At 44.0% G+C, this 281172-nt stretch overlaps 11 protein-coding genes across 12 annotated transcripts; 5 read left to right on the top strand and 6 right to left on the bottom strand.

Annotated features, from left to right (window-relative positions):
- Positions 1-8914: 8914 nt before the first annotated feature.
- Positions 8915-17163, bottom strand: PSMB1 (proteasome 20S subunit beta 1). Its single transcript, XM_084261381.1, has 6 exons — positions 17033-17163; positions 15889-15996; positions 14176-14257; positions 13614-13743; positions 10497-10603; positions 8915-9190 (listed from the first exon to the last, which is right to left on the bottom strand). The coding sequence occupies exons 1-6, from the start codon at positions 17131-17133 to the stop codon at positions 9005-9007; spliced, it is 714 nt and encodes a 237-aa protein (XP_084117507.1). The 5' UTR covers positions 17134-17163; the 3' UTR covers positions 8915-9004.
- A 2893-nt stretch (positions 17164-20056) lies between these two features.
- Positions 20057-27991, top strand: TBP (TATA-box binding protein). The gene is made up of 7 exons (XM_084262200.1): positions 20057-20162; positions 20806-21137; positions 22427-22514; positions 24194-24285; positions 25423-25590; positions 25905-25999; positions 26888-27991. The coding sequence occupies exons 1-7, from the start codon at positions 20109-20111 to the stop codon at positions 26965-26967; spliced, it is 909 nt and encodes a 302-aa protein (XP_084118326.1). The 5' UTR covers positions 20057-20108; the 3' UTR covers positions 26968-27991.
- Positions 27992-29307: 1316 nt separating this feature from the next.
- Positions 29308-36082, bottom strand: PDCD2 (programmed cell death 2; the record flags this gene model as incomplete). The annotated part of the gene is made up of 6 exons (XM_084262193.1): positions 29308-29721; positions 30413-30529; positions 31762-31877; positions 32848-33033; positions 35456-35707; positions 35791-36082. The coding sequence occupies 6 exons, from the start codon at positions 36080-36082 to the stop codon at positions 29560-29562; spliced, it is 1125 nt and encodes a 374-aa protein (XP_084118319.1). The 3' UTR covers positions 29308-29559.
- A 157-nt stretch (positions 36083-36239) lies between these two features.
- On the bottom strand, positions 36240-57389 carry GNPAT (glyceronephosphate O-acyltransferase; the record flags this gene model as incomplete). The annotated part of the gene is made up of 16 exons (XM_084261322.1): positions 36240-36894; positions 37270-37331; positions 38409-38502; positions 38596-38695; positions 39626-39766; positions 41758-41837; positions 42497-42742; positions 44923-45146; positions 45817-45947; positions 46038-46189; positions 46780-46855; positions 47310-47437; positions 50002-50131; positions 50908-51084; positions 53471-53659; positions 57144-57389. The coding sequence occupies 16 exons, from the start codon at positions 57387-57389 to the stop codon at positions 36851-36853; spliced, it is 2220 nt and encodes a 739-aa protein (XP_084117448.1). The 3' UTR covers positions 36240-36850.
- FSAF1 (40S small subunit processome assembly factor 1) lies at positions 57376-63102 on the top strand (the record flags this gene model as incomplete). Its single annotated transcript, XM_084261323.1, is given in 8 exon segments — positions 57376-57434; positions 57436-57512; positions 57675-57943; positions 59173-59229; positions 60346-60441; positions 61139-61225; positions 62133-62185; positions 62781-63102. Coding segments are annotated over 8 exon segments (828 nt in total). The 3' UTR covers positions 62911-63102.
- Positions 63103-72311: 9209 nt separating this feature from the next.
- Positions 72312-105687, bottom strand: TRIM67 (tripartite motif containing 67; the record flags this gene model as incomplete). 2 transcript variants are annotated; one of them, XM_084262513.1, is made up of 10 exons in its annotated part: positions 72312-72377; positions 73847-74009; positions 80359-80662; positions 81702-81840; positions 83727-83884; positions 90561-90714; positions 92861-92971; positions 94266-94388; positions 98937-99032; positions 104773-105687. In XM_084262513.1, 10 exons carry the CDS (start codon positions 105685-105687, stop codon positions 72312-72314), a joined length of 2229 nt encoding a protein of 742 aa, XP_084118639.1. The 2 variants fall into 2 exon arrangements, with proteins under 2 accessions (XP_084118639.1, XP_084118640.1); XM_084262514.1 differs by having other exon boundaries at positions 83727-83872; positions 90555-90714.
- A 26708-nt stretch (positions 105688-132395) lies between these two features.
- FAM89A (family with sequence similarity 89 member A) lies at positions 132396-136859 on the top strand (the record flags this gene model as incomplete). The annotated part of the gene is made up of 2 exons (XM_084261386.1): positions 132396-132647; positions 136701-136859. The coding sequence occupies 2 exons, from the start codon at positions 132396-132398 to the stop codon at positions 136857-136859; spliced, it is 411 nt and encodes a 136-aa protein (XP_084117512.1).
- Positions 136860-151694: 14835 nt separating this feature from the next.
- ARV1 (ARV1 homolog, fatty acid homeostasis modulator) lies at positions 151695-164334 on the bottom strand (the record flags this gene model as incomplete). Its single annotated transcript, XM_084262037.1, has 5 exons — positions 151695-151858; positions 152327-152551; positions 153777-153930; positions 154863-154982; positions 164236-164334. 5 exons carry the CDS (start codon positions 164332-164334, stop codon positions 151752-151754), a joined length of 705 nt encoding a protein of 234 aa, XP_084118163.1. The 3' UTR covers positions 151695-151751.
- A 256-nt stretch (positions 164335-164590) lies between these two features.
- On the top strand, positions 164591-205329 carry TTC13 (tetratricopeptide repeat domain 13; the record flags this gene model as incomplete). The annotated part of the gene is made up of 23 exons (XM_084262389.1): positions 164591-164810; positions 168332-168426; positions 171209-171284; positions 174097-174167; positions 176112-176177; positions 177529-177621; positions 178860-178976; positions 179812-179922; positions 183337-183419; positions 186060-186201; positions 187471-187645; positions 188021-188177; positions 189231-189361; positions 189697-189829; positions 190304-190396; positions 194344-194427; positions 195375-195459; positions 197660-197769; positions 199155-199290; positions 199924-200003; positions 201145-201223; positions 203081-203160; positions 205185-205329. 23 exons carry the CDS (start codon positions 164591-164593, stop codon positions 205306-205308), a joined length of 2541 nt encoding a protein of 846 aa, XP_084118515.1. The 3' UTR covers positions 205309-205329.
- A 5480-nt stretch (positions 205330-210809) lies between these two features.
- Positions 210810-231296, top strand: LOC311189891 (uncharacterized protein C1orf198 homolog; the record flags this gene model as incomplete). Its single annotated transcript, XM_084261684.1, has 4 exons — positions 210810-211157; positions 218973-219023; positions 228975-229523; positions 231240-231296. The coding sequence occupies 4 exons, from the start codon at positions 210810-210812 to the stop codon at positions 231294-231296; spliced, it is 1005 nt and encodes a 334-aa protein (XP_084117810.1).
- Positions 231297-251580: 20284 nt separating this feature from the next.
- Positions 251581-279663, bottom strand: CAPN9 (calpain 9; the record flags this gene model as incomplete). The annotated part of the gene is made up of 20 exons (XM_084261924.1): positions 251581-251607; positions 252401-252459; positions 253503-253619; positions 254287-254365; positions 255760-255828; positions 258159-258223; positions 258794-258851; positions 259331-259411; positions 261138-261174; positions 261897-262105; positions 262760-262917; positions 263610-263770; positions 269419-269496; positions 270836-270921; positions 271125-271208; positions 272768-272936; positions 273547-273680; positions 274263-274381; positions 274839-274908; positions 279451-279663. The coding sequence occupies 20 exons, from the start codon at positions 279661-279663 to the stop codon at positions 251581-251583; spliced, it is 2073 nt and encodes a 690-aa protein (XP_084118050.1).
- Between the last annotated feature and the right edge of the window lie 1509 nt (positions 279664-281172).

The raw sequence follows: 281172 nt of genomic DNA on the forward strand, positions 1-281172 counted from the left end.
TGAGTTTGCAGTCTGTGCTGGCCTGTGTTGCAGCTCCAGCTGTGTTACAGTTAGCAGATCCCATACTGAAACAACAGTATGGTGCCTCCCAGTGTTCAGTGGGTGCTTCCCACTGGCAGCTTACTGGGATGGGGCTGGGTCAGAGCTGATGGCAATGGAGGTGCTTCTGTGCAGTGCTGCTTTGAATAAAGACGAGCTGTAAGCTGGGAAGAGAGACTTGGACAGCGTCTGTAGGGCAGAGCAGATGTTCATACAGCTGCGTGAGGCCCTGCTGCCTGCATCTCTCTGTGTACTACAGCAGCACCATAGGGGTGTCCTTCACTCTCATGGGTAAGATGAACAAAGGCTCCTCTCAGCATCAGCTCAGGTCTTGAGATGTCTTTCTCTGACAGGCCTGTCATGCAGTTTGAGCGAGGCATGTGTATAGGTCTTTAATTTAGGGAAAGTAACTGCCAAGCCACGGCGCTATCAGCAGCCAGCAACTTTCATTATCCTCTTTGTTAGTCTTGCATCCTCCTTGACACATACACAAAAATGAGGAAAGGGGGATCATTTGGAAAAGACAAGAGTTTTGTAAAATGCTCTCTCATTTGACAAGTTGGGCCTTGCCAAGCCTGCTGGACCTTCTTTCTATTTGGCCTCTCCTTTGGTCAACAGGAGAGGACACTAACTGCTGAGAATCACCCGTGCACAGTCTGCCAAGGGAGTTCGGTCCTGGGAGTGTCATCCAAAGACTCGGTTAGTGACATTTAAAGTATTGGACTCAGTCTGCTAAAATGAAATGATTTGGAGCTAAGCACTCACAGAGTTTGCCTGTAGCAAGGTGAAGGGATGGCTAGCCTCCTAATTCAAACCAGGAGGGACAGCAGGTTATCTATGAACCAGTTCTGACTGGAGGATGATGAAGAGGGGAGAAAATTCCAAACTCCAGACCTACTGATCCTCTGAAGTCAGGGTCTGGGCTGATAGAAACATCCTCTGGCTTTCAGGTAAGAAATTCCTGGTGGGTGTGGGAGGATCAACGGATACAGCCCTATGTGTCAGTCAGCACCTGTAAGACAACGTAAGGTACCACCGGGCACAAGTGATTTTGTACACACGTATTTGCTGCAGAGGCTATGTTATAATTCTCTGAGGGCACCCTTAGACCAATAGGGTGGGAGTTATATAAGGCAATTGTATTCCATAGGTGGTACCTGAAACCCCAGCTGTGCCCATGCTGAGTGTTAGAAAGGGAAAACCAGTATTTAGATTAATTCCTTTGACTTGTCTTGTTTCTGCCTTTACTCTCGCAGCCCTTGCTCCGCACAGCCTGTGGGTGATGTTGTTGTTTGCAGGGCTGTGTGGGAGCTATTCTGTGACTTTTCTTTTATAGCAGCTCTTTGAAATTCTGCTGCTTCTGTAATGGGGCTTGAGCGCGATTGCGTCACTGTTGTGATGGTCTGTCAAGCCATCTAAGTGGGTTGTCTCATTAAAGCTTGCAATCAGCGCTACGAGGCAGCAATCCTGTAATCCAACACTGTAGCTAGAGCCACGCTGGCTGGCCAAGCGCCTGCATGTGGGTTGGGATGTGGCTGCAGAGGTCAACGGGAACCTGCGTTTCCTATGAGCTCATTCCACAGCTTCTACAAGGAACCGTGAATGTATCAGGTAACCTCCAACACTACCTTCTCTGTAATGAGACTAACTGGAGCAATTTGGTTAAAATCAACATATAGGTGGCTTTTAGTATCCAGTTCAAAGTCAAGACAACTCCTGAGATCTCAAACTGGACACTCAAGGACCATCCACTCGTCTCTGTTGGATAGCTTGGCCTCAGTGTTCCTTTTGTTAGCAAGAGTGTGAGGAGGAAATGGTGCAAGGATAGGGATAGTCTTGAACAGAAGTGAAATCCTTGGAGTAGCTCAAAAATGCATTTCAGCTTTGAATGGAAACAATTTATGAAAAATAGCTCTACCTGTGTGCATCAAAATATTAGTCAAAGCACTGCAAGTGCATGCTCATCTCAGAAGTCTATTTTACATTTTCTTCTAACCTGAGCCAACCAGGCAAAAAGACCTCACTTATTTTGGGAGTCTGATTCGCTGTCCTTTATTTGAACTGAAATGATGACTTCAAGCACCATAGTTAAATTTCTCTGAGAGCATGATTTGGAGCTCAGAGCTCCAGGTTCATGCAGAGTGTGAAAAAGGAGGGTGGCCCTTCTGCCAGAACTGGGCTTAGACTAATCATGGGGTTTAAACTAAACTGCCAGAAACTTCTCTTAAACATTTGTGCTGGAGGTTTACAGGTTAAATGAGGCTTGTGAATGCCTGCACATAGATGTTGCTTTGGCCACTCTGACTCCCCAGCTGCTGAGAGAAGAGAGTCTTGGCTGTTCAGTGCTTCACTGAATTTGGTGGAGAGCATCCCTCTGACAGTGACTTAGCAGAGGTGAAGGGCACTGCAGCCACTGACTTTAAAGGCTGCAGAGCCAAACAAAATACATCTGATGGTTTAGACATAATAGGCAGTGTTGAAACAGGAGCCTGTCCTTTCAAGGCTGTAAGCTCAACAGCTCTGCACTGAGGGCCCAGAGAAACGACAGGGAGACCACGTCCTCATGTTCCTGTGGAAATGCTTTTGGCCATACCCAAGTGTGCGCTCAGGCTGAAACAGGACAGCTGCCCAGGAGACAGTGGCTGCCCAGGTGACATCTCTGGAAAGCAAACCAGCATTGATAAACTTGGTTCTGCAGCAGCCTAACAAATGCGTAGCCTGGGCTGAGCCGTGGATCACACTGGTCTTTACATGAGCTCGTGTGAATTCTGCTCAGCATCACTTACTGTGCAGCAGGGTGTGGACAGCAAAGTTTTCCTTCCCCTACATCGCACAGCCATCCCCAGGGTGGAGCCAGACAAGGAAAATCTAAGTGTCACCACCAAAATCTTCTTGTGTGGTTGTGTTTTTTACAGAGCAGCTCAATGTAAAAGCCCTGCTAAGCACCAGCTGAAAACACTTTGCATCACCCTTTAAAATGTTTTTACTTCAAATTTTGTGGGTTAGCTCAGGGTGAGCACTTCTCTTGGCTTTTACGAAAAGCCACAAAAGCCCAGATTTTGTGGCTTATTTTAAATCAGAGAACAAAAACACACGGCTCAGCCCTTCTAAAGACAAATTATCTTTAATTTTTAAAAATCCCATCTAATTGTCATTAATCAAGCCATCCCCTGCGCTAATAAGATGGAGGCGGGGAATGGAATGCCATTCCGGCTCAGGCAGCTGTTGCGCGTGTCAACCAGTTTCAGAACGCTTGGCAAAAGCTGTAACTGCAGTTCTAATGAGACCAACTTGTCTGGAACCAGCAAACAAATACCAGCAGCACCAAAATGTTTGTTTGCCATGGGACTTAGGGGAGATTGTGTGAGCTGGTCTGCAGTTGGGGGGACATGTCAAGAAAAGTTCAGATCAAGCAGAAGGCAGTGATGCTGGAATGCAGCTTTGTCCAAAACAGTTCCTTATATAAAACCTGAGAAAAAGCCTCCCCCTTTTCCCTTTCTTTTTTTAACCACACACCCCCCAGCCCTCTGTCACAGTGAGGTTGTAATCCTTTCAGTTAAGCCACCTGAGTGGGCTGGGCACTGCAGATGTCACGTACCTGGGTTGGCACTTCGGTAGATCAGCACACCAGTGACTTCTTGTAGAAGCACCAAGGAGAAAAACGAATTTGTGTGGCTGGGGAAAGCCAAGCAATGGGAAAATCTGAATTTCAGAGAAGTCGCATTTCAGGTAACCCAAAAGCACTTTACTTCAACCAGGAGCCCCCACCGTGAAGGTATCTGTAACGCTGCGGTACAGTTTGCACTCTTCCACATCTTGTTCCTCTTCCTCAGCAACAATGTGAATCCTGTTTTTTAACTTTCCTTTTATGGCTTGTTGATCTAAAGTGCAAAGAACTGGTTGAAGTTTTGGTACCATGACTACTCTGTTGCCAGTACCCCTTTAATGTGTGTCTTGTGCCAAAGAATATTAATTACTGTAGGCTACAGTGAAGTCCATCCCTACCCCCACTTGAGCCTCTGAAATGAACAGTGAAGGTGAACTTTGCCAGCAACTGTTAGGAAAAGGGCCAAGAACAGCCTAACAGGAAAGATACTGAGGATTTTTTTGTTTGTTTTTCTGCTAAACCATGTTTTTGTAATTACAAATACTTTGTTGAAATTGCATAGAAAAGGAAGCACATGCAAAGCGGTCCATACAATTAAACTAACAACGTATCAGAGTTGAAAGAATATAAGGCTGGTCTCACTCTGATGCACTCAGGCAGACAAAACCCCTTCTCAAAAGCAATTTGGCTTTGGTAAGCAGACCTGGAGACAAATCCTAGTTAACTTCAGGCCCATGTGCCATATTGTCTGGTTTATGACCGCCCGGATGGCCTAAAAGCAATGGATGTTCACACTAAACAAAAGCAATGGCTGAAAGAGAGAGAAGAATTCGAAAGCTGTCATTTCCAAACCCCTTCCACTCCAAAGCGGTGGTTCCTGGCTCAGGATCGGGAACCCTGAACAAGGTAGCAATTACTTTACACTCCTAAACCTATCTTCTACTAGTCCAGGGAGAAACAGGACTATGTCATTCTGAGATTCACATAAGTGCTGAGTGATTGAATCGTTCCCCACTTGTTCCTGCCACTTCTCCCCGACCCACTAAACTGAGATTTCTCACCCAGGCAGCTTTCTCTTGCTTTCTGGGATAGCTGGTTCTGGGGTTTTAGATAAAAAAAAAAAACAAACCAACAACTTTTCCAGTGTGGGAAATTATAAGTAACTAAATAATGTAAAGTAATAAGTTGAAGTAGGACCACTTCAAACTGCGTTGCTTCAAACAGTGTTTTATAATTTCCATTAAAATGGTTTTCACTAGGAAATGGCAATAAAAGAGAAGCAGCCCACCCCTGACTCCCATCACACCGGGGCACGTGTAGTGTTTGTTACAGGCCCACCTCAGTGTAAAAGGAGAAGTGACATCCTAGAGTGAGAAAGCACCGTATTTTGTTTATAAAATGTTTTATGATTTAGCCTTAAGCAAGTCTTGCTTTTAACTGAAGGAAGACTAAACTTACCCTTCACTAATACAGTGAAGTAACCTTTTAGAAGCACACAAGCAATATATATGTCCCGTCAAGCACTTTACGCACACCACTGTACACAAAATGGATCTGATTCATACACAACTTTGCTGAAAACACTTCAAAAGGTAAAGCAAGGTCTACTTTATCACAAACCTAGTTTTTAAGGCCAATTCTGACCCTGTTCAGTCCCTTATATAAGCAACGGCAGGCTGCCATTTGGCCGAGATCAAAGTAAAGCCTCCCATCTCCTCAACAAACAGCACCACAAAGCTCCTTACAGTGGGAACCTGGTGAAGTACGCGTGGGTATTTGTAGCCACCCCGCGTGTAGTTGCGTGGAAGCTGGTGACAGCAACTAACTATTGCCATCTTAGGGCGGCCCTTAGTATCGCTGCAGATGAAAGCCAGCCGGCAGCTCCTGTGCGCTGCCCTTGTCCCTCACCCCGTCACTTGGAAGTTCTCTGGACAAGGCAATTGGGAGCTCTCACGCCGGGGATCGGACAAATCCTGCGGCACAGCTCTCTTCCTGAACACTCGGGCCACTTGCTTGATATTAAGAAAAAGTATTGCAAGAGACACATTTTCCCCTCTCCCTCCTTTTGCCTTGCATAAAGTTGTATTGAAGATACTTAATCCCTGGCCAAGTCGCTCTGCCAAGCCCAGACCTCTGCGGCTCGCAGCCGCAAGCGGCATTGTTGCGTTCGTCTTGCCCAGCCGTACCGCTGCGGCACGCCTGCCAAGGCAGTTCTGTAACAAGAGAGCGCTCAACGTGCTTCATAAACTATTAATTTACATTGTAGACATGGTGCGAGGCGACTACTGACCTGATTTATGCGTAGGAAGTACAGGCACACAACTAAGGAGGGTTGCAGACAGTCAGGGCATCCCTGCCTTCCAGCCCTGGTGAGGATGACCTTCGCAAACACTGCTGTGTAACTTGGTGGATTTAACCACCCCCACCCCAGCCCCCAGTCCCTTTTTCTCTAAGACACATTTGACATCTGATTTTTTTTTTTTTTAAATTTACTGTGTTTTAAGACTAATGAGCAAACAAGCAAGTTCTAGCTGAGCTGCTGCTGAACACTTTTCTAGTTGCACGTCTTCTGTCACTCATGCAACTCCCAACTCTGAGCAGTGATAACATCAGGGCTGGGCATTACCAGGAAGTTAAAAATAAATTGGGAACAAACCTTCCCACATCACTGGATCCAAACCCATCCACACAGGGAGGAAATGTAGCACTACCTACTTCTGTCAAAGAAAAAGGATGTTTTCAGTCCAATTGGCTTGGGAAAAACTTCCATCCGGTGCTGGGTCTTCAGCCAGATGCACTCTGCAGGGAAATGGAAACCTGAAAAGGATACAAAATGGCCATCTCATCAGCAGGAGTGCTCCAACAGCATGGTGCTAGTGCAGCGCAGCAGGAAAACCTGCCTGCCCAGTACCTGCTATTGTATCTCTTCTGAGATGGCAAGTGAGACCTCAACACTCTGATTACCTTATATTTCTTCTGAAAGAACTTACAGAGACAGGTCCAGACAACTAAGCTCCTAAAATCATTTGGATGTGCATTTATTTGGAATGTAAACTTTACCCTTAAATATATAAGCATCCAAAATTAACATCAAAATAAAAAAAAATATTGAATCAATCCAACTGTCCTACATATTTGGCATCCTGTAGGAACATAAAATTTGTTTAGGTACAAATGAGAGCGTTCCCCTTCTCCATTTAGATCGTGCACGTTTGCAAGCAGACCTGTCCCAATGTCAGGCATGTCAGCCCCTTACCCTCAGCTGCTTGTCACTGCAACTTCATTACTATTCTGTTTCAATGGAGTTCACCAACTTTGCATAAAGCTGTAACAATCCATTGTGAAAGCCTTGAGCAATGCAACATAAATCTGATATCAAAGGCAGCCAAGCTTAGAGAGCCTTAATTGAATTGTATAGAAGTACAGAGGATGTATTTAGTTTGGCACTGCTGATTCATACCTTAAATAGACACGAATTTTGTCTTCTTGGAACTGTCACACTGCATTCAGCCTGCTCAGTACAGAACAGCGTATGGCTACACCACCATTCTTAGAGAAAACCTCGTGTATTTGAGAGGACTTCTCCAAATGACCTTGAACATCCCGTTAAGTTACCTAAACCGCCTCCAAGTTCCAACTTACGTGATCAAGTGACTTCACCCCCAGCGTTATTCAGACTGCGATGCTCAGCTCCCCTCCTTCCTTACCACCCAAGGCCGAGGTGTTCCCCCTTAGGCTGCCCAAGAGTGGCACCCAGCGGCCAACTCCTTCCATGAACACTTGGGGAAACGCTCTCCCAAGCGCCTGCTCACTGGATTTCCTGAACACGACTAGAGAGAGTTTAAACGCACTACCTGTTTAACTGCCGAGGTTCAAAAGGTCACCCCCTGTTTAAATTGTCTAGAAAGCCTGAGACTATCATCTCCAGTGAAGACTAGCCAGACCTGGGACTAAACGCGTGGCCCCCGAAATGCTGCCACACAGCAGGCAGGCACCACACACAGGAGACAAGGTCACTACAGGGTCAAACACATCAGCAGAACCCAAGTACGGCCCCTCAAGCAACGGGGTGTTTTATACCACTGGAGCCTGCATGAAGAAACGCTCTAGTCCCTTTGTGGCCCAAGTCTTACAAGGAGCAGCTGAGGGAACTGGGGTTGGTTAGCCTGGAGTAAAGGAGGCTGAGGAGAGACCTCATTGTTCCCTACAGGTACCTGAAGGGAGGATGGAGCCAGGTGGCATCAGTGTCTTCTTCCAAGTAACAAGCAAGAAAGGCAATGGCCTCAAGTTGCACCAGGGGAGGTTAGCATGGATATTAGGAAGTTTCTTCACTGGAAGGGTTGTCAGTCACTGGAACAGACTGTCTACGGAAGCGGCCAACTCAGCACCCCTGACGGTATTTAAAAGGCATGTAGATGTGGTGTTTAGGGACGTGGTTTAGTGGTGGATGTGGCAGTGTCAGGTTTAACAGTTGAACTCTATGATCTTAAAGGTCTTTTCCAACTTTGACAGTTCTGTATGTCTTTTTCAAAATAGCTACAGACTGCAAAGGGATTCTTGAGCCAGAGATTGTTTTGCCCTTGATGATGCAGCTCTGCAGGTCCTAGTACTCAAGCCAATTTCCAGGATTGCAATACACCCCACCAGACACAGAGTGTACACTTCTTGTGACTTCCCAAAGACCAAAAGTAGTAACAGGGCTAACAAACCCTCCAGGCATTAACTAAACATCCTGGAATCTCCATACTGAGTTACTTTCTGTCAGCAGCCAGGAAAAGGTGATGGTCTGGATTTTGGATGTAACTGAATAGGCACACGCAGGCCTGGATGCACATCCAGGGAGATGCCATTTAGCACTCTTCCTCTTACACAGACAGATTGGTTTCAGGTGACTCATATTTCTACACTCTCTGTAAGTGCAGAGAGGTCAAATGCCAAGACAGCACGTCAGGAAGACTAAGGAGAAGAAAGGAAAGGCAAGCTACGAAGTGCAGAAAAGGCAGGCAGAGCACAACACATGTTTTCCTCACTAAACCGAGCCCAAACAGAACTTATTATCAGAACCTAATTTGGTAAGCTCACATTCCTCCATCTTGTAACAAAGGATCGCAAGGCCGGGGCTAAACTGACACTGGAATTGGATTGATCAATAAAGACCAGACAGACAAAACTGACTCCTAACACTTAGCTTCATCCTTACCATGAACTGTTCTGGTAAAGATTTTTCTAAGAAACCCCATCACTTTCAAAGATAAAAAGTATTCAGCATTACTTCTTGAAAAAAAATTTTAATAAAGACAAATGTCTTAACACAAGTAAATAGTACATCATAGATTACATGTTTATAAGTGAACTGAATTAGTCTTTTCGTAACTGGATAGTCTCCTCTTTAATTCCATCCTTTGTGATGATGCAGATCTTCAGGGCATCCCCAGTGTACACATCTCTCTCGGCAGCAGAAATAAAGACATCCTTAACCAGCTGCAAAGTCTTTTCCAGGGTCAGAGGCACGTGTTCCACATTCTGCATGTTCTTGAAGCCAATCTAAGGAAAGACCAAAACGCAGTTTAAAGGAATTATGTTCCATCTACAATGAAAGCTGCTTCACCTTCTGCACTAGAAAGAGCTGATGTAGACAACTTAAGAAGAAATGGTTGGTCTGGCTTCGAAACCCAAAGCTGGAGAAAGTATTGCCCCACACACCTCACAGATGCACGGTCAGAACTTTGCCAATGCTGATCCTCTTATAACAGGAATAAGAAGCTGATCCAGTTAAAGCCTGTACAGGTCCTCCCACCCAGCCAGCATGAGTTAAATCCCAATTAACATTCATATCTGATCTAATTTTTCTGAAATTTCTCACTGGGTCAGCAGCATCAGAACTGCACACAGGCCTTCTCTGCAGTTAGGCACATTTCTTAGGAGAAAACACTCCCAAATGTAAATCCGCACTGGAGCACAACTAGTCCTATTCTATAGTGTATTTTAAAGTTAAGCATCCACTGAAGCATCACAACTGGAAAAGGAGGGGGAAGAGTCACTTACTATGCCTCAAACTTGTAAGTGATAAAAAGCGACTTACAACTTTGTTTCTGCAGAAGGTATTTTATTTTCTTTAGTTAACGAAATTCAGAACTAAGAACAACACTTGTTTAAAAAAAGATAAAAAGGAAGATTCTACTCCTTTCTCTACTGCTAAGAGGTGAGGCTCATTGCTTTTTTAAGGCACAAAAGTCCTGTTGTGACATCAGGTTCAACTGCCTAAGCAACACCAATGTGAGAGAATACAATGAACAAAACATACTTTGGTGTATTTCTCTCAACAATTGACAGCTGCAATTAAAGATGAAAATATTATTCAAGTATTTTTAGACAGACTTAAAATGTAATAACTTTCCAGCAGTTTTATGTAAGAGCATTTTTGGACAATGGTGCCCAATTTTAACTAGTCTGTGTTAAGTGGTAAAATGTATTACACCGATCAATTCTATCTTCTTAACTTAGCATCATTTCATGCCAAGTAACAGCCACAGTTATGTTACCAGCCAGGGTAAAAAAAAAGAGAACAAACAGAACTGCTCAAATGTGAAACATAATTCCCCAATTAAAACATTTACCTGTCTTTTAAACAGACAGTCTGCTGTGTGCAGCATATATTAGAAACCTGAACTGATTCTAAGGGAAAACTTTTGATTTCTCCTGAGAAGGTAAAGCCATAGGGTTTATAAATGTTTGGATTAACAGTCCTACCTGGAACGCATTCAAAGCGTCTCTCACAAGTAGTATTGCCCAAAATTAAACAACCCAACAAAACAAAGCCAACAACAACAGAAAGAGAGAACTATTTTACCTGGTTATCAAGCAGAGGTTGCAGCATGGCGCTTGCTGATCCACCTGCTTTGAAAGTATCTCTCTGGTATGAGCCTACTGGATCAAAGCTATAGACTGCTCCCTTCCCTGAAAATAAAAGTATGTGATTACAATCCAGAAATAAATTCTTATCAGGATTGACAATCCATTAAAAACTAGCTCCCCCCACCAGCAGTATCTGGGGTACCACAGACCCCAGCAAACCTTTACCAGATAATACTGCAGTATGTTCAGACAACCCTTTGTACAGCAGGCTCGCTGTGGTTGTGGCCTGGTGCTATACACAAGGTTATCTTAAATTTTTTAGATATAACCATGCTCTAACAGTTCCCCTACAGTACTTACCACAGAAAAAGCGCTGATGCAGAACAATCAAAGCAGGTGAACATGCCAGAGTGCAGCACTGCACAAAGAGCTCTGCTGGCTTCAAAGCTAGCATGAAGAGGGAGTTTAACCATCACTCTTGAACTACCTCCGGAGCACAAGCTTGGGTGCCTCTGCATCACCTTCCCAGAACCAGGGACAATGCTCTGGTCTCTCATGCACTCTCCTCCAGAGCCAGGCTAGGTTGTGCAGAGCTTATGAGCTTGCACTGGCATCAGAGATGCAGAGGCACCGTAGCTCTGAAGCCTCGGGGTTTGATGAGGAGATGCTAGCCAAGGCACAGCACCCGGCCAGGCTCAGCCTTTCCAGTCAGAGCGGCTGCACCTGATGCAATGAGCCGGCCGGTGCACTCAGCAGCACAGCACAGGCAGCCGAGCAGCCCAGACCCAGAGAGTAAATCAAAACAAACCAATCTTGCTAGACCCAAATTAATCCCACGCACACAAACACACACTCTTGATTCTTATCAATTGCTACAGCACCCTCATAATCCAAGATTCATCATTATGCAGGGCAGACTAATCCCTTTCCAGACTCCATGTATGTGTAGACATGTCTTAGCAAGACTGGGAAAGCAGCATGACTTAATGGTAACAACAGACTGTGGGGAATGGATGAAATTACCCAAACAAGACCACCTCTGAGCTCCAGCTCAAAGCCAGGGAACACTCTCACCATAACAACTTATTGCAGTTTTGTGAGGCTGTGCTGCTGAGATGGTTTCTTTAAGCAGCAGTTAGGAGTTTTCTGCCAGCCTAAACTATAAACAACAAGCAATTCAAGGCCAAAGTCCCGGCCCGAGAGGCAGTCGAGCGCCTCTGAGAACCACATGTAGGAGAAAACAACCCGGCAGCAGCTGCATTTTGCCACCAGAGAAGGGAGCGAGAAGATGTAACGAGCTGTGCAGACATCAAGGCCAGAGGAGGGCGGGGGAGGAGGTGGCCCAGGTGCCAGAGAGAAAGATGGCCCTGCAGCCTGTGGAGAAACCCATGGAAAAGGCTGAGACCGCACCTGCAGCCTGTGGAGGGGCTCCACGCTGGATGGAGCAGGTGGAGACATAAAGGAGATGCTCTTACCCTATGTTAGAACAAAACCCCTGCCAGCACTTGCAGCCATGAGGAGAAACAGAGACAGAGAGATGAGTGAGAGAGAGATTTGCACCGGAACAGGTTTGCTGGGGGAGGCTGGTGACCCCACAGAGGAATGGGACTGAGAGACATTGTGATTTATGACTGCCCGCCATAGCAGTGACCCACACCAGGGCAGTTGGTGAATAGATAAAGCCCTGGAGAAAGGATTCACACTGGAGAAGTTCATGGAGGACTGTCTCCTGTGGGTAAGACTCCATGGTGCAGCAGGGGGAGGGTGTGGAATAAATGCCTTCCCACGCCCCCCCCCCCCGGCTGAGAGGGAAACCAACTTGCAAGGGACTGACTGAAGCCCCCATCTCCCAGTCCCTGCCCCCCTGTGCTGCGAGCAGGGGGAAGAAGGGAGTGAAATCATGGCTAGAGTGAAGTCTACGAAGGGAGCGGGGAGGGAGGTTAGAGGTGTCTTAAGATCTGGAAAAGGAAAACAGCTCATGAAGAAGTAACCGAGAACCCTGTTTTTTCCCAGTCCCTGCCCCCCTGTACTGTGAGCAGAGGGAAGAAGGGAACAAGACCATGGCTAAAGGGAAGTCTGCTTAGAATGGAGGGGTGGGGGGAAGGTGCTACCGAAAACCCCATTTTCCCCAGTCCCTGCCCCCCTGTACTGCGAACAGGGGGAAAAAAGGGAGCAAAATCCTGACTAAAGTCTGCTAAGAAGGGAATGGTGGGGAGAAAGTGTTTTAAGATCTGGTTACGTTTGTTTTAAGATCTGGTTGTGCTCCCAACTCCGTTTTTTCTTCACTGTTCTTTGTAGCTGTAGTGTAGTGTAATAAAGAGTAGTTTCTCTCTTCTTCACTTTGTGTTGAGTCTGTTTTGCCCATGTCGTTGATGAGAGAATGATCTCTCCCTGTCCTTATTTTGACTCCTGAGCCTCATAATATATATATTTTCTCCCCTGTCCAACTAAGGGGAGTAATAGACTGACTTTGGTGGACGTCTATCCTCCAACGAGGGCGAAACCACGACACAACTCAACCAAAGCATTCGACAAGAGCCCAGCAAGTTCTAGAAGGGCTGTGAGCTAAACTACAGCTTCCATCTAGCAGTCATGATTTTCTCTAGAGGTTAGCTAACATTTAAAATCTCTTTGCAGAAACCAGCCTCTGGTTATTATCTTATTAATAACCACTACCTCGATCACAGCCTGAGTGAAACATATACAATACTACTGCCAACATTTACCTAAAAGACACAGTTAAGAAATCCAGAAAAACTGTTATAAAGTCTAGAGTAAAGCATGAGAAGTAAGCAACACTAGCAGATTTCACTTGTAATCTTGTTACCACAGATGTGTAATTAAATAACAGCAACATCATTTTCAGACTTTCAGAAATGGAAGATCAAGTTGGTAGCGGAAACCGAGAGACAAGGACACAAGTCAGATGCATGTGACCTGTGTCAGTACCATAACACTTAAAGGTAGGCATTAGGAACAGGAACACAAACTTTATTACTTCATCAGCACACCTGAGATGTAAAGGGGCAGCTATTTACCTGCAGAACTTTAAACCAAAAAAAGGGGGGGAAAAAAAGAAAAAAAAAAAGAAGAAGAGATGCTTAGGTCTTACCTTCTTCATCAAGTCCACCAATGATGTTGTAAACGTAGTAAGGAAAGAAGCGTCGAGAATACAGAATTGTAGACAGCATCGCTGCTATAGCCCCAGTGGTCATGGTCTTGTTGTTGGAATGCTTGTACATCTGCAACAGCACCGCACATCCAACAGGAAAGTCATGCTACCTGTTACACTCAGGTGGGGTGACGCTCTCTGTTAACTCACTACTGAAGAATCCGATGCTAAGCGAGGTTATTAGCTAGCATGATTACTAACAACACATTGGTCTAAAAGTAAAGCTTCTTACAAGACAAAAATTAACATTTCTCCAAAGTTTTGCAAAGAATAGATGTTGCCTCATTAACATTATCCTCTCCAGCTCTTCCATTCTTTGAATGTGTGATGTTACCCTTCGTAAGAGCACAGCATCAATTCCCCTTTCGCTAGCAATACCGTTATGATACAAACACTTGAAGAAAACCAGCAAAGCACCCTGTATTTAAAACGTATCGTATTATTTCTCTCAAATGTGGTGCTAAGGATCTAAGTTTCTAAACAGAGTAAGACAGTTAGCTACCTTTAATCTTGCTTCAATGATCTTAGTGAGGGTAAGGCAGTCACCGTGGAACCCAGTGCATCCAATGACCGTCTGTTCTGTTCTGTAAAACGTCAAGTTTCGTTGTGAGTTTGGATTTAGCATGAATTACACTCCCCGCTTTCACAGTTGATTGTTATGAAAATACCACAGGTATATTCTCTACCGCTATCTGAAATCGTTGTCTACAATATAATAATGCATTTTGCATACAAAAGGTAACCACAACCTACAACTTGGAGAAGGCTCATTAAGTTTGGGACCACACAGATGTCCGTCTCCAATCCTCTTGGCTTCCACAGCAAGACCAACAAAAAGAAACTCTCAAATCTCTTCACGCACCCCTAACTCCAGCTATTACCATTCAGTCTTGCTAGAGGATCTGTTCTGAGATGAGGAACATGTTCCATCACATCACTCAGTCCAGTGTTACTCCATCTGGGCAGAGGCCTGCATGAGGGCTGTACAATGGCTGTGTAACATTTACGCAGTGGGTGGCTTTCTGGGTCAGCACAAGAGAAGTTACCTGGCTGCAGATGCACTGCAGAAGGTTCACTCCTTGCTCAGTTCCAAAACGAACAGCCACTAAGGGACACAGGTTTGCAATTTCAATTCTAGCAAACTGGTGAGAGTCTACAAGCATTCAGACATACTTCCACAAGGCAGTCATTCAGAGAACATTTGAAATCTCAACCTCCTCTCAGTCTGTCCCAAAACAGACAGCAAGCCTTGATGTGCAGATTGTACTATGGCACTGCCCATGTGGGCAGGATCAGAGTCACAGATACAGCAAGGAGTTAGCAAGGAGAAACCCAAGTTCGTAAGATCTTGTGTCATCAACAAATAGAATCCACCACAAGCAGAAATACTGTTTACACAGCTGATGGCAATCCACCAGGTAAGCACCTGCTACAGTCAAAAGGGTGGAAACAACATGCATTTTTAAACCAAGGGGATGCTATCTGGGTGAGCCAAAATAAGCATAAAATGAGGATAAAAAGTCCAACAATTGAACTACTGACAGGTTTACCTCTCCTAAAACAAAAAAGCTCTTTGAAGTGCCAGATGGTTGACCCCAGAGGCACAGTATGACCAGTAACAGCAGGCACACTTGGGTACTGGCACTGGATGTCCTGACAAAGCAGAACAAGTTCAAAATTAGATGTTTCTTCTCAAAAGAGTGGTTAGGCATTGGAACAGGTTGCCCAGGGAGGTGATGGAGTCACTGTCCCTCAGGGTATTCAAGGAAAGGTTGCATGAGGTACTTAGGGATGTGATTTAGTAAGCAATACTGGTGGTAGGGGGATTGGTTGGACTAGGTGATCTTGGAGGTCTTTTCCAACTTTAATGATTCTGTGAGTTACCACAGGACTAAGTTTTACTACAGTTAAACCAAAAGTTTTTCTGATTACTCAGCCAAAAAAAACACCTAGCTTACATTAAGACTTAAGATCAGGCTAAAAATGTCCTGTTATCAGCTGCCTTCAAGAGCTTGCGACAAGAAATCAGGCTGTATTTATATTACACCTTGCATTACAACAAGAGTCACCATGACGTCAAAATCAATGTCATAACCATCTCTTTTTTTCTGACAGTTCTGCTTAAAGAAAGTGATGGATCATTCCAGGCAAGTGACATGCTCCCCAAGGCAAGAGACATTTAATCTGTGTCAGTTCTTACAAGCCCCAGACTTACAGTTTGTAGCATTTGGGGCTGTCCCGGCAGTGAATTGCGTAACCTTCACTCAGTCGCGTGTCGGAGGCAACGACAGAAAAGTCTTCTCCAGCAATGGCCAACACGGTCCTTGAAGAAAAGTGTTCATATAATCGTGACTTGAAGCACCAATGTTTCCTTAGGGAGCAGAGGAACTGACTAGGTAGCACTTCTATACCCAGACTCACATTTTGTCAAGCATTTTACATTCCCTGCTACATTTCCTACCATGCACATCCTTATGTGTGACTCAGGATCAGGGGAAAGATTACACACTGGAGAAAGTGTATGTATGCGATTCTCTACTCTGACTAAAGCTGCTATGGAAGCTGGGTAAAAAAAGAGTTTCTCTACAGTGCAAGAACCAGACTCAATGGACTAGCAATTTTAGTTGCCTGCTAATAAAAGATTCACCCTTCTAAACCAGTTTGGCTCTCCAAGCAGAAACACTCCCGCCAAGTACTAAGCATTAGTATCATTCTACTTAAATTATCACCACTTTTTTAATCTGATGCTATCCTTCTAAATAGCTAATTTTATGATTGTCAGGTTATGCACTACTGTTAAGTCACAGAGATGTCCTCTAAAAAGCAGTTAGGTATTATTAAAAAAAATAAAATCTAAATAACATTATCCTGGCCAGATCCTGCCCCCGACTCACACCGAACACCTGTAAAACATCACCTACCTTTAACAGTTGTGACAAAGTAGCTTTCAACCCAATTAAAAGTTTAAAAGCTGGTAATATGACCGTTACATGGCTTTCCTGAGTCACTATCAAGGTAAACAACTCTGTGGAGAATGGAAGGTCCTAATTTTGACCAGTCGAAGTTCAGGGAGCCCGTGTGTGCCAAAAGCCACACTGACGTGCAAGAACACCCCGAAGAGCTGCAAGAAGCCGCGGAACGACCAGCTCAAAGCAACGCCGAGCCCGGCTCTCCCCCGTGCTGCCCCCTTTTCTCTACCAAGAGGCGCTCGCACAGGGAGACAAATCCTCACAGGACGCCGGGGGGCAGGCAAGGGGAAGAGGAGGAAAACGCAGCCCTGCCGCCGCTAACCGCAGGGCCCCCTCCCCCGGGGAAGAGGGAGTCTCAGCCCGCCCCACCCCCGGCCAGCGACTCCTCACCCGCCATTAAAAGTGTAGGGCGAGAAGCGGTACTGCACGGGCGCGCCGAGCTCGTAGCCCATCTCGGGCCCGTAGTCCGCGTAACCAGCAGCCGACAACATCCCGGCAACCCAGATCGCTGCTGTCTCACGGCAAAATGGCGGCGCGGAAGCCGGAAGTGACGATCTGCCGCTTCAGGAGGCAGCGGCGGCCTCGTCTCGTCTGCTCTGGAGGACTCCGAGCCCCGCGCGAGCGGCCGGGGGGCGCTGGCGCGCCCGCAGCCGTTGAAGGCGGCGGTGGGCGGCCGCCTGTCAGCGGCCGCTCCAGCAGCTGGCGGGGCGAAGGCTCCTGCTGCGCCTATCGCCGCGGGGCCTTTCCCGGCCTCGGCCTGGCGGGCCGTCGCCGGGCACGGCGCGCAGCACCGGCTCTTGCCCGTTCCGAGCGTTGTCAGCCCCTGTCTTCTGAGCGCGCGGGTGGTAGCAGGCAGGTGAGGTGATCTCAGGCCGCCTGGCGTGCGAGCCGACGGGCAGTGAGGTGGCTCCTGCTGTGGAAAAGTGTATGTGTGTGTGGGGGGGCACTTCACGAGCAAGGGCCGGGAAGCACGCAGGGTCCTAGCGGCGGGCCGTGGTCCGCGGTGCCCGGCACCACTGCCCGGCAGCGGGAAGGGCTGGGGCAGCAGCGCAGAGAGGTGCCAGGGGTGAAGGACAGAGGAGCAGGGAGTGGCGGGGGTGCGGCTGGTGCTCCAGGGAGGCGCATCCCCCAGGGAAGCAGAGCTGCAGTTGCTGAGGTCGCCGGGGCAGCTGCGCGCTGGCAGCGCTAAGAGCGAGGCGGTGGCGCCGGGGGCTGCGCGACTCCGCAGCAGCCAGCGGGGGGCGGCTGCTTGTGCCGCTAGAACATGGGGAACCGCCTTCCGGCCCCCGAGCCAGCGGCCGGGCCCGCTACAGGAGCTGGGCGCGCTAGCGCTGCGCGCTGCCGGGGAATAACGGCCCCCACCCAGCTAGGTGAGGCGCCCGCCGGCCCCGGTCCTTAGGCCGCCGGACCCGCAGCCTCCCAGGCAGCCCACCCCCTACGCCCTCACCGAAGATGGTGGCGGGGAAGGTGGCGCGGACATTTGGCGGAAGTGACGCAGTCGGGACGCGCCGGCGGCGCGGGGCGCAGCTCGGCTCCCGCGGGCGCTGTGCGGTGGTGGGGGAGGCGCCGGGAGCGGCAGGTACTGGTCGCGCCGCGCCCGCCTTCCTTCTTCCCTCACGCTCCCCCACCCGCCTTTCTTCTCCCCGGGGCCGCCGCACGCCCCGCCGCCCGAGGAGGGAAACGACCAGGACTGGTGCTGGCGCCGGCGGGGCCGCGGTGGTGTGGGCCGGGCCGGGAGGGTGGGGACTGTGAGCGGGGCCAGCAGGCTCGTTCCGCACCTCCCCGCCAGCGCCGCCGCAGGGCTGGGGCCCTGGGGGGCGGCGGGAAGGGGATCCCGCGCGTTTCGGGAGCGAGCGGCGGCCGTTTGGTGCCGGGGGTGGGGCGGCCGCGGGCAGCGGCGTGACTGCGGCGGCCACCGCCATCCCCCGGCGAGGTGGGCGGGAAGGGGGGCGCGGCGGTGGCGCGGCCCTGCCGGCGGGGGCAGCTGCGCGCTGCTGCGGCCGGTCCTACGGCGGGTGGGCGGCCTGTACGGCGCGGAGGAGCAGGAGGGGTCTTCTCGGGTCCAAATGATACCCTCTGGAGCCCTGAAGGGGGGCTCGGGGGCGGGCCGGGGCCTTCTCCGGGGGGTCCTTTTGCCTCTGGACTCTTCGGACGCGAGAAAAACGTTTCCCAGCGTTTGTAGCGGAGATGGGAGCGAGTTTCAGGTAGATGGTTCCAAGATGGACCTCTGCGTAGGCGGTGTCCTGAGCGCGGGTTCTGGCATGCCTGCTATCTGGACTTGTTACTAAGCAGCGGGGCTGTTGAGGAGTTGACTTTGTTTCTTCTGCGGTAATGTTTAGGCAGCATTTACCCCCTTCTCCAGGCTGTAAAATCTGGATGCTCTGTTTGATTCCTTCAGTGAGGGTGAGGGTAACATTGTCTTAGGGCCACAAGGGAAAAAAAAACAACCAACATACCTTTCCAGCTGTAGTATAAAAATTACTGTACCTCTGAGTTCTCATACTTTAAAACAACAAAAAAAGACTGAATAGGCTTTCTTCAAATTTTGAAGTGGTCTGCTTCTTGCTTAAAAGTGACCTTGAGAGTTTCTTTGCAATAGGTATCTCATTAAGAAGGCTATAATTTAATGGCAGAATATTTGGTATCAACGTGTGAGGTTTAAATTCTGTAATAGAGCAACAGAGGTGAAGTTTAAGGCATAATAAAAAATCATATGTACATTTCACTTGTGTACCTGACATTTGCTTTCATGTATTTTTTTTTTCCTCATGAAGTACATGTTGTCATTTGAAATGTGCTAGTGCTTCAGTTTGATATGACCAGCTATACTTTTCCTGTAGAATAAAAAACACTTTTGGAAGCCTAAGCCTTAAAATGGCCAGGGAGAGACTTAGAAGTGATGTGTCAGTAAGCTCGATGGTTAGTAATCAGTGGAATTCAATTCTAAAAGTAAAATAAATTGGAAAATAAAATAAAAATCAGTGCTTTCCCAGCTCGAGTATAGCTCAGAGTCGAATGAGCATTAGCAGCTCGAGCTCTTTGTGCAGGAGGGCTCTGCCCATGTGAGTCAGGTTACCTGCCAGGGAGTTGAGCAGAAGCAGCTGCAAAGGTTCTGCAGAGCGTGCCTGAAAAAGGTTATTTTTATGGGTGGCGCGAGTGCGTGAATGTTCTTATGTGTCTGTGTGTGGGGGTGTCTCTGATCTAACTCAGCAGCTGATAGGCTTGCTTTTGGGTTGGTGTTTAGGTGTTATTCTCAACGTGCTACTCTTTCTCTTCACAGGCTTTGATTAGTATTTTAGACTCGTAATGCCCGTTTCTCTGGAGCTGATGTTTTCTTAACGCTTTCAGCTTGGCTTAAAAAGCTACTGTGCTGGAATGTTTTAGAGGGTTAAAAACCCTCTAGGATTTTAAGTTAACTTAAATTAAAGGAAATACTTCTGGCCTCACCAAAGAAATAACTGGAATCATGGATCAGAACAACAGCCTGCCACCCTACGCTCAAGGGTTAGCCTCCCCTCAGGTAAAAACAAATGGCTTAATCTGCAACTGTGATCTGAGTTTGCTTGTGAAAGTGTTTTCCCTTTCTTGCATGTAACTTCAAGGGTTTTGTTTCCAGATCTGAAAAATTCTGCTAAGTGTAGAGTAATTGTAATAAAGCAGAATTGAAAAATCATTGCTGTGTATATCCAGAGGTATAAAAAAATCCCTGCATCTGTATGGGATTCCTTTAAGTTGAGACATAACTGCTGAGTTGGAAGTAGTAATTTAATTTTGGTGGTTGCCCTTGAAGCTAACTTACAGATAATGGACTGTAGCTGTGCTGTGAATGCATTTGGTACGATGGGCACAGTCTTTGTTCAAACAACTGCAAGTTAAATTGTGGGTCAAAGTTGAGACGTGCTTGCAAGGCAGTGTGAGAAGTATCGCTGGCTGGAGATGAACAATGCTGGAATTGGCAGATTCCTAGAGGTAATATTTTACTCTCTAGAAGAACTGCCTTTCCAAGGATTTTCTGCATTTAGTGAGTTACTGCTGTGTGCCTCATATCTGACATGATCAACTTGACATTGATTTATTTTTAGACTTCTACTGAAAACTTTTTTATTAAAAGCAAAATGGAGTCAACAGGATCTGTGGTTTCTGTTTCATGCTTTCTTCTGCAGGGTGCAATGACTCCAGGAATTCCGATTTTTAGCCCGATGATGCCATATGGCACAGGACTGACACCCCAGCCTGTCCAGAGCACCAACAGCCTGTCCATCCTAGAGGAACAGCAGCGGCAGCAGCAGCAGCAGCAAGCAGCGCAGCAGTCCACATCACAGCAAGCGACCCAGGGAACATCTGGTCAAACTCCCCAGCTCTTCCACTCACAGACTCTTACCACAGCCCCTTTACCAGGAACCACACCTCTGTACCCCTCTCCAATGACTCCCATGACTCCGATAACTCCTGCGACACCGGCGTCTGAGAGCTCTGGGATAGTGCCACAGCTACAGTGAGTGTCCCTTGTGTTAGTGCAGCACGTCCTCTCTGAGCCCTTTTACAGACATAGGAACAAAGCCACATCAGGAACTGGGTACTGCATTTTGGTGGAAAGTGAGAAATTGGGTGGAAATTCCTGAGAATTTATGGGACCTCTCTAGCCATATGAGTTTGGTTTTTATTTCCTTTAATTTCTCTTTGCTCCTAAACCACTTATAAACAGTTTCATAGGGATTTGTCAACCATACACCTATCCAGCGTACCAGTGGAGGGTGTTACATGTGTTTTCATTTAGCACTGTTGCGACTTTTAAGCCTGTGCACTCCAGGAGTGCATCATGCCTCAGCTATAAAGTAGCCTGGGTTGATAATCTGGGATTTTGAAACGTGTGCAACCCGAAACATCCTCACTGGTAATTTATGGGATGCTTGTAGCCCGTTCACAGACAAGCAAAGTGCTTCGCTGTGCGTACAGCTTTCTCAGTGAGGTGTTAGAAAGGGAATTAAAAGGGTCGAGGGGAAGAAACTAGTTGCTAGTCTAGGAGCTAGAGCTGAGCTGTACTTAGTATCTGACATTCCATTTTCTAGTTCAAGGCTAAACTGGAGTTTGTAATAAGGGGAAAATCCCTAGAACTAGTTCTAAATTTAGGTATGAAAGTATTTTCACTGAACTTTAGTTCTCAAGAGACTTTTACAGAAATTTATAGAAGGCCTTAAGAGAAATGGTGCATGATGTGAATTTTGGACTGACTAGTTCCTCGTTGCTTCACTTTTTTCCCCACTAAGGACCATCAGATTTCAGGGGTTTCCAAGGAAACTTTGCACCTAGGAACCTCTCTTAAACTTTCTAGAGACCCACTATCATATCACCTGGCACTGGGTTGACCTACTGGGTCATTCCAGCTTTGTCCTGCACCTGTTCTCCCTCTTTGAAGGGCGTACCAAGGAAAATTTCAGGTGGTGCTATTGCTACCTCATTTTCTCCTGGTTCCAACAGCTTCCCTGGTTGTGGTGGGGGCTCTCAACATCAAGAGCTTTTCCTGTCAAACTGAAATAGAGATTCTTCCTATGAGATGCTTTTCATAATATCTGGCAGATAAGAAGGAATCAGCAATCATGCCTTAGGAGGTTTCTGAGCCAAAACACTGTTTGGTGCTCCTGTCAGTAGGAAAAATGTCATTCAAACTCAGGCAAATTTAAAAGAAAAACACAAACCCACAGATTAATCAAGAATGGTTAAAAATGAGGAAGAGGCGTGAGTTCTTGGTTGTCTTCTTAATGTGTTTCTCTGACCTGTCTTCAGGAATATTGTGTCCACGGTGAATCTTGGTTGCAAACTTGACCTAAAAACTATTGCGCTTCGTGCCCGAAATGCTGAATACAATCCCAAGGTAAGAGAACTGTAGTATCAGTTCATCCTATACCAAAGTCACAGGCATGGGGTGTGGGTCTATAGTTTGCTGAAATAGACTGAAAAACCTTCCTACTATAGATGCAGCTTAATACTGTTGTTAAAGGAGAAATCTTTAATAACCTTAAGAACATTCTGTCAAACTAGCAAAAAGCAATTTTTGTCCTGATCTCACTGTGTTTTGCACCAGGCTGTCATTTAGCAGCTTTAGAAAGAATGCAGCATGTTTAGGAGTAACGTAACCAACAGTGTACTGGCAAAGTTGTTACCTGTAGAGCTGGTTTGGTGGAGCAGCAAAAGGAAGTTAATTTACCTTTTCGTGTCATCTTCTAAGTTGCCCACTGCTTCTGGAATCATGGGATTTTCTTTGTAGCTCAGAAATCTTTGAACGATGGGAGAGGGCCCGGGGCATTGAATCAAGAAGAGTGGGTTGCTTCCTTTCTCACTTGGGAGTCTCCTCCGGGGAAGGTTATCTTTGCAAACACAGTAGTTGGATACTAGTTCTAATAAAAGTTCAGATGCTGTGTAGTGGAACTGGCTTGCCTTGGGAAGGCTTCCCTTTTCCAGGGGGGTGAGTTTTCTGTTGGTCTCAAATCTGGGATTTTGCTACAATTTGCCTGGACTCTGCTCTCAACTTAAAGCAGCCGTGCGGCCGCAGGCAATACGTCAGCGTGGCCGTGTGTTTCTGGCAGCAATGCTGTTACATAATTGCACGTGAGTAAGATGTCAGTGCAGTGCTGGTGCTGCAGGGACTGTGAGGGGTAGGTGGCTGTGTGCAACTTGTGGGCTGGAAAAATCAATATGAGATGCTGTTTCCCTCAGCAGAGAGAAAGAAGGGTTATGTAACGCACTCCTGACGTTTAGTCAGTACGTTCATCTATCAGAGCAAGATGTTGCTGGGCTGTTTTATTTAAGCCACAGTTTGACAAATGTGTTGTTAGGTAACCCACGCTGCTGCCTTGGCTATGTCAGCAGAACAGCGTATGGGACTGCATGGTGAGCTGGTCCAAGTTAAATATAACAGGCAAATGGGGTTTGTGTGTGTGCCCACATCAGTTTACAGTATGTCTTGCTTCAAAGAGATTAAGAATATTTGGAAATGCTGCCAGAGATGTTACAGTACTTGGAATAAAAAGCTAGAGCTAACCAGGCTGCTGTGTTCCGCTGTGGCAGCGGAGGTGACTTCTGCTTATGCCAGACTTTGATCTCTAGCTGTTCTGTTTGCTGGTGTTCTGACACCATCCAGGTTTTTAAGACACAGAAGCACAGCAGGCCATAGAATGCTTGCAGAGAGTCTGCCATCCTGCTTAGAACAGGTCAAAGTTCAAGATGTGGAGGAACATTTTTTTTGCTGATTTCTTTTTAAGATTGTCTCTGGCAAATGTTGGCGTTATTTACGAGTTGCATATGCAGTAGTGAGAGATCAGCTTAGTAAAATAGGAGAGCAGTGATGAATATCCTTGCTGCCTTGCTCTGCCTTTCAGCATGTGCTTGACACCACTTACAGTTTAAGCATGTCAAGTAAATTGTGAGTGAGTATGTTTGAGTGTAGTACTTCTTTGCGGCGCAGTGTAACTTGCTCCTCAGATTGCACAAGGGTGGCTTGGCTGTGATGGTGACAGTGACACGTCACTGATGGTCTCAACGCTCACTTTTCAGCGTTTTGCTGCTGTCATTATGAGAATAAGAGAACCACGTACCACTGCACTTATATTCAGCTCTGGGAAGATGGTGTGCACAGGAGCAAAAAGGTATGCTGAGGTGTCATATGCCAACTAATTCAGGCTCTCTGTTCTCATGTACCATGATGCTTTAGAAGTACTGTTACTTGTATACAATATCTGTATCTATACATCAAAGACATACAGTTAAGCTTGGTTCCCAGCTATTCCAAACAGACTAATAGCTGCTTCTACTGAACATGTCCTTTCGTTACTGAAAGGACCTCCCTACGAAGGGGGAAAGGGTAGTTCTGCTTCTGAGGCTCTTTCATACAGGCTGATGAACTAATTTACAGAGGTGGTTATATTCACTTTTTGGCTTTGCAGGTACCTATTTTTTTCCCTGTGAATTAAAAAATATCATTGACTATGTACTGGAACTGCTTAAACAGTAGGGGCTGTGGCAGAGGAAAGGTGATTTTGTATTTGAATAGTTTGATTCATCACAGGCCAGGAGCTCCAAGTCTCTGGTCCCTGTAGTCTGATTTGTTCTTAACACGATCATTGAAGCCTAAGAATTGAAAATGAAACATAGGGCTTAACTCCAGGGGCAGGAGAGGAATTCTCCTCTGAAGAAGTCTGTTCGGAATCCAGGAGGAATAAGCTAATGAGCAGAGATGAATAGAGCTGTACCAGAACCACTTTCTCTGCCTGGTGACGCCGAAGTTCAAGTTGGCTTACTCTGCCTAAGGAGCAACCAGATCCTCAGTCCTGTACAAAACTAAAGCAAACTGAATCTGCAGCTGTGGGTCAGGCTGTGTAACTGTGTTAAACCCAAGTCTGAATGTCTGCGCTGAATCAAGCAGAGGATTTTGGCAGTTAGCATTTTCTAGCAGTAGTAGTTCAACATTATTCTACACCAAAAATGTAAGAAATGTTTTTCCTGTCTCACTAGAGGGACTTTGGTCAGTATTTTAAGAGCATGAAATACGTGTAGTTATAATTTACTGGTTTTTGCCTCATGAACAGCAAGTACAATAATGGTGTTGAGGATGTTCATACCAAAATGAGCACGAAAACCAGTAGTAGATGTTAATTTTGGATGTAAAAATTTTACATGTCACCCCCCATTTTTTTCCCCCCCAGTTAAATATTTGTGGTTAATGCTATGTGCCTCAAGTAATACTTAACTGAAGAAATAATTCAGGTATCTTTTTCTTACTCCAGTGAGGAACAATCCAGACTGGCAGCAAGGAAGTATGCAAGAGTTGTTCAGAAACTGGGTTTTCCTGCGAAATTTTTGGATTTTAAAATTCAGAACATGGTGGGCAGCTGTGATGTGAAATTCCCCATCAGATTAGAAGGACTGGTACTCACACACCAGCAGTTCAGCAGGTAAAAAAAGATTTGCTTATGTTTCATGTTTGCTTATGTTCGTTCTTGCTACATGTTGCCCAGCTTAGAGCCCTCCCTTTGGGTTAGTCCCTCACAGCAGAAGGAAACCTGTGCCTTAGTTCCCATTGCTTTGCTGCCTTGGGCATAACCGAAGCTGCCCAATACGAGCTGACACAACGACTTCCCCTGCTGATCTCTCCACGTTTCAGTGAAGCCTGCATCTGCCCTGCAGCCCTTGCTGCAGTCCTGCAGATGAAAGACTGGGACACGTGTGTGAAAGCATGTTTAAACACTGTCACTCTCTTCTCTTACAGCTACGAGCCAGAATTGTTTCCTGGCTTAATTTACAGAATGATCAAGCCAAGAATTGTTCTGCTTATTTTTGTTTCAGGAAAAGTGGTTTTAACTGGTAAGTGAAGACAGCCTCTAATTCCCCCAGGTTAGATTGAGACTCTGTTATGGAGAACAGACACTGATACCAGAAGTACGTAAGCTGCTAGGTACTTTCCTTTAGAGATGACAGTACTGAGGGTGAGAACACATGAAGCAAACCACATGTTCGGCTAATTCCGTGTCAGCAGCAGTTGTGAACCCTATTCAAGCAGGCTGGTGCCCAGAAAGCTCCAGGAGCACAGGTGGTGGCTCTGGCAAAATCTGCAAGTCTGTTTCGGTGTGCTTGGGAGCGTGTGCTTGAGCTAACTGTTGCTGGGCAACTTGGCTGGAGGCTGCTGCCATTCTTCTTTGATATGGCAGCCAAATAAGGGGAGAGACCTGAGCTCTAGAATCTCCTCAACCCCAGGCACCACACCTAGACCTTTCCTTTTCCCCTTGTGCTCAGTCTCCCTAGGGAGAGAAAAACCCTGCAGGACTTGCAGGCAAAAGGAGCGTGTCCCTGCCGAATGACAAACGCCAGGCCTCTGCAGCGCCCTCCACTGACAGGCCTCGGTCCCCAGCTGTTCGTGCCCTCAGAAAAAGCTCCACCAGTCAGGTTCCTCCTGCAGAAACACCCCAGAGGGCCATGCCTTGTAGTCAAGTCTCCTGTGCAAACTTAGGTATAAAAAAATCCATCTGCGAGCACAGCACAAGCGTGAAGGTGGTAGCAAAAGCTTTACCAGTGAGAAGGCTGGTTATGTATGCTCTAAATGAAGTGTGTATTGAAATAAATAGATGGTAAAAATAGGTATTTATGGCTATGTATTTGTTTTATGCAGAGCCACGTTTAAATAAACATTCTTGTAGCTAAAATGAGGCATTTGGTGAAAGGTACAAACCAACTTAATTCCCTCTCTTTTTCTAGGTGCTAAAGTACGAGCAGAAATCTATGAAGCATTTGAAAACATCTATCCTATTTTAAAGGGATTCAGAAAGACAACGTAACGGTTTCTATGCCTTCCAGAGAAATCGGGGGGAGAGTGAAGTGGTATTTTGTACGGCACAGCAGTAACAAGCAATGGACTTCCAGTGAAGCTGCAACACCAGGACTCGGACTATTTCCCAGTTAGTGCCTACTTCCCTGATGCTCAAGGGGAACTGTATTATTGGTTATGTCTACTGAATTACTGTGAGTTGCTTTACTGGACTGTTCCTGGAGCAGTCCCTCCGAGTTTTATTTATATTCTAGCTTTTAAATAGTTTTAATGCCAGTTCTATTAATAGAAAATCCGTAAGTTGGTTTAAAAGACAAATGCAACTGTGTCACTCAAGTGTATAAACCACTGAAATTGCCATGTATATAAGTTGAACTTCCTTCCATAAGACCATGGTTTTTATAATTTTCAGAATTTAAGCTTTTAAATTTTTCAATTTTAAATTTCTTTGGTGCCAGACACATTCCCTCTTTCCAGTATTAAGCAAGACAGAATAAATTTATTAATGAAAATGGCTCACTGTACATATATATATAATATATACCTTCTTTCTCTTTCCTCCTTCAGCTCCACATGTACAATAAACCCTGTTTATACAATGATGGGAACTGTCTTAATGAATTTTAGAACTACCTTGCTGGTAGAGTGAAATACATTGAAAACTGTCTCTTAATTTAGTCTGGGTTTTTTAGTAGCCTGTGTGCTACTGTGACTTGTCTTTATGAGAGAATCTTAACCCTGGCTTGCTTACCAGCAGTCATATCCTTGGCAACGTCTGGCTTGGGGATTTCTAGTATGTTAAAGTAACAGTGCTGACTGGTTAAGTTAAAGCAGCTTGTGTTTCTCATGTTCAACAGAGGGGATTTATGCAAGTCTTAAGTAGCTACAACTGAATCGGAACAAAAGATCCCTGCTTAGCTTCTAGAACTTATTTAAATCACTACTTTTGTACTTTATTAACTCTGACGGTCTCACTATATTAGTGTTCCTTTAAAATGTCAAAGCCCTTCCAACTAGAGTCAGTATGTACATAATCTCCCCTCTGAACTGTGCTTGAAGCTTAATGGGCTGAGAACTAAAAATAAACTTTTTTTTCCCAGTAAATTTCCAGCAATAGTAACCTCCTTTCTACGACTTTCCTTCAGAAACAGTTTTTATCTAAAACTAACCCAAATGATCTCTTCATTAAGTTGGTGTTTCATTCTGGACAAAGTGCAGTGTTGGCTGGCTCTGCTGCAGCTCAGTTTGCAAATCCCGAATGACCTTAATCCGTAAGCCTTCTGCACACCCCCCAGAGTGGTGTACACCTGTGTTTCTCTAGGCACTTGAATAATTGCTTTCATTGATCTTATCAGCAAGTCGCTGCTGAGTATCACAGCAGTGCCAGGGCAAGTTCAAGATGCCCAAACACCTCCTCATGTTCAGTGCCACACCAGTGTGTGCTGTCAGCCAGTCAGCATTCCTGAGTGCGCTTGAACTGGTGTCTCTGCCTTGCCCATGCTTTTGCAGGGCCCTGCGCTATTACCAACTTACCTGCAAGCCTCTTAACTGCAGGAGGACCTGGAGCCTCAAGTAACAGTAGGTGGTTTTCAGTAACTCTTTAGTGACTCTTTGCTGTTCCATGACCTATACCAAGGCTTAAAACTGCCCTTTTAGAAATTAAGCTGCTTGGTCAGCGTAGAACTTAAAGCATCTCCTGCCTGCTTTGAGTATATTAATAGAAGAAAAGCCTAGGAGTGGGCCTAGGGCCTTCATAAAATCACCTTCAGAATCATAAAGGATTTACTGAAGTAAATTCTATACTGAGAGAGACAAAAGCCTTCTCTCTTCTGTATGTGTAGCCATATCCACAGGAGAAGCTCATCAACTACCCCCTGTAACTCAGCATTATGGTTTCATTTCCCTCTTGCCTTGGCTTTATGGCAATGAAGAATTCCTGCAGAGGACACTTATGTTTAACCAAAGAGAGCAGACTGAAGGTACAGCTCAGCTTGAAAATGTGCTGCCAGGGGTAGTAAGTAAAGTAGTAACACAAACCTGTTCTGGCTTTGCTGCACCAGTCTCCCACAGAAATAGTTCACCTCCATTAATAGCTTTATGTCATGTCAGATAAACCATTTTTGTGCATTTTATCTTGAATAACCACTTAATCACAACCAAGTTAGATTCTGAGCAAGAGAAGTGGCTTCAGGTTAAGTTCCACAGTGAAAGGTTATACAGCTTTGTCTCAGCTATGGCTTCTGCACGCCTCCTAAGCATAAACACTCAATCTGACAGTATTCTGCTCTCCTCTGTGAGTTAATGGTTATTTTCCAGTAGTTCAGTTGCCAACAAATGATACTTTCACCAATCCAAAAAATATTTTTCTTTATTTAAACATTCAGAACACTGGACAAATGCATCTGTCTCCATTACCAGGGTGAAGGAAAAGCTCCCATGGAACACAAGAGAGAGGCTGCCAAGGTCTACTTTTAGTAGTTCTCTCACTGTTACAAGACAGAGATAGATGTCAGTGACTTCAGTTCAATTACCTGCTTGACAAATGCAGGGGTACACTGAAACAAGGCAAGTATTCTGTTCAGACTAAGGGACTTGATGGAAGCTAGATGGAGCCTGCAGAGAAGTCCTGTTTCCATATGAACTCTTCCAGGTATTCATTTCCCTCACCGCAGTTGTTGGCACACGTGTACACCACCAGTGTTCCCCAGTCAATGCTCTCTCCAAGGCTGTCAACCTGAAGGTGGTTCAGGAGCTGTGGCATAATCTTCAAGGAAAAACAAGAGCTTAGAGGCAGGCTGCAACTCCCTGCCCTCTCCCTGCACCTCTTCTGCAAGAAGGGTCCTGCCTTTGTTTATATTCTTCTACCAAAATCCCAACCAAAATACTAAGTAACCCCACAGCTCAAATAAAACCCATCTGGAACTCCCCACACAGTGTAGGAGACACACATGAAATGAAAACGCACAACCCTACTTACTTGATCTACAACAAAGAGTTTTGTCTGACTACACATTGCCTGATTTGTAAGCCTCCTTCCATTTGAAGTTCTCTCCATGTTTGGTCTTTGCATGACTTCAGGTGTATTCACCATACATCTACTTCTAGCATTCAAAATTCTGCAGCTGAACACTTCCAGCTCTCCAGTTCCCACCGTGAGGCCTTTCCTTTCTTTAACATGTACAATACCAGGTTCCTGTTCCTTAAGAGGTGGTTCCACACTCACAAGTGTGCCATGTTATGGAAGGGACACATGAATCAGAACCTACCTTCCGTATGTGGCAACCTTACAGGAAAAAGCAGTGACATCAGTAAATAAGGGCTCCCTAGAGTTTAGCATAGTCAGTTTGTGGCAACTTAACTACCTTGCTCTAATTACAAGCTGGCACCTATACTATTAGAACCTGTTAAGTCTGAACTACATTACCTATATTATCTTTAAATATAAATGTACGTACCTGGAATTCAAAAACTCTTCTGGCACCGCACAAGCATTCTGGGATATCTTTCTCTTCAGGAATGTTTTCACCTGATACCCAGATCGGGCCTTCTCCTCCTCTGCAGTACCTAATAATCTGAAACAGAGCAGAAGTTTTAAGTTCTCAAGACTGCCTTTTCCTCTGGTATAAAACTGGCATTTACTGACATTGACAGAGTGGTAAATGGTGCAGAAAAAGTTCAGTTCCTTTAAGTAACACCCATGGCAAAGACAATCAGTTGCAAATACAGTATTCTTAAGCAAGACAGGTTCTTCCTCTAAGTTTTCCTAACTATCTGAATCAGGCAAGTATTCATACAGCATTTTTTCAGGGATCCAGGGATAAACTGCAGATTTGTATTTATAGTCTTGAGACGGAGGAAGATCAGGCCAATAATTGACATGAAGAAGTGTACAGAAAAATCAGGAATGGGACCCAGCTCCTTTCGCTTGCAGTGCTGCACCTAAATGCAAGGGGGTGGCCTAACATCCAAGGAGGAGGTATTTTCAGACACTCATATCCTCTGTTGTCCTGTTACTATGTGAATACTTACACAGCAAATCAGGCCTTATCAACAAGAGGACAATTCCGCAGATGAGTCAGTATGGGGGTGGCCAGAGAGGGGGAGGTGACACACCCACCCCAAGCAGAGGAAGGAACTCAGTCTCTTACTTTCTGGATGTGCAGCCTTTCCCCTCAGCTACCAGGTAAATCATGGAGAGAATTTATTCTTCCTTCACCATATTCATGGATCTGGAAGTGTTTCCTTTGAATGGAACCATGAACCTTGTTTGACAACGCGACTATTTTCAGCCTCTCTCAACAGCAAGAAATAGTGGGGACAGGAAGATTTTTTGGTTTGAATATTTGAAATTCTGAAGTCATCACTAATCCGTTAAACCTTACAAAAAGCCAACCACCACACCCCATGAAGCTGGTGACAGTGACATAGCTCCTCACTGCAGTTTTGGTTCTGAGGGAAAGCCAACAGGGTCAAAGGCTGGGGAAGAACACAATGGTTCACCACCTCCTTTGGTTAGGACCACTTCACAGGACGCCAAGTCCTCTGGCATCCATGCCCCTGTCCCTTCTCATCCTGACCAATTTCTGTTTCAGTTAGATCAGCAGGTGCTAAATTCTTACTTCAGCATGAATCAAGTTCTGCATGCAAGGAAGATTAGGGTCTGTTGGTTAAGGTGGGTGGAGGATGAGGAGGCACCCCCATTGTCATTTCCAACTGTAGGTATGAAATGCAGTGAAACATTTTGCAGATGCAGCAGGATGCTGTGTCAGCACCCCTAAGGTCTAAGGTTGCCCCATCTTCTGACCTGCTCCGGTTCAGCAGCTACTCGCTCTTTGAACATCTGGAAGATCTTGTCTTCTTCAGTCTCATGTTTTGCCATTGCTTCCAATGTCTCTACATCTAAGGGTTGGGATGTTTCACCTAAGTGAGAAAAAACGACACCCCCCTAAATGTTACAGGCTAATGCAAACCAGACAACAATAAACACCAACATTGCAACTGGAAGTGCACTGTGCTCTAGAGAATCATTCCCACTGTAAATCACTACAACTTTCTTTTTCTCTTTGTGACATACTAAGATTCAGTCACAAACAGATCCATTTACTAGTTTTAGCTGTATTTTAAACACAGATGTCAGTAGTTGCTAGAAAGGGAGTTAATCTTATGTTTACTGCTCCCAGCAGGGATTACTGAGCATTGATTGCTGGACCTTCAGAATGTGACACCTGGGAAAGGCTACCCGTGCCATACATGTGAAAGGCTTCAGTTCCTAGCACTGAAGAATGTTATCTGTTACACTCCCATGTTCACAGCAGCTCAAGGACAGCTGGGAACCCAGCAGCCTTCCCCTGCAGCACCACAAACTCTCCACCCTGGGTGTGTGCAAAGCCAATGCAGGGAGCTGCAAACACAGACTGAGCTGGGGAGGGGGAGGCCTGCACTTGAACTGCCTCATTCAAGGTCAATTAAAACAGCCTCAGAGCAGTTCTAGCACAGATGAGGAGATTTGTTAAGTATTTTCTGTAAGTTAAAGACAAACTGAGCCAAATCCAGTAACTCAATCTCCTGATTCCAATGGTGTCCAGCTGCAGGTGCTCAGAGCCCTGTTTTTCACTGGAGTTGCTCCTTTCCTACAGAGGGACACAGTGTAACTGCCAGCTACCTGCAGCTTCAGGGCAGCAACCCTTGCTTCAACAGCTCCTGGGGTTGGGGCTTAGTAAGTCTCTCCCCTAAAAGCAACCTGTATTACAGGATGCCAACAAAAAACTTGCACCACAAATGACTGCAGATTTCATCCTGCGTCATCAGTAGTTAACAATGAACATTTAAAAATCATGGGATTTTCTACTTTAAAGATACAATGCTGGCTTCATTAGGAAGAATTACAGACCTGCACTGCCTGTAGCTCTGAGTTCCTCTTGCTCTTTTGATTCCTCTGTTGTATCTGCAGCTCCCTGTTCACCATCAGGACCTACACTGCTGTCAGCGGGAAAATCTGGTTCCTCAGGTTCTATCAAAATTTCATATTCGGGGAAAAGGAATTCATTATGCTCGGGAACTGCATCCGCTGAGTCATCTACGAAACAGAGAGCAGATACCACATCATCCTTCTCCCCAAAATCTACACAGCAAACCACATAGCAAAAATTCAGCACAAACACATGCGATCGCAAGGGCGATTCACATCACTTCTACAGCTGGTTTAGACATAAGGAAGCTTTTGTTGCAGTTTTGTGAGACTGTGCTGCTGAGATGGTTTCTTTAAGCAGCAGTTAAGAGTTTTCTGCCAGCCTAAACTATAAACAACGAGCAATTCACGGCCAAAGTCACGGCATGAGAGATAACTGAGCGCCTCTGAGAACCACATGTAGGAGAAAACAACCTGGAAGCAGCTGCACTTTGCCACCGGAGAAGGGAGCGAGAAGATGTAACGAGCTGTGCAGACACCAAGGCCGGAGAAGGGCGGGGGAGGAGGCGGCCCAGGTGTCGGACAGGAAGATGCCCCTGCAGCCTGTGGAGAAACCCATGGAAAAGGCCGAGACCCCACCTGCGGCCCGTGGAGGGGGCTCCACGCTGGATGGAGCAGGTGGAGACATACAGAAGACACGGTGACCCTACGTTGGAACAAACCCCTGCCAGCACTTGCAGCCATGGAGAGAAACAGAGACACAGATGAGAGAGAAATATTTGCGTCATAACAGGTTTGCTGGGGTGAGGCTTGGAATCCTGTGGAGGACTAGGACTGAGAGACACTGTGACAAATAGATAAAGCCCTGTGGGAAAAGGATTCACATTGGAGAAGTTCGTGGAGGACTGTCTCCTGTGGGTGAGACCCCACGGTGCAGCAGGGGGAGGGTGTGGAATGAATGCCTCCCCCCTCCCCCGGCTGAGAGGGAAACCAACTTGCAAGGGACTGACCGAAGCCCCCATCTCCCAGTCCCTGCCCCCCTGTGCTGCAATCGGGGGGAAGAAGGGAGCAAGATCATGGCTAAAGGGAAGTCTGCTTAAAATGGAGGGGTGGGGAGAAGGTGCTACTGAGAACCCCATTTTCCCCAGTCCCTGCCCCCCTGTGCTGCGAATGGGGGGGAAGAAGGGAGCAAAATCCTGACTAAAGTCTGCTAAGAAGGGAATGGTGGGGGGAAAGTGTTTTAAGATCTGGTTGCACTCCCAACTTCGGTTTTCACTGCTCATTGTAGTGTAGTGTAATAAATTAGGTAGGTTCTCTCTTCTTCACTTTGTGTTGAGTTTGCTTTGCCCATGTCATTGCTGACAGAATGATCTCTCCCTGTCCTTATTTTGTCTCCTGAGCCTCTTAATATATATTTTCTCCCCAGTCCAACTAAGAAGGGGAGTAATAAACTGATTTTGGTGGGCATCTGGCCTCCAGCCAGGGCTAAACCACCACAATTTTATATTAAAAGCAGTAGAAAACTACAATAGGTGATGTGCTGCTTTCAGCTGTCATACATCTGTAAGACAGGGAAGACAAACCAAACACTGTTCATTAGCAGCTGCATTTTAATACCCCAACCTGCAGCTCTGTGAATATGTCACTCTGAGGCCACACCAGTTTCTTCTTGGTTGTGTATATTGCAAGTAGGCAAAGCTCCCACAAATGCCCCTGTACTGACAGTATTAACTATGTGCTAGTGCACTGCAGGGTTCTGCTGTCTCAGTTAAGTGTTTCCAGTGTCTGACCCGTAACTTGATTTGTACAAATCCACATTTAATGTTCTACTGATTTCCACTGCTACAATCAAAGCTTTTGGGACCAGCCTGCCACAGTGCACAGCGGGAGATGCATCACGCACCCCAAGTTTCATCACACTGTTGTTACTAATATGATACCTCTGAAGACTAAAAAAAGGCACTTTAAATACCCTGTACTCATCCTCCTAACAACCAGCAAACAAGTGTATGAGACAAGAGAGCAGGGGACAGGACGGCTTAAGAAAAGGGTCTCTAACACAGCACACTCCTGGGAGGTCCTCTCTTCATCTACAGACTGTCACAGTATCCCGTGAAGGCATCACCTTGGCATGTTGCTTTACAATTTATGATTAAGCTATCATCTTAAAAGCAGTCTGCAAAGGGGAAAAAAGTACCGGTCTGCATCCTTTCAGCTTTTTATGACATGGACAGGACAAGGCCTCTGAAACAAAGACCAAAAGCACCCCTTGATCTTGTTAGCCTTCTACGAACAACAAAGATCCCACGTTCTTATGTCACTATGGATAAAAATAAGCACCTGAAGGAGTCACTGGCAGTTTCCTTACTAACCAGAACAACGCCAAAGACACGAGCAGCTTTTTTCTCTGCTCCGCAGGCCCTTACCCCGCCAACAGGCAGGGCCGGCGCTCGGAGAGGACGGCTGCCTTCCCAAGGGCAACGGTTCCTGGCGAACACGGCGCGATCCCAGCGTGTGCCACCACGACTCGGACGCCACGGAGCCCTGGGACAACACGCAGCGCGCCCGCCCGCCCCCGCCCGAGACCCACCTCCAGCGGCGTGCTGCCCGCAGGCCCGCCGGTGGCCCCGCCGCCAGTCCAGCCCCTGGTGCTCGGGGCCGCAATAGGCGGCCCGGCGACAGCGCCCGCAGACGCGGGGCCCCAGGCAGCCGCAGACGCGGCAGAGAGCGGCGCCGCTGCGGAGCCGGCGGGGTGGCCCGGCCGAAGGGCCCGGCGGTGGCTCCTCGGGGGGCGGCTCCTCGGGGTAAGTGTCGTTCCGCCGCGGCAGCTGGTTCCGGAACACTGCGGGCGAGAGGCGGCGGTCAGCGGGGCGGCGGCAGGTGACACTCGCCCCCTCCTCACCCACAGCCTCCCCCCCGCCTCACCGCAGAGGGGCCCCCGCGGGCCCGGCAGCCGGTAGCAGGCGGCGCCGCGGCAGGCGAAGACGAAGAGGGTGCGGTGGAAGGCGTCGGGGCGGTCGGGCAGCGGCGCGTAGAGCTGGAGCAGGAAGGCGCAGGGCTGCTGGCAGCGGCCGCAGCGCAGAGCGGCGGGAGCCGGCAGCCCGACTTCGCCCAGCCACGCCGGCCGCCCCCCGACCTTGCTGGGGAAGTAGGCGCTGCGCAGCCGCCAAGCCCCATCCGGCTCCGCCGCGAAGCCCAGCTCCACGCCCGTCGCCATGCTGCCGCTGCCGGAAAGGCGAGGGGCCGGGCCGCGACTCGCGCCGGAACCGCCCGCCCCCAACGGCCGGCTGGCGCCGCCCCTCGGCCCGGCGCCTCGCCTGTGCTAACGGAAAGCGGTGGCGCCGCCGCGGGCGGGGAGAGGAAGGACAGACACGTTAACGATACTGCTTTAATTCAATTTTAAAATATATCATTCGCGGAGTAATTAAAATAATGCCAGGTGCTTGAAAAACAGTGAAATAAACCCACCCGCAGCGCAGTTAGCAGGCCCGGCTATCGCCCGAGCTCCTGAGGCACCAGGGCCTCCCTCCTCTCACACTGGGCCAGCTGGGACTGGGGGCTTTTTCTTTCTAAATATTAATTTTAATAGCAAGTCTTTAATTCCCTGTTACATTTTCACATCCATGAAATACTTGAAACCAATCACATTCCTTGTTACAAGTCTAGGAAAAAAAGAATGTATTTAAGTAGCTATTACTGTGCACGGCTCTTTAAATATTTATTTTTAAAAAAAGACAATGTTTAATCTGTTAAAAAAAAAAAAAAGAACAACCAAAACACAGCGAGGATACAAACAGAGCTCCAACCTTAAGTAGCAACAGCTTCTAAGTGGTAAGGGAGAGCTGCCCCGCTGAAGAGCACGTCTCCTCCCGCCGCCCCACCTCGCAGGGCGAGAGGGGACCCTCGCCTGCTCCCGTGACACCCCCGCGCTGCTGGTCGGTGTTCTCAGCAGGTGCTTACAGCCAGTCTCAGCATCAGGAACCACTTAGAGTCGTGCAGCCACAGGTTTCTGTACAGGTATCCGAGCGTCTAACAAAAAAACCCCAAAGAAAACAAACCACTTAACAAAATGATGTAAAAATACCACTCCAGTAAATTACTTAATAGCTTATTTTCCTTGGTCACTGCGTTGCATGGTATTTCAGTTAAAGAAGGGAGATTCAAAATTGCAGTCAATGACACCAGGAAAAAAAAAGTAAAAACATGAAATAATTGGGAATTTTATACAGATATTTATCTGTATAAATAAATATTTTATACAGATATTTATCTGTATAAAATATTTATCTGTATAAAATATCTAACGAACTATAAGAAAAAACATTATATCTAACATACATGCGTTGTCTAAAGTAACTTAGAGCTTGAGAAGCTCTCTCTCCAAATTAATTAGAAAACACTTACCAAACATGTCCAGGATTTTATTAGCAGCCTCTTGATTTACACTGTAAGTGAATCCACTGGACCTATAGTTCAAAGAAAAAAAACAACCCTGTGTCTTCAATGATGTCCTGAGTTCAGGGACATAGAAACAGACTGCTTCTTATTCCACTAATTTCTATACAAGTAGTGTGACAATCTGATTTTTTTTTCATAACTGCATCGAGTTTTTCATCCAATCACCATACATATTAATTTTAAGGACATGGCAGACTTATAAGCAGCTTGTACTCAAGGATAGTTAGAGTTTCTTTATACTTCCTCTTGTTCACAGTCCCTGCTTCTCTGTTCCTCTGATTTTTATTATTAGGGGCAACGTCAGGAAGAGAACATTTATTTTCAACTTTAGAATGGTCACAGAACCACATGCTAGTTTGGGTTGGAAGAAACCTCAAAGCCAATCTAGTTCCAATCCCCTGCTATGGGCAGGGGCACCCTCCACTAGACCAGGTTGCCCAAAGCCCCATCCAGCCTGGCCTTGAACACTTCCAATTTTCAAGATTATCTCTCAAACTGAATCAGTTTTCAGCTGATGTAAAATTCTGTTGCAGTCAAAGGATTTATTCCTTTTAACTGAAAGGGGCATTTACCTATAGACATCTATTTAGCACAATGACACAGGGAGCACAAAACAACCACATAACAGCAACCACTACTTGGTGCACTTTCCAAGAACACATCAGTCCTTAACCAAGTCATTTCCTGGAGAGAAGTAAGGAAAAACTCAGGACCATCAGCTGCCAGCTATGTTCTGTGAAACAGAACAATGTGGGGACTTGTTAAAAATAAGCAAGGCTGTTCTATTTGCTTATCAAAGCCTCATGAGAAACTTTGAACAACAGATAGTAAAGGCACTCAAGAAGCAGCTCACTAGTGGGTTAATTAGCTTTGTTGCTGGGTCCCCACAGGAGTGTTTTCACAATGAGGGCATGCCATTCTGCTTCTAAGACATCTACAGAAAGGAACTGCCTGGGTTTACCTTGGGTAAATCCAATCAACCAGCTGACTGATGCTTGGGCAGTTTGGGTTCTGCTCAGTCACTAGGAATTGCCTGTAAGACTGCACACTGACTTCTGTGCACCAAAAAAGCTAATGTTACTTACAGTTTCTTCTTCTTCACTGCACCTAGTTGCACAAGAGCTGCTAAGGCATTTTTCTGCATGTCAGAAGACAGCACTTCATAACACTGCGTCTTCCCTGCAGAGAAACCAGAAACACAATTAGGAGTTTTATCAGTGGCCATGAACAAGCTGCACTTGTAAATTCATCTTGCATAACGGCCGTACACACCCTTCTCCAGAAGTTGAAAAACAAAGTTGCGGACTCCAGGTATAAACTGCTTCTCAGTAAAGGATTCTTTTGTTTCCTTTGAGAGGTATCTGAAAATTAGCTAACATTAGAAAAAGAATAAATTAGCGCTATTTTCCTTTTGATTGTCAGCTTGTTAGGAATTAAACAGATGTGTTCTTGTAAATAATACTGTTACACTTTGAAAACTGCAGGAGAAGAACTCAAAAGGTATCATTACGTAAGAGCACCTGGAATTTTTATTGCTCTTTCACAGGCACAAGAATCCTAGTATTAAAATAAGATTCAGTATTACTATAATAGTTACTGTAGACACTCAGGTTCCTGATTTCACATTCAAAACCAGTATCATATCTTTTGAAGCAATACCTGTTTTACCAATGGGAAAAAACTGGGCAAATCAATATAGTACAGCCCAAGTCATACATCAGATCAATTCCACTAGGATGAAAAGTCTACATTCCCACCAATATTATCCTGACATACCTGAGATTTTGGCCTCCTGCTTCTATATACATTGCTTATTACAGAAGCGTAAGTGTTTAGTTTCCCTAGAACCCTGGATATCCAAAGAATTTAAAAAGAGATAGGGATGGAATTAATGACTCCCCAAAGACACTATCAGATATGAGATGCAAACTCATTTCCGCACCTGGCAGGACAGCCCACATAAAAGGAATTAAGCAAGAGCTCATAAGAAAGTGCAATTAACCTGATAGCAGCAGAGTCCCCATGAAGCTTATAAGCCCACTACAGGCTGTCACATTGTAAGGCAGTTACTGCTTTGGTCAACTGGAAAACTCCAAGCCAAAAGCTGGTATCAGGATCTGGGGGTGGGAGTGGGGTGGTGTTTAAGGTATTTGTTCCTGCTATTTATCTCGGACTCCCCGACCCTGAAAGGAATCACTATTTATACTACAGAAGTATCACAACTCTTCTAGTTTTCCCTGTAAAACACAGAAGGGGGGGAAAAAAAAAAAAAAAAAAAAAGGTAATTTTCTGAAGAACATACCTGATAACCTTCCACAAAAGGTCTGAACATAGCTGACAAGAAAGATAGTAAAACACTTCCGTTGTCAGTAGGGTAGATTTCCTGTTGAGTTGTTTGAATGGCATCACATTTTGTGAGTAGAAAACATCCTTCCTCAAAATCCTGGGAGAAAGCAGCATAATCGGAATTTTAACATTTACAGTAAGTACAGCCACCTTTCCCTACAAAGTCAACAACAAAAAAACACACAACAGGACGTTTCCATTCCTGAACTCACTTCTCAGGAGACTCGACCCAAAGTTTTCCTATATACTAAAACCACCATTATTAAAAGGTAGTGGGAATGTGTCCTTGAACACAGCAGGATCAATGCACAAGAGGCCCAGGGGCAAAGAAAGAGGCTGGGGATGCTACTGTTACAGCCAGCCTGGGCACCCTCAGGATTTGGTAAGAATTGGGTCAGGTTGTCTGGTTTCTTCTTTAAGCTTTCTGTGGCAGTAAGTCAGTCATAGCCAGTCACCCTCCTATTCCCAGCTTGCTTTTCGTACTTCAAAAAAGCTCCAAGAGACAACAGTTGCTAACAGCGAAACCTTAAAAAACAACCAGCCTTAAAATAACCCCACCCCAACAGGGGATTTTTTTGAAAATAAAAAAGTTAAAATAAAATCTACAGCTGGACTTAGAAGGTTATACTGGACTTGATGTCGAGCCATTTCTGGTTTTAATAATACAACTTGTGCTCACTTGCCTTTCCAGCTGGCTGGACCAGAGCCAGCTCCAGCCCAGCAGGACGTGTACAAACCAACACAGTGAGTCCTGCAGAGCGCAAAGTGCTGCTTGCAGCTTTCACAGCTGTGTTAGGGGAGCACGCAGACACACTCAGCCCTGTAATAAGGCAGTGGTATGAACAATACTGGCTTTGTCTGAGCAGTGCTTGGATGGCCTGGGGGTGAAAGGAGAGGAAGCTCTTTTCAAGCAAATAGGATGCAACTAAAGTTTCCATACGACTCTACAAGAGACACTGCTAGGCCATTAGGAAAATTATCACTTTTAAATGCTTCACAGTCTGCATGGCCTCAACTCCATATTAGATTTTGTCTGCAGAAGTTTAAACCAGGCTTTACTGTAAAGGACTTCCCTTGCATGGCTTGCAATGTACTACCAGAATCTACAGGAGACAAATGCCAGCAATAAAAAGCTAAAAGGACTCCACTGTGAACCATCAAAACAGTAAGTAGTTTACTAATGCATAGGAATATCAAAGCCTTCAAGAGTTCAAGGTGTAAGAGAAACACAAGCCTTTGTATAAACACTACAGAGCAGATCTGACCACTCGGTGGTGCCAGCGTGGAGAGCAGGGTACTGATGCAGCCCTGCTGTCACAGGCCACCCACGTGGAGCGACACAAAAACCACTGCTCACAGCTGCTCTAGGAGGAGTACAATCAGCCAGAGGACAATAGGTACCTAAATTTAGAATCCCATGCTCTATTTGTCCAAGATAACGAGGGCATACAATGGTTGATAATTAATTGTCATAATACCTATAGCTGAACTTCCTGGAAGAGCAGCAGTGCCCCTCTGCTACACAGTCTGCAAGAACTTTTAGGGAAAATTTTCCTGGTGTAGCCTCAATGAGAATTCCTACTTTGTTTCTGTACTGACAGGACATGCCCATTTTGTGACAGAATTCAATTAAATCTGCATTAATACTTTTTTCATTACAGCCTAAGGTCTCTTTCATAACTGCAGAGGAAGAGGACAGTATTTACGCTTTGTTTAAAAGACTGCCTTACATATATTTTTATACCTGTGCTGGAAGACTGGTAGTTTTATGAAAGAAGCAAAAAAAAAAAGCCAAACTTCTGCTACAGTTCATTTTAATAGTTCAGAATTGGGAAATTTCAGGATTTTCAGGTTTTTACTGGAGGGGGAGAAAAAAAAAAGATTGCCTATGCAACCTTGTGGATTCAGACAATGTTTTGCAACTAGTCAAATGACTACCTCCACTCTGACCCCCTTTTAAGTTCTCCCTCCCACTTACAGATCAAGGTGATATCACAAGCACTTGTTTGCCAGAGCCCTGAAATCAGATGCTATTTCACTTGGCTGCGTTACTGACTACTGGTATTTTTATATAAAGGGTATTTTTACCTTCAGTGAAACACCAGGAAAGAAGATGAACTCATCAGAAAAAACATCCCTCAAGAAGCTGAAGCAGCTATAGACTTCCTCTGAAAAAAAGATTATAATGTTGTTTAAAAAAGCAATTTAAGACATGCAAGTAAAAAGCCAATTGCTCCTTATTTCAGAGACAGTACCTACTTAACATAAAATTAGGACTTGACATTAAAAGCATATATCCATATACAGCAGAAACCACCACAACAGAACAGCAAGCACTCAAAGCATTTGATTCAACTGTTACCCAAAGGGAAGAGCAGGGGCTTCTCAGAACATGCATTAGCCACCACGTAATCAGATGCTGCTCAAAACTAAGGTATATATTCTGAAAAGCTTCTTTAAAAGCCAACTATCAGGAAACACTAGAATACTTCAGAAACAGCCACGGGAGGAGAAGACAGGCTGAGAACTGGCTGCACTGTATGCAAGTATGAGCTGTGTGTAATTTGTAACCTAAAAAGCTGGTCTGCTGAACGCCAACAAAGACAGACACTTAGAACTGGGAACAGCTCATCTTAACCAGGCCCCCTCAGCAGAATACTTTAAATAGTATCAAAAGGTAAACAAACAAAAGGCAGCAAGAAAATAACCATGGGGCCTTATCCAGAGTATCCCCTCCTCAGGTAGCTCCCACCAGCAGTCAGTCAGTCACAGGAAGCTCTTGCTGCTCTCACAGCACAAGCGTGGGCTCAGAGCCACCCAAACGTACCTTTCCTGAAGCTGCGTGTCATCTGCAAGGCGAGTGCCACCAGAGACGGACGCACAAACACGTTCAGCAGCTGATTTCTGTAGGTGGCACACATGAGGATGGCCAGAGCATGCTTGAAGACAATTTCCCCTATGGCTCCATCTTCCACTCCTTTGTCATTAAGGACCACGCGGCCATCGACAAGGCGAGCAATGTTGGAATGCAGGGTGAGGCCAGACATGACTGCTTTTTTGGCACACAGGTTATCTGGCAGGAAAAAGGGAAGACACTGAAACAGCCTGAGATGTACCAGCATTTCATTAGGTTTTATCACAGAAGACCAATTATTACACCAAACATTAATTTAGAGAGATGTTCTAAAGTAATCCACATCAGGAACTGGCAGCCTACACATAGTATGAGATGGAGAGAACATATTTCAGGCAATTCTGTAATTAACCACTATGAATTCTTCCACTCATTAAAAGCAACAAATACTTTCTTTGTCTATGGAACAAGTATTCCAAACCTCCACATAAGAGAGGATAGATATGCTTAATGGGTGACCATACTTTTGCTTAGGCATTTCTGGCACCACAAGTTTTGAATCAGAAATGTTCTTCCTCAACTCTCATATACAAGGAAGACCTCATCTCAAATTAAGTTTACAGAAATCCTTAGGTATTGTTACATAATGTGCCTGTTCTGAAAAACCAGACTGTTCTTAAACCCAAATCTCTCCTTGTTTCACAAGACAATCCTTTTAAAATGCCTAAAGCAAGGAAGTGTGTGGGTTCTTCTAAGGCAAGACATGAGCTTCACAAACCTGTGGGCTTTGGTCAAGCTTTTTTTTTTTTTTAATTTGTTTTCTGCCACCCCTGCAGTGTGACACACCACAAACTTATTCAGATAAAGACCAGCAAGTGAAGTCTGGAAAATACACTCACCTTTTTAGGATGCCTTACACTTTAAACACTACTGAAACATTCCCTGCATCAAACGTTTCCTTGCTCTTTGCAAGCAAGGAAAGAAGCAATAAAGACTTCTTATCGAACGCTAAAATACACTTTACATCTTCCCAGCACCACAAGCCTATCGAATCAGAACAGCCTCTGACAGAAAAACACACAAGCATATTAACACAGATGTCAAGTAGAACCTCCTTGCATCTTATTTGCTCCTTCAGCCTCCTTAGTTCCAGTTTTGCTAAAGCTCCTGTTTCTCAATGCAATAAGAAGTCTGAGCCAGCGATTTTGCAGTTCCTGTTTTTAAATATAAAATGTCTAACAGCCAAGAAAATGTTCTGCCTGTAGCAGCCAACCAGTACGACAACGGCAGATACAGCTAGCTGCCAGGAGACAGAAAAAAGGACAAGGTATGTGTAGTTGCTAACTTGGTGATGTCACCAAATTAGTCATTAAAACATATTTATTCTTTAAACTTACTGACAATCCGAAACAAAACAACAAACCCTGTTTCTATGCAACTGATGCCTAGAGCAGGGCCAGCACACTCCCAACAAAATCAGCTCAGTTGTTGTCACTCCCCTCTTTCATGACTGTACCCATTCTCTACTACCTGACTACATCACAACTCTACTAGAGCAAAAGCTTATTCATTGTGGCTAACAACGTAAGCAAACCCCAATGTTTGCTTTTCATGCTTTTCAGTTTATTGTGCACTACAATTCTAAGTGGTGTTTAAATACTGGCATGAAATTCTTCCTTTTACCAGCCTGGCAGGAGCAGACCTCATCTGCATTTGCTGCAGTGCAGAACCCCCAAAGGAGAAGTGGTTTTCTTGCAGAAATGTCAGAGTTCTGTCATTAACTGTAGCCTGCCCCTATTTACTGCAGTACTGACAGGGACCCTTGATTATACCTGTGACTACAAAAGCAAAGATCCAAGGTTTAAGTCTACCTACAGTGAAAATGTAAATGTACGTACATTACACATTATTTTTTCATTACTATTTATAATAATGTGAACATTATCACAATGCAAGTTATAATTTGGCTTTTCTCTTACCCTTTCATTTCCAGTAGTTCTGTGCCACAGTCATAACTCATACTATGGTCAGTATCGAGCAAGAAATACAGGATTACATCAAGGTTAACTGCTGCAATCAGGTAATTGCCTGTAACTTGCATAGGTATCAGAAAGACACTAGGCAAGTCTCAGTACTTGAATCTAAGTACCTTATTTCCCCTCATCCCACAGGACATAACATTAAAGTATCTGTTAGGCTAACTGTTTTTCAGATCATTATCTTCTACAGGCTTAGTTAAAACCTGGCAGGTTTTAGCATCATTTCAATATATCCTAAAATCCATTTACAAATCTGAGGGAAACATTCTGTAAAGTTGTTGCCATACGCTACTTTCACAGAAATATAAATTATCCTTCATCAGCACCAAAAGAGAAAGAAATAACACTTTCTCTGCATACCAGGCCATTCAATGAAGCCTCCAAAAGTCTGTGTTAAGCCTTTAAGCCACAGGGTCTTTTCTATTAGAAGTTCAAAATCCATGGCTGGCAAATTCTGGAGCAGGATGGCAGCAACAAGTACCCAAGGGCTCAAAACCATGTTTTCTATTTGCAGGAGCTCCATTTTATAAGCTACGTCACTGACGAATTCTTGAATATCCTCAGAAGGCTTCTGGGGAAGGTGCCTGGAAAGAACAACGCAGTTCAAGGTAAAGAGCTCCAAAAACTGGAATATACATCACACCCTTCCTTATTTCTTCTGAATTGCTCCCAGATCTGTAACTACTTTATAGCACCCAAAATCTGGAGGGCAATTCTATCTATGTGCTATACAGAAGTACAGAGTAAAAACCAGCAGCATCACAATAGCATTTGACACAGAACTCCATATTGATGCTGTCCACCTGCTATCTGAAGAAAATAAATTAGTTTTATATAACAAATTGCAAAAGCCATCCAATGCAGTCATAGCTACAGCTTCCTGCACACAATCCCCTAACAGTTTGCAGTAATAAAGCAAGAAGGGAGAGAAAGGTGGAATTTCTCAGTGACAAACCCACTGAATTCTCACAAAACAGAGCTTTGCCTGGCTCATGGATCATCCCAACCTTTTAAAATGGCATCTCCTCAACACCACACAAAGCCACGCGAGTAACAACCTGTTCCAGAAACACCCCATCACAACCATGATAAACCCCCTGTTCCAACAGACCTGGTTCAGCAGTCTAAAGGGTCAGATGGAGGGGAAGTGAGAGAAGTTGGAAACAAAGCACAAGGGAACTTCTTCATTTTTGTAGGTAGGTGAGGAGTAAATACGTGCTTTTTCAGTACTCGAACCATGGGAAGATGTGATACCTGGGAACCAAGTTGTATGGGCACCGATTGATTCTCCCAGATGCCAAGGTTCTAAGTGATACCGGCTGGCCAACGTAGATGTGTATGGTACCAAAATTGTCACTGAGGATCCTTCTGGCCTTTAACAACCCCTAAGAAAACGAGAAGAGCAAAAGTTGCTCTTTGGTGCTACAGGGTACGTATATATCCACCTATGTTTTGCTCTTAAGGATTTTACATACAGATGTAGACTCTTTGGGCTTTGGGACTCCTAGGAGTTCGTATGCATAGAGAGATTCTTCTAATATCCTCTCGTAGCTGATGCTGATGGGAACAAGGTATGTGTCAAAGACTTCTCGTTTAAAAAATGGTTCCATCACAATGCTGAGAAGACCTGCAAATTGGGAAAAAAAAAAAAGTTAATCACTTGTCTTTTTCAAGGAGGGAAAAGCACCTGCAATTCAACGTTGAAAAAAGGTATCTTTGGATTTCAGACACTGTTAATGGTGTGCACAGTGTTTGTTTCCTCTTCAAGCAAGCAAAAGCACAAGACATTGCCCAAGCTTTAAAACAGAAAATAACTGTAACTAATGCATTTGGACAGCTGTGCTCTTTTCAGCAGCATTGCTCTATGCTCACACAGCTTCTTCCTTCTGAGGATTCCCCACTACTTTTGCAGTTAGTTTAAAATATTTCTCTGCTGGTAAGAGGACATCGATTTTCTAGAAAGAAACGGATGAAGAGCTATGCAATTAAGTACACAACAGGGCAAAGCAAGAGAAAGCAGTAGAGTGCAAGGGGCACACGCTGCCATCCTCTGTATAGCCTCGGTGCCCCAACCACAGTGTTTTCCCCTACTCTGACAGACCTCACAGATTTCCCACCACTTTAACATTCCTACCTGTCTGAAGAAGTTACAAAGCACATAACCACTAGTGAAACCACTAATAATCATAAGAAGTTTCAAGTTTTCAACAAACCTACCAAACTTTGGAGTCAGAGTCTTGGCGGTGCGGCTTCTAGTCCCTTCAAGAAAAAATTCAATTGGGGCATAGCCACTCTTGAAAAAAAAAAAAAAAAAGCTGGTCAGAAAAATAACAACACTTCTTTTCCATCCACAAGTAATTCTGAGTATTTAAGATAAAAGTAATTTTTTTAATGGAAGCCATGCACATCTAACTTCAGTCATCTCTAAGCCTATATTCACCCCTCCTGTTTGCCACACCATACAGTTAAAGTAATGACAGTATTTTGTCTGCCATGAGATACAGGCAAATAAACAATCCCAAACCCATATGCTGCACAATGATCTGTTTACTGCTTACCACTGAACTACAGTAACAACAGACTGCATGGATGCTTTTCACCTACATCAATTCCGAGGTATAATGCATTTCCTCAGATCACAGAGAAGCCTTTGATCACACAGCTGTAACATCATGCATATTTCACACTAATTGTTGCAATAGAGTATTTCTGAAGCATACATTTTGAGAGCTCAGAAATTCATTTACCCTTAACATGGTTTTTACGTATTCAGCAAACACTGCCCAGTAGAGCCTGTTCCCACCGAAGGAACGTCGCATAAAAAAGGCACCTGCCCTTCGTAACAGCTCACCAACTATTTTCATTCCCAGGAAATCTGAAAAACAATCAAACAAAAAAACAAAGTCACACACACACCCTCCTTGTTAATATCAGCCAGCAGAATCAACTGCTTTCTCGATTCAAATACCAGAATAAAGGAGATGTAAGGAGAATCATTTCAAGGATTCTCTTGTTGCAAATAGCTTTATTTGCTTTCAAATCATCCAGTAAGACTTAATGTAGACATACATTAATGAATGACATTATAATATGCTTCTATTTTTTTTTTTGTTTTGTAACTAGCATTGACTTAGGGCAACTTTTTTTCTTTAAATGGCCAGATTTCAGCCATAATAAAGACTATGTTTTTCAAGTACATTGTCTCACTCATCTTCAAGAAAGATCAGTTACCACTGAATATATCCTAGAAGACACAGAATTTAACTTTCTGATTAGACTATATTACACTGTTTGAGATCCTACTCACCCCTTCAGAAGGAGTAGGCCCAACCAGGTAAAATGTTCTATAGTTTTCTAGTTTTAAGCAATCACGGTCAACACTTATCAAAACCAGTAAACAATGTAATATATTTCTTAGGGAGGCATTTAAAAATGAGTCTACACAGCAGCTGGCTGTGTGTCCCTTTGACCTCCTTGCCACCTCAATCTGTGCAACACTTGAGAATGGAGATTAACCTGATAAAACAAATTCACATTTCTAGCTGCAATGCAACTGCCTTAAAGCTGTCATATAATGTCACACACAAATATATGTATGTGAGAGATTATTTATATATATATACACACACATTAAAAATGGATAAAAGGAAACCAGCTACAGGACCCTGGCCAGCCATCAGAGCTTCACACATGCAAAGATTCATGTTTTTCCCTTACTCTTCTACTACTCTCCCCCTCTCAGCACAGACTCTATCCCCTCCCATACTTCTTCGTCTGCCACATACTCAACCCCCTAACCAGGATGCTGGCTGCATGCTCAACGCCACTCCCCACCACCCCCATAGACTGACACCCCATGAACTGGGACTCAAACACATCCTTTCATGTGCCTTTAAGCCCATGCCACCTCATCAGCTCTGTGCCTTTAAAGGACTCCCAAGACCTGAGCAGAAACATGATCCCAGCACGGGGCAGATTCCTACTAATGCCCAGAGCACGTACTAGGGTGTTTCTGGCAACTGTTGACCTCCTCTCAGCTAATTCCCAGAGATGTGTCCATATGCTGCTTGCAGCTAAACAGTAATCTACAAAACAGACACACTTATCACCTGTATCAGGAGAGCATCTCTCCACTCAGCACATCTTTGAGATTGAGTCTGTACACCACATCTTCTGAACCTCTAACACAGTAGGTAGTGAATACCACTGCAACCATACAGAATGGTATTTTCTACAGAGGAATTTAAAATAACACACACATGCAGTAGTATAATCAAGCTGCAAGCCCCTAATCCTGAAAAACTTTGACCCAAAAACAGTTAAAACACTTGGAAAAAATAAAAGTTAATCACTAAAAAAAATCCCTCTAAGCTAAACCAATAATTTTGAGGCCCAAACTCAAAAGACTCTAATACAGAAGTCAGCAAAGGATTACACCCATACCTATACCTACAACAGTATGTGAGCAGATTCCAAACAATACCCAACAGGTGAGCAGCTGCAACACCTTGATCAAGGTAGCTATGAGGCATCAAGTTCTGAATTCACCAGAAGCTAACTGGCATCACCCAGAGGCAAAGTAGCACTAACAAACCAGCAGAATTTCCTCCTCCCTACCAAGCACATTCTCCCAGCTTCTAATGACTATCTACTGGTCTTCCTAATCTCTCAACTGGAAAAGTAGACCGTAGTAGAGTAATAGGTTCCCCAGATCTTTGCTAGCTTTCCTGTGCACATACAGTGCTGCACCAGATCTCAGGTTGCTGTCTTTCTGCTTAGAAGATGTGGTTGATACCCAAGACTTCCAAGATTACACTTCTCAGTTAAATGCCACCAGAGTCAGGGTTTTCAAAAAGCACATTCACTCAGAAGATATTTACTGTTAAAGTCTTCAAGAATTCATTCCTACAAATAAAATTAGAATTAAGTTGAAAAATCTTGATTTGGCCTTTCCAGTGTGAAATTTTGTGTCCCAGCCAGCTCTGCCCTCAGCACTTCAAGTAATGGAGTTCTGACAATGCTTCAAGGAGATGAGTCGCATCAGCATCTACCATGAGGTGGCTGGCACTTCATATCTGGCTATTATGACTGCATTTAAATGTTCTGCATCCACAGTAGCACTTTGGGAAAGTTTTTGCCTGTTCCCAGGCAGAAAAGAAAGCAGCACTATGGAAGTCTTCTCCACAATAATGATCTTTGCCCAGCCTTGGGTCTACAGACAGAGTAACTTCTGAGCAAACTTGCTATGAAAACAATCATGTTCGACTGGACTCGGAGCAGGTGGGAAGCTTTCAGATGCTGTAACCATCTCACTCAAGGAGGTTTTAACAAGACAGTCTGGAACAGAAGTTAATCACAACTACTTATAGTAGCAGGTGCTGGACTCCTTGCTTACTGATTCTTGGGATCCTGAAAACATTGTTAAACAAGCATACTTGCCTATTCCTGCAGCAATGACAGGCAAAGCCAAATCATACGTATACAGCAAGTAAGACAGCATCAAAAAGTCTACGTAGCTTCGGTGACTGGGCAGCAGCACAACTGGATGCTCTTGAATGGCATGTTGCAACTGAAAAAAACCCAACAAATAAACAGCAAAAATAACATTGTTCCAATATTTACAGACTGACTGTTGCAATTTGCAAACACAAATCTTTACAGGGCTCAAGACAAACAGAGGCTGATTTGTTTGAGGGTGGTTTCTCTGTCCTTAAACTCTACACTTTTTTCAGCATGGGACCATAAGAAATTTTGAGCAATAGTTTCCAGACCAGCAACCTGCAGTTCAAAAACCTCACCGGACTCAAAAGCCTCACTGCATGGTAGTCTAATGCAAACCCATTTTGACTGGAATGGGAAACCCAATAGGTGCTGCCAGGGCTGACACTGCTGTCTCCTAGGGAATGCACTGCACCCTCCAGAACACTGGCATGCTGCAATGAAACGGGGACGACAGCTCTTTGGGGAACTGGGTCAAACTTGAAGCATCTCCCAGCTCAAAGGTGCACGATGTTCCACAACACTTAGCTGTACAAAGCTTTTCCAACACAGCCAACCCATTCAGCTACAAAACATTAGGTTTTCACCCCCAATTGAGCTAAATGCATTAGTAAAGTTATAACATTAGATTGAAAAAACCATCTCCATAGCTGATCTAACAGAATTACTGACATGGCTGCAAGTATTCCTTGTCAGAGGAAGCATCTGGAAAACATACAAAAAGTCCTGCTGACTCTGCTTCTAAAATACTTACAGATCATCTGTCTTCCCCCACACGCTTATTAAGAAATGCAGTAATAAGCACAAATGCAGACTTCCACACCCCCCTGCCTCCCCAGCACTTACTCTCTGCATTCCTTCTTCATTCACACAAACTCTCTGGAAAAGCTGCTTAAATATTTTGCTCAGAGTAAAGGCAAAAAATCTGACAGCTCCTAATTGCATACTGTGGCCCATCTCGTCCAGGATTTCTGTGGCTTCTTCTTGAATAATATCAGGTGATTCTCCCATTTCCTTTGCTAACTAGAGAGAAAACAAAACAAACCCCAGTCAGGTGTTGCTGCACACCATTTTATGTGCCACAGCAATTATGACAGAGCTATTGCAATAGTCAGGAAGATTTTATTTCACGTGACAGTCATGCATCTAATCATGCAGAATCTGTACTGTGTCAGCCACTGAAAGAAAGCGAAGTTAAAGCCATTCAAAATCAAAAATGAGTTTATAGACTTGGGGGGGTGGGGTTGGTTGTGTGTGCAACAATTGTTTACCCCAAAATACACCATCTGAGTGTTTTAGCCTGTGAGCATAATCAGAGGAGATTTAAGTTCAAACATTTCCTGTACTATTGGTCTAAAGAAGGCTGTAATTTCTTTCAGTAGTAAAATGAAACCAAACCTATGTTTGCAGAGATGTTCACAGTGTAAATGTTGGAATCATTAGATTTTAAGACTTAGCTAAGAACCTCAGCCCTGCCATGCCTGAATTTCTTTGTAACGTATTACTCTGGCAATGGGTAGCTGAAATGCATACAAAGCACTCTCTCCCAACTTTGCATATCAATGATCTTTCTTCTGTTGCTATGCATGTTCCCTTCTGAAGTTGCTTAAAACAGACCTAAATAATGGTCATCACTTTTTATTTGATACTTTGACTCTAGAGATATTTATTCAAAAAGTTATTCTTTTACTGTTATGGAATGAAGAACGTGCCTTTTATGGAACACTGAGGAGGAAAGAGGAGGAATGGCAGAAGAAAAAGCCACCAAAACAGCATAGCTCTGTTAAGAGGCCAGCACTGATTACCTACTGTTTCCATTTTGTGACATAGAAGAAATCCCATCTCCTCCAATCTGCCTGCATATACCACCTTAACTGTCATACATATCGATTCAACTGTGTTTCAATAAATGCATTAGCCTCGTCCTGCATATTTTCACACATATGGCTATAACATTAATTTAACTACCTAAAGGAGCCAAAGTAACTACTTCCACTTAAGCTTGAGAAAATTCTCTCTTATCTTATCCTGGCTCTTCACTAGGGCAAGAGATGTAGTTCTCACTCACCAGTAAAAGGCTTAACACACAACTGTGTATTAAGTGTACAGCCGCTACAGAGCTAAGCACTTACTCCCCAAAAATCAGGAGTCACAAAACCACCCAGACCCATCACATACAGCAAGCTAACCCAAGGAAATGCACTCCAATTCACATACTGAACATTAGTAACCCCGGCAATTTGTCACAGGAATCAATTCTAGTATGCCTGTGTAAGGTTGTGTAAACTCTGCCCAGACAGGAGGCACGCTGATCTGAGACTGCAGGGCATCCTGCCCAAGACAGTCTTAGACACTTTCAACAATCTCTGGTTCAAAGCTGAGAACTAGGTTGCAATGGCAGGTCTGCTAAACCCCTTCAACCGCTCGCTGCTGGCTGGGAAAACAGCCATCAAACACTTGTTCCATCGAAAATGCAGCACATCGCATCCGTCTCTCTGCCAAATTCTCTGCACTTTCTTGCAGTAAATGTTTTACTGTTTCTAAAGTTTAAAGATTTTTAATTTTTTTTTTTTTTTTTTTGTAATTTCATACTGCTCAGCAACTGATGATGGCAATGAGGTTACTTTGCAGGGCATAGTTTAGTTTGTCACATCGTGACAAGCTTTGATATATCATAGGTAACACTAACCATTAAAAAAAACCCACCAAAATTTTACGGTATCCAGTCACTCAGGATTAACCAAAACATCTCATATGCTCTTCTTGTCCCAGAATTATTCTTCATGAATAACTGAAGAGAGTTACACTGGTAATGCACACTCTTATTTCAGCAATTTCAACACAATGCAAAATATGAGCTAACTTGAATCTTTTACTTATCATTCATTACAAACTAGTAGATGCCCTCCATCTTAGAACATAAATATGGTTACATTTTAGTGCTTCTAATTTGAAGAATTCTCTGGAAGTTTACTCTCATTTTAGGGAGCGTAGCATTTATGACTGATGCCTAAATACATCACTAGCCTATACAACAGCTACAAGGCATCCTCAAAGTACAGAAGCGCGTACTAAGGAGAGCGCTTATGCCTTTCACAATGCTGCTCTGTGGCAAGGACAGTGGAGGAGGAAAAGGAGGGGAAAAAAAGTAGTCAAGCACCTTGGAGAAGCTAGATGATGAAGAGTAACATATGCAAAATCAAAACAATACTTTGTGAATAGCAATCTAACACCTTTAGTGGCAACTCCATGGTAATTCTAAAAGAACATGGCTCTCAAGGTACCGATTTATCAGATCATCTTCCAAACTACAGTGATCGTGTTTGACAAGGTTGGCAATAATCTTCCTCGCCACCCGCTGCTGCACAAAGCTTGGCTGTGTTAAGGCTGCCTCCTCTTCCAGCCTCACCTGCTTGATAACATACTGCACTTGCTCTGACTGGAGAACTGCACTTTTAATAGCATTTGGCTTGCAAGGTGAAAGTCCCTTGTAGATCACAGGAGTATAACATTTCATCGCGTATCTCAAGTCGCTGGACAGTCGTCTTTCCTCCAAGATATCTTCAAACTCATCTCTTTTCTTTGCTGTGAGCTCTTTCTGCTGGGAACATACAAATAAAGAATGAGACACTGTCTCAAGACATTCAGCGGTCTGCTTGGCTTCAGTACCAAATTAACAGTGCCCAAGACTTTTGCAAAATTTGGAGTTTAAAATTTTATTTTTAGTTTTCTGTATTCTGCAGTCCACATTCTGAGTGCTTGAACAAACGTTACTTGCTTGGGACAACACCTCAAATAGAAAGAAAGTAAAAAGGAAAAAAAAAACCAAACCAAAAAACAACCCACCAAACCCCAACAAGAAACCTCAACCCTTTCCAACTGCAAATATCCTCAAATCACCCTATATCACATTACTTAATTCTGCCCAACAGGAAGAAGCTGAGAGAACACCTGTGCTCTGCAAGCTCAAGTGCCTTGCCTCCGGCCTCTCCATGATTAATAGGTATTAACTAAAACACTTCTGACTCCAACTCTCACGGCTACACGAAGGCAGCACAACGGACGACAGTAACAGTATAAAAATATGATCATCAACACACAAAAAATAATCCCTGCTACTTAAAGCTCCACCTGGGACCTTGGTGATTTGTGCTGATTTTCATCAAGCTTGGACAGAATGCAGCCAGGCAGGAACAACCAAACCAGCCAAAAAATCCCCACCACGCTGCCAGCCGCGTGAAGATCAGAACACAATACGGTGCATACGTAGGTAAAAAGAGAACACAGCCTGTGAGTAACCACTACTAAACAGGAAAACAAAGAGTACATCAGGAACTACTTGTGGATCTATTCTGCTGCAGAAGTCTCAGTGACAAGACGTTTCCCCTTGAGCCAATCGGCATCCTCTGCACTGGAGAGAGATGTCTCCTATTATCTCCTGTAACACCAGTCTGTATGAATGATGGCTCAGTCTTTCTAAAACTGAAATTGTACCTTTCTCAAATTTAAAACAACAGCAATAGACACCACACAAGCATGGAGCAAGCCTCCATGAGACACAAATATAAAAGTACTGGCTACGATCAAATGTGTTTATTAGAAGAAGATGGTAAAATAAAAGTGTTTATGCCTTCCTCCACAGCTCCAGTTGAAGGCTAGCAGAGGCATCCCTTTCATTCATTCAGCTTCCCCTCCCTATACACATCCTGTGCAGAACCAGTCTGACAATGAAGGATAAACCACGTTGCTTCACAGGCTCTTACAGTGACCTTTTCTGGTGTTGAGAGGAAAGCCTGGCCAGCAAACTCACAGGAACAGATAAGCAAAATGCCCAGCAGTGGCAGCTGGGTTTTCAACCTTGGGACAAGGAGTCAGGTTTCACTGCCAGCTGACCACAGCCACACGAGCAAGACTATCAAATACAGCAGACACTTGAAGTAAGTAGAGAGCAAACATTCCGTTCCCATCGATTCATCAATACAAGAACTTAGCAAAACAAAAACCCCAAAATCACTCCTATTTTCACTTAAGAACCACAAAAAGGTCCTTCAAAGCCTCACCTGCACTGAAAGTCAACTTAATTTTTTCAGAGAACACAATGCTTGCTATAATGTTTGACCTTTGCATTCTTTTCCCCACATCAGTCAAACTGGGATACCAACCTGCTACTACAGAAGCATTTGGTACATCATCTCTCTCCACTATTGTTGTCCCACAGTAACTGCAGAACCAACTCTCCAGGGAACTTTAAAACAATCCAATACAAGGTATTAAACCTAGGCCCATATTAATGTAAAACTTTCAGGGGTTTTTTGCATGTATGGTTTAGCATTACAGTTTCCAAGCTTCCTTCTTGCACAGCTCTCAACTAGTTCATGTTTTGAGCAGATTTAGCTGAGGACTGTTAAGAAGACTGGAAATAGTTTGCATTAGCCATTTGCTGCCATTGATACCTTGTATCAACCCCCTCCATTAAAAATGAAACAGGAAAAAATCCCAACCTTTACCCTCTTACAGCAAATAAGGTAGCTCAGAACAGCATCAGAAAACACCAGTTGGCATCCAAGTCTACACCTACTTAGTTTAGTACATGACAACTCATTGTGCAGAAAATCTAAGCACTCATTTACCACAGTTTAAATCCTGCTACTACACAGAGCCCAGACAAACCAGCCCACTACGAGCCACACAGCAGTCACCGTGCTGCTACAGCCATTCCCCAGCTCTGTTGAGTGGAGTTTCGCAGACCACGGCCAACTGAAAAGCCACCTCTTTGCCACCGCTCCCCATTTCCAGCTTTGGTGTGCAACTGATTTCTCTCCATGGCAACAGGTATTTTTACACCTTGTCCTGAAGTAGTGCTGAGGGAGCCAAAACACACACACGTTTTACCAACCACTAAGGAAGAAAAATGCTGCTTTTACACATGACAGACAAGCTGTTGCTCCAGCTTCTGCTACCGACTGGTAAAGAACGTGTTCAGAAGTCGCGTTGCTGGAAACCCTGACATCAGGCGACGCAGCTACACACACGGTAACTGTGACACCCATGAAGTGCAAAAGCAAACCCGCCAGAGCTTGGAACTCATCTGCTTCCATGTAACCGGTGAAAGCACTAAAATGGGTGCGCTCGTGATGTGCTTGGGGTACCAACGCACAGCCAAGGAGGAGCAGAAGTTTGGGAATCTCTGCAGAAACCAGGCGCTGCTTCCTTCTCCCCCCAGTCCCCACCTCTAAATCCAAGCAGAGAGGGGGGTTTAGCACCCCACACCCAAACCACCGTGTCCAGGGCTAGCATAGGAGCTGCAGCAAAAAGACGTGGTCAGTTAAGTCATATCCACGATGCAACACGGGAAAACCTGCTTCAGCCACTCCATCCCCAAGGCAACTTTCTAGCACTGAATTCATCATCACTGGCGGGTTTCGGCTCCACACGGCAGCTGCGGGGCTGCCCTGCACAGGGTGCCGTGCTCGGACACCTGCCGCCCCGGCCGGCCTCCCCGCCAGGCCCGGCCGCGGGGCTGCCCAACAAACCCCTCCGGAGGGCAGCCCGAGCCCTCTCCGACCTTCCATAAGCCGGCTGGCGTTCCACAGCGCGCCTGCGGGGAGAAGCGGCGCTGGGGACCCTGTCAGGACTGACGCTAGAGGTACCAGGGAAGCAGGCTAGCAGGAGAAGCGGCTTCGGGGCCCGCAGCGGCTGGGGAAAGCGAACTCCTGAGAGGAAGCGGCCGGTTCCCGCTCGGCCTCTCCCGGCCGCTGCACAGCGCAGTCCCGGCGCCCGGGCCGCACCGCCGCCACCTGCCCGCGGAGGGGAGAGAGCCCGGCAGGTTGTGCGCGACACGCCCGCGCCCAGCCGAGGCCCTCGGAACCTCTGTCCGGAGCGCAGCCCCGCTCCTCCCGGGCCCCACACCGGGATGGGGTGGGTGGGTGGGTGACTGGGGATGGGTTGCACACAGCACTGTCACTCCGCTTCAGCGTGAGCGGCACAGACCCGGTGCGGCGGGGAAGCAGGGAGCTCCCTTTCCCCGCGGCACCGTGCCCCGTTGTCGTCGCCCCCCCGTCCCCGCTGTCCCCGCTGCCTACCGAATACATGGGCGCCCCTCGCCGCGCCCGCCCGGGCGCTGCCGCCGCCGCCGCTGCCGCCATGGTCCTACGAGCTCCGCTTCGCCGCCCCGCGCCCCGCTCGCCCGCCCTACCCCGTCGCGGCAGCTTCACGCCTGCAGCCGCCTCCCGCAGCGCCCATGGCCCTACACCGCCCCAGCTCAGCTGCCCAGCGCGCTGCGGCGGGCGCGGAGGAGGGCGGGGGGACCGTACGATGGGCGGCGCCATCTTGGGGGCGACGGGAGCCGCTCGGGATCAAACGTCCTTCCGCCCGCCGCCCCGCGGCAGCCATGGGGTCCCGGGAGCCGTGTCGCCGGCTGGAGGCGGTGCTCGGTGCGCTCTACGACCTGGGTGAGGGACTGAGCGGGGCTACCGACGGTGGGGCGTGCGGCCGGGGACGAAGGTACCGCGGCCTCCCTGGGGGACGCGCGGGGCTGGCCCTATTCGCTCCGCAGCGGGGCGATGGCGGCCGCGCACAATTGACCCGGGGTGTGTGTGTGTTCCGCGGCGCAGGTGAGGAGCCCGGCGCTCGGAGCATCGCGGAGGACAGCGAGGCGAGCCCAGGGGAGGCGGCGGAGACCCGAGAGCCGCAGCCGGCGGCGGGCGGGCGGCGCGGAGCCCGTGATTTCTTCGGGGAGCTGCGGGCCGAGCTGGGCGCTGCCGCCGCCGGCGCCCCCCCACCGGCTCCCGCCGCGCCGCCGGCCGTGGAGGTCGTGGTGTTCCGCGGGAGGAAGAGGAAGGGGCGCCCCAGTCCCTCGGCAGCACCCACCAGCCGTGACCAGGTAGGGCCGGGGAGCGGGGAGGGGGCTGCCGGGTGTGAGTCCTCTCTGCCCCGGGCCCGCCCTCCCCTGCAGGGAGGCGTTCAGGTTCAGTTTTAATACGTGTCGTACTCCCGCTTCCTTGGAGGGGATGGTGCCCTTGGGACCAAATAGGGAAGATGAGGGGATGCTACTTGTGATCTGACTGCGGTTTCCCTGCCAGTGCCACCTGCTTGCATCAGGATGCTTGGGAGCTGGTATCTGCTCAGAGAGGTGGTTCAGCACCTCCTCCCTGAAATCGGGGGCCAGACACGAACTAAAATAACCCTGGGAGACTTGGTACTGCTCTGAAGTGTGCCATGCGGGACGCTCCTGTAGCAAACAGACATCGGGAGGGGATTTTGCCCTGCTGGGTTTTTTTTTTTCCCTTCTCCCTAGAGGATGATCCATTTCTCCCCCTGGAGAGTTCCCTTCCAAACTGAGAACTGCCGGTGGAAGGTCTCTGTGTAAATCGCAGAGTAGAAAAGATGCAGTTTTCACTGATACCGCTTGGTGCAAGTCATTTCTTTAAACAGCATTAGGTAGGGTCTCCCGTTTGCTGACAGTGCTTCCTTTGGACATGTTTCTCTTGCATCTGCTAAGCTGGATATGTGCACTAGTCTGTGTCCATGCAGTTGCAAATGTAACTTGTTCGCCGTGTTGCAGCCAGCTCCTGGTACCTGTGGTATTGCCACTGCCCTCTGTGTCTCACAGAAAACGACCTTAAGTTCACATCCTATCCTGCATTAGCAGTTTGGTACAGATTTGGAAATGGAAATATATGTGATGTGTGGGGCATGTAGCAGTTTTTCCTCTTACAAACTGTAATTTTTTATACTTGAAAGTATAAAAATTAATTGCCACTATTAATATCTTTCTGAATTATCAAACTCTTTCTAAGGATTAGCAGATGATCCAGGCAAGAAAATGCAGGACAACGCTGTATGCGCTGTGCTATAATGGTACCCTGTAAGTTGTACAAGATTGTTCCAGTAAGACCCTGTAATATCTACAAATTAAAAATGCCATTGAGACTGTCTCTTTTAATAAATCTAGATAATGAAGATTGAAAAAGACATGGCTGGAAAGCTGTATACTCTTTCCTACAACTCATTTTACATTTCACTGCTTTGCAAAAAAACTATCACAATCAGCATTTGAAGTGGTGTTACTTGTTATATTAATTTGAAATTTTTAATATGTTTTTTTTATAGACCAAAATAGTGGATGAAGAGAAAAATGTGAACGAGCAGGAATTTAACTTTGAAAAGGTAAGCTGGTGGGACCTCCCCAATCTCACTATTTCATCGTGCAGCGTGTGTACTTACATCCCTGGCAAAGGTGCAGTGGGACCAGTTGGGAAACACTTCCAGAAAAGGTTATCTCTGCTAGGGGACGGTTTCCTAATAGGCATCTTTGGCTGGATGCCATGCCAAAGGAGGAGTGTGCTGGCTGTTGTGAGATGTTCTGTGAGAAGAAAGGTGTGTTAACAACTCTGTGGTCTGTCTTTCTGGTCAGAATTTGGGGAGGGTCGCTGTATGTTAGCAGTATAAAGCTACGTGTATGTATAGCACAGCTCTTTCAGGCCTGTGGTGGTAATCTTGGATTTCTGATCTCTTGGGGGAGGTGAGGGGGGAAAAGCACATTGGCATCTGGTTTTGAAACAGCAGAAGACTGTTTTCCTATTTGTCTCTTATTTCTCATTTGTTCTTACATGAGCATAAGTAGCATTGGCTGTCTTAGACACTGATTTGTTTAGAGATCTCTGCAAGTTGCTTTATGTGCCTGATCCCTGCTCAGGGATGTGCTGTGATTCAGTGAAATGTCTCACTGGAGATTTTGCTCAGAGCCCTGTTCTGCTGGCAACGGTGGGGATTTTTAAAAGATGGGGCCTTTTAGAAGATTATAAATTCACCACTGACTTTGCTGGGTTACTCTTGTGTAGTGTCGGCTAAATGTACATGGGTAGTGAAACCGCTGTCTGTCCACCCATGCTCCTCACTGGATAAGCACTCTGCAGCCAAGGAATGGGGATGCTCTTTAAACACTGGGTGCTGCAGGTACCACATTTTGTGGTGCTTCTGTGTGCAGTGTGACACGATTCATTTTTATATGGAGGAGATCCGTTCCGTGTGTTGTCGTGTGTGAAACAAGGGGAATTGAAAATTGCCTCCCTGACAGTCCTCACTGTCCAGAGGTGAGATGGGCAGTGGTTAACTGTGCTGCAGGACAGCTCCAGACTCAGTTAGTTTTATGTTCTAGCATGCTGGTCTTGGGTATTAGCCAGGGCTTCTTGGGGAGTGTGACTTTGTTGCGGTCTGTCAGGTGTTACTTTACAACTGATTGGACAAATCACAGAATGCTTGGGATTCTCTGTAATGTTTTAGGCTCGCCTGGAAGTGCACAAGTTTGGAATCACTGGCTACAAGAAGCAGGAACAACGCCTGTGGGAACAGGAGCGTGCTATCATGCTGGGAGCCAAGGTGACTGTCTCATGGTTTGTGCTGAGCTGTTGTCCAGCTGTTACAGCACGGGAATGTGGTAAAAAATACCCGGGGGGGGTTGTCACTACTTCTTTAAAATATAAAATCCCCTGCCTTGACCTTCTCCTACTTCATCCTTACTTTTCTGTTCTGTCTCGTCTGTTGTCTGTGGACATTTGGAAAATGAGCAGGGTCGGGTTATCCAATTAGATGAAACATGACTGATTGGGGTGGAAAATAACATTTACTAATTTTTAATCAGGCCATTCAAAACTAAATTGGGGGAGGGAGAGGGGCTTGCTTACTTTTTAATGCTTTGCTCTCTCAATGAGTTTAAGATGGAGAAACTGTTCAGTTTTATTTCTCATCAGTAGTGTAAAAGAAAAAAAAATACTCTAGGTCTCTCTTAGGGTGTGGGGAGGGGTATTGGGTTTTCTTTCTAGCTCAGTATATGTGTGGAAACCTTGTAGGGCCGATGCAGAGCGTCCCTCTCCGCTATCTCTACCAAGAAATGTATGGTTTCTGTGTGTCTCCCTTACATCCCTGAAATCCCCACCTCTCACCCAAAAGGAAATAAACAGTTTCTCCTGATTCCCCACCACCACCTGAAAAAATCTTTTCCATGCAAGTTGGCGGATATTTTTTTGAACCTATGTGAAAATTCTGTCACTGACAGCCCTCTCAATCTTTACTGCAGCCCCCCAAGAAGGAACACGTCAACTACAAGACTTACCAAGAGAAAATGAAAGAGAAAAAAAAAGTGAAGGATGATGAGAAGGAAAAGGTTTGTGTGGAATTTTCTTTATGTAAAGGCAGCGTGTAAGAGCCAGCCCAAGATCCTGACAGATAGTGCCTTGGGCACAGGAGCTGTGCCTGAGCTTGACACCTCCAGCTTGCACAGAGGCGAGTCCTGGCTCTGGCAGGACTAATCTCATCAGAAAAAGCTGGTTGTGTGCAGTACAAAGGGCACAGAGTTAAGCTTGTGTTGTGGTGGGTGTCACTGCCTCATCTTTGAGGCCAATATATTGATGACACAAACTCAGCAGGGCCTTCAATTAAAGTTTGTTGCATGTTGTCTCACCACAGAGAGACAGATCTTCAGCTGGTTTTGTATCAGCACAGAATCTTGCTCATTATTTAAAGCAAGGGTGGGGTTTCTGTTGCATCCATCCTCTAGCACAGCCTGTCTGGCTCCAAGCCTACTACCTGCTTCCCCATGGAGCCCTCTCGTGTAGGTGGGAGCAGGGTAATTGCTCTATCAGCCCATTTCCTGCCACCCTCTGTCCCAGGGGACCTACTTCTCTGTTACGTGGCTCAAAATACATCCGCTGCACCCTGTCATTTGACAGGTAGACTCGGGTGACTAGGCACACCTGGTCCATCTTTTGACCCAAGGAGGCAAGCCTCTCTCCTTGTGTGGCTGGATTTGTGCCTCCTTCTCACGTGGCAGGGCCAGCGTGCTGATCAGGAGAGGGATGTGCTTTCCATAGGGTGACAGGAAGGGCTCTGGGCACTCTTAACAGTGTCTTTGTGACATGTTGCATCACTTGGTCTGTCAGAAGGTCTACCAACCTGCTTTAAAACACCCGCTGCTCTGTGAAGCAAAGGCTACTGTGAGCTTTGTGTGCGGGTGGTTGTTTAGCCAAGATGCTCTGTTCCTTTTGCATTAAAGTATGCATCTTTAAAAACAGGAACATAGAGGTGATTCTCTGAAGAAGAAGCAGAAGAAAGAACAGAAGGAGAGGTGAGCTGGTATTAACATGGTTAAAATTAACTTGCTTTATTATAGCCTCCTCAGTGTAACTTCTTACAGCCTTCCCCTAGGTAATTATGTACAGTCTTACACCAAAATTCATGCAGCTCAGAGTGTGTGTGGGGGAAGAACGAGACCCTATAGTTGGAAAATGGTGACCTTCCTCTGTGTCTGGCAGTTTTGGAGGCCTCAGTTAGGCAGAGTAACCGAAAATGTGTCAGTTCTGCCTCGACACATCTGAGACTGTGGCTGGAGTGTGTGCACTCAGGATAATCTCTGCAAAACACAGGGTACAGGATACAGAGGCTTGAAGTGGCATTCTCAGTTATACTGCCACAGGTTCACTGAAATGTACTCTCAGTTCTTGCTCCATCTGAAACTCTTTGGGTTTAAATTTTTTAAAAAAGTAATTCTGTACTGTGCTGCGAATTTTGAATGGCTATGCAGGTAGGAAATACTCTGGGTCATTATTTACTATGATTTGATATTCCATAATACTAGATACTGGTTGCATAAATAGGTGATGTTTTTCACCTTTTGGGGCATTTTCTTCATTATTTTTTTTTTTTATCCCTTTGTATTTCAGGAAGGCCAAAAGGAAGAAATCAGTGCCTAGCATCTGGCCTGCAGGACAAGTTGGAAAATTCAGAAATGGGACCTTGATTCTACAAAGCTATGACATCAAGAAAATTAAATCATCTAAAGTTATCAAATGAGCTCATGATACAGAGTGTAATGGACAAGATAGAGTTCACATTGCCACTAACACAGACCTACAGACCCTCTTGCCCTCCCACCATGTCCTAATTTTTTTTAACCTTATTTGTTGTTGCAGGATTTCCCATCTTTCATTCTGCCTTGGGAAGAATATGAGAATTTACCATTTTATAAATAAAAATAAGATTATTTTTTTTTAATTAAGAAGGTTACATGGGCTATTTTTATTAGTCAGTGTGTCCTAAAGGAAGCATTTCACTTTCTAGAATCAGCTTGTTGTATAGAAGTAAAATGTTAATTTAATCCATTAGTTAATGGATAGCTCTTTGCTATCCATTTGGACATAGCTCTTTGCTCTCATCTGGAAGGAATACATAAAAGTATATACCTTACTTGCTGCGAACCTGAAGTGGGTATTCTCAAACACTAAGTGGGCATCTGTCTGTTTCTGTATCTGTATGAATAGTTAGTGGACAGTGAAACTGCACAGCAGAGTTTTCCTGTCCAGCAAAAGGTTTCAAAATTACCCATTTAGGACTGAAAATGGGATTTTTCTGAAGTTTTCTCCCAGGTAAGCTATAACTTGTGTATCTCTGCGGAGATCTCCAATAATCATAATTTCAATTGGTGGGTTGGTTGGTTGGTTTTAAAAAAACACCCCAAGAAACAACAAAAGCAACAGCCCCCAAAACGTTTAAGGCTTGAGACCTGAGCTAAGTGAGGTATAAGACAGCCAGTAGCTACTGGTTGGTTGTGGTTAAGTTGTGTTCATTTTGATCAGCCTTCCTGTGCCTCGTAAGGCTCTTCCATGAAATCCCTGTCAAAACCCAAGTTGTGCTATTTGGATTTCAGCAGTTTGGTGTTTCTGAAAGAACGTCTTTGTCCATAGTTTATTTTTTATTTTTTAAAGTTCCTGTTTCCATTAGAAACAGCAAATGTTAGCAACTTCCCAAAATTCCACCTCTGTTCTACCTCGAGCTAAAGGAACTTGAGTATTTTAGGGGGAGGCAAAAGAAAGGTTAACTGTTAAGCGGCAGAGGAAGAAGTTCATGCTGTGGTGTTTATACGTGGGGTTATGTGGAGCTTGTTTGAACAGCTCTGCTGGCAAAGCAGGCATGTAAGAGAAGGAAAATAGCCCTGACCAGAGAAACAACTTGTCGGTGCGTTGGTGAAATTCAGCGCAGCCCCCGCAGGCTGAGGAAGCTCGCTTCCTGTCTGCCACCTGGGAGCCTGAACAACGGCATCTCTCACCCTGCGCGGGCTTGCAGCAAGCACCAGGCCAGCAGCATCGGAGGCTGCCCCCTAGATAAGTACCTACTTGGGGATGGGGAGAGCTGAAGCGCAGAAAGGGATACTTTCTCACAGGCTTCCTCCCCAGTACCTTCCACTTTACTCTCTGATCCTGGAGATGTGCCCTGCCAATTTAGGGAGGATGAAGAGGGAAACAAGCCCAGTACCGAGCAGAAGGGAGTGTTTCTGGAGCCACGTGGGAAGAGGAGGGGTGTGCAAAAGAGTTGTGTTGCTAAACACTATTATCACATTTCATAATTGCATAATTGGATTTCTTCTTGTTCAGTATTGGTTGCAGATTCAAACCAGAATTAATGATCCTTTCTGGTTACCGAATATGTAGACTTACAGAACTGTCAAATCATGGTTGTGTGTGAAGATGTAATCGCTAAGCAGGATTGAGGACAGAGCACCAAGACTTGTTGAGGCAACAGACGGGCTTTGCATGTTGTGGGATAACCTGTATTTTTTAACTCCTGGTTAATCCTTGAGCTTGGTTTTTCAGCGCTCGCTTCTAGATAAAGTTTTGTTCAGCTAGCTTTGGGTATAATGTGTTGTGGGAGCTTGTCCTCATTCAGCTTTGGGAATTTAAAGGTTTTGCTTTCTACCTCCACAGCTCCCAAAACCTACTCAGGGGTAGAACTTGGTCAGAATGGACTGTCTAATCTTTGCAGTCCTGGTCTCAAGCTTGTAAGCTCTGTTAAAGAAGAGCTGAAAAAAATATAGTTGAAATAAAAAGCTGAAAGCTGAAACACCAAGCTGACAACAGGATGAAAGCTTGGGAGAAAAACACCAAAATAAAACCTTATTAAAAATTTTGCGCTCGTTTAACATTGATGTGTATGCATTATGAAGGGTTTCAGTTCTGGGGTGACAGGTTGGGGCTTTTATAAAAGACCCCCAGGATGATTTGACCGGGCCCTGCTCCATCCTCGTAGGATGCTGCCCTCGGTTAAGGGTGGTACCTTCAGTCCTATTTTGTTACTAGATGCATTAACAAAACTGGTAACAACTGAGATTTGGCAAACAAAGCTGTTGAGAACCTGTTAGGCACCTAGTGTTTCTCTTGACTGGTGTGTGTTATTAATTGCCAGAGTAATTAACAGAGTATGTTCAGCATAAGCTGTGTTGCTTTTGGAGCATGTGCTGATAAATGAAAGCCAGCGTTGACCGAGTAACATTGGCTATGGGCAAGGGAGAGCAGGGACCATCTCACTTTGCCCTCCACTGGCAGTCAAATGAGGAATGAAGAAGAAACACAAGGATTTCTCCTTATCTGTGCCCTTTCACAGGCCTTTTCTTGCGGCTTAGCTGTGCAGAAACAGAAATAAAGCTAAAGCAGCGTGATTATCCTCCCTTCCAGCAAAACCCTTTGCAGCGAAGGACTCAACACCAAGGCTCTTGCAGGGGAAAAAGAAGGAAAAAGGCCACGATGGGCAATGTCTTCACACTCTTGCGTGTCCTTACTCCTGATTGCTCTGGCTGTGTTTCTGTTCCTTACCCCAGCATTGCAGTTAGCGTGTCGCCATGCTTTATTCTGCTTTATTTACAGGCATTTAGGAAGGTGACATAGGTTTGATGTGTGCCTTCCTCCCAGGGCTGAGTGTGCTGCCTCTGTAGCGCAGCTCGGTCCCTCAGAAGGCATCTGCTTGACAGAGCTGGGCCGTGTCAAGATGCTACGTGGTTTTAAACCATGGCACAAACTTTTGTCTTTCCCACACGGACAAGCTTTCCACATGCCCGGCCTGACTTCTGCACTTAGCTGGAGGCCTCTCCAACGGGACCCTGCTGGTGCCACAGTCATTTCCAGGCTCTGCTTACTCCAGCGTCACAAATCTCTGGAGAATGACCCTGAGTGCCTCAGATGGGTTGGAGCTAATTGACACATCCCTGGGTACTCTATAGCCAACGTAAGCCAGCGCTAACAGGGCGATGCTGAGAAAGAGGGGTTTGTCATGCCACTGAATCCAGGGTTTGTCTCGAGGCGGGGATGAAGGTCTTCCCTCTGAGGGAAGACTTGACTTCCTCCAGCTACTGGATTATCCTTGACTGTTTTAACAAAGCACATATCCACATTATATCTATGTCTTACACATGATGATGTATTCTTTTAATAGTAATTTGTGATAATAAATAGAGTGCAGATGCTGGGTTTGTTGGCAATGTTTTAAGAATTTATTTAGAAACTGTAAACCAGCATAAACTCATATGTCAGGTTTTCCAAAAGGGTAATACTAATAATAATAATAATACACAAACTTTTAGTCAGACCAAAAGACAAAAAGCAGTTTGTTTCCAATTCAAAAAATACAAACGTTTGCTACAGGTACAAAATTATAAAAAGTTTCTGTTTTCTTCTTGGTCTGGTGACAGACACATACAGCAGAGATGTATGATTCACCAGCTCCAAATTCACATAAGCTATGGGAAATGGCGATAAGGAAAAAACAAAATGTCCTGGTTAAGAAGAAAACACAGAAACAACTTCTCGTCCTTCATTTAACCAGAAGTGAACACCGTTATCTTATTCCTTTGCACTTTTTTGGTTGCCAACATTTAAATTAGTGTTATTCATGCTTCGTATAACAATCAGAAATAACAGCAGGTTTACCTCATGCATTTATTTTTAATATTCATCACATAATGTCTTCTCACCATGCTACCTAGAAAGGTTAGTGTTTTTATTGACAACATTTAAGGGGGGTGGAGGATGAAGGAATGTCTCTTACCTACTGCTTCACAAGAAAATGTTAGAAACCCTCCAATTAGCATAAAAACCACACCCTTTGTCATTAATTCTGCTTGGATCTGTTTGTGATAAGAAGTGGAACAAAAGGTCACTTAACAGGAGGGGTAAATGCTGCCAAGTGCCTTTGTCAGTAAAACCCAGGTCTGCCTCCTGTATTGTGCAAAGGCACAGGAGCCCCACACAGCTAGTCCCTGTGGCTTGCATATGGGCTTCTGCGCCTCAGAAGGCTGAGTGCGTCTTACCTGTGATGGATTTGTGCTTCAGGCTGCCACTCCAGGCAGGGGTGGGTGGGTGTGTGTGTGGGGGGGGTGTGTGTGTGGGGGTGTGTGTGTGTGTGTGTGTGATTCAGCAGTGCTGGGCTGAGGGATCACCAAAAATGTTGTCAGTAAAAACTAGAAGCAGCTTGCTTTTATTTTTTGTTAAATAATATATTAATAAACAAAAAGAAAGACTCTCCATCTTTGTTCAGTAATTGCCGTGACAAGTGCCCTTTACATCTGCAATGTTGCTGATCTGTTACCATAACCTACTGAAGGACTTGAAGCTGTAAAATCTCCCTTCCAAAGTTGATCTAGCCAAGATGCTTGGGGTTTTCCTATCATCTGGCTCAAAGCTGAAGTCTTGGCTTGGATGCTGCAAAGCTGGTAAGGCCTGAGATTAGGTCTAAACAAGTCTCTTTCACCACCTTTCTGTTTGGGAGCAGAGGATGTCAGAGATGGCACCAGAAAGCTGCTGCCACCGGGCTGTTGGTACTTTGCATCACTTCTCACAAGGGCAGGTAATCTGAGTTGTGGTTGGCAATTGCAAACACAGGGGGTTTCATGGGGTGGTAGTGGCAGCTTAGCCTCGAGCTCATCTCTCCCTCTTACCTTGTTTAAGACATATTACTATGTAATATTTGTAAGAAAGAAAGAAAAATCTGCACCTTGCATTTCTTCTTGCTCTAGAACAACTTGGAAACTAGAGTCTTGGGTGCTCTCTGCCATCTTTAACAACTACACCTCAGAAAAACAAACAAACAAACAAAAAAAACCAAACCAAAAAAACCCCCTTACACAGCACTACAACAGAGCTCTACCACCAGCCAAGAACAAACTACAGCAATACACTATCATGGCGTTATTTACAACACGATGGAACATTATGCATATAATAAATTACATTTAATACTTTTCCTCTTAAACTCTGATAGATGTCAACTCACACTTTTATTATTTATTTCTTTCAGTCGAATGTGTTTTGCTCTGTGGATTGTAATTGTATGGGCAAGTGTGGGAGGTTACAATGCTGTTTGCCTGGGGTTTTTTCCATGTTTTTAGAAGCCAAATTGCTTTCCAAATTAATGATCTATCCCAGTATGCTACTGTCCTCTCTAATGCTTATTTTATAGTGTGTACCTTTCCACAGCAGAAGCAGTAAAGGGCTGTCAACTAGGCCTGTGCTCATACTGATATTAAGTCTCAGCAGAAGGTTTTCCTGTGAGCTCTTTTTGAGTTGATGAGGGAAAAGAAGGGAGTGGAAATTGGGTGGCTTTTTATGCCTTGGGAAGTCTCCCAATACTCCTGATGGCACACTGCTTCTGTTTGGTCCCACTAGGTTTAACAGGGAAATCTTCAGAGAAAAGAGCCAGAGAAAAGGTTCACAAAGGGTAAGGTTTGGGTTCGGGAGTCCCTCATTGCTCTGCAGGACAAAGTTTGCCTGCTGGATTTATTTAGCAGCTGTGCAGCAGATGTTTCAAATTGCTGTCTGCAGACATTGAGCTTTGTCATGTTTATTAGAGGAGAGCTTGAGGGTTTTTTAAATGCTAATTCAGTTTATAGCTGAATCTTGTGTGGACTCTGCACCATATTGGTTGAGAATGATCCCAGTGCAAAAGGCTCTGCTCTCCTGCTTGCAAGGAACAGCCCGGCCTCGAGGAGCAGAGGAGTCCCATGAAAGGCAGCTCTGTGCTGGTCCAGGTGCCGGATGAGCCGGGAGTCACAGAGAGCTGCACCAATACCCCAAGGAATCAAAGGGAAGCAATAGACAACCAAAGTGGCCCCCTTGGGTATCTACGCTGCACTTCAGCTCCCTGGGCTCTCCCTGGGCAGTAAGCATCAGTTCCTGGGAGGACCAAACTACTAAGGGCTGTCTCCCTCCTAAAGAAAAGAGTTGGAGGAAACGAAAACTGGCATAAGAGATGCTGTACATGAAGAACATGTAAATGGACTTCAGGGGGAGTTACCTGCAGAGAAACAAACTGCCTCCAGCCCAGGCAGAGAGACGGAAGCACCCCACTTCTCCCCACCTGCTGCTGTTCCACAAAGGGGAAATTGCATTTTGCCTATGTTCAGATGGCTACTGCCACCCGGATGCTCTGCATAAATAGTCACATATGGGGTAATTAGCTTCCTAGCATAATTCTAACTACTTAAGTGTTACTTTTGTTAATCGAACTACCATGCTCTATTGGGGTAATGTGGTTTATTGCTATGCTCAAAGTCCTTGAACGTATACACAACCAACATATACACCCACTTAGTTTAGGTTTTGACCTAGGCTAAATTAGTCATACTAATGCAGGAGACCTACTTCTAACTGTATTCCTTTTATTTGCATTTCTGCTAGGTTAAAAGGAGACTGTAATGGTCAAGTGCCAGTCTGTGCTCTACTTTTATGAATGTTAGAATATGTAGAGGATAACAATGAGCTTCTCTACACCTCTGAAGCATGTCACTACCTACTGTCCATATTTCCATTAGAAATTAGTAACTTGTATCATTCACTGCCTTCTCCCCAAGGTATAACACACCCACACTGAAGCAATTATGAAAACCAAAACCAAATACTGCAAACCCTTCTAAAACCCATTCAGAATTAATTTTAAACATCTGGCAATGGTTGAAGATTGGAAAGATGTAAATGAATTTGAGTTTCCTTCATATAAGTTGTGAGTATAGACCAAGGTTCAGTCCCAAAAAAAACAATGCCCTTTTGTTTTTAATAGGAAAAGTGAAAGTGGAGTGCCTTCTGTATTAAAATTATCATTGGATACTCCCCAATATAAAAAAACCTATGTGCAACTTATGTACAGTATTCCCATCCGCTGCTCTGACCGGCAATACTCAAAGCCAATGCTATGCTTACAACTGTTAGGTTTGTAGAAGACAACTTTACAATGAGCATACTGAAGAAGTTTGGGGTCTGATCACATTCTAGCTGAGGTAGGTTAAAACAGACCCACTAGTTAGAAAATCCTGCACGAGTTCATGTGGCGTTAAACAAAACCAAAAATGAGAACACAGCTGGTCTCTGCTCTTCTTTAAGAAACCGAAATGAGCGCAGCACAGTTATTCCATGTCTAAGAGTTTACTGACACAATCCATTCCAGACTCTGAAGAAAGTACCGTTGTTTCCCCACTTAAAAGCTTACGTCATGCTTTCCCGCCATTGATTTTGTTTCCTGTTTCTGTCTCAACGTCACTGGAGGTGCGCGGCTGTTCTGCAGGAGAGGAGAGGCGGCCTACAGGGTGCTTGGCTGGTTACTGGCAGCGTGATGGCAGGCTGCTTTCCGTTGTCGGTGTTACAGCCCGGGACTGTTTCCGTCCTCACGATGACAGTGAGGTGACATGACCCCAGGGAGGATCCTGGCTGGTCTGTCCCAGGGAAGCCTTGCCATCGCTCAGCACTACCTGAGTGATGTGCTCCAGCCAGAGAGTAGAAGTGGCCCTGCAGTGGGATGCTGGGGGGCCGGCAGGCTGCAGGCCGAAAGGCAGGCCTGGGCTCTCTGTCCCACAGCTGTGGCTTAATACAAGGCAGTAAGCTGGATTTTGGTTAGAATATTTCATTTTAGGTTCAATAATTACATGTTGGATAACAATATGCGTGTGTGTACATGTGTATAAGCAGCAGGACTCACAAAAAGGAAGCAGTACATAGATGGGGTGTGAGTGTTCACACTTTGATAGCGCTGTGTTGCACAGGATTGGAGTGACAGAGCCCGAGATGTCACGGGCTCACACAGTCTGCTGCAGCGTGTTCTTACGCATTGCCCCTATACGCGCACACCTGCATATGTCAGCTGGGCCCAGAGGGAAAGGAGCACACACACAAATAGATGTGCTTCCTGAGCACAGCACCACAGCTGCGGGAAGCCCCCATCAGTCACACCCAGGCTGTCCCAGCCAGCACCTGAAATGGCTGCTTCTTTTCACAGGAGGTGCAAGACACGGGTAGGTCTCCTGAAAGATTTATGTTCCACCCCAGAACAGCTCTTAGGGATGGATTCCACATGAATGCTACACACCTCTCTCATTCAAGTGGTTAATTAGGATGAAGATATTAGTTAGCACATGCTAATCTAATAGAAAATTAAGGCTTCTGATTTCAAAGTTACATTGGAACTACAGCTGCCCAGGACTTACCAGGGTCATGGCTGGAAAGCAGCATTTCTCTGCATGGGATACTTTGCATGTACCATATTTAAATCAATCTCTTCTCAATTCAATTCAGAGGGTTCTCCTCTGTACTGTTTTTCCAGAGTCGTGCTGATAACTGCCACCAGACCTGTATGCCATGGCCTCCACAGTCACACCTAAACTAGGAACACCAAAATGTGCCAAGGGTATTTGTCTCTGTTTGACATAGCTGAGTTTGGCATGTATCATGGTGCTAGCTAAAATGAACACAACTATTACATGGCAGCGTTTGAAAACCAATCTTGTTCTCACTGAAGATAGCAAGGTAAGATCTGCCACTGAGATCTAAGGGTATGTTATCCCACAGCTTACTGCAGTCGGGAGCCAGAAGGAATAATTAATGGTCATTTGAACCCCTGAATGTAATGGCCAACCAGGAATATTTTTAACTGAGCCCACAGCCTCCAGTTCAGCTGTCAAAACATATGCTGTCTGGATTTAAGGACTTCAGGTGGCCAAAGGGAAACCAGTTCACCTACTGGCAAATTGTCCCAACTGCTGCTGTTCCCCAGTCATAGTCTTACCCATTTTTTTTCTGCATCCCTAATACCCTTTAAGGACAAATCCAGCCATGGGAGAGCAAATACACTCATTTAACCTTCCGCTTTATAAATACACCTGTGTGTGTGTGCGCGCACCCGTGTGTGTACGTATGCAATGCAGTGTAGATATGCTCAGGCTCCCATCTGCAATTGGGTGCCAGTTCAGTGGGTATGCTTGCTATGGCTGTTAAATTAAAAATGGGGTGGGTGGGCTAGCGTAACCGGTGGGTTACTCGGTGAGCAACACGCTGTACAATGCTTTAGGTCAGGGATGTGAATGCTCTTGTACTGACTTACTGAGAAGTGCCAAATCACACCGAGAAAGCTTACAGAATCCAGCACAGGGGCGGGCAAGGGCTTCCTTAGTTGTTGGGCAACTTGGGCTGTTTTATACACTGTGGTACCTCCAGTCCTGTGTGCAAGGTCACCTGCACAAAGAAGAAACAACATGTAGAGTCAACACCAGGTCATCCTCGGTAGAAAGCATTCATGAAGGCCAAGAGTAAGTCAATGGCAGGGGAAGGGCCACGGGTCTTTAGGTCCAGGTTTAAACCATGAAGAATATTAACAGAGGTGATACTGAGCCCCTGAAATGAACAGGTCTCCTTCCCCCTTCCCTCCTGAGTATCTTGGGGTCTAGAAGCCAGGTGTCCACACCTTTTCCCAAACCCAGCCACCAGTAGTAGGCTCCAGCAGTGCTGCTTGCCAGATGCAGGCTGGATGGTGCCTTTGCATGAGGGACTCCCAAGCAGTCAGGAAAGGGATCACACAGTGGAGCCCATATACTAAACAAGGTCAGGGTCCTTACACAGATGTAGCAGAGTACCATTCACAGCAAAGCAAGATTGAACTCAGAGTTTCTCCCTGCCCCCTGTTGGCAATGCTCTGCCTTAAGAAACGTAAGACAGGTATTTACAGGATGCAGGTAGCTAAAACCGAAGGTAGCTTGTGAGTATAAATCTGTGTTGAATGTAGCAGTGCCCAGAGGAGTGCCTGTGTCTTCCACACTGGTGCATCAATGACAACAAAGCTATCCAATCCTCTTTAAAAACCTGGATGCCACCACCAACTAATGCTAAATGCTTATGTGCTAATAAGGCCATGTGAGGTTTCTGGTTTCAGTTTGGGTGTTTAAAATAAAAAATATTGCATCCTGGCTGCACTGGTCCTAACTGACTGAAACTGTTCTCCTTCAGTCCTCAGGCTCCTGCATGCTTCCTTAGCTTCTCCCTTACACTACGTCCTGTTTCCAGCCATATGCAGTGGTCTTGAAGTGACAATGCAACATATTTAAAGAGGGTTCCTCCAAGAGGACATCCTCTTGAGAACAGAGAGCAACCTCCAAGATTCAGCAAGAGCAGGAATGATGAACTGGCTAGGTCTTCTCCATTGCACTAATTCTCTGACTTAGGTTGTCTTTGCTTTACTTAGCGCTGTGCTGCCCACATTTCTGTCTCTTGCCAATGTTTTGACAATGTACAAACATACGATCTAAGAGGAACCATGATCCTTGTTTCAGTCACACTGGCAGAGGAAGCCTTAGCACTGCTGTCTGCCAGGCGGAGCACTGCAGCAAAGTACCTGTAGGAATTAAGTGTGTGCAGGTACTTTTACTTGTTTTTACAGCAACCCTCCTCCCATTTACAAGGGAAGGCAGAAGGTCAAGTGCAGTTTTCCAAAAAGTGTTGGTAACCTGAGAAGGAAAGGGCCTCTGTCTGGTACTGACTACCTACAGGCAACAGTTTTCCAAAAAGTGTTGGTAACCTGAGAAGGAAAGGGCCTCTGTCTGCTACTGACTACCTACAGGCAACAGTAGCAGCCCCAACAGCAGTGGTCAGTAGTACATGTTCTCCTTTAGACGAGCAGGGTAAGTGGGACTGAACAGCAGAAGACTTACCTGGACGTTTCGATTGAGGCTCAATGCAGGCATGAAGACACCCTCGATGTTTTCAAACGCTGGAGGCCCCTGCTGCTGCCCATTTATGTAAAAGGTCAAGTTGTGCTTGTTCAGATCCAGGAGAACACCAACGGTGGCACCTTTAGAAACTCCTCCTTCAGTCCTAAGATACAAAGGGACCACACTGTTTGTTGTGGAAGGCAGAGTGCTGCACTGTCACTGCTCCCTCCAGGACAAGGCAGTCTTACTAAGAAAAGGGAGAGGGTAGCAGCACAGCGAAATAATTATCCCTGCAGCATCTGGCAATGGCCGATCCACACCTTTACCTGAAACTTATGTACCACATTCATCTGAGCTTAACAGGAGGATTCTAAAGAGAAATCAGGTCCATCTCTCCTCTGATCGCAAGCAAAGAGCGGAAAGTGGGGTCCAGAGGTCCCATCAGCTGACCAGAGATGGGGAGGCGAGCAACTCAGGTCAGTACTGAGTGTGCGGGACTGGGGTCCTGGAAACGCAGCTCCTAGGAACATCTCTGCTACAGTGAAGTGATGCACATCAAGGAAAGAAAAGACAGAAAGCTGGTTCCCCAGGCGTTCATCTCTAATCATGATGCCCACTACTAGCCTGAGACTCAAACTTCCAGTTCAAGTACTCACCTTGGCACCCCTGCAGGGAACCAGCTTTCCAGAGACCAGGGAGCCAGCACAGGTAACCACAGTTACGGCTTTTGGGGAGAAGGTGGGGCTGGATAGAGCTAAGCATAACTCCCTGACTTACAAAGTGCTCAGCTACAGGACTGGGAGCTGTTCTAAGCACATAGGCACAGTTGTTAATACCAGTGATAATTGGTTGTGTCAGGAGCAGCTGCTGAGAGCTACCCTGGTGTCAGAGCTGGCTAGGATGGGCTCAGCCAGCCATTACACGCTTGAGCGATTTGACATTAATGCACTTTGATGTGGGGGTTAGTCAAACACAGTATTACTTTAAAGAGCACGGAGGGGAAAAAAAAGTAAATCTGCTAGATATGCAGCTTGGCCACAGGCACTGCTGCTCTGCTAACATCACGCAGCCTCGGCGCTGGATTTACAGCCCGACACGGCTGGTTCAGGGTAAATCAGACTTCATGTGATTTGCAGTAGGAAAGGAACTGTCTGTAGTTTCCCCCACGCACTCCTCTCAGACACTCACCAGACTAATGCAATTTTAAGGTAAAATTTATCACAATAGGTAGGCAGAACATCAAAAGGGGCGGGGAGGATCAAAATACCCGTGAGGAAAAACATAGTGCAGGGTAAGAAATCTTCATCCACTAGGTGTCAGAAACTGATTTCCTTTGGACTAGCTGTGGCACATGGCTTCTCCTCTGAAGGTGAAGGGAGATTTAAGAGCGGCACGATGGTGCAGAATGCTATTCTGACTTCTCCATTTAAAGCTCTTCCAACAATAACAGTAAAGCTGAGAATCATGATCTGGACTCTCAGATGTGTTTGATTTCACACTAAAATCTCCGAGCTTCCTTTCACTTGGGTTTGGGTCCTATAAGCACTGATAGGTTTTTTCTCTTTGAGCTCTTCTCCAAAACCACGCAGTAAATTATTTTCCAACAGAAGTTAAGCTACAGACTTATCCTCGTTGTCTCAGTATTTAGGCTGTTTCTATTAATATCACTTGGTCATAAAATTCAGATTGTGGGAAACAATTGTACTCCGATCTAGAGCTAGTTACAGACAAGTTACGTTATTTTTTTGCCTCTGTGTAGGACCTGCTTTGATTGCAGGGCACCACATTTTATATCCTGCAGTGTTTTCAATAGATTTTATGACATCCTTTTAAATGGCATTGATTCTCTGAGGGAAACAGAAACAGTGACTTTGCCTTTTTGAGATTGTTCTGCTCTTTCCTCTATGATAAGCTAATTTGCTTCTTGTGGGCTAATTAGCTGTGTGCTTCACAGTGACATTGAGTGACTCCTCTGCAGCCCCTGGGGACAGCCCCGCTGAAGAGATGGATGCTGCCCGCAGAGCCCAGATGAGGTCCCTCCAGGAGCCACAGGGGCAAAGCAGAGGGATGGGGGACCCTCTCCCTTCCTTGCTGCCGCCAAGTCCTGCAGGACTTCAGCAGGCAGATTGCTTCTCATTCCTCGGCTGCCACCTCCTCACAGTGAGCAACCAGCTTCTGCAGGACGAAGCCACGGCAAAGGCAAACAGGGGACATCTGCTGTGCTCCCACCAGGAAGGCTGGACTTTTTCTGAGGCTGCTCCACTCCAGCACCCCATGATTCCCTTTGGAACAATGCTTTGAGGACTCCAGTGCTTCCTGGACTACTGTCACGGTGACTTCCTTTAGGAGGAGAGAGAGCGAGTCACAGTTTCACAAACAAACTAATGCAAGGCACTTCCTCACTCTTCTGTACATCACTTAGACCATACTAAAGCATCATTTTTTCTAATAAATATCTCAGTTGCAATAAAAGAAGCCATCTGGCTCAAGAGACTCCAATTGCTTTTGCTCTCCCCTGGTATGCTTCTGTGGCAACACATGGAAAAGGGGCTGCTTTATTGTAAGGCACTTAATGGCGGTTCCACCACAGGCCCCCAGTGATCTGCAGGCCGCGCAAAAGGGAAACTCCAGCTGTCTGTTACAGTGCTGCTTCTTCCATAAATACTCAGATTGAATGAACAATAATCCAGTTCTGAAGATATGCTCCTTACTGGGAGTAAATCTCACTTCCCAAAGTCCAGCACGTTTTTAGATCTGTGTGCAACATGAAGTCCTGAGTGTGGAAGTGCCTGCGTGGATGCCTGGAAGGTCTGAGTACAGACAGGGAGACAAATACCACTGCCTGTGGCAGTGGAGGCTGTTATTCTAAGATCCTTTCAACAGCAGCTAGGGTGATGTGCAGAATAAGCCTGCATGAGTTGGCTTGAGGAACTAAGAATAGAAATAAGTTTAACTATTATTTAAAAATAAATCTTAACAATTTATGAACTGAAGAATTAGTGTAACTTTTCATTAACAGCATTTTAACCACAGGCTTCACAGTAACTTAACAACTTTACCATGTCTGTTGTTAAAGACAGTATTTTTCAGCCAATTAAAACATTTTTTGTGTGATGAGAACCTGGTCTTGGAATTCCTGAAGTCAGTGAGGAGATTCTCCTCATCGCAGGGGACTTTAAGACTACACTCCAAATTCTCTAGATTTTGACTTCCCACTGTCTTTGAGTATAAAACATGCCAGCACAATTCCCATCTCGTTCTTGAATTAACCATGTAGCATCTGGAGTATTGCCTACTGCACCAGGTACTCCTGCTCTTGGGAATTTTGTGGAGGAACACATCTGTTGCACTGAATGCCAGCGCCTCTTAGCAGTGCGCATACAACGTATCTGGTGTGAACCCATTATTTCCAGGAACAACAAAGCTGAAAGGTATTTCAGAAAGCTGTATCCCTGCCCTAAAGTGTTTTCTTAATTAGTTTGCTCTATCTAATCTCAATGGTCCTGTCTGGTCTTGATAGCATTGGAGTCTTCTGCTCACGCCTTTTCTTCTGGCATTACAGAAACCACAACAGTTTTTAAGGATGTAGACAGGTCCAGTTTTTCATGCTGTGAGTGAAAGGGACTCACAAACTTGGCAGGTCCTATGAATAGGTCTTTCAAGCTCCACCTCAGTTTATCCTTGAAGCTAGTCACTTATTTATTGCCCTAATTTATTCTCCTAAAGATTAGGAAGCATGAAATGATTACTAAGATGTAACCTCCATCACAATAAAGCTGACAATAAATTTCCTTTGGATGGCAATACTGTGCTGTCATGCCCTTGTCTCCAGTGGGGAAAAACAACCAGGCAGCAATAACTGTTTCCACAAGACTGTTACAGCTAATGAGTTAAAAATTTGACCTACTTGACTTTCACGGTTAAAAATATAATGCCTAGACCTAATTTCATTGAAGCGCGTGTGATTTCATAAGACTATATGCCCTTTGTGAGCGTGCTTCGCTTGAACAGATATTCCATGGGTCTGCCCATGTCCATGCTGCAGATGTGTCCACAAAGGCTCTGTGTTTTACCTAGTAAATACTGGGTAACCTTCATCACCATAAAGCACTTTGTTCTCCCGTTTAGGCAGGACGATTGGAAATCCTAAGTGATTCCATTATTTGTGGTTCCCAGAAAAAAAAGCTTTCGCTTGGCTTGTGCACTGCATGCCAGGAGGAGCGTGCTGTGGACCAAATCCATAAAATAGGTTTCTGGGACAGTAGCACACAGAATGGTTGCCAGCTTTTTTCCAGAAAACATAAGCTGTTTCACAGAGCATTAAAACGAATACAGCTTAACATTATTTCTGCCCTAAATCGAATCAAGATGTTAAAGGGACAGAGAACCTTTTGATAGATTCATTATACTGCTGTTATTTTACTCCAAGGTCTTTGGAGCCATGGAAAATATTCCAATTGCCTTCAGAGAGCTTTTGATTCAGCTACAAGGTTCTTCCACCTGTCTGCAGTGAACTGCAAAATCAAACTAAGCTTCAAACAAAATTTCCCACCAATTGCAGTATACTTACTTAAAATAAAGTATGCCTTAGAGTATAAATGGCTGTTCATCAGGAGATGTTACAACCAGCTTTAGGATACAATGAACATTGGCATGAACTCGCCTCTTTAAAGAGAGAACACCTGCATTTGAGCATTTTAAAAATCACTGCCAGCCTTTCTTTTAATCACTTGATATAATAAGAACAACACCTGAGCTAGTGAGTGTGGAAGACCTGCTGGGACAGTCAGGAGAAAAGTAAATCGAAATTGATTCCTGCTCTGCCATAGACCTGCTATGTAACCTTGGACAGTCACCCTATTTGTACATCAATCTCCCATCACGGTAAGAGTAAGTATACAAATACACCATTTTCCAAAATAAGCAAGGGACCTAGGATCCTGAATCACACTCTTCATCTGCTCAAAGGTCTCAGTTCCCATAGTGACCAGCTGCCTTTCAGCTAGGGCTGAACCTCTCATGGGACACAGCGAGTACTGTAGCTCTGCTCTGGTGGTACCTCAGGGAGCTTCAAGTAAAGATGACTTCCCTACACAGCCCAGCATCATGTCAAAGAAACACAGCCAGCACCAGGCAGAAGTAAGCATCATGAGCTCTGAAAGCCACGCAAATGTGTCAATGCAACACCGGACCTGGGCTGATACATGTTGTCTCGGTGTGATCCAACCCTTGGAGGCAGCGTCAGTTGGATGATGTGTCCTCACCGCTCTGTTGTGTACAGCACACAGAGCCTCTACGTGGTGAGAGAAAGGGGGGTTTGGTTACCATGGCTCAAGGGCATTCTGAAATCGTCCTTTGTGCAAGTTGGATGGGCTGGCTGAGACACTTGTCAAAGCACTCCAGTACAATGGACCAGTTGGATGGAAGCTGTCCCTTACCAGTCCCTTGTATCCAGATCATCCTAGGCATGACCTACAGCATTACCTTTAATCGGCTTTCAGGACTGGCAATAAGTACCTGCATTTTGGACAGGCAGTCACCAGTGCTTTGCCTAATTAATGGGCAACCCGAAGCCAAGATTCCTCCAAAGGAAGATAAGCAACCACCTTTCTCCCTGCACCCCTCCAGCAATGAGAGAGAAATCCTGCATCCCAGTGCCTCACGCTCCTGCCTGCTGATGCCGTGGGTGGGATGTGCAATAATGGGCTTAAATTGCAGCAGGGGGGATTTAAGCTAGATCTCAGGAAAAAAAAAAAACCAACTGCTAGCAGTGAGGATAACAAACACCAGCAGATTGCTAAGGTGCAATCGCTGTCACTTGTGATTTTTAAGAAGGAATAAAATAACCACATTTAGCAGGGAGATGGATTAGATGGCTTGCTGAGACTCCTTCCGCTGATGCAGAGCAGGAAGAAACAAGCAGAAACCCCTTTAGGAGAGGTCACTGCAGCCAGTCCCACAGTCACTGCTGCCAACTCCTCCCATAACCCACTGACTGCACCAACTCTCAAGTGCCTCATCCTGCTGCAGTGCCCATGGCCACCGGCTGGACAGGACACCCTTGCTGTGGGCTGTCCTCCCAACCCTGCCCTCAGCCCCAGAATGGGATCCCCAGCACTGGGGTGCACCTGCCAGAGTGGCCACCATCAGCATCAAAGTATGATACAATTTAAGTCTATTGATCCACAAAGACATATGATTTTTGTGGATACTGGAAATGAACAGTTTGTTTAGGTGCTGGGACCATAAAAAGCTTTGGAAACACACAGTTCACATGTTGTTCTGCAGGAATGTTATCTACTAGGCTATTAGGTTATCTATAGGCTGCCCAGGGAGGTGGTTGCATCACTATCCCTGGATGTGTTTAAGAGACAGGTACATGAGGTGCTTAGAGATATGGTTTAGCATAGGACAGGAATGGTTGGACTTGATGATCTTCAAGGTCTTTTCTAACACAACGATTCTGTGATTCTGTGAACCGGCAATGAGAAAAGCATGCAGGTGGCGCTCACCGGTTGGTGTGAGAGTTGCAGTGCATGAACCAGCTGCGGTTGTTGTCGACATACATGGCCCATGCCTTGTCGTCCTTGCCTAGCATCATGTCTTTGACGACGTTAATCCTGGCTATGCCAAAGGCTGGATCTGGATGGTTGTCGTACCGGTCCACGTGCAGCTCCCAGTAATGCACGCCCTTGGAGAAGGCCGCGGTGCCGAGAACAACCCGGTCGTCATAACTGTTGCAGGTGGCAGTCTGGTTGTCATTCGACAGCACTATGTCTCTGTGAGCGGAGGAGGGATCGAAGGTGAACCATGCCACTGTGGAGGGGGGAAAGGAAAGGCAGGATTATGGCAGAATGGGCCGCATTCAAATGTCACCTGCTTCACTTCAGTTAGGAGAATTCGATTCTGTCTGCCTAAAGACCCCACTGCCCTGTCAGGTAATAAAGACAATCTTTCCTTGTTACTCAAGACTGCTTTGAACTGGTACCCTGCTGTTTTTCAGCTCAGATGTGTCTTATATTATCTGTGCACATTCCTCTTAACACGAGCTGCAAGGGCAGTGACTTTCTGTTCTCACACAGTAACAAGTCACTGAGGAGACAAGGGCTTCCATGGTATGGAAACAGCCCACGTAGGTGAATGGGTTCAGGATTGTCTTTAACTCTGTGCTGGTTAGGACTGACTTCACTAGTTTATCAAAGAGGGGCAGCGGGGGCGGGGGGGTGGGAAGGAAAAAACCCCAACCAACCAATCCCAAAATGGAAAAAGTTCTTAAAGTTTAAATATTTTATACTGGCCTTTTATGGCAACACAGCATAAAAGTGGAAGTGATACTAGCATGCAGTTCTCAGTTCATTACAGTATCATTAACAAAGATGAACTTCTTCTAATACCTGTATGGATGTCAAATATCATTAAAGAGGAACAAGCATGAATTCCCATCTCTGTATTAGCAAATCTTGCTGTGAAATTAAAGCAGTAGTGAAGAAAAAGGCAAATTCCAAAGTTTTACAGAGAAGTGGAGACAGAGCAGCACAAAATATCCACTGTGTGGCATAATTGTTTTTTGTATGCTCAAGCAAATAAGAATCTTAGTTAGACCCCAGACTTCTACAGCCAAATACAACTGTATGATTTAAAACCTGAAGTGATACTGATAATGAAAATTCCCTCCCAAGTGCTCAGAGGACAGTTCAGTCCTTACACATGCTCAGTTCCTGGGGTCTCCACCCAGATGATCCCAAACCTCCATGCTGGTAAGTACCAAAGATATCAGTGGGTGTAAAGGTATACATGTTTCCCACCACTGAGAACTGCAATTTTTCACTTAGAAACTGGCAAAAACCCAACTCACCATCCGACGTCTGTAAAATAACTGTCTTGCTGTAAGGACCAACTCCTGATGAGTTGAAAGCTTTGACTCTTGCATTATAGGTGCTGTTGAAATGAAGGCCATCGATGGTGCAGAGAGTCTCCTTGCCAACATACACTTCCTAAACATTAAAAAAAAAAGGCATGGAGGAAAGAAAGAGTGACATAGTTTAATTACTTCTCTGTGCCTTGTGATAATTTTAAGACTTCTAAATACAAGACACAAGCAAACAGCTTCTCACTGCTTCCCACAATGTAGAAGTTGTGCTTTCATGACATAGACAGCCACAGCAGTAGAGATATCAAGGATGGTTAACAGTGGGGACACAGCGGTGAAGATAAAGCTGAAGGGTAGAGCAATACAGGGCAACACAGAAAGAGCTTAACTTCTATCCTCTTTTCCTAAACATCTACTCCAAAGCACTGTTTTGGAGAGTAGGCTAAGTGTCTGACCATGGCCATTCTTACATTTATGTAGGACTAAAGAAGGAAGGTGTGGAAGAACTAAAAAAAAAGAAACTAAGCAGAATTTTATTCTGTTGGAAAGGTTGAAACATACTAACACAGAGCCAGAAGAAACTGACTCCTAAAGGTTAAGATCAAGTGATGAAACAGCAACTAGACATCATAGAAGTCTGCAAAGACTATTTAAACAGCAAGCACATATTTCAGGAGGAGAAACGTCTAGGCAGACTAATGAAGATGATCAGTCATATTCTACAGTCCATGATGAACTGAAATAAGTCTAAAAACCTCACATTTGTGGGAAAACTGAACAAAGCAATAGAAAATGACAGAAAAGGAAAAAATCCTGTCTTGGCAGTGGGTTGAAAGCCACGATTCCTTTCACCCCCAGTTTCTCTGATTCTCCGATTTATGGTAGCAAAGGCCCTAAAGAGCATGAGGCTGTGACTAAGCAGAACACTCAGGCCCCAGTTCAGCCAGTTAAGACACCTAAGTGCATACCTAAGAGTAGTCCCGTCAATTAAGGGTCTTTAACGTAAACCTTAAGTGAACTAAGTATGTGATGAACAAGAGAGGGATTACTTCAGGTTACAGCAGGAGATGTGTTTGTCCACTTTGTGGCCATGGTGGCTGCTACAAATAACAGAGTATCTTGGGTCCTGAGTCAGCTGATGATCTTTCAGGCACAGAAAGAAGAGTTTTAATAGAAGAGTTTAATGTATCTCCATGTTATAACATACGCTGTCTGTTCATCAAGTTGCATTCACAGGACAACTTTCACACAATCTAATCCAGTTCATATTTTTACCACTGTTCACTGTGTTTATTCAGATTCATGCTTTCTGCTATGATGGGAGACAAAAACTGTTCTTCATATCCACCCATTGAACACTGATACGGTGCAATCAGTGTCACTGCTTTCAGGTATATAATCCTTCATAAAAAGGGCCAGCAAGCTCTTAGTGAAATGGCATTGATGAGAAACCCATGGTTTATCTTTCAGTGGGTAAAACGGAGGCTGCAAATAGCACTTGAAAAGTTTTATCCAGCCTGGTCGCATCCTCTCCCAGAGAAATGATTTCGATATCCCGTATTTTTATGCAGGATCCCATTTTTACTCAGGAAAAGTACAGGAAAAACTGAGTTGCATTTCTGGACCAAGAATCTCAGCTATTGAAAGTGGGTGCTATGGACAGACGAGGCTAGAGGCTTCAAAGAATTCTTTTTTTTTTGTGGAATGCACCACTTTCAGCTCCTCTAGGCTGGTATGGGATTCTTTGCTCTGGTACACTCCAGGGAGACCTCAAGGACCTCTTTGTCAGAGTCCTGAGAACAACCTCAACCAAACTTCCTACCCAAGCTGGGGGTCCTTCTAATAAGCAACCTCTGTGCTGCTTTCTATATCCATGTGACAGAAGCAGTGATGTTTTCACAACCCAGACCTTCCCCACTCCATCTTCCCACCCTTGGACAGACACAAACCCATATCCTGAGGGAGCTCACATGCAAAGGAACACAAATAAACGCTGAATTAAATTCTCACTCGGAATTGGCCACCATCTCCATCATCAAGTTCCAAGATATAACCCTCCACCGGGTTGTGGCTCAAAGGTGGCATCCTCCAGGCCAGCGTCACACTGTTGTTTCTGGTGCAACACTTCTCTAGCTGCAGTAATGGGACGGGTGGCACTGTAACAGAAACTGGGTACAGATTAGTGTAACTCTGCCCTGCCCGGTTAGTCTGTGCCGCAAGCAGCCTTGGTGATATCTCACCTCCCTCCCTTTGCAAAGGAGCTGATACTCATTAGGAAGCAGGGTGGGGGGAGGTGTGTTCCCTTTGTTGAAAGAAAAGGCAGTGAAAATGATGCAACAATATGTCATTACTTGGTAAGACAAATCATTTGCATGAAATACTAAAGGGAAAAACATCTGGACATGTTTCTGGTGCCTAATACCAACTACCCCTGGGACACCAGCATGGGTGCAAGAGAGAGCCTGGACTCCACCAACAGCAGGAAAGCAATTCTTCATGATAGCTTTTGTCTGGGTTTTTTTTTTAATCTAATCTAACACCCCAAACCCTCCGTTTTTCATCAAAACCACCATGGATACATGGATCTGTTGTCTTAATGACAGCCATACTTAAAATAAACTGTTGAAGAAAATTGTTCCTTTTGAAAATTTTATCTAAATCCCTTGGTTCAGATAGCAAAAGGAACTGCTGCACCCCAGGAGACTGCTTGTGGATCTCTCCTCTCACAAATCACAGGTGTCAAGTTATCTACCAGCATGCCTTTTCAGTGACTTGGTCAGGAGAAACACCAAGAGACTGTTGACCAGACCAACATTTTAAAAATCAAAATAAACAGAGCAAAACATTCAGCCAAACATCTGTGGGAAAGAGACCTCCACTATGCCTTCTCTGCCAAACACAACTAAACCCTTACCTTTCACTCTTTGCTGGAAATTATACAGTGAAAATTTGGTCTTCTGGAGAGATCTAACACATATTTTACGCCCTGTTGAAATCACACAGGTTAAGTGGGATGTAAGTGATGCGTAGACCCTGCCTGGTGTTCTGCCCAAGGCTGAATTTCATCATTCAGGATCATTCCTGCTGAACTCGGATGTGCCTCACAAGGAGCTGAGTGCTCTGAGCATTCATTGACTCAGCTCTTAATAATGTCAGTTTGCTCTTCTTTTATCTGCTCTGCTTTGAGCTTCTAGTTTATTTTCTTTGCTCTGTCTGTGTGGGAGAGCTAAGCCCTGGAGCTGCTCCTTTCGTCCTATTTTACCTCTCCGGATTAACCTTTTGTGTATCTAGTGCTCTGTGGGACAGCAGATGCTATTCTGTGATGGGGCTAAGGTTTCACCCCCACTGTGGAAGTGACATGAAAGTCAACCTCACACTTGTGATAAACAGTGCAGAAGCCACCGTGGCTTTCTGCTGGCATTATCCATCACCACAGTGAACACAGATGGTTGGTAGCCCAGAAGAATGACTGTGGTCTGAAACAAAAGAGCCTTATAAATTAGCTCTTGGAGATTTTCCTGTAAAAAGAGAAAAACATATCCAAAACTTGTTCCTAATCCTTGATATTTAAGGATGATTCAAAGGGTGTCATAAGTAAAAACCTGCCTGGCTTTTCACATGGAAAAATGAGACTTTTCTCTAGGAGACATTGTCTCTGGAGAAGGAACAGAAGTGTGACATTACAAGAGTCAAAAACTTGAAAACAAGGCGTTCAGAGGTTAACAGGATTTTTTTAAGTGAACCGTTTGGGGTTTTGTCTGTGTTTGTTAGTCTGTGTATTTCCAGGACTGATGAGCTTGGGAGAAGATAGGGCTGATTCAGCCACCCACACTCCTGCACTCCTGTTAACCCTCCCAGGAGGCATTCGCTGGGCCCTCCCCACTTCTGTGACTCCCTGTGGCAAAGCTGGATGAAAACCCAATTCCTGAAGCTCACAAAAGTGCAAAATAGACAAGACCTCTGAAAAATCCACTGGCCTCTCCAACCCCCTGCAAAGATCTCCGAGGAACAAGGATAGGAGGATTTCAGGGGTTGTTCATATAATACACAATGCTGACAGGAAAGAGAAGAATTTTTGGGGGAGGCTGTGTGTTTTACAAGTCCCTTATAATTATGGAAACAGGAATGCCATCTAGGATTAGGCTATGTTTTCACACAGTTAAGTTCTGTTCCCACTTCCCAGGGGCACTGTGAATTTTGGCCCTACATGTGAGAAGGATGGGCAAGTGCCTGGGGTTCTTTACTGTGTCACTGGACATGTGAGTTTTTGTAAGTACCCCATGTCAGCCTCCTACTCGCTTTGGGGCAGTCTGTGGTCTGAACTGCACAACCCACAGCAGGTGAAGGGAAGGTAAGAAGGTCCCACCAAGCTGTGCTGCTTTGCTGGGTGACACTCGCTGTGCCTGCCCTCCTGATCCCTCCCCTGGTCCTGGGTGGGCAGAGATTTGCCTTGACCTCAGATTCCCTTTGGGAGGAGAAAAGGTGAACACTTGTTGCAAAATCACAGGAAAGTGCAATGCAAGTTGAATAATCGGGACACTGGGACATGCTTCATAGTGAAGAGCAATGGGCCATGACTAAGAAAAGAAAAATATAGGCTGGCTGTCAAAAAAGAAGATGAATCAAATCTTAAATTACAGTGCTGTCCCACTTCTTGTTCAACTTAAAGTCCTCTAGAGAGTTTTTGAGGGACAAGATTAAAAATATAAAGGGAGAAATGATACTGCATTGGCATGGCAAGACCTATTAATGAATCTGAATGATGTCCTGCTATTTTAAAAGTGCTTCATGGGGGTCACACTTAGCTAAAAAATGTCATACTGATGTCTCATGTCAACACAGCAGTTTCAAAACCACATTACTCAATGCATCTCACAACTGATCTCCTCTCAGGGTAGAGTAGGGCTGCTCTAAGATGTTGTCTATTAATTGTCCTCTTGACAAGTAAGTTGTGTAATGATGCCTTCTACCTAACTGGATTAAGTGCAGTGACAGAAGGGGACCCTCAGAAACATGAGAACTTTGACCTCCTCAAAAACATTAGTATGGCCCTGTAATAGCCTGAGTCACTGCTGTAGTAAGTGCCCTACAAAAGCAGTTACGGAGAGAGAAGGAAAGACCACAGGCGAAGTCCTGGTTCTATGACACAGAACAGAGAGAATCAGGGATAAAGCCTATGATGAAACAGTTACTCTTTCATTATCAGGGCTATGAAGCTCACGGCTGGAGAAGTGGAGATCTGCAGCAGATGTGTCTGTGGAATCTTCATGGACTGGTTTGCAGAAGAGGGAAGGAGTCACTCCCGATAAGAAGGGGCATATGAGTGAGTATTCAAGGTGGTACAGAAAGGTAGAGAGTAGCTATTTTTTATTCCCTAATTTGTACCAAGTCTCCATTTTGCAACAAACCAAGACAGCATGATAGAGCCAGCTGTTGGAACAAAAAAAACCCTAGAAAACATATTTGCCTCTGCCCATAGCTTGAACTGAAGACACGTGTAGACATTGAGCCAGTCATCATAGAGGGCAGGGGTTTTGAGCCAAGGTACTAAGAAAAAGCCATACAGAGAAGAAAACATGGACAGAGAAAAGGGATCAGGGAAAGCTCAAAAAGCCAGCAATTACTAGAGCTATGCATGTGTGTCAGCAGGCCAGCCAGCCTGGGGAGCAGGGACTCTTGCCAAAGGGCTATCAGAGGCCCTTTGGTCAACATGACTGCTTAAGCATTACTTCTGCACATTTAATTTGTTACCAAATTGCTTTTCCTTTCTGTACAAATGTAAAAAAAACCAACCCCAAACCAAACCAACCACCATCCCCTGATCTTTATTTACTGAGATTAGCTTTAGATATGGGCTCCTACAGAGTCCACCAGTAAGGTACATGAACAAGTCATCAAAGCAAATGTAATGTGATTTGTTCTCATTTTCATTCTTCTTTGTCTAACGCAGTGAATCAATGTTTACTTACAAGCAAGCTTTCACTCTAAATGACCCATGCAAGCTCACTGAGGTTGAATGAGGCCAGAGTTTGAAAAAAAATTTAGAAATTCAGTCATGCACTAAACATCGATAACAATAGCACAGACCTTACGTAGCAAAGCTTTTGGAGTGAAACAACTTGCTGGAAAAGCCACACTGGCTCTATGCTTCTATGTTTCCTCAGAACTCCCTTTACAGATCATCTCTGATATCTTTAATTCATCTACTCTTGTCAGTATAGTGAGTTAGTAACATTCCCCTCAACACCAACATTTGGCAAAGGCTGCTGGTGCACTAGGACTGGAGGAAAGGAGAAGGTGTGAAGAGACATTTTTCTTTGTGAAATTGGAGGCGTGGAAATATACAAGTCCTGATAGTAGCAAACCATCACCCTGCAGGACCAGCTTCTCCTCACAGCAATGTTCCCAGTCAGTCTGGGTGCTCGCTGCTGAAATACCGAGTTGATTACTCAACACTACCTATCCTGGCAAAATGACAGAAGAAAGGCAAGGAGGACTGTGAAGACACTCAAGTGACTTGCATCTGAGGTGTAGAAAAACACATATATCGTACTAATCACTGCTTAGTCTTGTGTGCTTGACAAGTCGAGCATCTGTGTTTAGACAACGTTAGACCTGTGATAGACTCAGAGGCACCCTATCAACCCTGCTCGAGATTCCTGCCCTGCTGTGGGAAAGATCATTCTGCTTTGGGGATCCCCTGGTTTGCGAGGTATCAAAATGAGATTTACTCTTTGCATTTCATCTGTGTTTCCGTGACTGTTCCTGTGTCCTGCCTCTCTTTCTAGATGCATGAGAAGATAATGTAGAGCTGGCTGAGGGTGTGAAGGTGAATTTCAGAACAAAAATGCCCAAGTGTCAGACTGAGCAGTTCAAATGCAAACAGATTTTCAGTTGTAAACTAAAAAATATAAATACACCTTTATATGCTAAACAGTCTGCAACGTCAGTGTTAGCTTGGGACCAGTCAGTGGCTTGCACTGCCAGGACACACAGAGACGTGAGGAGGAATAACACGGTCCCTTATAAAGGAATGGTGGACAGGCTATTCCCACCATTCTTTTCACGGTGGGTACACAGTCATGCCAGTTGTGCTGACCAACCTGATGGGACATCCAGCAGGTACTCCCTGGTCAAGGCCAAGACAGCTCAAAGAAAAGCCCCTCCTGCAGGCTAGCTGTTGCAATGCCTCTGGGGAGAAAAGCCCAAGGGTGTTGGGTAGGGTGTTTGTAAGATCTGCACAGGTTTGGGCAGAAGTAGCCCTGTCCTCTTCTCTGCACCTCAGGCCATGCTTAGCTCAGCACCAGAGTTTCATTGCAATTGTATGATAAATGGGAGCATCAGTGGACAACACTATCTTTCATAAAGCTCCAGTGAATCTGGCTCAATTAAAGTCTCTAAGTCTTCAAGCTTTAAGCCAGATGAATGCCCAAAAGCCAAATACCTAAGCTGCTCTCACCTCAAGTGACCTGTGATTAATTAGCAATCTAAGTGGATAGTTTAACTAAATTCTTTATATCTTTGGATAAAAGAAGGGTGACAGAAGATCAGTATTAAATATATTTAACAATAGGTATGGCCAGCGTTAAATCTAAATTGACTTAAACAGACAAGTGCAGACAGTATTCAAAGAAGTTTTATCAGTGATACCCTTCCTCTCCTGACTCTGCTTTCCTGGCTGTATTTCAAAGGAGCAGTTCAGAGGTTTTTTATGAGTAACTTTAATGCAGCCCATTTTTGCCAAGATACTCACTCTTGGTGAGCAAACTTGGCCCTTTAACTGTTTATCCACCAAACAATTTTGCTAATTATTCACCCTAACTAATCTTGGGTCTCTTAGGTTCAGAGTTAGGCCCAGAGAGAACAGATAAACTGAACAGAAGGCTTTATGCTTGCTTGGAGTCAAAAAAGTGCACATTTCACATCATTACATGATTATCCTTAACTCATTCATTGACTTCTGGCAGCCTCTACCCTGTCACCCACATGTATAATTAAGGCTTGAATCGCCACTGAGGGAAGCTAATGGCACCATTCCCAGGGACCACAATGGCCTTCAAATCTAGCCAGTCTATGGATCTAATTCTGATGCAGTTCTCATCCTGCTCCATATAAACCAAGCTCATTACAAGCACATGACATTAGTATTTGGGGTTTTTTGTTTGGGTTTTTTTTTTTTTTGCCAGTGGCATCTCCTGTTCATCAGCTTCTACTTGTAAATATTTCTTTGAACTTTCTTTCCCTCTAATGTGTCCCATGGGATTGTTCAGATACCTGAAACCAAGGTGTTCTTCTCATCATGCATCTCTACTTCACAATTTATTTTTTTTAAGCTGGGCACCATTCACAGCACAGTTCAGATACAATTCAAAGGGGTTTTGTTTTGTTTGGGTTTTTTTTTTCTCTATTCAAGCCTATTGTGTGTGGGGCAACATTTATTTACTACTTGAGCTGTTCCTGACAAGATAGGGGTAACTGGTGTTTTGAATTAACCCATGATAAATCTAGGAATGCTGTAAAATTACATATGTTTTCATGCAGCTAATGTCTTTTTAATCTTTGAAGCTGATCTAGATAGCCCTACTCTGAAGAATTCACCTATTCAAATCTTTAGCTGCACCTGGTATCTTTCTCTAAGCTCATTCAGGTCCATGCATGTGAGGTGAGCACGCCTTTCTAGGAAGCACCCAGTAACCTGAATTTGCTTGAAAACCTTTTGAAACTGTCCAGCAACTTCCATTCACTCCTCTTTCCTCCCTCCATGTTCCCCTTCTTCCCAGCACAGTTTCAACACACGCACAAAAAGTCAGAAAAAAGAGGAAAATCACAAAAGCTCACCCCTACATTTCATCTGAATAAAATCCAGCTGGTGAATGGACTGCAGTAAAGGTTCGCTATCCAGAGTCAAGTCAAACTCAGCAGACACTTTTGGCTCCAAGGCTCCTTTGACCCACTGTTCCTGAGATACCTGAACACGCTTGATTAAAGCATCCGAAATCTGAAAGAGAGCATTAGGGCTTATAATGAAAGGGCAGATGCACACATTAGGAGTGACAGAATGCCTGTGAGATGCAGCACAATGCAAGCAGGAACACGACAGTAGGACAGCTGAGACAGGATCTGGTCGTGCTAGGGTGAGTTCCATTTACGCTGCATCCTTTCAAAACAAATCTCATCTTAGGGCAGGAAAGGAAAAATTGCATTTATAAAGCCTGTTAAGATTATGTTAGGTATCGTGTCTCTGAATGCCACACATACTTCTGCTCTCTGTGCTCCAACCTGCACAGCTGAGTTTTACTCTCCTGTTTAGAAAGCAGCTATAGAGAGAGATTTAAATGTTAGAGGGTCTCTCCATTCAGCAGAGGTAATTCAGTGGTTGAAAGCTGAAAGGAATAAAAAAGAATCAAATGGAAAATATTTCTCCCAGTGATGGCAAGAAGTTGCCAGGCAGATTTTCGAAGAAATATGACGGATTTTCCATCATTACATCAAAAGTTAATTTCATTTTGAAAGCTTTGCTCTAGCTCAGCCCACAGACAATTAGGCCAGAAGTCAGACTGAGATGATCGCAGCGGACTCCTCTGGAAGTGAAATCCTGGCTCTGCAAAATCAATTAAGTCAGCTGTCCTTGAGCTCAGTAAAGCTGCCATTTGGGCATCCGGAGCCTCTCCCTCTGAGCTTCCTCTAAGTCACACAGAGCAGAATTTTCTTCTGGATATGTCAGAGAGAGTTTTTCGTTACTGAAGAGGTTCAGGCACATTTCTGTGTTACTGGGAAGACTCTTCTGTGTGAGCCCCTGTATGAACAGCTCCTAAATCAGTCTGTGCAACACATGGAGGAGCTTCTTATAGCCTTTCAAAAAACCTTGCAGTCGCTTATTGGGATGCTGGACCCCTTGGCTGTGTTTCGATATCCTGGCTGCAGGAGTAGTTGCTTGGAGTAATGCAGTGCCTCAGTGTTTGCTGGCTGCCTTGAAAACATCATTAAATAAACCAGGAAAAGGTAAAAACAAATGTGTTTTTTTTATAAAAGGTGATTGCAAAGGAGGAAGTCACAAAGGTTGCAGGAAAAATAAGCTGAAAGGAAAACGAAGCACGTAGATAACACCTAAAGGTTTAATTTGTCCAGCAATATCCAGCCTGCTAAAATCTGTGTGGTCTTGAGATTAATATACACCACACATTCCCCACTCTTGCTTGAGACCAGACGTGACAGTAACAATCAATCTGGAGTGCTAATAGGTTTAAGCTGGCTAATTCTCATGCAGTTTTTTTAGGGATGCTATGACAGCCCCCCAACACTCATGCATTCCATGTGTGCAGCGTGCCCTCTTCAGCTGACAGCCACATGTAGATCATTTTGTCTGATGTGCCCTTCTTCTTAGGCGATTAATAAGTAAAAAAAAAAACCAAATAGGAAAAAGTAAAATAATTAACAAAAATAATTTAATAAAATAGGGAAAATAATTAGCTGGATAATGAACTGTTTATATTTTATGTCATCAATAGACATTTCACTGCTTGCATCTAAGAAACAGTATCCTGTGAATTAAGGGAATTTTTGGCCAAGCTGTATTTTGCAAAGAGAGGGCACCCAGGTTCTTCTGCTACAAGCCATGTCTTGTAGCCCAGTGAGGTGCTACGACCCCAGTGAAGCAAAGCTACATGCAAGCCTCTACGGCTGGATTTCCTCACAAGGGAGCTGTTGAAAGAACTCTTTCACATGGCAAAGAGGAAAGCAAAGGGGAGAAATACTACTCTGCTGTGTCACAGACCTTTCCAAAGAGGCCAGAGAGCTCTGTGAGGCCCCTTGTTGGGTTACTGGGGTGAGAATAAAATGGAGGGTTATCATGAGCCGCACAGCATCTCTCTTTTGGCCCAGAAGGAAGGGCTGGCAAGAGGAAAAACGTCAGCAATCAGGGAAATGGTGTGACCACTAACTCCACAGAGTGCAGCTAGCTGGTCGAAGGTGTCCCTTTGCTGGGACACTCGCGCAATCACCAAGCTATCAGAGCTTTTTGACAGTACTAACAGGAGTTAAGGTGAACCTGCCTTGTGGATGGAAGAGGCTAATTAGCACAGCAGTCCATTTTTTTAGATTTAGCTTTAAATTCTATTCATTTTTCCACCATAAACAGAAAATACCTGTAAAAACCCCGAGGGATCGTTTTCTTTGATAACTTCTAGGCAGTACTCCATAAGCCCCGTTGACTGGCGTAGCTTCAGTGTACAGTGATTTATCTGGTCCCAAACAACCTGGAAGACAAGTGTCAGTACAGTTCTGATGACTGCCTCAGCTTACAGTGAATGGCATAAGAATATTTCAGAGGAGAGAACGAATGGAAGAGTGTGTTAAAGCTATGCTTAATTTAGATGCCATATGGCCATTGCCATATCTCCATCAGCTACACTCCCTTGCTCTGTATTGTAAATACCGATAATTAGCTTGGCAAAATGTTGTGCACAGGGAATCTCAATTTTTTTCCAAGCAGATTAATTGCTCAAAGATCAGGCTTGCTCAGGGCACAAAAAGCACAGAACATGTTTCTGCCTTTGCAGTATTCACATTTACAATCACACTTCCATTAAAATCCGAGCTTTTAAAAAAATGCTTGACTTAAAATGCAAATATTAATAGAGGAAAACCACAGGAGTGGTTTCTTGCAGATTATATACCGTGCCACTCTCTTCACTATTCACCATTGATCCTGGCTTGCTTAAGAATGCATTGCTAGGATTAGGAAACAAAAAAACTGCATCTCATTTCTCCACCTTTTGGACACATTCTGATGCCACATGGCTGTAGATCAGGCCTAATAGCACGGTGTTCAATTGCACAACTCCTGAGGTCCAACAGCCTGACAGGAATAAACTGCGGGATTAGCTGTGCTGTTAGTAGTGTGCTCTAACTGTTGGTCCTTGCTAAGCATGAGGGGGTTTAAATGCTGATTTCAGGTAGATTTTATTCATTGTTTGTCATGTTAGATTTTTCACTTCAATTCCTTTCAATTTCCTCCTGCCTTCGGTACTATTAATGATGCTATAATACCTCAAAATCACATATCTGGGTCAACATTTCAAGAAACAGGCTTTTTAAACATTTCTTGACTGTCACTTTGTTCAACCATTTATAGCTTTCTTCTTCCACCCCTCTTTACTGCATTTCTTAAATAACTTTTGAGTAAGCACATGGCTAGCACAGGTGGCTTGCCTGAATTTCTTCAAGAGATAGCATAATCCAGAATTTTACTTGGGCAGAAGGGATTTCTTGCATTTGAGAGGTCCCAGAATCAAAACCACACAAGGGTATCACTAGCAAGCACGTCTCAAAAGCACCTCAGCTGAAAACCATCAGGTAAATAAAGACTGCTGAAGTATAAGCCTCATTTTAAGCCTATAAGCACAGTTCCACCAAACCTCTGAACCTGCTGAAGGACCTTAGGATTTGGTCATTAAGAATTTTCATGGTGTGAAGGGTTGGGGACTTGACAAAATGCACAGTAACACCAGGTATCATCAGCCATGCTCAGCTGATGAGAGTTGTGCTCACCTTCAGCTTGTGCTCACGTTCTTTGGTCACCTTTGTGAGCAGTTTTGCCTTCTGTCGCGTTAGCGCATCAACCAAGGCATCACACTGAGCGACAAGACAGGCTTCATAATCCAACCCATTCTCCTAGAAGAAGGTGAGAGTCATACTCATCAGAGAAAGCCTATTTTACATCTTAAGCTATTGTTCACTCTTACCTGGTTCTCCATTCAGAAAAGATTTCCTTTCAAGATTTCCTTTGGCATCTCCGTTGCCTTTCTGATTTCATTATAGCTGTAGGGGCAATAGCTGCACACTATAAAATGAAACAGTAAGATGCTACGCCACAAAATGGGCTTATATAAAACCCTGACTTACTGGCACATTTCAGACAACACATGTAGTACAACATAATGTAAAACCTACACCTAACAAACACAGTGCACAGATGTACCTAAGACAATTCTGCCCCTTCCACCCCTTTTAATATCCTGCTGGAACAACTTTGGAATGACTGGCTCTACACCATGACAATTAGGAGAGAATTATTGACCAGAAACTGGTCTATAGGCTTATTACAAGAAAATTAATCAAAGCCCTGAGGTTTTGTGTATTACTTCAAGTACTCCTTTAAAAACAGGCAGTAGAGACATGCATTTGATAAGATTTTTATTCACATTGTGATAAAAGTCTCTGCTAGGCAGAGACCAACATCTGAGGTATAAAACACTTGCCTCCACTAAGCCTTGTTCAGGGCATGGGTATCGTCAACTCCTGTCTGATCAATGGGGAACAACCCATGCTACCACTGCAGCCATAGAACTCTGAGGAGATGGTACTACAAGGTCCTGAGCTGCCCCTCCTCCTCCTGGGGATGGCTTTCTCTGGCTGTGGAACTGATGCTGTAGCACCCATTCAAAGGGAGGCTCTCCCTCGCTTCCTCTGCTCATGAGACTAAAAGAAGAAGAAAGTGTTCAAGCTCCTCTTCCCAGGGGATGTTCAGTTGTAATAGCAGCTTTCCTCCCAAATACCCATACAAATAATAAAAGAGAAGCAGTGTTAAATGTGAGAAGATTTTAGGCACGTGCTGAAGGAGAAGCATCTCTACAGAAAGCCATCACACTCCCCTAAGTAATGACTTAGGGGATTACTTAATCATCTCTCAGCTCCTTTGGTTCTGCTTTGCTCTTCTTTTCTGCTCATTGCTCTGGCTTCATTCTTTTGAGAGCAAAATTTTCCACACCGAATTTTCCCTTCTCCCACTGTGATACACACATCCCATTCTCCAGCTGAGGGATGCAGGGTCACTCCTCCCTGAAAGGTCCCCGCTACATCCCTACACCTGCCAGCAAGATGGGTGGGGGGAGAGACACCAGATGGCTCAGTTACCATTCACGGGCTTGTCTCAGACTCTTCCTGTTTGCATCTCTCCCTCCTCGGCTTATATCACACCCGACTCCCTCGTAAGCCCGTTTCCATCCAGCTACTCTTGAAGTGCTGGTTTGTGTACAGAGCCTGGATCAGTCGGTGGCTGTAAGGCATCATTTCTTTCCTCGCTCTCTGTTCACACATCAGACGGGGTGTTTGGCGATACGCCTCTTTCAAGTGGGAAAGGATGAAATCGTTACAGCAGATGGGATAATGACAGCAACCGAGGAGGAGCAAGGAAGCAACAGGGGCAGTGAGGAACAGGCAGTTTCTGAAGAGAAGAGACCAAGAGATTTGAAAGTCAGCTCAGAAAGGAGAAAGGAAAGAAAAACCAGGGTGAAACAAGAGATCTGCAAAGCAGGGAAAAGTAGATTGTGAATTTGCAAACTGCCCCAGGCAAGATAAAAGTACAGCTCCTGGTAGCTCTGGCAGACTCAGAGAGGAGAGATACAAAGAGTGCAGATGGCTGTCTGGTCTGCTGTGCAATGAAACAGGATAAAAAAATATATATATTGCTTGCTCCTTTGTGTAAACAACATATATTTTAAAGATTTTTTTTTCTGGGAGATAAATGTCTGTATGTGTGTGTGGCAGCCATCGTAAGACTTCTGCTAGAAACAACCTGCTCTGAGATACATGGGTCTGGGTATAAATCCACGCACAAAGGTGATATCTATTCACTCCCAAATAACAGTCCAAGAACTGGGCTTTTCTGGTTCAGATGCAAAAAGGCACAGATGAGCTCAAGACACAACTAAACCCTTTCCCCTCAAACAGCATGGCCGTACCAAACCTGCCTACCAGGAGTATTTCCTGGTATGTGCTATCATCAAACGCTGCTTGAGCATCGCCTGGGAAGAGTCCAATTTGTCACGGGAGACATGTCAGGGAGCTCATTAAGCAACAGTGTGGCCAGCAGGAGTAGGGAAGTGATCCTATCCCTGTACTCAGCGCTGGCGAGGCCACACCTGGAGTACTGTGTTCAGTTTTCGGTCCCTCACTGCAAGAAGGACATCGAGATGCTTCAGTATGTCCAGAGAAGGCTGGTGAAGAGCTTGGAAGGCGAATCTCCTGAGGAGTGGCTGAGGGAGCTAGTATTGTTTAGTCTGGAGAAAAGGAGACTGAGGGGAGACTTCATCACTCTCTACAGCTACCTAAAAGGTGGCTGCGGTAAGGTGGAGGTTGGTCTCTTCTCCCTGGTAGCTAGTGACAGGACAAGGGGAAACGGCCTTAAATTGTATCAGGGGAAGTTTAGGTTGGGTATTAGGAAAAATTGCTTTACTGAAAGGGTTGTCAGATGTTGGAATGGGCTGCCCAGTGAGGTGGCTGAGTCTCCATCCCTGGAGGTGTTTAAAAGAAGAGCAGATGTTGTACTTAGTGACATGGTCTAGTGTTGGACCTAGTAGGGCTGGATAGATGGTTGGACTCAATGATTTGAAAGTCTTTTCCAACTGCAACCATTCTATGATTCTAAGGGTTAAAGTGTGTGGCTGATCCCCCCGAAGGTGCGTTCCAGCCTTGTTTCACTTAGGAATACTTACTGGTATACAGCTGCTTAGCGCTGCTGGTTTGGTTTCCTGAAATATGATCTCCTTACTCAGAGGCATGATGGAGACTGGCTTAACACGTGAGGATCAGACTCAGCTTTGTGCCCAGAAATGCCTAAATGTTAAAGGGCGATGACTTCCTCTTCTGAGTTCTCCTCTAGCATTTTGAGCAACGAGCAGCATCAAAGAAATGGCTTGGTCTTTTGATCTAATTGTAGCTGCTCCCTTATGCAGAGTGATTTGGCAGTGATTTTATTGAAATCCATTAAAGGGTTTTACAGCTTAGTCATAAATAGTTGTAATAGGCCACCTTTAGGTTTCACGAGGGAAAAATACATTTTTAATAGAGGTAGGTGACTCAGGAAAAGATTGGTGACAGACTACTGGTTTGGATGAGTTATTCCACCCTAAAATAACCATTCATACCTGCAGGGAGAACTGCTCTCTAGATGTGCCCATCCTTTTCCTTGAACAATGAAAGAGCCTAAATGACTAGGTTAGGTGAACTACATAACTTTTAGATAGGTAAAGTCAGCTGAAAGAAACTTCATACTATGTCTATAACATGGTATGTGAAAGGTGCCAGTTGGTGGCTTAGCACCGGTTTCTTTCAGTTAGATGTGCTTTTTTCTTCCCCTCAATTTCCCAGTATCGGTTTGTTCCCTTTCCCATGTGTCTGCAGAAAACCATGAGGGTAGGCAGCTACACTTCCCTGTGGCAGCCTGAGAGCCTGGGCAGCATTTGGGGTATGAATTCATCATCTGGAACGTGAAGAGGAATTTTAACAGTTAAATTCTAAACCAAACACAGATTTCTGAGCTTCTGCTGTGGCTTTCTGTTAGTAACAGGAACAGGACTTGCTTGTTGATGAAAGATGAGCAAGCAGCAGGGCCGGCACATCGCAGAGCAGCAGATGCATATCCCACAGAAACCCCACTGACAGAGAGCACTGCTGCTGTGGGTAACAAGTGTCCCCTCCTGGGCGCTGCGAAGCTCAGCCTATGGAGGCACACTTCCAGCCACACTCCTCAGGGTGAGAAGGACCTTGAGGATCATCTGACCCCCAGCACTGGTGAGTCTAAATTTGGCTCAAAGCTGGACTTGTTACGTTTGGGGTTTGTGCCCTCAATTACCGTGCTCACCATGAGCCCTTTTCTGGCCATTAAAGCTGGGCAATTATAGGCATGAAAGTATCTTCTGCTTCACTAAACCAGCACACTGATTTAGCAGCATTTGTTTCTCCCTTTTTTTTTAAACATCCTACAAATACTCTAGTGAACAGGTTGACTGGATTTTGTCCAGAAATGAGTGCATTTTTAGAAAATGTAACATGAAAAACAAGTAGTAAATTGTGTTGTTAAATTTATGTTATTAAATTTATGGTAAAACGAGGACTTATCCTAAATGCCTGATTTAAGCAGTTGCAGACAGGAAGGAGCCCAGAAGCATGACCGATGGATTCAATCAAATACTAATCAACGCAGCTCAGATGTCCAGCACCGAGTGTCAGCTTCTTGCAATAAACAGCAAACAATCTAGAAGCTAAGAGGGGCTTGCAGGCATTATTTGATGAATAATTTTGCCTAGCAAATCCATTCAAGAAAGGTCAGATGATTCCAGGAAAGATGAGAATAGCACAGGAGACAAAGTCATCAGATAAATTATTCACTCGGTTCTATTGATTACTGCATTATCAAAACAGCTAATATTCTAGTGTTACCTGGATCTGCTGCAATAAATTTTTCAGCTGAACCAGAAATTCTTTAGCTTCCTTTGCTTTATCCGAAACACCATTCAAAGCCTGAGACAGCTGTGCCTGCAAGACGAAAAAAAAAAGGGGGGGAAATTAGAGATAAAATGCAAATATGTTTCTTGCTAATCCTTGGTTTTGACGATTATTAATGTGCTAAAAGGCTTACTTGCTGTTGCATGTACTCTTACATGCACAGAGTGTTTGTACTAGAAGAGAATAGTTAAGATTTTAATTGTAATAAGATTTAATAAAGGTGAAATATGCATGTGGGGGCAGTCAAGTATTGTGTCTGCACATTCCACTTTATTGCAGTGACTTGGTAAGTCAAAATACCTTTTTATAAGACAGCTACCCACATATGTAAGGAAATAATAGTCTTACACTTAAACAGTAGCATCTGTCATGCTGAAAAATCCCCAACTGCTTTCCAAAATGGCACCTTTTTTTTCATCAAAGCCTGAGTTCTTTTTAAATGGGGTAGATCCTACCAAATCTGAGGTACATTAGGGCTTCAAAGATAAACCTGCCTTTTTAGACTTCATAGTAACATCCCTTTGGGCCTCTTACCTCCCCAACAAAAGCGTGAATATTTCTGGGAAAGTTGGAAAAAACACACCTTTCTGTAACTTTTGGCAGGTGACACATATGGAATTTGTCTTTTGTAAGGCCACACTGAAGACCTAACCTCCCCTTTCCTCAGCATCCGAGATCTCTAGACCAAAACACATGCTTCTCAATGGACTTCCAGCATGGGAAGGAAAGAGTGGTTCTGCCCCCTGGGAGACCCAGAACCGCCATGGTCTGACTGGAGCAGCCCCGGTGCTGTTTTCCTGGAAGCCCACCTGGGATTACCAGTGTTGGTCTGTTTGTCAGTCCATGGCAAGCCCATACCCAGCATTACTTCTCTATGGGACCAGATAGGTCGCAGCAGGAATGTTCTGCAGGGTCTATCCCTCGAGTGGACTTGGCAGCTAACAGATTGCTGATACCCAGCCCATTATCCTTGCCAAACAGATACGGCAACTGGCATCAGGAAGTGGAAGATGAAGTACCTTTGCTAACGTCATTAGGTTGCCATCTCATTTCCTTGGGACTAGTGTTCCTCGAAATAGTCTCTTCTGTGTAGGAAGGCACAAAGATTACAAGCCTCTAAGAGGAGTCCTGACTGCAAGTCACCACTCATTCTCCCATTCCCTCTCACTCCTGGAGGGAAGCAAATTACAGCTCACTTCTGCAGGCTGCTGCCAAAGGTTGGGCTGCCTGAGCATCTGCTACTCATCCTCCCCTTGAGCTCCCTCGTTAGTGAAGGAGAGGAAAGAGCAGACCCTGGCAGCACCTGCCTAACCCCATGCAGGGGGGTCTCCTGCAGCAAGCGGGTACAAACCCTGACTTGAAAATCAAATATGTGCTAAACTTGAAAATCAAATATGCTTTGCTACAACTGATTGGTAAGAAATTTAATGGGAAGACACATTACTGTGTATGTTTCGCAGTACTGGAATATTTATTATTCTCTTACACAAACTCCTGTCACTACACAAAAATTTTAAGCAATGATGTTTGAAATGGGCAGTACTTGAGGTCACAGAACCAAACTCTAAGTGCTTGAAAGGGTCCCTATTGTCTAGCAGACCAGACAATCAGGATTTCACAGGCTGATCAAAGTTCCCAGAGTTTAAAGCCCACCCTTTTTGATTGCACTTTGCGCTCCATCCACAAGGCACACCAGAGCCTTTGGTTTGTCAAGCTGACACAGAACAAGGTAGGAGTGGGGTGTGACCAAGGTGAACTGAGAAAAAATAGGTGACAACAGCATGGTATGCTCTGCTGTTGACTGGCCCAACCAAATTGTCCCAGGTAAGCAAGGGGCTCCTTTCTTTCTTCCACTTCCCCAACACCTGCCCTTGCTCTCGAATCATCCCAAAGTGCATTTCATCAGATAAGAAGTGCCAAAAGCTGTATGTGGGCATCACAGCAGCCATTGAAATCCGAATCACTGCAGACAAATTGTAACCAGCATATGTACAATTGCAATTAGCACAATTGTGCCCAGCTCCCGGCACGCTCCCATTGCAAAGAGCTGCAATAGAAACTCAGCGATGTCATTGTTCAAAGGGCTCAGAAGCAAATTGCCATGTTCATTAAAACCTGTGGCTGCATTAACGCAACTGCAGCGTGAAGCCGGGGAGCAGACCAGATCTCCATTTGTGAAACCCACTTACAGATAATAGCCTTGTTTTTCCAAGCATTTGTAAAAGATACCTTACAAAGCAGTGGAATTTAGTCATGCACTTCCCATTCAAATCAAAGAGAGCTACATGACTAAGCCCTCGCTAAACCAACCAAGCCATAAAAAAATGCCCTGTACGCTCAGAGCAATTTTTCGTGCTGCAGAAATATGTACTGGAAGCCAAACCTAAATGTTACAAGCTCCACTGGCTGCAGCCATTAATAACTCCTGACAAACAGTGTTCTACCCAGTGGTACCTTCATGTGCTGGTTTTGGCGGGGACAGAGTTAATTTTCTTCATCCTGGCTGGTGCAGGGCTGTGTTTGGGATGTGTGCTCACAACAGTGTTGGTAATTTAGGGGGTTTTGCGTAACTGCTGATCATACAGAGCCAAGGCCTTTTCTGCTTCTCACCCCACCAGCGAGTGGGCTGGGGCACACAAGGAGTTGGGAGGGGACACAGCCAGGACAGTTGACCCCAACTGACCCAAGGAATATCCCGTCCCACCCCATAGGACGTCATGCTCAGCAATATAAAACCAAGGAAGGAAGAAGGAGGGAGGTACATTTGAAGTCACATTTGTCTCCCCAGGTAACTGTTCTGCATGACCGAGCCCTGCTTCCTGGGGATGGCTGAACACCTGCCTGCCCGTGGGAAGTGGGGAATGAATTCCTGGTTCTGCTTTGTTTTGTATGTGCAGCTTTTGCTTTGCTGCCTTTATCTCAGCCCAGGAGCTTCATTGCTTTTACCCTTCCTATTCTCTTCCCCACCCCGTCACGGGGGAGCAACACCATGGGCTTCATTGCCGGCTGGGGTCAAACCACGACACTTCACTTGAACAACTAATCTTGCAACCCAAAACATGGATGCTGGAGATGGATACCAAGTTTCTACTTCTATTGAATAAATGAACAGAGAGATAATGAGGGTGAGTAATTAAACCCAGATGGGCATGGAAGAGTGATGCTTCCTTTGATTTCAGAAAATGAACCAGATAATGCCAACATCCTTGTTCAACCGAACAGTTCATGCTCATTTAATTTGTTTTCCCTCCATCTCTCTTTAGCAGCAGATTAACTATTGATTAGATAAGCTTACCCTGGCTCTGAATTCTGAAACAGCCCTGATGTTTTTAGGAACACAACTCTTTAGGCTGGCAAATAAAAGCAGGCATTCAGGCTCTGAATTTTAGGTGAAGAATACCAGTCCCTGCCCTAAGGAGGAGATAAGCAGGTGCTTATCAACTGATGATGAACAACTGTCAGTCTGAAAAATTCGCTGGGCTATGAAAGCTTACAGACATGCACTTGCACCTGCCTCTTCCAGCTATGCCTGGAGCATCTGGAGATGAACACGTAAAACTTGAATTACATTTGGCATACCACTCAATGTAAGCAATTTACCGTTTGGCCAAAGTAGCTACAGGTAATAAACTTGTAGAAATTGCTGTATCTGAGAACTATTTCTAAGCAGAAGTATCTAATTCCAAAACAATTTTTCTGAATGAATGTGAGCTGATGATTTAGGCTGTCTGGCTATATGGTTCCATTATATTTATTTTCTGCCAAGCACATAGTTCTGGGAAAAATAATATTCACAAGAGTGCAATTTTAGAGTCCACACATTACTTAATTTTGAGCTTTTTTTTTTTTCCCTTCGCTGGAAGTTTCACATTGATTGAGTCTGTAAATCAAGAGAAAACCACATTCTGTGATACCTTACTCCCAGAAAAAATGAGGTAAAAATCCAAGCCCCCAGGGCACTGTTCTTTCTTTGGACAATATTTGACTGTAGGAGAGAAAATTTCCTGAGTCTGCACTTTGATTACACCAGAGTTTATCACATTGTTCAAAAGGCAGCAAACTGTTTTAACTCTGGGTAGACAGTAATACAGCATGAGCTGGTCTCTCACCCTCCAAAAACCTCGGCCACACATGCACAGTGAACTCAGCTGCTGCTCACTGAGATAATTCTGCTCAGAAGTGGACCATGCCACTAGCACACACAGTGATGGCTGTCAATTCATCCTCTGCTCCTCCTGAGCCAAGAGAACATCTCCTCTACACAAACAGCCGTCACGTTGGGCTGAGCCCTTGGCAGGCAGTATTCCAACTGAAACACACACTGGAGAACTTTAGTCTTTCTCAGATGGAGAAACTATGCCCAACTGGCATCTTCTTGGAATCTTCCAATGGAAAGTCAGGGTTTTTTTCCTTGCCAAACGTCTACGCCTAGCTTGGTCTCAGCCACTCCATGGCTGAAGGATGATGAGACAAGTCTTGATTTTGTTCCTCTCCTGCAGTGTCTAAAAGGATCTCTCTGTGCTTCCTTTACTACTAACTGCAGCAGAGAATGAGCAGAAGGGAACCCGTCAGCCAGCAGCACCAGCCAAGGGCTCTTTGCTCAGCTGGGGGACAAGTCCTTTTCCCCTTTATAAAGAGCCTATCACCGTATTGATGAACATTCTTTGGAACCACTCTGACAGCAGAGGTAAGAACAGGAGTCAGCCTGTCAGTACCAGTGGGAGGCTCCTCAGGAGTGCTCTCAGCACTCAGGTATTAAAGCCCATATGGACATTCATGTGTTTTAACTAGCATTTTTTTTTCCAGAGTCCACTGTTCTTAACAAGAACGAGCTAACTTCATACAATTTTGCAACTTCCCAGGTCGTGTCTCGCTCTTTGTTCAAATGGTTGTAAGGTCTTACTTTAAACAAGGAGAGCGTGGCCAGGTGACCCAGCAGTTCTACTAGAACTCGGTGAACTGCCTGGGCTGCAAAGCAGCTGGCTCTGAAGTTTTACCATGGGGACTAAGGAGCATCACTTGCAGGGCAGTATGAATCAATCAGTGACATCATGTGAATAAGAAAAAGCTTTACTTGTCCCCAGACTCCATCCATCCTACACTTCCTTACTTGTTTTTGTGTCACAAGGTCCCTCCAGCCATTCCTTCCAGCCTCTTTGGGAACTGAGAGGGAGTGGATGCTTCTTTGAGGCCCAGGAGACAACAGCATGTCCTGTGATCATCCCTATCACACTTTCCCATCTAAGACATTCCGGTCCCTCCGGGTCACTTTCCTGCCCTGACACCATGGCAGCACATGTGGCAGGAAAGATGTTTGCCACCGCTGAGCCCCTGGTGAAAGGGAAGCAGTGAAAGGAAGGAATGACCACTCTGCCTGCCCCTGCTCCTCACAGATGGCTGCTGCCACCTGTGAGAGGATGGGATGGCCAACAACCCTGTGAAAGGCAAACAAGTTAGTGAGATGGACTTGCTAACCCCAGGTGGTTTAGCCTAAGCTTTTCAGGCTGAGAGAAGTCAAGGCCAGTACGGAAGGGAGTTGGTGGGTTTTCCAATCCTCAGCAGAGACTCTGGAGTCCCTGGGGCAGGCAGTCAGGAAGGACCAGAGACCTAAGAGCACCGTGCCAAGGGGTAAAAAATCTGGGAGGATGATGGGTACGACGCATCCTTATGTCCCACAAGCTTCAACCCGACATCAGGACAGTGGGATGAACAAAGCGCAGAGCCAAGCGATGACACTGCTCCTCCCGGCCGGCCGGTGGGACTCACTCACCTTGTGCTGCTTCCACATGGCGCCCAGGGCCTTCACGTCGTGTTTGCCGTGCTTGCCCTCCTCCAGGCACTGGTAGCAGACGGGGCTGCGGCAGGTCACGCAGTACATGCTGTAGTTCTCCAGGTCATGCTCGGCGCACGTCGGCAGCTTGCGGCCGCCGCCCGCCCCCTTCCCGCCGCCGCCGTCGCCGCCGCCGGGGGCGCCCGGGGGTCCGGGCGGCGGCACCAGGCGGTGCTTGGCGAAGGGCCCGCGGGCCGGGTGGCAGCGGAGCTGGCAGGCGGCGCAGTACAGCACCTCGCACTGCTCGCACAGCACGGCGGCCGGCTCGGGCGGGCTGCGGTCGCAGAGCTGGCACTTGGCGGCGGCGGCAGCGGCGGCGCGGCCCTGCTGGTAGCGCTGCACGATGGCCTCCAGCAGCCGGTTGCGCTGGAAGCCGCGGAGGCCGCGCTGGTCCAGGGAGGCGCTCCGGTGGCACTGCGGGCAGGTGAGGGAGGAGCTGGCGGGGCCGGCGCCCCGCGGAGCCGCCGCCGCTCCCGGGGGCGCCGGCACCAGCGGCAGCACCCGCACGCCGTTGGGGGACTTCAGGCTGGGGGTGTAGGAGCCGTAGCCGCTGTCGGTCTCGCTGTGCAGGCTCAGCTTGTCCGCGTGGTCCCCGCCGCCGCCGCCGCCGCCCGCCGCGCACTCCGAGTCCAGGCAGGCGGCGGAGCCCGCGGCCGCTCCTGGTCCCGGCCCCGGCGCGGCGGCGGGCGGCGCGGGGCCCCGCGGGTGGAGCAGCGGCGGCAGGTGCTGCTCGCTCTCCGGGGTCTGCACGGCGATGGTGCGGGCGCAGGGCAGGCAGACATTGTGCGAGCAGGGCAGGATGATGGGCTCCCGGAAGAGCGAGCCGCACACCGGGCACTTCAGCTCCTCTTCCATGGCCGCGGCGCGGCTTTGTGTGCGGGGCGCGGGCGGGCTCAGGCGGGCGGCGCGGGGTCGCCGCCGCCGGCTCCCCCCATCCCCCGCGGCGCCCTTCGCCGCCTACCTCTCGCCTCCGGGCGCCGGGGCGAGGCCGGGGGGTCTCTGGCTCCCGCCCCGGGCGCTTCAGCACTCGCCGGGGTTAGACAGCTCCGCGCGGCGGGGCCGCTCCGGGGCCGGGGCCGGGGCCGGGGCAGAGGCCGGAGGAGGCGGCTGGCGGCTGCTTGGGGCGAGGGAAAGGCTCTCTCACGGCCGCGGCTCGGGCAGCGAGCGCGGTGGGGCTGTTTTAACGTTGGTGGCATAGAGTAATAATATATGGGGAAGGGAGGCGGGGGAAGGAGGGAGGGCAGGAGTAGGAAGGGGCGGGAGGAGCCCTTTCCAGCAAATAAGTGATCGCTCTCTCTACGGCTGGGAACGGCGAAAACATTTTTTTAAAGGATCTCCGTACAGCGATGTCTTTATATGTTTAAATAAAGCCATTGTTTGGGGAGTGGACTGGACGCAGGCGGGGTTTCCTTATCCTTAGTAGCCCTTTCTCCCCTCCCCGAGGGAAGGAGGAAGGAGGAACGCTTCCCAGCCAACTACAAGCGCGTTTCTCCTCCGTCCGGATCCCACCGTGCTGGAGCACAAGCCAGGTGCCCAAAATGTCAGGCACTGTCAGAGGGAGGGGTGAAAAAGGGGTTAAGAGCGAAGCGCGAAGCCCGGTTGCGAATGATGCAGCTGGAAGAGGGTAGGAGCGGGGAGACGTGCCGCATCGCCCGGGCTCGTACCCGTGTAACCTCGACAGAAATTTGCTGTGAGGATAAATCGGGGATGACAGCTGAGAGTTTATGAACTGAAAATAACCGTCCTTCCTTAGAAGAAAGAAACCAGCAGTGGGAAACCCCCCCATCTGTTTTGTTTACTCTACATATGCCTCGCGTGGATGTAGCAGTGGTTTATTTTGATAGTGAAGAGATTATACATGAGCGATTTAACATTTCGCTGCTTTTATTTATTTATTTATTTATTTATTCATCTATCTCGTCTAAAAACCACTGCTGTATTAACTCAGTTTCTTAAACAGATCCTAATTTTTTGTTTGTTTTGAAAGGCAAGCGGTTTGTTCCAGAGCAGCTGTTAAAAAAAGCAGAACTAACCAGTGTCAAATGAAGAAAAGAAAAGAGAGAACATATGAAATGCATTGCCTCTCATCGTAATGCTTCTTAATACGTGTGGAACATTTGGTGACGCTGGGTAGGAAAGGATTTTCTAGTTTCAGGGTTTGCTTTTGCCAGATTATTAAAACTGTTGATGCATAGAAAAGGAGGAACAGGGACAGAGAGTAGAAATATATTAAATCTCCCAGGTTTTTTCTGCGGTTTTCCTTCCTGTGTCTTGCCTAGCGGCTCTCATGACAAGCCGAGGGGAAAAAAGAGTCCCGAGGGGTTTAAGCTTTGTAGTTCACCAGCTCAAGGTGGAAAGGTGCAGGTTTGTCCTCTGGCACATGAAAGAAACAGCCCTGACCCACATAAACCTGCCTGTCTTCTGGCTAGGTGTCTTCTCCTTTTATGTGACCTCTGTGCAGAGATTCAGAGTTTATAGACTCTGTGTTTGGGCTACCTCAAGCAAGAAACCTCAGCAGTGCAAGAAATGTTCTGAAACACTGTTGCTTTCACAATTACCTTATGCTTCCACTTTGCAAGAAAGAGCTGTGGGTGAAATGTTGTTGCCTCCATAGTCCCAGCTCCCTGCTCTGCTATCTGTCATCAGCAGGAGCGGATGTATGCCTAGATGCCTTGCAAACCTATAGGTGAATCCAAATCACAGATTTCAATTACTACGTTGAAAGCCACAATCCTAAAGGCACGGTGGCTTTTTGCTGGGCTTCTGCTTGCTTTCTTTACCTGTCCTGTGTGTAAGGTCCCAGTGATCATAACATGTGTTAAGTGTGTTATTTCTCAGGTCCAAGACACCTGAGCAAAACTGGACATGCCAGACAGGAAGGGGAGGAAATGTAGAAGTGTGAAGACCAAACCAAACCAGCTCTGCCTCTGTAGTTGCTGCTTTTAGCTGGCGCTCACAACTTCCAGAGTTCTAATAGCCTGAATTTTACATTTCATTTTTAATGCTACTCTAGAGTTTATGTAAAATCCTAGAATTACTTGTGCTTGACTAGAGAGGAGAAGGCAAGAAAGAAACCATCCCTGAAGTACAACCACTCTTTTTCAAACTGAACTGTGCTTCTCCTCTCCACAAACCTGATTTGGTTAGAGAGCATATTGCCATAATAAAATAACATTTGAAATGGAAATGAAAAAGCACTTTGGTCTTCTCTGTACTGTGGTGTGACATCTCTTCATCCAGGGTCTTTTTTCACCTACTTTCAAAGTTGTTCTGAAATGTTTACGCCCAGGAGAGCTATGGCATTGAGAGCAGGGAGAGCTGCGTGGTGTGGTGTGCCTCTTTACCTGTCCTGCTGATCCCAGAGCAGCTCTTGTTTCCAAGGAGTTGTAGAGGTTGAATGTGGAAACCTTCATCCCCGGGGCACCAGAGACTGCTGGTAGAATGAGCAGCTACTGTAACTCAGTGCTCTGTTGGATTTAGGATGCAGAGCACAGATTTTCCTCCTTATGATAAACATCTCTATATAAGTATATAGGTACAGTGCTGCCAATGATGGAGGTGAACAGTCAAAACACTGCTGTCACCCTGCCTGCTCCAGAGCCCAGAGCAGAAGTTGATCTAAATGTTGAAAAAAGCCACTGAGCTTGAGCAGACTGACTTTGGACACTTGCTGAGGAACAGCAGATGACACCTGGAGCTCTTCATGAAGCACTGGTCAGTCTGATCCTGATAGAATCAGCCCTGTACTATTATTTTGCAATTGAGACAGTTTTTTAATGGAGATAATCCTTATGATTTTTCCTCCTGTATGTTCAAATGAGTCTTTAATCTGTTAGAGCTCCAATGGTGTATGGAGAACTTAGAAACCGTTATTCTGGCAGTCCTGGCTTTGATCTTTATTTTAGTACTTCAGCATCACTAATATTATCCCCTTAAACTATTTGCCCTCTGTGAGAACTTATTAGCAGTTTTTATATCCCCCCAACAGGAAAAAAAAAAGCTGATTAAGTTTATTTATAAATTTGTATTTAAAAAAAAAGATAAGGCAGGTTCCAGTAAAACCCCTCGTTAAGGAGAGAGATTTGATTCATCTTTCTGCCGCTCTTGTTTCACCACTTATTCCTCCTCCTTCTGCTTCTTGTTGGTTTTGGGGTTTTTAAAATTCTTTTTCCATTCCCTTTCTTGTACATTTTTATATTTTGTATTGCCCTCACACATTAACCCCTTGCCAGTAACTTTTCCCTCTCTCTTTTCTCATTTCAATAGCTGTCCACCAAGGTCACTTCCCATCCTTCAGTTTTCTTCTTTTACCACCGCTGTTTCTCCATGGGGAACTTTCTGATTCCAGTATTCCAGCATTGCTCCCAGTAACGGGCATCACTCCAAGCATGCATTCTCTTGTTTGAAGGCTAACAGGAATTAAAAATAAAGGGATCTTCTCTCCACAGGTGCTCACTCTATTGTTAGAGATGCATGGTGCTATCAGGAGAGGATGCTTTCAGCAACCGATGCTGAAATGTATAGCTGTAGTTGGCAATGTATAGCTGTAGTTGGCAATGTATAGCTGTAGTTGGCAATGTATAGCTGTAGTTGCTGGTCGTCCTTAAATTTTTGGGCTGGATCACTAACCACTGGCCATTCCCCACCTTGGCATTGGTCTTATGCATAACGAACACCACACCAAACTGCCGTCTGTCCTCTCAGCTTGTTCTTCATAATGTTCTTTACTCAGACTCTTCTTTCCAACATTAACAGCTCCATCTGATGCCGGTGTTGCGTGTTCTGTTTGAGGGGTGATGTGGCAAAGAGGTGCAGGAGGGTAGGCTTCCACCGTGGCTTAGAGGAAAAGCTGCTGTATACGGTCTGTGGGGCAGGGCAGCTTTGGAAACGGTGGCTGTGTGCTGCTCCCCCTTTCCCATCTTTCCTCATTTTTCTGGCTTGGCATTATGTACATTATGTAGGTGTAACGGTGTTTAAATCGGGTTGGCTCTGGGGTGGGTTTCTTTGAGCACGCATTCAAATAGCTATTACGCTATTTAGGGTTTTCAAATGTTTGCACATTGATCTGCTCACGAAAGGAATGAAGGCAGAGCTTGGCAGGAGCCCAGATGAGTGCCACAGAAGCATGGCTGCTGATAAAAAGCTTATCTGTTGGCTAGCAGAAGACTGTATCTGTAATAGAAATGCAGCTGCATATTGAATTTTCTCTGTCAGAGGAGTAAATCTGCCATAAAAATACAATTCACAACAGAGGACAATTCTATACAATGGAATTTTATACAGGCTGTCTGCTGAGTGTATGCTTCTTATGATGGTTAAATGGCAAAAAATGATGCTTGATCCTAAACATTGCTTGACAAATAGTCACACTTCTAAATCTATTTCAACAATCTCTACACAGAGAAAAATACAGCTTTAAACATATATGCCAAGAAAAAGTGGTAGGTTGGCATGGACAAATTTCGGTAAAAGGTCAGTTTCAACACTTCTTAAAAAATTGGTGTTGAGAAGAAAGCACAAAAGGCACTAACCTACAATCAGGGCTCTTGAAAAATAAGATCGTGAGTTTCTGTGATGTTTTAAAAATACCTCAGCCTGCAAGCCTCTGGAATTACTCCAGGGACATCTTGGTTTTACTGCTGTGTGAGGAGCCCTCTCTGTTGCTGTTCCTGCAGTGGAGTGAGATTTTTCCTTCGCAAGCATGCTCAGAAGGGTGAGGGGAGGATGTGAGTGGCAAGAGGATGAGAGCGCTGGACCCTGAGCACATGTATGTAAGGGAGAGCCAGACATTGCACCCTGCTTTGGACCCATTTCAAAACACCGCTGTTGATGGGATCGTGGTTGGCGTCTTCACAATACGATTATTATAGAGAACTCTTGTCATGTTTGCTGCTCCTTTTTTAAAGGAAGTGTGTAAACTTCCCACACAGCAGATTTGGTTTCAGGGGTGTTACAACACAGGTTGGGTTACGGCTCCCCGTTCTGTTCCTGGTGCATACTTGAGGGGTGTAGGAAGCTGTCCTGAGCGTGGACTTGCAGTCTGTCTCAACCCTCTGCACCTATCCTGCTGTGGCTCCCTGCTCTCCCCAGCTGTCCCCGTGGTCATCCCACTCAGTCCTATAAGGGAAAGAAGCTTATTTTGCTTTTTAAGAAACTAGCCAATGATTATATAAAATCCCAACCTGTCCCAATAGTCTCTTTTGGCAGGAAGGCTGGAAGGAGGGAGGAAAAAGTAATAGCATCCAGAGCATTGTTGGGAGGAAGGGAAGAGAGAAAAACACCCCCAACAAAGACAGAGGAAGAGCTGAAGTGCCAGGATGGGCTGAAAAACAATTGGAAAAGCAGCTAGGCTGGGCTAGGTGTTTGTATGTACAATCGTAAAGCGGACATAAATTGCCACCATGTGGCAATCTCTCCACGTATAAAGAAAATATGTATGTAAAGGGGGTAGTGACTTTGGCCCTGAAAGGCTCAGGCAGTATTCTGTGAGGTGGGCTAGGGAGCTCATCCGTTTTGACTCACTGAGAAAGGTCTTCCATCTAGAAGGGTGGCCTGAGTAGCTTCTCTGCAGCTTTGCTGTACATAAGAAAAGGTAAAAATTCTTCTGTGACTTAGCAAAAGACAACTAGTGAGGAAATTTCCCAGAGCCATAAAGGATCTATAAATAGCCTTAGAGATGGGCTTTGCTTTTCTATTCTGCAAGTAGCTCAAGATCAGAGCCTTCCATGAGCCTCCAAAAACTGGGCCCTGAATGCGTATGTGAAAGACCAGGAGAGGACCTGTGAAACCTTCCTTGACTATAGTTACTGGGACACAACTTACATGGAGTTCTAGTGGGTTTGAGCAAAACCTCCTCTATTTATTGCAGTGTCATCCAGGAGCGTTGAAAATCAAGAGTCAGCTTGGAAGCTGCCTGGAGGAGCACGGGGTGGGAGCTGAGGAAGCAGAAGCACTGGAGAGACACGTAGGAGACAATACTTGCGAGGGAGGCAGAGACTGACAGGCTGCAGAAACGGGGGCTGCCTTGGGCTTCCCCTTCTCTTCTTAGCTTGGCTTCTGTTAAGTAAACAAAAACTCCCACATTACTACACACCAGAGAATCCAGACAGGAGAGGCCACTTAATGAGCATGGGGACTCGTGTCCTGCCAGTTGGCCAACAGAGGAGTACTGTAATGTGCCATACGTCTCTGTCAGTGCAGCGAAGGGAGGTCCTTTCTGCCATCGTCCCTAGCTGTCCATTCTCATCCTCTCTCCTGTGCTCACGGGAGCTTTCACACAGCCACAGGGATTCATCCAGCCTGGAACAAAGCATTCTTCAGCATTAGCATTTGGATGCAGAGATGCTCATAGCTGGACAAGGACAGAAATAGGGAGGAGTGGCCCCTTGCAACACCATTCAGAATTCATACCGGATCCAAAGAGCGCTGTCTTTGGCCCGAGACTTCAGCAACAATCAAGTGAGGAGGCAAGTCCACAAAATGCCAAGCTTTATATACCTTTTTTCATCAACATGCCACCTCGCTTACCTGAGTTTTATGTGCCACTGTTTTTCAGCAGCTGCCCAGTAGGAGAGAGGAAATGGAAGTCAGCCAAATCAATTGCACTCTCACCAGCAAAGGGTTTTATTCCTTCATTTAGCATTACATTTTCTGATTTGAAAAACAACCCGTTTCTGCCTTGGCTCTTTCTTTTCTTTTAATCTATTATAGTATGTTTGAATACACTTAAATAAGTAGAGAGATTCTGTTTCCCTCTTCCTTATGCTGCTTTCCCTCACTACTCACTGCTTCATTCTTCCCATGCTGCAGAGAAACACCCTTGCTCCTTCATCCTCCCCTCCTGAAACCCATCTCAGCCTTTCCGCCCTTCTCCCACCACTTGTCTCACAGACACCTCCACCTCCCAGTACTCCCCTTGTTCCCCACATCATGCTGAGCCCAACCCCAGGTCCGCCTTTGTTTCTCCTCCACAGACCTCCATCAGTCCTCTGGCTGGCTAACAGCAAGAAACCCTCCTTCAAGAGAAGGAAGGTTTGCCTACCTGCCCCACAGGCATCAATCAAAGGGTTGTCCTTCTTCTGCCTTCACCACTGGGGAGGGAGCAGCCAGCCATGGGATACGATCTTGACCGTGAGGTTTTCTTTTCACATTGCTGTGATACAAGAGGCAGAGACACCTCCCTGCAAAGAACCCCTCACATAAGAGATTTTATACATCCGTGTACCTTGCCTAATGCCAGCCTGCAGACAGAATGATGGCAGGAAGGTTTGTATGAAGAAAGCAGCATCACCCAAATCCTGCACACCTCCAGCAGCCCAGGGCATCGAGAGAAGTAGGAAGCTGTCACCATTTAGCCTACTGGGATGCACTAACCTAGAAGAAATGCAAGGTCCTCTCCAGTCCAGAGTCAGAAGGCACAAAGACAACTACGAATGCTACAGACACATCAGACTGATCCATCGGATTCAAATTCTTATTTGCATTGATTTGGCACCACTGTAACCACTTGTTTCAATAGCTTGGGCCACTTTTTCACCATAGCACATTCATAACATGAAGCACACACAGAATTGAGTATATGTGCTGGCTGGTTCCCCTTTATGCTCCTGCCATCGTCCTGTAGAAATGGCTAATCCACTTTCAGGCCTCCTGCTCATTCCTTGAGCTTCATCATTTCCCAGTACACACAGCATGGGAAACCAGAATTCCATAAATTCAACTGCTCAAAAAAAAAAAAGCCCCAACCGTTTACCAATTACCAACCTGATTTCAGCTTTCTTTTTGATCCTTGCTTTGATACCTGGAAAGATGAACAACACGGGGGTGTTTGTGAAGTACCCAAGCTGCTGCACGTGTGTTTCAAACTGAATCTGCCAGCACGCTACCCCAGCTGCAGAGGGATTAGTTGGAATCTCCCTCCTCAACTTTTCCCTTCTAAGTCTCTTGCTGGGCTCTTGCCTATGAGTTGATTCCACTTTTAATTTAATGTTTCCATCAATAGCAGAGAAGTAAAACGGCTGAAGGGGACAGATAAGGGACTTAACCCACTACAACCACCGTCCAACTCCAAATTGGATTGACTGGCTGAGTGCCCTCGAATCCTCTGTGGATATGCAATTTAATAGAAAGCAAAAATTCCCCACACAAAGAAGAATATGCAGAAAGTAATAAGGCCACTTTATGAGACATAATGGTTTAAGCAATGTGTATATGATTATAGCCTTAATTCAAACAAACCATCACATGCATGCTCCTCTCTTACCCGAGGAAAAAAGGATCCTAGATGATTATTTAATTTGTCCTTTTGCTAAATGATTATTTTTAGCAAGCTGTTATCCAAGGAAGAACATAAAAAAAGGCCGTATCACATCAGCCTAACAATGAACGTGGTCCACCTTCCTTTGACAGCATCCAGTAATGGATACTGAGGGAAGACCACAAAATGGGAGTGCAACATAACAGATGGGAAAAAGTGCTAAGGAGAAGGAAGAGGAAAAATAATTTAAGGCAGGTAGAGGAACTAAAATCATTCCCTTAGTTTTGTAGATGGCTGTATATGTGCCGTATCAGAGCACGCAAGGCTTTATTCCCGTGGATGAGTGCACATGGATTTCTGGAGAAGCAGCTCCAGGCAGGGAGCAGCACTCCTGGCTGTGCATGGGTGCTCACTTACCTGACTGGAGCAACAGACATCCACTCTCCTGCCTGCAGAGGCAGAGCAGCAGGGATCTGGCCAAACATTCCTTTCTAAATTGTTTTTATTTTAACTCAAGATGTTGCCCCTAAGATTCAACCAGTTTTAACTGCAAGAAGAAATTAGGGATCTTCAAAGTATGTGTTGGCATCTTCTGCAATTGTTCTGTTCATGGGAAGATTAAGATTGTAACAGCCCTACTAAACTCCTTTGTTCCTGTCACCATCCACAACCAGATAGACTAACTTGGCAAAGGTTAAACCCCCTTGTGTTCCAGCTGACCTCAGATGGGTCTGGGTGGCTGGGCACGGCTGGGCTTAACTCCTGAGTGACGTTCAATTGGGTGTTTTATCATGACCAGGTCTTCGCAGTTCTTGGGAACAGAATTGAGACTCAAAACAGAGCCAAGTGTCAAGTCACTTTATTTGGCCCACAACCAGAGTGCAAGAGAAGGGGGGAAGAAAGAAAACAGTGAGAGAGAGAGAGAGGGTGTAATAGCTACCACCATGGATCTGCAGCATCATGTCAATCTGATGTCTTCAGGTCCAGTGGGGAAACATTTCCTCCCCATCTTCGTTGGTCTTGCCTTTTTACAGCGTTATCTCATTGCACAGTCAGTAAGTCTTTGGCATAGCCACACCTTCCACTTGAGGTGAGACACATACCTACCCTTTCCACACTGCCAAACTTCCCTTTGCTCCTCATTTCCCTCCTGCTGTGCTACCAGTGTCATAAGGCCCTGTCTACCTCACAAGCTTTCCATCTTCTTTCACTGCCAGGGAAACTCAGTCTGGCCTATTCACTGCTGAGCCACCACAGTAGTTTCCAAGTACCAGAAAAAATCAGCTGAACATCCCAGTGTTTTCAGCAGCTCATTTGGCAACAGCACAGATGTTTTGCATGAGAAGAGTGCAGTGATTTCTATTTGCTCCTAATAATTGAAGTATTTCCATTTTGAATGCTGCTGGGTTGTTTGGGGTGGTTTTTTTCTGATTTGGTAAAACCAAGTCTCCTTCATGATCTGAACTCAGTCCATGTCTGCAAGCAAGAGGTGGAGAGTGGGATTCATTTCATCCTGAGAGTGTGGCTCATTCCACTGCAGAATGGGAGCCTCTTGTATCGCTCCAGGTAGTTGGGGAGGTCAGAGCTGACACCCACCCTTCAGGTGGTTCAAGCTGGATGACAGAAATGCTGTCTTGGGGACTTTGTCTGCTAAAGTGACAGCAGCACCCCCAGCTAGGGGCTGGAGAAGTACTGCAGACACAACCACTGGAGGAGATGAGGGCATTGCTTTTTTGGCAGTGTACCAGTTATTACAGCAGACTCCCACTCTACTCACTGTTCTGCTTCTAGGAGTCAGGTTATTTCTGGCCTTGCTGACAGCCATTTCTGTTCATACGATGACTGTGGGTAGCATCGCTAGTTCTGACATTCAGGCTTAATTGACCCTCATCCCTCAAGGACATGGAGCAGAATGAAGGAAGGCTACGCTATAAATACACTGAAATAGGCCACGCATCCTTGTCTGGAAAGCCCTTCATCGCTCCTGTCATCATCTTTGCCTGGGGGTTCAGTGAGACTCTAGGTTCTCTGTGGTGCCTGTCCCAGGCACATGGCCATGAGCAGCAGCAGGGCTGTACAGCCTTCTTCCTGCCCAAGGACCTGGTCCAGCCCTGGCCCCATTGAGAGCCCTGGTCCCCTCTGTTTCCTCTTGCCTGCTGTGGGACATTCCCCTGTTCTTCCTTCTCAGAACTCATTACTAATCCCAGGTGGGTCACTCTGTGGCTTGTTGGGTAGGTCAATGTGTTCAACTGTTTCTTCAGCAGAAACACTAATTGCCAGTATTTCAATCTAAGGTGCACAGGATACTCTAAGCTAAAACTTGGGTGATAAACAGGTTGGCCCACATGTAGTGACATCATTAATTAAGTCATTATTTGAGACAACAGAAGTCTCAGAATAGTAGTAGAATTTTTTGTTCCATGCATGTAAACCCATTCTCTGTGAGTAAGACACAAGACATACCTGTGGATCAGCTCTGAGTAATTTCAGCCTGCTTTTCTGTAGCTCCATCACAACCCAGTGAAGGTAGATGGGATTTGGGGGTGAACAAGGTCTGGAGAAATTCTGGAAGAGGCTGCTGAGATGACTCCAGTGAGACCAGAAAGGCACTCATCTTCCCCTTGCTTCTTCCTCCTCAATATTTAAAATTTCAAATATTTGTACTGAGTCATTTGTCATGTTCTAAGACACCCAGTTCAATGGTATTATATAATAAGAAATTAAAACTATTTCCCCTGTGCATTAGTTTTTATTTTACATCTCTATTTTAAAAAACAAAGATAGTATGTCTTGAGTCGGGAATACAGCAAGCAGCTGCCTTCCCATTCCAGCAGTACAAATACAGCATGACAAACTCCATCCATATGTACACACACCCCCACACCCCCCTCGGCCTCCACAGCTGTTAATAAATATGTATTTTACATTTAGCTAGTAACTGCCATTCAAGGTTTCTTTCCAGATGCTCAGGGACGAGTCAAACATTCCTTTGATTTTATTTTTAATGTGCTTCCCCATATCAGCAGCTAGCAAAAGGAGCTCCTTTGATAGCAGAAGAGACAGCCAGTGGTGATTAAAACAAGCGAGCGTCCTGGGGAAGCGTTTGAAGTGAACTGCTGACCCTGATCAAAGCACAGGTAATGTAAGCGATGTGAGGTGAGGAAGAAGAAATCCTGTCCTTATCATAGAATCATAGAATGGTCTGGGTTGGAAGGGACCCCAAGGGTCACAGAGCTCCAACCCCCCTGCCACAGGCAGGGACACCAACCTCCAGGCCTGGATCTACACAAGGCTGCCCAGGGCCCCATCCAACCTGGCCTTGAACACCTCCAGGGACGGGGAATCCACTACCTCTCTGGGCAGCCTGTTCCAGCACCTCACCACTCTTTCTGTAAAAAACTTCCCCCTAATACCTAATCTAAACCTTCCCTCCTTTAGTTTTAGTCCATTCCCCCTTGTCCTGCCATTATCTGCTCTTTTAAAAAGTCGAATCCCCTCCTGCCTATAAGCTCCCTTCAGGAGCTGGTCCTTCATTAACCAGTACATGCTCTTGGAGAAAATGGGCAACATCTGGTACGAAGGCCTTTTCTCCAGGCCCATCATTTGGTCTGGTAAGAAGCGCCGTGTCTCCCTGCCTGTGTGGCCTGTCTTGCATTCACAGGCCACTGCTGCTACGGCAGAGGGAAGCCTTGCTGACAGGACTGATTGGTGCCTCACCGTTTAACAGCTTAGGGGAATAATCTTGGATCTTAATCACTCCTTTCCAGCTCATGTTTGCAAAGGGTTCGCTGCTTCTCAGCTCTTCCTCATCTCTCAGCAGCAGCTTCCTCCACCTTGAGGACTTGTGACCTCCACGGGGAAGGAGGCCGGGCTGATGCCAAGAGTACGTGTGGTACTGCAGAGGGAAAATGGTGGGGCAGGGAGGGAGAAGGGAAAGGTGGTTAAATGGGATGAGAATTTCTGCAAAGGCGGCATTTGACATAGAGATGGGCGACAAGAGGAAGAGGAAAGAGCCTTGAGGTCGTGTTTGGGCTATATAAAGACTTAAACCAGACTTGGGGATTAGACTTGATTTACCCTGAACATCACTTGGGTGCCTCAGAGAATTGTGGGATGGGACTGAAGGGGTGGGAGGCAAGTACAAGTCCTGGGAGGGCAGCGTGGATCTTTTGTGAGAAGTTTGTTTCCAACAACCTTCCTTTCACTGGGGGGTGTGTGAGGTTCCTCTGGGGCAAGGAGCAAGGAAAAGGATGAGAGGGACAAAACATTAAATCAAGCCTTTTTTTTTTTTTTTTGGTGATAGTAAAGCGAATCCTTTAGTGAAGCATTTTGATTGAAGGTAACACTGGCACGTGCTCTGGATGCAGATCTGCCAGTTTGCTTCCAAACCGTCTGTGATCAGGGGAATATTTTCACCTGTTCAGCTGCCAAACAGGCCAGCAAGCAGGAGTGAGACAGGGTGGCTAACTAATTTCCAAATGTCAAGGTTTGCCTTTAGGAGGCAGGTTGCTCATGTGATGACAGCGCCTTGGGCAAGGGGACTGTTACTGCTCTCAGGATGCTGCACTCCGCTCCTGAAGTCTCATCACACAGTAATCCCAGAGGAAGGCAACTTCACCTGTTTCTTCAGGGGCTGTTTTTTCTCCATCTGTGTAATACTGTGTAAAAAGGTGCTGCAATGTCACCTGCACTTTCCTTGTCAATAGCTGAGCTATTGTTACAGATCATAGTTTTGTACCAGCATGTAGCCCTTCATTCTTCTCACAGACAGATACAGTACATCATGTACAAGACTCTCCAGAGAGCATGTAAAGTGGAACAACAACACGCTCCCAAATGTATTCTCTCAGAGAGAGAGAGAATTTCCTGAAATAAACACATCTATCTAATCCTTCCCTCTTCTTGCAGACAAACACCTGAGAAAAGAGGTGAGATTGTAACTTTTCCCTGAAAGCCACTCCAGAGTCCTTCCCTGACTAGGACATGGCACAGCAGAGGTCTTCTCTGGGGACACTGCACAGCCCTGGCACATTGGACCTAGGCACATGCCTTGTAAACCCAACAGCTCTGAATGAAAGACTTGACTCTGTGGCAGTCAAAAATCAAACCCTGAGGAATATGCAGAAGTAAACAAGAAACTGCCATAGCTGTTGAGAATTAGGGTGTCAGAAATGTCCATCAGTTACTGCCCTTCAGAAGGCTTGGACTGCAAGCCATCGGGTGGTGTTGGCAGCTGCATTCTGCCGTGGCTTCTGTGGAAACTCTTGGGGGTGCTGCAAAATGGGTTAACACCATCCTTAAGTCACATACATATGGGTAACAGAGGAAGAGCTACATGGAAAGATCCAGAGAGATGTGAATGGAAAAATAAGAGCTCTTCACTATATACATCAACAGAAAATTGAGAAGAAATGGGGGAATGAGAGCCTCCTGTCCCCTGTGTGCATTTTAGCATCGCTGTTCTTGCTTTCCTCTTTTCTCCTTTCTTTTGGCTTCTCCTTTATGTCTTGCTGGCCATTTTAATGACTGTTTTAAAGGTGCTATTTTCTCAGCACTGTTTCCAGCAAACTTTTCTTTCCCTTTGCCACATCTTTCTTTTCCTTTCTTTCTTGTCTCACTAGTTACACACCTCACCCTGCTGCTAGGGCGATAGCCCACAGATGCACACTTCAAATTTACGAATTCCCCCCCATTATCTTTGCTCCAGCCAAAGCCCCAGTGATCTTTGAACTCGGCTCCTTCTTCCCTGCAGAGGTCTTAGCCTCACAAGAGGCACCACGTCTCTCTTTACATCTTTCTTATTTCACTGCCTCCTTTTAAACGTCATTATCTCTCTTTTCCACCACCAACACAACCACCTCAAAGCTGCCCCTAGGTTTCTCATCTGCCAACCTCTCTCGAGACCTTCCTCATTGAACTGCCCATAGGGATCCCTGCAAAGATCACAAGAGCAGTAGAAGCCCCTGTCAGAGCGATGAAATATGCATTGGCTGTACCTGCACTGATAGCGATAGCCCTTTCCAGCCTCCCATGTCAATCAGGAACTCCGCTGTTCACACGGCATCCTGCGAAGACGCTAAACTAAGCATGGAGTCCTGCAGAGATAATAAGAGCTGGAAGGGCTCCCCTGGTGCTTCACATTACACCAAAGCTTCGAAACGGTAGTGATAAATCTGCTCAGCCCTTGCACGGCAAGGGAGAACGGCAGAATGTCGCGGAACAACTAGTTTAAAGGAGTTTTGGGAATGAGAAGGAGATGCACAGCCCTGGGCTCGGGCGCGAGGGTGGCGTGGAGCACAGGCACAAAGCCTGACAAGCGTCGTAGGAAGAAAAGGACAGAGGAAGGAATTAGAGCCTGGACATTCAAAGGTATGTTAATCAAACCATGTCATGCACAGGCAATCAGGACTAAATCAGCTTTGAAAGGGTTAAATCTGTCTTGGCACCTCACCGCCCCAGACAAGCAGTCAATGTCTGTCCCTAGACTAGAAAGTATTTGGCACCCTGAACCCTCTGTAGTTTTATTAGTTCCTTGGCCCATATTGCCATCATCCTAAACTAGGTCTGGCATAATTTAAGTTACAGGGGACACACATAAGGGAATATACTTGCACACAGGGCTGTAGTCTTTTTGAAAATCATAAAAGCTTAAAGTAGTTAGCAATTTCCCAACCACTGACATCAATAAATTATAGGAGGAGAACGGGCTGGAAGGGAATTGAATCTTCGGGTGAAGTACGAAAAGAAAAAGAGGGCAGGCAGTGCTTCTGTGTTTTCAGAGCAAGGACAGGAGAAGAGTCTGTGACCTCCACACAGGCCTTTGGACAGGTTCTGAGGCACAGCCATGGCTTGCTCTGGGGTGAGGGTGCCAGATTTGAGCTCTTCCTCCTTTTAGCATGGGGTAGCCTGAAAAAACAGCACCTCCAGCCAGGTGATGGACGTGCCCCACCTTCACTGACTTAGCTGATCTGGGACTTTAATGCCTGCGACACCACTGACATTCAAGTATGCAATTCATTTTTCATTAATAAAATCTGCAGATGAAGCTTTTGCTCAGAACCAATGGAGTCTGTTTCAACTGCCTTGAAACAGGATTTTTTTTTAAAAAAAAAACAACAAAGCTAAAAAGAAAACAAGAAGTTGTTTGCTCTGAATGTTCATGCAACAGTCAGCTTTAACTTGATTTTTCTTCTGTTTTTATAAAACCATTTGCTTCTACACCAGAAAACAGATGATGCCAGCTAAACACAGATTTATGCCAGTATGACTTTAATGACTTCAGTGGAGTTGAATTAAGTGATGTATTTAGCCTGGTTTCCTTCTTTCTGTTTTTGATAAATTAACCGGTTGTGATCATGGGTTTTTAATAAACTGGCAAGGTCTGATTTCTTCTTACAGTGGTGGGCTCCCTACCTGAGGAGAATAAAACAAGATTTACTAATACCATGACTTTTAGTCGTCTTTCGACCTACATTGTTCTTGCTTATATTTCACTCAAGGGTTTAATATTTTAGTTATCATTTTATTTATTGTCTAATTACCAGTAGGAATGAAGCACTGTGTGATGATGGAGAAGAATTACCATAGGAGCAATGTTTAAAAGGAAGCAGTTGTACAGTTCTGTCAACTGGGAGGAGAGGAAGAGCCAGAGGGGCAAAGTCCTTTGTTCAGGCTAGGCTGCTCCTCTTATCTGAGAGGACAAAATTAAGACAGTAGGGCATTGCCAGGCTGCACTTCCACTGCCATCTGAAAAGTGCCCAGGGGAGTTGCGCTCTGTTAGCTGAAGCTATTTTCCTTCCCATCTGCTCAAGCTGATTTAGAGAAGTGCGTTATGCAACCTCACTGCTCTGCTGTAGTCCTGCTATGCTGAGGTTCGACTGGATGTGGCAGCGCACATAGCACTTCTAGGAGGAGTTTTGAGGAAAAGGAGTGATCACATCAAGGCTTTTCAGTCTTGGTATATGGCAAAGTGGGTACAGGGAGGAGGAGAAGGAAGTAAAATTAAGAAAATTCCTGAGGAAAGCCAAAGATTATAACCAAGGAAGACTGAAGTACACTCAACTGTATGAGCAAGAAGGAATAAGAGCATGAAAAGCAACCAGGACAAGACTAAGGACACATTACCTGCACAGCCTGGGGGTTTGGCAGCCAAACAGTGATGTTATCACACACCAACACTGCCAGGCACAGTCACCTGCAGTCCTTCAGAGAGCCCGTGTCACTGCCACTGTGTCTGTATAAATCACACACACACATTAAGCGCTTGCCCTTGGCTATCCAAAAATAAAGCATTTTAGTGGATATCTGTGAAAAGTGATAAAACATTCCTATTAATGTTTAGTTTAACGAAACCCTTCAAATTCCCTACATTGTCTGTTATGAAACTATCTGACGGTGTCCTTTACACAGGCTGGTGTTACAAACGACAACATCCTTCCGGATCTTTGTTTATGTCACAATTATGCACCTCCCGGCTCCATTTGGTACATAAGTGCTGCTCTAAGGACCTAGTTCTGAAATTATAAAAAACCCCACAGTATTTATAAGCTATTAGTTGTTTATATTTTGATTTGTGACAGTTCACCAAAGTGATATAAAATTATCTTCTTACCTCTCTCTCTCTCTGCCTCAAAATAATATCAGAGCAAAGAATGACTCGGCAAGAATAAATTTGGTAAATATAAATGGCTCCATCAAAAGAGTGACTGCCAGAGGATGCAAGTACCTTGTTTTCAGAGCACTGACAGAATTATGTCGGTTCTATTCTAGAAACTAACACTAAACTATCTAATCTTGGAAACATAAGAGCCGTTTCTCTTTATATTTTGCTTACAGTTGAAAATTGACAAGAATTGTGATGTAACTTAAAAGTTATTTCAGGTTACTGATATTCCAAAAAGTGCTGAAAAAATCATAATTCATTCAAAAGCCATTGTACTCCAGAAAGTGACCATGTGAAGAAGAGAAGTGGAACTTCAAATGTGTACACCTTGCACTCCAAATTTTCCTTCTCACACTGTAAAACTATTCTGGTTTTACCCTGCCACAGTTTTTGAACACCAAAGGAATAGAAGATGGTTCCTTTTGCCTGCCTGACTTGTAAACTCAAAAGCTGCAAAAATCCTGTGCCACTTTCATCTCATTAGGACTCTTTAGGCATGCAAATGGAAATCAAGTTATTTATGGGCCTTCAAGATGACTTTCAGGATGTATTTTTCAATATTCTCTACATTCATACAACAGTACAAAGTTGCTGGTTCCTGATGCACTAGGCATACAGAAGGGAAGAAATGGGTGTCTGTAAAGCAATCAGCTTGTACAACATCATGCGATCGAAAGTTCGATACCCTGGTACGCGTGGGACTGGCGAGCAGTGGTGTTTCTGGTGGCTCCTGTTCAGGCAGGCTTCTGTCTTGGCCAATTCAGCAAAGAAAGACAAAGAATCATTTAGTTTGCATTTGTCCATGCAGAATGGCTCTTATTTTTCCAGGCTTGCCAAAAACATTTCAGAAATCCCTGTTCTTTCCTTCTAACCCATTTGTGTACCTGTTTGTTCCTGTCTATGACTGATTACGGCTGCAGCGATCGGCTTGATCTGATCTCACTTCCAGCACAGACGTTTGGTCATCGCAGCTTCCCTTCTTTGCGGATATTTGTTATCACATTTCCCCCTGGATGGGCTTTAGTCTTTTGTTTGGTTTTGCTTTAGGTTTTGGTTTCCTTTTGCATCCTTAATAGATTCTGCAGACTGTTTAAGGGTTTCGGCTCTCTCAGTGCGATGCTCCAGACGGCAAAGAAAAGGCTGGATTACTGTATGGTTTGATCCTGCCACTTGTGTGAGTGTCTCCAGGGACAGGACAGGTGTCTAAGGTGTGAGGAAGAATCCTTGCACTCCAGCACAATTCCCGCCTGGCAGTGATGGCTGTTGGCACTACAGCTCTTTCCCAACAGCTCCGCCGAGGAAGAACAAGTCTGGAAAGCTGGAGGGACCTCAGGGAGGGAAGCTGACCTGAGCCTTTGGATCCCCCAGTGCTTTGGGGGTGTTTCTCTTGGTGTAGGCATCTGTGCGGAACAACAAAGTTTAGTTGCAGTAAAGGGAAAAGGGTGATTGTGTTGAGAGGCGCACACAAGAGCTCAGCACGTGATGAAAGGGAGCATCCTCTCTCTGGGCAGGCACTTGGGTAGGAGTCAGCAAAGTAGCCACGCAGTTTGCAGGGGTGTTTCTAATAGAAAAGGAGGGAAAGAAGGGGGGCAAATTGTTTTTCTGCTATTTGAAATGTGATCTGCTTTGATAGTATTTCTCTGATGGGTTCATGTCAGGTAGAAATCTGATACTGTAAGTGCTTATGCCAATAAGTTATTTTCAAACGTTATATTTGCTGCATGGAATATGTCTGACTTTTAAATCCCAACAGTATTTTTAAATTATTCTTTTGCCCATGCAATGAAAAAGTTGATTGTCTATGCTAAACAAGGCTCAGTCTTGTTGCTGTTTGGGTGCCGTGTACTAAAATGCTGCAAGAAGCGACGATCATAGTTCAACTGGCAGCACATCTGCCTCTGAGTCAGTAATTACCGAGTGCCTGTGCATTGAATTTAGGGGTCACTGGGCTGCTGAATGTGCTGTTCTTGTATGAAATATGAAACAAAAATTCTAATCACTTGTTGGCCATTAAATAACTGGTGACAGCTTTCATCAGAGACTCACAATAGCTTTGCTCCTCTAACTGAGCCAGGTAATTACATTCTCTCTACCTAAATGAACTTTCAATTACAGAGAGTACTTTTCTCCTCTAAACTGTTTAGAATTAATGCTATGCACTGTTAAATTATTGCCCTTGTCCCACCACAGAGGCAGCTCAATTTCAGCGCAAGACAAAGAGATCCAGGTCCATACAAGGATGCCCCATGGTTGGTCCACACAAGCTTTGGCCCAGCTTTGATTCGGTTTCTGGGTGCTGTGCCATCTGGCATCACTGCAGCCTCGTTCCATCCTGTGCAAGCCTGGCTGCTGGAAGGAAGAGGCCCTACTGAAACCTGCTCATCTCTCTCCCCATGTGATAGCTCCCACAGGAGCATAGGCTGGCTGTACCGCCACCAGAGAATAAGTGTAGTATGGAGGGCAGTGTGGCATAAGGGCATTTGGCCTGGTCAAACTGGAGGGTAGGGAATCTTTATTTATTTTTAAGGGCCTTGGTTTTGCATTTGATTATCCAGCAGTTCAGTCCAGGCACAAACCTGCCTACTTGCACTGTGGGAGAGGAAGGTCATTTTTCCTGAGCACGGGTGCATCTGAATACATCTGAATGGAAATTTGTGCCCCCCCTCCCCAGCAAGCATTCTAACCGCTCACAGCTGAAGAGAAGTCTTTATCTCCTGAGCAGTGTAATCCACATCTCTCTTATGGAAATAGAAGGAAGAAGCAAGAAATATGATCTCTTTATTAATATTAGTTTGGCATAACAATGTATAAAACCTTCTACATGTGACCATTTTAAAGAGAAATAAGCAATGCTTTTTTTTAAAAAGGACTGCCTACTACTCCTTGCTCAAAACCTCCTTGGGGCAGGTATCAACCTGCTGGGGAATGGTGCGATATTCTGCACGCTGCAAGCCCACATCCTCCTTCCCTCTTCCCTGCGCCCGCAGGCGCCCCTGTTGAGCGGTGCTTCCTGGCTGCCCTGCAGTTCTGCCTGCAGATTTACAACTCCCGTCATTTTCACCTCAGACGACCTCGGCCCAGCTTAAGCAGCATCCTCCAGATTTGACCCCGACGCAGATCTCGCTAAAGGAAAGGGTCTGCTCAGTGTCACTGGGATAATAAGACAAATACCCTTAAAGCCTGTAGCTCTGATCCCCCGGCTATCTGCTTTCAGTAATCAGATTCTGGAAAGCTGTTACTGTAAGTCAAGTCGGTGCAGCTGAGAGTAAGGGGTGTGGTGTTGTGAGGCTAACAAACTGAACTAACGCAGAGCAGCAGTAACAAATGCCCCCTCGAGCCATCTTTTTGAAGAGGCAGAGCCTTATCAGAACTGTGTTAAACTCGGAGGGAAATAAATTCAAAAGGCACTTTGAAGTCCTTTTCTTTTGTATTTTTGACACGGTAAAAGGAGACGGAGGGAAGATGTTCAGAGCCATTAAGAGCCGTGGGCATGAGGCTAGTTTATTACGTAATCATCTCACAAAACTCTGCTGAGTTCTTTCATGCCTATGAATTTTCATATAATACTGAAATTATTAACCCCTACAACCTGCTATTGTTTTGCATTGAATTTTATTGGAGTTTCTCCCTGTATGAAACACTAAAATCATAGAATCATAGAATGGCATGGGTTGGAAGGGACCCCAAGGATCACAGAGCTCCAATCCCCCTGCCACAGGCAGGGCCACCAACCTCCAGGCCTGGATCTACACAGGGTTGCCCAGGGCCCCATCCAACTTGGCCTTGAACACTTCCAGGGATGGGGCATCCACCACCTCTCTGGGCAGCCTGTTCCAGCACCTCACCACTCTCTGTAAAAAACTTCCTCCTAAGATCTAATCTAAACTATCCTTCCTTTAGTTTTAATCCATTCCCCCTTGTCCTGCCATTGTCTGTCCTTTTAAAAAGTTGAATCCCCTCCTGCTTATAAGCTCCCTTCAGGTACTGGAATGCTGCAATGAGGTCCCCCCGCAGCCTTCTCTTCTCCAGGCTGAACAAGCCCAGCTCCCTCAGCCTCTCTTTGTAGGGGAGGTGCTCCAGCCCTCTAATCATCTTCGTGGCCTCCTCTGAACCCTCTCCAACAGTTCCACATCCTTCTTGTACTGGGGGCCCCAGACCTGGACACAGGACTCCAGATGGGGCCTCACGAGGGCAGAGTAGAGAGGGACAATCACCTCCCTGTCCCTGCTGGCCACCCCTCTTCTGATGGAGCCCAGGATACCATTGGCCTTGCGAGCTGCAAGAGCACACTGCTGGCTCATGTTAAGTTTCTCATCCACCAGAATCCCCAAGTCCTTCTCAGCAGGGCTACTCTCCAGGAGCTCTTCTCCCAGGCTGTATCTGTGTCTGGGATTCTCCCGGCCCAAGTGCAGCACCTGACACTTGGCAGTGTTAATGGTCTGCTTCAATGGCGCGTGTCGCTAATGACCACAGAAATCCTGAAGATAAGGACATTGTAGGAATGCACATGTGGTGTGGTCTAAACTCTTCTTTTTTCTGCTAGAGTTCACATAATGGGGAAGAATCTATGTGACTGGAGGGGGAGGGGGGGGAAAAAAGACAGTTACCGCTACATCTAATTTAATAAAATGAGAGGACAGAGTGTGGAGGCTTTAAAACCAATGTTGCAGAGCACTGAGTGATGTAGTGTGGAAAAGATTTATGGTTTGATCTAAGGTTAAACAGAGGAGCGAGCAAGCCAGATTTTGGCATCATCAGGAAAATAAATGGTTGGTTACCTTAACTGTAAGTCCCATCGACTTTACTATCAGATCAAGTCCTTATTTTCTCCTGAGCATGACCCCTCCTGAGCCAGAATTTCTCATATGAAAGTATGGGCTTCAATTCTTTTCACGACACCAATGAGCAGCACTTGGTAACTGATTGCACTGTCAAAAAACAGGGAAAGAGAAGAATTAGACCCCCCATCCTTGCAGAAATATAAGTGCCTATTTGCCACGTGCATGTGCTCTCTGGATTTCCATGCTGCTTCTCACTGCTTTACACTGGGCATGGATTAGTTTAGAACTCCATTATCATCCTCATTGTGAAAAGGAGAGAGGAAAGAGAGCTCTGCTTTGAGTAGCTGCCACTTGCAAGAAAAAGAGGGGGGACAGGGGTGAGGGGAGTAGCCCTACATGCAGATTGCTGCTGGCTGGAAGATGCCTTCAGGGGTGAAACTGTTACTCACAGGCACTTACAGACCTCTACACACCAGTCCCTATGTGTGAACTCTGATTCCTGCTACCTTCTGCATCTGTTGCCCTCACCCTGCCCAGTCCAGAACACCTTCCTTGTGAGGAGAGGCTGAGGGAGCTGGGTGTCTTTAGCTTGGAGAAGAGGACAATGAGGGGTGGCCTCATCAATGTTTATAAATATGTAAAGGGCAAGAGTCAGAAGGATGGAGCCAGGCTCTTCTCAGAGATGTCCAGTGACAGGACAAGGGGCAAGCTGGAACGCATGAGGTTCCATGTGAGCATAAGGAAGAACTTTTTTACTGTGAGGGTGGCAGAGCACTGGGACAGGCTGCCCAGAGAGGTTGTGGAGTCTCCTCTGGAGACATGCATTCCTGTGTGACCTAATCTAGGTGATCCTGTTCTGGCAGGGGGACTGGATCTTTCGAAGCCCCTTCCAACCCCTGCCATTCTGTGATTCTGTGATTCATGGCAGCTGAAGTGAGAGGGACAAAAACCAAAAGGCAGGGAGGGACAGGAACTGAGGCATTGAGACCATAGCTAAGAGACACTGGAACAGGGTCTGTGCAAGGACAGGAACTGGTGCAAAGCAGCAACAGGGGCAAGAGGAACAGGCTGGGTGACCAAGTGGCACGTGCAAGGGTTCATAACCACAAGAATGCATTTCATCAGGAACTTCAGACTGAAGCCTGGATCCCCAAATCTTCCTAATTCTGTGTTTCTAGCAGTTAGTTCTGAACCCCACAGGCAACGACTGAGATCCTTCTTGGGTATCTGTGTGGTAGCAGACCCACACAAATATAACAGCCCACTATTGCCCCTGTTTGTTCAGGGAGCTTAAATAGGAGAGAGCTCAGCTGTGGTGTGTCAAAAGCAGGACGACCATTTTTTTGCTAAAACCACTTTTTGATGAAAAACAGTGCCTAAGAGTTGAACGATCTTTGGCTTGAAAATTCCGTTTGGATATGCCACCATGTGGAGTTGTATACAAGGTGCCAACTATGCCCAGCATTACTGAAATTCTCCTTGGCCAAAGGACTGAATCTCACGTCGTTCCCAGGGCACCACAGAACGGGGTGATCTCTGTTCCCTCACATACCAGTGATGAAAGCCATCGGCCTCATGAGAAATGGAGAACGTTGGGGCACTCTGATTACAGGTGAAAATGGAAGAGTAATGCATGTGTCACCAGTTGTTAATCTGGCTTGCATATGCTCAGCTTGTGATACCTGGAGCCTGCCCTGTCCTTGACAAGCGAGTTAAGCCAGTGAGAGACCTCCTGCAGACAAAATAGATTTTAAAAGGCCAATAGTACTGACAGATGAGCTTGGGTGCATCTTGTTTGGCAAGTTTGGCATATCCCTGCCACACAGCAGACAAAATGTGACATTAGCCACATCACTGCAAAATCTGAACTCTTACTTTAAATCTCTGATGAAGGCAGCTTTGAGCAAAGGTGCTGCTTTGCACAGGGTAGCTTGAAGTGGAGGCACACATCCTTCTGTCAGCTCTGCTGGGGGAAAAATTATCCCTAAGAATCACAAACTAATTCACTTGGAATCAGTCAAAGTTTTTACTGTGACTTTAGCTCCCTGTGTCCTGGTTCCCAGTGTGGATAACAATACCACCTTCTATCACAGGGATGTCATAAGGAAGAATTCATACAATCAATCACAGAAGCACAGGCTGGTTTGGGCTGGACAAAGCTCATCTAGTTCCAACTCCCCTGCTGTGGGCAGACACACCCTCCACTAGCCCAGGTTGCCCAGTTCATCAGCATCTGTAGGTAAGTTAGTTATTAAAGTGGAAAGCACCACAGGAAAGGCTGTGGAAAACAGTTTTAATTTATCAGTTAAAAAAATAATAATACTCACCCATGAATACAGAAATATGAATTAAAAATATACCATAGTGCATTTGTGTAAGAAAATGCTATGGGACACCTTTCTTCTGGCACTTCCTAATACTTTATGACATAAACTACATGCATTTTTAACGTGGGTCTTTTTAGGTAACCTCCTTAACAAAGGACAGTTAAGACAAGTAACACATAACTGCAGTTTAAGTGTAGGAACCGACAGGTTTACACAGCCAATGAAAGCTTACTCTGTAACCAAAAGATGTAACTGCAAAGGACTCTGGCTTCCATTATCACCATGTTATAACTAGGTCAGACTAAATAAAGCAGTAGATTTAGATGTTAAGGGATAGTTATGAATCTAATATGAATGAAGGCTAGATAAGGTTGCCAACTGAGGGAAGAGTTGCCGAGAACCCAAGAAAGCTGTGGGATTTTTATTTTTTTTTTCTTTTTCAGCTGACAAAGTTGAGCAGTAAGCCAGCATAAAGATTTCTGCAATAGCAACGATATGGTAACAAGGTGCCTAAAGGACCCGAGTGTGAAGAAAATGCACTTAGAATCTAATGAGATCAGGCAAGCTGAAAAAAATAATTAAGATAAGCTCGTCTAGATAAAATAAGAATATTCACAAGCTTTCCCAAAGAGCTGTCATCTGCAAAAAAAAGAAGGGGGGGGGAGGTTGTGGGGTGTAGTAGAAGGAGAACACATAAATGTAATTGCTAATAAGCAGGGAGATAATACTGTGCCTACACCCTTAGTGAACCAAATCGATATTTTTGCTGTCAGGCACTATTGGTCTGGAAGGATGAGGGGGGTTTTGATGCTTTTAATCTACAATAGGCATGGGGTTTAATGCCTTCAGTTTCATAAGAGCTATCAGCAGTATTTTATTTTTCACAATCAATCTGGGCAGAAGTGGCACTGTTACAAATAGGACAAAAATTATCCTTGACTCTTTAAGTACAAAGCATTGAAAAGTAGATCAGGTCATCTGAAAAATCAATCCCCAAAGTAGCGCACAAACACAACAACTGGAAGAAGCTTCCTCCGCTGTAAGTGGGCTTAAAGCAACTGGCACAGAGTTTGATGAAAAAGCCACCAAGTCTGGGAAAAAAACCTGAAAATAACACAGAGGCTCTAGCTCAAAATGCCTTGTCTGGTTAGTTATTGGAGAGATAAACCCCACAAACAAAAGCGGGGCTGTGACAGCAGGACTCCACCTTTAAACAGCCTGGCTTTGTAACGGCAGCATGTTCCAGCTCTGTACCCTGCTCCAGTTTGGATTTTTCAGTCTCTGGCTCCAAGCTGCTGCAGAAATATGGAAAAAGCCTCAGGAACTTTCTGCCAGACTCAGTGAGCCGCAGAAGCCATTAATATAGGGCACACACATACTACAAGAACATGACTGTTATATTTAAAGTCAAGCAGCTTTTTACTTTTTAACTTTTCTCAGTTTTCAAATACCCACTTGCCTTGACATCTGGTGTGCCTCAAAGATGCGGGGGGTCAGATTAATGGTCCCAAATTGGCATAATTTATTCAAGAGACTTCAGAGATACAAACACTTCAAGGAAAAAAAAATAAGGGGGGGTTGGGGGAAGGGTAAGAAAGGTGGAAATATAACACTTGGTGTTGGCACGCTGAAGCTGTATTCCCCCAGCACCAGAACTGTGGTGGCTGGCAGTTTCGGGAACTGTGGTGCTACACCTCCCCTGCCTAAAGCCACGCCGTCCTGCAGCATGGCACCCTTCCCACTAGACTCTCACAAAGCACATGGGTATTTCTGTAAGCTCAAGCAATAAACCAAATTAATAATGATAATGATAATAATAATGATAATCTGGAATAAAACCGGAGAGCAATTTCTCTGTCTAACTGAGAGGCCTGATTGGCAGAGCGGGCACACCAAAGTTTGTTTAATTGCAATGTTGGGAGATAAAGGACTTTTGATAAAAAGCTTGGCTGCAAGGACGTGAAGGGCAGTGCCTCGATGGGGAGGGCAGAGCATCTAGACGTTATCAGGCGACTCAAACGACACCATTGTGGCATTTAATCAGCTTTCATGCTTGCTTTCACTGCTATTTCACATCTCCCTCCCCGGCATCCCCGAGACCAGCCCGGAGGTTCAGCCCTGTCCCCGCAGCGGCCTCTCGCCTCTCCCAGCCCTTGGGCAGGCGGCTGCCGCGGGGGTGTTTCTGCGGGTCACACACCCTCCGGCCCCGGCCCGAGCCCCGGGGCTGAAGCGGGGCAGACAGCCGGGCCTTGCCCGAGGGGGTCGCGGGCCGCCGCACGTTGCCTCCGGCAAGGACGCCGTGGTGCAGCGCGGCGCCCAGGCCCGCCCCCAGCGCGTCCCGCACCCCCGGGCACCTGCGGGCCGCCGTCCTCGCTGCCGAGGGCCCCCTGCTTGCCTCCGCCAGCCCCCTCCGCCCCGCCCGCCGGGCCTCTCCCTCCCGCCTCGGCCCGTAGGCGGGGCGGGCTCCGGGCGGCGCCTCCCGCAGAGGGGCCGAGGCGGCTCTTTCCGTCGGTCGCTGCAGGCGCCGCTGCCGCAGCATGAGCGGGCCGGGGTTGCTGGGGCCCGGTGGAGGCGCGGGGCTGCCGCCGCTGCCGAAGAGCCTGAGCGGGCTGCTCAACTCTTCCTCCTCCGGCGGCGGCGGCCAGGGCGGGCGCTGGCGGGACCTGGAGCGGCTCTACGCGCAGAAGTCCCGCATCCAGGACGAGTTGAGCGGCGGCGGCCGAGGCTCGCCGCGGCCGCCCAAGCCTCCCAACCTGGACGCGGCGCTGGCGCTGCTCCGCAAGGAGATGGTGAGCGGGGCGGGCCGGGCCTCGGCGGGGCGGCAGACGTGGCGAGCGGCGGCGGGGGGCGCTGCCACCGCCCAGCGGCTTCCCCCGGGCCGGAAGGACGCTCCGGTACCGGCGGCGGTGGAGCGGGCGGCCGGTGCCGGCTGCGGCGCGTTCGAGCTCGCTGGGGGCGGGCGAGGGGTGCGGGTGCGGGCCCGGCCCCGGCCGGGCGCTGCGTAACCCGGCCCGGTTGCTGCGGGGAGCAGGTACGGTGAGACGCAGCGGTAACGGCACGGCGAGGAGAGTCGGGACCCCCGACTCCGCCAGCCGGGGTCTGCAGCGGCGGGGATCCCCCGTCTGCGCACCGAGAGCCTTTTCAGGAGCGCCTGGTTCAGGGGCGTCCATTTGGACCTGACACCCATTTTAAAGGGCTGTCGCTGAAAAGGGGAAAGAAGAAAGCACCGACTCATTCAGTTCGAGTGAAGCGCAGTTCATCGCAGGGGTTTTTTTTTCAGGACTTGGTTTTGATTGTGCAGCCCGGCGTTATTAGCGAGATTCCTCCGGGCGACCTGGCGCACCTTCTGATCAAACACTGATTTGGGTGTTGGTGCTTTGCGGGTACCAGCTGCAGCTGTAGTGACTAATAATAACCTAAGCATCGTGCCCTTTGTGTCCTGAAACACATCAGGTGGGATGTTGCTGAAAATCTGCCTGCTTTATGCCTGGTTTTCTCACGGTAAAAAGGTGCTTAAGCACAAGCAGCTCTGTGGAAAGCCCTTTCTGTGGATGGAGAAGGAAAGCGTAGTGTGCTGAAACCTTAGTCTGCTGCCAGTGTTTCAACAAGTAGCTCAAATAGAGTTAGAGGTGTCTGTAAAACCCTGTGCTAGCTGCAGTTGCCAGCCTGCATTGAAGCCTAGGAAGCGGGAGTGGCTGTCAACCCCAGGGACGTCTCCTGCAGTGTTCTAAGGGGAAACAAGGATAACCTCTTAGTTGTCTTAATCCTTTCCAAAGAAGCAAAGATAACTCATTATAAAAGTCTAATCTATTTTTCCTAATGGAAAATCAAATTAGATGCTTGTTAAAGTCATTTGACAACTAGGCTTCTTCCCCTTTGATACTCTTGTTAAACTTGGTGATAATTGGATAAAACTCTTCTGAAGAAAATACTTTACCTGTGAACACATCAAAGACCAACAAGCAACAGTCTCCTGGTTCCAGGTGTGCTTTTTTGTGGCCCTTACAGATTAGAGACTTGCGTGCTAATAGGCTGCCTTTCATCGAGTAGGTAATAGCACTTGATACCGAATGCTCTGTCTTGGAGCAGTCAAAGATAGCATTTCTATTCTATTAAAGCAAATAATGAGCTTGCTTTAAATTTTCAATAGTGAGTGGGGAAGAAATGCGTAACAGCATCTCTTCCTGCACGCTCAAGCAAGGCACTGTGTATTTAAGCTTTTAAAGATGAGAAAGTGAAGGATTTAGATGCTTCAGAGGGGGAGGGATGAAAAGAGAGGTCATTTCAGAACTGTGATCTTGGGGAAGAGTCAGTTTGCATGGGACTGCGCATTAGAGGTCGTCTTGCAGGTGCTCTGATGAAACTAGAGTTGCATGTAGATTGGCTGGGATTAAAAACTTTATGCTCGTGCTAGCAGGCTTGAACATTTCTTCAGGCTTTTGCTACCTCAGGGATCACACTGTCAAATTGTCAAGAGCTAGAGGCTGCGTTTTTCTCAATAGACTTACTGTTCTTGTTTGATTGTTTACTACAATGACACTAGTGACAGCTACAGAAAAAATACTGTTAAAGCCTCCTAAATGAATTCTGCTGAGCCATTTCTATCTTGGAGATAGTGCTTAGCATAGAACCAGTCTTCATAGAAAGCACTGCACAGCTTTACAGAGCTAAAACAGGAAAGCTGCTGGTGAAAATGCTCTCACTTTCTTCCGGAGACAAAGAACTGTCTGTCTGTCTGTCTCCAGGTTGAGCTTTCTGGCCCAACTCGCTCCTAATCGCTCTTTGAACAGTTCTTCACCACAGTCTTGTCCTTCAGACATTTAGCTCTGATGCAGGTCTGCCCAGTGGGTCTCATGTTTGCATGCCATAGTGTGAAGTCCAGCTTCACAGCATCCCTTCTTACATGAAGCGAGCAGTTTGTTTAGGTGGGGCAAGCCAAACTTCATCAACTGCCACCTCCAAAGGTTGATGTTCAGACTTTATTCTGGGGCTGGTAAACAGTCATTAGGTTAACAAGTCTGAAGAAATTACTTCAGAAGGGGTAGATGGAGGAGTCTGGATATGGTATGGATACCTCCCTTTTATTTTCCCTCCTGCAGTCTTGTTTGGTTGGTTGTTTTGCTGTTTTGAGAAACTTTGCAGAAGGAGATTTGCACAAGTGCTGTTTCCTCTTGCAGAGTAGAAAGCAAGGAAGAGTAGCAGATGCTTCCTGCAGAGTGCATGCTTAAACAAGGGGAGAGAAAGGTGTCGTGTTTGTTACAGAGGAAAAGAGAGATGGGTAAGAAAAGCAGTGCGTGGTCCTGAGGTGGTGCAAAAGCTTGTCAGTAAGCTCCTGGCAGCCTGTGCAGCGTTACGCCTCTTGTTCCATGTCCTGAAGTCCTCGTGTTCCGCTGTACAGGACATCATGTCTTGGCTTCATGACCTCATCAAGTAATTTGGGTTGGGCCTGAAAGATGCCGTATCCTATTTTACTGAGCTGGATGGGCATTGTGGTGCGTGATACATCTTATTTAATTTTGTTTTATCCCCCTTCCATCTTTAGAGAAAGGATCTGGTAGAATAGTTCATCAAAGCCAAAGGAAGATCTTCACACTAGCCTCTTGTGGTTTTACTGTGTGCCAGGTGTATCTGCCCTTATAATTTAGTTATGTAAGCAGAGATTTTTGGGGTAAGAGTCTTCATTTTGGGTAAAATGTAGCCTGGACTCCAAGGCTGCGGCAGAGGCTACTAACATGATGATTTTTATTCTTTTTTCCTCTGAACATGAGTTATATCAAGAACTTTTATTTGATGAAACTGAGGCTCATTAGATACAGGCTGCCAGCTTAACGCTTATTTGAAAACTTAGGCAGGAATGTCTGCCTCTTGAAAGCGTTAAATTGGGTGGTGGTTTTAATTTACTGCAAGGCAAAAGCTAGATTTAATTTGATCTGACTTGGATAGGTGACAATATGAAATGAGCACTCGGTTTTGTTGCCAGAGAGGGGAGCTGCTTCGAGTTAAATGACAAGCTTTGTTTTGCTCTGCGGTGCAAAGGTCAGGTACTGGTTTTGCACCTGACCTGAAGAAGTAGGTTACAAAACAAATGTTTTCTAATGTTGCTCCAAATCTTTAACTAGCTCTGGAACTAATATTTTAGAAGTTTGGGGACCAAAATATTAGGTGCTTAGTTATAAATCAGGCTTGTGCTCGAGTAGCATGTGAAAATATTCTTAAGATTTGCAGGCTATGATGTATGTCCTTACCTCACTTCTGCTTTAGTTCTGTTGCCCTTAGGTAGCATGCTGTACGGTGCTAGGCATACCTGGCCTTGTCAGATGCCTAGGTATGTCAGTACAGAAAACTAGAGTAGAAAATACTTGGCCAGGGAGAGGAAAACCAGCCAGAGCTCCTTTTGCAACTCCAGGCCATTATAAACAAACCCAGAAAGCCCATGATCCTACATGAGGGAGGTGCATGAAGGACTCTCAGCGTTACAGGAAAAGTATGTCTTGTGGGATGAGGAATACAGAGTTTATGAATGTGTCTGTGATGCTTCGGGTAGGACTGAACTGCTCATTGGAAGTTAAGCAGGGCGTTGCAGGATGACAAACTCTTGAAGAAGCCTTTGCTTGTGTTCCGCTGTATCCCCTCACGTTGTTCCTTGTCCTTTCTCCCGCCTTGTCCCACGGGGAGCCTGTCACTTCAGAACATGGATTCTACTTTTGCATTTTGTAACTGTTCAAGGTGGGAAGAAGCTTGATCCTCCTGTTTCGTGGCGAAAGGCACACAGCGTTACGCTGCCGGTGAAGTCACACCCGTAATACTGTTGGCTGATTTGTTCCACTTCTTCCCCCGCTCAGGTTGGCCTTCGGCAGCTCGATATGTCGCTGCTGTGTCAGCTGTACTCCCTGTACGAATCGATCCAGGAATACAAAGGTGCCTGCCAAGCCGACTCTAACGCAGACTGCCCATACGCGCTGGAAAATGGGTTTTTTGATGAGGAGGAGGAGTACTTCTAGCAGCAGGAAGATTCACCTCCAGGCTGACCGAGGTTCTTTCGTCCTTCTCTCCCTGTAATGCACCTCAGCAAGAACGACTGGGACCTGTACGGATCCCTCTTCCTGAGGAGGAACACCCAGCTACCCCCAGTTGTGTTAAATTCACTTATTTTAACAGGCTGTCAGTACAAGTTACTCATGCAAATACCACTTGAGGAAAGTGTTGTACTCTAACTTTTGAAGAGTCCTCAGACATGCTTGACAAGAGTTCTCAGTTTAATTTGCAAGGTGGGTGTTTTCAGCTTACAAACGTTGGTAGCTTATAACTGGAATTTTAGTCGTAGAAGACAGCAGCGACTTCCTGAGTTGTAGTAACTTCCTAAAGGGGGAGGGAAGCCTCCGCTGTGGTGTAAATAGCTATAGGTGATTTTTCCTTTTGTTGGTCAACGGTATTGATGAATGCATTTTGAACCGGCGTCTGGATGCACGCACATCCTCAGCTCTACTAAGCTAGTTCTGCTCTTATCAGCCGCATCCAGTCACGGACTGGATGGATTGTTTACACAGTTTATTATTTTTTTCTCTCTTTAAGCTAATTTTGACTTTTCCATATTCCTGGCTTACAAGCTGTACACGTGACAGCGAGTGTTATCAGCAGGGGTTTTTTTTTCTGTTGATCTAATTCACTTTCTTGGTACTGCCACTTGGCATTAACTTTTATACTGTTGTCTGGATTTCTCACATCAACATAGCTCTTTGACCTGCTAAACTCTGTTCTGAAATGGTTTGCTTAGCTTTTACTGCCCTGCACAGTAAAAGCAGAGATTCAAACATAGTCTGTCTTGCCACTGTGTGGCTTGGAATAACATGAACTCTTGTGCAAGTGTTCTTGATCATATGAAGAATAAGGAAACCTCTCATATGACACAATGGGACAAATTGCAATATTTTATACTGGGTGAACTTTGTTTCTCTAAGGTAGACTACAGCTCTTTTTAAAAATGCAAAACAAGTATTTTGAGCACATACTTTGCATAGGTTAAAACTTTTTATACTAACTTGTTCTTTGAAGTATAACTTATTTTTGATTTCAGAACTGACTAAAGCACTCGGTTAAGTTTTTATTATTTCATAGTGTGTACATATAATGCTTAATCAGCTTGGAAAATGAGAGTTGCCAACTGAGTCTTCACCCTTCTCTATTTTAAGAAAAATTGGCTCCCAACGCGATTTTCGTTTCTGAACTTTTGATTCTGAAGATTGCTTTAAATCACAGTGCCTGAATCTTGACACAAGCTAATAATTAAGGGCTTAAATCTCAAAGGGTTTTTGCATGGCTCATGTCTGGCATGCATACAGTGTGCAGAAAGAATTGGAGATCACATTCTGGGGTAGCTCCGCTCTTAGTTTTTAGCAAAAGCTAGGATGTTGCAGTGATAAAAGCCAAGAGACTTCCAGGGTGGGGTTTTTTGGCATTCCCTCTCAAAACAGCTTATTTTAGTGGAATTTAAAGGCCACAAGAGTAAAGACCGTGCAGTAATTGTGTATGTGTGCAAGTTCTTAATCTAGTCTGTGGCAATGGTTGGATTTCTTTTTTTTTTTTAATAAATGTTAATTCTGGTCTAATTGCTTCACTCACCCAAAACTAAAATAAACAATAAGGCAAACACAGATAATCTACGTGGCTACACTTACATTTAAAAAGCTGTGCACGTGTGTGTATATGAGCATATATACACACAGGTGTAAGTACAACTTCATACTTTGACTTAAGAATGTATCAGCTTTGACTATAATTTGCTGTGCTTTTGGTATTTAGATGAGGCTTTTTCTAGTCTGTTGAAGTACTGCTATTTTCTTGCTCTTTCCCAAAAAAATAAAAAGCATGATGTTTAGCATAACTTTTTAATGTTGTGTGTATTTTAATTTACCATTTCAGTGATTCCAAACCCTGCCCCCTTCCCAATCTCCTGCTGAAAAACCCAAGGCTAGTCAACACCCCTGGATTGAAGCAAGCCGTGTTTAAATATCAGCGGAATCTTGTTTTGCAAGTCCTTGTGCAGTGACATCCATTAATAGTCCTGCTGGGAAGAATGGACTTGAGCAAAAAAAGAAACTTAAAAAGCAAAATGTTTTATGTTTTTAATTTTAATGCAGCGTGCTTATGAGTTGGGGGACGTGGGCCGTTTGGCTGGTATTTGCTGTATGGAGAGAAACATGAAAGGCATCGCTTCACATCATCATCTGCACTGGAAAAATGGATGGATTATTAGGGCTTACTAGGATTTCAGCACCTTGTCCCTTTTAATAACGCCTTCTTGCCGGGCAGAGAAGTTACAGTCTATATTCCTAAGGCAAATGCAAACACTGTGAAGGCTGGCTAGCTAGACAGAGGTTTAAATAACAGTACATTTGTCCTTACATCAATAAGCAGTTGTTCCAGAGGCAGACTTGTGTGCCTGGTGTTTCAGTTGTGAGCTGCACCTCCTCACCACGAAGGAGGGAAATGGCTTTGAGAGGTGCTTGGTGAGAGAGTGTAGCTTAAATACTGAGTAATTGCTACATGCAGCTTCCAGTCATGCTTCGGTTGTGTGCATGACAGAACAAGCTGTGTTACCACTAAAGCTCGCTAACCTTCTTCCAAACCACATACCAACAACAATCCCTTTCCCATTTTTACTCTGTAACCCCATCTTGAATTACACATAAACCTTTAAGGATACCTTTTAAGGGTATAACAAAAGAAACTCCTGACAACTGCCCTACCCAGTGAATACTATACAAGGCTTTCAGTGTGACACGGTGCAGCCGGCTTAGCCAGGACTGAGCGGGCACGGGAAAAGGCAGGTTTACAAAGAAACAAGGAGAGTCAGGCTCCCACTGCTCAGAGGAGGAAAACTCTGAGCACAGCAGTTTCAGAAGGCAATCTGCCATGGGTGACTCTTCACTGGCCTGCCTGCAAATGTGGTAAAGTGGTTAGAAATTAGCAATTATCAGGCCTGCGCTGACTGTATTTGAAGCTCGGTGGTGTGGGGGTTTTGCTTGTTTTGTTGGGTTTTTTTTTAAACAACACAGCACCCTCCTTTTATTGCTCTGACAACTGCAGAGTCATAGTCATAATTACATTACAGTCTAGTCCCTTGGAAATGTTCTTAGCCTACAAAAAGGGAAGAGTCTGGAAGAAGTGCTCTGCTCTGGAGAAAGTGGGTGTCATAAAATAATGTGTGGCTGATGCCCTGGCAGCTGTAACAGCTGAGCATTTGGAGTCAGCTTCAGCTCCTGTGAATTCCCTGCCAAACCCATTGATTTTTAGTTGGGATGGACTTGGAAGCAGGGATTTTTCCTGAACTTGGGCCTGCTGCTTGGTCCTTTTTATTTCCAAGACTGTGGAAGAGCTCTATGGTATGTCTACAAAGATACAAGAGGTATTCTGTTTATGGGTAGCTTGGACTTGTATGCTTGCTGAAGTTGAGTTTTTAACACAAAATTTAGTGTGGTCGTGAAACTGGAAGACTAGGAGATGGATTATGCAAAAATTATTATTGTAATTAATTTACTTCCGAATAAGTAACCAAATAATTTTGCATGACCTTCTAAAATAGATGTTTTTTAAAAACATATTTATTTTTTCTTGCAAATAATAGTTTGCAAACTTTCAAATGCTCTGGAGACAGTAGCAAAGCCCTAAGTTGATCCACTTAGTACCCATTTACAAACCTAAGGTTTTGCCTGTCATTAGTCTAGTTCCTAAGGGAACAAACCTCATGCAATAACTCTGTCCATGTTTTTCTGTCAGTCTCTTTGCTATAAACCACATCTGTTAGAAATTGGAAAGCAGCTCTGTTTTTATAAACCTCTTAAAAATTAGCAGCTGGGGACAGAGAGAGACTTACTGCTGTTTCCACAGACAGGATCACAGGTAAAGCTCACCTTTGGATTTCTGTCTGGCCACCAAGCAGCCAGAAAGCAAAATCCGTGTGCTCACCTGGCAGGACTGCAGCAGCCGAGGCAGGTGCTGAATCTTTCTTGGTGCTGGCAGGCAGTGAGAGAAGGTGAGTCTCCAGCACGTGAGTGAGGATGAAACCTGGGGGAGAAAGGGGCCTGGTAAAGATCCCAGGGTCTGCCTTTGGGACTAAATGGGATGCTGAAAGGAGTGAGGGATGTCAGCGTTTTTGGAGGCTGGTGATTGATTGGTGCAGTTGGGAAGGAGACGCCGAGGTCCTGAGACACAAGTCGTTTAAAGATCCCATATTTCATTAATTCTTTGCTGGGGGATTTTTCATGTCCTTTTCCAACCTGTTTCAGAGTCTGGGTATACAGTACCTGTCATGCATTTTTAATGCTGCTGTAATGTGTTGCAGATACGCAGTTTTGCTTAACCAGAAAGAACGCATGTTACTTGCCTTGCTGCCTGACTAAAGCCATTCCTTTCACGTGAGCAATCAGGTTGCTCTGAGGACAAGGGGAACTAATTTGCCTTCTCTGTTGTATAGCTGAGGCATGTGGAACGGGAGCATTAGTCGGGTACGTGCCAAAGGGAACCTTATACACAGGTCTCTTCTCCAACACACAGCTTTGTGTCTGTCCTTCAGCCACTACCAAAGCACTTACTCCTGTCTTGGTGATGCCTGCCTGTGGAGGATACACTACCACAGCAGTTTGAATTCATGCTCCTTTTCACACACCACATGCATTTTCTTAGAACTCCTCAGACGCACATTTTCCCATCCATTGTTATCTTTGGTTTATCTGAAGCTACTAAATTTAACTCTAGACAATGCTGCGTGACCCAAGGAAACAACTCATTTGTTTTCTTAGCAAACTAGTTAAAGCTCTCCTGCTTGCAAAGTCATCTAACGTTTTCTGAGAGTTTCAAAGCTCCCTAAACTACATGCTAAAGGTTCCTAACAGGCTGTTCTGTGATCCTGGTGACAGCAGCTCCGCTGCTAGCTTTGCCGACATCCAGGGTGTGCTGCGAGACTAAGGCCTGCCATGGCTCAAAGAACCTGGGGGGATCTGCGTGGATGCTGTTTGGGTACAGTGACAAACTCTCCTGAGGTGAGGCTCCATAGGAGAGCACAGGTGGCCCCACCAAATCCAGGTGTGTTCCAGGGCAGATGTGATGGATTAAACCCCGGGTGACGCTGGATTTGTGCCGGAATGGTGCCTGCAGCTTGCAGGGTGATTACACCTTCCAAGGAAGCAGTAGGATTAGCACGACATTCTCCCTTCAGATGACCAGCAGTGAATGTGGCCATAGTAATTTTGGAAGGGACGAAGAGTGACTGCTGGAGTGTTTGCCCCTTACTTTTTTTGGTTCCCTTTAATTCTTTCTATTCAGGGAAATTAATTAGATGAATATGGAAAGAACCATCCCTGAGCTATGAAGCCCACATCTGATTTCAGGGGAATGTGCTTTTAGCAGTAGAATTTACATTTTTCAGATAAGGTTGGTATGCTATTTAAAGAGACAAATCCATTTGCTACTGAAATACACAGGCTTGTATACTTCACTGAATTTTTGCCATGGGTTTTAAATGCATTCATGCTAAGACTTTATTGAGATAATGTCTTTAAAAGAATGTAATCTTTGAGAATTCCTCAGTTTAAAATGGGAGTAGAAATCCCATGCAAATGGTGGATTATCAGAGCTTGAAAAAATGTGACCAAAGCAGACTGTTTAGATTTGTGAGTGTGCAGCCAGTCCAGCCCTGTGTCAAACCACCGTTACTAAATTCACGTTAGCAGAAGTAGTTCAGTCCTCCTCCCAGCGCTAACTGCTGTCTTTCAGAAATCCCAAGCATTCCTTCTGTGGGTCACAAACGTCCCTGTGATTATCTGGCTCGACACATGAGTAAGAGTTTGAGAGCTCGTTTGGGCTCAGGATACCAGGCACTGTCACAAACAATGAAGCTGCCTGTCTGAGCCCTACCGCCTCTTGCTTAAACTCTTCTGACTGGTCAAACAGCAGAACCTTTAAAATCACTTACAAAAAGGCAACGTAACAAGGTCGTTCAGCTACAAAAGCTGATATGGACAGTACATTTCATTATTTTTTCTCTCAACTCTTTACAGTGTCTTTGGTTTAACTGAACATGGAATTTAATAAAACCCTGTGACACTAATTATTTGTATTGAAACAGCCTACAATTTTGTTAGGGTGGCTTAAGATACTGGGAAGTTCAAGGAGGGCACACAGGGGTGAATCCATAAGGAGCAATGCAACATTTTGAACAGGTAAAGCGCAAGCTTAAACAGGACCACATTTTTTAACTTGTTCCATTACTGTTAAATAACATCACAGACTGTTCAGATTGTGGAATAAACCTATTTTTATAGGCTACATTACACAAAAGCTAAACTACTTTAATATTAAAATAGTTGTTTGGTATAGGGGAAAGATATAAGAACCAGCTGAAAGAAAAACGATAAATCAGAGTGACAACTAATTCCTCATGGAACTAAAATACTGAAGTCCTGCTACCATTTGGGTTTTACCCATACCAGCACCGCGTATCTATATTCTAAGAATTTCAATACTCCTTCTTTCTTTTGTTTAATATTGTACAAATCATACAGAATCTTGGCTTGTATCTTCAAATTACCCTTGCTTTCTGACTGATGCTTAGCTATGTTGTTCAAATTGGAGAAGCATTTCCTTAAATACGTTTAATCATACAATATAATGTGTGAGGAGAAATGCAGTATATGTTATCTGCTCACTATATATTTTATACCTCGCTTTGTATGCATTTTTGGAACAGAAGGGACACAATACAGAAGTGTATTTAGTAGGCCATCATTGCATTTGCATAAAGGATTAAGATTTAATTATAAATTAGTGGTAGAAATTTGAGGTAATCTCTGTGAGGAAGAAGGAATTCTGTTTTATGCCTTTCTTTTATCCTATCTTATGTCCTTTTCTGTAGGATTTGGTTGAGGTCTGAGTTTTCATATGTAAATAGATTTGTCTTGTCTCCAGTGCTTTATGTGGCTACACAATGGGACCTTTTTCCCCTGCACTGCTTATCACTAGCCAGTCATTCAAAAAGTCCTTTCTATTTCTGCTGCAAATGTAGGATTGTTCTACCCTTTCAGTGTCACTTCTTCTCACAGAGAAACTCTTTGTATGCCTTCAAACACAGGTGTGTACAGACATATGTCAATCAGCATTAGAGAAGCCAAACCTATCTCACCATTACTGCAGACATCAATTTGTAAGACCGTCTGCTCAAAGTTGTGCCGACTGTGTTTACACTGCAATTTCTCTTGCAAATTAGGAGGAAGTTTGTACAGATGTGTTTATTCTCCAGAACAGAGATCTCCATCCGCCATGCCCATTCTCTCACTGCATTCGGAATGAAATGCTTTGGTTTCTAGGTAGCGCTCGTATTTTTGTCTCAACTGTAGCGAAACCCAATGTGTAAATCCTTACAAGAAGCCTGTAGTAAATTCAAAGAGGTACGGGCTGCCTTGTTTAAAAGTCCCAAGCGCTCTGCAGTCCTACAGCTGAAGAATCTGACTGATGGATTCCACGTTGCTGCCTCAGGAGGGATAGCAGAGCACTGGAAGCGTGTCACCCGCAGAATAAAAGTGGAGGATCCAAACTTAGTGAAAGATCGAGCCATCGTCTTCGCTGTGGATTCTTCAAGTAAAATCTTGTCTTTTCAGAAAATGGTATTGCTTGAATAAATGGTCATAGTTGAAAACCAACTGGGCATCAAACTGCCGCTGTACACAGTGAGAGCTGACAAGTCTCCCAGTTTAGGGAGGGTGGCTTAGCTTTGGTCTCCCAGAGCCAGGATCTCTGCAGGCCAGTGAGAACATCTGTCAAGTGTGCTCATCCAGGCTAACAGCTGGAGGAAGGACCAGGTGACCTCTGGGTTCACTTCTAGCCCCATCTGATCCTGTGAAAACAGAACTGTTCCCGTCGGGGGCGGCAGAAGCAGCTGCCAGCTCAGAACAAAGAGCTGGGCCCCTGGAGCAGCTGCTGCGAGGAGTTTGGAAGAGCCAGCGCTTTTTTGTCGGGTAATGGCGTGAAATTACAACCGGCACCTTCCGCCCCGACGTCAGGGTGAGGAAGGACCCACACGCGGGGCCTTCCTGCCTGGCCCTCCTCTGTCAGGACATAGTGTAGAGGATCAGAAGCTCCTCTCTCAACTCTCCAGCTAATTAGATTAGAACCACCACGCTGGCATTTTTTCTAAAGGAAAGCAGATGCGTAAGAATGAGGAAAGGCAGACCCAGTCTGTGTGTGTTTCTGATGCTGTTTCAGCAGGGACATGACTTGCCTTTTTTTTTTAACTGATATAATCTGTCCTATGCACAACAATCAAACCATTGTGAGGATCAGGTGCCTTTCTCCCAGGCGGCCTTTTCTTTCGGTGCAGGACCTTTATATGGTTGGAAGCTGGTTAATTTCATACATAGATAAGGTAGAAAATTGGCAGGCTGTAAGAACAGGATTGACCTTCCCTCTCTCCTTTTCTAGACGCATATAATGTAAATAAACTGCTCAATTCAGTTGAGCATGAAAGCTTTTTTGGGAAATAACCACTACAAATGAAAGAACAGTAAAAGAAATTTTGCAAAGATACTGATTTTAATACAAAGTCTCGTCACGTGGTTATGTGAAGAAATGTGTACCTACCATTGTGTTCATCCACAGCAAAGGTAATTTGCTTTTCCAAGGGAAAGGTTTTGAATAATCTATCTTCAGATTATTCTTCACTGACCAGCACTGTCTTATTTTAGGCTTGTCTCCCAGGATGGAATGAGTAAGAGATGGATTGCATTTTCCTTGCTGTGCAACCCACCTGTCATTTCCATGCTACTAAGCAGGGAAAACATCCTCATAGGGAAACAAGAGACTCCCTGAGTTGAAGAAAAATTGACAAGTATGCTCCAAGTGATATAGTCACTTCTCCCTATCCTGCAAAGCTCAAGCCATTTCTCCTGGTGCTGGGATGTAGAACCTTATTATGCAGTGCATGCTCTCAATGGAGAATGTTTTCTTCCTAGTTATTATGACACTTCTGGCTTTTGATTTCTGGTGATCAAAAGAACGCTGTAGTCCTACTGAGAGAAAGAGATGCTATCTCTGCTGTAGCCAAGACATGATACATCAGCAGCTTTGAAGGTTAGAACCAAAGCTTTATGCTGGTGGTGAAGTGAGAGACCAAAGAAGGGATCAAAGTTTAGGAGTGATGCATGTATGACATCAGTAGGGCTACAGCATCTGCAGCTGGGAATCACTGTAAAGGTAACACCCACAGATGCTTACAGAGTGAACAAGGAGTTCTGAGGAAAAAAGGCAAGGTGAGTAGAAGCAGTACTGTGTTCTTGAGATTTTGTTTTCTTTCAATTGGTGCAACCTTACCACATTTGTTTACTGAAAAGATGCCAATGGTTTGTAATGCTAAAAAAATACTATTTTTTGTGCAAGACCTACACCTGTGCTTTGTACCTCAAAGCCTCTGACTTTCAAATAAGATACCTTCATTTTCCTTTCACATATCCAAAAGATCGATCAGGTAATGTGCCAGCTTCCTCCCCTCCACATTTTTTTTAACTAATTTCAGATTTATTTTGGCACACAGCAGCTACAGTAACTTAAGATTCACAACAAGGGATTCATGATTTGTTGTATATACCCCAGAAGTCTTCAGAGATGTAAGTATGCCAGCAAGGGTCAGAATTAAAGCTTCCCTTAACATAACAAAGGCAACTCCTTTAAACACCTCACCTTCAATATTCACATTCTCTGGCTCCTGGCATGTCTGTTTCAACATCTGACATTCATGGTGTTGACTGACTCCCAACAACCTGCAACTGAGAGGACTTAAGCTTTTCATCTTTTTAAGCAGACATGAACAAACTAATCCTCCCTCAAATCCTGTGATGGTGGAGGTACAATCATTTTATGGAGCCACGTATATGGCTTGCTCAAGGTCACAGCACTGGGCGGTGTTATGGCCAGGATTAGCATTCAGGTCCCCACTCCCCTGCTCACACAGGCAAATCTGTACTGCTTATGGACAGCAGTTCTTTTGCCTAAAAATGTACTCAGAATTACAGTTAGAGTTGATAAAAAATTATGGGGGTCATCTGGATTTATTTCTGCAGCAGCCAGTACACGTCTAAACTGTATGAGTTCACACTCTTATGCTACTACGTAAAGGAACTGAACCCCCTTTTTTACCCAAGACAAACAAAACCCCAAACCCACACAGTATCTCTTACCCAAACTGAATAGTGATTGAAACATCACAGCATTGGCAGCATTTCCTAGCTGCTTCACGGACCTGCCATTTATTTATACAGGACTCAAAAGAGCTTTACAAATTTAGGACAGCAGATCATGCTTAGAAAAAAGATTTTATAAAGCTCCTCATGTTCAGATCTTCTTTCTAGCCACCTCAGTAATATAGTAAGCACTACTGGAAAGACTAAGGTCAAGAACAGCATTGTAAGAGGCAGGAGAGGAAACAAGAGTCTCATTATATACTCTTTCCTGCAAATTCTATCTGCGGCAACCTGGGTTTCAAATTAATTCAGCAACAAAATCCCTATTGATTTTTAGCAGTGGAGGAATGTATTCACTATGTCTTTTGCCACATGGATTTTCTCTGAGCTCAGTGAAGCTACTCAGAATAATCCCAGCTTGCAGGACTGTTTATGTCTTAAACAAAGGGATGCTGTGCTAACATAATTTGCATTTTATAGCTTTCATGGTGCATATATTGAATTGACCTCAATACCAAGTTAGCAAACCAAGTATTTTCTGATCTGGTTTTCATCACTAACCTCACTCCAACACTTCTCCAAATGTTAATTTTAAAAGCTTGAATTTGTTATTTAAAAAAAGTATTAATCAAAGACTACATATTTATAGAGCTTTTATGCTCTTTCCAGTTTCGGAAAGAATAGTGCTTTGCTTCTCAACTCCAGATGGCACTGTGGCACTTAACACTACCCAACTGGGGGGAGAGCTGATGGATCGCAAAAGCATGCAAGCTCCTGAAAAACAATGGTTTCTTGTTTTATGAGAAATCAGCTGCTCATAGTTTTCCAGTGCAGATGTCCTATTCCACTTTCAGTTCAGTGAAGGCTGAGCCAACAAATGGCAGTTTATGTGCCTGAGATAGGACCTGTCGTGGAAGAAAGGACTCGCTTGTCTGTACTAGCACGAGGTCACAAGGGCAGCAGCCCTTGCCTCCACCAGCAAAACCTAACGCAACACACACTATTGCAGATGAAGGGAGAAGCTCTTCCTGTTCACAGTGATAAAGTCTATCTCTGTACAGCTGGCAATTCTGCTCATAAAAGTGTATTCTCAAGGATGGAGTGCAAACCACTGAAGTCATGAGGTTATCAGTAGCTTTTCTAGGGAAACCCATGGACTTGACTACCTGGAAGCCATCCTTTGCCATTTCACGTTATCGCTAAGATTATTACAAGAATGCCTACAATAAATATTATTCTTTCTTCATGTTCATCCTTGGAAAATTTAGGAGCAGGATGTTCATATATTTTCTTAATCATATACTCACATTCACCTATGCAGCATCTTTCCTTACATGTTCTTTTTTTCTTGAGATTCTGTCCCCATAGTTTTTGTAGTCTTCTCAGCTCTTGACTTTGCAGATGTCTGCCTGACATGTACGCCCTTTTAACCCTTCTGAGCTTATACTCCAATTCTCCAGTTTTGTACAGGGTAATTTCTAGACATTTGTTAGCTGACCCATGGACCCTGCAATCACTAAACCACTGCTCAGCCCAAGTCAGAATAACACCACTGTTTCTTCTGTGCTTTTCATCCGACAGAATCCTGGAATCTGCTCCACAAGCCCATGAATTTCCCATAGGCCATGATATCCCTTTTGATTAAATCCAAAGAGTTGACGTGGGTTCATTTGCAGGCTGTTATATTTTTAACCCATCTAAGGCCTTTCCCATATGTTAACGAAGCAGTTGAAGATACATTGAAAGGGCAGGCTACTTATCTTCCAGCACAGAGGAGTGTTCCACTACAAAGAGATTATGAAAGAGGAAGGGCTCTAAAGACAAAAAGGAATAAAAGTGAGCAAGAGATGACTGGTTTAGACAGGCGGGGCCTTAAAATAGGCTAGGTTCTCTCTTAAGCACCATATGGAATCCTTTTGCAAAGGCATCAGCACAGAGGGAACCCTCAAGTTCCCCATAGATTTTATGAAATATTAGGCTATTTGTCACGTTAGTTCTGGTAAAGGGGTAGCCATAAAAATCACACAAGGTAGAACATCATAGATTGCTAGGGCAATAGTGATGCCTCTGAAGACAGAAAACCTGCACACCACTTGCTTTCATTCCACAGGTCTGTAGCTCTTAATTTTCTTCTCCATCCTCAAAGTTGCATAATGGTTCTTGATAGCATCAGAGAGTGCATAAATGATATGTTATTGGCATGTGTGGCACAATAGGTAAGCATTTCTTCTTCTGGAATGTGGTCATGTCCATCTAAGTCTTCTGAATAAAACTCAGAAACTGTCTTGAAGTATTTTTTTAATCCAAAATAAACCATAATTTAAGAAAACTGTTCCTAAACAAAACTTAAATACATTGTATTTACAATTCTGTTGATGACTAGATAATATTTACATTACCTGTAATGAAAAATCAGCCCCTTGCATCAGTCACACTTACACATGTTCCACTCAGTGTTTAGACTGAAACCAATGCCAGAAGAGACCAGGGAGAAATTTCTGAAAAACATATCTTTTGTTCTTTGTGTATAACCATGACATATAAGATGAATAATGATAATGATATTTTTTTAAAAAATCTAACCTAAGAGGAACAAACCAAAGTACTATGGCTACATCATTAGAAAAACAAAATGGGTGGTAGAAAGAATGTATATTTCCTAAAGAGGGAGGAACATACAGAGTGGTAAGAAACTTGATCAGTGCAATGGTAAGGTCATAGTAAGATGAACAGAGGGCTAGGTAAAAGCCAGATGACAGCTACAATAACACACAGGGTTTGTCTCAGCAGGCACCAGCATTTTCCTTGAGTGTATTCTTCTGCCATCCTCTCTGCTGCAGCACAGCTTCGTTCCCTCTTAAGCTCAAGAGGCAGAAGGTGAAGGAGGAAAATGAAAGCAGGCCAGGCCAGACCAGCATCCACAAAGTTTTCCAAAAAGATCTACTGCTTGTTCCTTTTGTACCTTCTCAAACCACAGCCTCTGATGCAACACTGTGCTGGTGTGGGAGGAAGATAAGCACTACTCAAAGCAAAACATATTGCTTTTTTAAAAAGCTTTTTGGGAGTGGAGTACCTTCTCAAATCTAATTACGTACAGCAAAGAATGTTCTAGGTACCATGTTGCCAAAGTGGCTGCTCAACCAGTGAGCAACCGCACACCTACACTCAATTGTCTGGCCACTGATTCACACCAGTAGTAAGGTGGATCCCTCACACACCTTCACAACTATGTGCTTGCTGGGGCAGCTGCAGTGTTCAACCCTCTCATGTACTTCAAGGAGGCTGCAATTTGGTGCTTTTTTTGGCTTCTCTAGCCATACGATCACGTGCTGAGAAAGGTGTCAAACATAACACACATGGCACCTGAGTGAAAACAGAATCAGCAATCATTTGCTTTTCTGATGAAATACCTTACCGTGGCATGGGCAGCTGGAAATATGCCCGATGTCTTCTGTGGTTGTAATCTAGACTCACTCTAAACCTCTTTGGAATCTACTTAAAGATGTTGCAAGGTCTTATCTGATGCATTTTGCAAAACACAGATAGGAGCCTGCATCTGAAGAAAACAAAGAATGTAAATAGTACCTGCAGACAGTACAGCCTTCCAGAACTGAAGCAGGAGAATTAAACATTGGGTGGAACATGATAGAAACTGGTCTGCACAAAAGTAGTAGGTTTGTGTCCTAATTACTGTCTTGCAGAAACCAATTCTGCCAGGTCCTTTGTGGGCCATGTAGCCCTCTGCCTGCTGGGGCAAAAGGTGCAGAACTCCTGTAAATGTTTTTTCACTAACTCAGGCCTAAATATGTTTTAGTATGGGGGCTGGGTGGTAGGGTTTTGTTTTGGGTTGGTTTTTTTTTTTTCAGCTACTATATTGCTGAGCAGACTCGTATTCCCCTTTTTGCTTCCAGTAAACCTGCTGCCAAACGAGGGCTGGGTACAGGGCATGGGGCTTAATATTAAATGCAGAAGCAGCAGTTATCCCAACCAACCTCATGTGCTGGGGATCAGAGTCTCTTTTCAGTGTTCAAAACCCAGCAGTAGCATCTGCAATATCACACAAAATTTCAAGCCAGTTAAAAATGCAGTTCCTAGAGACTACTCTAGAACTAGGTATTTTATTATTTTAGATGGTTAAATAAAAATTCCAGAGAAAGGAACTTAGTTTTCACTCCACAATACCCACCTTTTCTCTGATAATCTGTTTGCATCTCCGCTTCTCTCCCCAAAAATCTGGTTTTGTAGCAAGATCAGTTTTGGCTACTACATTTTTCTGCTGACTCTCTTACTTCCTCTTAAGGGAAGAATTCATCCTCCTTCTGTCAAAATGCAGTGATTGGTAGCAGCTCTGAACTTTTTTAGTGTACCTTTTTTGTTACAGCCACAGCTCTGCAACCAGATTTATGAAGCTATTAGGATAGTGACACAATCATATTTTTGATGGGAAAATAAACAAGCTGAGGGAGAGGTTTTATGGCTCACCACATCAAATAGCCAAACTTTTGAAGTTGCTCATTTTAAGTCATCCTAAAACGGTCTACACTCACACTAATGCAAGTTTTTGCTATCTATCACCTTCTCAGTCACTATGAAAAGAGTGTCTTTGGAGCCTGCTGGTACAGATCATTCTTAGAACATGATTGTCGTTGGTATTTCTTCAGATCTGGTTCAAGCATCCCATCCCATTTTCTGGAACAAAAAGACCACACCATTTTCCAAAATTGATCCAAAGATGATGGCCACCCAAGGGAGCATTCGGTTCAAGTTCAATGTCACTACAGAAGAAAAAAGAACAAATTTAATACCGTTTAAGAAGATCACAGAAGCCATGTGAGAATTCACATTAATCTGTATGTAGAAGAAATCACACAAATCTGTTAAAGTCTGCATTCCAAAGCCATGCATAAAATTAACATGAAATTCTCATCTTCCAGACACATGAAGAATTTTACTTCATGTTTCAATGATCCATAAGTTGTCTCAAATCCTAACTGATGAATCTGATGGATATAATGCAGCATATACAAAAAGATGAGAGGTGCTTTTTCTTTTTTTAATAAAGTGGATTGTTTAACTAATTTTCTAGTAAAGTCTAAATAATACAGTTTTAATATAGAGCTATTTTCATCACATATATAATACTGATTAAAACACTACAGCAATAATAATGACTTCTATAACAGCTGCCTTCTCATACACACATTTAATACAAACAATGTAGTAATAAAAAAGCAAAAACATACCTCTAATTGCCTGAGAGTTTGATATCAAGACAAACACTTTTATAAATGCAAGGCACAAAGGTGTGTAGTCATGTTCCCAAATAACAGCTGGAATTAGCAAAAGCTTTCCATAGCTGGACAACAACAGTGCTTTAAGAAGTAAAATGAAGTCAGAATTTGTTTTCAGCATCTCAGGTCTCATCCACCATAAGGTAAGAAAAATGCCAAGCAAAAATGAAGTTTGTTCTAAGAGGAAATAAGAAGAGGTAGAGAGAATGAAATGCCAAAATAAAGTGTCCCGTCCCCCCCTTTTTTCTTTTTTGCATGAATTTGAGTGAAATGATGTGTGCCAAGTGCAACTGAGACACTGCTATTTAGAAGACATATCCAAACATGAACATGACCTCCATCTCCTCTGTTCATTCATAACAACACTCAAACTAATTCTGTTGCAGAATTCTGCCTGTTGGATTGCCACAGTCCTAATTTCTCACACCAAATAGCACAGGAAGTTCAGCACATGACCTTCCTTTACTTTTCTTTTTCAAGAATAGGAGAGGGTTTTTTTCAACTGTCTGCTACCCTGCAAAACAAAATCAATACTTGTCTTTTTCTACAAGGTCACCAGCAATGAAAGTGGTTCCAGCATGGGAAAGAACAGTAAGGTGGAAATATCATTGAGCTATTAGATTTTTTTTTTGACACGGTGTCCCTGCATAACACTGGTATTAATGCAGATGTCAAGATCTTAACTCTTACAACTGTAACAGGTTAATTACTACTGAAAAACTGAGTTCCAGCATTGTTACCGACCCGTTATGAAAGCCCACAGAGAGCACCCCTAGAGAATAAATGACTGAAGTTAAACCCTGAATGTCTAAGGGAAATACTAATTTTCACCTGCGGGCTTGATTTAAACATCTTCAGCAGAACAAATATGAGAACAACAGTACTAACCAAAGTAAAATAAAACCTTCCCCTGCCTTCACATTTTGTCTTGCAGCATGGAAGTACTCTTTATCAGTGATGCTGCTGCTCTGTATCTTTGTGCAATCATGTAAAGAAAACCCGAAACAGACACAGCTTTTCCTGATCGTTGTTTACTTCTGTAAGGATGATCCTTGCTGTTACATCACCTTCATGAACAATAAACCTTGGAGTCAGCATGAAATATGGAGTAAGGTCGAGTCCTACAGTGGTCTTCAAAACTATGTAAATTTAGGATTTCTGAATATTGCCTATTTTTAGTGGTTTGGTATCTAATGCTTGTCATATCAGGGTGAACTGTAATCAGGAGAGAATTATGCATTTGCATTAAATGCAGGCAGATGAGAGAGCACATGTATAATTGATTAACCATACTGTGTGGGACACAACATCCATTCTGTATCAATTTTTGCAGTACAGGCTTGATGACAGACGTGTGACATTATCCAATGCTTAAAGAACGTGAACTCTTCATGGGTCTTACCTAAGGAAGCTATACCAAACATTCTATAAAAATCCCATTCCTTGGCGTATCTGATTAAGTCATCGGGATCTGTATTTTGGCTTGAATCCTGTAGTTGCAACCACCTGAGATAAGCCTCACAGAGCAAGCAAAATATGCCAAGCTTCCCATGAATCTGATAAATGAAATAATAATAAAAGTATTACTATTAAATCAGCATAAATTAAAGTATTAAAAATTCAACTTAATTTATTTGAATGGACAAAATTTCAACAGATGGAACAGGTCTTCCAGAAGCCTCACAGAAAACATCACTACCAGTACCAGTCTCCAGCAGCACTGAATTCATTAAAAATTTTTGGTCAGATTCGTGCTTGAAAGACAAAGTAAATATATCTATCTACACTGCCTAACACTGGACTGGCCAGAGCTATCAACATGAACACAGCACACGCACTTGGATAATTTGCTCTGGATTAGCTTCCCTCTCCTGGGAAATCAATACTCACAGCCAAAACGTGCACTTGTGTCACAAAACCTACTCCTCTATGCTCCAGCAGGACCTGCACAACTAATTTGACTCTGTAACTCTGCATCAACACCACTTCATGTGAAAGCCACTCTCTCTTGCTATAGCTTTGAGGATGTGGCTAATTCCTCAAGAAGAAGAAACTCGTGTTGGTACAGTAGGTTTAGTTGGCATAGTATTGTTACTATGGTATGCTATATTACTACAGCTTGTTTCAAAAAGAACTGTTTCCGACATAAATTTAACCTGGAAATGAACTTAAAATTACATCTTTCTCTTCCAGTGAGCCCAGTGAGGATTCTCTTTAACACATAGGATGACTGCTGTACTTGCTGGTATCTTGGTATCGCTACTGGGGAGACAATAATTTTCTTAGTAACAGCTGGAGTTTGAGTTTTCATGTGTTCTACTCGTGACATTAGACCCCTAACCTGTTTGAGAACAAAATTGATCCAGCTACATGAAGCCCATAGAAGGGCAGAAGAACACATCCTTAAATTTTACAATCAACTTACCAAATTTAAATATGTATTTAGCAAAAACAAAGTCAGTCGCAGGGGAGGGGCATATCAACTTACATTTATCTTTGTGTTGAAAAGAATGTGCCTGTATGCTTGTGCTTTACATAAAACAGCATTAATCAGGATGATAACAGGATCATACTCAATGTATTTGTCCACAGGTTTCTGACAGGAGTTCTGAAAGTCACAAAATAACAAGAATTAGAAGTGGTGTGGGGAGGGGGTAGGAGCGAGCATTTATGAAATATTCCTCTATGCCTAGCACAATTACATAAATCCAAAGTAGCTATTCAATTCTTATTAAACTTTCCTTAATGTAATCTTCATTTTCATGTGTTCTTTTAACTCGTTCAGAAAAATGCTTCTCCCCTCTGACACTATAGCTAACACAATGATTTCCCTTACAAAATATAAAGATACATTATCAATTTTTACAGGTTTAACAGATAATAAAATGTGCTCAGTTATCATTGTGTCCTACAGATGTAAAAAACTGAAGCTGCCTTCTCAGCACTGAAGAAATGTGCCAGTATCTTGTTAACAGTTAACTGATCATGGCCTGTCTACTGGGTATTTTGGGTGACCTTTTTAGGAAAGAAAAAATAAAGACGTGATAAAAGGAGTTAATTAAAGGAGATGCTTTATCTTCCTATACTAGCCTTTTCCTTCTTTTGGGAAAAAAAAAAGTACATGTTTTTGCCTGTTGCATTCATTTTTCATAATGACAAGTAGTTCAGATGTTTCAATTAATTTTCCATTATTGAACAAACACCAACATATTTACAACACTGGTAATAGAGTTTTCACACACAGATACAGCCAAAGAGTCAGAAATTGCTACTGCCCGGTGGTAAGACGCAAGATCACTACTTCTCCAATACATCTGCTGGGTCCTGCTGTGCCTACTAGAAAGGTTATTTCACCCAGCCCATTGGGAGCTGCTTGTCATCAGTGCCCTTCAGATTTATTGACTCACCTCAATGGGTGATTACCCCTTGACTGGAGTGAAATGAGAAGGGATTAAAAAAAGGCTATTTAATTAACTGTGACCAGGATGGCTAAACAACACTCTTCCAAAAGGCTCATCTAGCAGACCTGAGTGGGAAACAACCTCTAGCAGAGCTGAGGAGAAGCAGCAGCTGATCACAGCAAGCCCTTCAGCTCAAACCAGTGCTCTCGCAGAAGGGTGCTCACCCGCAGGTCATCTTTCTTCTGCTGCTGATCCTCCAGGGAAGTACTTCTTTCCTCCAACCCTTCCTCAGCTAATCCCACTCCCTGACACCTTCATGTCAGCCACCATGTGCAAAGTACAACAGCCACAGAATCACAGAATTGTCTTGGTTGAAAGGGACCCTTTTGGATCGTCTCTATTTCCATTTCTGTGCGCTGCCAGAAGAGAGATCTATGCACAAAGCTTTCTGAAATGCTGGAACAGTCAAACCCACAGCATTAGACAACACACTCTTACAGACAAACTCCCAGGAAAGAAGTGGTTTTGACTTTTTTTTCCCTTTCCATATTTATAGGGGTTCCTTGTGTCCAAAGTTAACTCTGCCTTGCTCTTTACCAGATTTATTACTGAACAATTTAAGAAGCAAAATCTCACTAGCAAACTGACTCAGAAGTCCAATATTCGTATCAAGAAAAACATCCAAACAGATGGTTAAGTTGAATTGAGTGTCTAAGGAACGTTCCTACCAATTATCAGTGTTTCTTGGTCCAGGTCAAGAAAAAACCCAGCAAACTCACTTGAATTAGAACAGAAAATATGCAAGTTAGAGGTAATGAATTAAAAAAAAAAATCAACCAACAGTTTTATAGGTCTACAATTAAACAGAGGGAGATGGAATAAAGGATGCAATTAATAGAAGACCTCTACTAGACCATTTAATAGAGTGAAGAAGGAATTGCAGCTATAATTAAAGCCAGTGTCTTGCTTCATTTCTTTCAACAGGGAAATCCTGAACAGATATTCTTATAGATGCTAATTTACATGCATCAAATCTCCGGGTTGATGTAGTACAGGAAAACTTCTATTTTTTGTTATAGGCTTACTCACACAAGCACTGGACAAGTACATAAAACAGATTATTCTTGAACACAATGGGTGTCATAAAGGTTAGATGAAAGATATCCTACATACCCCAAGATCTATTATGGCTTCAAATTTTCCTACAACAGAACGTATTTTGACCAGGGTCAAAAATCTTTCTGAGTATAGAACTGTCCTTCCAAGTAGAGGGTCCTGACCAGACACCAATCAAAATCTTCAGTTAAGGGGTAGTGAAAAATTTTCACTGACAGCTGACATGACTTTTAGACAACTAAAATATATCAGACCACCCTCCACACAAAACCAACGACATATAAATTCTACATATAATACTATATTCAGATATATAAGGAGACTGCTACAAATACACAAATAGGGTGTTACCCTCAAGAATGGATTGGTCTTCTGCTCCACAGCTTCTGGCAGCCAAAACCAAATCTGAAGCTGGGAGAATGATGTTTAATTCAGTATTTCAAGCATACCAACATGACCTGGTCCCAACAGGGTAGGTTTTTTTTCTTCCTAGCAGCTGGTGTAGTGCTGTGCTTTGAATTCAGATGAGAGTAACACATGGATGTTTTCGTTGATGCCAAGCAGTCAAGGGCTTTTCAGCTTCTCATATTGCCCTGCCAGTGAAGTTGTGGGTGCCCGAGAAGCTGGGAGGGAACACGGCCAGGGCAGCTGACCCAGACTGGCCAAAGGGATATTCCATACCATTTGATGTCATGGTCAGCATATAACTGGAAGGTTGGCTGGGAGGGAGCATGGCTCAGGAATTAGCTGAGCATTGGCTTTGGGTGGTGAGCAGCTGTGCTGTGCATCACTTGGTCTGTATCTTCTGTTATTACATTTTCTTCTCCATTTTCTGTCCCATTAAACTGTCTTTATCTCAATCCATGAGTTTTACCCTTTTCTTTTAGATTCTCTCCCCTCTCCCATTGCTGGAAGGGGAGTGAGCGAATGGCTGTGGGGTTGTTTTAGCTGCCTGCCAGGTTAATCCATGACACACCACCAAACATTTCTCTTGTTCCTATTTCTCTGGTGTCACTTCAGTGGGAAAAGAAGATCTGCCATATCACAAAAGAGCAGCCATCTTCAAGGACTTTTCACACACAGACACACACATTTATGTCTGCTTGTCTTCTAGAGCTAGACGAGAGCTCTATTCTTAATGTACTTAATTTCTATCGGACTCTCAAACTGTAGGAAGGAAAAGTAATTTATATTTCTCCAGCCAGTGACCTGGCCAGCACAAGTTCATTCAAGGACCTGTGAGACCTACAAACCACCTTACTGCAAAAGGCTTGCATGTGCACTGCTATAGGCTAACTGCACAAAATGACGAGGACACAGACTAGACCATGAGAACACTATAAAATTAACAGACGCTCTAGGGTGACATTTTCTCCATAACTTTTTTTTCTGCTGTTTTTTTCCAGAGGTACTACTAAAACATCTGACACTCACCTTAAATAACTAGGAAGGAAGAGCCTAACTTCAAAAAAAATCAATGCTAGCAAGGGTTAAGGCAGTTTAAGTACCCATGCATTTGGCAAGATAGCTTTATCTAGTTAAAGAGATGCTTGTCTAATGCTTCAAAAAACCCAAATAAAGAAATAAAGCTTCCATCTTCATACCTAAGAAATTAACTTAGTTATCTAAAAAAAAATAAAATCAGCAAAGACAGTGTTAAGGAATAAAAGGGAAATCTTCAAAAGCTAGTGCAACCATGTTCTTCATAGTACACTGTATCAGATTCTTTCTGATCAAAGCAATCCAGAACAGTTACGGAAAGTAACACGTGTTTTAACATCTCAGCTGTGTTAAATAAGACAAAACAACAAAAGAAGTACTAACTCTGACTAGATCCTTATCAGCCTTTTACCAAACATTACTCAAAAGACGTACCTCTTCTTTGCTCATCAAAGATATTTGACTCCAAATAGAGTTCATGAGTGTATGCCAAATATAACACAGTGTATAAATATGTGAGGAAATACGTACTATGACTGAAAGCGAAGTTCCTCAAGTATATGACCAGGACTTTTTAGAGTGTTCTCTCCAACATTAAAACATAACTGCATTTTTAAGTAGAAGTACTTCAGGAAGAGTATGGTGTGGTAGAAGGGAAAAATATCCTTGAAGTCTAAACCATAGAAGACTACAGAAAATAAAAATACACATTGAATAACCAAGCTTCAACCTGAACTAAAAATAACATGAAAACCACACCAGGAATATGTCTGCAAATCTCTGGCTATTAGAAACACCACTGAAATGGTCTCATTTTGGCATTCCTTTCTCCAGGGATTGGAGTTCAGCAAAATAAAGCTACAGTATTTTTGCTGGACTACATATATTTTTTTTTGTTTACAGCAAATTTAAACATTTACATCACTTCATCATGAACTTAGGTTCATTTTTATAGGTTCATAGGGCAAGCTAACACAGATCTGTCATCTTGCAGGAGCACCCTGAATCCCAATTGCACCCTTAAAGAATAAAATATAATTAGCTGTACTGCTTCCAGGAATGAGCTCTTTATTAGGCCTGTGGCAAAGTGTCATAATAAGCTGAAAACCAAAACAACTCAGTTTCAGATGCATTCTATTTCATAAAAATGAAATTAAAAACATTGTTTTGTCACTGTCCCTGTATGATAAATTTCCCAGTAGTGAGTTGGTCTGTAGAATGAATTATTCTACTTTATTTCACAGGATGATCTTTGCACTCTTGACAGATTCTTTACCTTACCACATAAATGATTTGCATTCAAAGTATCTCTGCCTTGCTGCAATAAAAGGACTGTTCAATTATTTTTTAATTGCAGAAAAGCTAAATCAAGTGTGCACCGCTCAAGCAATTTGGTTTTATTATAAAACACAAGGGGAAACCTGGTGGAGCTCTACATATTGCGATGAATAATTTCTTTCCCTTTGTTAGGGTCTGGAATGATTAGCATTTTTAAAACTTTATTTTCAAACACAGCAAGATATAATTATATATAAATTTTGATATGTAATTTATTTAGATAAAATTTATTTTTATATATAATTTATTTCTATACAATTTATTTACACATAAAAACGATATATAACTTTCAATGAGATTTTAAAAATGGCATGTTTTTTTTCTTATATTTTTGAATAAGACAAGTTTGCTGGTTTCCTTTTATATTCATTGCACTGCAGAATTTATTCCAGGTTAGCCAAATGTGGATTCCGCCCCCCAGCACTAATACTGTAGTGGCATTGTTATCTGAACAGTATTTTTTGTTAGTATTCTTAATGATTGGTTTGTAATATACTCAGTGAAGATTTGCTGTATGACTTTACAGTTCATTTACATTTTAAGGATCTCAAAGTAATTAGAATCTCCCCTAGCCTTACTTTCACCATCACTTCTGGTTTGGAACAGGGAAAACATCAGCATGTTCGCAGGACAAGACTAGAACCAGACCCATGAGCTGCAGAGCAACCAGGAGACATCACTTTCCTTGGAGGCAATCCTAACATGCCTGCACACCATCTCACGCATCCCCGGCCACCCTGAGCTATCTCGCTGAAAAGAAAACATACTGAACAGGTCTCCCCAAAGAGGTGAATTTCCTCATAAATTTACTACCCATTTTTAAGTACCTCTGAGTTATTCTTAAGAGCAAAAGTCGACCTGTCTCTTGTAATGGCATTTCACAGTAAAACATAGGCAGGACGAGAAAAAGGTTCACTCACTAAATGCAACTCTCAAGCAAGAAGGAATGCCCGATACCAGAGGTCTGGGCTCGGCTCCTGCTGAAACCGGCCTTGATTGAAGAAAACAATTTTTAAAAAAAGTTACAGTAATTGAAGCATTTGTGGCAGTTGAGTCACCTTGCAGAGCTCTTAACAAAAGATGTGACCTTTCCATCCCAAGTTTCACGTTCCTGAATGGACTTCCATGTTTGATTGAAGAGGGTTTCTTTAGCTTCTTCAGCACCCGTTGCAAATTTCCAGAGTGGATATTGGTGCTTGTGAGGTCTTTAATGCTTGTCTGTGTTAAAATTACAATATGGACCACAAAGAAGCTTTTCATTATCTCAATAACAAATGCTGCAGGAAATGTTGCTGAAGCAGCACCATGAATATGAGGCTGAATTTCCAAAATTGCACTCTTATATGGCAGGCTGAAACCAGACAGTTCCTAATGGGAGCTTCTAGTGTTTGCCTCTGGAAAAAAATGCATTCTTCTCTTCAACAGAGGAATTATAGAATACAAAATCATGGTATTGTGTTTAGGCATTCAAATTCATATCTTCCACCTGAAAATGAGGCCACTAAAACAGATGAAAACTGTTTTCAGACTGACAGGTCACACCTAATCTCACCTCAGACCTCAATTCTTTCTTAAATACCTTCAGCTTTTCCTAGGTTTTGGGATGCCTACACTCTAAGATTTATAAATACTTAATGCAAACTTTGTTTCACACTGGTAAGTGGGATCTTTGTATTTTCTAAAGTGGAAAAATTTCTGAGCTATCGTATTTTCAGGTTAAGGTTATTCCTAACACTGACAAACTCATTGTAACATTGGAAGTTTCTAAAGATGAAGCCTCAAAAAGCCAGAATCTTAATCTACATCACTGAATCAAAGGGCATCCAATCATATTCTGTACTTGACTACTTTTTGTCGTCAGGAGCGTGATGCTGACCAACTCTTAATGTCTCCATCAAGAGCACAGTATTGCTTGCAGGGAGCAGGATGTCTGCAGAGGGTTAGTGCAGTGATAAAACTATTCTTTCAGATGAAAAGGGAAAAGTAAAATAAGAATTGCCCTGTTAGAAACCACAAGCTCTCGTTAGCTGGAGACATCAGCAATGCTCTCCTATATGCAGACAAAGCTGAATTCAGATCAGTTCAACTGAAGGAATCTTTTGGTCTTGGCAATTTTCTAACACTCCTATCTCCCTTTACAAGCCATGAGCTAACGTGATTCTTACTACCATGTTTCATATTGCCTGTTCCTCGTGTGGACAGGTCTTACTCTCAGCAGTTCCTGGGTTAGCATTAGAGATGATATGACTCGACACTGCTTAAGAGCACTAGGACTAAAAGTAACTGAAGCATGTCAAACCACAGCAGAGAGAGAGAAAACAGAAACAGACAGGTAGGACTCAGAGAAAAATGCCACTGATCTGAACCTGCATGAAGGAAGGTGGGCATAATTCCAGGATACTATGAAAACGTGATTCTTTACTCTTTCTACTACTGCATTCGTTACTCTTTTTGTAAGAGTTTGGCATTTCTGATAAACACAGCAACTGGGACTCAAGTCTTTGATTCTACATGGGATGCCAGAGCTCTGGAAGAGCAGGGTCCTTAGTCCTCAAATGGCTAAATGCTAAGAGGAACAGGTGCTAATCTATGGGATCACAGTTTGCCTTAGAGATTATCATAGCCAAATTAATAACTATAACTGATGACCTGGATTTGCAAAATGTGCTAAAATTTACATGATATAGCTACAGGCATAAGCTTTATACTTGTCATTTTGTATCCGAATTGTCTTCTATTCTGAAGACCAGTTTGAAGCTCCACATGAAATAACTCCAGAGAAAACTATTTACATTTTAATCACGTACCAATGGTGAATTTTGACTATGGGATTTGACTACCAACGGTTTGACGTAGTTCATACCCACTAATAAACACAATAAATCATACTAACACAAAGAAAACCCCAACTAAAAAGCAAATTTTCTTTGCAGTGTGCACATCTAAAGGCCGCAGAAATCAACCTCAATCACTTTTTTTTCTTTTACCAAAGGAAACTGCTGATGTTTTTGAAACATCCGGAGAGATTTTTATGTACATTTTCAGCTGGTTTATGCTCTACTGGAACAAGCCAATTTAACTGACTGCAGGGCTGAGAAAAGTGAAGGATGTGCATCAGCTCTTCCTACTATCATCAGCAACTTGTACAAATCTTGTTTTTACAGCCTCCTGTTGATAACAGAAGCTAAGATCTAACACCTACCTCTTTCAGCTTGACCTAACCACTATTTTTGCAAATATAAACAGTCCGCAGACCACTATGATCTGGTTGCCCACAATCTCTATTTTTGATCTAAGAAATGCTTGAATGACTCAAAGTTATAAAGTCATAAAGGAATTCATCACAGGTTTCATACAAAGCTTTCTGGTCACCTTTACAGCTTCCTGGTTAGTAAACTAACACACCTTCTAACAGCATTGTCAAAAAGCCAAGGGCTAAAAATCTGGGAGAAACAACCACAAAATAAGTCTGAATGATATACAACTAGTTCCTTACAAAATACAAAATATCCAACAATTGGTTCAAACAAAAGTCTTCCCAATGTTATAAGGAGTAGGCAGGATGTTGTGAAACACAATCACAAATAAAAATCAAAGGCTTAGTCAAGAATTACTTGCAGATCCCTGCATTCCCAAATTATTTTTTTTCCCTATGGTAAAATAAAGGGTGCTAAGTGATCCCAATGGCTTACACACTACATACACACACACAAAAAGTCAAAACTATCCACAAGTCTACATGAACGCTTTCAAAAACTAAAAGCTTAGAAAATTGAAAATTTAGAAGCAGTTGAAAACACTGTTTAAAAGTGTTTGGTGGTTGGGTTTTGTTCTGCTGTGTCTGTTAAGTCTCCAAGAAAACGCAGGAGGCACTAGAAGGAAGTTATTTCAGCGCTATGAAAACAGTAGGCGGGCAAAAATGAACCCAGGGAGAGGGGGAAGCGAGCAGCAGAGAACGGCCTAGTACATGCTGGCACTCTTCTGGAAAGTACAGCCCCTGCGGCTGGGTAAGGAGAAGCCCTCGCATGGCCGTCGGATTACCCCCAGCCAAACCCCAACATTAACGTCCAACGGTTCGCCAGCTTCACTGAAGCTGCCCAGCGCCGGAGCCGCGCTCAGACCTGCCTCTCGGCCAGGGAACGCCACGGGCCGCAGCAACAGGCCTGAGGCAGCGCCCCGGACAAACACGCACCGGCCAGGCCGGGCAGCGCTACCACACAGGGGCCCTCGAGGAACCGGGGGGCAATGGCAGCGGGAGGCACAGCATTCAGCAAACGCGGATCCGGGCAGAACGGCCCACCCGCGGCTGTCGCAGCCGCCGAGAAGTGCGTCCCACGGGCAGGGACCCGAGCCCGGTAGCAGCGGGAGCTTCCGCGCCGCGGGCAGCCTGAGGCGGCGAGGCCAGGCGAGGGCGAGGCCAGGCGGGAATGCCGCCGCCGAGGCCGCCGCTTGCTCCCCTCCCGCTCGCACCCCTCCCCGCGTTCCCGCTCCCTTCCGGCCTCCCTCGCCCACTGCCCGGCCGCCCCGTCCCCGCCGGCCGCACAGGCCGCTGCCTCCTCGACTCACGCAGATGGAGATACGGAGCACGCCGCGCTGGTAGTCCCTGTACAGCTCCGCTGCCTCCTTGTTGCACTCGATACAGCGATAGGCGCCGAGCACCGCCATAACCCGCGAAAGCACGCCCCGGCCTGTCAGCGCTTCAAACTGCCTCGCTTCCGCGTTCGGGGGCAGAGCCTGACTTCTCCCACGCCGCGGTGCGTTCTGGGAGTTGTGGTTTTCTTCTGCCGCCGTTGCCCAGATCGCGCCGGCGCGGAACTCTATTTCCCAGGAGGCACCACGGCGGTGCTCTCCTCTCTGCCCGTCCCGTGGGAGGAGTGGCGGGGGGTGTCTTTGGGTTCCTGCCGAGGGGGCAGTGGTGCGCATGCGCTCTGGGAAGATGGCACCTGCCGGCGGTTGCGGGGCCGTGAGGGGGCTGCGGGTGTTGTTGGCCGTGCTGGCTCTGGCCCGGGCCGCGCTGTCCTTGACCGAGCGGTACCCGGCCTTGTCCCTGCTAAAGCAGGACCTGCACCGGCAGCGCCAGGGCCCGGCGGGGGGCTGCGCCTCGGCGGGGGAGTGGACAGAGCAGTACTCGGCGGAGTGTGGTGAGTCGCCGCCGCACGGCGTTGCCGTGGTGACCGCCCCCAGCCCCGGGGCGGGGGTGAGCGGGCCGTCAGCTCGGTGGCCCCGAGCCCATCGGCCCTGCGGCGCGCTGAGGCCGAGGAAGCGGGTGGCCGGGGGGCACCCACCGTGGCGCCCCTTTCTTCTCGCCCCCACGGAGGGAGCAAAAGGGGAGAGGGCGGTCGGGCCTCGGCTCGCGTTGAGGCGCTGCGGGTGGCCGAGGGGCTGCCGGCCCGCGGCGGTGCGGGGTCCCGGCGGCGGCAGGACGGGCTGTACGCGTTGCTGCTATTCAGCTGACTCATAGCGAGGCATCGTCTGCGTGAGCCGCGCCGCCGGGGAGCGCGGCGCAGAGACTGCCGCGCTGGCGCTGGCCGGAGGAAGCGGGTGAGCCGTGGGGCCCGGACTATCGCCCGGGGGGATTCCTGCGGGCCCGCTCTCCCGCACGCCGAGCCCAGCTGCTGGGTTCGGCGTGCTTTTTAATCCCTTTCGCTCGGCAGTGCCTCGACGCGCCGGCCCCTTGTGCTCGTGCTGTGTAGTGGAGTCTGTCTAGATTCGCTTTCATTTCCAGGCACTTGTGTTCTGCTGGTGAGCTGTGTGCTTGTCTGCAGGAGCGCCGAGGTCGGGCAGCGCACGGTGATCGATGGCTTGTAATACAGGCACAGCTTTTATGTGCTGATACCTGTTGCGTTAGGGTCATGCGACTTAAGTAAGCAGTTATGATCTTTGATGGTGAGCACAGTGGGAATGTGCAGTACAGAAATGCCACTCAGTCACTATGTACAGGTAATACAGGTGAAGAAAAAAATGTATCGATTCAGTACAAGATAGGTACTCAATTATTTACATGAGAAAAAAGCAGTGATGTGTCACGACTGCTGAGATGTCTGTAAGGTTGTTTGGCTTTTTTTTTCTCCTCCACATTTCATAAAGTCTGTGCTCATAAAAATTGCTGTGATCCCTAAGGACAATATGCAGCTAGTGTAATCCACTCAAAATTACAACTTTCTAGAAATACCTTGTTATGATTTTTCTCACATCCGCTTCCCCCCCGTCTCTGTATATGTGCTTTTATTGTCACAACTTAAAGTTCTTTGGTTATTTTTTATCTATGTTATCTGTGTTAAGTAGGTACTTTACATCAGCTGGGTTTTTTTTTTGGGTTTTGGGGGTGGCTAAGGTGGCTAAGAGCCATAGTACATAAACACTGAGTCAGGTGGTGAAAGTTCTTAGGTGACCATTGCTCCAAATCATTCAAGCTTAACCATAAAACCTAAAAGACTTTCACCCAGTGTTGTGATAAAATCTGTATACCATACAAGTTAATAAATGGCAAAGCATTTAATTGCATCTCTTCCGTTACCAAGACCTGAATGATTGACTCAGGATACTCCTTGAGAGGTGCGTTTGGAAGAGTAAAGACATCCACCATTAAATCAAAATCTAGAGATCAGTATAGCTGGGATTGATATAAGGAATTCTGCTTAAATTGTAGGTACCTTAGCTACTTTGCATACATTGATAATAAGGTAGCCTTTATTACAGTTACAGAACAGCGTAATTACCTTGAAATAGCTGTATACCAGTTCACTCCTTGCTATTTAAATCCTGTGGCTAAATAAATTGCCAGTTGAAAGTTTCCCTGAAGTGCTTAGTCTTTGTTTTAGTACAAATTCCCTAGAAGCCAAGGATCTTTGAATGTTAACTTGTTTCTCTTGTAGCCTACTACAAGGTCCAGGTGAATTTCTCTGGTTGGTATTTCTACTTTTTCATAAAGTTGTTAATAAGGCAACATGGTACAGGTTTGACTGCATGTGACTAGCAGACAAAGGCACATCCCTTCTTCCCTATGAGTAAAGCAGACTGTTGCCCCAGGAACCGCAGAATTTGAAGGGTCTCTTTCCCCTATGGTTTGTAACAGACAGGTTGTTCCTGTTCCCTGCTACCTTATTAAAATATTCCTTCACTAAATTCTTGCTGTTGTGGAGAAAATTATTCTAGAGGTAGGCTGTGCTTGCACCTCTTTGGTTGGTGAAGCAAAAATTGTTCATCAAGTCCATAGCACTGGCTCTTAGCTGCCACTGACTTAGGACACTGGCAAGGAACAAGTAATGTGTTAATAATGCTGCTGTAGCACGGGAGATTTTGGCCACTGTGAAAAAGGGCAATGTTGAAACCTCTTACTGCAATGCTTTTTCTGGAAACTAAACTATGGGTGGTGAGCCGCTGTTCTTACAGGACTTTCTGACTTTAAACTTTGACCTTCTGCTTTTTACCACCCTTGCTTCTGTTGTAAAACTTCTCCCACCAGTTAGTGTTTATGGCTCAACTTAGTTCCAAGTTTCTATTTGTAGGGAATGATTTTAGATGCTATTTTGACTTCTCTATATAAGAAGACTGTTTCTTTTTTCTTTTAGCACTGCACTTGTGAGAAATGGGAAGTTAACTAACTGTAACCCTTATGTAAATAGAATACAGAAATAGTGCTGCCTGTAACAGTAAATCAGAAACAAACATTTTCCCCCCTGCCATCCCCAATTCCAACCTTTCAAACTTAGTGTCAAGCTTATATTTACAGACATTAGGGAATGTGATAAAATTTGGTATTTGTGATGTGGAATCAAAGACATAATGCTGTTCATTTACTTTTTCTTGTTTTCTCTTGAAGTACTTCAAGTTAATAGAAGCTTTAAGATCTAAAGATTTAAAAGCTAAAAGTTCTCTTGAGATAGCAGGTATAAAGCACCATGTAGATAAAGTAGTGACTTCTATTGTTTGTCTGTTTTTATTGATTATTGTTGTTAGTAGTTTGCTTCCTTTGTTAACCTTTTCTCTGTTATGCCAACAAGCTGTGTTTGATTTTTTCATAGATTTCAATCAGTCTCATGCCTTTTGTAATGGCCTTTTTAGTAATATACCTGTGAGGACCTTGATATATGTTCAATCAACTACGGTTACTATTCTGTCTGCTTTTTACAGCCTTTGTTTCCTGGACTTAAAGCAGTAGCTTGTGTGGTCTGCTCCATTCCATTCATTTTCCTCTCTGGCATTAGAATAGTTCTGTCTTTAATTTATTGGGACAGAGAATGGAATCATAGTGACAAATGGAGTCATGTTTACCCCAAACTTTTCTTATGTGTTTCCAGTTTACACCCTTTCTACCCCCATTCTCCTTGCTTTTTCCTTGGGTTTCTTTTTTTTTTTTAACCTTCTTTTTTTAGTGTATTTTTAGCTAAAAACATAAGCATAAATAGTGATGAAACTAATTATGTAAAAGTAGTCATGCCAACTATTGCTTCACTGACTGTGTGGATGTAGTTCTGCGTGCAGAAAGCACTTCATGAAAGTTCTGTCCTATGGAATGCCCAGTGGGGAAGTCTCATGATTTAACCACATCTTAGCTAAAACCACGACTGGAAGCTGTTCAGATGAGCATAAAAATATGTAAGATGTGATAATTGTGCAGGTAATTCTGAATTCCTAAAGGTATTTTCTCTCTTTCCCTCAGATTCATCATTTTTACACTTTCACGAATCGGATTGTGACATAGGAGGGTCTTCGTCTTGTGAATCGGTGCTTTCTCTTAACACAGAAAAAATTCTGGTAAGCTATCAAGGGTATAATGTACAGAACTATTTTTAATAGGTTTTTGATGTCACAGATTGCTTTAGCTATGTAACCAGTTAGAATGAAGTTCAGGCAAATAACTACAAATTGAGTCTGTCAGTCAGTAGGCATAGGTCTGCTCCCCAAATGCTGTAAGTATGAATGAACCCAAGTTGCTCATGGAAGTATGATTCTGTAGTACTCCATCATGAATGTCTAGAGCTCTCAGCAGTTTCAACTAATGAAAGCTGATGTTTCCACTGAAGTCTTAACTTCAACTGGATTAGTCTACCAATTTTTTTTTTTTAATTTTTAGGGGTGCAGAGACTATGGCTGAAAAAGGGAAAGGTGCATTATTTTCCACCCAGATTAATTACCTGAGGATGAGTGGGAGTGATAACTTGCAATCATCACAGAAATAACATTGTGCACAGATGATAGAGACTTCAGGCCCTATTTCACTAAACATAATGCAGATGTGGCACATGGAGAATAATCTAACAAAAGAGAAGTATCCCTTGGTAGAGAGACTTGAAGAATTTTGGAATTTGAGTTTTCTTGCAACACTACTGTTAACTAGTTGATCTTGAACAATCTTCAGACTACATTGGAACACAGGTCTGATGTTACTTCTTCAGTAGTGTCACAGATATTGAAAATCTTCTAACAACTCCCATGTGAATATACAAAGAAGCCTTGGCAAGTTTGTAGAAATTATTTGCTATGGGGGAGCATGGAAACAGTGGCATTTAGAATTAAAACTACCCTGCTGCAGATCCACCAAGCCAATTAGTTAACTGGAATATTTTCCTTAGATGTTAGTTCATCAGATACTGGTCAGATCTTCTCTTTAGTGATACCAGCAATTCTAAGGCAGTGGAATGTCTATTAGTTTGTTAGAAATGTCCCTGTCATAAAAACCAAATGTTACTATGGAAAGTGAAAATTCAACGGATCAGGAGCTGGTGCTGTGATGAAAAGTCTTCTCTTTATTTCCTGAAGAGAGAATGACTGCAACTTTCTGCATGTAGAGCTGCAGGATATCCAGCCTGTAACTAGGTGAAGAGGTAGGAATCTCCTTTCTCTGCCACCCCAAGAACTGTTCTGTTGTTCTGTGATAACAGATAAGGTAGATGAAGGCAGAGGAAACTGTGGTGCTGCTTTTGCTGAGCGTCATGTGCAGCTCTGTAATTCACAAGATACTGATGTATGCCAGATTCTTTTTGGTTGTAGCTAATTTTCCAGTACCCAGTGTGGAATCTTGCTGTATATTATCTCTTGTCTGCAGACTAAGAAATGTAGGTATTTTTTGTGAATCCACCAAGGAAGAGGTTGTACTTCAGTAAAAATGATTTCTTTCTAATGTTGAGACAATTATAGAAGAATGATGTTTTGCAGAGTTAAATACTGAAGATCACTTTCTGAAGTAGGTTTTCTGGAAACTACCTGAAAGCCATTGGTGATATGAAAGAGTTGTGATTGGAGATGTGTGATTTGTGAATACGTATGATCTGCAATGTAGATTTAGTTTCCTGACTAGTTTACCTGTTGAATCCTGCTGATCTTGTGGTTTTATTTATTTATTTTTTTCTGTGAAGAAAAGAACTTTCCCATTCTGTTATTGTAGGTGCAGCAATAGGTGGAATAATAATTCTCAGAACATTATAGTGTAATGCAGAGCTCATACATTATCTGATTCCAGTAAAAGCAAGGTTTGTAAAATCTAATTTGCTAATTGTTCATACTCTCCAAAATACTCAAGTTAATAAAGGAGATCCAACTTTCTTCTCATTGCTAAGTTTATTGTATGAACGTGGCAGAAACTGTGGAATGGGATTCAGCCAGTTACTTTTGCACCTTGTAGATCATTGAAATGCCTGTGTCATGGATGCAAGTGACAAGGCTACTTTTGGACAAACAAAAAAAAAGTGGAAGGGAGGAGTACAATAGTCAGTCCTCTCAGTAGAGAGAAATGTTAAGCACTTTCTCTGAAATTTAGGGTGTATAACTGTCTTCTCTGAAGTTAAAGATGTACATCTGTGCTGTTCAGCTGTAGCAAAAGAAGACAGTTGGGAAGGCCTGTTAATTAAATGGGCATTTTGTATTTTCCCAACATAAACTGCTCTAATAGACTTATACAGCTGTCTGTGGAAAATACCTGGGGAAGTGAACAGAATAGATTTATGGGGGGTTGTCTTTGGAATTGTTTTCTTTAAGTGCGTTATTTGGGGAATAGAAGTCTTAGATGAGGCTGCAACTGGCTGCACAAAGTCTACGATTGATAGTAAGTTAATTTTAGTATGGCACTGTTAAGTTAAACTTGTCTTTATTGCTGGGGAGTTACTCTTTCCAGTGTTTCATTTGCAGTGTTTTACTTTTCTAGAGTACCCTGTTCACTTTGCAGGAGACAAAGGAGTAATTAATGGGGTAAAAAGTATCAACTTTGCTATGAAGTGGCGTGTGTCTTAGATGTCCAACACCTCACGTTAGGCAGATGTAATATAGAAACATCGGCCACTGGAAAAGTGCTGTCAACTTCTTTCCATCTGGAAGGTCTGGTTAGCCTTATGTTAGAGAGGGGAACAGCAGCATTTGACTGGAGAGCAGTTTTTCTCCCTGTGAGGAACTAGGAAATAATTTGTTTTCAGTTACCTTAAGGCAATTAGAATAGTTTTAACTTTTTGGTTTAAGGCACTCTCTTAAGGATTTAAGACAGATTTTTTCTATTAAATTCTTCACTGTTGTTTGCTGAACACTTAAAAAACGTGATGTTTTACAGAGTCAAGCGAAGTTGCTTGCAGAGCAAAAACGATTTCCATTTGCAACTGATAATGACAACACAAATGAAGAATTGGGTAAGATGCCTTATATAAGGTTTGTGCAGGTGAATTATGTGCTAATTATTAGCACTGAATGTTGTGAAACAAAAATCATGATTCCTTAGTGATGCATTAATTTTAAAGTGATCCTAATAAGCCTGAAAATACAATGAGTTTTCTCTGGTCATACAAAGAAAATGTGTATCTCTTCCTAAAAATCTTTTCTGCTTGGCTCACTAGAATTCTTCTTGGTGTCTGCTTAAGCAGGTGAACAAAAAGCGTTTTGATTAAATCCTACGAAGCAGTCTCAGCTACTTCCTGCTTCCCTTTTTGTGTCATTATTGATGACTAAATCTATTTAAACATCCTGAGAATTTTACCAATGAAATGTGCTCTCTACCAAGCATAGCTCTCACACCTGTCTTCCCCTCTCTCTTCCCATCAACACATACAGGGAAGAGGAAGGCTTTCTGAATTATGTCCCTAATGCAGGCTGCTATTTGATATATTTTCAAACCACATTTGGTGCAGAAAATGGAGGCATCTCAAATAGAGCAACAGGAAATACTTTCCGCAAAGCACTTGAGGAGGGAGTTATTTGTTCTGCTGCTCCAAACTGGTAACCTCTATAGGAAGAGGAGGTGGTATCAGGCAGCAAAGAGAGTGGTGAGGATGTATGCCAAGGAAGGCAGCAGGCCGTTTTTAATGTAAGAGCAAAGGGAGACTTTACTCCTACGTTGTCTAATGAAATTAAAACAATTAGGTAGTTCTTTGTTAACATAATTCCTGCCTTCACAGATTTATCCAGAGAATTTTGGGGGCTTAATCTCTTCATATTCCTAGCATACCTAACTATGTTCATAGAATTCTGCAGGAAATAATGAACTCCATCCAGCAGAAGATACCTGATGCTTTTAGGTTTTTTTTTGTAGATTCAGAAGGTCTCTATCCTCATGTTTGGCCTGTAGGCTGCTATCTACTTACCCCCTGCTTTACTTCAAGTATGTCATGGTGCAAGGAGCCTGGGTCCTTCTTGTTTGTGCTTGTTACTTTTAAATGTTCTGAGGAAAACTAGTAGGAGATATATGGGGTGTTCTGAAACAGTGTTGGTACCCAAATGCATGAGCTAATGGACCATTGTTAACCCTTAGATTTTTTTGGAATGAAGTACTTGTGTTTTTTGTAGTATTTAATTAAAGATGAAAAGATTAATCGAAGAGATAAAATTTTAAAATAGACGCTGATACTGTATCAGCTACTGCTTGCCAACCACTTGCCATAGTTTTACAGACATACTCTGACCTCCTGCATTTTGCCAAGAATCTTGGATAAATAAAATAAACTCATTATCTGCAGGAGAACGAGTCTCTGTTATCTCGCTTCCTCTGATTTTTTCCTTAGTACTGGCACGGTGGAGTGGATTTTATTCCACTTGCCAGCTGCTCTGTGTTCTGGGTTTGGAATGATAAAGACCATACTAAAAACTGTGTAGTATTAAAGGAGAATATGAGGAAGATTCAAGAGCTCTTCAACCTGTCCTTCACTCTGCCAATTTTTTTTCCTTTTTTGGCAATGCTATGTATCTGTACCAAGTGAAGCTTTTGAGTGTTGAGAAAGAAGCTTATAGCGCATGCAAATACTTCTTTCTGCATAATAGGAATACTCCAAGAATGAGGCAAGCTCTGGATTAAATAAATTTGTTATTTCTCTTTCATATAATGTTTTTCCTCCTTTAATGAACAGTGCTTTGTTATACTGCCAAAACAATGTGGCTCTGCCTACGTGGAAGATAAGTGCCTGTGTTCTGTTACAAATACCCTTGTTCTGACTGGCTTATTTGTCTCTTCTCATGGTTGAGTAAATAATTAAGCCAATAGGCACCCCTTCAGTTCTGTTTGAATGACTCCTCAGACTTATTAGAAGTATGGGGAAAGGTGAATTCCTGCTCCTAGTTCTGCTATCAGCCATATCTGCCTGAGGAAAAGTTGTCCTTCAAACTTTATAGCTCTGGTCAGCAAGATACTTGGGTTTTGTAGACCATGTAGACAGAGCTTAGTCTAGTTAAGAACTGTGAGAGGTCAAAACATGCAAAATGAGACAAACTTGAGATATTCAGCAGTCAGAACTGAACTTCAGTCACACAAGCACAACTACAGCTTTGCAGTCTTGTGACTTGACTATATTTTTATATCCTGTGGAGATTACAGGAACGTATTTCTAAAACAGTGGTCCATTTCTTTTGCAAACACTTCTACTCTGAAGCGGGGGGCTGTTCAAGAAGTTCAAAGCTATTGATATTTTTACGTGGGTAAAGGTTTTTTTTCAATTTCATTTTTATAAGTAGTGGAACCACTTTAAGTTTTTCCTTTGAGTTATCTAGACAAACCTCAACAGTTGCCAGCTAGTAAAATTTAGCACAATGTATACAAACAAGTACAATCAGATGTTTTCTAATGGAGTTATAAAGCAAGTTACCCAGTGTTAGCCAGACTCACTTAGAACTGAGAAGGCACCTGAAATGGGATCATGTTCTCTATCCTGGTCCTGAGTACTTTCAAGTGAACGTGAGTGTTTTTCTGAACACAGAAAAAAGGAGAGAAAATCCCCAAACAAGCCACAAAACCCCAAACCAGTTCTGATGAGCACAGTAGGAATTGAATAATTAGTGAATGATAGGTAATGGTCGAGGGAAGTCATTTCAGTGGCAGTTCAGAATTCATTTGGCTACATAAATTTTCATTGCAATGTAGGAACTTATATAAAATGCAACCAAATTGTAAAATGTATTTTAAAAAATAATCAGTTATTTTCTGTTTTATTTATGTTTATAATTTTTTGTTGTTGTTAGCAATCGCTTATGTGTTGATTGGCAACAGCTTGTATGATGAAGCCATACGACATTTTTCAACAATGCTGCAGGTAAGTTTGCTGTTTGGACCCCTAAAAAATCATGTTATAAAATTATCCATTACAATGTATGACTTTTACTAATGGAAAGATTCAGCTGAGTATTTTTAAATGACAGTAATTATTCTATAAGAGTAATTACTGCAATTGGAAGTTTCTTTCCATCCTAACATAAGCATACTCTTAAAACCAGGTGATTCAATCTCTTGGTTATTTGATGAGTCTTATCATCATCTGTAGGAATACCTTTGGCCTTTTGACCAAAAAAAAAGGCATCTTCAGAAACCTTCCTTTAATTCCTCTTAATATGTTGGCTGAGATATTTTAACATGGATATTTTTGGATGACAGCAGGTTGCTGGTATCATTGGAAAAAAAAAAATCCTAACAGAAATCACTTAGTGCTAGTGGCAAGTGCTGCATTGCTTTCATGATGATAAATGAATTTTATGTGCCGGGGTTTATCCTTCTTCAGTGGTAAACATTTGACCAGTTTCATACATAAGAAAAATGTAACTAACGCTTCAACATACTGTTATTTCTGACCATGGTGAAGAACTCAGAATCTTCTACTGTGCAGTAGAAAGTAGATACTTTTAAAATGAAACCAGCACTGTCAGTTTAAAAGGTCAAACTGAGCTGATTTCAAATTTCTGTGTTGTTATGGCAAAGAACCTGGGACTGCCAGAAGCATGGACCTTCTTTTTGATCTAGACTAGTTGAAGTACACCAGTGCAAGCTGAAAGTAATATTGCAAATACTAGCTTTTTTTTTTCTTTTTTAATTCAAATGTCATATGGCTTGTAATTAAATTACTGTGACAATTTCATGGAACTATTCCAGGGAATTTATCAGTGGAACAGATTTTGTTGTTGTTGTTTTTAGGTGTTTTGTGGTCTTTGTCTTTGATTTGTTTTTTATGTGAGGAATGATTTTATTTATTTTTGCCCTTAATGAAAAGTCAAGCTTCAAAAACCACTGGGGTTATGCGTTTTTCACCTTCCCTTTCTTAAGGACAGTTAATATAAGTGAAGAAAAGCAAGATAGAGCAACTGTAGAAAGATATTGAGAAGTGGGTATATAATAGAGTAGCACTGCAATGCCACATCTCAGTTAAAGTGAATATCATTCTTATTGCATGTCTGAAAGGCTATAAAGTGGTTGTGCTTGTTTACTCAGTCTTCCATAAGGCAATTTCAAATACATATAAAGTGAGTACTAAAATATTTAACAGAAAACAGCAGCCTTGCTTAGCTGCTCCATCAGAAGTAGGGAAATTACCTGAAGTTGATGTTTGCAAGTGTACAATTAGAATCATCTCAAGTCTGGCAAGTCACTGGCATTGGTGTGTGTTGTATCTGTTGTGATGCCAATAGAAGAACTTGTTTCTTGGCAGTTGTCCCAAGTAAACCGGACTAGGCCTATGCTACAAACTGTCTGCAGTAAGTAACATTGAACAAGAAGTCTTTTCACTATGTAAGAGGCGTCCCTGTACGTGCCTGAGTTGGAAAGCCACAGACTTAAATCTAACCTAAGAAAGGTTTGTTTGAATTTTATACAAAACAAGCTTTGAATGGCTGAATTGTATTTGTTTGTTATCACTGCAGTGGCATTAAATAACAGAAATCATGTAATTACCAATAAGTTTACAGGTAATCAAGTTTGGACAACAGACCATACTAATGTGTACGTAGCTTCTGATAGGTGGTGATACTGTAACTGCACTCTAGCTCATTTTCTAGGCAAATACTCCAGAACAATTCCAGTAATTAAATTGGAAGTTGTGAATTTCTAAAAATATGGACCGTAGTGCAATGCATTTCTTTGCTTGAAACTAATTTTCATTGCTTACTTTGAAAGATCAGCAAAAATTAAATAGACATTAAAGAAAGACGCATTTTTGAAAAAAAGAGAAAGAAACCCACAACTGATCATTGTATTTTTTTAATCTTAACAGGAAGAACCAGAGCTGGTTAGTGCAATTTATGGACGAGGGATAGCATATGGGAAAAAAGGACTACATGTGAGTAGAAAATTACTTAATATCTGACTGAATTATTTGAATCCAAACTATAATAAGGCCTGAACAGGAGGAGCTAGACTGATTAGAACTTGACAAGGACATCCCAAAGTCTTTGTGCTGTCCTGTAATGATGTGTCCATCCCTTAGTAGGTCGTGCATGACACAGAGGGATCTAGCGGATCATACTGCTCAAGCTGTGGGTACTTTTGCTTTGTAGGACTGTGGAAGTAAGGCACCATGAAGCAAGGGTGACAGGAGAATATTGGCATTTCTAGTCTGTATTTGGAAATGAAAAAGTCTTTTATTGCAACTTGGAAACATCATCAACTCTTGTAATCCAATAGGCTTTATATTCCTTCTTGATCTACATATCAGGAGGCATAGTCAACCACCTTGAATTTGTTCACAAAAAATTGAGTTAAATTACTTGTTTACAACTGAATGCACAAATTTCCTGAGTAATAAGTTTAAACATAGACTATAGTCCTGGTACTTTGATTTTGTGGCCTGTTAAATCATGGTTCAGTGGTTGTTGGAACTGTAGAAGGAAGAATAGTTGAACTACTACTTGAAAATTTCCTTTGTGCAGAGTTTTTCATTCTTTAGTGGTTCCAGCAGGAACTTGAAGTCCCTCCTATTTGCATGTTTTTAACACCAGCATGAGCTGCTTTTCTCAGTTTAGCTACATGTTGAGACCACTTCGTGTAAGTTTGTGAGCTACACTTTCAAGACATAAAGATGATATTAAACAAAGGCAAACTTTCTTTGCTTTGAATAAGAAAAAGATCAGTGAATGAACTCTAGTATAGAATCTGCTGTATAAATGGCTTAGATTTTTTTTTTCCTTCTAATTAAGTTACTGCTTTCACCCTACAATTTATTGAGGACAGTATAAAAATTGATGGATGAGGTTCTCATGGATGGATGACAGCGTTAGCACATTCACTAGTACTGCTTGGATAAATTTGCAGGCTGTACTGATGAAAACACTGGTAGGTGAGAGTACGTCCGTGTGTTGGAGTTCACATGAAAGCTTGTGCTGGTTTTGCTGCCAAGAAAGGTAGTCCTGGAGCCATAAACCTAATGTTGATTCACAGTTACATTAATAAATTATTAGAGGTACAGCACAGAGATGTGTACAAGCAACGTGTATTTTTTCTTGTTCATAGCAGGTGGGTGGGGAGGGGTTTCAGCTGTTTGTGGAACACTGCATCTTCATGTTATTACAAAGGAGTGAAGGGCTTTTAATGTAAACTGATACACCTTTGGAAACTTAGTCAGTCTAGTTGCTCATCAGTCTTGACAGTATGCATGTGCAGTTGTTTACCTTGTTTATTGTTCTCCTTTTCAGGATATGAAGAATGCTGAACTCGCTCTGTTTGAGCTCAGTAGGGTGATTAGTCTAGAACCAGATCATCCTGAAGTATTTGAACAACGAGCAGAAGTGAGCATTCCTTGTCTCATTTCAGATTTTTGGAGAAGTCACAATTATACAGTATTTTCCCATAATACTTCACTGGTTTAATGAATAGACCTCTTATCTGTGTTTTCTGTGGACATTCCTCCTCTGTGATACACTGAGAGCAAATCTATTTCTTTTAACTGGGGGAATGTTTATTTCTAAAATGAAAGACAAACCATATAGATTTACTTTAACCAATAGAACAGCAGATTTTAAGTCTTAAGTGTCTTGACATATAGCAAGATCATGTATATGTTGTTTGTTATTTAATAAAATGAATTAAAATATCACTTTAACCTTACTGTTTGCACTTAGAGTCACATTAGTAAATTTATTGATAGGACCAGTTGGTAAAATGCCCAACTTACAAAGAATGAGGTTTTTAATCAAATGCTGTGGGTTTATTTTGATGTCTGTAATTTATGTATCATTCAGATCCACAGATAATTTTAATTTTGAAAATCATGGGGGGGTTGCCAATTACATTACAAAAAATGGGTTTCAAGAAGCAGCTTTGTAGAAAAATTCATAAATATTTATTGAAGTCAATATACTGTATAATAGCTGCCATAATATGAATTTCTAATTCAGAATTTTCACATTTTTAGTGTTTTGTATACATTTGTTAATCTTGATCTAGAAATGTGAAAGGCATTCACATAATTGGGAAATAGACTTCCTGTGGGGGGACATTTTCTCAAAACAAAAATGTTTGAGTACTTTAATTACATTTTCAGTTGAATGTGTTTGAAATACCTTGAACTATTTTGTTTTGCCTGACTTGTTTTTATTTGGAATACAGGGTTTCTGCAAATGTTAATGGATATTCAAGTACACTGTTTTTTTTTTTTAATTAGTTAGTTATTAAGATAAATGCCTGTGGATTTTCCCTTTGGAGCTCAAAAGCAATAAGTACTGAAATTTATAGTAGAACTTAGAATCATGGAATGGTTTGGATTGGAAAGGACCTCAAAGCCCATCTAGTTCAACCCTCTGTGATGGGCAGGGACACCCTCCACTAGACCAAGTTGCTCAAAGCCTCATCCAACCTGGTCTTGAACACTGCCAGGGAGGGGGCTGCCACAACTTTCCAGCCTGTTCTAGCAAATACAGTTACTGTGTTACAGTACAACATGAAAAAAAAAACCCAAACCCATCATATTTATAAACCAAATCTCTCCAGTCTGTTTGCCCTAAACTGTTTTTATATATACTTTTAGATATTGTCCCCACTGGGACGAATCAGTGAAGCGTTATCTGATCTCACCAAAGCAATTCAGCTGCAACCATCAGCCCGGCTGTACAGACACAGAGGTACCCTTTACTTCATATCTGAGGTTAGTGGATTTTGGGGATTCTGTTTGATTTTAGTTGTGTGGATGTTGTTGATAATTTTATTGTTGTTCATGGCAGTTGTAACTTTTGGTCAAGAGCTGCTTCTCTAGTTAAATTAAAAAACAAAACAAAACAAAAACAACCCACAAAACAAACAACAAAGCCCTGAATTTCCTGTAGTTGACTTTCTGACAGTTCAGAGGTATTCTTCAAGTATTAAATCTGCATAGCTTTTTAATGCAGAGAATCAAATGGCAAGTACCTTGCAAGTACATCTCAGATTGTTTTGTGTGTTCGAAGAGTAGGATATGCATAAAGAATTTGACTTGACTTATAACATAGAGCTGCATTGAAGTTGTATTGTTAAATAACAGTCTTTGAAGGAAAACAGTTATGGCCAAGGCAGTAACTGCCTTATATACTTAAACCCCAACCACACAACAAACAAACAAAAAACCCTACAAAAATGCTAACATCCTATTTTGCTATCTGATCTGTGTTGTTCTTACACTCTAATATTAAACAAGTAATGTAAAACAATCTTTATCTTCAAAGATTGTGTGACAACTAAATAGCTGATTTCTCGCTTTATTCTTCTGATTTCACTTTTTTTCCATTTTCATCACTACGTTTTATATATCACTTGCTGTAGAAGTTGGGAGCGTCTTGTGTATTCTTTGATATTCTGACTGCCAGTTGACAGTTGTTTCTACTTCGCCCTGACTGATGTCATATTTTAAACAGAATTCCATAATTTACTTTTATGAAAATAAAAATATGTATTAGTCTTTATTTATATGGTGTTTCCTCTGTTGTCTGAAATCTACTTTATTACAGGATTATGCAACAGCCCATGAAGATTTTCAGCACTCTTTGGAACTGAATAAAAATCAGCCCATAGCTATGCTTTATAAAGGCTTAACCTTTTTTCACAGAGGACTTTTGAAGGTAAAACTATGTTAAATAATAATTTGTGTAGAACAATACCTTTTATGTGAAGTTACTTCTGTAAAATAGTAGAAATGTAGGTGTCGAGATGCATATTTTCTCTTGCTAAGGAATACTTTTTAGGGCAAAAGAGTGCAAGCAAAATGAAGAGGTGCCATTGCTTACTGTAATAATTCAAGACACGTAAATACAGCTGGTCTTGATGGATCTTGGTAAATGGGTGATAACTGATATATTTATGGAGTGCTTTGACAAATGTTTGTATTTGGCACCTCTGCTAACATCTGTATGGCTATATTCACATTTTCTTTCCATAAAATGGAGAATCCCTAGGTTTTGTGAAGAAAAAAGTTTTGAGGAGGAAAATAATTCTAATTTCTTCCTCAAATAAGCTAGAAGGTAATCATGGAAACTCTGGAAAAGCACCATGCATCTGTACAAGTGTATTTCAGTTTTATGTGGATTCTGAAATGCTTATGTCTAAATCAGGGGAACATAGTTGCATCCACAGATTCTAAAATCAGCAGGGAAGTAAGTTCTTTCCCACGCATTTTAAATGTTTCACTATTTTCTGAATCAAAGCTACTGTGTTTTGTGTGTAATAATATTGCATCCCTTTCTTGCTTGTGAATTATTCAGAGATACTGCCACAGTTTTTCTGAGGGGAGAGTAATTAAAAAAGTTGTCTGAAATCCTTGATTTGAAAAATGAAGGTGTAACTGTGATTTCTAAACACGAACAGTGGAAGCTTTTTTAACCTCTATTGACAGCTGGGCTTCATTAAGGGTTGTATGAAGAAATCCTTACAGAACCTGGACACAGCTGAGTTTCATCCCAGTATCTTTCATAGGAAAGCACTGCGTGTTTGGTTTGGGTACTCCTAGCGTATGCTGGGAGAACTTCAGGCTGTAAGTGAACTTACGGTCTGTATCTTATTGCAGTCAAATTATTTACTTGCAAATAATAGTCTGACTGAATTTCTGACTTCTGGTGAAAGCTGCAGAGTGCTCAGGAAGCACTCTGCCCTTCTTAGGCCCTATCTGGAGTACTGTGTCCAGATCTGGTGCCTCCAGTACAGGGAAGGTGTGGAACTGTTGGAGAGGGTTCAGAGAAGGGCCATGAAGATGGTCACAGAGGGCTGGAGCACCTCCCTACGAAGAGAGGCTGAAGTAACTGGGCTTGTTCAGCCTAGAGAAGAGAAGGCTGTGGGGGGACCTCATTGCAGCCTTCCAGTACCTGAGGGGAGCTCATAAACAGGAGGGGAATCAACTTTTTAAAAGGGTAGACAATGGCAGGACAAGGGGGAATGGATTGAGGCTAAAGGAGGGAAGGCTTAAATTAGATACTAGGGGGAAGTTTTTTACAGAGAGAGTGGTGAGGTGCTGGAACAGGCTGCCCAGAGAGGTGGTGGTTGCCCTGTCCCTGGAGATGTTCAAGGTCGGGTTGGATGGGGCCCTGGACAGCCTTGTCTAGATCGAGGCCTGGAGGTTGGTGTCCCTGCCTGTGGGGGGGAATCTATGATTCTTGGGGTCCCTTCCAACTTAGACCATCCTGTGATTCTATGAAGGTGATGGTGGAAGGAACTGACAAGGATAAATAATGTCTCAATTTGAAAAATAGAAACAAAGTGTTATTCTTTCCGGTGTGTTGATCAACACATTTCTGCACCACCACCTCCTTCCTCCCAATTTATGTTCTCAAAGGAGGTTTTTTCAACCTCTAATATGGAAGTTCTGAGAGATGGTGACTGACTGGCTTTTTAGCCCAAGTATGCCTTAGCTTTCCATCAGGTCCAGATTGCCTCTTAAAGGAAGGCTATACATGTTATCACTTTGGTTTCACTGGGCTTGCTGAAAACAGATTTGGAGTGAGGATGGGAGTGTTTTGGTTTTTGAGTGAAAAGAAATTGTTGCTTCTAGATCATTGCTTTTGAGAATCTTCTTGGATTTAAAACTTACCTAGAGGACATGAGCCTCTCGGGTGATTATTTTACATTTTTGCTCAATGGATCTTTTGTGCATGTTATGGTGCAGAGTATATTTTGTAGTTTTTCGTAATAAGAATCTCTAAATTGACTGAAGATACTAATGATTTTTTCCCCTTATTTAATTTCTTGCACTATAGATTTCAAGATACTTTTCAGGTATTCCTCCATAATATAAAGTAGTTGATTTTCCATCCTTAATTCTACGTCCCAATACTGCATTTGCCAATTTATATAGCCAGTCCAGTTAAACTCAAGTTCTTAATTAAATCCTTTGAAGAGAAAGATTTGTTTTAACATATGCATATAATTATTCTTAGATATTTTATTTTTATTACATTGTATTCCTCACAGCAGCAGTACATGCTTTTATATGAAGATGATCACTTACTCTGTAATCCCTAAGAGAGTGTTTGCTAACTGTGCAGCTAACACAGCGTAATAAAACAATGAAAGGCAGAGTACAGATTTGAAGGAGTCTTTTGGACTGCAAAATCGAGGTGGCTTAGGGGTGAAGAAGGTAGACTGTAAGGGGAGACTGCTTTGCTTTGGGGCCCAGACTGAGCTTTGAAAATGGACTCTGGAGTGAGTTAATCTCTGAAATTATTAAAATACTAAAAAAGTCACTTATTCTCACTGCCATGATTTTGGCTGAGATAGAATTATTTTTCTTTCTAGTAGCCAGCATAGTGCTGGTTTGAATTTAAGATAATGTTGCTAACACACTGATGAGGTAGTCGTAGTGTCTACGCTGATTCAAGGCCTTTTCAGCTTCCCACACCCTGCCAGGTGCACAAGGGGCTGTGAGAGCAGAGCCAGGACAGCTGGCACAGGCTGGCCAAAGGGACATTCCTGACCATATAATGTCGGACTCCATATGGAACTGTGGAAGTGAGCTGGGAGGCAGATTCACTGCTTGGAAACACACTGGTCATTGGGGGTTTGGGGAGAATTTTTTTGTTTCATTTGTTTGTTGTGGGTTTTTTTTTTTCTCCTGTGGGTGATGAGCAATTGCATCTGCACGTTGCTTGTTTTATTATTGTTATCATCATCATCTTCCTTTGTTATACTGTTTAACAGTCTTTACCTCAACACACAATGTTTGGTTTGTTTTCCATTCCCCTCCCCATCTTACTGGCAGGGAGAGATGAATAGGGGCTGCATGGTGCTCACTGGGATTAAACCATGACACCAGTAGTATATTAGACAAAGGAATTCCAGCTAAATCTGTCATTACTGTAAAGAATGTTGCAATGTTTTATTAGTTATATGATGATTATTACTGTATGGATTTTGTAATAAATTCATACCTTGCTCCTCCCAAAGGTTTTGACAAGTAACAGTAAATCCATGGCTAATAACTACTGAGGATGCTAAAATTAAACAAACATTTGTAAGTGGCACACTTTTCTGTTGGTGTCTTTCTGTAGGAAGCAATTGAATCATTCAAAGAAGCTCTGAAGCAGAAAGCAGATTTCATAGATGCATATAAAAGTCTGGGACAAGCCTACAGGTAATTGCATTCAGAAACAGTTTTAAAGTCAGTTTTCTATCTTACACTTCTGTTACAAAACTGTGCAGAATCATATGTGCATTTAGTAGCTCCTGCAGCCAGTATGGCTGTGTCAGGGTATGTTCAATATGCATAATTTCTAGGTTTGCTTTGTATTTTCAATTCAGTTTCTAGTAGCTCTTTAAGTCTTCCAGACTCAAAGGCTAGGTAAATGGTGTTTTTCAGTAAGATGTTTTAAGTATCCCAACTGATTTTTAAATGATAGAAATGTTTAATGTGGGCTGTTGATTGATGTGCTCATTAGTTGCCATCTGATATTACCATGCTATTAAGCAATGAGTTCTTAATAAGTTTAGTATGTATCCTTTTATAGAACTGGTAGATCCTATTTTAGTTAATATCTCACCAGAGAGATCTGCAGTTCTGAGAGTTTAGCTAATCTCCTAAGGTATTTTTTTAATAGACACATAGTTTCTTACCTATTAAATACTTCTAAAAGCAGTCTCTAACCACTTTTTCTTTTTTTTAATTTACATTGATGATTAAATAATATGAAGTTGAATAAAATGTATTATTTTAAAGGTGTTCTGCAGGTAACTGCTAAGGAGAGAAGTACGTAAAGCTTCTATATAATAAGACAAGAACATAAAGTAGTCAGCAACTTAATATCTTTGTCCATTGTAGTTCTTTTCCCTACCTGCTGTGTCTTACCAGCTTTTTATTTCCTGCTTCACATTTTTATTTCTGGAAAGCACTAAACTACAGCATAGGTGCTGCTGCAACATGAATGTCTTTTGCATAGCAAGATTGGTAAGGTTGGTGTGCAAGTATGACATGATCATGTGCTCCTTTCTTCAGGCTTTGGGTGTCCTTCAACTTACAGAACATGCAGTGTTCACTGAAGGCAGTGTCAGTTGAATAAATTTTTGTGTGTGGTGTTTCTTGCTTTGAGACTTGTACCTTATTTACCACAGTATCTAAATTCTGAACTTGGTGTAGCATCACTAATTTCTTCATGAGTTTTTCTGTGGTGCTTGTTATTGTGGTGTGTAGGTACTGTAGAGGTGCTAACTAATAGTTGGGAATTTAGCCTGGAAGATGGGCACCTGTCTCTATATTTCCATTGCTTTGACTTTTTTTATTTTGTGTTGGCATGTGGGGCTACCTGTCTGGTTGATCAGCTCTTCTACCCTGTGCCCAAGAAACCCTAATCCAAAGTTTTATTTTGAAGGGCAGAAGAAGACAAGCCTTCAGACGCCTCATTTTGCACTGCTTTGTTTTACAAAGCAACAGTAACTTAACAAGAGTATTCCTAATCACTTCAGATTTGTTGCTTTTATTCCCTGTCACTGTCCTCTGCCTCCAAAAGTTCTCTGATTTCAGGAAATAATAGGGGAAGAAATCACAGAATCGTAGGGGTTGGAAGGGACCTCGAGAGATCATTGGGTCCAACCCCCCTGCCAAAGCAGCTCCCTAGGACATATCACACAGAAAGGCGTCCAGATGGGTCTTGAATATCTCCAGAAAAGGAGACTCCACCACCTCCCTGGGCAGCCTGTCCCAGGGCTCTGTCACCCTCACTGGGAAAAAGTTCTTCCACATGTTGGTGCGGAACTTCCTGTGCTCCAACTTGCAGCCATTGCCCCTTGTCCTGTCCCCACAGACCACTGAAAAGGGGCTAGCTAACTCCCCCTGCATTCCATGCTTAAGATACTTATAAACATTAATTAGATCCCCCCTTAGTCTTCTCTTTTTTATTTAGCACTGTACAAAGGACAATCACTGATTTGTCCTTCTGTACAACATGAGTTAAAACACTTTAGCCATTAATTCCTGCTTCAAATCCAGTGACTGAAGCATTCATGCATTTATTTGAAACTAGAGCTGTGGTTAATCACTGTTTTGTCTAAAAAGTCTTTTTGGCAAATGTGTCCAAAACTAGTAAATCTTGTTTGTTCTTTCTAGTATTGCTCTTGTTTGAATTAATTTAATCTAATATAATTTAATTTGGAAAGAATTTCACAATCTGAAGCTTTTTTACAATTTTTTTATCCAGTACATTTATATTTTTTAAGTTGTATACTATTTCTGTTTTTTAATGCTAATTTCTCCATGGCTATTTTTAATAAAAGCTGTCCTGCATGTGGGGTAATTACAGTCAATACATTTTTAGCTAATTTCAGCTTTCAGACACCATATGCTTTCTTCTTACTCACCATTTCAGTAGTTAGTGTATTTTTTTAAAAGTGTTTACATTTAGAAGTTTAAAAGACTTGTCATTGATAGTGTTTTCAAAGAATTCTTTCTGTGCAAGGTTTGTTTATTTTAGTTTCTGAAGAAATACCATAGGCTTGTGTTTTTATGGTTTGTGTATGCTGTAGATTGTGAAGATTTGTGGTCTTGTGGGGTTGTATTTTGGAGTACGTGTTTCTGGGAGTGAAACACTCTGTACAGCTGTTCTTTTATTACCACTGCAGAACAGTTGGAAAATAACTGCTTTTATTAAAGTAACTAGCCATTAGGATGTGTTTCTCTTGAATAATACTCCCTTTGGATGAACTAAAACAACTTTTAACAAGTAATTTTGTCGTCATTGTGGCCTTCTATATTCTTCACTTTCTACTTTGTGTAATCTCCTAGAGAACTTGGCAACTTTGATGCTGCTACAGAGAGCTTCCAGAAGGCTTTGCTGCTAAATCAAAATCACGTTCAGACATTACAGCTTAAAGGAATGATGCTTTATCATCACGGTAGCTTAGGTGAAGCACTGAAGAATTTTAAGGTAAGCAGGCCAGAAGTAAATAGTAAGTTAATTTTTTTTTTTTTAAGCAAGAACTAATACTCAACAAATGCAAGCAAACAAAAAAAGGTCAAAGCTTTTCATCCTGAGTGTATATGTACATTTAAACTAAGATTGTTTTTAGTGGACTCTGTCTTAAAAGATCTGTAAAATCTTACAGTTTTTAATTTAAAATGGAGTTCTGCTAAAACTAAGATACTTTTGCTCACTTTTTCTAACTAACTTCTAAAACCAAGCTCTGCTTGAATTTTCTATTTATTTATTTTAAAACAGGTCATTGTGTTCTTTAGTTTGGGTTTTCATATCTGACGGAAGAAGGAGCATAGTTTTCTTTGTAGTTTTAAGTATACAGAGTTCCAATATGTATCTAATTCTTCTGAGGTATTTTCTTTGTTTTGAAAATCTCAGAATATGTTGCAATTCATTGAGCTTGTAAAAACATGTGACAAATATGAATGTTTTCCATAGGTAATCAAAATCTTCTGTTTCTCCATTGGCATTGAATAATGGCCTCATTTTGTTGACAGATCAATAAAGGTGTATGTTAATCATAGGTCCATATCCTTAAAACAAGGAATGAAGAAAGATGTGGAAATGATTACATCCCTTTCTGAATGTGTGCTTATTATACCTAGGAGAGCACTTTATGTGCATTATTACGTATTCACATACATATCTACAGTGCGAGCTGTAGATAGAGGTTTAATTGAAAAAATATTTCAACTTTCAAGATGGGGGTGCTTTTCTAAAGATGTGATTGTTAGAAGAATCAGAGCACTAATTTGAGTGGTAATTATGAAGTTGTTATGGTATTAATATATAGTCAATAGCTGACTAACATAGTGAAGATGGAAGAAGTGGCACAGAATGTATGTTGAACTAGCCAAAAAAGACTTATTACTAATTGTCAGGAGTATGTTTTCTCTAATTTCATTCAGCTAAGGTTGAAACTTCTGTAGTGCCAACATCATTAGAGCAAATATCATCTATTTTTACAAAAATTGAAGTGTAATCAAGAGGATGCTTGCACTGGCAGCTCCTCTTTTTTCCCCATTAATGAAGTTGAAAATATGTTTTGTCATACATTTGCTAGAATCTGTATTCAGCACCATTTGAAAGAAATTTGCAATGGAAATGGATCTTAATAATCAGTAAATCTTTCCATGTGGCCTTCTGACCAAACAGGTCAGTCTAGCTGAAGATACTCATTCTGTCTCCTGATCTGTGTGCTTTGTTCCTTTAATCTCCTAGAGGTGTTTACAGCTGGAACCATACAATGAAGTATGCCAGTACATGAAAGGACTCAGCCATGTTGCAATGGGACAGTTTTATGAAGGCATAAAAGCTCAGACTAAAGTGATGTTAAATGATCCACTACCGGGTCAGAAGGCCAGCCCGGAATATTTGAAAGTGAAATACCTCCGAGGTAAGTTGGAATTTTTTCTCCAAAAGTTTTTCTCTTTTATAATTTTTCTTAAATCTTCCAAGAAACCTAAAAATGCAAGCAGGCTTGTAGTTATGGCCCTTTTAAAGAAACCATTGTAAGTTTTCATAAGCACTGTTGAGTATGTCTTTAAAAAGGTACACTGATTCTTGTTCATACAGTTAAAAACTAGGACCACAAATGAGTTGAAATAGACATCTTTCTGTCTTGGAAATTAGCTAATAGCAAAGTTAAATTGTCTAAGGCTAAAGTATTGTTGGATAACTGACAAATGTGTAATCTGTTTTTTGGTGTATGTACTTTCATTAGTAGGGGCTGATTATGAAAAGAGTATCCAATTTTATTTCTCTTCTCCAGAGTATTCTAGATACTTGCATGCGCATTTGGATACCCCGCTTACAGAGTACAATGTTGATACAGATCTTCCTGGAAATTTCAAGGACCACTGGGCCAAAAATCTTCCATTTCTTATAGAAAATTACGAAGAACAGCCAGGCTTACAGCCACATATAAAGTGAGTAATTTTTTTTTTTTTTTTGACACCTATTCTGGGTGTTTTGCTCAGTTTGTCTTTTTAAAGTGCTCTTCTGAACCATTATAACAGCACGAATGCTTAATGCTGTCTGAAAGGGAAAATCCACAGAGTGTGGGAATCTTTTTCAAAATCATAGGGACTGAAGTTGGTTTAGCTCATAAAAGAGGAAGAATTAAATTTAGGATGATCTTCACTTATGTCTTCACATAATCAATAATATTTATATAATGTTATTTCATATTCCATGGCCTTATTGATTGACTATTCTATTTTTTTCTTGCAATTTATACTATGGAGTTAAGTTTGAGACACTCAGTATAGTGTTAAGTAGCATCCTTATTATGTTTTCTTGTTGTGTGTTCAGTTGTTATTTTTTTATAGGTGTAATTTCCTAGATACTTAGTAGATTTTTTAATGGGAGCTGGGTTTCACTGGGAAAAATATTCTCTGGAGGAATTTAGGTGACGAGTATTTTGCGAGGAGGGTGATTTCAGTCAACAAAACAGAATTTATTTGATGAGGCTCAAAAAATGTGTAGCTAAAGGAAAGAAAGTAATTTCTCATACAGTAAACTAGTTCCAAGACACATATTTTTTATTTACTTTATGTAAAGAATTGCTGAGTTAAAAAATCAGGGCTCTTGTATATATGGAAGCTTTTATAGATTTATGGGAGACATTGCAGAATAAAACTTACAGTGTTGATATGTATTCTTAAAGTTTCTCAGGGTGAGTGCAACATTGAAGGATAATGTATTATCTGTGAACTTTGTTTAGTATCTTTTATGAGCAAGTCTGAAGATGACAGTAGTAAGACCTGCCATTGAATCCATTAAGACTAGGATTTTATTTGAGATAGTGAGCGTAACTGTCGTGTACCCAGTGTGTTCAGTGAGCTTGAGTGTTCTGTATACATACTTTCAAGTATTTCTCACATAAATTGTATTGAATATCAACAAACAAATCTGTGCTACAACTTTCAGAACTTCAAGTTGTCAAGTTATGTCTGATGTGTGTTTTTCTTCTCTCAAAGAGATGTGTTATTTCAGAATTTTGAAAGCTATAGGCCTGATGTGCAAGAGCTCATATGTGTGGCTGATCATCTGGGTTCCATGATGCAGTATGAGACGCCAGGATTTCTTCCAAATAAAAGAATACACAGAGGTATACTGAAGATACTCTGTAAATTTGAGTGTGTGTGTGGGGGGGAAAATCAATGTGGTGATAATTTAATGCTATACCTTCAATATGTACAAATTAGTTTTAGGCTCTGTTCCTTTCAAATCAGATAAAAAGTTTAAAATAATCATTAGGTCGGGAGACATAATTGGGACTGGACATCATGATCTCCTGGATTTTATTGATGTTGGCAATACTTTTCCTGTGAATAAATAACTTTCCTAACTGTACAAAAACAAAGGTTTTGCTGTAACTTGTTTTCTGTTTGTGCTTTTTTTTTTTTTTTTTGTCCCTCACCTCCTACCCACCCCCCCTCCCAGCAATGGGATTGGCCACTCTAGAAGTAATGCAAGCTGTGCAGCGGACTTGGGCGAACTCAAAGGTTCGGATGAATGGGAAAACCAGACTGATGCAGTGGAGAGACATGTTTGATATTGCTGTGAAGTGGCGAAGGTAATGGTGAGAGAACAAGGCTCGTGGTGGTTGTGATAGAGTGCTTCAGTTAACCCAAGGGTTGGAGTCAGAAGAGCAAATGAACACTTGCTGCCACGCTGTAACTGGAAAGTGTCCTGATTAAAAGAAAAGGATGGTTTAGGTAGAAGGAGTGCACTTCTGAAAGTACTCCACTTTTCTTCTTTCTTTAAGAGGGAATAGCATTTTCTGTTAAAGACACAGCTGTGGAAGACTTAAGATACACTGCACCTTAGGCTAACAAAAACTTAACAGTTTAAAACTCCAGCAAAATAACACACTTACGAGTTGGGTTTTTTTCTTATGAAAATTGTACATGTGTTTCAAGAAGGTTTTTCTGTGATTTCTGAATTAGAGCTTTTGCCTAAAATTATTCTGTGTGTGAACCGAGCTCAGTTAAAAATATATTGCATGGATTGAAATGTGTGCCAATACTAATACCCTTTATCTTTGTAGGATAGCTGACCCTGACCAGCCTGTGCTTTGGTTGGACCAAATGCCTGCCCGAAGCCTTAGCAGAGGTTTTAATAATCACATTAACTTAATCAGGTATGAGAGCTTTACCAAACAACCTTCCCACACACACTAAGGGATTGTACTGAAACTTAACTGCTGTTCATGAAACAGAGTATCACAGATTCAAATGAATATGTGCGTATTGTTTTGCTTTAGACATTTTCTAATGGAACATTGGGGTTTCATGCACCTCAGACTTACCCTCATGGCATTTCCTCTTTTGTCTGAATTTCAATTGTAGGGCTGAGTTATATAGAAAGAACTAACTAGTATCCAGAAGATGCTTATTTTTACCTGCTGTTTTTAATTCCTAAATTAACCTTAAATGCAAAAACTAGATTGAAGTCATCACAATTGTAACTTCTGCGAATGCTGTTTCTCAAAGGTAGTGGCAGCAGTAACGAAACAGTGCCATTCTAGTATCTAAAATACCAGTTTGCAATAGAGAGGAAAAACATAGTAGTTCTAGCTGTTTCCAAAGCAGGCCAAAGGAAAGCAAAACCGACAAAATAAGTAACGTGTGAAAGGCAACAGCTGCCCTTTCAAACAAAGGTAAAAATTGGAAGATTCAACCACTGTTGTACGTTCCATCTTCTCCCATGCTGCAAGACTCAGTACTGCAGACATGACAGTGCTACCTCCTGTGAAGTGGTAGAAGTGTGTGAGACTCAGTGCGGCAACATCACTGTCAATCACAGGAGTGGAGTGTGTTTGTGTCAGCAAATGTGTAGCTAGGTTTCATCTTCTTATCCTCTCCCCCCTTGGGAAGTATTGCATCTTTGATCTGTCCTTCTGCCCTTACATCTCTTTCTTTTTTTGGGAAGATGTGTTAAAAAAGGAGGATAAGGGAAGCAAAGACTTCCTAAGAATTATTTCAGGCAGAGAAAAGCAGTGATGCTCTAATGTTCTCATACAGAGGCCGATGAGAATTTGTCCATACTCTTCCTTCTGCTCTGCAGAATGAGCCCAAGAAGACTCTGCTTTACTTTAGGGAGTGCTTACAAGATAGTGTTAAACCCAATACAGATCAGTAGTTACTGTGCAGGATGTGCTGTTTCTGGGGCAGTCTTCTTCTCGGGCTTCTGTCTTCCTTTAAGTCAAGTGTTACCTTTGGGCTCCAGCTTTGCTGTTGCTGCATTTCTCTCTTCTCGCACATGCGAAGCAGCACAAACCACAACAATCTGTACTTTGAGACAAGGATGTGATACATAACAGGTTTCTTCCTGGTTTTATTTTAAGTGGCAAGTAAAAGCTTAATTTCTAGGTTATCTGTGCTGATAGAAGGGCACATGTAGCAGCACTTGATTACCATGATAAAAATAACTTGAGCGTTTAATTGGAGGAAACGTGATCCTATACCGGGTCTTTGTGTCAGCAACTCCGCTTTTCACTGACCAAAGTGACTTGCTTTCCTCTTGTCAGAGAATGCCAGCAAAACCCATGAGTTACTCTTCTAGCTGTTTTGGTGATTTCATAGAAATATGAAATAAGTTTCATGAACATTTAGAATGGTAGACCTACAGTGAATCTAAATTTAACCTTTTGGGTTTGGCTCAGCCTTGACTTTTGACAATCTCATCAGCTATCCTTGCTTTGATCGTTCTGCATCCCAGGTAATAGCTGCTTTCCATAGTTGTTTCTGCTTTTGTATTCCCTCCCAATGATTTCCCATTAGGCGAGGAATAAAAGAAATATATGTATTATGTGGTGGTAATTTTTTTAAAAAACCTTATTTTACTTTTGAAGCATGTTCTAGTCCATTATGATTTCTAAATGACAATTTACTCTTAATGGATTATACAGATCTGCATGATCTCCTCCATACATTACTCAACTGTAAAATGGTTGCTGATTGAAGACATTAATAGGCCGCAGAGTTAACACCTTGCTGATAATTGGGATGACTTTATGGTCTTTTGACTTTTTTCAGGACAACATACATCACTTTATATTTGGAGTATGTTTTAAAAGTTGTTCTCATAACTGTATGACTAAGGCTGAATTCTTTCCATAGCATGTCTACCTGAAAAACAGATGGAATAGCAGATTATTTAGGCTGACAAATGGCAGCATTCATTGTTATTTAATATACAAAGATAAAAGCTGCTCGGTCAAACAAGAAGGAACAATAGCAGTTGGTATTCGTAGCAGATCCAGTCAAGCTGAGCTCAAGCTGTCTCCTAGGCTTTGTTTGGTCTAAATTGTGCATCAGGAATTTCTGTGTGCACAAATATTTGGATTAGGTGTCTACTAACGTTTCCTTTTTCTTGACTAATTTCTTTGCATCTGAAGTCCATTATTCTTCAGTGATTCCTGTCAAATGAGTCTTGGCATGGAGGCATTAGTATTCAGTGACTGCTGAATTAAAGATTCTATTCCAGAGTGGCAAAATGTTTGGAGAGTGTCAGAAAACAAAAATTTGCTTTGAATCAATTTGGGGACCTTTCGTTAAAGGTGTATAAGAAAAATCTGTCAGTTGGTGATGTTTGATAGGCTTCCAGATCTGAGCAACAGTATATCAGCTGTCACTACTTACTCATGGATCACAGACAAGTGTGATTTTAACTCATCACCTTTCTAGCTTAAACGATCAGTTATTGAGTTGCATTTAAAGTAGAGAAAATGGCTTTGAAATAAGTTATTTTCATAGGCAAAACAAGGATTTGGCATCGGCTAAACATTAATGAGTATACAAAAATGAAGATGTTCTCTGGAACATGGCTACTTTTCAATTCTCGGTGGTAGTATTTATTAAGCAAGGAGAAGGAGTGGGAGTAGCCACAAATCACTTCTGGCCACTCACTGAAAGTCTTCTTGGTACTACTGCTTCTAGATGACTTTACAGAATGATAGGTCTGGCTTGGATATATTTTCCAAGATGCCAAATCCAGTTTCTTACACTGACATGCTTCTGCCTGTTGTACAAATACTGTTTTAATAAACATGGAAAATGATGGGACGTACAACAAGGGCAAATTATGAATATAGATTTGTCTTCATCCTTCCACTTTTCCTACCTGCCTTTCCTATGTGTAGATATGTATATGTGCTCTAATTCTGTTGAGGTTTAAAACTGATTCTGCTGCTATTCTGAGGCCTACTGAAGCATGGGGCTGTTGAGTGAGGCATTAGACAGGGATTTGAGCTGCCACTTGGAGAGGAAAGAAAGCTAGGTATACACACCTTCCTGTGATTGACAGTGGTTTTGCTTCCTCAGAGAGCGGTAACGTTTGCTTTATAAAATCTTTTGTAGACTGGGAGAAGAGGAAGGACTCCTACAAATGCAATAATGGTATGTAACTTTTCCTCTGAGTGGTTATAATCCTACCAGGTTTCTACCAAATTTTTAATGGTGGGTTTTTTCCCTAGTAATCCAAGGGAAAAAAACACATTTTGATGGTTTTGTTTAACAGTTACAAGTAGTAACTGTTAGGATTCAAAGCAAAATTACTTTAATACAGAAGGATGTAGGTGTGTAAAGAAAAATGCATGTGGCCTGTCAGAGCAGAGCAGCATATATATATATATATTTATATATATATATACACTTAGGCAAATATGTGAACTAGAGAACGCTGGTTCTCAAAATAAATCAATGTGCAGATTGAGAATTCTCTCCTGGTTATGCAAGATCTACAGCTATAAATATCTAAGATATTATTTTTGTACAAATGGATAATTATCATATAGATAAGGTTTACTGGACATCACACTGAAAATGGGGACATCTGCATAAAGTATAGTTTATCAGAGAACAGCAACACTAATGAGACACAAACTGCAAATTCACTGTGGAATTGATACTCAAAAGGGGGGTGGGCAGTTCACCGCTTCAGACAAACTTCTAGCTCATTCCTTTAATTTACAAAGCATCTATGGATAAAATTCTCTCAGATATTTGTGTAATTTGTGTCTTAGCCCTGGAATGTTGGGTTGCAAAACAAGACTTTTAAAAAAAACCCCTTTTCTTTTCTTTGTAGGGGACAGGTCATCAACATGCGGTACCTGGATTATTTTGAGAAAATTCTTCATTTTATCAAAGATAGGATCCTTGTTTATCATGGGTAAATTACTGATGTTCCCCTCCTTCCCCCTTCAGTCCCCTGGTAATACTGATTTGGAACACAATATTAATTTTGTAAAGTTTGAGGGATATTTTCTTACTAAATTTAAGCTCTATGTTTCTTAGTATCTATAATTGTCTTATTTCATATAACTTAGATCTGTTTTTTGAGTCCTCCCCACCTGTGGCTCACTTGAGGCAACAGTGTTCTGGTGTTTTGGTAATGTTAAAAAATAAGGAACTTTCAGATTTTGGCCTGGTAACTTTGAAGAAGAGAGCTCAATATTTAATAAATGTCATCATGCTATTTAAATATCAGAAAAATGAAAGTGCACAAAATCCTTCTACAGTTGAAAATATTCAGGTTTTAGAAAATCTGTGACAGTTGCTGAAGTTCTGTAATACCCTCTACTAGGAGAAAGTTTGTTCACAGTGAGCCAGCAGCATTTGACCATAAACCGGAGCAATTTGTGCTGGAATTTTCAAAATAATTCTGTTTTTTAACATCTGGGGGTACAGGAATTAATAAATATTAGAGCACAGTCCAGCTGTGCCTGCATCTGTGGTATTTACATACCTTTTGAGGTTACACAGATACGTGTATTTCTTCCATCTTTTCTCATGAACAGTGCCCTCCCCACATGCACTTGTGCAAACACTGTTTAATGCTTTAGTGGCCAATATCAAATGAATAAGATAAACCTGAAGTTAGGAGTTGAGATTTGAAGCTGAAAAAAATATGCTGAATTTAATATGAAAGGGAATTACTTTTTGAAGAACAGGAGAACATATGGCCAAATATGAAGTATTATTTCTTTTCAAAAAAGAAATATTAAACTTTCAATAACTTACTCCACTATGGCTAATTAGGTTAAAGCTAGTTGGATTTCCAGAAATGCTACATGTGTTCAACCATTGCTATTCCATGTTTAATTTTTCTTTTTCCAGTGCTAATAATCCAAAGGGACTATTAGAGGTTCGGGAAGCTTTGGAAAAGGTACATAAAGTAGAAGATCTTCTTCCCATAATGAAGGTAAATAAAAAACTTAAAAATACAACAGAAATAGTAAAATATATTCTGAGAGTTTACTTATTTTCTTGGAATATTACCATTGTGTATAAGCTTAAAATGAGTAGCTAGAAATTCTAACTCAAGTTACTGCAAATCTACATGTGGAAGGTGTGATGTTCCCTTTGACGTATGCAGACATGCGACATGTATTTGAAAGGTTTGGCCTGGGTCAGTGAAGAAATGACAGGAAATCAAGACATTGAATGTAATTCTTTGAAGCCAGCCTTATCAACAACAAACCCAGGAGGGTTTGTGGTCAGGTCCACAGTAGGAGCTCACAGGATGCCCATATGTTACGCAGGAGGAAATGGAAGATGTGTGTCTGAAAGATTAGGAACACAGAAGCTCTTTTTTACTTTAGGTTCATTGGGTGCAGGTCACTACGTGGTTGGGCTGGCAGGGGGAAACCTGAATAGTTACCCTTAGTGACTGATAGCTAATCTGAAATTAAGTACTGTTTTATGCTCTTGTACTTTGGAAGATTGTCAGCAAAGTAGTGGGGAAACCTGCAGTTTTCCTTTGTGCTGGTGGTGGTTTTCATAGAAGGGCTTTGAATATATGAGGTACAAAATTATTATAGTAGTAGTAAGGCTTGAGCTGGGTTAAAGTAAGACGTCCTTTCCTCATTCCCCTAAATCAATTTGGCATGAGCACTGTGTATTTGTGTTGGGGAAACACTGTTACAAAGTATTTATTTTTTAAAGGATTGAGCAGTATTTTATTTAGTGTAGAATTGGGGAAGAGACAGTTAATCTAAACAGATACAAACTCATTGCTATCCTCTGTCCACATTACAATTTTGTATCTAAGCAGTAGTAGCACTCTTCATTTGTGCCTATAGATGCCTTTAGAGAAGCTATGTGGCTCAAGCACTACATTTTTCTAGGTGGGTTTTTTATATATAAAATATATATATATTACTAATACAGGTGCCTTCAAAAAACAAACCATGATTTTGGAAGTTGTTTTTATATTGCTGCCTTGATCTTGGCCTTGAAAGATGAAGCCAAGTGATAGCTAACTGAATCCAAACAAAAACTTGTGGTGAAGAGGTGGTAGACATTGGATAGACAATTAACTGTTCCCTACTGACACAAATGTGCAAATAGGGTCCTGTAGAGCACCTAATATGGCTACTGTTGAATTGTAGGCCAGAAAAAATGCCATTAGTGGAGTTAAAAATATAGGTTATCCCAAGAAGATGATGAAAGTATATAAACATAGTGGAGTCTACATGATTCATTTAAAAAACAAATGTCTCGATTGGCAGCAAATGCTCTTTCTGGTTTTCATAACCTGTGCGTTTTACTCTGGTTTGAATCTCCTGTATCTCATTCCAAAATGGGAATGCTCTTTCTCATGAGAGGCTTTCAGATTTGTTTCTTTAAAATAAATGTACTCCCTTTAAACAAAACATCCTGGATCACAAGTTCTATCTTAAAATAAATAATTGTCCGAGTAATTCATTCAACACTGTTGCATAATAGTCATTAATAGAGCCTGTATAAAATGGATGTCTGCTCGTATTGACGTAGCTTGGTTACTTGGGGAGCTGGGGAATGTTGTATGTCAAAAGCTGGGCTTTTGCCTTTATTTAAATACAGTTTTGCCTGGTATATACTACTTTCTTTGGGTACAGTATAGCACTTGGGTAATATAACTTTGTAAAATTCTTAAACTTTGTGATAATATTTCCTTCTCATGAGGATAAACATTAATCGAAACTGGATCACAGTTAAGAAGTCGTTGCTCTGAGCTGTGTTCTGGAATCCACACTTGGGCTAATGCAGCTGCTACTTAGTGTAAACATAAAACAGGCTCTCAAATTCCTGCTTTTGCATTTACATTGTTATACCAAAAGGTTACTATCAACAGGCAACTTGAGGAGAAATCTGTACAACTGCTTTTTATGGATGCGTTTTCATAAATGGTGCTATTTTATATTTGCTATATAAAGTTGAATGTCAATGTGTGTCATTCAATATTTATGATTTCCATTCAGTAGGAAATAAAGGATAAATAAAATGATGTAGTTGACAGTAACTTCATCTTGTTCTGTCAGTTTGTCCATTTTCATTTCTGCTCCATGTATTTTAGAGGGGGTTTCAAGGCAGTCAATCACTGTTCATTCTAATATTACCTTTTTTTTTTCTTTTGAAAGCAGTTTAACAGCAAAACAAGAGATGGGTTTACTGTGAACACGAAAGTCCCCAGCCTCAAGGATCAAGGGAAGGAATATGATGGATTCACAATTACAATAACAGGAGATAAGTATGTTTGCTATTTTCAGGGGTTTGGGTACATTAAGTAATAATATAGTACTAGCAATTCATCTTCTCCAATGCCAGTTCTACTTGCACACATGGGGGTTTGTTTTTCACTAGTGGTATTTTTGTAAATACTTGAGGACTTCTGATTCTTGTTGTGTTCCCTAACAAAGAGCAATATGGCTGTTAATGAAATAGGCCCAGTTGAGATGATTCTCTAACATATAGCATAAAAGTGAAGAGGGTCCTTGTTATTCATCTTAGACTAGAAAGTGTCTAAAGGAGAAAAATCTCAAAAGTCACAGGCTTTATCCATATCCAAGACATCTCTTAAAGTGAGACATTGTCTGTTATAGTGAATGAAAAGTCTCGATGGAATGGAAATTTCTATGATCGAAGAATGGGAGAGAATTTAAGCTGTTTGGATTTGTTTGCCTTTTTTAATATTTATTTTTGAGATGTTTGCAGATCTCCCATCTACAAATGTCAATTCAGATAGTGCCTGAATGTATGAGGATACAATCAGGAGGCTTTGGGCCACTGTCTGGGTGGGACAGTAGATTTCCTCACTTTATGGATACTGGCTCCTTGGCCTCCTAAAGAATGAGGATTAAGCTGAAGCCCAGAAGTTCTGTCCTCCTGCTAATGCTAACTAAATTCCTTGCCTTATGGGATTTAAAATTCTGTGCATTGCAATTTTTCCCAAAACTTGTGTGCTTTCAATAAGTGACATGGAAACCAAACTTCTTTTCTAAAATGTGAAACTCTCTCTTGTTTTTTTAATTCTACAGCCTAAATCATATGCCCATATACAGTGAAATGGCATTAAATATATGGCCTCACTGTTTTGGGGAAAATATTTTCTTGTCATTAAAACAATCTGACTTTGTTCTGCACAAAATTTGTTTTGTACTGGTCAGTTTGCTTTGATCCACAGCCTGTAACTCTGCTTTTATATCTAAACGATTCAATTTTGGTAGCTTAAAAATCAATTACATTTTATATTGTATACAGAAATCTCAAGCACTTGAAAATATTTGGAAATTTCGTACTTCTTAGTATTTTACCCACACTTTTAAGTGAAATACTGATGCTTGTCCGGTATTGGTCAATGGAAATGAATCTATGATCAGAGAATAATCTTGTATCTTCTTTCAGACAAATTTTCAGTACAACAAAATATTTTTAATTCAGTGATTTTATGTATGTATTTTTAAGTAAAGAAGGGGCAGTGGACATAATCTCTTGCTTAAGGCAAAATGATAGGAAGAAGGTTAAGATCTGATGCTGAACTGCAGTACCTTTGTAACTTACCTGGAATATTAGATTATGCATCAAGTTCTGTTCAGAAAACTTCTCACCTCCTATTTTGTTTCATCTACTTGGTAGAGTGGGGAATATACTGTTTTCAGTAGAGACTCAGACAACAGAAGAGAGAACGCAGCTGTACCATGCAGAAATAGATGCGCTATATAAGGACCTAACAGCGAAAGGAAAGATTCTAATTCTGTCTGCAGAGCTGGGGGTAAGGCTGTTTTCATGGAAATGCTTAGTTCCTTGATAAAATTCTATTGTGTTTTCATACCTTCTGTTTAACAGTCACTGTTGTAATAATTTTTGACAGAGATCTTAAGTAATAAAATTGACTGTTTGCTTAAACCTGGTTGTGACAAAAACCATAAGAAGTTGCCATCATTCTGTCTGTTACTTCAAAATTTGCTGTGCAGCCCTGCAGTTAAGAGTCCAGACAGTATCACAGTCAGTTCCTCTCCACCCCACTTTTTTTTTCTTTATTTTCTTTGCTTTTCTCATGGGCCTGTGTTCACCTTTTCATCATACTTAGGCACTGCTGAGGATTTGGTTCATGGTGGCTGCATGTAAGATGAGAAGCAGTAGAACTGCGTTTGTGTTGTTTGTACTGTATGTTTGAGCCTGTGCTTTCCATCTTTCATCTCTTAACACAATGTAGATGAACTTTCACATAAATTTTAGATATAAGAAAATAATTTGCTTAAACATCAGTTAATCAGACATCAACTTGAGATTTTTTTACATTTGAAATGGTTATTAAAAATCACAGTCCTGTAAGACTTTTCAATATGTGTTCCTTTAGATGGTATTGCTTGACTCTTATCTTTAATTCTGTTCTATTGCTTAGGAAGTAGATGCTGTTTGCAACTTGATCCTGTCATTAGTTTATTACTTCTATAATTTAATGCCACTTTCAAGAGGATCTAGGTGAGTCATTGTCTTTATCAAGTCTGTTAATCTTGGATGCAAGCTGTAAAATGTCCATGTGTTGAAATATAATGATTTGGGGTTTTTTTAGTATAAAATGAGCTAAAAAGTCTCTGGGTTGAGCTCTGTCCTGCACAGTCTCTCATTTTGTGCTGCCATGACGATGGGTACTGACTTAGTACTGTTCTAAAAGCTAGTTTGTAATTGCTGATGGTAACTATTCATAGCTGTGTGTATATTTAAAATGATGAGTAGTCTGTATTTATAGACTTCAGCTCATAGATTGAAAAGCATCATTTTTAAACTGTAATGCTTGGTTTCCCAGTCCATAGTATGTTACACCACTGTTGTTTCACTCAAGATTTTGCAAGACGTGTATTTTAGATGAAAAATACTTTGTGATAACTCGTCTCTAATAAAATAAAATATTATTGTAGTAATTTATTGCAACTGTTAAGGTCACCAGATAAAACTCTAGAATAAAGTTCCATGTGTTGCAGAATGAGCTATTCAACTGAAGTTCTAGTTAATTCAAACCTGGCTTCATTTTTAAGACCGAGTGTCTGTTCCACAGAGCTTTAAGCTTATTACTAAACAGTTCATTAGAAAATAAAATTCAAAACAAATCTTGAGACGTCTTATAATCAGACTTTGCCTTCATCTTACATGTAAAAATTAACAGAATTTCTGAGTTTCACAATTACAAAAAAAAATAAATTTAACTGAACAGCTTTACAGTGCCTTAGTTCTGTTGCAGTAGAGCATAAACTCTTCTGGGCTACATCTAAGCTTCTTGGGAACAGGAGTTTGCTTTGTTTTCAGCTGTGTGGAGTTATAAGAACTCCTAAGTCTTAAATTATGATTCTGACTACTGTAGAAACAGTGCCCTTTGGTAGTTAAACTCCATCTGATCGTAACTTCATTCCAGTGGTGTTAGAAAGTAACAGTGATTTCAGTTTTAAATGTTTCATACTTGTTTATACTTCCAAAATAAAGTAAGGAGCACAGTAACTTTTACAGGCCTTCTGTGAAACAGTTACTGTACTATATGCTATTTGTTTTGTAGACTCAAGCAGCGTTGTGGAAAGACTTCTACTGTACTCGATTAATTGGTTTTGATTTTTGTTGGTTTTGGTTTTAGTGTGATAGCTTATTCAGTGATCATGGGAGCACTAATGGCAAGTGGAAAAGAAGTGTCGGGGAAAATCCCTAAAGGAAAGGCAAGTATCAGAATACACTGGTTCAGTGTCAGCAGAGGAAGTAATAACTTGTGTAGAATGAACAGAAGTTGGATGCTTGTTTGCTGGAGACAGGTTAGCTGCACACTAGGGTGTCTTGTAGCCTGACAGCCTTGAACATGTCATTGTGGTTCTGACAGCTGGTGAGGTTTAGAGATAGTCTGTGCAATAATTCCCATTAGTTAAATTGTAGCAGTTTGTGTCCCACCATAATTACACACTTGTAACTCCAGCCAGATTTGAGAAGAGTTCTGAGAATTCTTTGGCAGAATTAGTGACTCTACTGGCAAACAGCAGGAACTTTCTGTCTTTTGCTCTTAATGTATTTCAGAGCATTTGGGGCTTGGTAATCAGAAAAGCATTTGCAGCTTCTCTTGATTTTTCCTTTCCCACTGTATTCTATTTAATTTAAAATAAGTTCTATTTTAAGTGACTACATCTGAACATTATACCATCTTGTTCAATAAAAGATTTCTCTTTATTTAACTATTGGCTGTTAGCTGTGTTGCCTTTTCAGCATGTATTGTCAACAGAATAAGTGAAATTCCAGTGAGAATCAAAGTTGTTGAAGAAAATACCCTGTGTGGATAACTGAAGAAAGAATGACTTTCCCTTTTGTTTTAGAAAGCACTAAACCAAATAAAGTTTGTTTCAGTACATTTAACTCCTAGGAGCAACCTGCACTTGCTTAGTAGCAGGAAAGCTTCCTTTTCAGTATGCCATTAAGCTCGTAACTTCAGTGTTCTGTGGGAGTTCCAGCAAAGGCAAAAGATTTATGTGGGTTTCTTATGCATCTTCATAGGGCTTAATAAGGTAATGCATATTGCTTACTAATTTTATGCAGGCAAGAAGAGTTTCAGGATTACTAAAAAGCAGGTTTTCTGACTTAGAGGAAGCTTTGGGGACACTTTTACCTTTGAGGGTTTTTCTGAAATGGAGAGCCTGACTTGGAACAACTTTTTTTTAGAAAGGTTTTCACCTGCTGGAACAAATTGTTTTCTGTGGTTGAATGAAATTTGGCTTGCTCTTCTTTTTTTTTTTTTTTTTTTTTTAAATTGCCAGTTTCCTTGAAAGGGTATTTCTGGTCTTAAGCTCACGACAGCATGCACTGTCAGACATGTCTGCTCTGAAGACAAAGATGCCCAGTAGTCAAGAATCCTGTTGTTGCCTGGCAGGCCAGTCAGTAGCTACGGCCAGTGGAGCTTCCAGTGCTGGTTGTGGTGGGGTGTGCCAACCCACTGAGTTGTAGTGCCTGGCACGCATGCTTACTTTCAAACTGGTAAAGAGGGGCTAAGTAGTCTGGGCACCAAGAATACTGGTAGCATGCTCTCAGAACCTTACCTTGAATTCAGGCAGAGCTCCCTGAAGCACAAATATGTCAGCTTGAATGTTTCAGTACTAGTGAACCAATGTTTTTGACTGAATGTTGTTTTGCTGGAAGCTTACCTGAAGTTGCACAGAATGTAGTCTGTAATCAAACTTGTCTGAAAGCCCACCATGGGATGAAGCAATACAGAATGTCTGTACCTACCAACTCTACCAAACTTGTGATACAATATTTTGCAGAAATACAGTATGTAGAAATAAGAAATATCTCCATTTGGACTTTGTAATAAAGGGCTGAAGACAGTCAATATTATCTGGCACTGACTCATTAGTATAACCACCTTGTAAGAGATTAGAAAAAAGGATTTTTTTTTTTTTTAAACAGAAGGCAGGATATGTTTTTACAGTTGAATTTATATATTAAAAATATTTGAGGATTAACTTCCTGAAACTGAAGAATTAAAAACTTCTTTAATTTATTAAAATATTTAAAAAATTTTCTTTCATTGTCAGCTGGTTGATTTTGAAGCAATGACAGCACCAGGATCTGAAGCTTTTAGCAAAATAGCAAGGAGCTGGATGAATCTAAAAAGGTAAATCTTTTTGTCCAAGTGGGAGGTGGGGTAATAAAATATAGAAGACTTTATATTCAAAATTTAAACATAGACTAAAAATGTTACTTAGAAATTGTAAGTTTAATAAATAATTCAGTGTATTTTTAACACTGTTTAGGAATTGATAAGACAAGATTTGAATTTACAAACACGATTTATTGAGTAGTTAAAATTCAGAGCATGTCTGTGTCATCCTCAGAAAACTATTTGGGGTTTTTTTTTCATTCTGTTCAGTGGTCAAATTTGCCTTTTTCTTGTTTTTTGTTAATAATTAGGAGATCTGGCAATTGAGTGAACAAAGCAGGGGGAAATGTTAAACTTTTTTCCCCAATTCTTATGTATCTTTTCAAACTATATATCCTGTAGTGCTCCATCTACCCTGAAATGTTTTCCTAAAGGACTTGCTTTACTTTCCCAGAGACCACATAGAGTTGGTCTCAGCCCAGTGATCCAGCCCATCCAGACCCCTCTGTAGAGCTTTCCTGCCCTCAAGCAGATCAACACTCCTGCCGAACTTAGTGTGGTCTGCAAACTGTCGGAGGGAGCACTCGATCCCCTTGTCCAGATCATTGCTACAGATGTGAAACAGAACTGTCCCCATGGGGATCACCACTTGTGACCGGCTGCCAACCAGATTTAACTCCATTCACCACAACTGTTTGGTCCCAGCACCCAGGCAGTTTTTACCCAGCGTTTTTACCAACTCATGCAAGAGTTGAAATGAGGTTCAGACCGAGCTTAATCTTTTCACCCTGAGAGCCCTTAGAGAGGCTGTGCAGTCTGCATCCGTGGAGATATTTAAGACCTAAAAGGATAAAGCCCTGACATCCTGGTCTTGCTTGGCAGTTGACCTTGCTCTGAGCAGGATGTTGGATCACAGACCTCCTTAGATCTGGTCCAACCTGAGATGTTCTGGGAGCCTGAGGAACTCTGCAGCTGCTGTTAGCTTCAAACATCTCATGCTGATTTGTGGTGTTTAATGTCATTATTGGTGGTTCTGACTGCTGAATTTCACTAGACTGTAAAACCTCTTCCTAAATGAAGACTGTTAAGAAGACTCAAGGACATCTTTGTCAGTCTCAGGATAAAAATCTACATGCAAATGCAGTCAAATTCAGCATTTAAGGAGCGACACTTTTAAACTGCAGTGTAGCAAGTTGTGGTTTTTATTAAAAGTAGTCTGCACAAATATTGTGACTTGGTTGTCATGGAAATGTAAAATATTTGACTCCCACAATTTTTACTGTAAATCGCCCAGTTAATCCACTCACACTCACTACTTTCTTACTCCTCTGTTCATGTCCTTTTTTTGGACACACATCTTTACCAAAAGGCAACTTCTATCTTGGGAGCAAAGTCAGCTTAAGCCATTTCAGCCCAGCCTATGTGTTTCTGACCCTCTCAGTGTGCTGTTCGGAACTTGTGGGAATCCATAGCAAACCAGATCAGGAAATGGGTTTGTGTCAAAAATAACCTTGCCAAAACCAAAATTTATTTTCACCAAGGCCATTTTGTAGCATAGCCTCACCAATGGTATTGCTGGCTCATAGGAGAGGTGTATAATGGATGAGGAATGAGGCAGAGGGGAGAAAATGCTGAAGTTGGCTTTGCTTGATGCTGAGAAAAATACCTGGAGAAGCACAGCTCAACTGATTGGAAGTGATAGTATGAAGGTAACAAACCTGAGTGCCCAGTTACCTAGTGGTAGAAGAATAGTAGTGGGTAGGGTAAGTAATCCTCGAAGAGTTAAAGCAGTAAAATTTTGCTTTAACTTCTGCCGCTTCCAAATGCTCTTCTCCGTAGTCATCATTTTCATTCTGTATAGCGAGTGAGGAGACATGAGAAGCAAGAGTTTGTTGTGGGCAACAGATTCTTGACTTCAGGTCCCAAATTTGTTGGGAGAAGGGGATGAAGAGAAGTGTAAGATAATGTGTTAACTTGCAGATAAATCCTAAAACTCAGCAAAAGATAAATAACTTTCTGTTTTTTTCCTCCTCTTTCAGTATTTCACCTTCTTACAAGAGTCTACCATCCGTGTCAGAGACTTTTCCAACCTTGAGGACAATGATTGAAGTACTAAATACAGATTCATCTCACTGTCTAAAAAAAACTATAGTAATTGTATAATTTATACAAATAAAAGACCAGAAGGTACTGCTTCGTAAGTTATTTTAAAGGGGAAATTATGGCCAAAATGGTTTGGTTTTGCAATAGAGTAAACTTTCCTGACTAGTTACCACTAAAATAAAATTAATTTTTCCATAACCAATAATACTAACAAGGAAAAAAAGTAGAATAGCTGTTTTCTTGTATTGAGACATACTCTATCAGGAAATACAGTTTCAATAAGAAACTTCATCTCAGGTAGTGCAGGTGAAAATGTATTTCAAAAAAAATATGGAAAAGTAATCTGCATTGGAAATACCAATATACTGCTTCCCATTTGCTTTTTTCTTTTGATTTTTTTTTCTTTTTTTCCAAAGCTTCCTCTGTCTTCTGCATGGAAAACATCGAGCTGTACATGTGTGAGTAATTGGTAAATACAGAGGGATTTCATGTAATGCAGTCCAGGGAAGGAACAGATGTCAGCTTAAAAGAATGGGTTTCAGGAAAACAACATTTGGAAACAAAAACCAATTACATATTTGGAGTTAGGCTCTTGGTGAGTAAATGTCAGAAACACAGTAACTCTACATCCATCTCTGTTTCCAAATACCCGGTGGTGGTGGTTGGAGAAGGTATCAGTGGATTGACAGTATATTGGGAGAGTAACAACCAGGGCTCCCTGGGCTGGTTTTGGTGGAAGTGCCCAGCGGCATTCTGGAAAGGCAGGGCTAATTCAATATACAACACAGTATCATGAGCCAATTTCTGACTGTAATAACGATGATGGTATTTCTGGTGAGTCCTAACTGAGTTATACTCAATTTTAGTTTGAGCTCTGTGGCTTTAAAGCTTTTTATCAGGTTAAGTGATTTCAGAAAGAGCGGGCAATGGAGGATAAATGTCTGGTTTCCTCAGTGGCTTTGATCAACATTTTTTCTTGCCTAAATATTCAGCGTTTCAGAAAACATACAGAACTGTTCTGGTTCAGGTATAGTTTTCATTTAATACTGATGATCTAAACTCCGATTCTGCTGCTGTCAACTTCTACACAGATAATCTATTCTTTATTTTGCTTGCTTCCGTTTTCCAGAGGTTAGGGCTTTAGGCAATTGCAAAGATCTGTCCTAACCACTGTGTAATAATGAGAAGCTAAAGAGTAAGTTCTTCTCCAAGGGAGGAAAACATCCTGCATACCAAAAGTGTACCAATAGCAGTGGGGTGGTTGCTTTTCTCTGACTATAGCACAGGGAAATTTCAGTCCCTTCTTTAATGAAGAAAGAAATACAGCAAAGCATCAAGAAAGTTGATATAGGTGACCTCCTTTAATAGTGGCTGTGAAAACAAGGTGGATTTATTGAATGGAGTCTTGTCTTGATTATCCCACACAAGTATTTATCGATTGGATTCAAAGTGAAGACTGTTGGAGAGGGGAGGGAGGCAGTGGAGTGCCACAAGGTGAGTGAGAAGCTGCTGTGAGTGCTGGCATCAGTTATAAGAGAAGCCCTGGTGATTTAAAGTTAGGCCTCACTATTTGTTACGTTGATCACTGACCGAATAGGTCAGCTATGGTTAGCTAGATACCTGTTCATATGTGTTTGTGGTTTAACCCCAGCTGGCAACAAAGCCTCATGTAGCTGCTTACTCCCTCTCCACCTGTGGTGGGATGAGGGAGAGAATTGGGAGGATAAGAGTAAGTGAATTTGTGGGTTGAGATAAAGATAGTTAAATAGGTAAAGCAAAAGCCATGCACACCAGTCTTTTGGATGAAGCAATATGTATTCTGTAATCTCTCTCTGCTGTGAACTAAAACGTGGTAATTGGAGAAAATGAGGAGACTCATTTCAAAAGTGTGCTCCCAATTGAAATGAAACCAGTGGTGTGCATGTACCTGTGGGAGTTTCCTTTTGTGAGCTCTTTAAGGATTGTATGTTGAAAACACAGGGGTAGCCCAAGAATGTGCTTTCCTTCCACTGAACCTTCTTCCATTAATTGCTGAAACAAATGTTGCTGTCTGTGTAGTAACTCTTCCTCCCTAAGAACAAGTGCTGTTACAGTATTAACTTCTTGCCATGCTAACTTACCCTACAGTTACCAGACTTGTAGAGCACAGCAGGAGTAATGTTGCAGGAAGGCAGGGGAGGGAATAGGCAGCAGATTTTTTTTTTTCTAGATGTTTCTAATCTTGATTCAGGTGAGTCTGAGAGTAGGTCTAGAATCTGCCTCAAAATTTGTATGGACTGTACTGGAGCTACAATAAGATGGTTAGATTTGATTTAAAAAAATAGTGACCCAACTCCTAGCGAAGGGAAGAATGATCTCATGTGCAGTATCTTAAACTGTAGAAATCAATGTTTGATTTGCAAATACCAGAAAGCAAACACTGCCTCCGTCTGAGCCCGTTTTTCCAAAAGCATGTCTTTCTCTTCTGCTTGCTTGCAGGGACAATTTAGTAAGTTCAGGTACATACATCTGATGGGGGGATGTATGACAGATGAGTGCCCGAGATGAAAATTAACCTGGGAAGCTGGCAAAACACCTCTTTGGAGTCCAGGTTGTTAGCCAGTAGCAAGCACTAATGCACTTGTTGCTAAGCATTTGGAAGGATAGGCATAATTTTGAGTAAATAAAAAAAGGGCAGAATTTTATATGCAGACCTAAGGCTCATTAGCCAAACTATAATAAAAGCAAATTGGCCTTGTGTCTGGCTGGTGCCAATGAACATGCATTTTAAACTTTCTTGATCAGAATTGGAGTAAAGGAGAAAACAGGTATTTCTTTCCAGGAGAGGATAAAGGAGGCTTGTGAGCTTTCATTGAAAGAACAGGGTTGCTGTCCAGTTGTGACAAAGGTATTTTGCTTGAGCACCTTCCCTTTCTCACTAGAAATAAGCACTATTTGCTTACATGGTGCCTTCTGTTTCAGGGTCTTCTAGAAGTTTCAGAAACCTCTGGTAGATTTCATTATGGAGGAAAGGAATTGTTACTTTCTGCCTACCAAATGGAGAGATGGGTACAGTAGCCAGGAAGAGACACCTAACTCTGTCTAGTGTGTATTCCAGTAGTGTGATCTCTCCTTTAAGCCTGTAAGTTTTCTTACAGCTTGTATTGTTCATTGAGAAAGGAGAAATCTGTGTTGGCACTGACCAGACAGTCCCTGGAACCATTAAGAGGTTTCTTGCTTTAGGGATTAGACTAGAGGGACCAGAGGAGGGGCGGGGGAGAAGAAGGAAATTCTCTGGGCAGACAAACAGTGTGCAGCTGAGTTTCCTTCTCCTCATTTCTCTTACTCCTGTGACTGACTTCATACCCATTTTCCTGCTGGCAGGCAAAAAGATGGCATTAATGGGAGCTCAGGGGAGGGTAGGTGTAACGTATTACACCTCTGTGACTGTGTGTATACGTGTTTCAAAGGCTTGTTTCTCTGGGCGTGATACAGATGACTAAGAAAGAAAGCGAGCTCAAGTCAAATGCTCTCAAACAAGTTTAACAAACAAAACAGGATTATATAACTGGGCTGGTATGTGATGACTTGGAGAACTGTAATTACCTCCGAAGAACTAGATATGTTGAAAAACCTAATTATAATTTTCCATCCTCTTCTGTGTCGTCTTAGCTGGTCTAGCGATATCATTTGAACTGGTAAATGAGAACATTAATGTATTGCAGCCTCAACCATTTGTCTATTAAGGATAATGTTAAGACAAAATGAGGAGAAAATAGGCTAAGCAATGAAATCCCATTAATCTGAACCTTAATATTTGTGCAACCTATTAATATATTGTGAAGATAAAAGTTCCCATGCAACTACATGGGACAAAAGGCAAAACAGATTGTCTCAGATAAATCTTCTGACATATTTACCTGTCTTTGGTAAGATTGTTTTGTTTTTGTGGAAAGGAACTATGTTTCCCCCACCCCAGGAGACTTTGGGGGTCTTTTGGGAGTTTGACATATCATTTGCTGAGGTACCACATGCAAAGGTAGGACTTTGCTACAGGAAAAGAGGGCGATTGTACAGTAAATGAGGAGCTATCTGAAAGGGAGAAACAAGGCGGTGGGCTGCTGGGCAAGCTGTGGTCAGGTGTGTAGCTTGCCAATGAAATCTGCAGCTTATGGAAGGTTTAGGTGTGTTTATAAAATGAGGCACAGAATAGCAGGTAGGGAGAACTCAACATTTGGAAGTGCCTGGAATGAAGTTACTGAATACAGTTTAATTCCAAGTGGTTTGTAATTTCCAAATACAGAGTTCAGAGCTTGGGTCATAAAAGTTGCAGCTAACACAGGTGGCTGTGGAAAAGGCATCCTGAAAGCCTCACATATACTGGGAAAGATCTTCTTGGTCAAGATTTATCTTTTAAAAAGATGTTACGCAGCACTGCTGGGCTGTCCTCTGCACCAGTGGTGTATTGGGGAATTCTGGTGGACAGGTCTGGCAGAGCCAAGTGTGTAGAAGGGCCAACAGAACAAGCAGGGTGCTGAAGAATAACACAGGATCTCCCAGTAAGTACATTAAACAGACTCAGAAGAGTTAAGACTAAACAGACCCCTACCCTTGACACTCACTGGTCATAATGTTGGCAACTCCAGTTCTGCAGTTAAATTTTCTTTTCAGGTGGTGGTGGTGTGCTACAATTGTTCTTCACCTAATTTTGACACCACCCCCCCACACCTTCTTTTAACTCACTATTTAGAAGAAAACATTCTTCCTCTTGCAGTACACTGAAGACCAAAACTGCTACTTATTTCACCCTGTAGGAAATCTATTTGCATGGACTTGTTACAATAGGGCTGCAAATTTCTTATTTTACCAAAATACTACAGAGGCTTTGGACCGACTTGCTGCTGAACCTGTTGAGGTGGGTGAAATAGTCCATCCCAGGCATGGTGGCTCTTCTGACAGGAGCTGCTGGACCTCCTGTCTAATCAAGAAACAAGGAAGGCTTAGGAGCTGGGGAGGGCAGGTCTCTGTCCTCATGCTGGGCTGCCCGCTGAGCCAAGTTGTTTCTCGGTGCTCCTGGTCCCGGCAGTGTGGGGGTACTACTGCCTGTCTCCTCTGAGAAGGAGGGGAAGGTGCCGTGCGGGACGAGCGCTAGGGGCAGGGGCACAGAGGGCTGCGGGGCCTGGGTGGGCTTGGCCGGGGTTGCAGCCTGAGGCTCGGCCCCCGCGCTGCGGACGGTAACGATTCCGAAGCAAGAGCGGGAGGCGGCCTCTCCCTCCGTCACTCGACAGCTGGGAGGCAGAGGGAGAAAGGCCGCTCCTCCCCGCCCCAGAGCGACAGGCGGCCGGCGCCGCGGGGGAGGCCGGTGGGGGTTGCCGCGGGCACTGGGCGTGCGGAAGGCGGGGTGTGTGCGGGGCGGTGGCCGGGCTTTATAAGGGAGTGAGGGGAGGCGGTGTTGGCAGGAGGGGAACGGAGCTGGGAAGGGAGGAGGAGGGCGGAGGAGGCGGTTCCCGTTCTCATTGCCATTCCCGCCGTACGAGTGCGCCCGGCTCGGTGCGTGCGGGGCTGGCGGCGGCGGGGTGGCCATGGCCTCCATGGCGGCGGCGATCGCCGCCTCCCGCACGGCGGTGATGAACGGCAACCGGCCGCTGGACGAGCGAGAGCGCAAGCGGTTCAGCTACTTCTCCTCGCTGAGCCCCATGGCGCGCAAGATCATGGCGGAGAAGGAGCGGATCCGCGAGCGCTACGGGCCCGAGTGGGAGCGGCTGCCGCCCCGCCAGCAGGACGAGATCATCGACAAGTGCCTGGTGGAGCCGCACATCCAGGCCCGCTACGCCGCGCACCGCGGCGCCTCCCGGCCCGCCGCAACGCCCTCGTCCTACCCCAGCCTCCGCCTCAACACGGGCCAGAAGGTGGTGCACTTCGGCGACGAGGTAACGGCGGGGGGCGCGGGGAAGGGGGCGACGGCGGGGCCCGCCTCTCCCCCCTCGGCGTCCGGGCGGGGGCCGTTGGCATTGCCTGGGCGCGGCGGCCCGCCATGGTGGCGCCTGGGGGGCGAGGGGCGCTCCCCGGCGCCGCACGGGCGGGGTGGCCGTAGCCTTGCCCCGGCTTCGCGGCTGCCTGTGCCCGCGTGTGCCGCCTGCGCTGGGCTGCGAAGAGGAGCGGGCGTTTCTAGTCTCTGGCAACCGGGAGAGTTGCCCTGGAGATGGTATTTTTCTTCTCCCTCGGTCCGTGACTGCGCGGGGGGGGCGGGATGTTAACGCTGGAAGCGAGAGGACTTGGCCAGACCGCGAAAGCGGGAAAGGCACCGAGTCGCAGTTAGCGGCAGGCAGGCGGGAGTAACTAACTCTGTGCGCGACGGAGGCTCCCAGGAGAGGCTGGTGCCAGCCCCCCCGGCGGCGGGGCACGGCCGCGGCTAGCCTGGAAGTCATCCGGCTGAAAGCGGGCCGCAGGCAATGCTTGCGCTGAATTAAGTCTCTTCCTTTTTGTTTCTAATTTTAGACACGGTTAAAAATACAGCACTGAAAACATTCCAGCTCTTGGTATTTTTGATAACTTAAAAAAAAAGAAAAAAAAAATAAAATGCAGTCTGTTCCGTGTCATATGCCAGGAAAAACAAGGGTGTGGAAAGATGGATGGCAGAAGGTACGGGTTTTGAAGCTTCTGAGAGCCATTAGTGGCAAAGCATGGCAGCTGTTCTGGAAACCCTTCAGTGTCAGGGTACCTGGCCCAGAGCAGTGGGCTGCGCTACCAAGTGTGGTCCTCTGAAGAAGAAGGTCTGGTAATGCTTACAGAGACCTGACAGTGCTCTTCTGATACCAGCTCTCTCTCACTCTGCACAGGAGATTTCCTTTCTTTTATTTTCTTTAACATCTCAGCAAGATTACACAGCCAATATTTTTCACTTATTAGATGTTCATATAATATCTTAGTAACCTGTTGTTACTTAATTTATGTGGCTTCTACAAAGAGAAAAATAATCTGCTTCTGCACTGGTAATTATCAATCCAGTGTAGGGAGAACAGTGCTGCTGTTAGCCTCCTCACCAATACCCCTTGCGTCTGAAGCACGCACATACTCGGCGTGGTGATTCCCAACCACGTTTGTGCTCAGACCGCTGCCAGTGTTTCACCTGTCACAAAGGTGTGACGATCTGCTACACACCCACCCTGTCTGGAGTTCAAGAACATCTGGTCAAGCTCAATTTTGTTTAGTCAGTGATACCAGAAATTCTGTGCAAATATTTGCTAGCAATAGACCATAACTCCTGGTGAAAAAAGTAGTATAGAAGGACGCAAGACAGGCAGTTCTGGTTGTGCCAGCAGTCTTTGAAAGAAAGCCTAAACCTGAAGTTAGTTGCAAAAGGATTTACGTTAATGACTGTGGAAGGTAAATATATTCAGCTGTCCCAGTCACAGACAGCTCTGCCATGCTTTCTGCTTTGAATAACGTGGATCCGGAAGCGTAGCAAGCATGTTGCAGGCTGTTGTGTGTGCTCTACTGTATGGAAATTAATAATAGTTTCCTGCTTTGCAGAATAGCTTGAGAGTCCATCTGAAATTTGGCAAGCTGTTTTCTTTCCCTGCTTCCCTCAAAATACAGTCATGATACAAATAATGTAGTTGTTAGCATTTGTGTAGCCATTAACCAAAGACAGCATAGTTCATCAAAATACTGGATGCAGAGTGTTCAATTTTGGAAGCATCTGCCTCAGCTGACTTCCTCCTTGACTTCCAATCTGAAGTTAATATAAATGATATTTCTGAAGAAAAGAGATTCCACTCGTTTTGGCATTCTCCACTTCCATTTTAGTCGTTCCAACTGCACTATTGAGCCTTGGAGCTTTTCCTGGCTTCTCATCCAATAGCTTCCTCTCCCCCTGCTCCCTTGCAGGCATTAGACCTGATTCTTGGACATTTGCCCTGGCTCACTCATTGTTCCTCCTTGTCCTGCTGTTCGAGAGCCACAGCAGCCAGTCTCTTGCCGTTCTGGTTCAACTTTCCAGGCTTGCAAATGGTTTGCCTGCAGAGCTTTTATTATCTCCCTGTCTTCTGGTCTGACGGCTCACAGGGTTGTACTGCTGCTGTCTTTGTAAGATGTAACTGCTGCACCTCCAGGGTCACCCAGCCCTTCCTCAGGGCAATTGGATTGGTTCTGGCTGCTGTTTCTGTCTCCTGGCATATGGTATCCTAGGGCAAGGAAAGGGAGAGTAGTCTGCTTACCTTAAAGTCACCTGTTGATGTTGTAGCCCTTTCAGTTTGAGTGGTTTGGTCTGACGATGTTCTTGCTGGCACTTGCTCCAAAAGCTTCATGTTTCCAGCCACAGCTCATCTTCCCTGTTAACTGATGTTGAAATCTGTAGTGATATACCTGTGCTTGCTTAAGCATGGAAAGTTGATCTCTTTCACCTCTTGTTCTTTGGAGGACTCGGGAGAAAACAAAACAAGGATGAAAGCTGAAGATACTGATTTATCTGTCCAGGACTCACGGTTTCAGTCCCACTTTCATGCATGTGACCTCTTTGATAATGTGGTCCAGAGGATATGTGTAGTGGTCTTCTGGACCATTGGTCCCCTCTTTCTTGCTCCCACTGTTTCCCATATGTCTTTTCCAACACCAGACTCATCTGATCGTGCAGCCCAGGACTGTAAGTTCTCAAAGTATAAGCATCTCTTACACTCTCAAAACACCTTTCAGTATGTTGCCTGCGTGGGAAGATTGTGACAGAAAATAGATGTGCGGTAACAGGACCGCGGCGTCCCGTAGCCATGATCCAGTCGCTTCGCAGCGCTGGGGCACTGCGGCACCGTGTGTGACTCGTAGCAAACGCCTCGAGTCAGCTGAGTGCCACGGCTCCTCTCCGTGACCTCATCCTCACTGCGGCATTGCCACTCACAAAGTTAACAACTGAAGTTGAACACGCACTGTGAGTGCAGTTCCCAAAGAGGATCGGTGCCAGGACACCAGAGCTGATTTTTAGCCTGCTATCTTGCTGTCAAAGAAATGAGGGTATCTTAAAAGGTGTCAACAAGCTTGATGAAAGAGATGGAAGTACAGGAAGTGGGCTCCCTGATTCCTAAAACCGCATTTCTCTCCCGAGCACAGAATTGGATTGGGTGGCAATCAGTTCACTTGTTTTCTACCTGTATGCACCACACTGTCACAGTCAGGAAGCACACAACTGCTGACACCAGCCGTTACATGTCCATCACCAGCCTCATGGTGTAAAGTTAACACTTCCTAGTTGAAGCAGACCCCAGAATACACCAACTCAATGACCTTGATGGGGTTGCAGGTCATGGTATTTTCTGACACTTCCTCCTAGAGAGGCAAGAGATGTTGGGGTTTGCTATCTTGTTCTGTTTTCTAGTCGTGCATATATTTTCATCTCTTCCAGGCTAACAGGATCATTTCACACCCTGTGGAAGAAGTTTTGTCACATTTGTTGAAGATTTGACTTGATCCCACATGGGCCGTGCAGCAGCAGACTACTTTTTCTTTCACCACCATTGCTTGTGTCTAGACAGCCTAAGCCTCCTGGCTGAGGGCCTTTGGAGGCTGCAGCCTTCGAGCAGAGCTTCCTCTTTCCTAACAAGCCTTTGATTGCTGGCATTTCTCCATTTATGTCTAATGCTTGTAGTGGTAGAAAATAAGGTTAACTGAGAAGAGGAAAATCCAGAACCTGGGATGAAGGGAATGGGTGGAGAAACAGCCATTGTGTGAGAGGCTACCAACCTTTGACTGCTGTAGTGGTCAGCTTGTGTTGAGCATCTGATTTGATGTTAGTTGATAGCACTGGATCCTCCTTGCTTAGTTTAGTGAAAGATAGTTTGGATCCTCAGTTTACAAGAAGTTTTCACTCTTCTCTTAATACTGTCCCTCTCTATCAACAAGTGTGTGACATACCTGTGATTTAAGGTTTGATTTTTTTTTTTTCTAAAGAAATATTGAATATTTGAGTGGTATTGAGCAGCTCAGAGTTGGACTTGAAATAATTAAACTTTTCATTGAAGAAAGTTGAAGCAGTAAACATTTTATTTGGAGGAAGGACAGTTGAGTTAGCTTCATTCATCATCTCTTAATAGGGAAGCTTGACTTACCTACCTGAAGGCAGATAAGGTATTTGTTTTGCTTAGCCTTTGGCAGCAAGCCAAAGGATCAGTGCTTTTATCTCCTACTTAAAAATGCTTTAAAGCAGCAAATATTCAATATAGCAATAACTTCTACGTTGGGCCTGTTACAGATTTGAGCTCTTTAAAAACTGAAAAAATCCCTCAGGGCAGCTTTTGAGCGTGGTTAAACCCCGATAATCACCAAGCAGTGTTCTGAGACAGCTTCTCAGGCGTGTTTGCTGGTGGGCTTGTGGCTGCCTGGCTACAGAGCAATGCTCGTGTCACATGGGATGGCACGTTTTCACCAGTCTCTTCCATCTTGAAATTCGGATGCTGTGCTTTGCACCAAGCTGCCTGCATACAGCAAGTGTAGTTTGTGATTCTTTTATGTATATTCTGCAGCTGGCTGCTGAAGTCAAGTGTATGACTGGGCTTCTGCCTCTTTCTTCCCCTCTTTTTTTCTGTTTCTATGAAATATATTGCATGAGGCCCCATTTCTTGCAAATAGGTTCTTTAATGCTGGTGAACAAAAGTTGATTTATTTGCCTTCTTTCTGGAAGAAGGCTTTGTTGTGTGCTGAAAACAAAAGCTGAACAGATATGGATCTCTGCTAATCTGTGGTGATAATAAACAGTCTTGAAGCCTTTTTCCCTAGAATTTCCACTCACTATTTACTTTTGTGAATATTAAAATAGTTGATGGGTTTTACTCCCATTTTCTTCAACCATGTGAGAGCTTGTTTGTTCTATAGAAAGCAGAGTTCTTTGTCAGATTTTGTTGGTGATGAACATGAATCAGGCACACCAGACAGAAAACTGTTGAACTGCATTGTTCTCCTGCTTCTCACTTGGTCCTCTGCACGTCCTCTGTGTGAGGGCACAAGAGGAGGAGGAGGCTACACAAACTTCCTTTCCTTTCCTGATCGTGGACATAACCCGACAACTGTCTCCTTCATCCTAGCTTCAGATACACTTCAGATCACCACAGATGTCAACTCCTTGAAGCTTTGTATCCTCAAACCATGTCTTACCCTATTTTATCTTTTACTAGCTCCCGTGGACGACCTCTTGAACATGGGCAAAGCTCCCAAGACTTACTGGCTCTGAGGTGTGCTGGGCTGTGCTGCGTGAGATACAATGAGCCATCCTTTTAAGAAGAAAAAACTGTGGTCCTTTTCTTTCGGGGAGCTGCTCCAGCCTAACAAGTGTCTGCTGCTTCCATTGTTTGAAATAATCTGTAAAAGTCTTAGATTTTGCCTCTGACAAGATCTTTGTAACAACTGGTACCAAAATATCGTTAATTCGTTTTTGGGAGGTTTTTGTCTGCTTAACCTGGAGGTTAACCTGACTATGAGTTAAGATGTCAGCAAGTGCACTGGTGGTTGAGAAGACAACAGATTGGATGAAGTGGGAAGCTGACTTGCCCTGTCCTGTAGGGAATGACAACCTCATACCTTCACTCTGCATTCTCTGTGATGCTGTTCTATCCCGCTGCAGGCAGCCTTTTGTCAGCAGGGCTCTCTCGCAGCAGCAGTGTTGCTTCTCAGTTGAGGATGTGCAGGGAACACTGGGTGAAGAGCTGTCGTTCCCAGTGCTGTCTACGTTTGCCTCTGGTACAGGCAAAGAAGGAACTGTCTGTCTCAGATCCAGGACAAAGATGGTTTTGGCTTGCTCCCAAATTTAAAACTGATCCATAACTGGTTTGAATGTCCTGTAGGTGGCAAGAAGTCAGAGCTTCCTTTAAACCTCTAGGTAAAACCCCCTGACAGCTATGCCTGCATGTCTGGAGCTTTAAGGTGCTCTGACAACATGTAGGAGTCTTACACTGTTGGCTGGATTTAATTTCTGTCCTTTACTGCTGTGGTGGAGCTCTCCTGTCTCTCTTCCCTCCCTGGACTGTGATTACTGTCAGGCGTGCTTCAGAAGCAAACTGCCAGCTCCACCAGTTTCAGAGGCGAAGGATACAGTCCTTAAGGGGTTTTGACATATTTTAACACCTGCTGCAAGGCATCCCACCTAGGTGATGAAATGTTCCTATCTGGTCAGCAGCACTCCATGGTGCAAATACTGATAGAAGTTAGAACTTCTGTCAGTAGAAGTTAGAAAAAGCAGGGTTTTTATTCCCTTTCTTTCCCTGAAATGTTAATAAAATGAGTATTTATTTCCTGGAACAAAAGAACCTCAGCAAAAATTTCCTGTAGCAATTTTACTTTTTGGTCAGAATAAGCAGAGCCCATGCCTTTCCTTTTAGATGGTCTCTATCAGCCCAGTTTGTTTTAAGAGCATGAGATCACCCTCATATATATCACAGATACTCTGCTGCTAGAAACCCTGTGTTTTGCAGATGAGTAATAGTTTGGAGAATGACACATTTGCACTTTTAGGAGGTGGTTTCAGATACTTCTAACTGTGATTTCGTAGCACTCGGCCAGCAAAATCTGCCTAGGGTGAAAGAAGAGATGGCAGATCAGGGGGAATGGCATCAGATGTCTGAGAAAAGGTATTTCTGTAAAGGCAGAGGTAAGAAAGTGCAGTCATGGTAAGATCTGGGGTTCCTGTGTTGGCTTAAAACACGGTCTAGTTCTGTTACTCTTTCAACAACAGGAGTGCGAAACAAGCACTCCAGGTCTTGTCCTGTCCTCTCCTTCCCGGTGTGTGGTTACTCCTGGCTTTCCTCCTTCCATACGCTCTTCAGAAGCATGTTCTGCCCCGATGTAGTGGGGTGACCAAGCAGTGGTGCCCTCAGCATGGAGAGCACAGCTCGCTACGCCTACCAGCACGAACACCCAGCCTACAAACGACTCTTGTCCACAACTACAAACAGACGTGTGGTCATTTTGTTGCAACCACCAGCATCTATCTATCTATCTATCTATCTATCTATCTATCTATCTATCTATCTATCTATCTATCTATCTATCTATTTTCTTATGACCCCATCATGTTTTTTCTGTGGGTCACATGCCTTTGTGGAGGGCATGGTCTGTTTGAAGAGATTATTTAAATCTCTCAAATTGACATTATTTTCAGAAAAATAACATAGCTTCTTAAAATAAGCTATTTCAGCTTGGGATTTTACTCTGGGCACCATGTGGTTCTTTCAGCAGCACTGATTGTCACTGAAGTGTTACTTCAGACTGATTGTCACTGAAGTGGCATAGTGATGTGTCTTTGTCAGGGCTGGATCCAGCTGTGGCTTGACCTGATGGATGTGCAGCTGTTTTGCTGCCACGTGACTGCCTGGTCTCACACGTGCTCTTTGGGCCGTGGAGGGGAGGAAATGGGAGTTTATTTCCCTAAAGCCTTTGCACCTCTTATTGTATCTGTCCCTGTGCATTGCTAGTGGCTTCCAAAGAAAATGCCTAGTAGGAAATTGGAAATGCATGTTTTAAAGCTGTTTGTAGGAAAACCATTTCAAGAGGTTTAGACCAGGTTAAACCTTCATATGTATTATGCTTTCAGGCAGTGTTAAACTGTAATCAGTGCCCTCTCTAAGTAGTGCTCTTGCTTTTTAGTTAGTTCTGTGGTAGTGGCTGTTATGCTTTTGGCAGTGCAGTGTAAGGTCATCTGTGTGTGATGCTCCTGAGCAGGTAAAGCTGCTTTGATGATTTTTAGTCATTCTTAAATTTCATTTCAGGACATAACTTGGCAGGATGAACACTCGGCTCCATTCTCCTGGGAAACAAAGGTAAATACACAGCAGATTTATTTTTAAACTTTGTTTGTCGTTTTATAATGTTCCTTCTGCATTTATATTATCTTCATTCCAAGACTTTAAAGGCTAATGTCACCTTTATTCTGTGAGAGCAGTGTAAAGTGACTGTCCTGCAAATGAACCACGGCTGGTGTGCTTAGATCTACATCCACAGTAACACAAAACGTACCTCGTGTACTAATGTTCTGTCCTCAAGTGCAGGTGTAAAACGAGTTCCTTCCAAACCACCTGAGTTTTCATAGTAAACTTTCTGAACAGCTTTCTCTCTGTAGTGAGACCAGTGTCTTGGATATTGTATGACCATAACTGCATTTCATTTTTGAATTCAGGAGTAAAGTAGTTAGGGAATGGGTTGAGAAAGATACGGATATATAGTAACTTCATTGGATTTTTTTTTTCTTAGAGCCTATCTTTCTTAGAGCTTCATCTTTTTGTTATGTACTAGAATGTAATGTAACCTGTTAACCTGGGGCTCTGCTAAAAGCATTGTGCTGTTTCCTCTCCAAAGGCAGCTCCTCTAAAACTGTGTTTTTCTGTGGTGGGTTGATTTTTGTAGGTTTGGTTTGGGTTTTTTTCTTTTGTTTTACTCTACCTCTGGTGTTTTGTTAAAGTATTATTTGTAATGGTATTTTCATAAGACTAACACAGAGCCTGTGTTCCCCATCTTTCCCAACCTGCAGTGTGAGGAAACATAGATGTACCATGTTTCTGGTGGGAAATGAAGTTTACTACTTCTTGATGAAGAAAATAGGGGAGAAAAAAACCAGCTTATTGTCTTTTTCAATTGAGCATGGTGGGCATGTTAATTTAATCACACATTTGGCTTTGGCAGATAAAGCCAGAGGACACAGAGAAGGCTCTTCCCTGCCCACACCCCCCCCTTCTTCAGTTTTTTGCCCTTGAACTATGTAGATAATCGTGTATGAGCTTATGAATATAATCTTAGCCTAATGCAGAGTAATTATTTGGAAATGCCAGTGAATACTGAATTAATCCAATTGACCCAACACTAGACTTGTCAGCCTTCCCCGCTCAAGGTCACTGCCTCTAGCTGGCATCCCATCTGTGCTGTGCAGATGCTGATTAACCTATAGTTTGACATGGCTCCTGGGTCCCAGCACCCCATAGAACTGCTGTTTCAGAGAAAGCATTGCCAGTTTTCACTTGCCTTAGAACTCCCTTACAAGCTGCGGTGACTCAGGAGCCCAAAGAGGATTTCCTTCAGGGGAAGCCAGGTAGCTCAGGCAAGCAAGCCCTCCTGTCTTTCAGAACCCTTAGAAGAAGCAGTCCCTGGCTTTTAGTATAATACTGAAGAGGCTTTTAGTGTGGCTGTACTTGGGTGAAGCTGACAAGAAAAGAGGACTAGTGAGAAGAGTATGGACCTCATTGACAGTAAGGTGAAATAAGCCATATGTTGGAAGCAGCAGTTTTGACTCTCCCCTGTTTTTGGTGCAAAATCCAAAACTCAGTATTGGGAACATGGGAGCTGTAATCACATTTCTAACCTCTGCCTTGGTAGGATTTTGGAAGTTCAGAATAATTGAACTTCCTGGAGATAGTGCTCCCTGTAATGCACTGCCTGGTGATCCAAGAGGGGATGTGTCTGCATTCAAATTAATTTTCTTTAACTGATACTTGTCTTTTCTTTTAAATGCCTGTACATCTAGTGAAGTGTTCTTCAACCCAACATCTGGCTTATCTCTCGCTGATTACAAATATTGTTACTAATATGTCTCCAAAACAAAGGATCAGACAGGATAGGAAGGATTGCAGAATGACATGGAAACAACTGTGACCGCTGAAGGGAGGTGGGGAGGAAGTTGCTTTAGAAATAATTATTTCTCATCTAATGAAGCTGTGCTTCCATCTTTCTCCCTCCCTTCTTGCTGACCAGAAATAAAAGCTGTGCTTTGGCTGTAGATTGAAAAGTTCCATGACCTTTTCCTTTAGCAAAACTCCAGAGAATCCATTTTATCTGGCTTTATGGATGTCATAATTTAACCTGACCAGCAGCTAAAACAACCACACAGCTGTTTGCTCATCCCTCCCCTCCCAGTGGGATGGAGGAGAGAACTGGAGTGGGGGGCAGGAATTAAAAATCTTGGGTTGAGATAAAGGCCTTTTAATAGGGCAGAAAAGGAAGATGATAATAATAATAATAAGATAATGTACAAAACAAGTGATTCACTGCACAGCTACTCACCACTCAAAGCCAATTCTCAGCTAGTTTCCAAGCTGCCCCACCTCCTGGCCCACCCCCAGTTATCTACAGAGCATGATGTCATACGCTATGGAATATCCCTTTGACCAGTCTGGGCCAGCTCCCATGGCTGCATCCCCTCCCAGCTTCTTGTGTGCCCCCAGCCTGCTCGTTGGCAGGGCAGTCTGAGAAGCTGACAGGTCCTTGACTGCTTGGCAACAACTAAAACATCAGTGTGTTATCAGCATGACTTTCATCTTAAATCCCAATCACAGCACTGCACCAGCTGAGAGGAAGAAATTTAATCCTGTGAAACCAAGACAGGGGTGTGGGTTGGATGCTTTGTGTGGGTTCCTCCTTTCGGTTTTCCCTGGTGCCCCATATTGTGTCAGCCTTTCAGCCAAATCCTTCAACTGCTGAGTCTTCTGCTTCTAAAGGTGGAGACCTGTCTTTGTGCTTACTGTGTGATCTCTTCCCTAACCAGTACTTTAGTAAGGTAAAATGACCTTATTCTCCATGAAGTATCCTTGCCCAATGGCTCCAGCGTGGGGAAACAGTGAAGAAACCCTAATGAGCTGTTCAGTAAGGTCGGTGTGTTGCAACGCACGTTCGGTGCCCTGTGAGCCAGATCTGTTCCCACTGGTATTTCAGTCTGTCAAGCGCTTTCCATTCCGTGAGTGCTACCCCATGACGAGTTATTCTTTCCATGATCATCTTCTCCCTGATCTCCCTTTCACGCAGAGGTTTTGTTTTGGTTGGGTTTTTTTGTGCGTTATTGCCATGAGGATGAAATTCCTTTGTTCTTTTGCAGCTTTGCATGAATGTGCTCTGGCTTCCAAAGGCAGGGAATGTGGCGTTTGCTCTCTGCTTTTGCAGGAAAAAAAGGAGAAAGCAGGGATGCAAATCAGTAAAACCAATTGGCTTGACTTTATTGTTACTATTAACAGCGAGACTGCAGGAAAATTAAAGTGGGAAAATCAGTATTTATCTAACTTCAGGAAAACTGAGAGGGTAGTGAGAAGAGTAGAGAAGAGGCAAGGGCATGTTTTCTGCAAGCTGGAGCCTCTGTCAGCTGTTCCAGTGATGCCAGTGGTGATTCCAGATGACTGGGTATGGACCCGTTTTTCTCATGGTAGCTAGTGCAGTGGATGCCAATGGCAAACTTACCCAGAGAGCAGTGTACTAAACTGCTGTTGTTTGGGGCAGAACATGGTTGGAGGGCTTGGTAACTTCACCTCTGTCAAAAGAAAACGTTTTGTATTTTCCTTTTAATTGGCAAATGTGAGATACTGCTTGAGTCGTGTGTGTCGCAGCAAACCCTTGCATGACTCTCTCCACCATTTTTTAGCTGTTTGTGTATTTAAAGTTCTTGTCTTTGTTTTTAAGCCCTCAAACAAAGCAGAAATACAATGTAAATTGCTGAGTTAGCTCTTCAACAGCATTTAAAATACTAATTTTTTTTTTTTAGCAGAAAGGTAGCATTTCTCAGAAGGGAAACTACTCCAGAAGCAACAAGTTCTCATGGCACTACAAATAAGCTGACATTTTAAAACTAGAGATTGAATTGGAGGGAGTGATTTGGTTCATGGGTGGAGCCCTCATAAACAAAACACGTCTTTGAAATCTGAGTTGGATTTTTATCTGGAGCTAAAGCCAGGTTTATGAATTTAGGGCATTCTATTTATGGCTTCAGGTTTAAGGGAGATGAAAGCTGACATTTTGGCTGAGTTTAGCCTTTGAGGTTTCTTGGTTTGTTTGAAGTAAAAATTCAGTGAAACTCAGCACGGACTCTAAGATATAAATGGAAAACAAGAGTCGTGTCTGGGTTTGGAAATAAAATTTCTCTGCAACTATTCCTGAACTCAGAACTTTCTGGGTTTGGTGTGGATTTCTTTTTTTAAAAAAGTGAATTTAATAGCGAGCAAAAACGTCTGCCATCTCAGCCAGCACACTCAGTGTGCAGAGTGGCATAGGAGTAAGTTGGAATCTGTTTCTAATTCCTGCCATTAACCAAAGTTCTATTCCAAATGCTTGAGATTGACACATGGACATCTAAAAACATGTTGGCCTTGATACAGGTAGAATAGTTGGAAGGTACCTTTGGAGAGTCCTTTCTGTATTTTTTTTCGTTTTCCATTTTAAACTTCTGGCTTCTTCCTCCTTCAGATCTCTTCTACTTTCAACAAACCTCAGATGTTTGTGGAAAAGAGAAGTCTTCAAGGTATCTTTAAAAGCAAACTAACACAAAAAAGGCAAAAAGAGAAAGTGTCAAGCTTGACTCCCCTCAGTGATCTGGTGGCTGCCTCCTTCTCTGAATTCCCCTAGTTATATTAGTATAGCCGTGACCTAATTCCAGCAATCATTTAGAGAAAAATTACATTGCCCTTATAAAAAATGTGGTTTGCAAGCTGTGTTTTCTTTATTTAAAACTAAAAGACAGCCTTCAGTCTCCTTCTTTGCACAAGTCCTAGTTGTTTCTGTGTTGTTTTTTTTTTAAGCAGGAAGAAAGTGGCAGAGAGTATTTTTTCCCCCTTCTTCCTTAGCAGCCTGTTACTAAAAGCTGTTTGTTACAAACTGTGCTTCATTGTGATTATTCTTATTAAGCTGGTAGAGGTGGCAGTGCTTCCTTGGAAGGAAAGAAAAGTGATGCCTGAGGTTTGGGGTTTTCCCTTCACTTTCTGACCTCCACTACCGATGGTGAAACACACTGCTGTTGTTGACTACTGCTGACTTCTTAAGAAAAGAAAAAACCCACCCAACTTGTGGTAATAGTAGCTGTGTTCAAGGTTTATTTTAATCTCCATGGCCAGGTGTTCCTGGCTGAGGGTTCAGTTACCTCCATCAATCTTCAGAAAGCTATTTTTTTGAGCATAAAACCATGTGTATACCAGGTGGTGTCAGTATGAGTTTGCTCAGCCTAGCCAGTAACAGTGGCAGCCTGGAAGGCAAAGAGTGGGCTATCACCAAAGAGTGAAATCCATGAAATTACCTCTGAAGCTCCACGCTGTGCATCTTTGGGGTTGTCTTTCTGTCATGGACTAAAATGACTTAGACTGGTTTTTGAAGGCTTTGCCCTATTTTTGCCCTTGCGATTGGTGTCCGCTGACGCACAGCTCTCCTGACGCCGAAAAGATCCTGAGAGCACCCACAGTGAGCGCAGGAGGAAACAAAGCAAGAACTGCAGCTACTTTGGGTCCCATATTTATTTTGGTTTTGTCCATTCAGCAAAGCCAAGTCATCTTTTAAAACATTTTAAACTTGGCTTTCTTACCGCCGCATATATCAGGGTGTGCTTAAAATAAGTTGCTTTTGACAGTGTTTCTGCAGCCTTTGTCTCAACAATTTGGATTTTTCAGGCTGCCAAGCAAAACAGTTTGTTTTGGCTGTGTTTGCTTGACCATTTAGTAAAATACTACACATTCCTGATGAGTGAATAAGATGCTTAAAAAAAAAAAAAGCTCTTTGGTTCTTTGTGGTCATCTTGGGTTTAATGTAGACCTAGGAGCTGAGACCTGATTTTATATGGTATTACTAAGTCACGACATTCTTACTGCATGGTTCTAGAATACAGTTTCCCATGAGTATATACAGACAGTATTATGATTTGGTGGATTGTCCCAGCTTTGAGACTCATTTAGGTCTAATTTTTTAAAATTCCTAAATACCATAATATGGCCTTTTTAAGGAAAGATGGATATAGTGCTTCCCAAAAAATGGCAATTTTGAATCTTACTTCTATTTATTAGAAAGACAACCCAAGACCTAGGCATTCTTTACTGTAACCTTGCAGTGATTTGGGACCAGCAGGGTAGGATTGAAAAGAATACAGACTTCTAGGTTTGCTCTGCCTCAGAGCGCTGCTTTGTGGCTGCTTTCACATGCACTCTCGCAAATGCATTGAGAGTGACTTGCTCTCGCAGTATCTTATCATGGAATGTGTACAGTTGGAAGGGACATTTAGAGGTCACCTAGTCCAACCCCCCTGCAGTAAGCAGGGACATCTTTACTAGATAAGTTGCTCGGAGCCCCATCAAGCCTGACCTTGAATATCTCCAGGGATGGGGCTTCCACTTTGACTCTGGGCAACTTGTTCCAGTGATCCACCACCCTCATCTTGGAGAATTTTTTCCTAATATCCAATCTAAATCTCCCCTTTTCTAGTTTAAAACCATTACCCCTCATCCTATTGCTACATGCCCTCGTGAGCAGCTCTTCCCCAGCTTTCTTATAGGCACCTTTCAGGTACTGGAAGGCTGCTATAAGGTTCTCTTGGAGCCTTCTCTTCTCCAAACTGAACAAGCCCAACTCTCTCAGCCTGTCTTGATAGGAGAGGTGCTCCAGCCCTTGGATCATTTCTGTGGTCCTCCTCTGGACGTGTTCCAACAGGTCCATGTCCTTCTTGTGTTGAGGGCTCCAAAGCTGGACACAGCACTCCAGGTGGGGGTCTCACCAGAGCGGAGCAGAGGGGCAGAATCACCTCTCGATCTGCTGGCTGCACTTCTTTTGATGCAGCTCGGGATGCGATTAGCCTTCTGGTCTGCAGATGCACCTTGGTGGCTCATGTCCAGCTTCTAGTAGTATTCTTGAGCATACTACTGATGTTGATAGCTTTTATGTGAATTCTGATAAATTCTAGAAATTACAGTTGGGACTGCACTAGCCAGTGCAGCCCAGTCTCAAGACTTTCTGGGCTGAGCAGTTACCAGAATACAATTTGGGCAAATGATAGTAAAGATAAAGTATTTTTGTTTTGTTGCTTAGATGGTGAATTAAAGTGCAGAAACTGCAGCTCCTTCATAGTCACACAAATCTAGGAAAGCAGCTAGGGACTGAAATCCCATCTCTAGAATCACAAGTATTTTCATTGAAATTATTCTGTGTCAGGTTATGAACAGTTTGATCTCCAAAGAATAATGTGACACAAATATGCAATCTTAAATGTTGGGTTGTTCTGTCTTCTGAACTGGAAAGGTACACCCTATGGTTTCCATTCTGAAAGGACAAAGAGGTTCATCCTCTGCAGAACATGAGCGAGTTGGAAAGGGTATAAGCTGATTGAAGTTTTGCCACAGTCCAACACTCTTCTCTGTGCTAGAAGCAGCCTGCTGCTTCCAAACCAGACCTCTGAGCTGATACTTGGACCCCTATGTAAGGTTGTAAAGCATGACCACAGGCAGTGGCTTTTGTTCCACAGCATAAGGGCATCCCAGGAGGCCTGTCTTTTCTTGTCTGTCTTGCTGCCATTGGAAGGCAAAGCCATAGAATCACAGAATGGCAGGGTTTGGAAGGGACCTCTGGAGATCATCTAGTCCAACCCCCCTGCTAGAGCAGGATCACCTAGAGCAAGCTGCACAGGACAGTGTCCAGGCAGACTTCAACTGTTGCCAGAAATGGAGACTCCACAGCCTCCCTGGGCAGCCTGTTCCAGTGCTCTGGCACTCTCACAGTAAAGAAGTTCCTCCTCAGGTTTAGGTGGAACTTCCTGTATTCAAGTTTGTGCCCATTGCCTCTTATCCTGTCTCTGGGCATCACTGAAAAAAGACTGACCCCATCCTTCTAACCCCCACCTCTCAAGTATTTATAAGTACTGATAAAGATCCGACCTTGGTCTTCTCTAGGCTAAAACGTCCCATGTCCCTCAGCCTCTCTTCATAAGAGATACGTTCTAGCCCACAGACATCTTGTTGGTTTTCCTTTTACTAATTTTTCTTCTAACATTTCATTGAAACTGACTGCTGCTGTGGTGGCCTTTAGCTCTGCCATCACTAGCATGGGCCCTGGGACATGAGGCTGCTCAGAAGAAGGAAGCCTGCTGAAGCACAAAATCTAGCACAGATTTAACTCCTGCATGACAAGGCACTTAAATCTTCCAAGATGGAATTTATTGTTTTCCCCCTTGGATACTGGGGAAGTGAAGGTCTATTTTATATTGTGTTGAGGGTGTTTCTTAAGCTGGGATTTTACCAGTTCTGGAGTCCTAAAGCATCTGTTTGGTGGTATTGCCAGATGAGTGTAGGGAAATAAACCCCTGTGTTTTAATAGAGGGAATGGCAGTCACTGTAAATAATCCTCAGCACCTTTGCATCCATAGTTTGTTTAGTCAGGATTTGTTAAGGAAAATTCTCCCGCTTTTAACTTTGCATCATGGCTTCTGTTAGTAAATAAGAAACTGGGGCACCTAGGTGTTTTCCTGGTGGTTTTTTGCAGGCAGGGTGGGGTGTTGAGCTCTTGGGTAAGAGCTGCGTGTGTCCTCGCACTCGCCTTGTTCTACCTGAGCTGTAATTACTTACGGCCTGTTGGTGTTCCGCCTCTTTGGATAACACGGTACGTTCTTGATGCAAACAGGGAACTCGCTGCTTCCTTCCCTATAACCTTGGAAAAATAACCAATGTATCTAAGGAAGTTCAGCTGTGTTGGTCCATGAATCAAATTATGTGTAGTCAGCTGCTGACTGTTTAAAAAATAAAAAAGTCCTATAAATAATCAGATGCTGAGTTAACATTTGCACGTTGATGAGAAGTTTCTGAATATTAAATAGGAGGGGTGTGAGACCTGCTGGTAGATCTAGACTCCCTTTGAACTTCATATGCACAGCAACGTAGGACTCGAGATCAAAGACCTCTAGTGAAAAAGGTATGCAGCTGGGACTCAGGCCCATAGGTGCTGTTGTGATTCTATTAGAAAAGGCCGGTTAGTGAAGTAAAATGGGGAAAACACAAATCTGTAATGAACTTCTGAAGTATCACTTAACTGGTTGTAGCAAAAGCTAGTATGTGAAATGTCCTCTGAACTACCTCAAGACTAATCAGGCCCATAGTTACAGCAGCACAGCTCTAACAGTAAATGGTGGTGGTTTGTTCTTTGGGTTTATTTGCATTGTTTATTTCATTTTACAAAAGTCCTGACATTAGGGAGTTCTTTTCTGCGTGTTCCTAAATACAGTTGCACATACCTGTTCCTCAGGGGAATATAAGGTTGAACTTTTCTTAGTGTAAATAATATCCAGCTAGTTAACAATGAACAGTACTGAAGTGGTGGCAACTAAATGAACATTTTGAAGTATGTTTGCTTTTGGGTGGCTTTTGCAAGATCTGTATTATGCTTTAACTGTGGTCACTTGATTCCTTGACCCAGCATTACCTCTCCAAAATGAGTACAGCTATCTGTACAGCAAGTTGAAACAAAACAAGGCTCTGGGATAAGTGAAGAACTGGTCCTGCTGGTATTGTTTTTCTTCCTTCAGAGGGTTATTAGAATTGTAAAACCAACTTCTCAACACTTAATCCTTTTGCCAACTACTTCAAAGACTACAATGGGAGATTGCCTTTTAAGCTACACTGTAGAGCCTTCTTGCTTCATATTTCATGTAAAGCAAATGCAGCTTTCAAAGTGCCTCCATGACTGTTGTAATGTTCTAGTGTGGTGTGTGCTGTGCACTGATGTCTTGGTTGGCACCAAGTAACTCAATTACGATGGCTTTCTGGGACTCCTCTGCTGCAGGTCTGGGACTCTCACATCTGCTGGCAGTTCAGACTTTTAAAGATGTTTATTTTTATGTAGCTGTGAGGGCAGATGTTTATGGCTAAAATAATTTAGCTTCGCTGTGGTATCTACTGTCTGGGAGTTGCCTAGCCGTGAGCAAAGGTGTTATCTACATGCATCAAGTTAAAAACTGTGTCTTTGTGAAGGGCTTTGAAATGCTGTTTTTCTTTAACCCTGAACAGAGTCAGATGGAGTTCAGCATTGCATCTCTGTCCATTCAAGAACAAGGCGGTGCCCTGTTGCAAAACGAACAGAGGCAGCCTGTTAAAGCAGCACCCGGCGTCCAAGTCCCTAAATCTCAGGCCAATAAGACCCCTGGCTCTGATGGGTTGATAGCATCCAGGAAGGAAGAGGAGTCCACTTTCTGGAAGATAAATGCAGAGCGCTCAAAGTTTGAAGGAGACAAGTCTGAGTTCCAGTCCCTGACGCCCAGCCAGATCAAGTCCATGGAAAGAGGAGAGAAACCCCTTCCCTCTTTTTACAGACAAGAGTCTGCTCCAAAAGAGATGGCAAAAGCTGAGAAGCCCAGCGTAACTAAACCAGAGAAGTCTGTTGCCCCCAGCCTACCTTCCGTATCCCTTGAATGGGAAAAGCCTCGACCCACTCAACTCCCTGCTAGTTCTCTAGATGACTTCTTTCTTCCTGACCCACCACAGGACCTGGCATCTTCTAGGACAAACAAGGAAGATACTGATGGTACTACACTTACAGATCAACAAATGCCTGGACAAGTAAGGACTGCTTATATATATATATATCCACTCTCCTTAGATGTAAAAATTGTATAGCATGCTAGAATCTGACAAGGCTGCTCTTGAAGGATTAGGGACTCCCTAAAGCATTAAGCCGTAGCTCGGCTTTCTGGCTTTTTATCCTGCAAATTTAAAGAAGTCTGTTTAACCAGCATGCTAAAAGCTATTGTTTATTTCAGTCAACTGTTGTTTAATGTTGTAAAGTGCATAGGATAAAGGCATCCTTTAAATACAGTACCAAAAACACTGACATGGCATCCAGTGGGCTGACTTGACAGTTTGGGCTGAAGAGTTTGCTATAGCAAATGAAAGAGTTGGTTAATTTATTTTTTTCTTGAAACATCAAAAACATTTAATTGGAAAAAAGTAGTTTTTAACTTGAAAAACAGATAAACTAGAGTCTGGGATACTTTATTGGAGTGCACAGCACAGCGGTGAGTGGTAAACTGGCTTCTCAGCCGTTCTAAGCGGTTGCCCACTGGCCACTTCCTAGTGCTCTGTCCCAGGCAGCTGGGCAGCTCTCAAATGTGTTTTCTCTTCAAGTCCAAAATGGAAATGGAATGAGCTTCCAGAATTAGCCTTCTCAATGTTTTTTTAATGAAAAAACCCAACCAACCCAACAACAAAAAATAACCTTAAGCAGCTCAATAGCCAATTGAAGCTATTTTTAAAAAACAGATGCTGATCTGTGAGAAAAGAAAGGGAACAACAGGATATGACGTGGTGAGGGAAAGAAAGGGAAGAGATCTGAAGCTTGAAAACTGTGAAGTGGGAAAGGAGCAGCTCTTCCAACAGTGCCTGGCAGCTCTGTTTGGAATCACTCTGGCACAAGCCTGACAGATGACCCTACACCTTGAGCATGTCATATGGCTTTTTCTCTACCGTACTTTCCCAACAGGGATTGTTTAAATTGCAAACAAGATGATGTAAGCTCAGAAAGATGCAGGATGAGGTAAATACTTGCAGAAGTGGCAGCACTTACGAGAGGACAATACTTCAGCCACTTCAGTATTTGGAGTGCTATGTGTAGTTACTTTTTTCTGCAGCTAAGACACAATGCTTCTTGAGCTGTTTTGCTACAGATTGCGACTGCAGTAGACCTGTAATCTTAATTAAAGGCTTTATGATGTTTTCCTACAAATTAATGGTTTGTTACTGTTTTAATTCCTTTGTGGATGTTTTGTAGCTAACTGAAACAGTTTGAGAAGCCTTTTTTTTCTCTCTGTGGAGAAACAATCCTCCCACATCAAAATGTGAACAGAGCAGCAGAGGAGACAGTATTACAGTGAGCAGGCTTCCTGAATGCTAACATCCTCTTCGGTGTCATGGCTAAAAGCACAGCACTGCAGGAATGAGCATGTTCTTGATAGCCTAGTAAATAGCTCGGCAACAGAGTTTCCAGTCTGTAGTCTTCATGAATTTGTTTGGGGCAGGGGTGGGGTGCAGGGGCGCTGGGATATCACTTGCAGACCACAACAAGAACTTCATCTGGCATTGTGGTTTTGCTTGTCATGAGTGTATTTCCATAGCTAGCAATTTTTGGTGTAGGCTCTTAGGTATCCTAGAGCAAGGTGAAGAACTTGAAATATCGGCAGAAAATATTTTCAACTTTCTTTTGTAGATAAACAGTCAAGTACTGAGTGTGAAATGCCATCATTAACAACCACATCTTATTTCTTTTTTTTTCCCTTGCAGACTAGTACAAGCAATGTTATCTTGAAGACTGGCTTTGATTTTCTAGACAACTGGTAAAAGATACTTCAAAATAGATCAAACCAATTGTGGAGGAGTGGAGTATCTTTCTCCATGTACGTTAATTTACTAGCGTTTGTGTCTTTTTCTAGAAGTAACTTTCAAACTCTTTAAATGTTGCCTTTGTATAAACTTTTGTAATACCATTATGTGTTTTTTGTTTTTTAAACAGTGATAGAAATGTGGTTTCATTTGGATATTTTTTTAATATCTGTTACAATTTTTAGTAGCTACTGTACTGAGAGGATGGGAGAAGTTACCATACAGGTGTTGAAGAAAAACAAGAGTCTCTGTATCCTAGAAATGGAACCTACAGGGCCAGATGGCTGTTTTCAGTCGAAACCTTGCTAGCATGGCTTGTGAGAAATAGTGTTGCACATGCAATGGTTGTTCCAGATAAGCAAACAATTCTGTACTTCAGATAACTCGCAAAAACAGTGTGAGAAGTAATCCTACGGGAGAATCGCGTTGATTTCTGTACTTCAGTTAGTTTGAAAGTAACGTTAGTACCACGTATTTGAAAACACTTTTCTTTTGAAGAGGGCAAAGGCTTTGCCAGAACGACGGATCCAAAAAAGCACCGTGTTTGTACCCTACAAATCTGCTAAAATAGCGTAAGCATGTTAGAGAAACGGCCAGGGGCAACGGCTGGTGTCTCTGGTCATTGGCTTAAGGACTCGGGGGTGGGTGGGTGGAGGGGAACGGGACACCGCCTAATGAGTGGGAGAAACTGTCTTCAGGGAACACGGGCCTAATGATTTCACTGCCTCCTTACTGTAGAGCGTAACTCTTCAACATAGTGCTGGAAGTACAGCACAGGGAATTGCTGGAGTGTAGGTCATCGTTGTGTCAGGAAACCACTATGTTTTTGGGAGGACATAGCAGTATGAGGCTCCTTTGTTCTTTAAGCAGCTTATCGTCTCAAGGACTCATCAACTTTGGTGCTTTTTCCTCTTGTGGGTACATTCTCTTCAGCATCCAACATCTGGGTTACAGTTGTTCCCGAGGTGCAGACATGCATCTCAAGGTGGCCCTCAGCAGACTTGCCTCAAGTTCTGCTTTTGAATGATCTTTGTTTGGTGTTTAAAATGTAGAGAACAAGACTAGCTGTCATTTGAATCTGTTGTCTCTGAAATGCAGCATGATTTACACACTGACTCTCACTGTGTTTTCCTCACCTTGAAGCCTTAATTCCCCCTGCGCACAGCCAGTGACTGGTCCGCTCCAATGCCAAAGGTTTGACCTTTCCCTTTACCTCAGCGATAGTCCCAGAGCATTTGTTTGGGGTAGAAGGCAAAACACAGGGCTCTAGTGGGTCCCATCCAAGGCTATAAGAAAGTCACCGTAATTGTGCTAGGCTTCTCATGGATTAGCACTTGATGTTTGGTTCAGTGCCGGGAGCAGTTGAATGTGCAGAATTGGAAGTTGTGGGATTTTCTCCTGGCTGCTGCAGCAGGAGTTTGAGATGTCCTGGAAGAAGAATCCTTGGCTCTAATTGGTGTGCTGCTTGCTCTGAACAAGCAGAGGATGCAGACAGAGCATTAAAATGTAGTTGCTTTTTAAGGAGAAGGCTGTGAGGTACAACCCCCCTCCCTCCCCAACTCCCAAAGAAGTAGAACCACCAAGCCCAAACCCTCTGGCTTTTCTAATGTTTTCTTAAACGATTTCATAGCTAAAGAGGAAGATTGCCACAGAGTCGAAGTCACAGCACAGCCTTATTCGTAGCCTTCCGAAAGCTTCTTCACGTCTTTCCTGAGACGTACAAACTCCTGCGAGTCGTGGGTATTGTCTCTGCATTCAGCAGTTGAGAAAATCCTTCTTGTTTCTACCAGCCTGGGCTTCTCTGACGCCTTTGTTTCTTTTTCTTTCCTCACCTGACCTTTTTTAGCATTTGCTACCAAACATCAAGCATCAATATATCTCTTAGAACTACTTCAGCTCACGTTCCTGAGGTGCAGAATTAGTACTGTCTGCGCCTCCTTTTCACATCTCACAAACATTAACCCAGCTTTCACAGGTACCAGAGAATTGTAGCTTTCTGTGCGTTCAGCTGCTGCAAAGCTGTAGAGCCAATATAAAGGTGTGCGTTCTAATCCTGAAAACAAAGTCTCCTGGTGTTGAGGAGGGCTATTTTAAACCTCTGCTAAACACAGTAAAGCTTCTTAGGGAAGAACTTGGGCTGCCTGTCTCTTCCGTCAGCCAACTCGACCCTAGTACACATTGGGACCAGCTGGTAGAACATGCTGCAGAACTTTTTACTTATCCTGGTAGGTTTTTCCTGTGCTTTGACAAGAGTTGATGCTCCTTCTTTCTTTTAATATGTTTTTATTAAACATTCTTACAAAAACAACAACAAAAAAATTGTACTTGGTCACATTTTATATTAACAATGTTTTAATAAAGTCACTTTAAATAGAACACATGAGGCATTCGTGCTGCTTTCTCTGCTGTCCTTTATCCTCTGCGTTCCTCAGTGCCATCAACGTTGCTTGGGTCATCTTGAATCTGCATGAGTGGCAGCCCAGAACAGTCTGGTCTGGTTTAGAATTTAGAAACTGAATTTTTCAGATCAGAGGAAAAAAAAAAATCAATATGCTGCAGCTTTTAAGCAAGACTATTGGGGGAAAGTATCTTTGCTTTGTCATTTTATCTGACAGCTGGGGACAGGATGAGATTCGGGACCTTTTATAAAGACTAAAATCTATTTGTACTTCACTGAGATAGACTTAAACCTAATACATGTGCGTGCACACACACACAGTATCTTCAAGTAATCCAAAACAGTATCTGGATCAATATTGCTGGAGGAACTTGAAAACTGTGTCCTGGTTGAACCCCAGCCAGCAACCAAAACCACCATGCAGCTGCTCGCTCCCTTCCCCCAGACAGGATGGGGAGAATCAGAAGGGCAAGAGCGAGAGAACTCCTTGGGTGGGTTAAGGGTGGGGCAAAGCAAGAGCCGTGTGCGTGGGCAAAGCAACAGAAGGGAGTCGTTCCCCATGGGCACGGTCACTGCAGTGGCTGGAGCTGGCAGTGACAAATTTTGAGGCAGTTTCAGGTGGCAGTTGTGGACACGTTTTGAAAGTGTGTCACAAGCCGGAAAATGCAAGCAGGGGCCACTGGGTAGCCTCACTGTCTGCTTGTTGTCTTATGCAGCAGGTTCTCAAAGTGAAAAAGAACTAGATGTGCAGCTGCAAGGACAGTTCTACTGCGCGTGCCCTCATCCGCTTCTTCCAGAAACGTGCTCTGAAAAACAGCTCGGCTAATGCTTCAGCAGAACTTCTACCAACAGCTAAAAAGGCATTGGAAGAAGAACTTGCTTTGGAGAGACCACACAGCCAGTTAAGGGGTGGTGTGCCACTTAGGGTCTGGCCTACGCATAGATCACTTCAGTCTTGTTTAAGCTCTGTCTTAACTTTCCAAAGTCCTCTCCAGTAACGGCAAACCCGCAGCATCTGGGCGCTGTCCCGGCACGTGCGGGCGGGAGGGGTCGCGACTGCGTAGGGACTTGCAGGGTAGCAAACGCTGCGGCTGCTGCCGAAGGGTGGCGATCAATGTATGAACCCGTCACTCCCGTCACTGGTTGCGGAGGGTTGGAGAGCACAGGTGACTGAGGGCACGGCTGCGTGTGCTGGAGCAGCACCCAGCAGGCAGGGTCCTGGCGATCGCTCAGCAACAGCGTCTCCCAAAGAGCTGGCAAGTCACGTCTCAAATACAAACCCGACTTTGCAGGCATTGCTCACAGGCAGGCCCTGGGGTTTGCTGTCCAAGTCTGCTTGTGACCCTCTTGAATCGGTATGTTCTTGTCACTGTGAGGACAAACCCATAACGTGGCTGTCCCACATCTGTAAGTTAATGAGTTAATGCCAGTGAGAGCCTTCACAAAGCAGGTAAGCTGGACACACCTGATTCTTCTCAACAGGACACCATCTACATTTCTATTTAAAATCTCTTGTTACTGCCCCCTTTTCAAAGGGAGCTTTACAGCTCAGCATGTAACATAGCCAAGTAGTTCACAGAGAGGATCTAGATCTTCTGCCGATCTCCCACCATCTGGAGAGCTCTGACAGCCCCCTCTAGAGCCAATGAACATGAGGTGGGAGACAATCACAAGACCTATGTGCATCCTTAATCCAGCAGTTGCCCAGCGGTACTGAATGGCACCCAAAGGATGCTGGTCTGAGAGCGAGTTTATTCCATCCTAATGGAGCAGAGAAGGAAATCTCTGCTTATCCCTTTCCTTCAACACACCCTCTGTCCCCTCAGTTCCTCTTCCCAGGGACATTGCTCCTTCCTGTTCTCTGTGCTGTTGACAGGACAGGCCACAGATCATCCTCCTCCCCACCAGCAGCCTGGTTTTCTTGCCAGGACAAGTTAATGTGTTTGGCGCGTGTGTTCAGAAGGTCAGCTGCTGCAGTGTGCAACCACCCATTACCCATGAGCTGGACTTGGGTGAAGCTTGGCAGCTGTGTCTCTACTCACCTTCACATAACTTTTAAAGCTTACTAATTTTTTCTGTAGGCATCACTGTGGACTTCACTCTGAATGTCTTCTGGGGCAAAAGATTCCATTAGGCAACCTCAAAATCACAACATTTATCTGCTCCTTGTGAAAGTTGGACCTCATACAGGACCAGGATACAGGGCTAAATGCCCTTGGCAGGTCAGGATTTTACTGGGATGCCAAGTCAAAAACCATGTAGCTGTCCTGAAAATAGCTTACCACAATTTTCCTCTAACACTTGGTCGCCAAATTGAAGGAGGGAATGAAAACAAACAAAAAAGGTGGGGGAGGGAAAGAGTCTCTCATGGTTTTTGGATGGTTCAATGATTTCAGTCACCAACCAGAGGTTTGCACAAGGACCTGACCCCAGCCTCAGCTTCCTTTCTTACCAGAAGTGGCAAGACCCTGAAGTTCAGCTGGCCGCTCATCTCCTGGGCTCGTTCTCTGAAGTCCCACCACCAGTGTGAAGGCATCCCTTGAAAATGTCCCACTTGCAGCTAGATGCAAAGTATGTCACATACGTTACAAGGGGTATTTTTGTTGCTGTAAACTACCAGCTGATACAGAAAGATGCAGTGGCCTGCAGCGTCGTGATGAAGATGGGAGAAGAAAGGTGATGAAAGAAGGAATAGAGTTCATACAGGAGGAGAAAATTCCCTGCGTGGGTCCTCTCCTCTCTGACATTTCCCAGCTACATGAGCTGTAGCGCTGGCTCCAGTCAGCTTGGTGGCAAAATTTATTTTGACTTGTAGGAAGCCCGGACTTTATTACAGCTGTTTGTTATTAAAGGGTGACTGAACATCCTGCTCTCCTTGCCACGTTTCTCAGAGCGTACATCTGCCAAGAAGGAAACTTCTAGTGTATGCCTGTAAGTTTATGTTTAAGAAACCCGTCTCTGGCCCATGCATTGTACTGAACCCTTTGGCTTCCATCCCTGTTTGGCTGTAGCCCAGTTCCTCCAGAGCGCAAAATACTGCAAACGCTGGTGGCCAGTGACTGCAGCTTGCCTCTTTTCTTCTTCACTTTTCCATCCTGGAGAAACTGATTGAGCTGCTGCCGGTGGATCGGGGCACTTGGGAGCTCCCACCAGGCTGGCAGCAGTGCAGGCAGCGACTGGTGGCTGCTGGAGGGACTGAGCTGCCAGTAGCTGCTGCCCGGGGCTGTGCTGCTGCCTCTGAGCCCTTCAGTAAATCCCGTGCCCTGCAGTCTGAGACGCTTGGCTGGCTCCAGAAACTGAGCCTGGCCAGAGTCACAGCAAAAGTACCAACAGATGAGAGTTTCTTGGCCCACTGCCCTGCCAGCACAGGAGTACTGCTTAGTGCTTGTCCTCTGTTTTGTCCTCTCTGACTCTCATCCCACCACGGGAATTGGCTTGCTGTCACCAAAGTCGTGCAGTGTCACCTTGGCAAGATGATGGCAAGTTGCAAGACAGTTTAATAACGTAGTTGGGTGTTAGGTACTTACTTTCTCTGAGGAGCACCTGGCGTATTAAATTTCATGCAGATCTTGGCTGTACTTTCTCCAGAAACCCCTAAAAGGAGTTGAGGAAGGGGGAAAAAAATTCCAGATCAAACCATGTCAAATGCCCAATCTTTGGCCAAGTTGTACCACCAGCCTGGACCCAAACTTTAGGCTGACCCATTAATTGTGGTATCGACTCAACTGACCATGTGGAAATCCCACAGCAGCCCCTGGGGAAGCTCCTCATCACTAAGATTTCACCAATAACGTTACAGGAGCAGAGATGACTAAGAACAAGCTTAGCCAAGAGTAACATATGCTCCTGTATGGCCTTTCCATCAGCTGGTTCAAAACCAGTGCTGGCTGGAAGCAAGCCAACTTGCTTGTGTCTCAGATGAATCAACTTCCACCCTGTAGCCCCATGCGGTCTCTCGTCACTGACATGTCCAACGCGTCTCCACAAAGACCAATGTTTGCTCCCCCAATTCACAGCATGGCAGGAACTTGCCCAAGCACCAAACCAGGTCCTTTGGGCCTACAGCCATGATCTGGTGGCTGACAGCTCCCCCTCCCCAAGCAGTCACCAGTTTAGGCCAGTTGTGTCCATTTGGAGTTACCTGGGCTCTCCAGGGCTCTAGGTTGGGCTTGGTGTTGACAGATGGCGCAGGAACCAGGAGCTGGCAAGGTGGGCACTGGCTTCCCCACCCCCAGACCAGCCTGCTCCAGCACTAGGCTTGCCCTTTTAAAGGGAGGTTTCCCCTCCCAGGCTGCTGGCTTGCTCCCCGGCAGCCATTTGTTACTGCTGAGCAGCTTAGCAAAAGGCCCAGTGCCAGACTGGGATGCTTTCCCTTCATTTAGCTGTCAGAAGCTTGTAAGGTGGGCACCAGAGCCCGGCTGCAGCCCACCACTGTGATCCCCATGGCCTTCAGCACGGAAAAGCATTTCATCATGAGCTCTTGTCTGCTTCCCAGTTTTCTGCCTTCCTGCCAAAGCCCCCATCCCTGCAGCAAGCACCTCGGTGGCCGGGCCACCTGAAGGCTTTTCTGGTTACAGCAAATCTTCCTAAAACTTTCAGTTTAAAACTCCACGATCAAACTTCTCATGCGTGCCTGGAAAACCAGGCACAGAAGCATTTGCAAAGCACAGTCATTACGAGACCACTGGATTTTTGTGGGCATTCCTTAAATAACTTCTTTTTGTCCTTTGCAACATCTTTCTTTCCTCCTGAAAGTGTGCAGAGCCCAGAGATAAGCAGAGCCAGCCCTGGGTCCCTCTGCTGGCATCAGCCCAGAGGTGAGCATGGGGGGCCATGCCAGCGTCCCACTGCCCTTTCCTCACACGGCAGACTAGCTCCTTTCTTACTCCAACACCACTCCCTGAAGTCAAATGACTTTTACTGGTGTAGAGACAGAAGAGTAGATGGAAAAACTGGGTTGTAATGGCAATGTTCTGGTAAGGGAAGTTACATGATGATAAACATCAAAATCGGGGGGGGCTTCTGAACTCTCAGGTTTTGCCCAGGAGCCAGTGACCGCAGTTCCAGAGGACTTCAGCTGACATAAAAAAAAACCAAACCCCAAGTCCTCTCAACTGCAGAGACTCAGTTAAAATCCATAAAGTCACCAGCACCGAGTCCTCCTCAGTTCATTCGCAGCAAGTCCCCCCGGGCGCTGCGTGTGCTCCAAACGCCGTTAGCGTTTACAGCCCAGTTCACCGGGAGGCACTTCTGGCTTTAATTACACAGCCCTCGCAGTGCTTCCTCTGGCGCTCCCTTAGTGTGGAAAAAATGAGCATAGGATGTAGACAGATAAAAAAGCCATTAACTCCAGGGCTAACGATGCCAGATCAGTATAGTTGCAAACAGATTTGTCTCCGTAACCCAGCCCAAACAGCTGGCTTTCAGTGTTGGGCTAGGAATGTCCCAAATATGACAAAAATGTCTTTATCCAGGGAAGCTAATTTTAAACACTGGTTGTGGTCAGGCAGTAGAAATATCGGGGCGGGGGGGGGGGGGGGGGAGGGGTAAATTATTAAACTTCCAATTAAAACCATGTTTTTGTAGAACCCATTGCACTCTGCATTTCGGAAAGCAGTCCCCCTCACGATGTCCATCACACTTGCCACATGCAGCCAGCAACACCCATCCATCCTGACCCCTCTGTGGCTTCTCCCTGTCTTTGCACCACTGTGAGCCCGCAGACCACTAAGGACCAGAGCTCTGGCTCTCCCAGGGCACACAGCCCAGCCTGACCAGCACCCTACTGAAGCACACAGGCTCCAGGGGAGCCACACTTGCCAGTGGCTCCCACAGGGCTGGGAGAGGTGATTGCCAGCACCTGCCATTATCTCAGCCTCCAGGCCAGCACCATGCCCACCCCACATCCTCACCCACCCCAGGGAAATGGGGCTTGGGCACTGTGACTGGTGGGGGAGTGAAGCAGGTTCCTGCCCCACAAAAGGGGCAAAATCTGGCATTTCAGAGCTCTCTACTGCCTCGAGATGGGGCTGAGGTATTTCACAGTTAATTAAAAAAAAAAAAAAAGGCAGCAGATCAAGGCAGAACCCAAGAGCTCCAGCTCCCTCCTGGCACACATGGGTGATTGTGGCTCAATTCCCTGCTCCGCTCACACAGCTGAGCCACCTGTGCAGGGCTGGATGGCTGCGAACTGGCCCGGTAAGGGCAGAGACTTCCCTGAGATGGGGGAGACCCGGATCTGAGCTACCAGAATGACTTGAGAAGACGGGGCAGGATGTGCAAGCACATGCATCACACGCAGTGTTATGAACAGAGAAATTACACTTGATGATCCTCATGGGTCCTTTCCAATTCTGAATGTTCTATGATTCTAACCAAAGCAAAGGCAGAGGAAAAGTGTGTGGCACGTGAGTTGTTACCGCTGGGGTACACTGGAGGATTTTTAACTAATCCAAAGCTCTGCTGTTGGAAAACTCCTAGGCTCCAAGTCATTTCTGGTGCTTTTAAAAGTGCTTTTGAGTTCACCAGCCTCAGTGCTCGCAACCAGCTACCTGCGAAACACGCTCAGTCCAGAGGCCCTTACCTACAGCCGATGCATTTGTGCGCAAGGCGTGTTCCCTTCCCATGCCCGGTCACTGCAGGAGACCGCAGCCTCTGCGCCTGGGTGGCTGTGGGGAAGGGGCACTCACGGTCCTGAAGGACACCAAGCGCCAGCAGGATGTAAACAAATTTAAATGTATATTTTTAAAGCCAAGAAACTGGGGCTTAGAAATGCTTGCTCTTGGTAGCAGCAAGCGGAACGCTGAGAATCTGTTTTCCCTTTCAGCAAAGCGCTGAGGGTCAGGGCCAGCCCCATCTGTCACACTGTCTCCAGAGCAGATTGCGGCACAGCCCAGTTCCTTGCCGTCCCTTTTCGCGACGGGGCTGGGCTTCCACCCTGAAGTGCCTCCTCCTGCTCCAGTGGTGGAGGGGTGAGCTGGGGTGGGAGCTGTGGGCAGCCGAGCTGCGGACAGCCGAGCTGCAGCGATCGAGGCACTGCTGCAGGGTACCCCCACTCCAGTCTTTGCCTGCAAGCTTGGCACTTGAGATGGTGACCGAGATGTCTTTGTGGGCACTAGCTGGAGGCATGGGCTACTGGTGGAGTAGATGTCCCCACGCTTTGATAGGCCTCATGCCAGAGCCTGCGCAGGGATGTTGCTGCAGCACAAAATTGTGGCTGGCCAGGTTGCCAGCAGCACCCCAAAAGCATTTCCCACACAGAGGTGTCCTGCAGAGGTAGCACCCACCAATAAAAGCATCTGACAGCCATTGGGGCCAGGTGGAGCAGAGGAGGGCACCATGTGCTACCCAAGCCAGAACACAGCTGGCATGTCTGCTTTTAGCCCCAGGAGCACTGAAAGCCCTCTTGGGTCACAGCATACCTTCCTAAGGCATCTAAATCGATGCCGCTTTGCCTAAATCACAGAATCACAGACTTGTAGGGGTTGGAAGGGACCTCCAGAAACTACTGGGTCCAACCCCCTGCCAAAGCAGGTTCCCTAGGACAGGTCGCACAGGTAAGCTTCCAGACGGGTCTTGAATATCTCCAGAGATCTCCACCACCTCCCTGGGCAGCCTGTCCCAGGGCTCTGTCACCCTCACTGTGTAAAAGTTCTTCTGCATATCGGTGCAGAACTAAAGCAGCCTAAAGCTGCCTTTCAGATGGGAAGGGTTAAGCACTGACTTTCAAACATAATTTTGAGTGAAGCTGCAGACACCTGCCTTCAGCATATGGCTACCCAAGGTGTCCAAGGCTTGCAGGGACTGGGAATTATGTAAAACGAGGCAAAGATGCCTGGGGTATTTTTGTTTTGCTGTCTAATGCAAAATTAACTGAGAATAAATCTATGTGTGCAACGTACATGCAGGATGAAGCACAAAAAACCCCAGCAAATACCTGCAGGGTGCAGAGCATCCTTCAGGAATAGGGATGGACAGCTGGTTCCTTGTTTTGGGGAGACTGACCACGTAGCAGAGGCTTCACCAACTTATGCAGCAAAGGGACTGACTGGAAAAAATAAAAGGCATTTTGCTGGTAGCTCTGTTTGCTCTTTTCTGCCTGGCAACTGTCTGTGCAGAGCAGCAGGCCTGGGGCTTCGGGACCCTTCCACAGTTAACTGTGAAACTGGATAATCCATGCATGATGAATTGAAAGCTGGCTATCAGTACCTTTAGGGGACCAACTGCCTTGCTACCGGGGGGTGTTATTGAAGCCTTATATACAAGCTGTCCTATGTGTATATAAAGCTTGTGTGTATACAGAAGAAATACCTTTATATAGGATATTTTATAGAAAGTATATCCACCAAAATATATATATATATATATTTTAACACGTGTCTGAAGCAGTGGCTTTCCATGTTCGTGCACCTGAGAGCTGCCCAAGAGGAGAGATACTGCGAGGAGAAAGGGAATACCACTTGGTTAAATGATGCAGCATTAGAAGAATAATGCTAGGTCTTCAGAGGTCTTCAGAGGTCTTCAGGCCACTGATTCACTCTCTTGTGGTAGCTTGGTGTTGTTAGCAATCAGGGAAACTACTAAATTAACAGCTCTGAAGACTTAAGTGTGTGAACGCTTTCAATGATTAATTAGGGAAGGAAATCCCTGCCTGTAAACAAAGCTGGTGTAGGGTTATTTCGTGTCAGGAGCAGTGGCAACACATCGAAGCCTTCACAAGCCATGAGAGAGGGCCACTAAAATTATCAACTGCATTTAGACTGGGGTTGATCTTTATTTGTATTCTGGTTTCTGAAGCTTTCAGGCTTGCTCAAATGCCATTTTTCTAGACATTCTCAGCAATCATAAAAGCTGAAGCTTCCAGTAAAAAAGCTGTCAGTTCTCACTTTCTCAGAGGCTTCTGGAGAAGTTGAAATTCTGTGGCACTGACAGCAGAACTGTAAAGGCTGCCAGCATGGAAGGCGCCTTTCTAATGCAAATTGAAATTCTGAACCGCACTGGAGTGATTTCCACCCCACATGAGGCACAGAGCATCTTTTCAGTGATCCTGAACCACAGGTTCTGTCTTTACCCCCATAACCAGGGCAGCAGTACCCTGTCCGGTGCCTCCTAGGCCATCTTAGACCCCAGGTGTTGCATGGTAACGGCACCTTGCTGGAGAAATTTGCTGTGGTCTATGGAGGGAAATAGGGACAGGGCAGCATTTGCTTTATGCAGGCATATTGTCCCTGTACCTTGGGCGTTGTGGGTACATTCCTGCATCATCCACAGCAGAGGGGTCCAGCCGCTGCCTAACCAGCTGCTCACAGCATCCTCATTGGGGTGTTTGGGGTGCAGTGTGGCTGCATGCCAGCAGTAAAGCCGCTCCCATGCACACAGCTCTTCAAATGGGCTTTGACACCGTGAGAGGGTATTTTTACACCCAAACAGGCATCTGTTTTTGGGCAGCTCAGAAGTTAGATGGCTGCCCTCTATGATATGCCTGAAAGAGCACGACATTGAGTGCAAAATGTGTATGTGATTGGGAAAGTTTCTTTCCAGTGCTGTACGTAGGTGTTTACCTAATCCGGGTAAATGGTTTTACCGGGAGTCTTCACTTCATAGACTGAAGTAATGAGGACAGCCCCCCAATAACCTCCCATCTTTAGAGCTGCTTTTCCCAGCTGCTTTGCCTCATCTGTTGTTACTCCATGTCAGTCTGCTTTGTGGGACTCTCATCCCCCTCGATAAACAGCTCTCTTCTCCTTGGGTCCTTCAGGGTGGGGATGGAGCCTTTGCTTCTGCTTCCCAATGCTTAAACCTGTGACTACTGCGTCCGTTCATGGCTTGCACACTTTCATCATGCTGGCAGGAGGCAGCAGCACATTTGCTCCCCAGTGAGCTAGGCAAAACGGATCACCACCCAGTTAAGCCAGACTTGCAATGAAATGTTTGTGGATCGTGGTGCGAGCTGCTGAGGGAGCCATCACTCCCCAGATCCTTGCGGGCTCACCACGTCCCACTCAGCCCAGCACTCATTTTCCTCACACTGAGCGCATGTCTTTCCCCAGGGACTCTGCAGACTGCACCGTGGCTCTTTTTCAGCTGGCCAGCCAGACCTTCACCTGGTTTTGATCAAAATTCTTCCACTGTAGCTCTTGTTGGCTCAGAAAAGTGCTTTGACAAGCTTGATGTTTCCTGTCTTGGGAAGGAAGAACGTCTCTCTCTGAGTGCCGTGGGGTCTGTTGGAGGGGTATTACCCGTGAGCTGCAGAGAAAGCTGGACTTGTTAACAGGATCAAATGCTGAAACAGCCCTTGTGGTGGCACTACTAAAGAGGTCCCAGAGCTCCTGGTTCCAGCACTGGGTCACTGCCATTGTGGCACCTTCATAAAGACACTTCTCAACCTTTTTCTCATGCCCAAATGTTTGCCTACCCCAGTTCAAGACAATGTAGCTTATATGACGTCTTTGCAAGCAATACAGTCAGGCACTCTTCAGCTGAGTCTGGTGGGGCAGAAAGCTGACTCAGGGCTGCGGCTGACTGCGGCTCATCCACTCCTTTCCCCAGGAACATGAAGAAACCCTCCCCAAAACAGGAGAAATATTTACGCATGCTTTCTTGCTGGAGAAAAAATCTGTGAGGATGGACGTTTCTGTACAGTGGTCCCTCAAGTCTTGTCTCCACTCTCCTTGACCCTAAAACCTTCAGTAAGCTATTTATCAGGGAAATATGTAAACCAGCCATCATCATATCAACATATGGTGGCAGTGACTGAGGGCTACTCTATTAATTGCTGACCCCATTTCTATTTCAGTCACTTGGTGTGTCCTCTAGGAAATAAACGGGATCAGTCATGATAAATCCATGCTCTGCAGCACCAGATAATCCTTTGTGATGCTGGAGCAGATGCTGATGCCCATCCCGGCAGCCTTCTGCTGGATGAGCAAGGGGTTTGTAGTACAGCGTGCCTGCGTCCCAGGGGAGCTGTATTGGTGCCCCCTTGTACAATAAGTGATTTTGCTACACAGTAGTGTGTCCTAAAATTCTCTGCTGAGGTATGGCACATCCCACCTTTGCTTGCTGCATGGAAAGGATGCGCTTTTTAAAGGTCCCACAGATTAACTCCCGGATGGCTCACGCCTTTGATTCGAGTAGTAAACTGATGCAGGAAGGCTGAGTGTCTAACAGCCCGAGGAGACAGGAGAAGGGTAAATGTTATTTCAACTTCTGAAGGGTTTTAAGCCCAGATCTCCTGTTTCTGCTCTAACCACTGTGATATGAGACACAGCTGTGTGGTGGTATGGGTCTGCACTGATCCCTGTGCTGGAGCTGGTCTGCTTTGCGCTGAAACAAACCCATCCTTTAAGAGGTCAGGGGTTGAGGAAGGAGTATGCAAGCATTTAAAATTGTGATTTGCTGGTTCGGTTGGACACACAAGGAGAACGCTTGCTACAAAATGCTGAACTGCTGAGAGGAGCAGAAACTGTTTCCTGAATGCTGGGTTGGAGAGTTGGACACGGCTCTGCCCTCCGGCTCCAGCGGTGCTTAATGCAGCCCTGCACAGACACGGTGCTGGAAGAGCCAGGTCTGTGCACTCAGCCTTGTGCAGGCAGGCGTGAGCTGCCACCCCCTCGAGCAGAGAAGGCAGCTCAGCGGGGACCCTGGCTGCCAGAGCCCCTCCCCAGAGCCTTGCATCTACAGTCGACATTGCTTCAACATCGCTTGGTCATAGGACAGACCCTTGCGCAGCCCCACGGAATCCTTCACACCTGAGCAAGAAGGGCAGAGGAAGACCCTGGGCGGGAAGCAGGGAGGGGAGGGCCCTCCCAGAGCAGCGAAGTCCTTTCCCTTGGGGCAGTTTGTTTTCACTGTATATGTGTCCCTGGGACCCAGTTGCTTAGCAACTGGATAAAATTGTCACAAAAAGTTGGCAGTACCCTTCTTACCAGGGCAGGGGCCAGGCTGTGTCCCTGGGGAAGCTGTCTGCTAGGCGAGGTGGCCACACTGCGCTCATGGGGGACCACCTTCCCTGTCCCTGTCACCCTGGTGGGCTGTCCCAAAGGTCGGAGGGAAGGTGGTCCTCACGCAAGGCAAATGCTGCAACAGCAGCAGCACCCCAGGGTAGGTGAAAGGCAGCACCCTGGGGCAGATGAAACATGGACACTGTTGATCACAAAGCCAGTGGTTAAGTGCATGAAATGCTTCTTCCTCTCTGAAAGACCAAGAAAAAAACAGCAACACACTTCTCGTGAAGTACCTGAAAATGAAACTATTCACTGTTCCTGACACGTGTGTTTGTGGGAGATGGAGATGAATAGCCATGTTACTTTGGTTCAGGGCATTTTAAAAAAAACCAAAGTAAAAATGGCAACAAAGAGCTATGTCTACATATTCTTTGGGCCAGAAGAAGAAGATGAGGCATGTGACTGGTGCCTGCTGCTGTCCTTGCCCTGTTTGACCCCTCTGCCTCTGCGGATAATGCTCAAAGAGGTTTCCAGGCTACCCAGGAGGCCAAAACCTGATTGGCAGAACTGATTTCCCTCCAAGGGCCATGCAAAGGGCAAGCTAGGAAAATTAATTAGAGGCTTAAGGAGAGCAGTTTATAACACACTTGCCCTTATAAGTGGTTGACGTGGAAAAGATAGTTGCTGGCAATTGCTGACAGCTCGTGTGTTTACCTCAATCAGCAAGTATTTGTAATTCACTTCAAAAATGTTGAAGTCCCAGCCTTACTGGGGACACTGTAACTGCCCTCAGCACTCTGATGTGCTTCCAAAGCATACGCTGCCACGAGTCAAAATGCACAAAACCTCAAATATTTCAGGGAAGAGGCAGGGGAGAAGTGGGGGGATGATGCAGTTGAAATGAAAACGCTTTAGATAACTCAGTATCTATTCACAAATATTTAATTTTCATGACTGGAAGCAACCACAACTGTTATAAATGGGGTAAACCACCACATCACTTCTAGTGTCTCTCCTGCCTGACGCCACGGCACCACAATATGGAGGCTTTGCCAGCAGTCGGATGGCTAGACTCCACTGTTAATATCCACTCCCATCCCCCTCTGCCCCTACAAGGCCTCACGCACCCCCTGGGCTGACGCATGCATTTGCAGGCCCTCAAAAAGCCACGTGGGGATTAAAATAGGCCCCTGAAAAAAAAAAAAAAGTCTGATTTTTTGAGGCAAGTATTGTTGCTGAATTGCTGAGCCACTCCCTGGGAGTTTTGCAAAGCAACACGGGCTACTTCTGCCCTCCCTTGTGCCCAAAGTGTTTATTAAGTTTCTGTCTCCACACGGAGAGATGGCAGAATGCAATTCACTCATATATAAGAACGGCTGGAAGAAGGATCCGGGGAACTACAGGCCTGTCAGTCTGACCTCAGTCCTGGGGAAGATTATGGAGAGGGTCATCTTGGGAGCTATCATGCAGCACATGTGTGATGGCCAGGGGATCAGGCCTAGTCAACATGGGTTTACAAAAGGTAGATCCTGTCAAGCTAACCTGATCACCTCTACGACAAGGTGACCCGCTTAATGGACAAGGGGAAGGCTGTGGATGTGGTCTACCTGGACTTCAGTAAAGCCTTTGACACGGTTTCTCACAGCATTCTGACTGAGAAACTGGCTGCCACTGGCCTTGACAGGTAGACCCTCAGCTGGGTTAAAAACTGGCTGGATGGCCGGGCCCAAAGGGTGGTGGTGAATGGAACCAAATCCAGCTGGAGGCTGGTCACGGGTGGCGTCCCCCAGGGCTCAGTCCTGGGTCCAGTCTTATTCAACATCTTTATCAATGATCTCGATGAAGGGATTGAATGCTCCCTCGGTAAGTTTGCAGATGACACTAAACTAGGAGGAAGTGTTGATCTGCCTGAGGGTAGGGAGGCTCTTCAGAGGGATCTGAACAGACTGGACCGATGGGCTGAGACCAATGGGATGAAGTTTAACATGGCCAAGTGTAGAGTGCTGCACATGGGACATAACAACCCCATGCAACACTACAGGCTTGGGGGAGACTGGCTGGAGAGCTGCCAGGAAGATAAGGACCTGGGGGTGTTGGTTGACTGAAGGCTGAATATAAGCCAGCAGTGTGCCTGGGCCGCCAAGAAGACCAATGGCATCTTGGCTTGTATCAAAACCAGTGTGGCCAGTAGGTCTAGGGAGGTAATTGTGACCCTGTACTTGGCATTGGTGAGGCCACACCTGGAGTACTGTGTGCAGTTCTGGGCTCCCCACCATAAAAAGGACATTGGGGTGCTTGAGCAAGTGCAGAGAAGGGCAACCAGGCTGGTGAAGGGGCTGGAGGGCAAATAATATAAGGAACGGTTGAGGGAGCTGGGGATGTTTAGCCTGGAGAAGAGGAGGCTGAGGGGAGACCTTATCACCACCTACAACTACCTGAAGGGAGGGCTCTTCAGCCAGGTGACAGGAGATAGGATAAGGGGAAATGGCATGAAGCTGTGCTAGGGCAGGTTTAGATTGGATATTAGAAAAAAAATTTTTACTGAAATAGTTGTCAGGGCCTGGAACAGGCTGCCCAGGGATGTGGCTGAGTCACCTTCCCTGGATGTGTTTAAAAAAAGGGTTGATGGTTTAGCATAGGATGGGAATGGTTGGACCTGATGATCTTCCACCTTGTGATTCTGTGATTCTGTGAATTTCACTATTTTTCCATTTCTTTACATTTTTATAGCAGTTCTTCATGGTAGCTTTCACTATTATCCCTTCTGGCCTCAGCAACAGGCTGGGCAGGAAACCTTTGAGACAGGAAAATGCTATTGCCAAATCTACCAAATCTTGGTGAGGGTGGTGGAAGCAGCTCAGCTCAGGACAAACTCCAAATGAATCCTCTCCCAAAAGGGGTGGATTGAGTTGATGTTGTTCCTTTAAACTCAGAAACGTGCCATGTGCCTGAGCATTGCCTAGCGTCTTGGGGAGCTGAGGCTGCTGAGAGGGCACAGGGGAGCAGAGGAGAGACAACCAGCATCAGGTCAGCAGCTCTCCTCCGCTAACATCTTGCCTGAGGCTTTAGCAGCAAGTTTTAGAGAGGCATTTTGGGTTCTGTGAGAGTGTAGGAGAGCACGGTCAGATTGCATCCCTGTAGCTAACTGATTTTTATTTTTTTCCCATAGTATTATTATGAAAAACTTTTCTCATGCTCCCCATTAAGGGTGCTATTAGCAGACAGGCAGGGCTCCCAGCATGAGCCAGTTCTTGCTATCACGGTCTGCGTGTACCACATTAGGGAATGTACCTCTCACCCGGCTTTCAGAGCATTGTCAGTCATTTCCCATAGCTCCTGTAATGGTACAGGGCCAAACACACCTACACCTCCTGTCAGAGGAGGCAGCAAGTTCTGCCTTTCAATTCAAGATCCTCGATTAAAACAAAAGAAGACCAGCAAGCCCAGAACCCTGCTTCTGGGCACTGAGTTGCCTTCCTGCTCAAACACTGGGTGGGTGCTGTGCTGAGAAGGAGTATCGTATTCTGACGGGGCTGTGAAGTCAAACATCTCTCACTTGCCCACTCAGTCACTCACACGAGCAGAATAATAGCAGACTGAAGAAAAATCCTTGCCAGGCATTATATAATCACCCACCTTCACATGCACTTACTTCTAAGGTTAGTTTTCCTTTTTTAAGGTGGATCCTACTCCAATGCAGACAAACAACGACCTGGGGCACAGGACAAGAGGGAGCAGTTGTGGTCCTTCACCTCGATTTTAGCAAGGCTTTCCGCACAGGCACCGGCAATATTCCTACAGCCCAAGTGCTGAGGTAGCGACTGTGCTGCAACAGACTTGGGGTGGCCGTGGGCCAGCCCAGGCGGGTACACGTGTTTCCTTGTGCCCCTTATGTGCACCTCTGCTGTGGCCATGGGTGCTGTGCAAACCCCGAGGTAGGCCGGGGACTCGAGTCTCTGCAGCAGGCTGGCCGGCCTGGCCAGAGCCTTGGTTTGTTATGGACTCTGATGTTTGCTCTTAAATTCCTTCTGACACAGTCAGCAGGCAAACTGCTCCCAGACAACAGAAAACACTTCAGGGGTGTGTGTGTGTGGGGGGGGGGTGTGTGTGTTCTTAAATGCTTGAGTTTCCTGGTAAAAGCAGAGGGGATATTTACCTGTGCCCCATCACTCACACTCCAATACATACCACTTTCCTCTATGAATCCTGATTCCCTCAAGGCATTACCAGCTCCATGCAGAGGAACTGAAAGCTACACCAGCGATGCCAGGCACGGAGACTTCTCTTTTCCTCTGCAGAGCGTATGAACAGTGCTCATATATTACAAAAAATACCCACACCCAAGCCATTTGTGATTTTTGTTTGTTTGTTTCAAGTATGTGGCCGAATGTTTATAGGGTGGCCTAGATTTTAACCCAAACTTTCAGAATTTTAGACAGCTGCCTCCAGTGCTGCCAAAAGGGCACACATCTGCAAATCAATGCACTTCATGGAGCTGAGTACCCTGGTTAATCAAATACTGCAACCATTAGCTTTTGCTCCCCTCCAGTTAGCTCCAGACCATTTTTTGCATAGTTACAAGATTATAGTTGTTAGAAAAAGAGGAAGTGGGTATTTTAAACATCATCCCCGTGTTTTTTCATCATTTGAGCTTTGCCTTTACTGCAACTTGATTTTCTGTCCAGAATTGCTCATTAGGTTTAAATCTAGAGAAAACAAAACCCTGGCTGTCTCTGTGATCCTGGACAGTAGGGAATGCAAGGCTATTCTAGGGCCATCTGTTTTGCTGCAAGAAAGGTTTTAGAAAACAAATCCAGACAGTTGATTCATTATAAAATAGACATAAGTTATTAAGATAATCATGGAAACAAATCCTATGAAGACCTCTTAAGTCTCTGGCTGCTATTACTGCTGTTTTTTTAAGTCAGCACTGGCTACCCACGTCACATGAATAATACTAAATCACAGATGCAAAACAGCTGCAGACATCAGGGTCTTACCAATGGTTACATTTAATTAATCTAAAACGATCATAGTTGCTCTTCTGAAGAGTGGTGTGGGGGACAGTCTTAGACTGCCTGGGGGAAAATGGCCCTTCACAAGAGACCACTGTCTCAAAGGCCACGTGTTTTGCTGAGGATGAAGGCAAGTTGTGTGCGACTCTGCAAAGACTGGTTCATGGGACATCCTTTGGCCACAGAGCAAAGTGTGCAGCAGAGAAACTTCATTGTTAGCAGGAGAAGGACTAAGGAAAGGTGAGATGCAACAGTTTCTCACTAAATTAAATCTTTGATAAATGTCAGACCTTAGCTTAAGCATCTTTCTAAAGAAGACTGGACAAGGGACCTCTGTCATAAATATTCAAGGATAATTTTTCAACCATACATTCCGTTGTCTTCCTCTGTGCACAGTCCACCAGACAGCAGTCCATGTGGCTGTGGCAGGAGACCCATGTAGCTACACAGCATGCCTGGAAATAAATTCTAAACTCAACAAAGTTTTATTCAGTGTTACATTTTCAAAAGCACCTCACAGTAATCTGTAGCCAAGCAGCAATAAAGACTTTTAATCACTGTAGTCTGTGTTGTGCTGAGAGTAAAACCAATCCTCTCTCACGAAAGCCTGTGGTCACTCAGGAAAATCCGTTTCAGTCTGCTTGAGGAATGTGTGCCCCATCCAAATGCCTCCCAGGGTAACAAATTCAGTATCAGGCTTTACCAAAACCAAAATGTGATCAGACTGTTGAACTTATCAGCACAGCAGGGCAGGAGACCAGGAAGGATAGCCAGCACGTGGATTCCTCCTGGTAAAGTTTGCATGTGAAGGAGACCTCAACTGTTGGGGCAGAAGTCTCAGCAGCAATGTCGCAACAAACTCCCAGCAGCCAAGTCAGACTTCTTCAGATGTTCATTGCCAGGTTGATGAACTAAGGTCAGAAGAAAGATCACCTTTACAACAAATGATTTTGGGCCTTTCTCCCCTCACCCCCCCAAATGGGAGGAAGATCTCAAAAAGCAGTGTCTTATGCTTAATTGACCACGCACAGGGAAGAGGACTTTTGCACATGAGGTTTTTATGTCCTGTTACTAAGGAGAGACCTCAGCCTGCATTTACTTCTGTGCTCGGAGGGAAGGAGGCAGAGGACTAGATTTTGTTTGCGTCCCAGCAGTCTACACAGGCTGCCACATTTGTTGTGCCAGGGAATCCATTGTGCCTCGCCCCAGGAAGCTCTGGGTTAGTATAAAATGACAGACAACCCACATGTGCAACAGGAAGACAGGGAGCACAGGAAGGAAGAAGCCTGTGCTGAGCAGCATGAGAAGCAGATGGATACACAGAGGAGAGGCTGATGTGAACCCCCGGGGCATTCAGGGATAGTAAAATACTGCTATCCCAGTCTGCTGCTTCCCCTTTTCCCCATCAAGACCTGGCACCTGAGGGAAGAAAAAGCAGAGAATCTAGAAAGGGGGCTGGGAAGCTGTCCATATGCCCCAGGGCAAGGAAGGAAGGAAATAGCAGAGAGGAGATGTAATCAGTGCAATCAGTGTGTGTGCTGTAAGATCCCAGTCCTACTGAAATCTATGGCAGATGCCCCCTGCACTCTCAGGGACACGGATGCCACATGAAGTGAGATGCTGAAATACTCCAGTTCTTAAGAGAGGACAAAGCTCTAGAGAAGCCCCACCATTTTTTCAGTGTTCATGAAGCTGTGGTCATACCTCGCCTATGTTCAGGTTAATGAACTCCTTGGTTTTCACACTCAGTGCTTGGAATACTCCTGAAATAAAAAACAGGACACCAGCACTATAAATACACTTCCTTCTTATTCATATGTGAGCTCCCCATACCACAGTGGCAGTGGTGGTGGTGGGGAGTATATCAAGGAGAGGGAGGACCTGGCACAAAGGCAGATTGTTTAGGATTGCTTGGTGGTGGTAGTAGCTGCTCTGACAAAGCAAAGTCCTTGCAAAAGGAGAAATCTCACTGACTAAAGGCCTTTAGGCAAGTCTCACTTCAGGTCTTGACTGGAAGCAGGTGTCCTGGATGTGCTGAACAGTTGGATTTGGATGGTACTCCAAAATTAAGCCAAGGAATTTTCATTTCTTTATATATGTCTTATTTAACTTCTCTTTCTCAGTAGTTTGATATTCTCTTGCCACAAACTGAACCCAAGAGTAGAGAGAAGAACAAAATGAAAAAATACCACGCAAGAAAGTTGATTTTGCATCTCGTAGAGTAAGTTGAGTTTGATTCCACTCAAACTCAACAACATTAATGAGCACTTCAGCATTTATCCAGCCATCCTCCCTCTCTCTCTCTCTCCTATTTCTGGTCTGGAATGAGAGACTGTGTATGAACCAGCTGAAACCTATGGTGCCTCGATGTATGGGGAACCATCTCTTCAACACGAAGTGGACAGTGTGTGTAAAAGGTGCAGGAGGTACCTGCCCGAGCACATGCCAATTATCTCTCTGCATGAGGCACAAACACTATTTGAACTTCAAACTTCTGTGATCCCAAATTAAACTCATGGGTGACCCATGGACTTTGCCAGCATTCTTCACATGCCTTCTATGTTGCTGCAGAGCTTGTGAAGCAGGCTGTGTTCACACGGGGGAAATTTTCCGTTAGTAGCTGAACATTTTTCACTTCACAGAAAAAAAGCCACCCTAAAATCAAATGCTAGGTACAGCTCTTTTCTCTTAGCCATTCGATGCACTCACTTGAGCTCAGGTATTGTGTAATCTGCTCGATGACAGCTGAAAGTGGAAAGTTTTTATTTTAAAAGGGGCAGAAATTCCAGACTAAAAAGATACTCACGGCTCGCATTCTCTAAGCGAATTAAGCAGTTCAGAAAATCATCAAATTCAATCTGGAACTGTTCATCAGAGTATCGGAGGACAATCAGTTGCAGCAAGTAGTTGTTGAGCTGGTATCCTTCCCAAAGACACAGGCACAAAGGAAAAGTGAGGAACCTCACAGCCCGGGGAGGAATCTGCAAACCTCTACTAGCTAATCTTGAAAACCAGTTCAGGGCAGGATGCTCTGTGGCACACATCCACCCAGAAAGCAATCTGACCACAAAGTTCTTCAAGCTTGAATACTGAACTCTAAACAAGAAATTTTGCAGTCACTGCAGTTTATAGTCCATACCCTTTTTCACATATGAGGGACCATTCTGCCTCCTTGAGATCTGGAGAGAGTTCCACAAAACTAGGTGCTTTAATAAAAATAATTTGTGGTGAAATACAAATGCACCAACTGTTCTTCATAACAGAGAGCTTACCCACTGTTTCTTCAACCCTTTAGTGAAGATGGACCCTGAAGTGGCTTGTTTCAGGGTCTAACCCTGCATGTGTGCAGCCCTGTGGAGTTTAATGAAGCTCAACAAAAACGTAAAGGTTGCTCTGACTGACTGCCCTGCAGGCTTGGGGATAGCTGGGCCAAAATTAGTCCACTCAGCATCCCCTCTAGGTGCCTCCTCTGGGGTTTAGTCCTCCTCCCTGTTCAGGGGCACCCAGCCTGTGTAATTGATTGTTGCCCTCTCCCCCCACAGCCAATCTGCCTGATGGGTTTCCCAGAGGAAATGCAGCACTTGCCTTACCTGCAGCTTTAAGAGCACTGCGGAGCTCATAGGAGGACATGGAGCCAGATTTATCGAAGTCAAATTGAAGAAAGATATTCTGTTATGAAAGGAGCACATGGCAAGTTCAGTATTTGCATATGAAAGGGAGCACAAATAAGGCACAGAAAGGCAAGGTATTTATCTCTAACTGCCTAGCATAAGCATTTAAGAAAGCTGACAAGACTTTGGTCTAGATACAGTCTGATTTTATAACTGGGTCCCAAATTCTCTTTGTCATAAGAATAGCTTGTTGTGAAACCTAAGCAAGTACTGTCAAACCTAAGCATCCAAAAATAATGAGTGGCTCTTCATTAAAAAAGTCTGTAATTTTTTAAGAGTGATTTTTATCCTGGAAGGTTGCCTTGTTATTTGTTTTTTAACTGAGGCATTTTCCTAATCTCTTTTTATGTTTGCCTCTATAATTCTGAAGATAAAAGACAAATTGTTTAACTTGAATTTAAGCTTGTCATTAACTAATTTATTTCTAGGTGTATATGATCTAAACAGCCACATTCATGGTACAACCAAGAGAACCGGTACAAATGGTTTGGATTTTGACCTAAATATTATAAAATTATTAAGACAGAGTTAAATTCTAACCTTTTAATTAGATGACAAACACGACTCTCCCTTGGAATATGAGTTGCTGAATGAGATGATGTCACATTCAGCTTAAAAAATTTCCAGCAAATATGCATGCAAACCTTTCTACAGGATACGAGGATTTCTCAGGCCCCCTTGTTGAAAAACAACGTGTCCTTTGTTAAAAAAGATGGGGCATTAGTACCCAGAAAAAGCGTTTGCCATTTCCGATGGGCTAGACAAGAAGCAGAGCGCTGCATATTTTGAATGCTCGGGTGAAGCATGAATTCAGAAAAAAGCTATTAATGCCCATGAGGAAGCAATTATGATGTCTTTATTTGAATATTCATTCCGTAGCCTGGTTCTGCAAGTCTCCTTATTCTTACTGCCATATACAGTGGCAGGGAACTGTGTTTAAAATTAGAATCAACACTGTCCCAGACTTCAGTACAGTCGACTCCTGAACAATCAATGATGGAAATGCAGCAACTTAGGAAATTATTGTTTCCTACTAGTCATGAATCATCACTTTCTTCTTCTGTGCAACAGCAATAATGGAAGCTCCTTAAGTTTCAATTTGATTGGCTTCCTCGTTAATGCCCATTGCATTCTTTGTCCCAAACATAGTTGATCGATGTACAAAAATCTCTGTAATTTTCCAGAAAACCATTATGGTTTAGCATCATGGAAAGCTAAGAATGTCTTTGAGCATCCAAAACAAGTCCCCATAGTTTTAAAACATTTGTTTTGAGTTAAAACTTCTGGCTTGCAAACACTCTTGTCTCCATTTTTATCTGTGCATGCATAATAAACCATGCAGGAAATAGCTAATGGAATGGAGAAACAAACACAACAAGTAATGTCACCTACTATCCATTTCTGCATTCTTTCCCAGAAAACTTTGAACTCATCAAATTCCAGTTTCCCGTTGCCACTGGTCTGGTAATCTGAATTAAGGAAAAGGGCTTGTTACACGAAGGTCCAAAGTCTATCTGAAATTATCCGTGCTGTTCCTTTAAGCAGAATCCATCAGGGTGCCTGGAAAGCCTGTGGGGATTTCTCATGAGGTGAGGCTGGAGCGGTTACATCACAGCTGTGGCTGTGTGATACTTGGGGAACATAACACGACATAAAACCACAGCTGAGCAAAGCAGGCTTCACAGAGGAAAGACAGACAGATTGTTCTGAGGCAAGAACAGCTTTGGATGTAAATGGGATATAAATGATTCAGAGAATTAAATTACCCAATTAAAACAAATTGCTGCTGTACTCGAAGGAGTTAGTCAACCGATCTGCTGTTCAGTATTTTTATGTAGAGACCAGGCTCTGTTGCAGTGGCTCAACCAAAAATGAATGGGGGTTGTGGGGTGAGGCTGGCAAAATCTGGGCATTATGGTCTGGAAAAAAGGTTTGTACAGCACTGATTAGGTCTGCCTGGCCCTCCCTCTCCCCAAAGTAAGGGTAAATAAGGGTCTTAAAGACTTATTTCATTGTGGTACTGATGTGAGCCGAGCACAGCTCACTTGCAGGATGGGGCACTTGCTGTGAACTGCAAGGTAAGGGATGGGCCCATTCCCTTCGCATCCATTCTGTCTTACTTGTCAGGACAAAGCTGCTGCTCAGATGGACTCCAACTCAGGGAACATTCATAAAGGCCAAAACGTGCCAAGCAGGATCTAGGTAGTGCCTGCTGTTATTTAAGCACCTGCACCGATGACATTATTGAGGTCACCCGCAGATCTCAAGGACATTATCACCCCTGCAAAATGTCTGTGTTTTCAACCAGACAGGTTCTTCCTGGAGTTATGTAGAACTTTGTCCCACCTCTGTGCCCCTGGGTGTTTGGTGGCATGTGACACAGAGGGGACTCTGCCAGCACTGACTTGGGTGTGCATTCATGTCCTTTTGTTCCTCCATTGTGCTCCAAATACCATGTCCAGAGTGGGATGGTTGTGTTTGTGTTCCTTGCGCTTCCAAAGCAGACGAAGAGATGTCTCCCCATTTATTCAAAACTATGCAGAGATTTGCTTGGAAGTGTTGCAAATAATGGAAACTATTTAGTTATATCCTAAATAGTAAACCTAGGACTGCTGCCATGCTCCTGGGTCAAGTACAGACCCTGGCTCTGTCCCAATACCATGTAAGGATGAGATGTGAACATGGACCAGCTCCCTACTGAAGCTTAGTTTTCAAGGGAGGAAATTCAGGACTGGTCCCCTGCTTCTCCTTGAATATGCACGGTGACTGATCGGCACTGAATTTTAACATAATGGACATAGCTTTAACAGGATAAAGGTTTGTCTGGTTTGGTTTTCTGTTAGAAATGTTTGAGAGGATGTTCCCTCTCTCATGGACTGGAGCAACAAAAGCAAAAGGTAAGAACTTCTCAGCAGATCAAGCAAGATACAAACCAAATGTTAGGTACTTGCCTTGTTAGGGCTGTATCTGGTTTGTTTCACATGTAATGTAATTGTCTGTCAGGGAAGCATACTGCAAAATCCAGCTCTGCCTGAGGAGAAGCTGTGCTAAGCAACTCAACAGGCACCAGAACATTGCGAAGGACAAATCTGGTGGGGAAGTACCAGGGCTGTGATTCATCTCACCTAATGTCTGAGCAGACATTTAGCATCCGTCACAGTTAGACGCATCCAGAACAAGCATAATTACACCACACTTCTCACTATCTACAAAGGAAGTCTAGAAAGCTAACTTAGATGTAGACACCTACATTGCAAATGCCTAAATTTGGACAGACAACTCTTCACCCACATGTCTGCTTGCTGGAGTTCAGGATCTAACTGAAAGACCAAATTTTCCAGTTTTTAATCTGGTTGTCAAAAACCCCACGACTATGATATCAGTAATTTTCAATACTCTGCTGATCTTTAATTTCTGATCCATACCTTGCATGCACAACTCTGGTGAATTTAACCCTGCAGACAACAGTTTTCTTGAGTTATCTCTTGTAGACCTTTGTCAAATAAACCACAGCTTGAAAAATGCACTGTTCTATATAGGAGTAATTTGAGATTTACTTTTACAAGTGCTCAGCACTACAGCATCTGCAGTAGAAAATGGTCTGTCTTGAAGCTCCTAAGCCTAAATTGCTAAAATAAAAACCAGGGTACAACATCCACATATTTTTTTAATTTGGTTAGTGTTCTGCTATGACACTACCACATCCAGCTTCGATCTCCATGACAGATAGTGCTACAGACAATTATAATCAGTATTCATTGAACCTCACAAGCACCTCTTTGAAAGGATACATCCATAAGCGAAATGATATTTCGGCACGAAATGAGACTTAAGTTTTTGAATTTGATATTCTTTGCTGGAAAAGGACAATAATGAGAAAGAAGTCATTGGGCAAATCTGCCTTTTACAAATTGAAAGTATAAAATAGGATTTCATAAGCACAGATAGCTAGCTCTTAGTCCTCATCGTAGGAGGACCTGTGCACCGGAAAATGAAGACTATAGAGAAGTCACAGTCCAGACAGAGAAGGTATTTACTGAAGACATGAAGGAAATACTGCCAGTGTTTCATAGATCAGGAGATAAGGTTCAGAGATTGACGGGTTTCACATTCTACAAAGGGCCTGTAGCAGGGTCATGAGCTGTATCCAGGATTTACAAGTCCCAGCCCAGTGCCCGTCCCTCCACAGCACAGCAGTAGCATAAGGGAGAGCTGGCCTCACTGAGCTGGCATGGATCACGCTGGAGGTAGGGCAAGCCTGTGCTTAGATCACGGACCAGATGTTTTCCTGGCTCTGCCCTGGCTGTCTGGAGGACACCAGGCAGGAGTCATAACACAGGCTTGATTTTTCTGTTTGTAAGGGAATGTAGTGGCAGCTTTTGTAAAGTTCTTTACAGCCTTTAGCTCAGAGATTATCAGCACTTACTTTTTTTTAGTACCTCATTCAGAACGTATTCCAGTTCTTCTGCAGATATCTCCATGTCCTAAAGTTAAAAAAAAAAGTGCAGCATCTGTTACTTGAATGTTTCTGCAATCAGACATACCAAAAACCTCAGAAAACATAAACATCACCCATCTGTACGTTATTGCAACCATGCAAAACCCAGAGAAGGCTGAAAACTAAAGGGCTAGCAAAATACAGGAGCGCTGCTGTGCATAAGGCTGCCTGAAGGAGATCTCAAACAGGAACCACAGATTAAAAGAAAAATAAACTGCAGAAGGTCACTGAACCAGGTAGGCTCCCTTAGAGCTTGAATTTTACCTTTGGTCCTCTTTCTTGCTCATCAGGAACACCTTTCCCCATCTAGACATAAGGCATGGTGACATCTGGTGCCCAAACAACACACTACAACTAAGCATACTCCCAAAATATGACATTTTTGTTTCACCTGGCTATCCATAGGAGCAAAGTGTCTCTCCTCTTTCTATGTCCTGCTATGACCCACAAGGGTTTTGCACTCACCTTTCCTGAAATCTGTTCAAACAGTGCCCGGAACTGCTTTTCTTCTTCTGTTTCTTGAGGTCTTGGGGTTGGGTTTGGAGGCTGAAACATCAACCACGCAAGTCTTTAGAAGAATTGTAAACCTCAACATTTCTCCTGCACACGGCCCCTCTGTGCACCAGGGGATGACAGTACATCTCAAAATAAGGGTACACATGCTCCTGAACATTGTTAGACCTGAAGCCTCCCAAACATCTAGCTGCCCAAGGAGAGTCTCACCCCCTCATTTCCTTTGCCTGAGTGATTACATAGAGTGCCACTGCCTTGGCTATCGCAAAACCAAGAGCACCCATCATGTAAAACACCTCTCCTCTCATCTAATTGGGCACTGATCTGTTTCCCTAATCCTTGAACTACAAGTCTACTGAGATCTTTCCAGCGGCATCACCCAGGGACCTCCCACACCTCTTTAAAGCACCAGCCAGAGGTGGCTGCTCTTTGGCACATTACCTAGAGCCAGCCTGAGCCTGGGAGCACTTTCAGCCAGCTGCCAGCTGAGTGCCTCAGCCCACTGACCAGCAGAGAGATGCAATGGTGTGGAGCCATTGCTATAGTTGGGGTGAACAGAGAGCAGTTCTTGTGCCAAAAAAATGGGGAAGAAGCAGGCAACAGCACAGCCCAGGAAGCACAGAATCAGGCTTTTTGTTCTCTACCCACAGAAGATACAACATGAGTGGTGCTTAGTGTAGTGTCACCAGAATGGTGACTTACACTGAGGCAGGAGAACAGATAGTACTTTGCTACTGGACATGGCCCTGAGATCCCAGAAATGGAGATGCACTTGTTAGCTGTGGTCCCTGGAGGAAAGTTTTACTGAGGAGGGACACGTGGGATCTCAGCTTAGCTGGTTTCCATGGGAAGGCACACTGCAAGCGACGGTTTATTTGCAGGAATACTCTTAAACAGGAGCTGACTCAGACTCAGCTGCGATTAGTGCTCAGCAGGCAGACCTGGCCATTCAGCAACACAAAGAGTTGAATCATTTCAGTGGGCACATGAGTGTATCAAGCACTCCCTCCCAAGCCCCACAGATACTGATAAGCAAAATAAAGACATTTCTATGCAAAATGAACGTAGCTCTGTGGTCGTTCTCTTGCCTCTTTATTTTTTCCTCATAAATAGAATTTTAAAAGACGCCAATGGCCATGTGTTTATAAATATCTTAGACTTGGGATGCAGGGGGAATTGGCCAGCCCGTTTTCAGTGGTCTGTGGGGACAGGACAAGGGGCAATGGCTGTAAGCTGGAGCACAGGAAGTTCCGCACCAACATGCGGAAGAACTTTTTCACAGTGAGGGTGACAGAGCCCTGGGACAGGCTGCCCAGGGAGGTGGTGGAGTCTCCTTCTCTGGAGATATTCAAGTCTCGTCTGGATGCCTATCTGTGTAATGTGAGATAGGGAGCCTGCTTTGGCAGAGGGCTTGGACCCGATGATCTCTTGAGGTCCCTTCCAACCCCTAAGATTCTGTAAATGTGCCTCCCCGGTGCTAAGGGGCGTGCTTTTGGCACAGCCATGGGGCCTGATACCCACCCCCGGTGCTGGCTGACACCAACTGCCTCAAAGTGGATGCAGAACGATTATTATGATTTCGATTGTTACAGTTCTGTTCCCATATTCAGCAGAAAGTGCTGGTTCAAGTCACATACACAAAGCTGGCAATTGCATAACATTCCTGTGAAATGAACGTGTTTCAGCCACAGCCAGCAAAGGGAACGTGTCCCGGCTTCCGCTGAGCTGTTCTCCTGCTATTGTAATTCTGTAGACTTACCTCAGGGAGATCGATGGCAACGTTTTCATCTAGATCCCTAGAGAAAACAAAACCTTATTTGATATCTGAAGGTATATAACATCTGCTTGGGGTGGGGAAGCTTGCTCACTACGTTTTCCAGAGGTGACTGACAAAACCACACTTTTTACTGAATAGGTTAATATAGGTGAAATTCAACAGGCAGTCACATTTTTGTACTGTTTAAATTTTGGCATCAGTCCTTAAAACAGACTTTAGGTAGGACCCAGGGAGGGCACAGATGTGAATACTGCCTGCTAAATAATTAAAAATAAAACCTCATTCTTGATTGCACGCACACTTTTTCCTCAATACACACCTACAGTGTGTTTTACACACTTTTTCCTCAATACCTATATTACTTTTTAATTGCTTATATACATTTTAATCACCTATATTACTTCCTTCAATATAAAATTCTAATTTGGAGAAACTTTAGGAGGAAACAGGAGGGCAAACAAAGACTGTTGTGTTCAGATTCCTGAACAGTATCAGGCAGCTATCAACTCCTCCTTGGCAAGCTTCCCATGGGTTCATCATGGCAAGCCTTATTTCCTCACCTCCTAAACTTGTCTCCAAAAAAAGCCAGGTTTAGCAAAAATGGGCAAATGCAGAAAAAACCGCCAGGAGCTTCCCATGACAGGGCTCTGCTTCAGGGCTGTGTGCCCCACAACCAATGAAGAGCTGCCAGGCCCACACCTGGGTGAGAACCAGAGGGCCCAGGGCTCACTGCTGACTTACTCAGTGATGGTCTTCTTCTCAGAGAAAATCCTCAGGCAGAAATCTGCCTCCTGGTGTGGCTCAAACGTGGTCGGAACAAGAATGTAATCACCCGGTGGCAGCTTGAATCGGTTCGATACTTCCCTTAAATTAATGTAGGTTTTGCTCCTGGCCTTGGAGGCGTGGTACCTGAAGAAGTCTTTGCCCAGGTGGCCATCTCTGCCAGAGCTCTAGGGGAAGAAGCAAAGGTAGAGCTGCACAGGCTGTGGTGTGCTGGGGCTCCCCCATCCCAATCACAGAGCCAAGTCCTGCCTGGAACAAGCCTCTCCCTCAGCTGTGATGCTGAATCTCATCCCCTCTCCCAGGTGTTCACAGAAACCTAGCTCCCACTTTCTAGCAATGACCCATTACTGGTGGTCCTTTCCCACCCAGAAAGCAGTCTAAGAGGACTTGGGGACATTGCATTCCCACTTAAACATTCCCTTCCATTAAATATCATGATCCCAGGCGGAGTGTCACAGAGCAGAGACAACAGGTTTTGCAACGCCAACCTCACTCGAGGACAGGCACTCCTGTGTGCAATGAGCCCGAGGAGGCTCCAAAGAAGCAACGTTCCCTCTCCAGGAGCCAGGCAGGGGATGACAGAGTCATGGGGCCAAGGAGTCTATCCTGGGAACCCATGGCCCCGTAGGGACTCCTAAATCCTCCTCTGAAAGGACTCCAACCCAACCAAGTCAAAATTCTCTGTGGGTCTTCACGTAACTGAGAAAGTTATTTTAAGAGAAAGGGCCCTAAAAATACATAATGACTGACAAGGATACAAACCTGGAGAAAGATGCTAAAAGTGACAGCGTGGCTACTTCACTGTAAAAGCAATAGAGTACCTCATAAATAGAGTAGCCAATGGATAGCATTTCAGCACCAAACTTCTTGAGTTTACGGCGATCCTTTTGCATCAGCGCAGCTATGAATGTGCATTCATCTTGTCCATCGTCTGTCTCTGTCAAATGTAGCTTGATTTGTGGATTTGTCCAGAAAGTCTCTGCCAATGTAAAGAACACCAGAGTTTCTTTCCTCAGAATAATAATAATACCACTACTACCAAAAAAAAGAAAAAAAAAAAAAGAGAAGACATAAAGGACAATTAAGCTGAGGTTTTGCACAAATTTAATTTTTCCATTAGCTGTCATGCTTTCCACTAAGCTCTGCAGAAAAGAAGCCAAAACCCAGTCTTTCATGGAACTAGGTGCAGAAAAAAATTTAGGCCTCATATTTTATTAAGTTACCATGGTTTAAATAAAGTTGTCAGGTGGGATTTTCTTAAAAGTACATAGCTACAATGATCCCATAGCACTGGTGCCAGTCTGGAGTAACACAGTTGAGATCCTTGATGCTACTTCAGAGCCACATAAACATGCTGGATGAGCATGATTTTTGTCTCATTTTACACTTACTGCTGCAGTTTGACTTATTTGGAACTAGTCCTGCTCATGCAAATGTAAATGAGAGGCAAATCAGATCCAATGAACTTGAGAGCGAAGAAAGCAGCTCTTTTACCACAAGTCTCAAGTGTGACCATAGGAACATTTTGTCCCTTTGGCTGGTTCCTGTTAGCTGAGACTCAGCTGGCCTGGCCCACACCCACAATTCTGGCTGTGGGGTAACAGGAGAGGTGCTGAGGGTGGTTAAGGACTTTGGTGCCTGCTTCTCATTTTCAAAGCAGTATATATTTACCTAGAAAATTTCTACATCCTCCTGCAGTGGATCCCCGGACCCAGCTTCCCTGGTGGATGGTCACCTCCCACTTGTGGGCAGTGCTGTCTTCCAGGGCATCTGGAGTCAGGTTGCAGATGTCAACTTTGTCAAAATGCACTTTGAAATCATCAAATTTCATCCTGAGTGAGAGACATGGGAAAGAACAGGCAGCGTCATTCGCTTCAGAATGGATGCCCAGAGGACCCCCCAGAGTCACAGGACCAGATGACTGTCTGGTGTGGATCTGAATAGTTTCAGTGACCATGGAGAAATAGCAGTGTACATCAGGGGAGTAGCTAGCTCTTACTCACTGCAGTGTAAAACAAAAGCAACCTATTTTCTGGGTCTGAGTCTGACGTCTCTCACACCTTTCTTTTTCCACCGTAACTCCATTGATTTTACTCAGTTACATTTGAGCGTAAGATGAAAAGAGGTGACACTGGCACCAAACCTATGCTGGAAAGAGTTATTTCACCAACACCATCTTGTCCCTAATGGTGCACCTATATTGCCAAAAAGCCAACCAAAGGATTGGAGGCATTCATGCAGGAGCTAAGTCTGCCTACAAATCAGCTGTGTGTTCAATGCCAGCCACATGACAGCACTAAAAGGGTCACGTGGTGATGGATCATCCAAGCCATGGTATGATTAGCCTGCCTGCACTGCAGTTAAAAGTCATATTTGGGCCTCTGCTAAGGTGCCTAGCCTCAAGTTGCTCACTCTCACCTCATTTATGGATGCCTGGGACCTTGTCCTAGCAAAAAAATACACCAAACACAAGAGATGAAAAGCATGTTTGGACATCAGTAGTGGCCCCAGCCTGCCCTTAAAGGTGATGTAGACAGAGTTGCCAGCTACTATGGCATATTTTACACTCTAGGTGGACACATATATATGGATATGGGAAGCAGGCAACAAATGCCACAATATGTATGGTTTTGAGCTGCTACACTGAGCTGTTTGAAACCAGCCTGCTCAGCATGCAAAGAAGCAGATAAGCCACCTGATTTTATCTAGCAAGTAAAAGGACAAAAAGATACCAACAGTCCTGCTGGCCAAGGAACCTGTTTTTCAGTACTGAGCAAACAGCCAAGAGAAAGGGTGGTCAGAGCCAGGCACAGTTGGGCATGGTGCACAGCCCTGGGCAAAAGGAACATAGCAGGGAAGCTAAGAGACAGTAGCTTGCATGGTGGGCACAGCAGACATGGACAGGAGACCCATATGCTCTAAGACTGATGGTACCCTTTGTATTTTGGACTTCCTTCTGTAAAAGAAAAGCCTATATTAGGCCTTCCTGAGGGCAATTTAGCATCCAGATGTATCTTCTTCTTTAAACTGTTTTCTGTAAGAGCTACTTGTGCTCCATGGACCACAGAAATAACATTAAAGTATTGAATTCCCTAATACGACTTCAAAAATCATCTAGTTCCAATCTCCCTGCCATAGTCAAGGACACCTTCCACTAGATAATGTTGCCCAAACCTGGTCTTGAAAGGTGCCAGGGAGGGGGAAGCCACAGCTTCTCTGGGCCACCTGGTACCAGGGCCCCACCACCCTCACAGTAAATAATTTCTCCCTAATACTAACCTAATCTTCCTTCCTTCAGCTTAAGGACATTACCCTTGTTGTATCACTCCCTGCCCTTGTAGACAACCCCTCCCCAGCTTTCCCATAGGCCCCTTCAGGTACTGGAAGGCTTCTGTAAGGTCACACCAGAGCCTACTCTTCTCTCAGCCTGTCTTCTTAGGAGGGGTGCTCCAGCCCTCTGAACATCCTTATGGCCTTTCTCTGGACTTGCTCCAACAGTCCATGTCTTTCTTTTTCTGGAGACCCAGAGCTGGACATGGTACTCCAGGTGGGGTCTTGCAAAGAGCAGCATAGAGGAGTGTTCCATGACCTGCTGGTTATGCTGTTTTTAATGAAGCCTGGGACATGGGTGGCTGCAGCTGTCATCTTTCTTGCTGGCCATTTCCATGCATTGCTAGCCCTAGATACTGTTAAATCTCCCTTTTGATCTCTGGACACCAGAGCAGAGGCAGCACAGCAAAATTTGTCTCTAAGCAGTTCAGTTTTCTGATTTATGCAATTTTGGGCTCTTTGGAAACATGCTGCAAAGCAGGTGGAGTTACACTTTATAGATCAGATTTGGCTCCTAAGAGGTAAAACACCTGTTCTGACCTCCTCAGGGATGTCCTGGATTGGTAGTGGTGAAGGGAGACTCTGCCCCTCTGATTTTAGTAGGGAAGGGATGAGAGTGAGTGAGAAGGTGATTTCTTAGCCAACAGCAGGATGTCTTCTTCGTATCTAGTATCAGCATCTGGGAAAGACCAATCTGAACTGCTGATATGTAGCTAAATTTTTTTGGGGGTGGTTAATGAAGCCAGCAGGCCCTCAGTGTGTTACCATAAAGATTTTTTTCAGTCCTCACAAATCCAAAGAACAAAAGATATTATCAAACCACATTTCCTACCTTGTCTGTCTTATCCTATATAGTCCTCTGCAGCTGGGCTGCTTTTTTTGCATTGACTGAAGACACTGATGATATGACACTTCTCTTGCTTGAAATGTTCCATAGTTTTTGGTCTAATTTCCCTCACTGCACTACCCTTCCTAATCCACCTAGGATGGAATCTAACACAACACATGAGAATAAACATGTCTACTTCTGCCTCTTCTTCTCTTTCATTTAAAAGAAATGAGCCTCTATAAGAGAAATGACCGTTGCTTTGTGTGCAGTCAGCTGATGGCATAAGCTGGATCCAAAACCTGCAGAACAGTTACTGATTGTCCATGAGTGCATTTTAAGTTTCCTGGGCTCCCTTTCAGCTTCCAGACACATTGAGAAATGATGTACAAAGAGCCCTCTGAACTTAAAATTTCCACTTCAGTAGAAACTGGTTGTGGTCAAGAAGGAGAAGAACCTTACGTAATTTGCTAAACTCAAAGGTAATGCATGTAATGGAGAACATTTTTTGAACTTCTGAGGTCCTAATTACTTTGCTACTCACTATTTCTAGCAGCAAACTTCAAAGCACATCATAAAGATTACCCCAGTTTTCCAGGGAGGCCAGCCAAGTCACCATCAGGAGTGGTGAATAGACTGGCTGAAGGTCCTCAGCTGCAGAAGCTAGAATATAGCTCATTTGCCATCTCCTCAGCTAAACTGCCTCAGCAAGAACCACAGTAGGAGCAAACTTAAAGCTGGACAGAACCAATTATGTTCACCTCTCTCCTCGTCTGCCCATTTTTATGTCTTAAGGGATACATCCCATTATTGCTCATGCAAAGTCTGTATGTGAAGCCTGATGGAGAAACCATCAAGGTGTGGCTTAGAGGGGACAGAGAGGCAAATACTCCTTAGAGAAATACATAGAAGTCGAAAGACATTAAGAAAAATGAGTCTGATGGGCTGGGTGGAGGGTTTAGCTGGTATCAAACTTGCTGGACCGGTCTTGGAAGCATTTCTTCTGCATGTGATTTTAGTTCACTTAACCCCTTCATCAGAAATTTCAGTCCAAATACTTTATGGGTTTGCTCTGAATTGCTGAGAAGCTGGGTAGGGAAGGCCAACACTTGTCTGCATGTGCTCAACCTCATTAATTTCTATTGGCCTTATGATGACTCAGCTACCAGCTTAGCTCTGTTCAACAGATGAGTTTTTAATGAATTTCATTGCTGATTTGATGCCTACCTGCACGCTTGTACCTCCATTACACAGTCAGGCTTTAAGTCATGCCCTGTGTTGTGTTAAACGGGTAAAGGAATTTGGCAGAAAATAAACTCCTTTGTGTTCCAGCTTGTCCTTGGATACCAGAGGGGCTGGGGGTGGCTGGCTGAGACTGTGAGTAGTTTCCAGTTCTGCACTGTAAGTCTAGTTCACGTTCAGTATACTGAACTAGCACGATTACGGATGCACAAACAGTGTGAAGCACCTTTCAGTCCAGTGGTGTTCAGTGAACTAGCACAGCCAGACCTAAGGAGCGTGGCTGTGTTCAATAAGAACCAGCACAGCCAGACTAGTGAATGGTGCAGTTTATTTAGGCAACAGGGTGCCGATTCTTTTGGGTTGGTGGTGATGATGCACTGTCTGCAAAAGCACGTGCGAGTAACATAGCAATATCAGGCAGTATAGAACTACACATAGATCAACATAAAACTACTTGAGCAATATGGCAACATAAATAACTCCATGTAGAGATTTCTATGTTTCCTAGGATAACTAAGTGGACTAATCTCACCCAAGGCGTCCCTATGGTAGGGGGAGATGGGGAGGAAGAGAGGCCTAGCCTGAAATTCGGAGCGCGTGCTGAGTGAGGGGTGCCCACACCTTGGAGATGGGTAGCTTTTGGGATGGAGATGTGTTTCGGTATCATAATGATATTAAAAGACCAAAGTTCACCCAAAGGACATGATTTTGACAGGAAAATAATGAACTTCTGGCTCAGTTCTGGTTCAGTTCTTGCTCAGGGCAGAAACAATGTGGCTTCTAGGTACCACAGTACACCAGGTTCCCATATATCACAGAGCCTGGTCCTGCGTCCCTGCTCCACCCTCTATGTACTGTTCTCTCAGCACATCAAGCTCCCCTGATGTTACCAACCCCTAAGGTTGCCTAGGGAACTTTTGTGGAATGCGCTCTTGGCATATCAGCTGCACTCCACCCTGTAGATTTCTTCAGCATGGTACCTTTTCTTAAAGTGTGAAGATATGTTTAATTTCTAAGTCACCTCCAACAATTGCTCCACACCGTGTTCAGAGACTTTCTGGAGTTACCTGAGTTCTAGATAAAGTCTTTACCTCCTTTTCATTCACCTCATAAGGTCCAGTTGTAGCCAGGTCAGAACCAAATAAAAAAAAACCCAAAACCAAAACCCAACCCAGAAACAAACCACAAAAACTTTTTGGAAGAACCGGAAATGCATTTTTCAATGTCAATAGAGAAATAGCTCAAAATATCCTATGTAAGAATACGTAACTATAGGATCAGCCACTGGACCTACTTCCTCCCAGAGCTATCAAAGTTTGGAATAAATAATTTTATGTGACTTAATGTGCTGCGTTGTCTATCTCAAATCTCTTTTCAGGCCTAAGATTGCACTTGCAGGAAAAATCTGGGCTAACCCCACTGCACACCTCTCTAGATTTGCCTGTGTAAGAAGGATGAGTATTTGGCCCTAGAAAATGTGACCACATTGTCTGTAGTGCACAGCACAGTTGATACTGGGCCGGGGGGGAAGGGATCATGTGCAAGTCAGCCATCTGCTCTGTCTGAGATTGTGAATTTGGCATGAAGAACACTTCACACTTCTAAAGCAATTTCCACCACTTCTTTTTCCCATCTTTTCTTAAATTTTTCCATCATTTCACACATATCTTGGTGTTCTTTCACTTCAAGTAACAAGTAATACTGCTTCTCAGGACTCCCTGAGTGTATGCCCAGCATCAACCCTGGAGGCCTTTCCTATGTGCTACAGTGCAGGTCAGTGCTCCCTTCTGCAGAGCCTGCCTTTGTTCATGGGAAGGATTTAAAGGGTGCCACATTCATGTGGGACACACAGCGTTTGACATATTCAAACATCAGAAACTAAGCTGACTTTTGAAACCCTTTTTGTTACTAAAATAGATATTGTCACACATGAAACGCACAGAAAACCAAGTGGACTTTCTACCTGCCCTCTCCTAGCAGAAACTGAGCATTTCCTCACACAGGGGCTTCTTACTGCTTGCTCTGGCCACTCACACCTCGATTTCTGACTACAGCCACATACTTAAAAAACTTGTGGCTTACCAGAACTCTCCATCATCCAGCGCTGCCTGAGACAGGCGTCTCTGCTCCGAGGGACTGACTGAACGCCACTCTGGAGAGCTGCAAGAAAACAAAACCAAGCTTTACCCTGGGTGTGGGGCAGTTAATTTTCCCTGTCTCAGAACAACTGGATGTCACAGCAGCAGCAGTTCTTCTCCACAAACACAGCTGCACTTAAGAGGTTTCCCGAATCCTGCTGTCCCTCATGGTCACAGAGAATTATTAACTAACGTAGCTGGAAGCAGGATAAGGCCAAAGATCCCAAAGCTGTTCCAGGATGGTCCTGAATGAGTTATTGCCTGCACTCAGCATTGGGACTGCTGTCAGGTGTGGGCTTTGGTATAATAAGGTTATTGGTAAGATTTTGGTAAGTCACAGACCTCCTTAAATCTGTTTTCTGTCTGTCGCACCATATCCTCAAGTTTGTCAATAATTTAGGGCCAGATGTTTCTTCAGAACTGAGTCAATGGAAACCTCCCCCCATACAGAGGTACTTGCTGGAATAACCGGAGTTCCTGGTAAAACCTTTGCCTTTTTATTTACCCATACAAAAACCTGCTAGAATTTTGTGAAAAAACTGCAAATGCTCCACTGCTTTTCCAATCTGACATAATAAACTAGGAGTAGCAGGCAGCTTGCATTGAGGTTTTTATTTCCAGCAACCACTGTGAAAAGTTAATGCAGATTTCTGCATTGACCTGCGAGCCCCTCTGCACTGCGAGTTCCAGAAAACCTCCCAAGTGGGAGGTTTAAAGGGCCAGGCAGGTTATGGCTCTTCTCCTCTACATCTGTATGAATGAAAAAAAAAAAAAGCTTAGAAGAAATCAAAACAAAAATGAAGCCATGCATATGTGCAAAAATATATTGAAAAGTGTATGTTTGGGGAGAATGTAATGGTAGTTTTTACTATTTCTTTTGCATCATTTACATTTTGTTTACCATTTGTAGCAAAACCAGACTGGTTTTCAGACCAATCCTGTTGTATTTTGAGGTCCTTCCACAACTTTGGTGGGTACCACATGGACAGGGTCTCATTTAATGGTCATATATAACCTGTAAGGTACCTGCCTATTTTGTGGCATGTTTAGAAACCCAGAACAGTGAATGCAGCTAGTGGCTCATAAACTACTTAAAGGGGATAATTTAATATCAGTTTCCAACTTCTCTGCTGTAGGCCAAAGTATGGATGTTGTGTTACAGGTACTAAAGCAACAGACTTGAAAAAAAATACACAAAAAAATCACTCCACTCCAAACCAACAAATCACTAACACCTCAGTAAGGCAGTAGCACTGTTACACATCTGCAAACTCTTGGTTTAGTTTTCTGTGGACTAGCTGTGGAGCAGCAGCTGGGGTTTGGCCTATGCGAGACCAGCAGGTAGGGGACAGCGCACGCACTTGTCACTCCAAGGGCCGTTCCACTCGACCTGTCCCCAGGGGTTCCGTATCCTTATGAGCTGCACTTGCCGGTTCAAATAGCTCACCTGGGGAAGAAGGAAATGGAGAAAATACCAAGCATCAGTAGCTGGGGAGCAGGACTGCTCCAGCACACGGAGGCTGGGCAGGCTGGTGCGGCAGCTGGGCAAAAGGTGCGCAATGCCGTGGGCGATGTGGGAGGGAAAAATGGATGGGAACACTGCTTTATCTTTTCTCCAGGTCTCTCCTTGCCCCACACTGCTGAACATACCTTATCAATGCCAGTCACGGAGTAAGCATGGCCCTTTATAAGGCCAAAGGGGGTTTTGGCTTCTGACTCGGCAGCACTGCTGGTCTGAAATATGGGAAAAAACTGTGAGTGTCTCTTCGGCACGAGATTGCAAGTGGTGCCACCTCATCCCTTCCAAGCATCAGGTGGGATGTCAGTGGCTAACCAGCACTATGAACAGGAAGCCTGTCTGTCTGCTCAGTGCAGGCAGTGATGACACAATGATGCCCTTTAAGGAAAGGATTTCTTTTTTTTAGCATTGTTCACTCAGAGGGAAAAAATAAGGGGGTTCAAGGCTGAAATACGTTCTCTGCCTCAGGGATTTTGTATTAACAAAACATACATTTCTGGGATCTCAGTCTCAACTCCCATTCAAATATAGTTTGTGTCAGCTAAGGGATAGCAAAAAGTGCCCTCAAACTGAGATCAGATGTTGATATGATCTCATTCCTTGTAAAAAGATATAGATGGGGCAATGATGGGTCCCATCAGCCTGCTGAGTATCACACTCCAGTAAATATTTGCTCAGTCTTTGCAAGCAGGAAAGCTTCATCTGGAGAGAAAGGGAAACTCAAATCAGGAAACACCGAACCCCAAAGTTGAGGTCACAGCCTTGAGTAAAAGAGCAAGCTTGTGGAAAAGTCCTGCTTTCATTCAGACAGGCAGTGGGTTTGAGATGACACGCCTCCCTCAGCTCAGCCAAACATTCAATGATGAGGCTTTTGGGCAGAGGGCAAATGAAAGCCTCTCCTCCAGCAGCCTGGGCACTTCCTTTGCCTTTGTTACAAGTCACCTGAAAGGGAAATGGCACATTTTGTGCTTGGTGGGATTTTTCATTTGCTCTGAAACCTTTTTCTCCACCTCCACATTCTGGTGGAGAAAACTGGCACACTTTTGTTTCCAAACTGCCTTTCCCACTGAGCACAGTCAGCAGGGAACAGCCACTGGGCTTTCACTCTTCCTATTGAACAGCTCAGGCATCTTTCACCAGAAAGCCAAGAACAGATGGACACTTTGTTTTATCCTGGGTCAGACACAATGGCAGAGCAGCCTATGTAGCCTATGCAGCTGCTACCCACCAGCGACTTTTTCTGAGGGAAAGCTGGAGCTTTTAGCCTCTGGAGGGATAAACCCTATATCCTTAGGGATATACCCTAAGTCCCGGCCCCCGTTTACAAACAAACTGATCCTGAAAATTTTCTTGAGTCCCCCAAGTCCTCACAGGTCTTATTACTGCTGAAAAACCCACAATTTTGTAGTCTCTGGAACCAGTAAGTTCTCAATACAAGCTATGGCAAATTTTAATGCTAAGTGACCACATAAGTCAGAAACTAAACTTCAGTCTCATTGAATGCTCATACTCCTGTCATTATTGCATTAAATACAGTGCCCATCACCTGCTGCTGAAAAGTGATTAATCTTTTTTCTTTTCTTTAAACAACTGCACTATTTATAAACTGCACTGTATTAATATTACCAATCTATCAATTCATAGATATTATTTGCAGAGATAAGTGCATATCCATCTACTTATCATTAATTCAACCAGTCTTCAAAAAGTAGGATATCTTAATGCAGAAACCAGAAATCCAAGTTGAGAAATTCAGAGCCCATTTCTTACTTACATCAATAGAGCAGCCCACCATTGAGCATCTTTTCAGAGCTTTCTCTAGGATTTCGTAGAAATTATCAGGAGCCTTTTTAACCTCATACATTTCTCCTACGCCCCCAGTGAAATCCTCCATGGCTTCTATTGTACTGCCTCCTTTCAGAGCCTCGTAGCTGCCGTTCAGCCTGGAAAACACATGCTGACCATGAGACATGCTTTCAGAACTTTGCAGGTACCCATGTTTGAGAGCATCCTCACATGGGTGTGAGCAGCAATGGCATGAAAATCAGAAGTACCCCAGAATGTACCCAGGATATATGGGAGGAGTATTGGGGTCATTCTGCTTTCCCTGTTCATTGCATTTTTATTTCTCTCATTTCTCCAGGCCCTTAAAGCCCAGGGCTTTTCTATCTTTAGTGCCAGTTGTCAGGTTGGCAAGGACTGACTATCACTGCGTGTCAGTGGCTTGCTACCTGCCACACCATTAAAAAATGTGGTTATCCAGAACTATCAGTGGAGGTCTCAGCAGAGACACAAATGTCAAGATTCAGGCTTTGATCCAATTCTGTTGCTGTCAGCTAGGGCTGTATCTAATGATGTGCTGGAAGTTGGACCAGCTCACAAGAGATAGACATAAAGTCTTTAGATCAAGGCAGCAACAAATCCAAAAAACCCTACCACCACCACCAAAAAATGCTAGATATGAGCTGTTTGTTGGGGTTGTGAATAATGTGTGTACAAATTGTGAATAATGCATGTACAAATAGTGAATTATATATGTGCAGTGTGACTTACTTGGCATAGGCTTTCTCTAGTAAGGCGCTCCAAAATTCATTGTGTTCAGCTGAGTGCAGGAAAACCAACCGGCCTTTGAAAGTGGGTAATCGGTCATCAATCACAACATCCACCCACTCATTGTGCTGCCAGAACTATTTAGAAAGGAAGGACATCGTGAGCTTGCTGAGAGCATGTCTTTCCATGCATGCAGGACTCTGGTGTCCCCACACTTCTAATTGTAAGTTAGTGACAATCTTGGACTTGATTAGAAGTCATATGTAGATTATTCATTTCCACTGTGCTCTGTGTTAAGAAAGGACTAGAAGTGTAGAACTGTACTGTAGCTCCTTGTCTGGATCACGTCACTCTCGTAGCTACACCAGTGGCAAATGATTCAAGGCACTTTTAAGGCACATGTGTATTACAGATCCCAGTCTAACTCCTTTAAGGCTTTGCATCCTAAGTGAGGTTTGAGTGCCCAGGAAAATAGGAAAAGTTTTCTAAAGCCATGTATCTCTTAACAGAACAGAAGTGGCTTTGCAAGTGCCTGTAGGAGGCTGATACAAGCCTCCAGTTTGCCCCTCAAAACAGAATAGCACTGTAAGCTCAGCAATCCCTGTTTTTTTTCAATGCCTCCTGTGCAATAACTGGCAACCCCACTGCAAAGCAGACCATGATGTGTAATGACCAAAAGCTCAGAAATGTGTTGATGCTGTGCCAGATATTCATCTTACCTGGAAGTGAAATATTCCAGCATAATCTGTCCCGAAGCTTTGGTCCAGGGGCACCACTCTTGCTAGTGTTTTTTCATTCAGTGTGAGAGAAGCTATGGCTGCTAATAGCCAGCAGTCACCTGCGAATTGAGAAGCAGGGGGGAAATCTTCATTTTCTTCCCTTCAAGAGCAGAATGAGGTGGTGTAGGGGCCAAAGGAATTGTTATGGCAGTTAGCTGCTACCCCTCTTGAAATCCAAAAGCCAGCCTGTGTGTCCCCAGGAAGCATGTTCCTGCCTGGCCAGGGCAGCCTGCACTGCAGTTTGGAGGTGCTCATGAAGAAAAGGTTCCCCTGAGCTCACAGTACCCTCATGTGGGGCTCCTGCTCTGACCTTGAATCCCACTGCACCAGGATGGTCCCTGGCATGGATGGGAGGGTGCTAACAATGAGGTGGCTATGGGCAACATGATCATGGGCTCATGTTTTGCTGCTCCCACCGGCTCAAGGGAGACAGTATGTCCTTGTGTGTGAGGATATTCCTGCTGCTCCTCATGGGGTATAGACATGAATCAATCCACCCAGGGGGAAATCACTCACCAAGGTCTCCTTGGCAAATATCAGTTCTTGTGGCCCCTCCAAGGATAAACTTGGGGTCTTTGACAATGTCCTGAGAGGGTGCAAGAGAGACAGAAAAATGACTTAGAACATGCAAAGGAAAACATCACCCCCAGTCTGAGCCCAGATGTGCAACACAGCATGTGCCACACCAGCTATATTATCCTGCAGCAGTGTAACCACCACAAAAAACTATATGGGGAATATTTGCTAATTAATTAAAACGTAAGGCAATTAAAGAATCAACTATCCTTGTTTGGTTTTTTTTTTCATAATTAGTTGGCTGCTAATGAAAAGCTGGCATTCTTTATTCATCTGGAGGCAACTGTTAAAATATAGCACATCCTAGTCCAGAATCTCAATGTTAGGATACAATCCTGGCCAAACGTTTTGGGGTTTTTTTAATTGTTGTGGGGGTTTTGGGTTTGGTTTTTTTCCCCATAGTGGCTGGAAAAGCAAAAATTGGCAATTTGCCTTTAAATGCATTGGTGAGCCCTTTATTTATCTGCAGGCAATACCCAGAATATACAGTGTCTGACAACCATGAGACCATTTCCTCCTCAAATAAGCAAACAGCGAAGACAGGCTCCAGCCTTGTTTGTTTTATGAGTTAGTTTTTTAGGAGGAGATAACACTACCCACCCTGTGTACTCAGAGGTCAGAGGGACTGATGCTCATGGTTGGCATTAAAACAGTTCTCAAGCATGCATTTGACTGGCTCAGGTCAATTGCCAGTGCCAGAGCTAGACAGAAAAATCCCAGTGGTAAACAAAAAAATTCGGCAGGGATTCCCCTCTTTTCTCCTCTTTCCCAGGAACTGTAAGTTAAATTGAATTGATTGAACTGAATAGAAAAGGGAGGAAGAGGGTATTTAATATATTACTAGAGGAATATGTTAATCAATCTGCCCTATGTATTGTGTTGCATGGAGCAGGCCCCAAGTGAGCAGCAGAAAAAAAATAGGGGGGGGGGGGAAATAGAACACATTCAGTCATTTAATGCCTGTATTTGCCTAGAAGAAAACTGCTTTCAGTTCGTCTCACTGCATGTTGTGAGGTCATCAGGGTAGGACATTGATAGTTCTGTTCAGCTTCCTGCACCTTCTGCTGAAGCAGGGGATGCTGGCTCCCAGGCTATGGCCCCCAGTGGGCTGGCACGGCTCCTGCAAAGCTCGCCCTTCAGAGGCAACTTTCAGGAGGAAGCTGGCTCGCATGGGTTTTGTTTGCCTTTGCTGGGGAGGAGGTGGTGGCCAGGTTTGCCTCAGCCACAGGTGTCCTGGGGAGGAGGCACCACAGCACGCAGTGTCTCCGGCGAGTGGGGCAAAAGGAAACCAAAGAGCAGGTCCTCCTCACCTGGCCCGCCTGCTTGTTAAATACACTCGGTCTTGTGGAGACTGGATGCGAACAATAACACACATAGCTCATTGGCTTCAGACATAAATAGAACAACAGCTGATAAAGGGGCTGTGCTTTAGTAACACGCCTTGTTTTAGCATTGCTGGTCCTGGGGAAAACAATTCTCGTGGCACGAACTATTGTTTAGCTGTTACAGAGAAATTCAGGGACAAGATAAAAACCTGTCCACAGACATGGATCTGAACGCTGCAGTCATGGCTCATTGCTCATTGCACAGCTCTGCAACTGACCTAGGGAAAAATATCTTCAATCTCCTATGTCTAAAGCAAACAAAAATAATCAAAAAGAAAATCAATATAAAGGAATTGAAAGGATTTTGACTGCAGCTGTGCCACGTTCTCCGCTACGAAAAGAAAAGCACACTCCCTATTTTTTTGAGTGGATGTTGCAAAAATAATACTAATTTGAAAGGGATTTTCAGACTGGGTGCTATAATAATATATACCAGGTCTTTCAGCATCTTCAAGGACAAAACCCAGGGCTGGGTCTTGCATTCACACACAGCATACCGTACTTTAAGGATTCGTCTGCACAAGAATATTGCCTGAAAATGGGGACGAGCAATCTGCAGGGAGATGAAAGATGCTGACCCATGGCTCTCCTGATGCTATGCATCCTGTGCCTCTGTCTCATATTGGTAGAAGAGGTACGTGGGGGCCTAAGAACGGCTGAGGGTGAGGCTGTTTAGATGGCTTTATTTCTGTGATTACTTTGCCTGGTTCCATACCAGTTGCCAGTGGCTGCTCATATTAGGAGAATTTCCTTCTTCCTCTTGCAGACCATTGACTCATTTGGCATTGGTAAAACATGTTTGTCTTTCCTTTTTTTGTTGGTTGTTTTTTTTTTTATTTTCATTCTTCAACTTAGATGTCTAACTTTCCCAGACACTAGGCTGTTGAGTTTGTCCCAGCAGTTTAATTTGGATATAGATTAGGAAGGGAAGGGAAAAGGGGAAACACAATGAGATTATTCTAAAATTTTGATTAGGTACAGTTTCAAAGGTTTAATTTGTAATTAAAATGGTTTGCTAAACAAAATCACTGTGTCTTTCTGAGTCTTAGTGCACTTCAGACTTAAATGGAAAGCGAGATATTCTTCTGGTGCATATCCGTGTAGCTCAGGGATCGCAGTGGGAGATTTACAGATTAGGGCTAGCTGAGGGTCTTGTTCATGCCGCATACAAATGTGTATGCATGCAGGTATAGGCATGATGAAATAGTGAGAAAGCCTTCTCTCACTACTAAAGATTAAGCTCTAACAGGGTGTAAATCTGAACATTACTAACATTACTTGGCCCTGCAGTTATCTGCATGTATTGTGTTCATCCAAGTTACTGTAAAGTGTTGGTAGGAGAGGTGGTAAAAAACAGTGGCTATGAGAAGCATCTTGAACATGGGTACCCTACACAGAGGCTGTGCTCTTGTGCTCAGCCTCTCCAGCACCACAGCTTTGCCAGCTGAGCTGTGGCAACTAACCCGGGAAAGCTCCAGGCCTATATCCCACTTGCAAAGTAAGAAGTGTTAATGTGAAGTGGTGTTAGAGTGCCTCTATTTTGATGCTGTTCCTGATGGATAATAGAGATTAGCCTGATTTAGCTTAAATGCTGAGGAGCCAGAAAAGAGCATAACTTAAGCCCTGTCCTTACACATCCTCTCAGCGTCCCCTGAGCTTTATTTGTCACTGTGTGGCTCACAAAAGTTCAACTTTTCACATAGTGGGAATTGGAGCATGAAGGCAGATCCCATTTCAGGTAACTTACTCATCCTGGAAATGTTTCCAGTTCAGTGTACAAAGATCCTGAAGAAGGGAGTGACAATTACAACAGACAGGCCACTCTCCGCTGTCTCTGGGTACCACACACAAGGACACACGATCTCTCAGCTGCTCCTGGTCACATTTTACAGCAAAGTTTAATTCTTGTGAAGCCCCAAAGGGAAAAATAGACGTAACAGCACTTAATGACTTGCCAAGGGAAAACCTTTCTTTCTCATTTAGCCTTGCAGGGACTTGTCTTTTTGGATGTCCCACGGCACTCAAGAGTTGTCATACCAAAAACATCTCAGCCCCACAGCCCAATCCTCTGTTGTGGGGGCAGTCCCACAGCCCACCTGGCTTTTTGGGCACAGGTAGGCAAGGCAGGCAGCAGTATCTGTAGAGGCTGCACTTAACATGTGTAGGGAAATCCTATTTTTTCATAGCTGAAACTTGTCCTGGAGTAATAGCTTTAATTCCTGCTCTGTAGTGGCATTATGCTAACTATCAGATGCTGAGGCATTTGAATGCCTGTCATTATGGATTAAGTTAAGCCAAAATATAAACCTTTCTTTAAGCTTATTTTGTTCTTTTTTTTCCCCTTGGTATCAGTGTCACCAAAGGAAAGTTTTCTACTAATGGAGAAGCTTTCAGACTATGAAGAAAAAGAAAATAAACCTTAGTCTTTAGAAAAAAAAGGAAATGTAGCCACACATTTTCAGTGACTATTCATTATTATGTTAAGCAGCGAGAAAGAACCTGGAGTGATGTTGGGTTTGTGATCTGAAAGCATGTGACTAGTGAAGCTTCAGGGCTCTTGCTGTGTTATTAATGATTGTTATGCAAGATGCATTAAGAGATATTCATCAAGCCCTTGGCTACTGCTGAATGGCTCAGTAACCATGGCATGTATTCATAATCTCTGTGTTTCATGATGGAAGCAAGCAAGTATGAGGGTCTTGTACTCTAAAAGTTAAAAAGTTTGAATTTTTAAAGTTTAACCTTAATTATTAATTTCCTACATCAACAACACTTGATTTTTATGTAGTTAGAACATCATCGTAATGTGTCTTACCCTTAGTTCCTTGCATGTTCTCTTACATTCATCTAAACATTGCTTTTATTTGGCAATAATGTAGAAGAGAAGTCTGATCACAAGTTGTTTATGTATGCACATAAATAGACATGCATAAAGTGTGGCCATACAACGAACTACATCTGAAAAATGGAGTGAAGTCTTCCAGCCCTCTCATCTCATAGCTTGAACTTTTTGTGGCTGACATCCTGACCCCATGCTGCTGGCTCTGAGGTGGGAAGGGTTTCCCCCCACACCTCACCTCCACATCTCCCTGAACACACTACACAGTTGGTGCGATCTCAAAGCACAGAGGTGTCTGAAGGATGAAAGGGGAGAACAGCATACTCACCCTGGGCCTCTTCCAGATGAAGGGAATAGGTGGCTTCTCACTGAAGAAAAGAGAGGAGTTGCAGGCGGGGAAGTCAGGGTCCTTGAAGAGGACCCCCTTGTGCAGGCACTCCTGCTTCAGCTCCTCGTAGGACTTCCCTGAGCCATGGGTGGCACGAGCGGCCGCGGGCAGTGCGGGTGGTCTCGGCTTCGAGTCCCGATACAGATAGGGCATGGCTCCCTCCTGTCTGCTGGAAAGACACCCAGGGAACTGAGGCTTAGCAGGTGGTGGGGAAGAAGAGAAGAACAGGAGGGAAAAGGAGAGGGAGAAAAAAATACCTCTAGTGCCTAGAGAAAGAAAAGGGGGAGGAAAGTAGGGTGCTGTGGGGAAGCAAGTGGCATCCACCTGCCTTCCTCCTCCTCCGTCGTGCCTCCGTGAACTGCGGGGCGAGACTGACCTCCTGGCTGCTCCCAACAGCAGCAGAGATGAACACCCTGAAAGCAAACAGGGAAGGAAAGAGGCTGGCCATGACCACGCCAGGAGCGGGAGCGGCCAGGAGGTGCCCTGTCCTCCCCCAGGGCAGAACCGCTCTGCCCGCCTGGTGGGGAAGGGCATTTGTGGGGGCTGGCACCGCCCCCCCAGCAGGCACGGGCCAGGCAGGAGGTTGCTGCTGGCTGGGGATGACTGAGGCACACTGGACACAGCCAGAGCCCTTGTGTTTCTGGAGAGAAACCGGAGCCACACAGCAGGGCGTAACCACTCTTTCTTACAGCTGGGAGAGCAGCTTGGTGTGGCAGGTGGCAGGGACATCCCCCTGGGCAGGTGTTGCCCTCATCAGATGACATACAGGAGGGACAGCAGGGCTAGGAGGTGGCCATGGCCAGGGCCACTCTGAAAGTTGGGTCTGATCATGGGGCAAAGGCTGGGTGTGTGCAGGAGGGCTGGCCCCAGGCTTGGGGTGGTGGTAGCTGCTGGGGAGCAGGATGTGTACTGAGTAGCAGGGAGAAGTCAGGGAAAGTGCCCATAAAGGTTACTCTGAGGAGGGATTTTAATGGCCTGCTCACTGAAGGAGTTCTGTTTGCTCTGTAATACTGGAGTTTAGAACCAAATATGTACATACTTTCCATTGATTTCCGTGTTTCATGACCTTGTTCATCTATCACCGTGCATTTTTTGCTAGGTGGCTTTTGGGTACAACCCCCTATCTCACACTGGATGGTAAAACACTATGCTGAAGAGGACACCAGTCAATGTGCTGTGGATGCTCTGAAAAAATAGCAGCGTGGCTCAGTGCCAGACAGGTACAGCAGATAACCTACTCTGTTTGGAAAGGCAAGAGATGCCACTCTCTTGAAACAAACTGCAGTTCCTGTATTACAAAACACAGCCCTGAGTACAAACAGCATTCAGCCTCCCTTTGCTTTAATTGGCCCTTTGGTGGACCAGTTGAGCTTGCTGCAAAGAAATGATTTATGGAGAGCGATTAGGTGAAACAGAATTAGTTCCGTTCTCTTCTGCTATTTTTCACAGCGGTGGGGTGAGGAAGGCTTTCTTTTTCAAAGCATATATTCCCATGTTTATTCCCCATAATTACATCCATTATTGATACTGCTGGGTCCCCACTGAGACTGAGTTCCCATTGTTTGAATGTATGGATGCTGTCCAAACGTGTGAGAAGAGGCAGGCCTGGTGCTTCAAACGTGGCCATCGTTTGACTGAAATTTAAGTCTGCAGAAGAGAATC

The sequence above is a fragment of the Gallinula chloropus genome (genome assembly GCF_964237585.1).
Source record: "Gallinula chloropus genome assembly, chromosome: 3".
NCBI classification, from domain to species: Eukaryota; Metazoa; Chordata; class Aves; order Gruiformes; family Rallidae; genus Gallinula; species Gallinula chloropus.

Coding starts and splice junctions, on each gene's coding strand:
- TBP (XM_084262200.1), top strand. CDS start 20,109: ATGGATCAGAACAACAGCCTGCCACCCTACGCTCAAGGGTTAGCCTCC. Junction 25,591..25,904: donor ACACACCAGCAGTTCAGCAG/GTAAAAAAAGAT, acceptor CTTCTCTTACAG/CTACGAGCCAGAATTGTTTC. Junction 26,000..26,887: donor AGGAAAAGTGGTTTTAACTG/GTAAGTGAAGAC, acceptor CTCTTTTTCTAG/GTGCTAAAGTACGAGCAGAA.
- PSMB1 (XM_084261381.1), bottom strand. CDS start 17,133: ATGTTGTCGGCTGCTGGTTACGCGGACTACGGGCCCGAGATGGGCTAC. Junction 15,997..17,032: donor CCCTACACTTTTAATGGCGG/GTGAGGAGTCGC, acceptor CTTTTCTTCAAG/GACCGTGTTGGCCATTGCTG. Junction 13,744..14,175: donor TCATTGAAGCAAGATTAAAG/GTAGCTAACTGT, acceptor GTGCTGTTGCAG/ATGTACAAGCATTCCAACAA.